Genomic DNA, 288,358 nt, shown 5'->3' with positions numbered 1-288,358 from the left:
GAATAGCCAATTCCCTTAAACTGATTGTTATAATCAAATTTGCAGTGGTGAATTCTGTGAAATGCCTGGACAGATCAGTCTAGAAAACAAGTTTTCAGAATGCACTGGGAAAGTTGGACTTACTCATGGCCCAGGACCCCTTTTCATCCCAGGCTGACCTGGCTGGAGCTATATCAGCGCAGCACCAGTCTCCAGCCTTCCCTGTTGACTCCTCCATTCTAGAGTTTCATTGTTCTTTCTGCTCCCTGGCACTCTCAAGTCAGGTCCTAAGGCTAAACAGCTTAGGGATGGTATAGAAGTCACTCTGAAATCTAAAATACCAATAAAACATGCAAACAAGCCTCGCAGCTATGACCTTAGTTGCTTGATAGAAAATAATCTCTGTTCTGAAAAGACTCATGTCCTTTACAAATTCTTCTTCTGAAGAATTTTGCTTACGTCTTTCATTTTTAGCTATTTCTGTCTGACTAAAGGATTTTCCCATTAGGTTTGTAAATGTTCCAGGGGCTGTATTATTTGCTCTGACACAGATAAAATCATTCTGGATCAGGCTGGCTCTGTCCAGTAATACATTCAACACTCACTGGACCAAGCAAGCAGTCTGGATGTTTGGTATGAGCTGTTTGGATATTTCCTTTTGTGTTTTTTTCCTCTCTCTTGAAACCCCATTTTAAAATTCTCAGGTATGACTTATTTATAGGAGAAATGATTCCTATTGAGTTTCCAGGCACAGGAGAGGCAGAGAGATTAATAATTCAAAGATTTCTGCTGTTTTTGGTATTTCAGAAGCCAGGTGCGCTGTCTGATATTTTCCAAGAGGTCAATTGCATATAGTTACAACCAGTGAAACATTACATATTTGGGTATTATGACAGCACTTTACACCGAGCGTGCAATAAAAACCTGACAACTAATGCATGTTTAGAATGTTGTGTTCAACTGGCTCACACTTCAGTATGTCTAGAAGAGCCAGTTGTATCCCCCAATAGTATTGCCAAGGGCAGTTTTCTCCTTATTGCGGAAATGCTCAGGGAAAGGAGCAGTCTAAGTTTGACCTTCCTTGGTGTCTGTCAAGGTCTTCTGAACCGTGTTGTTCCCAAATAAAAATAAATTTTCATCATGTTTTTAGAGTAACTCTAAGGAAATGTGGATAGATTATTCTGGTATGATGGGAACTCTTGCTCAGTAAAAGAAAAATCTATTTATCTTGGTTGTTGAGTCCTACCAGCTCACTTACCCTCAGCAACCTGAAGAGACAGCTGATTACCTGAAACCAAATTCTTCTACTGAGGCTGAAAATTAGTATAACAAATAGTATGTGTTCTCACAATCTGAAGTTTGTCTTTCTTTTTAAATAATGTTAACTCAGTGCAGAGTGAACATATGCAAGCCTCCAACTTCAACTTAGTAGACAGAAAAAAAAAATCTTAAACTCACTTCATAATTGAAGATTTTAAATGGTGTAATACCATCTATCCCAGAAACTGCCCAACATTCTCATAAATATTAATCTGTTCTCTTCCTATAAGTACATGATGACTGTGGTTCTTGATCTCTTGCTGCAGCCACTGAGTTTTTCTGTGGGTAGTGGCAACAATCTGTCATCTTCTGGACTAAATGTCTCTTGTGTGGTTGCCTGCAGTATTAGGGAGCTGGACTTGGTGGCCTTGATAGTCCTTTCCATAGTTCTTATGTGCATGTTGTGTCAAATTCTACAAGTGAGTTACAGTGGAGAAGCTTCATGCTTTTGGTTACAGTGTCTAAAAGCAAAGATTAGAATGTGAGGGAGAACAAACAAAAATAATGAAAGGCTTCTTCATAGAAGAAGAGAGTGAAAAAGACGTTAAATAACGCTAGGTAGATAAAATGGTGGCTAAACAGCAAGAAGGCAGATGAAGGCAAATAAAAGAAAATCTGTCTTCTCCTGTTTTAGACTAATAAATCACATACTCTCATCACATTTTCTATTTCCTTGGCAGGCATTATGCAACCCTGTAACATACGGCAGGGGACCTGATAACCAGCACTACCTGAACCTTGATGCTTCAGTGTGTAGTAGCATATAGCTATTCAAAATTCAAGATTTCCTGGGGTCTTCTGGCTCATTATGCAATCCATGTCACTATATTACATTGAAGATGTCAGAAGCTAATCAAATTCTATCTTCTGACACAAAAGCAAATTTCTGAGTGATGGAGAACACTTTTTGAGATTCTTTCTGTTCCTTTGGACATATTGGACCACTTATGGCTTAGAAAACCACTTAGGATCTTCTAAGCACTTAAATTTATTTGCATGTTTCTTCTTCCTCTTCTCTATGACAGTATGGGAAATGCTGAGTCATGGCCTGAACCACTGATTGATCACCTGAGACAAGCACTGAGTCAACCCTGGGAACACAGGTGAAGGCAATTCAGTTGTGTGACTGGAAGGGGTGAAGCCTGGCTGCACCTCTCCCAGGCCCCATTTAAGGGCTGACTGCCTCTGGGGATGGTTCTCTTTCTGGAGATTGCTTCCTTTGGAGTTTTCTACTGCAAGCTTAGGATTTGGATGAGTATTTCAGTTATGTTTGATTATCTCTTTCAACTGCATTAATCTTCCTAATTACATGTCCTGTAAAATGCCATCCTACTATGCTACTCTGCAAACTGTACATTTGTTGATTGTTCAAAGACATGTGACCAGATCTGGAAAATAGCTAGCCCAATACCATGCCTAAGTACACGAGCTCTGCTCTTAGCTGTGTATTTTGGTTAACCATGTGGCAAGGAACACAAAACTTTTGTTGCCATATCTACTGCTGTGTATTAAAAAAAAAAAAAAAAAAAAAAAAAAAAAAAGTAACAAAGAGAATGAAGAATACAAATTTAACTGTAGGGTTGGTATAGATGTGGATGTACCTGAAGGGATAAAGCGTGGAAGTGAAGATCATCAGTTTGGTCTGTTTTCTTTATCCATGGCTAAATAGGCCAGGCTTCTTGGAAGATTGGGGTTTCTTGCAAGATTTCCGCTAGTATGTGGGTTTTGGCTCAAGAGGAGAACAGTCTTTCTTTGGAAGTTTAAGTAGTAAATTTTAGTTGGAGCCAGAAGCATAGAATGCAATGAAGTCCTTGCCAGAAGGGAATCAGAAAAGATTAAGATCTTTGAATGTTTTTAGGCAGAAAAATGATCATGGGGTTTAAGCCTCAAAGGAAATTTAAACTGGTTCCTATATTATCTAAACAAGTTCCTTCCCTCTTGAAGATGATGGTAACATCTTTATTGCCTGTGTTGTGTTTTGAATTGGATCATTAAGCACTATTATAGTTCCAGTACAGCTGTTCACTGTATTTTAAGTGAAATTTTTGAGGATAAATTATTTTCTTCCTTAACATAATTATATGCACTTCCTTGATATGCTTGCTTTTCTCTTGAGCTGTCTTGTATGCTTACTCATGAGCCCAACTATATCCTTACAGACATTAATAGGCCTTCTTTGTGCTTTGTTGCATCATTCTGCTGGAAAAGATAATGGCCTGTATCTTAGTTTATAATGCACACTTTGGATGGGAATTAATTTTCTGTGGGGTGGAAATCTATTGGCGTCACGGAGAACTTTCATTAAGTTTGCAACAAGGCCTCAGAAGTACTAACTTTTACAGTATTATTATTATTGGATGTTAGAAGTTTTCTGCTTTACTTGAAGTGATGGGGAGGAAAATATTCCTTCCCAGAACTTGGGGCACATCAACAGTATGCAATGACTAAATCAGTTGAGTAAAAATAGTGGCAAAAAGGGTCTTTTTGGGTAGCAGCTTTCATGATAGATGATAATTGGAATTCAGATTAGCTTAAAATTATCTTGGAATAAATATTTAGGCAAAAAACAAAACAAAACTTTAAGCTGTGTCAGCTCACTTTATTTAGTATCATGGTTTTTAAGCTAAGGATCAGTATTTTCTTCTCTTAGTATATGATATCCTCACCCATGTCTTGCTGTGCTCCTTTGGATTTCCTTGACCACTAAATTAGAGTGCTTCCAACTGTAAGATGAAATATATTTCCATCTGCTCTATCCAGTAGGAGAGAGAGCATGAAAAGTTAATTACAGCAAAATTGTATCACTGGAAAATATTTTCTTGGTTTGGGATGGTGTTACAGTGCATTGGTTGTGACTGATTAGTCTTCTTTTAAAAGTAAGTATATGATAAATATACTTTGACAAGGCCAAATAGTTTTTAACTACCTCTTTAATTGATTAGCTGAATGCTTCTAGCTTTTGGCTGTTTTATGAAAATAAAACAAAGGTCTTATGAAGGAAGGGCTTTCATTAGACCAGTCTCTGGTAGTTTCCCTTTTGTTACCAATGTTAGATAAAGGCAGGTAGATTAAATCAAATAACTGCTGGCATCACAGATCATATGGAGTCATGCTGTGGCTTCTATCATTCTACCAGTTCAGGTCAACCATGGCTTTTCCACTCCATAGTGACAAATTGTACTTCACTGTATCGTCTACTAAAAGTGTGCTTTGTCTAGTTCCCTGAAAGAATAAGCCATAGATGATTACACTGTTCCCAGCCAGCTGTGTTCCTGTTCTGTTTTCGTTCTTTGTCAGACTTCAATCAAATTTACCAGGGATGGCCAAGACTATAACAGCTATTACAGAATTGACTCAGGAGTTTCTTCTTGGATACGTGCTTTATATTTTGTTTCCATATAGAAGATCAGAAACCCTGTTCCAAAATAAAACTCAGAGCTAGGATTACCAGGAGCACACCTGTAAGAAATTAAACTTCATTAGTACTGGTGCTAACACCACTGGTCCTTAAGAAAGGAGGAATGAAGCCAAGGGCTGCTATTTGTTTTTGTTCACTTCTTGAGCAAGATCAGAGCTATTGAGGAACAAGCAACACAGCTAAGGGAAGTTTCTTGTCTTGCTGAGGAGAACTATGACTGTTGTACTACACCCACTTAAATTTTTAAATTCTTAGTGGATAAAAATGTCTGGATTTTCATGAATTTGTGCATTACCTCAAAATTTTGCATTCAAAGAGGTGAACTGTATGTGCTTTGAGACTGTAAGATGTTTTCCTTCTCACAAAAACAATTTTCCTTTGTTTTGTGAGAGGTTACTTTATGTTAATTCACATAGTAGCAGAATTTCCAGGGCAGGAGACTCTGCAGCCCTCCCCCACTTTTTTTCCCCATGCTATGCAAATTTTCTAATTCTGGGTTTAGTGTGATAAATTCCCCTAATGGCTTTGACACAATCCTAGCACAAAAATAGCTTTCATCATTGTGCAGTCCAATATAAACAGCCCTGGAAAACACCTTCCAGACTTCCAGCAGTCACTTGATATTCCCTTTGGACAACATTTTTGCTTTACTGGAGTTGCGGAGAATCTATGAATTCATCATTTACTTGTTTGAATCTTGCACTGTACCTTTAACCCTGCAAGTAATAATATTCCCACTGCAAAGTGTGGTTACCACTCTAAGCATGACTTAAGCAAGCAAGATTGTTGCCCCCCTCCTTCCCTCAGCACTATGTATTTTCTTACCTAGAGTATCCTGGGTTTTTGTACAGTCTTGTCCTTTTACCTCTCTTAAGTTAACATGCACTTCATTGATGTTATAGTCCCAAACTAAGTGCGTATGCAAGCATTCTTGAACTGGGTGTAAATTCAAGTTTTGATTCTGAAACAAAACAAGATCTTTTATGGAAATCTCATTCTCAGGAATAAATTTTAAAAGTGGTTAGTCTGCTTTGTATAAGCTCTGCATGTTATATTGTGAATATTAAGACTTCCTCTCTTTCCATTTATTTCCTTTCTCCTGATGTCTTTTGCAATGTTGAAGACCTAATGGAATTAATAAAAGAAATATTGGTGAGGGAATCTGAAAAATTAAGCTTCATACCATTTAAATGAAATTATCATCTGCGTCACAAACTGCTCAAGTGCCTTTCTCTTGCCTATGACTGAATTTGGAATTCCTGATTTAAGTCTTATGGTGTGGGATTTTTTTTTTATTGTTGTTTAGTTTTTGATTTGGCATTCTCTCTGTGCAAAGGTGTCGTGGGTTAACCTAAAATCTACCTGCACCCATGACAGGGGGCAGTCGGCCCGCAGGCCGCTGGCCCAGAAGGAAAAGAAAACAGGGAAAAGGAAATAAATACAGTGGCAGCGATCTAAGGAGGCACACTTATTTACTAAATACTATATCGGAATACAGAATAACACAATATAATACAATATAATTGGAATTAAAGCTAACGAATCAAGTAAAATAAGAGAGAGTGAGTCCCGAAACCGAGAGGCCTACTGTAACTCTAGGCGAAACGGCTGGTACGCTCCCACACGGCTCTCCCCCTGGCTGGCAGGATCCAAGAGAGCGAGTCCAGCACTGAAGTGAGATTATATAGTCCTGGTCATATGACTGACCGTGGTGCTCCCTGGGACATGTAGTCTTCTTTCTGTGAGCAGCAGATTCATCAAAATTATCTATGCTTAACATGATGTTATGATGTGGAATACTGATAGCAAAATTACAACATTGCAAAACCATGACAAAAGGCTTTAAAAAGACATAAAACTGACACAGTAAAATGAAGTGCTGAACTCATACCATTGAAAAACCGAGCTGTTACACAACAGCATAAATCATATCTCAAGTTGAAGACCGAAAATAACATTAGGCAAGTTTACAATTTCTTGTTCATTATTATTTCACTGCTAAAAGGATTTGGATGAAGATGTTGGAGTTGCTCCTCTCTTTTGAGGAAAATTTTTTTAACGCAAAACCAGCCAGAAGTCATCACAAGATAAAAATGTTGCATCTGAAATAGTTCTCCCATCACAGAAACCATCTTTTAGTATATACCTTGTCTTAGGTACTGTGCTAAACTTTTGACTGTGTCTGATAGCATATGAGTAAAATATTTCCTACCACATTTGGTCTCAGTGCTGCCTACTTATTTGAAAACATAGTTAGGTAATTGCATTCTACAGCTGCATAGGAGGATTTTCAATCCTGTTTTAGGTGGTGCTTTGGAAGATTGTTTGCCAAACCAGGACATGTCATGACTTTTTTAGGAAATAAGAGTGGATTATTTAAGTTTGTTGTTGGCTCCTACCACCAGCCCTCATCAAAAAAAGTAACCAAATGAAAAAGCCATGAAAAGAGATTGGAGAGGTGGTGGTGGATGGAGGGATGGAGATATACAGGATTTTAGAAACCTGAGTGTGTGGAGGGAATAATAAGCAGTCCTACAGTGACTGCTAGCTAGCTCTTGTTGTACTTGATAGGCTGGTTGTTGTAAGGTATGTTTGAATTACAGAGTCTGTCAGCTGTCCCCAGTTTAACTGTTAATGTTTTACCTGCTGAAACGTTACGTTTAGGCTTTTATGCTTTTAATGCTTTTAATTGTCCTTTCATTCCCTACCAGTCACTCCTGATTTAAAAAAAAAAAAAAAAAAAAAAAAAAAAAAACAAAAAAACACAGAATTAGGAGTCCCCGTTATAATTCAAAACTAAAACCATCAACTGCAAACATTTTCTGCTGGTTTTGTTTGTTTTTAACATACAATAGAAGTTGGTGAAGGAGTAATCACCAAGACAGCATTATTTAGATCTTAGGATAACTGAGAAAAGATATTTTACTACCTAGAACAGGCATTTTTGGAAACCTGGTGACAACACTGATAACTGATGGCCAGCAGAGGTAAGAACTGTCTTTGCCCCAGGTCTTCAACTACATAGAGCCCCATAGAACCCTAAATCTATCAATAGAAGAATGACTGGTGAACAGCTATGGAGAATAAAGGGAAGTAATTGCAGTAGCCCAAGCTTTGACAGGCTGGACAAATATTTATTTGCACAGTGTAGGAAACAATCTGCAACCTGAGGAATAAATAGTTTAGCATTGTGAAATAGAAGTTAACCTCTGAGTGTCAGCATCAAGGTGAGTTTTGGTTTTGCTTACCATCTACACTTGTTTCTGTGAAACTGGTCAGTGCTTCTAAGTGATTGCAAGGTAACAGGGTCTTAATTCTCAGTGCTTGGTTGCAGTCTGCCAAAGTCAGCATATAGAGCTATCAAATACTTTTACTTGGTAGTTAAAGTTAGTAAAAAAGTATAAGTAGAATTGTGACCTGATAGCAAGTATGTACAGACAGGTTTGAAGAATCAGAAATATATTCTAAAAATGTAAGGATTATGCAATTTTCAACTTTGGCAGCTTTTTTTTTTTTTTTTTTTTTTAACCTCATCAACACAGGCGGAAGGCTGATTGAGAGCTTGAGTTATTACTGTGTTGTTTCTTCCCTGATGCATTGAGATACTTTTGTTCTCCTAGGAATGCTTTGTTCCTGTATTTCTGTGTCTGAAAATTTCTCAAGGAAGAACAGGTCCATTACTATCATAACTTTAGCATAAACTGTGTTTCTGTCTGTTGTAGAGCAGCAAAACCATTTATGGCCAAAATTTTATTGAGATAAACATTCAGTTGTGGCCAGGACAAATCAATGGGGATGACAAATATAGCACATGGCTTGGTCAGACTGACAATCACTGTACCTACAAAATATGAAGTGGCAAATAAGATGTGACAGATTTTTCTTTTTCCCCCTTCACCTTTTTCAGTTCCCTTCCCTGAAGCTGTCTTTTAATAAGAGTATTACCTAAGTCTAAGTCTTCTTTGTGACCTGGGTCCCTTTGTCTCAGAAGCTCACTTTCATGAGCTGCTGCCAAATAGAGGACTGAAAAGAGAACCTCATTCTTGTATCGTGGTATGGCAGTTGTTCTCCAACTGCACAAGCTAGAGCAAAAGCTACTAGGGAAAATATCTTCTTCTAACTCCCGTGGGGTATAATACAGGCCAATTAAATATCAAATATAATTTGTTTTAAGCTGGTTGTGGGAGGGCTTTAAATGTACAGAAACCACGCAACTATCTATTTCTTATGGACTGAGTTAGAATGAGACTACAATGCTGTCACCCTTGAGTGAACTTAACTGTGAGAACCTTCCCACCAACAGTGTTCAAATACTTGCTTTTTTTCTTCAGCAATAATTAAAGTGACAGAGTAGGTCTGGGCTGTGGGAGCTCAGGAAGCCTCAACTGCCTTGTTTGTCAGTTCTTGTTGCAGAAATTCTCATACAATCAAAGAAGTACTGGCTGGAGTGGGCATCTGGAGGTAATTTACTCCAGTGCTCTATTTAAAGTAAGAGCTATCACATTCACTAAATCACTACATCCATCACCAGCTATCGCTGCTTATCACCAAGAGTAGAACTATGGCCTTGCTTAATTCAGCACTGTAAGTGTCCAGGATAGGACAGTCCAACCACTATCTGCCTAGCTGCTTTCAGCACTGCTCTATTTTCTAGTGAAGAAGTTCTTCCTAATTTTCAAGATGAACCTTCCAAATCAAACTATGTGTCCTTTGCCCCTTGCTATGAATGTTATGCCAGTGAATTCTGATTTAGTCATTTTTGTACCTTACTTTCACATAGTCATAAGTTGCTATTTGATCACTATTTATTCTCTCCTTCATTATACAACACAAGCCCAGTTTACTCTGTTTTTTTTTTTTTTCTCAGAGTTCTTGAGCTCTGTGACTCTGGCCATTTTCATAGAACCCTGATAAACTCATTATTTATGTTTTTAAAAGGGATGTTAAAATGAGAGATCCCACACTAGCTTAAAATCAAGACTATAGATTAACAATGGATATTAGCTCCCATTGACTCCTTAGTCTCTATTACTCCTGCTTGCATTTGAAGCAAAGAGAGACCCTTCCCAAAAATGGTCTGTTTTCTTGAGAATTCTCACATAAACCTGTGGAAGGGGTGTGTTGAACAGTAGCATCAGAGTAATGCTAGAATTGTTTAGTGAAGGTGATACAGAACTATATTACATTTCTATAATTTCCTTGTAGAAACAGTGCATATATGAATGAAACATAAGAAGCATGTAAGCATAGCATCTTAGAATATTTTTAGCATCTTTAGTTGTTTCTGCTATCCTGCAGGTTGCCTGGGAGAGGGAACCTTGTCCACACAACTTTCTTTATTGCTTAAAGTGATGTACTATATCTGAATGTTGAGATTTGATCCTAAGTTCTCCTCCTGTGTACTGAAAAATGTCTCTCCAGTGTGGATTGGACTCTCTGTGAACATTGCAGGGAGAAGAAGGTGTTTTATAATACTCACCAGATGGCTTCAGCCTACACTATACTCTTAGAAGAGGCATTTTCTCTGCTGCTTTCTTACAAGCTGATCTACTTTAGCTTCTCAGAAAACAGCTGTGATAGTTCTTAAACACTATTTACTGATTGAAACCATGTAATATTATTAGAAACCTTTATAAGTACTAAAAAAATAACAATGTTGAGTGATCTAGCATCTTGGTATAACAGCTGGTATTCTGGTACAATTCACTGAGCTATGTTTTTCAGCTGTAAATTAGGATTAAAAGAGGGTAAAAAAAGTACAACAGTGGGAACTATTCCAAAAGTTGTGATAAAGATCTCCTTCCTTGTCTGGAATGGCCCTTTAAGCCCTAGACTCTTAATCAGCAGCAAAAGGAAGCAAAAGCTTCCTTCCCTGACTGGTCCTTATTCCAACTAAGATATGAGAGTGTCTTTCACAAAGTACTCCCATCACAATCTATGTAAGAGCTGCCTCAAGAAAAAAAATATATATATATATCACCTTGGTCTTTGGCTTCCTTCAGTTGTTAGACCAAATAATAAGAGACCAGCACCCTTTCTGGTGGTCATTTTCATGAATACAAAGCTTCTTGTGTTTCACTGAGATAAAGCAGATCCAGCAGCGTGTGTTCTGCTTTGTCAGATATAGTTTTCTTATTAAGATGATGACATTCATGCAGGTAATCTAGATTTCACATTTTAAATCTATTCATTTTTATAGGAAAATAGTCCAAGTGAAGTTTGCTGGCTGATTTGTTTCTCAGAGCACCCAATTCACTGTGAAGTTTTCCAACATCTGATTTTCCAGAGAATTAGAAAAATTGCCCTACAGTGGATTTCACACCATGTCATGAGGTATATCATGGTTTAATTTGATGAAAATCATATCAAGGACATAGACTTATATCTTACTTGGTAAGGACAAGGAATGGGAAAGAACATGCTGAAAACTGAGGTATATCTACACTTCTCTAATGAGAGGCCTTCCCAATGCTAACCCAGCCTGAAGACTATGGCTTTCAAAAATTCACTTTAACCACTTCTGTGAATCTTGCCAAGTGCTGACAACAGTAGATTTAGGCACTTGAGAAGGTCTTTCATTGTGTCTCCTAAGGAGAATGATTTTATGGGTTATTTAGAATAATCATTACTTGGGGTATAATGAGGTGGTCTGTAGATCTATATGAAGAGCTTTGAACACATAGCAAAAAGCTGTAATATTAAGCAGTTGCAGTTTGAAAAATTTACTTAGGACTACATGTTGACTATACCATTGCACAGAATAAGAGATGCCCATATATCTGGTAACACTGAACTGTAATAAGTGTTGATACTAATTTTTTTTTTTTTCTCCATCAGTCGCTCAGCTCAGAACTGGAGTCATGAATATGCTTCCCTAGAGGAAAAACACAGTTTTACTTTGTTTGCTGTCTTTGCTGCTTGTATGACCTTCGTTGGCTTCTATAATCTGTAACATGGAAGACAAAAGAGCTATAGGCTCTTTGACTGATGAAGTAATAACCATAGTCATGTCCATAAGAGCCGGAGAGTGGAGCTGTATCCTACTTCAAGTACTTCTATTTGGGGCACTTGAATATTGTGCTGAATTCATTTGGCTGCTGAGTACCTCAGCCCTGTGAAGCCTCTTTTCCTGTTCAAGTTTGCTAGCTTTGATGTTCTTATCTACAGTACTTCTAAAAGGTAAAGTCTACCCAGGGAAGCTCAACATCTGACATTAAGTGTGAATTTAAGAGCAGTGAAAATACCCCCCTTTTCATGGAACAGTTCCAGCAGCCTTCAGAGTAGCTATTTTTGTCTTGAAAATATGGGTGAAACTTGTGGATTTGTTTGCACAGTCTGCATTTTTTGTTCCCGAAGTTCTTTTAGCTTGCAGTTGTTATTCAGGTTAAGTGCTGGTAAAAACACTTTATTTAAATATTAATTGGATAGAGCCCAAAGAATACATTTCAAGCAAAAAAAAAGCTGACACCTTAAGATCCTGACCCAAAGAAAATATTTAGATTTTGTTTGTCAGTGTAATATGGCAAGATTTTAACTTTGCAGTGAAAACTTATTCACTCAGACAGAAAATGCATTCACATGATGAGAACAAATTGGATATAACTGAGATGTTGCTGTTCATTATCCTGGCCATGCCATGTACAATACTTTAGGCAGGCTTCACTATTCAGCATAAACAGAGTGCAGAAGTAAACCTTTTCGTGTCTACTTGTGTTTGTCCTTCAGTTTTAAACCAGTGGCCAAATTACAGAAATAAGGAGTTGTCATGGTTTTGTGCTGTCAATATTCTACATCATGACAGGAGTTTGGGAGCTATTTGGAGTCAGTGGAGAAAATGCAATGAAATTATGAGTGAGCAGGGCAGTTTTCAGCAGGAAACTAGAAGTCAAAAGGTTTTATAGGTGGCTGTGGGGTATTCCTCATTTTTGGTTGTGCAAAATGGATTGGTAGGAAGGAACCAAGATCAGAGTTCCAGTAGGCAGTGAGTTTTGCTGAGTGCAGGAGCAACGCTAACAGTGAAGATTTACTTCCACAAGTGGGGTGTGTTTTGGTGCCTTTTAAAATAAAGGTTAGGCATATGGATACAGACGTTGCTAGGAAGGAATGTGAAATGTTCAGGTTGCAAGAGGTTATGAGAAGAAATAATAAAGGGAAATAATGTGATTGGTCGTGTGTTTGTTCTCAAAGTATGTTTTCCCAAGACAGCATTAGTCTTGAGTTATTCCTCTCTCCCATAGTGGTGAGTGTCCGTGATTATTTTGACTGCTATGTTCGGTGTCATGCAGGGCTTTATTCATAGCAAAAATAATCAATTGAGGTTTTTCTTACCCATGTGTTCAACTGTAATTCATTAGCTTTGGGTTTGGAAGGCTTTTTAGGGAAGTGGAACAATCTCTGCTATTTGTCCATGCTTTTTGAAATTACCTTTCAGAAAAAAACACAGATTTGCCACTTTCTACATAGGAAATAATGAATCACACAGATGTCATTGGATGTGACAGAGAGCCAGGAGAGATGGTTTGTAGAGGTGGCAATGCAGCTCCTTGAATTCATTTTTTAGTGACTGGATTTCAGGCTAAATACAGTGGGTCTTCTTGATTATGGGCTTTTCTGGCTTGAAAAGGATCAGTTAACTGCTACATACAGCTTAGTAGCCAGGGTTTTATACAAGCTCCTGTTTAGCAAATGCTTGTATTTTGCCAAATGCTACTGAGATTGAACTTCTTTTGAGTATATGAAGAAGTTCTTTAAATATTAGCTTAATTAATGCTGTTGTTTCTATCACTGATAACAGAGAAAAATACATCTTTTTCCATAAAAATAAAGCGGAATGAGTAAAATAGAGCAGACAGTAAAGGAAGTGACAAGGGAAGATGTGGATATGAGACAAGCAGACAGGAGCAGCCTGCAAGGTGGCATGGGAGAAAGAAGGCAGTAGGGAATGTGAGGAACTAGCAATAGAATTCTTTTGCTCTCTTTTGTGAAATGTTTTTGCAAAAGCCATGTGCGTCTCCTCCAGTTATCTACCTGAACAGAGGAGAGCATTCTGCTGTGAAAGTCACTGAGGTCTTTGCCATGATAAGAAAATTCCAGGTCTGCTTACAGGTACTTCTAGGACGTTTGTTTATAAGATTTGGAGAATGCTGTGAAGAATATGAAATCTGTAAAACCAAGCTCTCTTCAGCCATCCCCAGAAATATTGTTACGTCTACTATTTTAACATGATTATCTAATTTGCATACACTATTATTTTCTAAATAGAGCATAATGTGATTTATCTTTTTCCCCTTTCCATGGCTCTACAGGTTTTCCTAATGTGAGAACTGTTAGTAGAACCTACTAATGAGTGGAACCTAGGCATTCTAAGCACTTTTAGAGGACTATTAATTTCTCCAACAGTCATGTAAATCTGAGCCAATTTTTTTTTTTTGTTACAAAAGATAAAGCTCTATTTGAATCACAAGACCAATATTCTCTGTCTGAAATAAATTATTATACCTTCATTCTCTTCACAGCATTCAACTTTGAACAAGTCTTAAAAAATATATGTATATCTTGTTTAAAAAATGTTTTTTTATAAAAGTTATGTTGATCTTTTCAAACTACCATGTCTTGCAGGCATAGCACAAGATCTGGGCAGCTTGTAGGGATTTAGTAAAGTACCAGCTTAAATAAGAGGTAAAGAATGCTTAATGTCTCAGCTTTCTGACAGATTACAGTATATTTTTGGTGGCTCCCTTTGTTTTTACTAATTAAAACTGTGGTTGGCGTGCTTCAAATAACATGTATAGTAATATTAATAGAGAGAATTGTTTTTTTAGTTTAAAAATGACACCACAACGTAAATGGCAAAAGGTTATTGTTCTTAATTACATGGACTATTCTTTAGCTTGAAGGCTTACAATTGTTCTAATGTTAGTCCATTGTGGTAATCACTCCTACTGTAAATTTTCAGTGCCTCTGACTTTCATCAGGCCAAAATCCTTGGGTGGGGCTTAGTTATATCACCCACTTTTAAGCAGTCTTGAGGTATCTATAGCAATTAGTCTTTTAAAACACTGAGTCCTAATGTGTAATTGTTAATTCATCCATGTGTAGACACAGGCAACATTGATCTTAATAGAGACCTAAATACAAATTCATCTTTCTTATTAGTGTAGAAAGTCCATCCTTACCCTGCACCATCACCACTTTAGTGAAGAACTTCAGAGTGGGAGATATATGAGAACTTGGTTAAACGTAAAGGGAGGCACAGGTTGGTTACTGAAGGACAGCATACTGGAAGCCAGGCAGTCGTGCGTACCACCTTACTGAATAAGGGAAAATTAAAGGCAAGAATATTGGAGCAGCACAACCAGGAAATTACAATGAGATGTCTTCTCATTCTAACAATTGTATCCTAATGAGGAAAAGAAATGTAATCAAGCTGAGAGAATTTACACTCCTAAATGCAATTGTGCTTTAGATTTCAAGAAATAATGAGCAAGTCTGTCGTATGCTAAAATTGTAATTCTAATTTTTCCTGATCTTCTTGAATCCATCTACAATTTTAGATAACATCCTAGTATGGAAATTTCTGTCCTATGCTTTCTGAGCTAATATGTGGTGATAACAAGTGATCAGTGACATGGGTGAACAACTGTCTGACTGGCAGACAGTTCTGGCAGAACTCAGAGAGTTGTGATCAGGAGCAGTTTGGAGGCCTGTAACTAGCAGTGTTCCCCAGGGGTTGGTACTGGATCCAGACTTTTTCCTTATCTGTATCAGTGACATGGATGAAAGGTTAGAGTCCACTCTCAGCATATTTGCTGATGATACAAAGCTGGGAGAAGTGGACACTCTGGAAGGCTGTTGCTACCATTCAACAAGACCTGGACCAACTGTATAGTTGGGCAGAGAGGAATCTAGTGAGGTTCAACAGGGGCACATGCAGAGTCCTACACCTGGGGAGGAATAGCTGCGTATGTCAGTACAGGTTAGAGGCTGATCTGCTGGAGAGGAGCTCTGCAGAGAAGGACCTGGGTGTCCTGGTGGGCAACAGATTGACCATGAGCCAGCAGTGTCCTTGTAGCCAAGAAGGCAAATGGTGTCCTGTGGTGTATTAAAAAGAACATGGCCAGCAGGTCAAGGGAAGTTATTTTTCCCTTCTACTCTGCCCTGGTGAGGCCACATCTGGAGAGCTACAAAGGTAATGAGGGGCATGAAGCATCTCCTTTTTGAGGAAAGGCTGTAAGTGACATGGGGCTGTTCAGCCTGGAGAAGACAGAAGATCTCACCAGCATTTCTAAATATCTGATGGGTGGGACCTGGCTCTTTTGGGGAAAATGGGCACAAAGTAGAACATAAGAAATTCCATACACACATGTGGAAACTTATTTTTGGTAAGGGTGATAGAGTACAGGAGCAGGCTGCCCAGACAGCTCGTGGAGTCTCCTTCTCTAGAGAATTAAAACCCATCTGGATGCTTTCCTGTGCAACAGTGATTGTTGCTGATGACCAAATCAAGGTTTTCAGGAAGCTGTAACCCCTGATCTTGTTACTGAAATAGAGATAGGATCTGAACTCAAAATTTCTACTATATGATTGTGTTTATGAATTTAGGATTGCTCTTCATTTATCTGGAAGGTACTTCATCTACTCTATCACCACCCACAAAAGCTCATAATGTCTTTCAGTTTCTTTATTGTGCTGAACAACTTGCCTTATAAGGTAATGCTATTTTGTGCTTTTTGTGGTCTTTCACAGTGACCTGGAATGAAGGAAGTTTCCAAAGAGATCATACATGTTGCATTTAGAGCTCTGCTTTGTATAATTTAGTCATGACTCTGCGCTACTAATGCCATGTTTCCTTAGGGCACTCTGCCAGAGGTATTTCCTCTTTGAACATTGTACTATTATACAATAAGTACATGTGTAGTATAAAACAGTGCCATTTATCACTGGTCTCACAGTCTGTTTTTCTACAGCAGACCAGCAAGTGCTCTGAAGTACTTTCTTTGTGGGAACTTAGGGACTACAGTGCTTATATCTATGAAGCTTCTGTTTGTTTTATTATGGAAGGAAAACCTTCAATGGGAGTCTGTGACGTTTCCCTCTAAAGTTAAATGCTTACTTTGAATAGCATTGCTGGGCAGATCCCTTCAGGATCACAATGTATTGAACCAGGTGCTGCTCAGTAGTATCCTTCTCATTGCTTTCTAACATGCCTTTGTGCACCATAGTGAACTTTGTAAAAAAAAAGCAGAATGAAACATCTTTGTTATTCTCTTCCAAGAACTCTTGTGGTAGGTTAGTGTTTCCATCAGATGAAAATTAATGCTGGTGCAAAGATAAAAAAAATATGGAATCAAATGGAGACTGACAGCTAAGATTGCATACAGTGGACATATTGCTGTTGTCAGAGACATTAGCCACAGTCTGTGGTTTCAAGTTAGCTTAAATTTATCTGAATCAACAATACTATGCTCTCCTCATTTGCAATAATAAAATTTGAGTAGTTTCTTGGAATGAAATCAATCAGAGTATAATCTGACTAAAAAAAAAAAAAGAGAGAGAGAATATCATTTTTATTTTACTGTGGTCCATCTTACTTCCAGATGAAAATATGCTACCCCAAGACTGTAGAGGAAGAGGACTTGGAACATGTGGCCAGAAAACAGGGTGCATGTAGTAGTTCAATTTGTACATTCCTTTCTGAACATATTCTTGACATATACTGTATGATCACTGAGAGTACACTGGTACTTTTCTGTCTCCTGCAATTAATTTTTAAATCAGCAAAGAAGTAATTCTATAGATAGGTCTACAGCATTAAGTCCTGTTAAATATTACTTTTCTAATCAAGCCCTTTCTAAAATTTGAACATAAATAACTGGCAAATACTGTAGTCTTCCACCATGCAAATGGTATCCTGGGCTCCATCAGGAGAAGGCTGGCCACCAGGGACAGGGAGGTGATTGTTCCTCTCTACTTTGCCTTTGTGAGGCCCCAGCTGGAGTGCTGTGCCCACATGTGGAGCCCCAGTAAAAGAAAGACAGGGAGCTGTTGGAGAGGATCCAGAGGAGAGCCATGAAGATGAACAGGTGGCTGGAACACCTCCCCTGTGAACATAGGCTGAGGGAGTTGGGCTTGTTCAGCCTGGAAAAAAGAAGGCAGTGGGGGTGACCTCATTGCAGCCTTTCAGTACCTCAAGGGAGCCTGCAAACAGGAGGGGAGCCAACTATTTGAAAGGGGTGGGTAACAGCAGGACAAGGGGAAATGCTTTTAAGTTGAAGGAGGGGAAACTTAGGTTGGAAGTTAGGGGGAAGTTCTTTACTAAGAGAGTAGGTGCTGGAACAGGATGCCCAGAGAGGTTGTGGATGCCCCTTCCCTGGAGGTGTTCAAGGCCAGGTTGGATGGGGCCCTGGGCAGCCTGGTTTAGTATTACATGGGGAAGTTGGTGGTCCTGCCTGTGGTGGGGGGGTTGGAGATTCATCATCTTCGAGGTCCCTTCTGAACTTAGACTACATCATCAGTTTTGAAGGATTTTCCTCTGTGCCACTCACATTTGTGAGTAATATGCAACATGCATTTTGATTACAAGGTGACTAGCCATGCTGTTTTGATGGTTGTGCTTTGTGAGAGGTGTAGCTTGTAGTTAAAGGGAGGACAATTACACTTGTAGTTACAGTACTTCTTTGTAAGAACTTAAAAATTGTGCTCCTCTGCATCTACAGCTTGGCCTTAAATTCCTTTGCTTTTTCTAAATCCATCTGCTTTCTGGAAAGGGTGGTGAATTTTCCACTTCATAAGGATGGTGTTGATAACACACTTTACCTAAATGATTGCAAGATATATGAGATGCCACATGGATCCTCAGTTCAGGGGTTTCCTGGATGGTCATGGCAAGGAGCAGCAGTGGGGCTCTCTTCCCCTGTTCCACCTGGGAAGAGTGAATGAGTGGCTGTGTGGTGCTGAGCTGCTGCCAGGGTTAAACTACAGCACCTGGAGAAAGTGTTCTTTGGCATGTTTTCCCACCAGTTCTAGCATTACTTCAGCTTCATGACTTCTGACTGAAAGAAGTTAAAGTCTCATGAAGTGTGCCTAGCACTGCCACTTTTGAGTCTTGGGCGTGTAAAGTTATACCACTTCCATGCATAGTGGGGATGCCACTGTACTAGGCACTGTACTAGACGTGCTGATGGTCTGATAAGAAGAAAATGAAGTTAGGAATGTTATCTCTCCTCTGAAGAGTCTGTTCAGATGCTTGACTTGGTATCTAACATTTTTTTTATTTGCCATATGTGGTTTTAGAGTGAGGAATGTGAGGGGTGGTTAGAAAATCAAACAGGCCTGTGTGGACTAGAAATCTGTTCCACCCTGGTGGACTGCAAGAACTTCTGGTCTTGAGCTTCTAATAGTTACAAAAAACAGCTTTGAAAATGAAATCAACAAAAATCAGTTACAATAAACTCTGGGCAAACTCTGATTTTGTTTACTGTTTTCTTTAGATCTGTTTATCAGAGACCTTGCAACATCATCAAGAAATTTCAAGTATGCTTCAAGAATGCTAATTTCTGTAGACTAACATACTGTGAAAACACAACATCCTGAAATTTCAATACAACGTCTCTGTGTAAAGGAGATGAACAATTGAACTTACTTTAAGCTTGTATATGATTTGTGTTGTGAGCTTCAGCTCTGGGCACTGAACCATAGAAGTCCTTTGGATAGAGAGAGTTCATTATCACAAAATCTCTCCATTCTAGCGTTTCTGAATAGATTCCTCTTGATCTTAACATCAGCACAGAATGGGCCTTCTTTCTATAAGTCTCTACTTTCTTTCAAGATTACCTTTTTTTTTTTTTTTTTTTTTTCCCCAGTGCTCATGAATATTAGGTTCCCTATCAAATTGAGTGCATAGACTTTGATCAGGATTTCTTTTTTCGTGATGTATTCCATGTATTAATGCTGCTAGCTGTTGTCTAAGTTTCACTACTAGAATACATTGCATTAAGTAATCCAATATAGGATTTATCATGCTGGGTGTTCTGATATTAACATAAATATGTATGTTGTGGGTGTGTTTTTTCCCAAGCTTGCCACAACAGATTTACCTTTTGGTTTTGGTAACATTATTTGATATTTATTTATTTATTTATTTATTAGCCCTGAAGTAGAGGTCTTTTTTTCAGCTTTCACAATGCAAGAATAAATATCCATATGAACTTTACCTCCAAATCTCAGGTCAGAAGAGTGGATGATGATTAGATTTATTTATACAGTACTGAGGACTTTCAAGGCTGAGCAAAGTGTAGTCATGTCTTTGTACGTCACTGGGTCCTTTTCTGATGCATATTTGGTCAGGTCTTATATTGGAAACACAAATCCTGGCAAATTGTTTAAGACTTCCCAGTGAAGTCTTTTAGAGGTTAAAGAGGTTAGAGTCTTTTAGAGGTTTAAGTTAATGACGGAGAATGTGTACTTAATCATGTATACTGTGAACTCATAAAATCCTGTCAAGTACTTACAACCTATAATTTTTCTTGCCTTAAGAAGTTAAGGTTAAAGTTAACAGAAAACTTTTTCTACTAAAGCTGACAGGACCAATTTTATATGTGGCATTGCTTGTGTCAGTCTTCACTACAGTATACTCCATTTTTTTTTTTTCTCACCAAGTTGTTGGATAATAGCCCTGCCAAAAAGAACCTGGGGTGCTGGTCATGAGCCAACAATATACCCTCCCAGCCCAGAAAGCCAACTGTATCCTGGGCCACATCAAGAGATGTGTAGCCAGCAGGTCACAGGAGGTGACCCTACTCCTCTGTGCTGGTGAGACCTCATCTGGATTATTGCATTCAGATACAGAGTCCTCAGTACAGGAGGAACAGGCCTGTTGGAGTACAGCCACAAAAGTGATCCACAGAATGGAATACTTCACCTATGAGGGCAGGCTGAGAGAGCTAGGGCTGTTCAGAGTGGAGTAGAGAAGGCTTTGAGGTGACCTCATAGTGGCCTTTCAGTATCTAAAGGGGAACTACGGGAAAGAAGTGGACTGACTCATTAGCAGAGTCTGTTATGATTGGACAGTGAGGGTAATGAGGCACTGGAACAAGTTGCCCAGAAATGTGGTGGATGTTGCATCCCTGGAGATATTCAAATTCAGTCTGAATGGGGCTCTGAGCAATGTGATCAAGCTGTAGATGCCCCTTTTCATTGCAGGAGAGTTGGATTAGATTACCCATAAGGGTTTTTTCCAATTCACATGATTCTATGATGAAGTTACTGTAAGTAACTTACCACCTATTGACAGTATACTTGAGTTTACCTTTTCAATAGGTAAATTTATTTAAACTTTGATAATATTATGAAATTATTGTGGAAGCCATAAAACACTATTTCAGATGTTAAGCAAGCATGAACCTCCTTGCTCTATTCTACTATTCATTGGATGAGAGTAGTACAGTAGGTTGAAGTAGTGCTCTCTTTGATCTTCAATTTGATCAATGACAAGCCTAAAAGAGAATGAGATGGATGTCTGCATCGTATCAAACACTGGATTAATGTCTTCATGAAATGGAGTATGGTGTAAGGAACACTGAGAGCTTAGTGTATCAGCTCTGGTAGCAGTGTGATTCCACTGAAATGACACTGATTGGAAGCAAAACAAGGATGTTTTTTTGGATATGAAATTCCCTGGCTCTCGAGCATGGAAATTCTCCAACCCATCAGTATGATTTCCTTTTCTAGATAATGCCCATAGAATACACAGGTGCTGTTCCATTGTATTTTTATGTGTCCTACTAGAACTTTTGTACAAATTTTAGGCATCTCAGTCCTAATGAAAGACAATTTCATTAGACTAAAGGCAGAAAAGATAGAAGTTGAATTTCATGCAGATCCTTGCTAACTATAATAGAAGGCTGACTTAGCAGACATTTCTCATCTCTTTCACAGTGGAGGAAACCTGAGAAAATACAAACTCCTTATCTGCATTCTATAAACCACTTTAAATTACTTACCATTGTGTCCCCCTAACAGACTTAAAAGTCTAACTATTCACTCCTTGGAGAGTTTTGAGACCTTCCATTGTATTATGCTTTTTGAGACAGGATGACCAGGTGGGGTTACCTCTCTGTTTTATGGACAGTTGTATCTCTGTGGCACGATTTGCCTTGTACGCAGAGTGCCCTGCCAATAGCCTAGCATTTGGCATGGAATGTTGCTGTGTTGTCCTCAAAGGCCAACTGGTAGCTGGCTTCTCTTCCTGCAATGATTTACAGAACTGTAGGCAGGAGTATATATGTAGAAATACCATGTCCTTCCCTGCAAGAAGGAAGATGGAGCCTTTCTTCCCAGCAGGTTTTCAGCTTGAGATTCAGTGGAGAAAGGTATGATGTTGCCTGTGACAAATTCAGGCAGAAGTTTCTGAAGGAAAGAAAGAGTAGAGGGGAGGAACATAGGCCTGATGTAGTGATTGAACAATAGCTCTGCTGTATCTTACTCTTGTACAACCAAGAAAGGTGTGAACAGTCTAAGCTTTGTCTACCAATCAGTACAAAATTACATTTGTCAACATGTTGTCTCTTTACTGATGTCGTCCTGAGTTTTCAGATGTCCTCCTTTACTCTTTCCTATCACCTGAAAGCATCACTATCTCAGTTTGTTTTTCCTCTTCACCACATACACAGTGATAGTAACTGTTATGATACTAAGTGTGGTATTTGAGACTTTTGTTAGTTTTTTGTCATGATAGAAATTAACCATTTGTTATAATTTCACCTCTCTCCTAAGAACTTTGATCAGAAGCAATACTCTGATTCTCCTTTAATGATTGCTCAATTTCTCATTTGGCATTCATAGCATTACACTGATAAAAGCTGTAGAGCTTGTATAGATACTGCATAACTCATTTCCTTATTAGAAATGCATTGGACTGAACAGTAGAAAGAGTTGGCTTCTGAAATAGTCAAAGCTGAGAAAGAATTTTTGAAATAGTATTCAGCTTTGCTGCACAAGATAAGGCATGGATTTCAAAAAAATATTTTGAGTCAAAACGTTTTCTTACAGCCTTCAAATCAGGGAGCAGGGAATTCAAATTGCTGGGGAAAATAGTACTGAAATATATGATCATATTGACTCTTCTTAAAACCCAATCATTGAATTTTTTTCTCCTAGCATATGGAAGTAGATAACTTTAGGAAAGTTTACCGACTCTTTGAGCTGGCCCTCCCACAAAAATGAACTGTGGTTTGTATTTATTTATTTTTTTAATGACTGACGGTTTGGTAGTCCTTAGGAAGACTATTTGAGAACTGTGACATGAATAGTTATACACAAGACTTGACCATTTGTCAATTTAGGTTTATCTTTGTTCTACATAAGTTTATGTTAAAAGCTCTCTTGTAAAGTTAAAACATGAGTTTAAGTTGCTAAATTTAGTGGTACTCGCTGACAGAAATATCAAACACTACACAGCATGAAGGAAAACTTAAGTTTACTTTGTAGTATGTTATTAGTATATAAGGAAAAAGAACAGAGGGAAGGAGGGAGGGAGGGAGAAACTTTAAATCATTTGGAGAATGACTGCATATTTGTTTCACAAGAAATTCATCCTAAGTGCTCTGAAAGGTAATGAGGCAAGCAGTAAGGTCTTTATGGACCATATCCTGCAGATGCAAGAAAGACCCATCCCAATACCCAGGAAAGCAAGCAGATGGGTCAGGACTCTAGATTGACTAAGCTGAGAATTACTGCCAAGGCATGCAGGAAGGGGATTAGGAAACCCAAAGCTTTTGAATTTAAAAAAATTGTTTGTATATCCTGCGTTCTGAAGACAAAACACGTTAAATATCTATACTGTTTCTGTCACTTTTTCAACTACACATCAATATGTAGTCCAAAAGAAACATTCATGTTAGGGCAGATTTTGTGAGTATTTATATCATGTGACTGTTCTCTAGATGGAACTTTTAATTCTTAAGGTCATGCAGGTCTTAGTGCTAATACTAGGTTAATCTTGTGATATTATCAAGGACAGGTGAAGCGACAGGTACAATCTAAAGATGTAACACTAGAACTGAAAAATATATATTTTTCAAATAAAATGTTATGTGTCTGTAAATACAGAGGAAAAACTTGAAAACATTAAAAAATATCTCTAGTAGTGTAGGAGGCTAAAAGGAAAAGGAGTCCAGAATAATTACTCAGGTCTTGAAAGATAATCTTATCACCTGGGTTTTTAAGGATGAACGTTTATGATGGATGGTTTTGAGTGCTCTGGTACAAAGCTGGATTATATCAATGGACAAGCTCTCATTACTTGTAGGGGCATCTGCAGTAAAAGGAAAATTACAAAGTGGAGGTATCCTTTTTAAAGGACAATTAAGAACTTTCGTTAAAACACTTTCCAGTTTCCTGTTGCTATTAAGCAACATGTTGCATTTGTGGCTATGCCTTAAGTATAGTGATGTTTCAAGTATTTTTATGCATTGCAATGAAGAGAAATCATTCCTTTCATCATAATTAAATAGAACTTAAAAGCCCTATGAAATGCAGGGGAGCTTAGGTTTCTTTTAAATACAAGGAAACTGACTCGTGACACTGTATCCCAAACCAAAGTCAGACAGGAATTCAACTGTATTACTGGGAATAGGAGATTGATCACTTAACTCCCAGTTCTGCACTGTAAACAAAGTTATCACTTGCTTCAAAAAAAGAATGAGTGCTTTGACACACAGGATGCTGATGATGTTAGAAGAGCTGATGATCTAAAAGAAGCTGGCAGTGATTTGTTTAAATGGTCCTCTGAAGCAATGAAGTTGTAATGCCTCAGAGACTGAGGAAGCTAGATGTCACCATCCTTCCTTCTCAGGAGGTAAACATTTCCCATCTTTTGGTTGTTCATAACCCCAGCTCCTGTAGAACTGAGTGACAAGCAGTACCAAACTGCTCCTGACTCAGCAGACATGATACGTACTTTCTTCACTCCCTGCAGTTCCTTGTCAGCAAGCTTCAGTCATTTTTTACATTGCAAGTTCTGTCTCTCACACCTCCTAAATAAAACAGTGCCATGTTTGACACATGCACAAGGGCTGGAAATGGAGCCCCTGATTTTTTATTTTTTTATTTTTTTAATGTTAATGATATGAGGACCCTTGTTTTTCTAGCAAAACAAGACTGGAATCTTTCTCCTGACTCACCTGTTTTGTACAGCACATATCCCATCTTAAGTACTTCCTCTACATTCCCTTTTTAAACACCATCTGTTCTAAATGAAAACTGATTTGGGATGTTTTTATAATCAGATTCATTAATGGTGGGTGTAGATCCTATTGTATGTTTTTCTTTCACTTCTAGAAGGAAATTTCTTCAGGGTCCACCTGGAGAGCAGCTGAATAGGAAGCCTACAGATCCATTGTAGTTTCCAAATACGTTACTTCCTGCCCAGATTTCCACACAGAAGTCCTTCAGACCTGCAGGACTGTTCAAATGCACAGTTCTTGTTTGCCTGTCTCCCAGCTTTTCTGCTTCAAAAAACAAACAAAGCTAAACTAAAATCCACCCACATGAATGATATAATAAGTATTGCAGGATGTAGGTAAGAGAGGAAGTTCTGCAATCTGGGACCTTCTTTTCACAGCACCTTTGAGCAGGGCTGTAGGACCTTGAGTGAGATCAGCTCTCTGTGACATTATTGACCTACAGGCACAGTGAGAGCCATGTTTGAAATTCTGTACTTTTGAGATCACACAGAGGTGGACTGGGCAAACCAGACAAGTCACGTGTAAACTTTCAGCTCTTCCCTGCATTGTTTTTCTATAGGTGTACAAAAAGACACAACCAAATGGCAGTTGAAGTGCAGGAAACAAAATACAATTTTAAGCTGATTTTGTATTTGCCGAGATTTGAAGGCCTGGTAAGACAGATGAGCTTTTGGTGTGACTCCGTATAGCCACAGGGCTGGAACTGGGAGGGAATGTTTTTTGCTTTACCACAAAATTTGTGTTTTTAAAAGGTATTTCTAACCCATAAAGCTGGTGAGGGAAGTTGCCCAGGATAACTAACCTGCCTTGGATGATCCCCTTGGACAAAGTCCTTGCTCTTGTGTCTTTGTTCTTATGAGAACTTGTTACCCCCTGAGCTGGCTAATCTTGGAAGGAATAGAAATGGGAAGGATGTTTCAGTTTCTCTCTTTGGAGCTTCTCTGTGTTAGACATTAAGTATTTGTGCAAGCCCAGTTCTGAGGACTGTAACTTGGGATGGTGGAAGCTAAAATTCCACTTCTTTCGTTACATTGTGAAAACAATGAGAAGTGAGACTTTCCAACACAAGAACCCAGGGAACTCCCTTCAGCATTAGCCGGCAGTGTTGTGGTTAGGTGTCAGAGGTGAGTAAGATCAAGGAATAAAATGTAACTGAGCCTGCCTTATTGGCTGATTCACTGTTACTCTCCAACAGGTTGAATAGAAAAATCACAGTCATCTCTATTGGATGCTAATTATGATGCTTTATAAAGATAGCTGAAGACTGATAGGACTAACCAAGACTAATAAGAGCTGGAGAAAAAGAGGTGTGCTGATAAGAATAACTAGCAGAAGACCATCCTGGTGATTTTGCACCACTTACAGAACCAGTTTCCTGTAAGGAATTTCCCAGAAAGCCTGTAACTTCCCACTACCTCTAATAGTCTGTTTACATTGACTTGTTTATGTTGAAGGTTACTCAGAATTAACAGTGGCATAAATGTCCTTAAAATCCTGATCTAAGATGAATTGGACCTAGCTCCTAATTTTAACAGAAATTTGCCACAAAACAGGAAGATATACATTATTCTACACCTGGTAGTGACCTAAGGGAGTTAGTCACAGCACTAGCCCAGCAGACTCACCCCAGGCAAACCTAGATAAAAAGAAATAGACCTTAAAGTTCCTAAGAAGCCATTTAAGTCTTGACACAGATACATTCAAGTTTGACTAGGTAGTCACTTGTGTTGAAAGATGTTTGGTGGTCAGAGCATTCCAAGACATGCAAATATGTCTGGGATATCTGGATCCAAGATAAGTTGAAACACTTCATTGCTTTCTACCTTTGAGTAGACCTGCTTGCTCTTCAGTCCTTTTTGCTTGACTGTACTTAGCACAAGGAAATGCAGGCACTATAGGATAATCTTGAGAGACAGAACATGATAGTGTGGAGAACAACTTAGTGCGTTGAAAAGTAATCACAAGAAGACTACATTCAGCTCAATTTCACTTATGCCAAAAGAAAATAAAGTGATTGTAAGTCATTGCCAGTGTGAACAGAGAAAAGAGAGGTTTTTGAGGGGCATTGTTTTGGCTGCTAACCCCCTGCTAACTTAATTAAACTGTACTGCATGAAGCCATAGTATCAATAAATATGTTTATTTACCTCATAAGAGTAGTATTTTATGTAGGTTTGGATGACTTTATGTTGTTAACAATACAAGAAATGAAGAGATTGTTAAGCTGTGTTTTGACCTACCATTACTTCCAAATCTCTGAAAATTAGTCTTTGAATTTAGGAAATGTATAACAAGTCATAACACAAAATGAGTCAGCCTCCTGCTGGCTTTTGAAGCCTGTCTGGCTTTTGAAATAACATTCTGTGTTCTATGTTTCAGCTCAGCTAGTCATTAACTTTACATATTCAGCATTGCTGTTGTTATCTGTTACTATAAACCTGTCAAGAAGAAAGTTTAAAATATATATGTATATATTCTTTATTTACCCAATATATCATGCATGTTTGAAATTAAAAACAAAAAACACCAAGCATGTGTTTCTATAACAGCTTATGTTACAGGGCATGGATCCACCTGTTGTGGTTCCCCGGTGATTAACATTTCTGATTTTTTTTTCTTTTTATGGTGAATGGTAATATATTGGTGAGCAGTGAATGCTTTTTTCCTTCATAAGCCATCACAATCCAGACAAGCTTTCAGGTGTAAGATGAATATTGTTTCTAACAGGTGTTACTGGAGCATTAAGTCTTGAACTCTGTAATCTTATTAACTAGCTAATTTTAGTAGGATAGACTGGATGCCTATTCCCAACTAGAGTTGTTCTCTGACTAAGGCATGAGTCCAGGATGTCTGCATTATGTGTCCCTTGTTGCCAAATTACCCAGCCTCTTTGTGTGTTGCTTTTTCCTTAAAATGGAAACAATGTGTGGAGTATTGAAGCACATTTAATAATTAGAAAAGGCTTTGAGATATTCTCATAAAAGATTCTCTGCATCCCTTCAGAAAATTATAAACGTGAGACTTTATAGGATCTTCTCTGTGAGTAGTTTAGTTCCAAAAATACCAAAGAACTCCAGACTCCTGTGTAACAAACAGAAAAAAATCCAGCCCTGAAACTACTTGAGTACATTATCAGTTCTTGCCAAGCTTATTATTATTAAAAGTTTTTTTTTCCTGTGTCTACAGAGATACAGCTGGAGATATAGAGATAACTGCCAGACAGTGGGAAAAGCAGAAAATTGGCCCAGAGAGCCCCAGTGATGTGGTTGGGCTGTTTCCCACACCTCAGAGTGCATCTTCACAATGGCGCTGCCTGCAGTTTTACAGCAAGCTGCCCACACGTGTCCATGTTGGTTCCTCCTGGGCCTTCAGTCCTGCTGCTTGCACTAGGGCTTGCAGAAGTGGGAAAGAGCACTGGTTCCTTCTGCACCCACCCTCAGTCCATCAGGTTACATTTAACTTAAAATCCTAACTGATTTGGGGGAGGATTTGCATTGAAGTTGCTGCATGAATTGCTTTGATGCGCTGTTTAGCCTGTGTTAGCTGAGAAAGTCATCTCCACTTAAATACCACACCACTGAAAACCACCTCATTATTGAAAGCAATATTCAGATGTGTCAGTTCTAAACTGCTATAAGTGTTTTACAGTACCATTAAGCTTTAACAGAAGTTTTGAAGTCTTGAAGAGATAGAAGCAGGATACCAGTAAGTGTATGTAATATCAAGATTAATGAAGGCTGCAAAGTGATGATGTTTGATCTCTGACTTGGAGAAAAAGAAGCAGAGCAAAAAGCTGAATGAGCAGCAGGAAAGAAAGCTCCAAAATCCAACATATTTGTCAAATTATATTAATCATATCTTTCACAGAATATCCAAAGTATTGCTACATTTTTATTTCCCACTGGGCCAAATCCCACTGCTATTTTCATAGTAAAGAAAGAAAACCTCTGCTTCTTTGGGAATATTACAATTCCTGCATTCTCATGGGGGAATAGGGAAAAGAATGCAAAAAGACAGATAGTGGTTATGCAAACGGATGTAAATTTGGTGGTAATTCACTTTCCCATGTTCTTTTACTTTTTTTTGGCCATTTGGTATCCAGTGGATATGATTCATACATTTACAGCTTTGGAAAAAAATGGGAATAAGACTATTAACTGTTAGAGAATCATTTTTTATTGTTTCTGAATGGATCTGTTGCCAAACCTGCTTATTTAAAGCAACCATAGACTTTCAGTAAGAAGAAAAAAAAATAAAATAATGATTTGAGGATTTTATCTCATTTAATAACATTACGCATGATGAATTATTCAGCCCATTTGCAAGAACTTTAAAGGAATTTTGACCTCCCAAAAGTAAATTTAAATTTGCTCCTGGCGTGAATAAGAAAACAATTAAATTAATACCAAGAAAATCACATTCTGTAATTTAGAGAGGGGTCTGGACTTTATTATCCCACACAGCAGATGGATGTGCTTCCTTAACCACCAAACTCTTGGCTTTTTTTGGCACACCTTCCTCATTTCCACTGACTTTATTCTGCTCAGAAATTTTAATTAAATATGTTCCACTTTTTTTCTTCAGTGGATACCTTACAAAAATCATTTTGTCCAAAGGAAGGACAAAAAAAAAAAAAAAAGCATGGTACCATTTTTAAAGCTTCTGGCAGGCTTGTCGTCATGTGACTAGAACTATTGAAGTGAATCTCTGTTTTAATAACTTCGTGAATACACCTTCCCTGGATTTTGCCTTTATTTGACTTGCATGGTATTCCTGATATCTCCGTAGGAGGTCCCATGCTGCTCACCAGTGTTTGGAAAAGCAGCTCGAGGGATAGAAGGAACACCCTGCTGCTGGATCCCAAATTTGCACCTTCCTGAGCAGACCTCAGAAGTAGCATAGCTATGTTGTTAGGTGCCTCTGGGCAAAATCTTTCTGTATGTTTGTTTTTTAGTGCAAAGCTCTTAGCATTTCCTTGCACTTAACAGGAACAACCAGAAGAACTAATGCAGTACTTGATCTTTTTGTTTAAGTGCTTATCTACAGGGGTGACATCTGTATTCAAGAGGGATACCGATAAGGAATTCTTCCAAGAATTTTGCATTAAATTTCAGAGTTATTTATGACTGCTTCATAGACTTGGAAGAGCAAGAGAATGTCCATGCTGAGAAAAGGCAGTCAGTGGCCTGCACAGAGTAGTCACAATGGGGATCTGCAAGAATCCTGCTCCTGACACTGTAGGGCAGGGTATAGTTTTTGGAGGGCATGACCTCTGGGTCCAGAGGAGAGCCACAAAGATGATCAGAGGGTTGGAGCACCTCTCCTGCAAAGGCAGGCTGAGGGATAAGAGCTTGTCCAGCCTGGAGAAGAGAAGGCTTCAAGGAAAACCTCATTTCAGCATTCCAGTATTAAGGAGTGTTACGAACAGGAGGGGGACTGTCTTTTTACACAGGTAGGTAATGATAGGACAAGGGGCAATAATTCTAAACTAAAAAGAGGGGAAACTTAAATTGGATGTCAGGAAAAAAAAAATTCACTGAGAGGACAGTGGGGCCCTGTCACGGCTGCCCAGAGAAGCTGTGGTGCTCCATCACTGGAGACACTCAAGGCCAGGTTGGATGGAGCCCTGGGCAGTTGAGCTGGTGGGTGGCAGCCCTGCCCACAGCAGGAATTGGGCTGGGTGGGATTTGAGGTCCCTCTGAACTCAAACCACTCTGTGGTTCTATCCCATCCCTGCGAACAGTGGAAGCCCCAGCCTGGGGAAGCAGTAAGACAAAGGTGCCCAGTGCCATTGCCTTCCCATTTATGAACTCTTCACTCCAGCAAAAGTAAAGGTGGAGTGTTGAAAGAGAACTTCGTCTTCCCTTCTTGGTGGAAAACTTAGAAACAAACATTGCAAATAGGCGAACATCCACACCCAAATTTCAGCCTCAGGTGGTTTGTAACCCCTATCCTATTGTTTTAATTAAATGGACATTTGTTAATGGACATAATTAATTAAATATATTTGGGCTGAACTGATGCATCAATTGATTTTAAACTCCACATTGAAATTCTCATTTCAAAGTTGCAAGAATGTATTTGCCCTTGGGTATGAAAGCTGTTGCATCCTGTTGTAGTGGGAGATAAAATGGGGAAAAGGAATTGTCTTAAATACTTCTGAAACCCTTTGATTAATAACCTGAGTTAGTTTTTAGGCTGACAAGCCAAATTCTAGCTTAAGATCTGTTGCAAGGGGTAGCTGACCCCAGAGGAGATTAATGGATGCCTGTGATCTGCTTGCTTCGTTCTTCAGAGCCTTTAAGTTGAGAAACTGAAATTTGGAGGAATTTTCCAGATGTGAGCAGAAGGAAAGCAGGCTCCTGCTTTCCCCGCAGTACTTTCACAGAGGCTTGCAAGGTTCTTAGAGACTTATTGATTTATTATTATTTCATCTTCTGTATTTCATTTATTACTCTTGCTTGTGTACTTACCAGACTCCTTTTTCTTGCTTCAATGGTGATGGATCTCTGTCTGTCTGTCTGTCTGTCTTCCAAGTTAAGAAGCAGTTCTACTGCTTTAGAACTTGCAAGTGAAAAATATTGTTTGACACATACAGACACCTTGTATCAACAAATAAATAACAAGGTTGCTAGTTATTCAGAGAGCATCTAATGAATGCTTCTGTTTAGACAGCATAAGTGAACAATTTTTCCTCAGTACCACCTTTACTTTAGTAATTGTATGTGGGAGGACTTATCTGTGATGATTTAGAAACTGATTGACTCATTTCTGCTTGATATTTCATAAATGCTGACACAGATATTCCTCAATTGCTTCAGAATCTCTTCTTAGCCTGATCACTTGCTCTGCTGGCTATGGGGAAGGTGAGATTGCTCCAAGTTTAATCCTGGGGAAAGCCTCCTCAACAACAACAAAAAACAAAGCAGCAAACTAATGCCAGGGGGGTGGGGAGAAAAATCTTACTGCATTTCCAGCTGTAGTCTCATTATAAAACCAAAAAACCCAGCAATTGTGTTTGCTGAAAATAGCAACTAGCTGAATAGTGTTAACAGATACTGCTGTTCTGTTGCCTCCACCTTTGTAAGAGCTCAGGGGGGTGATTTCTCTTGAAAGGTACCTGATAAAGAAGTTTGATTTCTGTTTGAAATGTTTATATATCCAAAAATTTGTTTTGTACTGAAAATCAATTCTTAGTATTATTAAAATGGTTGGGGTCTTTTTTCAGTAAAGTAAGCTGGCTCTTATTTGAAAAGTGAATGTGATGGCTGGGAAACCTTGACAGATGGAGCTTGGCAGTGGTCGGCAGAGGGCTTCTAGCAACTTAGCTGCTTCATAGTTGTATTGAGGAGCTGGATAAAGTCGTGCCAATAATAAGCGTTGTTTTGATGTAAGATGGACGGTTCATGTATTTTCCTGTCCGTTTCTTGCTCAGCTTTGTAAACTTGTTGCTTGCACATTTTGGTACAGCACCTGTATGTACGTAAGCTTCAGGACTTGAAAACAGCAAACAGAGCTGTGTGCTGAAGTGAAAGGTCTTGACACGGTCCCAAGGATAATTCTCTGCCTGCTTTTCCTCTGGTAACTTCCCAGATGCTCTCACCACGGATGAGGAACTGGTGTTGTGTGCTTGGGAGGGAGGCTCAACATACCATGAAGGTTCAGATGTGTTTTGGGGCCTGACAGTTGTTTCTCCCTGTCTTTGCTCAGGATGAGCTGAAGGGAAAAAATCAATGTTTAAACACTTGTTAGAGACACCCCTACAAACAAGGTATCTTTACTCTGAGGATCCAGTGATGGGTGCAGGGACACAGCATTGGAAACCTGATCCTCCCACATCCTTCTAAATCTTGTGGGATTCAAGCAGATTGGGTAGCAGGCCAGTATACCTTCTTAGTGAGTTGTCTAAGGTCAAGATGGAAATCACTGGCAAAATCAGGAGGAGAACTCAGTTACCCACAGCTCACATCACACAGGAACACTGCAAGATGCTGAGGCTCTCTTAGGGTCAAGCAATTCAGAAGGTGTAGCATCTCTCTGCACCTGATATAAATGCATGAGTTTTGATGCATTGTAGAGGATATTACGAACAGCGTATTGCATTAAAGACAGGCATTGTTTTCTGCAGTCTTGTGAAAAACAGTGTTATGAACCACACAAAAAGATCAAATGAATTAGCTTTCATTCAAGACTTTCCTAATCTAGAGATCTTACTTGTTATTCATGTATATTTTACACATATTTGCAGTGTCTGATATTGAAGATGACATACAGGAAGAGGGCTGATAGGTTTTTTTTCTAACATGCGCGTTTATAAAGGTGACTACAATTCCTATTTCATAGGCTTTCCTGACACAGTCATCATTTGGACTGTGACTTTGCCTTGTCTGTGTCAATGTACAGTGCTTTTTGATAAATATGGCTTCCACATACTTCTTCAATTTCTTCTCTCGGAGAAGTGAGGTTGATACTACAGTCAGGAAGAAATGACAGTATAACACGTGGCCATCTTAGTAGGAGTTTTAGTATTGCATTTGGGGATTTAACTTTAGTTGGTTATTTTAATAGGAGCTTAATAGTTTAGATTTCTTATATTACGCATCAAAAAAATCCTTTCCCAAAACCTAAATCATAATAATAATTAAAAAATAAAATAAAATAAAAAATAAAAAATCTTTGTTTAAATGCTGGATATAAATTAGACTGGGACTTTATATTCCTGTGACCAATCATACACTGGAGGAAATAATTCACTGGAATTAGGTTACTCTGTTACGCCAGTTTGTATTCTTTCTACTTAAAAAAAAGTCATCTGCAGATAAGCTGGTGGTGAAAAGAGAATGCCATCAGTACAGGGAAATTGCCTGAGCTCTGTTAATCCGCTTTGGCTAAGGGGGAATGTCCAGCAGGCGGTTTGTTATGTGGATGTTTACAGTCTCAACAAGTGCTTTCTATGAAAGGTTGCTATTGCAAATCCAATGGATGTGGCTTCCACCTTAAAACGGTGGTCTGCGTGTTCTTTGAAGTGCGTTTCCACACTGGATTTCAAAATGAGACTGAAGGTCTTCTGCTCTGCACAGGCTTTTTCTGCTGTTTAATCACTGCTAATCACACTGAAACATAGCCTGTGTCACGAGCGTTCATTTCACTTTGTGAAATGCTGGACTTGTGAGCACAGACTTTGATGATGTGTAGTGTCTGTGCACTAATTGCAAGGGAATTCCAAGAGTAATTTTAATTTGTTCCTTGGCTATGATCACACACAGCTGTCATAGTTCTGCACCTGTATAATCTGCTTTCAAGAGCCAAATTCTACAAGTATTGGCTTTTTGCAACCCTGGATGTGGGGGTTTAATTGCTAGCCATTAGGATTATTTAACCCTTACTAGCTATTAAATTTACTCAACCTTGTCATTGTGGAAATGTGCAACGTTTTCAGAAAGACACAGAAATTTTAAGTTGTGAGCACTGGGGAGGACAGACCAAGAAGCAGCTCATCCAGATGAAAAGTATCTGAACTGTGTCATCTCACTTGTTGACATTTCATCGAAGTGCATGAGGGCATTAAGTGATATGATTGAGTCACATTGACATGATATGTAGAGTGCATTATGTTTTGAGACTGTTTTGCTGGCTAGCAGTGGGAATCCTGGAACAGAGATGGCTTGCTGGTACTGGTCTGCACCTACCAGCATACTGACTGGTGATATGTCCCTCCTGCACAGAGATTTTGGGCAGGAAAATACAAAATATATCATTCAAAAGGGCTGAACTGAATGGCTTGCTTCCTTCTTTGAATAAGGGACATATCTTTTGTCCCAGGGCTGTGGATAACCAGATTGGGACAGACAGTCAGTGCCTCCTAGGAATCTGTATCAATACAAAAAAGAAGTGGCAGGGCAAGCCATGCCCCAGATATACCATTCCTGCACCCAGAAGGTTGGCACAGCATCATTCACTGATAGGTTAAGTCAGTCCTCCGGCCTGCAAACTTGTCTGTGTCACAAGTTGCCCTGTGTTTGTTTATCCTGATGTTTCTGCAAGGTGCAGTTCAAGCAGTGATAAAATAAAATAGAGGATTGGACTCATGAGCCTTAAAAGGGCAGCTCAACCAGCAATTATAGCTGCCACTCAAAGCAGTTTCCCAGTATGACAGGATCTGAGGAAACATGAAAAGGATAGAATGATGGGGCAGGATGAGTTGAGAGAAGGGAATCTAGGCAAGGAGGTGTGAAGGTATTAATATTTACTCACATATGGCTTGCATGTAAAATTACAAGTGAGGTGGAAATTACAGATCTGCAATTCCACTGGGATTTTAGTGGATCGGACTCCTGTGGTTTATGACATTACCTGAATCTTTTGATAGAACTTCGGCCTTGTAATTCACAGCTGGTTGTAATTCATTCATAATATAAACCTGTCAAGAGCTTTCAGTGATACCATAAACTATAACAGAACTGTTCAAAATTTGAAATAAAGATCTTGACATTGTTTATAATTGGACAAGGAACTGACATCCACTTATTTTCATAATTTATGAGGAAAATGAAAAGCTGTACTTAGATGTTAGGTGCACATGTCCAGTATATTCATTTGACTGTGACTGTCATTTAGTATGAGATCATCCTGTGCTAGTTGAGAGACTTCCATTTTCTTTTTCCTGGCATAAATTTGTGCGTCTTATATCATAGACTGTTGCATCTCAGCTGTGCATCGTGGTGTTTTGAAGCATCACATATATATGTACTCCAGCATACTATGGCATTTATATAAAAAAAACATAAAAGATATCTGTCATGCTAGCCGTCATCCAGCAATAAGTAAAAGCAGTAAATAACTGCTCTGGGAATGGGTCAGTGGGTATTTTGTTTTCCCTGAGCTAAATCAATAACAGCTTATTTGCTGTATGTCTTGTCATCTTCCCCGGAGTCAGTGGTGTGCTTTATTGACCTTAATAACTACTATAATAAATCTAGTAGAAATGTAAAAAGCTCTGTTCTGTAATGAAAATCTGTAGCTTATCTGTCATGCTGTCCTATGTAAAGATCTGTGTTCACGCTGCCCTGTTCCCCAGGACTCTGACATTAGAGATGTTACAAGATTATTAACTACCGCAGAGCTTTATGTGAAATTTGTCTCACAGTTTTCTATGCAATGGTTTTTCCTCTAATCTCGGCTTTGATCTTTAATTGATTGAATTTTGTTTGCATTTGTCCAATATTTTTATGGCTCCATTAACTGAGTAGACTTATGATTGTGGAAAAATGTGTAAATGAAAGGAAACAAGGTTTGTGCTGCATGCCGTCAGTTTGCTGTGTAGGTAAAATTAATTGGTCACAGAAAGTTGTGATCTGAGACCAGTTTCTCCATTCTTGTTGTGTAAGTGTTAGTCTAGGATTCATCTCTGAAGTATACATTTTCCCTCACTAGCTAATGAAAGTACCTAAAACCATTTAAAGCCTAGTTTGCCTTCAGAAATATTTGGACTCTGAATCATTGGTGTTAAGTATGGCGGTACCAGTATTACGAGGCAAACACTTAAGGGCTCTGTCAGAATTTTTTTATTTATTGTCAGCATTTTCCCCATTTCACCCTGGTTTAGTAGAAACAGAGACCATCTGCTGACTTTTATATAAGTTCTGTACTCAAACACATAGTAAAAATCCAGTGTTTTTTGTCTGTCACTGCTTGGATCACCTATTCATGGCTTTAGACCTTGCTCTCTTTACCCTCAGTGTAGACTGTGATGTTTCTGACAAAGCACAGCTCTCTCAGGAAATACCAGATGCTTCCCAAGCTACATGCATGCTCATGAGCTACTGTCAGGAATACCATCAGGTACTGATTCCTCATGGCAGGATTCCAAGTTAAAAAATAGATTATATTTGTGAGTTGGATTGTACCTTTTTAGGGAAAATGCATTAAAAAAGAAAAATGCTTTATTTGGAAAGATCTTAATAACTAAACATTGCTAGATTCTGAGTTAAGAAACAGTTGGCTGATACGTATTTCTCCCTTGCATAATGTCAAGCTAAAGTCAGGGTAATTAGAGATAATGTGCCCTTTTTGGCTCCTGTTTTATCATGGTGAGCATAAAGGCCAACTGCAAAAGGTCCTGTGAGATTGCTGTGAGTTCTAATGCTGTTCTGTCAGCATTTCAAAATTTGTTACAGAGCAACGTATAGATGAGTCTAATGCTGAAGTCAAAGCAATTTGACAATAAACTTTTACAAAATGAAGACAACAGTCCCTTTGTTGGCCTGTTTCTCAAGATGAGAATGCTTTAGTCTCCATGCTGTTTCCTGCTGCCAATATTTGTTGGAATATCAATTATGCCTTTGTGAATTTTTTAGGAGTAGTGTAAGACTGGAAGAAGGAAACCTCATGAATGGATCTGATGTAGTTTGGATAAAAGATGCTGGGGGAGGACTACAGGGGAAGAAGTGGTCAGTGTGAGCGTCCTGATCATGCCATCCATTGTATAGTCTGGGTAACTTAAGGTCACTCTGAAAACATCTCCCATTCCTCCAAAACCAAAAAGAAACCCATTCTGACTAACAGTTTCAAAGCAGCAGAGAAGCTCTTAAACTACAAGGCTCTCAATTTGTACAGGCTATTAAACCTTATATTGAAGTCTTACACATGAATATGTTCCCTTGGAGTGCATAGCCTTGTGCTTTGCATTGAAACTGCGCAGTTACACTGCACAGGTTAAGAAGCAGTTTGTGAAGCTGGGACAGCTCTGGGCAGAAGGGTACCAGAGTATGTCCAGCATCCCAGAGCGTAGCTCAAAACTTTTCCCTGAAAGAGTTCTGCAAGCTCCAGCACAGAAAGCATGTTAAGCAAAGGACATGAAAGTGAACTGAAAAGGTTTTCCACATCTATGAGGCAGTGTGCACCAACGAGCAGTTGCAATGTGAGACTCGAGCAGCAGTTCCTGGGTTCCTTGGTTTTATCACTAATAGTAATTAGATGTTTTAGGCAAGTCCACTGGCACTCAATCCAGCTCAGTGAAGATTTGAGTGCAAGCCCATTTACATGCACCTGAGGGAACATGCCAAACAAGACATGGGATGTGATTTGTGTGTCTGTGAGCCACTGCTCTGTCTGCTTACTGGGGCATGTGCACAGGGCTCCCCAGCTTAGTCAGGTGGCTCCAAACATCCAGCAGTAATTTGGAAATCAACAGTGACAAAAAGGTAGAGGTGAACATGGGAGGGAGGAAAGAGGAAATCCTAGAAGAGCCCACACAGTTTCCTAGCTTGTGAGAATATTGAGGGAACATTTTACTGCATACATTATTAATTTGCTCTATAGAATCCTGCTCTTATGAAACTGAGATAAAGTATTACAATACTGAAACATTTTTGTTTTCAAACTTCAACTCGTGTCCTTTTAAAATTACTTAGACTGTTTAGAACATTGTTCTCTTATGTTATAGCCATGTGTAGAATTAAAAATATGTATTTTCTGCATAGGAAAAAATATATTTGAAGCTGTTTTTCTGTCTTGAGGTCTAGCCAAGTACTGGGAAAACATAAAAGGAATTCTTACTGAGGAATTCTGACAAGGAAAGTCCTTCATTGCCTTGTCATTCCTATTTGCCAGGTATTTAGTACAGCATGAAAGCAGGAGATGGCTCACAAATGCTGGCTCATTTCAATAGTGTCACGCAATGGAAATGTTAGGAAGGTTCTGGCTGCTAGAATTTCCCAGTAAACACCATGCACAGTGGTAGAAGGTGACTTTCAGTAGTAAGTTTGAATTATTTATCTCCGTTCCCTAGGGGCAGGTGCTTTCAGAACAGTAATCCTGCAACATGACTACTAGGAAAAGCTGGGTTTCTAATCAAGCTGAAAAGCACAAGCATGAGGACAGAATGAAGCAGGAGATGCAGCTATTTAATGTATCACTTCCTGGGAATTAAAAGATGATAACTTGTTCTGCTTTACAGAGCGCTAGCTTGGATTCTTTGCTACCTGTGCTTCGTGGGGTCATAGAATCATTGAATTCTTTGAATCAGAAGGGATCTTTAAAGGTCATCTAGTCCAACTCCCCTGCAGTGAGCAGAGACATCCGCAGCTCTATCAGGTGCTCAGAGCCTGGTGTAGCCTGGCCTTGAGTGTCTCCAGGGACAGGGCTTCCATCACATCTCTGGGCAACCTGTTTCAGTGCCTCACTACTTTTGTTGTTAAAGTCGGCTTGGTCTGGAAACTTCCTTATGTAAGGAAAACTTCCCTGGTTCCAAGATTATTGGCTCGGAATGGGTCCCAAACCACAAGCACTTCAGTCATCGAATGAGTCAGTATCCTCTGAGGATGTTATTAATAGCAGGAAAGACAAAACACACAGCTTTAATTTAGCACACATTTCAGGACACAACAACACCCGGCTTAGTCTTTTGATGTTGTTTTTCTTTTTATGTTTACTTTTTCCTGAGAAGGGGTTCACCTACTTTGCTGAAAACAAGAGGAAACCTTCTCCCATCACACGCAGCAAACACCTAGACAAAAGCAGATTCATTAAGTTAGCCTTCAAAGCAGTACTGCTTATCTGTTTTAAACTCATAAGGTTTAGTTATCTTAGCACTCAGTAAAGGCTGCTCTGAATTCAGCCATGCATTTTTATTTTTAGTCCAGACAAAAAAATCCTTTATGTTTGCTATCATTCAGAAAGGAAAATGAAGGTTGCTGTTGTGTTACTGACTTCAACTTCATAACTTAGCCTAGAATGGGCTTCAGCAACTGCCTCACTTTGCCAAATCAAAACCATTCTGCCAAGTTACTGTTCACAAGCTGAATGGCTGCAGTACTTACCTATACACTGAGCAAGGGCTTGATTGACTTCCTGAAGGTTTTGCTCTGGTAACTGGAAGAAGCAACACTGTTATCCTGCTCACCCTCAAGATGTCAGTGGGTTATTTTGCCAGGTCTTGCTTTAGATGATTTCTCTCCACCTCACCTGATTCAGCTAGGATTGTCATGTGAGTATGTTGGCCTTTGCCTCCTCTCTGAAGAAGTTCCCATCTGGTTTTGAAGTCTTCAAGCCTGAAATTTTCAAGATGGTGCTGCACTGGAACAGGTTGCCCAAGGACGTTGTGGATGCATGTCATGGTTTTGCCCCATCCCTGGAGGCATTCAAGGCCAGGCTGGCTGTGGCCCTGGGCAGCCTGGTCTGGTGGTTGGCGACCCCGCACATAGCAGGGAGGTTGAAACCAGATGATCATTGTGGTCCTTTCCAACCCAGGCCATCCTATGATATTATGTTTCCACGAAACACAGTTTGTGCTGACTGAAGAGGAAATAATCTATGTTGTAGAGATTTTAGGAGAAGCTTTTGAGTAAAAGTCTCTTGTAAAGACTTTGGAATTTTCTAGCAGAAAAATTTACTGTTATAATAACTGAAGCACAACACCCACATATGCCAAGGTGCTGTGTTCAAAATTCTGCCCGCAAACACATCAAAATTTTCCATTTGTGGTTAGAAATAGACAGAACAGGGCTGTTAGTCAGTATATTCCACTGTAACTAGAATTCCACCTATTTGTAGCAACTGGGCAGAATATCCATGAGAGCCTGGTAATCCACTTGACTGGATGTGCCAACACAGGTGCCACTGTTTTGAAAAAGAATTTGCAGAGTTCCAAATGCAAGTTATTTCCTGTTTCCCTTTGGAAGACCATTGGAATTAAGAGGCTCAATATTACTAAATATTTTAAAAGTACAAACCTTGCTACCTTGTTTGTTACTCTAATGTTAACAGTTGTATTTGTAGAATTGTTTTCTGCTTTATTTTTTCTATTTCTAGTTTGCTGCTGCGTCCTGTGCAAATCCTGTAATTCATGGAGTAAGAAAAGAATGAGCCCTGCTACAGTTTTATGGGTGTTAGGGGAATGGTTCACAGTAGAGCAATCCAGATAAGATTCAAGGGAAATAGGAGATATGTTGTTGTATATGCTTTAACAAGCCTGAAACTAAACATCACTACAATGTCTTTTCAGTCTATTGATTGTCAGATGTTGCAAGTAAACACAAACATCAAATACTACTTCAAACAGAATGCATGCCAAGGATGTAGGTAGTGCTGTACTTGCTTCCCAGCTTCCTCTAATGCCTCAAGCTGAAGTACGTAGCATCTCTGTACGCAAAACAAAGGTCTTCCTATTTCTAAGTAGGGACATAAACTACTTCAACTGCCTTTGATTCTATTCTGGGGCAGCAAGCTGATGTAAGCCGGGAATTTTGCTTTTGTTTGTACTAAAGGAATTGCAGGTTTATTTTATTGAATGCACCCAGTAAACAAGCAAACCTATAAAGTTCCACAGAAACATTTCACTTCCTAAAATTATCTGTGGATAATATGCTAGAGCAAACAAAAGCATTTGGGCAAAAAAAATAAGTTACCAAAAATAAGTGTATTACATTAATGTAATGGCAGAGGTTTTGAGAGGATATCAAGCAAAATTTAAGTTATAAATTAGCTAGAAAAAGATACAACCACCAAATTCTATTTTATTATTAAATTCAGTTCCTAATATACTTTTTAAGAACATCTTCTAGAATGTGTAGATCTGCAGCATTTTTAGCATGCTAGTAAGTATGAATTGCTGTGATTTTAGCTTTGTCAAGGTTTGTGATAAATCACGTCTGCTTTGAAATGAACATTGTTTTCTCTTGTGCTGTGGTAAGATTTCTTGATTTCAAATGCAGGAAGGAATCTGGGGTCAAGGGGGAGTATTCTACTTAACATGGCAGATGCACGGAAAGAAACTTTTAACAGAAGAATGTTGATGGACAGTTATAATTATCCCGCAGGCTGATCGTGTCTAAATATTTAAAAGGCATAAATGTTCCCTAAAGCATAAGGGAAAGTGAAGGCTGTTTCTCTGGGCTCTCTGAAGCTGCAATCAGGAATGGAAAATAAATGTGAAGAGCGGTGCAGAGCACCCTTGTCTACGTCTCTCTCAGTTGCAACATTTGTTTGCAAGATATGTTTCTGAACATGCTCAAGGAGTCGTTCATAATTAAAACTTTTTTCTGTTGAGGCTCTTCCAAGAAATCAAAACTAGAACCGAAGCCAAAATAAAATGCTTGAATCAGTTTCCCTGTCCCACTTGCTTCACTGACCCACAGTGGCACAATGGCCAAGCTGTACAAGCAAATAGTGCAGAGGAATAGGAGCGTATCCGCAGGGTGAAATATCATGCTGAGGACCCATTGTCTACACTAAGTGCATTCCAGGAGGCTGCATTTCAGACTGGCTCTAATCTGGCCCTGTGTTCTGAATACCTTTTTGTTGCTAGAAGAGTGTTTCTGGAGCATATCTTTTAGCTTAATTTCAGAGGGGACATAGTATGCGTGTTTTGGGAGTGGTCCCTACCGTGAACCAAAGCAGGAAAAGTGGGATGGACCTGGTGTGAACTTACAGCACTAAGGTAGGCTTACTCTTTACACTTACTATGGCAGAAAGAGTAATAAGAAGTGGGGATAAAGCATGGACATTATTTAAACCAACCCAGCACCGCGGGTGCAAAGGAAACCTCAGATTTATATTTGCTGATTGAACAGCTGCAGCTGTGTACATTATGATTGGCATTTGCTGCAGTTTGCTGCCTTTGTACCAAAGATTTTTTCCTTCCTTTGCACTGCCAGTAACAAGAAAAGTGTGGGTGTTTCTTGTTTGTCTCAGGAGAAATGTGGATGACCTACATTAAATTGCTAGAGGAAGTGTTTTGAAGCAACCTAGCTTGCTCAGCCCTGAAACAGCAAAAGGTGCCCTCATATTTCCTATCTCTGGGTCTCTGGGCTCTGCTCCGATGGAGGTAACCTTCAGAGAGGGGCAGCAGTATTTCATATGGGTCTAACTACTTGGTAAACAAACAGCTGCATAAGCTGTGACTGCGGCTTTTGAATCACAAGTTGCCTTTAAACACATGGCTTTAAACAAGTTTCCTAGGAGAAGGCAAGGGAAATATACTTGTAAACTGATTCATAAGGAGATAATTTATTATTATTATTTTACCATTTTCCTTATGTTTTCTTTGTGTCTTTATCTCCTAACTGATTCTTACCTTTCCAACAGTTTGTCTTTCATTCCTCTCTTTTCCTTTCAGTAGATGTCTTTATGGGATAAACCAATGCAAACGTACAATACCTATTGATATCTCCTGTAAAAACTGTATACCAAGCTGATGCACAGAATCAAAATGAATAGGTTGCAAGAAGGTCTGTAAGAGAAGAAGACCTGAACTGCGAGATGTTGGTGAGGAAGAAATACAGCAGTGACCTTAAATGAGATGAGTGGTCCATGAGGCTAGAACAGCAAAGAGGGACAGAAGCTGAATTTGGGGAATAGCCAGCCTCCATGAATAGTAATGCTGCCAGAAGTGCCCTGAAGAAAGGAGAACTGTAGAATTCAGGAATATAGGGAACTAGAAAGCTGTCCATCTTATAATGTCTGTTACCAGCTGTTAAATCAAGAAGTGGCTCTGTCACTGGGAAGAAAAAAAAAAGTTAGATTCTGTGAAATTGTGTTTTAAAATCTTACAACATGAAGCACTTCACTATATAAAAAAGAAAACTCGGGAGCTCTCAAGTAGAGATGGTCAAAAAACTGTGTAAAACAATCCAAGCATCACAGTTGTGGAGTGATGACACTAAACAGACAAGTCAACAGAAGAGAGAGAAAATCACTGGCAGGACAACATGCACTTAATGCCTTTTGTCAGGCCCCAAACTGACAGGGTTAAATTCATTGTTGTATGGAAGTCCAGGAAAACAAGGAATGAGCTTGTGATTTTGGCTATGTGTTCAGCTCAGAAGCACAGAAGGTATTGCATCCATGGTGTCTGTGACTGCTGCGGGACATTTCTAGAGTTGTTTTTCTTTTCTGATTCAGGACTTCCCCCAAATACTTGTGCTGAAATTACAGCCAGGGGAATTAGGGTGTAGAAAGGTCAAAGTGATGGAAGAAGCTGATGGAAGATCCTGAAAAAGGAGGGAGGCTGAAGCCAGGAAAATTTCTTCCAGCTTTTTTAGCTCATTCCTGTTGGAAGCTTGTTTACATAAAAAGGAAATGTTTAAATGACTCACTGTCACAGTAGCAATAAACGAAGCTGTTACAAAAATCTGCCAGCTTTTCACTTCATATTTATTTATTACTTCTAGAGATTAATAACTGAAGTTCTTATATGAGCATGAATAAATAATTTGATCCATTGCTTGTCACACTTAAGGGCTAGGTTTGTCCTGGCAAGATATAGCTTCACATAATAGGACCTAACACTTAAATTTTGTACAGTCATAGAATCGTAGAATTATTAGAACTGTGGAAGGGACCTTTAAAGGTCATCTAATCCAACTCCTCTGCAATGAACAGGGCCATCCACAGATAGATCAGGTCACTCAGTGCCTGGTCCAGCCTGACCTTGAGTGTCTTCAGGGATGTGGCATTCACCACATCTCAGGGCAGCCTGTTCCAGTGCTTCATCACCCTCACTGTAAAATACTTTTTCCTTATATCTAACATAAATCTCTGCTTTTTAAGTTTGAAATCATTTTTCCCAAGTTCTATCACCACAGACTCTGCTAATGACTCTGTCTCCTTCTTTTCTGTATCTCCACTTTAGATTCTGAAAGGCCGCTGTCAGGTCACCTCAGAGCCTTCTCTTCTCCAGGCTGGACAGCCTCAGCTCTTTCAATCTGTCCTCATAGTAGAGGTATTCCATCCCTTGGATCATTTTTGTGGCCCTCTTCTGGATGCGCTCCAACAGATCCATGTCTTTCCAGTACTGTGAACTCCACATCTGGACACAGTACTCCAGGTGTAGCCTCACCAACATAGAGCAGGGACGCAGGATCACCTCCCTTGCCCTGTTATCCATACTTCTTTTCATGCAGCCCAGGATACAATTGGCTTTCTGGACTGCTATGGCACATTGCTGGCTCATGTCCAGCTTCCTATCCACCAGTACCCCCAGGTCCTATTCAGCAGGGCTGTGTTCAATCCTTTTGTCCCCCATCTTTTATTGTTAGTGGATGTTTCCTCAGTCCAGGTCCACTACAATTTGTTGAACTTCATGAGATTCATTTGGGCCCACTGCTCAAGCCTGTCTGAGTCCTTCTGAATGGCATCCCATCCCTTGGATATGTCAATCACTGCCCACAGCTTGATGTCATCTGCAAACTTGCTGAGGGTGCACTTGATCCCACTGTCAGTGCCACTGATAAAGATATTAAAGAGCATCAGCACTAGCACTGACCCCTGGGGGACATCACTCATCACTAATCTCTATCCAGACACTGCATCATTGACTGCCACTCTCTGGACTTGATCCTGCAGCCAGTTCTTTATTCATCAAACAGTCCATCCATCAAATCCATATCTTTCCAATTTGGAGAGAAGAATGTTGTGGGATACTGTATCAAAAGCCTTACTGAAATGCAGATAGATTGCATCTGTATCTCTTCCCTTGTCCATTAATGCAGTGACACTATCACAGAAGGCCATAAGGTAGGTCCACCAGGATTTGCCCTTGATGAAACCATGCTGGTTCTCCCATATCGACTCCCTGCCTTCCATGTGCCTCAGCAAAGCTTCCAGGAAGATCTGTTCCACGATCTTCCCTTGCACAGAGACTGACAGATGAGTAGTTCTTGGGCTCATCCTTTATACTCTTCTTAAAAATGGGTGTAATGGAGCTCACAGCTGTCAGTCAGACCTTTAGCTCCCGGAACAACACACAGGGGAAGAGGTGACTCACTACAAACAGGATTCAAAAAAAGAGGAAGGCTGTCCAGCCCATTTTTTTTATATTCACTTGTAGATAAGCTATTAGTAATTTTGAAAACCAAGACCAGGACCTGGGATTGGCTTTGAAACCTGAGCACAAGTTGGTGAAGGAGTTCTGATGGACAAGAATGTAAAGGATCTGGGTTTTTTCCTTTGTTCAGATCGTGACAATTCTGTTGGAGCAGTCTTTTACTTCACTGCATCCTTCAAGAACTGGGGGGTAACATATCATGCTCTGTGCTAGCAGCTTGCATATGCTCTGTCACCCACTACAGAAGTATTGGCTTCTCTAATAGTGTCTTGTCTTTGAACTTTGAGATTTTTTTGGATAATGTCAATGCCAAACATCTTGTATACCAAAAGTCAGTTAGCTGAAATCTGACAGAAGCTCACAAGGGCAACAGCAGCCCATGTGAAATAGTAAATAATAGTTAAAAGGCCTCCTTTATTTGGATTAAGTTTAAAGAACAAGGGATTTGTATCAGCAATACAGACCATATGCAAAGCCACTCTGAGTATGCCAGAAACAAAGACTCCAAAGGGAAAAATATGAGAGAACATTCTGGAGATAGGATTGAATAAAATGAGACCTTGAAGAGGGGGCAAAGAAATGCACTCCTATCTCTGGTGAGAAGAAAACTTTAATTTAGGCTCCTTTTAATTAACAAGACTGAATTAGCAGACTCTATCACCATTTAATTATTCAAATGAAAACAATCCGTGTGTCCCACAGAAAGGGGACAGTGCTTTGGGTAAGGTAGACAACCAAGTACCGTTATGGCCCATAGGGAAAAGCAAGCTTCACCAGAGGGCAATGAAGAGGGAAAGCTTTTGTGCAATAAACCTGCCAGGCCATGAAAAAGCTAAAATTGACTCTGTTCAATTATACCACTGTTGGGAAAAAAAACAGCAAATGCAAAACTAAGGTAAGCCAGGCAAGAACAAACTCTCACATACAGCCTTTTTATTTATTTATTTATTAAGAAAAGGGAGGTTTATAAAGCTTTTCAGCATAAAGGTGGCCCACGTGGATTTTGGGCAGCTGAATGAGTATTTTCTTATTGAACTAGGGGCAGGATTTGTCAAATGCACAGAAACCATCATAAAGGGCTGTGAGCTAGGGCAGCACAATAGGCTTGCAAGACAGTGACCTATCTGGTTTCATGTACAGAGAGTTACTGGCTGTCCTAATGCCTCTGTTGCCTTGCTTCTGTTAAGGCACTGGCCAGGCTCTGCCTGCCTGTCTTACCTGCCCCTCCTGGGGACACTCCACACTCAGCCCCAGGGTGTTGCTGCCTCTCAGGAGCCATGACTGCTAGCATAGATGAGTACAGGGGAAAACATTCCTTTAGGAAATAGCTGTCTATATTTCAACTGAGTGTGCTCAAGGTAGTAAATGTGTTAACAGTTTGTTGGGATGAAATTGTATCTATGGACCATGTAATGAATGCAGGTGTAATAAACCGTTTTAAAAAAATCTACAGATTTGGTCTGTGGAAATTCCCAGTGAGGAAACATGGAACAGGTGAACCTTCTGACTTACAGGTAACTCGGTGAGCTGCAGTCACTCAATACTCTGTTTTTGCCTCCAGGGCAGAACAGAGCTGCCTGCTATGGGAGATTTTCACTAGTTGATAGAAATGAGTGGTTGAAATCTGTCCTAAATGTCCAGTCTTATAAAAATAAACATAGCTGCTAAGATAACGTGAGAGCTGTGGGAGGAAGAAATGCCTGTCTTTTGTTGGACATTTTGGTCAAATGCAAGGACTTAAGCTAGAAAACTAGAGAAGGGGAAAGAAAGTAGAGGGGGAAAACTGGTCACAAAAGCTGGGTGAAGATGTAAGCTGATCCAAGCAGGGCAGCAAACCTTACTGAGGAGTACTAAAACAGGCTGGTGGGCTGGCTGAGCCTGAAGTGGCCCAGCACATGCTCAAGTTGTAGTGCATGGAGCCAGGGGGTTGCTGGGGGCAGAGCCTGCTGAGCAGCCACCCCAGCACCAAGCACTACACCAAGCGGAGACCTTTGGGGCCAGCGGGGAGGTGGAGCTGATCCTCTGTCCCTTCCTGACTGAAAACTGAGCCTGCGTGCACGTGAGCAGCTTCAAAAGGAAGTAATTTACCTTAGGCACACAATCAGTGAAGGAATTTCCACCGCTTAAACGAAAATCGGAGCTGTGCAGCATGGCCAAGTCCCCAGATGTTCATAGATGTATGGAGCTTTGTGCAGCATATCTGTGGGGTTTTCCAAATTCCAAAACAATTGCATAAAATGAGTAGGAAACCAGTTTGGGGTCATTTTCAGAGCTAGAAAAAGTGCTTCAAAACCCCCTTCCTATGAAATACAGATGCTGGAGCTTACAAACCCTGCGCAGGGCTGATTCAAAGAATGGGAGAGGAAGTGACTCGGTGGAGCAACAGCGTGAGCTGCTCTTCCCCTTCCCGTCTGCTCCCCAAATCCCCCTTCCGACTCCCCTCCTGCTGACAGCTCATTGCAGTTGCTCTAAGAAAAATCTTAAGCATTTTGCAGCCTTTTGTAATACACTCACGCCACAAGAGAATACCCATTCTTTCTGTGATATATTTTTAGGCAGCAAAAATCTGGTCCTATTCTGTTGGTAATGGTTTCTTGAAATGCAGCTGTGATATTTATCTTTTAAAAAAGCACAGGCTGCTCTTATTGGATGGTAGATTCGAAATTCTCTTGAATTTCTGTGGCGCTGTGCTTCGTAGACCTCCATACACAGTAGCTAGATATTGCAACGCATTCCAATAGCATGGTGTCAAACAAAGTACTCAATGAGAAGTCAAACTAACTTCATAAATACCCCAGATCTGACTCAACCTTCCCCAAATTAGGACTTGTCTGAGTGAGGAAGCTTTCTAGCACAGTGGTTGAGGGGAAAAAACAAACACCTATTCCCTTGGAGCAACTTTGGAAGCACGGTAGTTTGGATGAGAGCAGCAGAGCTTCCAAGTAGGGATTTTCACAGTATTATTAGTGTAATTTAGGCTAACTTCACAGTGAGCTGATAAATTCAAGTGGAATCCTTTGCAAAACTTGAGCTATGGAGCAATGCAGGGAGGTAGCTCTAAACACTTGGGTGGAGAGACCCCGAGAGGCTGCAGGGCATCCCTTGGGCTGCCTTATGGCCTGAACAGAAACAATGAGAACGCTTTTCCCTTAAGCTCGCTTTTGTAGTAGCGCTTGTAGCAGACGCTGTGACACCTTGACAAGCTGAGCTGCACACTCGTGCTTACTTCTGGTATCCAGGGCATCTGCATTAGCACTCCCGTGCTGAAGATCCCGAAGCAGAGCTGGGACCTGCCTGAGAACAAAAGGCATTAATACTGCCTTTACTTTCTTCGTGGCTGGAACTTATCTTTTCCGTGCGGTTCTTCCTGTAAATAAAATTGTTTTCATTTCCCACCTGCCTTGAGGAGACGTGATAAAGGTGTCCCCAAGCGGAGCCCAGTGTGTTCCTAGCTGGCTGCCTCAAGGCTGTTTGAGCCGTACTTCTCCTCTGGGGCACACTAGGGCTGCTACGAGATGCGTTCAGTACAGAGCACACCCGCCTCAGAGCCCGTGCACAAAATCGCAACAAACTTAAATAAGATCCTGCTGCATACGATGAAAGCCTGCAGGTACATCTTTTTTTAAAGGAGCTCTAACTTTGTCAGAAGCTCCTGCCTGACGCCGCCGCTTTGAGTTTCAAACCGAGCGATCGAACACAACGATCCCACACCGACCTGGGGCTGCGCTCCGGGGGTCGCTGCCAGCGCTGCGGGCGGGGCTCGGCCCCGGCCCCGCCTCTGCCCCCTGTCCCTGCCCCATCGGTTCGGGACGAGGCGGCCCTGGGTGCGGGGTTGCAGCGTGTTGTGGGAGCTGCTGTTTCCTCCTCCTCTTCCAGGCGCGAAGGGGCGGGCGGACAAAGGCTGCGGGCTGCCGCCGAGCTCGGACGCGATGGAGCGGCGCGGCGGCTGAGGCAGCGGAGGCTCGGTGGCGCCGGGCCGGGCCCGGCACATGGTGCGAGGTGGGGTCCCGGCGCTGCGCTCTGCGGGCGGCCCGGGGGGCACCATGGACAACTTCTTAGCGGAGGTGAGCGCGGGGCGGGCGGTGCGTCTCAAGCTCGGAACGGGGCGGCTCGCGGGACTAGAGGTCCTGCGGAGAGACCCTGGCCGCGGCGCTCCGCTCCCGGGGCTCGGCGCTGAGAGGCCCCGCAACCCCGCTTTGTGAGTCCCGGGGCCGGGGGGCAGCGCGGGGGAGCGGCGCTACGTGGGAACGCGGGGACCGGGCGGGCACAGCTGCAAGCTGCGGTCCCAGGGGTAGACGAGTTTGAGCAGCAACTTTTAGCGGGCTCTGACCATAAATGAAATGCTTTTGGAGAATATAATCCGGTGGCGGGCTGCCTGAGCCACGCCGGAGCGGAGGCGGCGGAGAGGTAGGAGCGCCAGGGCCGCCCAGCGCCGCCTCCCGGCCCCGGCTCCGGCCCCGTGCCACACCGGGGGATCGCCGTGCCTCGTCTCGGTGCCCAACGAGAGGTGGGCATAGGGCTGCTTCTGCTCCGCACTGGGCGCCGGAGCCCTGAGATGACTGAGCTGCAGGAGAGGGCTCGTGTCAGGCTGCCTGTGCTTGAGGACTGTTTGTTGAGCGCGTGTTATTAAGTAGGTGTAAAATCTTCCGATACAAAGCACAAAGGAGTGGCAGTTCGGTCTTGGAACTTTACAATTACCTCGTGCATCTTTAATGGCTTTAAACTAAAAGAGGGGAGATTTAGATTAGATGTTAGCAAGAATTTCTTTACTCAGAGGGCAGTGAGGCGCTGGCATAGCTGCCCATAGAAACTGTGTGTGCCCCATCCCTGGAGGTGCTCAAGGCCAGGTTGACTGGGGCTCTGGGCAGCCTGACTCGGTGGGTGGCAGCCCTGCCCATGGTACGGGCTTGGGGCTGAGTGGGTTAGAGGTCCTTTCCAACCCAAGCCATTCTGTGATTCTGTAATTCCGTGATCTTGACAACTTTGTTATGCCAGGTGAGGAAGCTGAATCAAAGATGCACCGCTGCTTTCGCATAGTAAATGCTGCAAGCAGAAGCTTGGCTCTGCTCTGTCTGAGCTGTCTCAGTTTTATGTAGCAGTGCTTAACTAACTACTGCAGCCTGCCTGGTGAGTGTAAGGCATTAGGTACAAGTGTGGCCGTGTCCATTTGTGCAGTGCTTGTGGATCGCTGGCACAGCCTGCAGCTGAGCTCGGACTGCCAGTGGATGGTGTGCAGGTGTTTTAATGACACCCTTCACTGAAGTAATCCTGCTGTCAAAATTTTAAATGCAGGCTAGGCATCTGCTCAGTGAGGCTGTGATTAAGCAGCTGAACTGTCCTTTGCCCTCATGGAGCAGCTGCCGTTTGCTCTCTACACTGCTACAGTCTCACAAGAAAAGTAAAACTAAAGAGAAGAGATCTGTTTACCAGAAGGCCAATTAGTCCCATAAAAGCAGCCCATGCACCTTGCTGCTTGTTAGCTCTTCATTTGTCAGACAACAAAAGTTCTGTCAGGTGCAATAAGAGGGAAGAAATGCAGGATTAACTTTGAAGAAGCCCGAGTTAAGCAATAATGGCTTTTTAACCCTTGGAGGATGCAGCCCTCACCTTTCAAAGCTTGCAAGCCGTGAGCAGTGTGCCGGCATTAGCTGAGCCCTGCAGAATTAATCTGAGGAGTCATTCACCCTGACACAAGGTATGGTAGCATGCCCTACATAAAGATGAAGAAGGGAGCTAATGGCTTTGATTCCCCTATGAGCCAAAATTACTTGCCTGCAGCAAAAAGCAAGTAAATTTTGCTGGGCTGTGTTGGTATTTCAGCATATATTTATGTTAATCTGTGGCTGCCGCATGCAAACTTTGATCTTTCTTCAGAACTTTTGCTCCCTTTCAAGGTGTTGATATTACTTTAAAAGATCAGTAAATATAGCACCTTGACTTTAATCTGCATCCAGAGCCCCACCCAGGAGTAAAACATTTTCCTTCCCTCGCATATGGAAATTGCTTATGGAGAATATAACGCACAGTGGCAGAAATGCACTGGGCCTGACCCAGCTACCACAGAACAACTGGTGTTGGAGGGGCTGAGCCGAGCTGCTTGCTGCTGGTTGAGTTTGTGCGAGGCTGACATCCTGCAGCTGCTCTTTATGAAAATATTTACTGACTTATCTGAGAGAATTATTGTCCTCATTAAAATAGGTTCTGGTGCTTGCAAGGAAGAGGAAACTGGACGAGAGTAGCAGGTATCGGGGCTGGTCTGCTCTTGCTCGACAGTGACATATGTCTGCTGATACAATTGCCTTTTTGGTGAGAAGCTGCCAAGTGAGAAGGGCTTAAAGAGAATTAACCCGACCCTTAGCAGGGAGTGTTGCTTGGTGCCATCATGGAGCCCCACTCAGTGCATTGGAGATAGGAGAGTTGAGTGTGGCTATTGCACAAAAACAACTGGTAGGTGCTCTAGGGAAAAACCTGCATGTTATTTTTTCTCCTCTGTATTTTTCCATAGTTGGGTGCTGGTTGTACCTACTTATAGTTTGTTATGATGCTCACTGGAACAAAGTTAGAAGATTGCATAAGACCTTGCTTGAGCATATGTATGTGTGAGTTGCAGAGAAAGCATTCCTGTTGGTACTTGCCGCAGTAAATAAGCGGTAAGGCAGCTCCCAGCTCGTGCTGCTCAGCTGACACCAGGCATCGAAGGCATAGCAGCTTTTGGTTATGAATCTTGTTGTCCCATTTCTACCCATTACTTGTTGCTTTCGCTGGCTTTTATTCTTACTGGGTGACAAGTGTTGATCTGTCTCCAGATGAAAATATAATTATACTGGAATACTGAAAATGTGGAGGTGTGCAGTAGAGCCATTAGAATGCACTGCTCAAAACAACCTGAACAAACAGATCCCATACATTTGACAAACAGCTAGGTTGCTGTCTTAAAGTAGAAACTGGGCTTCTTTCTTCACTGGGAAGTGTATTCCTGCTAGAAGGGGATGTTTGGCATGAGGGAACGAGGAAATGCATCACAAGATGAGAAGCAACACAAGGAAATTTCATGCAGAAGAGATGGGAGAGGGAAGTTCAAACAGCCTTTTCAGCAGCTGAAGTTCCAGCTTCTGGAAGTGGATGGAGAAGTTGAGCGGGCCCATTTATGAGGGAACTGCTTTGCCCTGCATGTTCAGCATGTCTCACTGATCTGTGATCACTGGTCTAGTTTTGGGTGGTTGACTGCTTGAGGTTGCCAACACCAGCATGCAGACTGGAGGAATTGGTTTGTGTCCTTGCTTAGAAGACAGGATTTTTCCCATTATTTAACAAAGCTGAAAGAGAACGGGGGAGAAAAGTTTTGTCATCTGCTTTCTGTCTGTCTTCTCTCTGGGTTTTAGAAGGAGAAGGTTTTAAAAGCATCATCATCATAGATATCCTACTGATGTTTCTCTCGTGTTGTGCACAGGTTTGTTTTTATTTCTAACGATACTGCTGGAAGCTTGAGTTCACAGAATCTTAGAATCACAGAGCGGTTTGGGTTGGAAGGGACCTCAAAGCCCAGCCAACCCCAATCCTGTGCCGTGGGCAAGGCTGCCATGCACCAGGTCAGGCTGCCCTGGACCCCCTTAATACCCTCCTTTGGCGGGGAGAGGTGATCCCAGAATGTGTCGTGAAAGAGCTAGTGTTAAACCTTCCCCAGTGGGAAGGATATGGGATAGAAATCCCTTCTAAGGCTTTGAGCTTAACTTCAGGGGCCTGTCAGAGGTGGTACCTGCCAGGGCTGAAAGCTCTCGTTTTAGATAAGCAGCCTGAAGAGAACTGTTCCTGAGTCCAATGGGGAAGAGCCAGCATCCTTCATGCAATGACACAGAGCTTAGGTTTCTGAAGGGCTTGAGTGCCACAGCCCTGCCAAAGAGTTGTGCTTTTTTTTGGCTGTTGGCCACTTTTTTGGAAGTTTCTGAGGCGAGTACATCTTTTATTTACTTCTTGTTTCTTAATGTTTAAGGCTGATAATTATTTAGCCAACAATTAATTTTATGTTAATCGGAGAGCATTCTGTTTTGAGCAGAAAACATTTCAAGAGGGCTCAGGGCTACTTTGGGTTAGAAAAGAAAAAAAGCAATTTTTTTGGTAGGTTTGTTCCTGTAAGTCAGGAAATCATGTTTGGTGTATTGGTAGCCCGTCATTCCCACTGCCTACCGCATATATTTCACATGTGCCTTTCATAAGATGTATTTGTACAACTGGAGCATAGTCATAACTGGGCTGGAGCCTAGCAGCCCCGCTGGCACCATGAACATTGTAAAATGACACAAGAATTCTCTTAAAGCTATAAAGCATACTGTTGGAATTAGCAATATAGAGGCTTTATGTTGTGCAGAAATAGCTCAAGGTTTTTGGTTGTGTGTGTGTGCTTTGTTTCTGTTTTTAATATGTTCAGCCTGATTTCAGCTACAGGAGGGCTGTGAAAACCTCACCACTACAAAAATTATGCCTGCTTCTGTATATAATTATTTACCTTCTGGTGATACCTAATGAAAATGGCTGCTTTTTATTTATTTATTTGTTTCCTTTCCAGAGTTGTATATTCTTGATAGTACTTAATGTGTGAACAGTTTTGCTCAGTTTTTCCTTCTTAAAATATATTTTCACTTAGACAGGATTTTTCTTGTTGTTTTTAAGTGGGGAAAACACTACAGCTGCAGATGCTTTGCACCTGGATGCAATTTTCAGGTTTCCATTTTGCTGTATGGAAGCAGGCAGGCAGTGTACTTCTGCAAGAGCTCCTCTTGGTCGGGAGGGACCAACTCCATCACATTCCCACTGCTGGAAGGGCTGCTGGAGGTTTCCTGGTGTCTTCTAGTCCCCAGGCAGCTAGAGGAGGCCAGGTGTGTCCAAGGCTCTGGTGGAGACATGACATGTGTTGGGTCATTGACTCCTGGCTCTAAGTGTGAGAAATCCAGGCAGAGTTTGCCTCCATGAGTGAAATCCTTATGATCCCTGGGGTGTGCCATGGGGTTGTCCTGCCAGTAAATACCAAGATTATTTTATCATCTGTAAGACCAACATGCTCTTCTTTTGATGCTCCAAGGAAGAGTTTCCTTCAGTGTGTGGTTGAGGTGCTATAGCTCTTTGTCTGGGTTTGCCCTGTGCTGCATTGATGGAGTTTGTGCAGATTCTCTGTGGTTTAACTGCTCCCTTGTGTAACCTGAGAAATCCTGCAGATTCCCAGTACTTTCTTTGTCCCAGCATACTGCAAGGGATAGAAGGAAAAAACTGTGGCCTTTCATCAATAATTATACTGTAATCTGGTTTGGTTGTACCGCTGGGATGATTTTAGCTGAATCTTGGCTTTCAGCTTGGTGTGTCTCTTATGATTCTATTTTTGAGCTTTTACTCATGGAAAATTGGTAGATGCTCAGCTCCAAGTGCCTTTATGTAGGTATGCATTTCAGTGTGTTTTCATGTGGTGTCAGTTTTTCAGGCTGGTAAGTTAACAGTATGCCTGTTTATTTCTTTTTCTTTTTATTTATTTTAATATCAGGAGTGAATATGGGTATCAATTAGAAGTACCATCCAGCAATAGAAAAGTTTTTGGGTATCTCTTGTGTTGACGCAGCTCCAGTACACATGTTGGGTTAGGAGGAGAGGATGGTGCTATCTCCTGCAATGGACTCTGGCAGGAAGTGCAGCTCCATGCTTTGCCTGCATGGTGTAGTAAATACAAGCCTGTCTAATTTCATGTATCCTGTTCTGCAGAGAGCTGGGAAACGTGTCCTCTGGGCAGTTTGATCTCACAAACCCCTTCAGCCACAAGACCAGTATTTCCCCTGGTGAATCACATCTCCCTTCTGAGGTCTGAGTTAGATGTAGCTTTGGGTGGAGCTCTGGTGAAATGCAAGCAGTGAAAAGTCACTAGGAATTAAGACCTATGCTGAGGGGGGAAAAAAGGAATTACCACCCTTAAGTCACTAATTGTGGCTACAAGCTTGGGGATGTGACCTCAGAACTGCCTAGTCTGATTATAACCTCAGGCTTGTCTGGGAGGGTCATGACTTATACATTCCTGCATCTCTTGATCTTCCTGCTATTTGTTATTGCATGGCATCTTAATTTACTAGTGGGCTTTGGAAGAGAATGGCTAGGTGTTGGGGCAACAGTACTAGACAAGTTTTCATTTGGGTATTTTGGGTTTTGCTTTATTTCTTTTTTTCATTACTTAAGATTTCCTAAGGTAGCCCATGAATGTCTGAAACTTGAGCATTATCCGCTGGTCATATTAATTGTAATGCAACAGCGCAACTTTGTTTTGGACTGCCAACCAAGTGAGACAAGTTAATTGGATTATCCTTTTGGATAGAAGACTATTAAGTAGCTCAAACATTCTGTGCTTTTAAAGACGTGTCCTTTTAAAATTTTGAATGTAGAACAAGAAGTGGTATTCGCTGTCTTCCAGGTCAGTCTTGCAAGGTAAAACTGTATCTATGCTGAAGAAGAAATGGCTGCTTTGTCATTTGAACACCGTGTGTTGGAAAAGTATCAGTGGAAAAAGATGAAGGGGTGGAGTGAAGAGATCGGAGAACTAGTAGGGTGTTGAGAAAGAATGTCCAGTCCTAGATTCATTTCTGGAAAGTCCATAATCAGGATGGTACTTCAGGTATAGTTTATGCTGCTTTTTGGTGCCTTATGCAGGATAGAATCATAGACTCATAGAATTGCTCAGGTTGGAAAAAATCTTAAAAGGTCAGATAGATGTTGCATGTCCTGCAGCTGCTCTGTAGGGCATTACTCCAGGGACTAACCACCTGATGTGGCTTACTCTCTCCTTAGGTGTTATTTTCCTTAGTGAACAAGTGACTTTTTTTCATTCTAACCCATAGAATCCTTTCCATTTGGCAGAAAAATTAGAATTCTATTTCTTTTTTGCATTGAAATATCAAACATGAATGATGTTGGAGGAACTTGCTAATGCATATTTTTCCTCGTTGAACAGCTTACTGGTAACAGACATGATTTTGGTTTGGATTTGAAACCTGGCAGAAATTGGTATGTGGTTTTACTGACTAATGTTGTTAACATTTCCATTTTGAGTAAACTCTTCTATGGAGTGGCTTAACACACAGTTTCTATATGAGATCTTGTTATTACTCTTAGCAAATGGCTCTGTGCTTAGTTATTGTTTGCAAAGAAGACACAACCATATTCAGCATTTGGAAAAAAACACCAGAGAGCACTCCAGCCCTTTTAAGGCTTTGAGGAAAACTTGGCACTTTACTCTTCTGAATGGAAGGAAGTGTTCAAAACTGAAAGGTGGTGGTCACTTTTGTAATTTTGTGAACTTGCAGTGAAAATTTGGGTTATGAGTAGTACATCTTAAGCTGGATTTCTCATACATCTCAGCGACTTTTCCTCCAGTGACTAAATTGAAGCATCTTGGAGCAGAGCTCAAATCTGGGCATCCGTATGTCTATTAGTCTTTTTGGGATATTAGAGGCATGCTGACAAGTGAAAGTAAGTACCCAGGAGGACAAGCTTTGTCGATATCCCATACCATTGTGTATCCTGCCAGACTTCAGAGTTGAATAAGCTTCCCGTAGTTGTATGTCAATGCATTTTCCTGCAAGTAAAGCACATATATACATATATGCATATGCTTCCTCTGCTTTACTGGGGAATTTTGCCTGGCTTGTAGTATCAGGCTTTTTGGAAGTATGTAATCATCCCCTTTTGGAGAGCCGTGCTGGAGGTTTTTGAGTAAATACTGAGCAAAGGTGAATATTGAAGAGTTCTCTTAAATTAAATCGTTCTGTGAAATTATTTGGGTTTTGGTTTTGTTTTATCCCAAATGGAAGGGAGAGGAAGAGGGGGTAGCAGGCCTCAGGAGATGAGCTGTGTCTCCACACGTGATCCTAGCTAATGGCAAACAAAGGGTAAACCGCGGTGTTGCATGGCTCAGGAAATAAAAGGCTACATTCACTTTGATGTGTTAGTGTTGCTTCTTCCTATATGTTCCTGGAAACTATTAATAATCCTTTATTATAGACTAGTGATAGGAGTGTGTTAATATAAGGCTCTCTTTGTTTTGTTTTGGAGAATGTCCTCTCGGTGGATGCCGCATGCCTCAGCAGAATGAAACACTTGGTTGTTGGCTTTCCCTTGGGGGCATAGTGCATTCCCACCCTACACAAGTTTACCCAAGGGCTTTTTCTTATGGCTTGTCTACCTCTACGCTGGGATTGAGTTGAAGATGTCATTAACTTCAGCTGGAATTACAAAGCCCAGTGTTTTTGAAAGTTGTAATTGTACTGCAAGCCCCTTGGTATTCTTCCTTTAGAGCCTTGCACATCTTCAGAAGGCAGTCAAGAACTCCACGAGTTCTGCAGTACCTGGAGAAAACAGTCTTTTAGCTCCCAATGCAGTGCTGGATTCTGAAAATGGTACTGCTGTCACTCGTGCATTTTTTTGTGTGTCATATGATATATATGTAAATGTTCTTTCTTCCTGAACTGGATATCAGAAATGCAGAATTTCTCTGAAAGGATTCTCATGCCTTCCCTTTGCCTGCAGAGAAATCGGCCCTGGTTTTGGCATCAGGAGATATGAGAAGTTTATTCCTTGTTTTGAAAACATGTTTACAGAGTTAAAAGAAACAGATTATTTGGTCCTATTGTAATTGCTGTTGTTTAGTGTGTCATCAAAATATTTACCCAGGTAAAGCTAAATGCATTTGTTGAGAGGTATGGGATTGTTTTCCTTACAGACTTGTTTATCGCAAGGAAAAGCCAAACCCCTTTGTTCTACAAAGCTGTGCAGTTAGCAGTAGCAGCGGTCTACATAAAGAGATCACTTCTGTTTGACCACTTCAGTGGTTCAGAAAAGAACTGTGTATCTTGGTTAGGCTATATTTTTATTTGCTTCAGGAAGAAGCCAAGTTGGCAGGGCTCTGGGGTTCACACCAGGACAAGAAATAGACGGGGATTCTGTAGGTCAGACTTCTTGTCTTGTTGGTCTTTTTTGGATCTCTTCCCCTTATTAAATATAGATGTGGCTGCAGGAATTCAGTTTATCTTCTCATTACAGCTTTCTGGTGATAAGTACAATGAATAGGTTTGTTTACTCTGTGTAATGATTGAGTCTGGTATATTCCACGGAAGAAAGTCAGCGTGGCTTTTACAGTGGGGCTTTGAAGGGTGGCATTTCCTGTTTCTTTTCAAAGAGTATACCAGAACCAGTATCTGATAAAGTGAGCTCTTTGTTGTTTAAGCGCTGAGTATTGCCTTCTACCATGTGATATTTAATAATCTATTTTCAGCAATAAACAAATTATTCAACACAGCAAATCTATGCTATAAAATATAATGTGTGCAGCAGCCCTCTTTCAACCCTTGCAGTTAGATTTCCAGTAGTTTTGACGCCAAATCTGAAAAGTTGGAACAGATGGCAGATGGGATTTTGAGATAGAGCTGCGTAGCATTTGCAGCAAAAGGGCAATTCTCTTTCAGTTTTGAGAGCCTCTCTTCCTAATTTCCGTGTTTATGTTACGCCATTTTGCCTGGGTGATTCAGTACCTTAAATGACTCTAGCCTGGGTGCAGTAGTGAACTCCCTGGGTCTTTTATATACTAAGCCTGTGAATAAGCATAATTGCAGTGTAATTAAATGCTTGTGTTAAACTTTTACTTTGTAGTCACACCTTTGTCAGAAGGAAGCCTTCGTATGGGGCAGTTAAGGTGGTGATGCTGTCTGTAGCTGGTGGAAGACAGAAAGAGATGCCCAGTCTATGTATTTTTCCCAGACCTGGGGCACCCAGCATGAGAAAGACGTGGAGCTCTTGGAACGGGTCCAGAGGAGGGCCACTAAAATGATCAGAGGGCTGGAGCACCTCTCCCGTGAGGAAGGATTGAGGGAACTGGGCTTGTTTAGCTTGGAGAAAAGAAGGCTCTGGGGAGTTCTCATTGCAGCCTTCCAGTATTTGAAGGAAGCATATAAGCAGGAAGGGGAACAGCTGTTTACAAGGGTGGATAGTGATAGGGCAAGAGGGAATGGTTTTAAACTGAGACGGGGAGGAGGTTTTTCAGTCAAAGGGTGGTGCTGCACTGGAACAGGTTGCCCAAGGAGGTTGTGGATGCCCCATCCCTGGAGGCATTCAAGGCCAGGCTGGATGTGGCTCTGGGCAGCCTGGTCGGGTGGTTGGTGACCCTGCACATGTAGCAGGGAGGTTGAAACTTGGTGATCATTGTGGTCCATTTCAACCCAGGCCATTCTATGATTCTTTTTGGGCTTGGTCCTTTGTCAACAGCCTGTTCCATAGAGCTCTTCTTGGGGTGTACAATGGAAAATGTTAGTCAGGGGATCCTTTTTCTTCAGACAGTAACTGGGGACTTTTAAGAGTTCTGTGCAGCATGGTGGGTGTTTTGCCTGAGACTGCTGATCCCTGGGAACCCCCTTCTTTGCAGCTTCACCTATGGAAGAGTCTCACAGTATCTGAAAGCTAGGATGTTCCTTTTGTGTGCTTTTAAAAACAGTTACATTAAGAAGGTCAAAGCTATGGCTTTATAAATGGTCGTTTCTTTTATGGATGTGTGTATTTATTTGGCTTGTTGCTTTTATTGTAACCCAGCTGCAATGCTGTGTCATTGGTTCCTTTCTTATACCAGTGTAGAGGAGAGGTATGCAGAAAAGTAGTACCTTTTACTCATTGCCTGTACGGATCTAAATATGATGTTTATGCCCTTTTTCCTTGCTAATGCTGATGTTAGCCAAGTAACACATTTGTATTTTGCATGTACTTCCTTTCATCTATTATGTTTAGGTTAATGATTTGACACAGCTGGGGAAACGGCTGCGTAACTTGGAGAAACTATATAACAATGAGTTATGTCAGGATTATTTAAAAACAAGAAAAAACAATTGCTTTGCATAAATGCTCCTTTTTTCTGACTTTTTGTAGTTGGAGTTGACTGAAACAATTAAGAAACCTTACCTTTATTTGTTTTGTTTATTTTTCAAAGCCCTGGAAGTTTGCTGACAGCTCAAAAACTGTACTGTTCTTTTTGCTCAGAAGAACCATAGTGGCTGGCAGCTTAGTTTCCCTACTGGAAAGGTGACTTATTGAGGAGGAAAAAATAAGTTCAGAAATGGTAACCATTAGTATCTATAAATAAGTAAAAACAAGTTACTTGTTAGGCTTTCAAACGGATAAGAGAGAGGTTGTTCCAGTTTTTCATCTTCACCATGTGGTAAAAATTAATGTACGCTATGTCACGCCATTTTTTTAGATAGCTTTAAAAATAGCTTCTCTTTTTTCTGCACAAAGAAAACCGGTCCTTTTCAAGTATACCTGCATAAATGGCAGATGCTATTTGGCTCCACTATGAAACAAATGAAGGAATTCATGTATCTGTTCATTTTTAGTGTCTTGTGTTCCCAGCAGAAATACCACCGGGTTTGCAACCTCTTGTCTTGTGGCTGGTTTTCTTCCTGCCTGCCTGTTGGCTCTCTGGAGATGTGCACTGAAGCACTGGGGTGGAGGATCCCATGCTTTAGGCTGTGATCCCCCAATGGCTGTCCTAGGACACCAGCAGTTTGGAAATTGCTTTGAAGAAGATGCAGATTTTGTAGTCCTTGGGAGTTTGCATTGAACTCTTCCAGAGGATGTCTCAGGGCACCTTACACAGTCCAGATCTCTTGATTTCCTCCCTTGTCCTATATACAGTGCTGCTCCCACAAATCATGTTCTCAGTTTAAAGTCTTCATTCAATAGAACGGTTGCCTTGTACCCTAAGTGGTATTTCAGCATAATTAAGTGAGGAACTTTGAGGCTTGCATGAAGAGCTGTAATAATTAACTGGTCTTTGATTTCTCTGGTGCAGAGTTATGGCTTTCATCTTCAGACCTAGGTTTCTTGTCTGTTGAGTGACCAAGCATTGATGCTTTTTCACTCATGTCTTCTTTCTCCCTTAGCACTGATATGTTTGTGGATTTGTCACACTTCTCATTACATACACGTTACCTGTTCTCTTTTGAAATATAATGGTAAAAGTGCTTGTGAAGATGCAATGGCACTTAGGCATATCCTGAGTCACAGAATTACAGAATGGCCCGGGTTGGAAGAGACCTCGAGGATGATGAATCCCCTTTGATACTAGACCAGGCTGCCCAGGGCCCCATCCAACCTGGCCTTGAACACCTCCAGGGACAGGACATCCACAACCTCTCTGGGCAGCCTGTTCCAGCTCTTAAACACTCTCATAGTAAAGATCTTCTCCCCGACATCCAACATAAATCTTCTCTCCTTCAACTTAAAACCATTTCTCCTTGTCCTGCTGTTATCTACCTTTCAAAGAGTTGATTTCCCTCCTTTTTACAGGATGATGTACGGAAAGGCTGCAGTCAGGTCACCTTGGAGCCTTCTTTTCTGCAGGCTGAACAAGCCCAGCTCCCTCAGCCTGTGTTCGTAGGGGAGGTGCTCCAGCCCTCTGATTGTCTTTGTGACCCTCCTCTGGACCCTCTCCAACAGCTCTCTGTCTTTCTTGTACTGGGGGCCCCAGACCTGGACGCAGTACTGCAGATGGGGCCTCACGAGGGCAGATTAGAGAGGGACAGTCATCATACCTGTCCCTAGTGGCCACCCCTCTTCTGATGGAGCCCAGGATACCATTTGCTTTCCAAGCTGCAAGAGCACATTGCTGGCTCACTTTAAGTTTTTTATTCATCCAGAGCCCTCAGGTCCTTCTCTGCTGGGCAAATGAGTCAAATGAAGTTCAGCTTGGCATGTCCTGCTTGCTCCAGTTCCACGTTACAACAGGGTTCTCATGCAGCTTCCTGCAGTGTGAGGTGCTACAAAGGTCTTTTCTGAATTGCAGTCATGTGAGCTGCTCCCTGCCCTGAGCCTTGCACCTCTTATCAACAGCCGTTGGCAGTGCCCAAACAAGCTGCTGCTGTAGTGCTGCCGGCTGTGCAGGAGGAGGAAGTAGTTGGGAGAACTGCAGGCGGGTTCGTTGGTAATTTTAAAGGGACAGCAGAGTTGTAGGATTTCAGTGCACCAAAGCTAAGTTATGAGATCATGGCTACAGCTAATGAACCCAAAACAAGCAGTAACAGAACCTGCTGGGGTTGAGTTTTATAAAATTTGGTGTCTGGACTTGTATAGGATCAGGATGCGTATGTAATATTTTCCCAGAAGATTTAGCTTCCACTGTTGCTCTGCTTAAGTGAAGTAAGGAGATCTTGATTCAGTGTAGTTGATAATCTCTGGATGAATGTGTGACTTTAACTCAGAGATGAAGCTGTGTGTCCCAGTGTACTTAAAATTCATCATGTTTTCTAATCCTTTCTGTTGTGGCTTCTAGCTGGACACAAATTATTTGGCTTCTTACGCAGTCCAGGCTTGCTTTGGAAGATTAATGAAGGCTCTCCCTGATGGGTGACTCAGGGAACTCTCAAAACTTTACCAAACAGTAGCTGATTAAAATGACTAAAGTTCAATTGGTAACTACTGCTGATCTTAGGACAAATTACATTCCAGTAGTAATGCCCACAATTCAAACACTCATAACTTTTACAAAGCTACTCTCACACTTGCAGCTAAATGCACACCAAAGTGCTCTTCTGCATTACTGCTGTAATTTGTAAGCCAATAATGGAATGCGATAGCCCCACACAGTGCCTGCTGCTTTGTCTTTTTTAGTCAGGAGAACTGATGTGGTTCTGCTGCCATGTTCATACCATCAAGAATTAGGACAGGAAGTCTTCATCACAATTAGCTCTCTGTTTTCCCTATACAGATGTAGCTTTGTTAACAAATGCCTTGTTCTAACTTACCGCCATTTTTTAACCCATGTCAATATTGTTGATTTGTATGCTGACTGTGGAACTTCTCTTATTGCAGGCATATTCCTGGAAAACTAGAAGAGAGGGGTTTTTTTTGTGTTGGGTTTCTTTTCTTTCCCCAAACTCATTTTCTTTTGACAAAATCGTTAAGCCACCCCCTTACCAGTGTCCTGAATGGTGCATGTGGAGGGAAGAATGCCTGCTATTCCACTGTAGTGGAGATGGTCAGCATTGATTCTGAAGCTCAGTATGATATTTTTTTCTTGTTGTTTCTTTTTTTGGCATTTTAGGAAGCTAGCCTTAAGAAATGATTGGCTTTAAAGTAGTGAAAAATGATAATACTGTATTGGTTCATGGAAGACTTATTTTCCATAATGCCTTTTTTTAATTTAGAGGAAAGAAAGGGGAGCAGTATGCAAAGTCAGGACTAAAGGGAAGGGTGTCTTCTGTATTCTGTAACTCTGTTGAAGAGGTGATTTGGTAGTTGTGGGTAAGGGTAATTACATGCCATCCTGTGTATTTCAGGCACCAGATGGTATCGTGAAAGCTGCTGTTAGTAGAAAAAGAGTAGTCTTAACTTAAAGACATTGTGTGGAAAACTTGTTTGAAGAGGAACAGGACGTTGCCCCCTCCTTGAAGTGAGCAGGAAGAAGTGATGTTATATTATACATTGTTCTTTATTGTGTATAGTACAAGTAGTAATTAAGTTTTACAGGACATGTTCAACATCTGTGGTGCAGTATTGGCTGTATTATTCACACATCTGTCTCAAGAATAGAAGGCGTGAACGTGTATGCTGTTAGAATGAATCATTAGCTGTGTGCTCTTGATTGAATATTGGAGACTGAGCTTGCTGGGAAAAAAAAAAGAAAACAGAAACAGGTTTTAAAAAATTATTTTTGTGGCAGAAGGACCAGTGGATGTAATCACGTATTTTATTTCTGTTAACGTGTCCATAAATTATCTTTAGGTAAAATAAGTAAATAATTAAATACAGTATTATCTGAGGGACAGACTTGGGCAATATATGTATTAAGGAACCAGGCAAACAAAAAAGACCACCTAGCTTTTTGCAAGTTGGCTGAATTTGTGTATTACCTCTGAAAATCAGGTGCATTTATGGGATGAGTCCCAATGTGATCTTAAGGAATTAAAACTAAGTGCATATTGTCTGCATGCTTTTAGCTCTAGGTGCAGATTCTGTGTACAAAGAGAGTCCTATGTGAACATGGGAGGGAATTTAACTCCTAGAAGAAAACTTCAGATAAACATGCTGTCATGATAATATAGACAGAAGTTCTGATGGTCATATTTGAGCATGAACATGCTGTTGGCTATTCAGAGATGAAAGGGAGCTTAAAATGTGACCCAAATAATATTTTAATAATATTTTATAGGTGCTCTGTTTAAGATCTTAACTAAGTGATAAATGCAGTTTCAGTGTTCAGCTGTGTTTGTCATATGCATGAGTAGGTAGAATTGTGATGAAAATACAGTCACTTCTTGAAAAGAGAGACAAGTTGATACCTGAAATGTCAGGGAAGCTATAGGAAAAGCAGTCAGCCTGTGAGTAAGAGGGAAGGTGATGTCATGTGAATTCTATGATGGGATTTGGGTGGTTTCACTGTGGGCTCTCTCCAAGACTTACAGCCTTCAACAAGTTAATGAATCTGTTTTCACCATGGTTCTCTCGTTGCATAAGACAGCTGCAAGATTTTCCATTTCCAGCATCTGTTTTTAAGCTCCTTGGGGAGGGAGATGTATTGCAATAAGGTGCTGGCCCTCATGCTGGTGTGAGACAAAGTAGCGGTATTGCCAATGTGACCATCACCATTCCTCTCTGCAGAAACAGTAGCTCTTAGAAGTTTCTTATATGAATCGTTTTACTCTTTCTGACAAATGCAGTTCTGAGTATCAGCTCTTTGTTTTCCAAATATATATGTGCTGCAAATAAAGTCTGATCTATCACCTGAAGGTGAAGTGGCCAAGTTCTTGTTATTTCCTTGGTGAAGGAGCGGGCACGTAGACCTTGGGGTTTGTATTGTAGTTGTTTCTGATGTGCACGTGAAACCTGTGTAGAACACCAAGGTCTCAAAAGTTATTTCCTTATAGATGAGGATATCTTTGTTCCTCCCCATAGAATAAAGTATTTTATGTGCTGCTTATGGGGCTAAAGGCAGCACGTGCTGTAAGCATGAAGTTTTTCTTCCATTTCATATTATTTATGACTTCTTTGTAAAACAAAGTGGTTGTATTTGAAGCCAAATATTTCTGATTGGCCACTGAAAGAAGGTAGTATGGATCTGGCAGTGGAGGAACAACACTGCTACTGCAACATCTATTTGCTATAAAGTGGAAGTGGCTTTTCATGATTCCTGTTGTCACAGCATTAAACATCACTGCAGGGGCTTCAGATGGAGCAGAACTGTCATGCAGGGTTGGATTTTCTCGTAATAATGTACAAGATGCATCTCAGATGTTCGGCTCTGAGATTAATAGCAACAGGCTGGTTTTGGTTTTTTTTAAGAATAAAAGTACATTTTTGGCTGAAGCAATCTGAGTAATTAGAATCATGTTTCAGGAGGGTTTTTAATGGCACTGCTGTCCAGTATGGACAGGCATCCCACCGGGTAACCAGGTTGGAGCATTTTTCCAAAATGAGGTCTGGGTTTAAGAAGAGCTCATTCACATGTGTGTATCCCAGTCACATCAGTTGAAGTTCTGTACATGCTCATTTGACTAAAGAGACTTACTTCAATCTTATTCTGTTCTACAGTAATTTACCCATATACATTTCACAGTTGCACGCTTCATCATTTATGGATAAGTTGTTTTTCAGCAGTACTTAAATAATTTCATTTTACATAACTTTGTCTAATCTATTGAAAAGAAAAACTAAGTGGCTATTTTGTTGACTTACATGTGTAATAACTGTAAGCAATGAGAATTAATTTATTACTAGTATGAAAAATAGCAAAAGATATTGACAGTGTTTACGCAAATGCAGAAAATAATATTTGTTTTAGACTCACTCTTTAGTGCCATAAAAATCTGACTGTAAGTGTGTAAGATTAAATATGTTTTAATAGCACTGTGTCAGGCAGCTGTGGAAAATTCCCAGTTTGAGTTTCGATACTATGAAGTCCATACACCTTAGGGTGCCTTTTTTTTAAGAGAAGACACTTGTGTGGGCTGTTGAGAATCACTAATACTGCATTTTGAGTATTACACTTGCGTTTTAATTTAGGTACCCAGATAATTTTACTTAAGTTTACCGTGCGGTCAACTTATTTATAAATAACTTTAAGCAACGTCCTTGTCGTGGCAAGTTTATAAAGTCTTCCCTGGTTTCACAGACCAGGAAACTGCAGCCTACTGTCGGAGCTGGATGTTTGTGGACTTGTCTGGGTTGACTCTTATGAATGAACTGGCTGACTTAATGCATCGCCAACTAAAATAAATTGCTATGTGAAAGGTTCACACTCTGGACTACATACACTTTCAGTGCTAGGTAGTGGAAAAATCACAGATCTCCGGGCTCTGGGGACAACAAAGATGACTTGTGAAAGTCTGCAGTGAGGGTTGTTGCATTGTAGCTTCCAACTTGCCTTTTGGGCAGTGAGATGAGGGTGTGAAGAACTGAGCTGTGTAAGCCTACTGAAGCACTTCCCTTACAGAACAAAAGCATGTCTTTGTCAGACTTGAAGTTGTTGCATCTTGCTATGTATGTTACCCCCATGGAAAGGGATCTGGGGTTTCTAGTTAGCAGCAAATTGATTCTGAGGCAGTAGCATGCCTTGGCAGCCGAAAGAGCCAACCATACCCTCATGTGCAGCAGGCCCAACACTGCCAGCAGGGTGGGGAGAGGGGTTGTCCCCTCTGATCGGTGCTGTGCGACCTCACCTCCAGTGCTGTGTGCAGGGTGGGTGCCACAGTATAGGTAGGGCATAAAACTATAGAGAGTGTCCAAAAGAGGGCTATGAAGATGGCGAAAAGTCTAGAGAGCAAGGTGTGTGAGGAGTGGCTGAGGCCCCTGCATTTGTGCTGAGCAGAGGAGCTGAGGGAAGGCTCTCAAGAGGAGAGCAGAGGGGCAGCGCTGAGCTCTGCTCTGTGTGACAGTGATAGGGCATGGAGCTGTGTCTGGGGAGGGAGGGGCAGCTGGGGGTCAAGGAGAATTTTTTCACCAGTGGGTGGTGGGCATGGCCCCAAGTGTTGGAGTTGCAGGAGTGTTTGGACAGTGCTCTCAGATATAGGGTTTGAATTTTGTGTGGTGCTGTATGGAGCTGGGAGTTGGACTCAGTCATCCTCATGTGTCCTTTCTAATTCAGAATTTGCTTTGATTCTGTGTTTCTGTGATTCTGTGGTTGCCTGTCTGTTGCCTAACAGGGGTCTGTGGTAGTCCAAGGCATTAGATACTTTTCTAAAATAGAATGTCTGGAAGATGGGGTGGCCACAGTGGAAAGAAATGCCTGTTGCTTGGCATGTTTTCACCAGGAGCACAACCTCTGCATGTCCATGCATACTTGGCTCTCCACAAAGATCTTTGCATGCAAGTACATTTCACACTCTGAGGTCTCAGCTGTCACTGCATTATTTTCACCAGCCTTGACATCTGTTGGAGTTTGCTTTTGAATATTTCTGTTTAAAAGCAGCTGCACTCTTGCCTCATCTTTCTCTGGTCTCATGTCTATCCCTCTAATCCAGGCAGTGCAGCTTCACACAGCCTTTGTTTTTGGGCACTGCCAGGCTGGGAGTGGTGTGAGTGCTGGCGACAGCGGTAGGTTATTGCGTGAAAGAAACAGGATCTTCTCCTTGGAATTAGACCAAAATAGTGAGATTAGTGTCAAGGCCTGAGTTGGTCACATAGGAAACAACACACTCTGATTTTTAGTGTGATCCAGAAGTGGGGAAAATTCTCTACTGCAGGGATGTTCTATTTCTTGTTGAGCTCTGGGGAGAGCTTTTGTGTAAGGAGCCCGGGTGATGCAGCTCTGGAACAAGTAAAATGTAATTAGCTGTTTGACTGAGAAGGTCCTTTTCTGTTTGTGAGGTGTTCAGCTGCTCAGTCCAATTTCTATTATGCACTTAGGAAATAGCAGTCTGGAACACTTTCAGCCCAGATGCATTTGCTTGACTCATTGTTCATCTCAGGATAAAGTCCCATTTTGCTAGGTATTAATGCTTCAAATCGCTTCTGTTTGGTTAAGGTCTCCTAATTGCTTTGTAGTTTAGTTTCAGATTAAATCTTCCATCAGCCTGCAACATGAAGCAATGTATACACATTAAACTATAGAAACAGCTGCTCTTTGTTGATGCTTTTTATAATTGGTTGAAGTATATATATATATATATATATTCTTATATATATATTTGTGTGTGTGTGTGTGTGTATATTCTTGCAACAGCTACCAGCTTGTGTAAACATGCATTGAGAAATTGCAATCGGCACCAGAGTGATGCAGGAAACATTCATTCCTGTTGTTAAAAGTAAATAAATAAATGAATAAAATAGAAAAGGATGAGGAGCGTGAATGCGTCAAATCTCTAGGTGTGCCTGCATGTAAGGAAATGTTCCACACCTTGTTGAAAGCTGGAGTGCAGATTTGGAGCTTCTTTGAAAAGATGCTCTGAGCCAAAAGGGAAGGTGTGGTGGTGTACATCCTAGGAACTTGCAGGCTGTTTTCATATATCCTGCCTTGGGGGTTTCTCTATAGATAGGTATGTGAAGTGCTATGGCATTACAAAGTTCAAGTCAGCATGCAGCGTGGAAGTATCAATGGTAGCAGAAGGGTTTGGGGTTTTCTGTGCATTGATATAAATACCTGCTCCCTTTCTGTTTGGTGGAGTTTGTTGTTTTTGTTGTTCATTTTGTTTTGGAAAGCTGTTCCCTTCTGGCAGCTTACTAGTGCAAAAATTAAAAAGGAGTCAGTTTTTCTTATATGTAATTTCTATGAAAATGGAAGGAAAAAATGCCTTGCTCTGTAGGTGCTTCACTTTGCATTGTCACAACTGCTACAAAAAATAATCAAAGTACATGCTAATAAGAGTAGGATTACTGGAAGCTAACGTATCTGGTCAGAGTGAATGAGTGGACTAAGCAAAAACTGGAGATTGCTTTTCAGGGGGCTGTGACCTTGAGGGGCTGGATATAATGAATGCAGTGTTTCAGGCTGCCTTTTTACCTTGCAACTACTGCATGCCATTGGTATTTATCAGCATGGGTGAGGCTCTGCAGTGGAAAGCTTCCCAAAGCATCATCTCACCTCTGAGAAAAGCTGATAAAATACAAAACAGAAGCACTCCTGCAGGATCAGTATATTTATTTGAACTTAATGGCTAACTTTATCTAAAATATGTGTTGTTGCTGTATGATCCTTTGGTACGGACTCCCAGGGTTTTTGCTAAGCTTCACTTTCTGTGTTTGTTCACGTGCGTATAAAGTACCAACAGCATGCTTTGGTGCCACATAACCTCTGGGAATGCTGGGGTTACCCCTGATTTTTAGGCTTAAGCCAATGAACAGGAGGGAGGGCATGGTCAGAGCTGTTACTGACAGACGGGTCTTCTGCCTGATCTGGGCAAGTCTGTAACGCCATACCCCAAAGATGTCTACGAGGTAGGTTGAACAAACACATCTCCTTTTGAGGAAAAGTTGAGAGGTGTGGGGCCATTTCCCCATCAGAAGGCTGAGAGGGCATCTTACCAATGCTTATAAAGAGTCAGGTGAGTGGGACTACGTTCTTTTTGGTGGTACCCAGGAAGACTACAGGGAGCAATAGGCATGAACTAGAACACAGAAAAGAAAGTTCCATCTGAACTTGAGGAATAACTTCTTTACTTTGAGAGTGGAACAGCACTGTAACAGGCTGCCCACAGCACTTGTGGATTATCCTCTGAAGATACTCAGAACCCACCTGGATGCTTTCTTGTATAACTTACTCCAGGAAACCTGCTTTAGTAGGAGGTTGGGATCTCCAGAGATCCCTTCTAACCTCTATGATTTTGTGATACTGTGATAATGTATACCCTTACTGCTGTGACAGGTGTTCGCTTCTGTCCTGTTTTTGAAGTTCCCAGTATCCTTCCAGCAAACATTCTTCTACCTTTTTCTGTAGAACTGTTGCCCATGCTACGTAGGAGGACTTAATTAGAAAGGTGTTTTCTGTAAGCAGAAAACGTCTCTTTTGCTGTACAGCAGTGAACTTCTGGAAGTTGGAGGGCAAAAGATGCTCAGTATCATGTGCCATAAAAAGCACAAGTATCTTGAGTTACCTCTGAAGAAGGAAGAGATGCTGTACTGCTTTGATTATGTGTCCTTCAGTAAAGTGTTGTGAGGTGTCTTCCATGAGGCTTCCTGCATGTAAAAAGCCAACCTGTTGTGGCTGATACTCCCTGGTATAGCAACAATGTGAGCTCCCTGGTGGGCACCATCCACAGATGACTGCATCTGCAAAGCATGAGCAGCCAGCTGCTGGCATGCACATTTCTGTTCTGAGTGCATGGGAATATGCCTGTGCTCTGCCTTTTAATAATAACAAATGCTATTATTTTTTGCTTAATTGGTTGTGTTTTCATCAGGTGATCTCCAGACAGGCTATTTGCAGTTGCTAAGTGATTGTTGTGGTTTGCAGCATACAAATTAGAGTGGGAAGCTGCTAACATGAGCCTTGCAGCTGTAGGCTTCAGGGGCAGGATCTGCTTTTTCTGTGCTTGCCTAGTGTGCAGAGATGGGGAGGAAGGGCATGGAGGGGTATAGGGCTGCCCTCCCTTCCTCAGGATGTACATGTGTTGCTCTGGTGAGGGATCATCCTGTGTTCTAAGCCTGCTTGTGAAAGCTTGGCACAACAGCTGGGCTCTGAGTGTAGAAATGTGCACAGATTTTAAGATTCCTTTTGAATTAATTAATTTTTAAGAATTTTAAGGTGGTTATATCCTGTGTATGTAGCACTGATTCCCAGCTGCCTCCAAGTGTTTCATAAACTGCTGGACTTGTCATTGTCATGGTGCAAGTGATAACATCTACCTGGGTTTCCAAAGTCAGCCTCAGCTCTTCTGCTTCCAGCTCACTGAAGCCAGTTGTTGCAGTCTAGAAAACAGCATTTTTCTAGCTGGGTGTAGGTAGGGCAAATGCTTATTTTTCATCCATCACATGTACTTGGAGGTGACTAGGCTGCAGGCTGTTGGACTTGATATGGTGAAAAGTTATTTTTCCTGGATTCAAATCATTGCCTCTGACATATTACAGTGGGTACCGAAAGGGTCAAGTGGGTGGTGAGCTCAGGCAAATGTTACTGGGTGAGACATTGCAGTTAGGGGCTGCGGGACCTGAGCTTTGTCTACAAAGCTTGGGGCAGCCCAGACCTGCCAAGCACTGATAGCTGAGGCCTTGCTGGGATTTGTTCCCTAGCCTGAGTTCAGCAAGCTGGGTGGAAATCTGAAAGGTGAGGGTGATATTGTGTTTAGGAGGTGTGGCTGAACAGGCCCAATAGGATGGCCTCATTTACCAGCTGTTCAGTGTTGTCCAGACTTTTTAAGATTAATTTTAATGATATTGTGAGGATATAACATATTTCATGTTTAGGAACCAAATAAGGGAAAGCAAATTACATACTCGTCTTCTTTTTAAGACAACAGCATATATCCTGAGAGGTCTGTCATTTATCTGTTACTGCCCTCTATTCTACCGTGAATGGTGATGGAAAAGTTTACGGTGGCCCCAAGCTCTTTTCTTCTGTGTTGCTTACATCTGTCTTCCCTTTGTCACCAACAACTGCCACCTCTTTTAGTTCACTTGCCATCCTTCTGAATGACTTATCTTCCTTACTGAGTTCTAACAGTTCACCTTCTGTCCCCTCCCAAGCTAAGATGGGGTGCAGAGTACTGGAGGCAATGTTGTGTTCAGGACCATCCATTCTGCTGAGGATTTACAGAGGGACTTGAAACTGCGTATCTGCTAGGGAAAAGTTGCTGTATGTGTTCCTTTCTTCCCAGGTGTCACGTTTTTGTGCTTTTATTAATAATTGGCATGTTGTAATTGGAGCACTACTTCTTAATTTTGGTGTTGATCAGAAATGCCACTGACTCAACTGCCTAGAAGATGCTCTTCCTTTTTACCTCAACTCTCAGGCACAAGAAAGAGATGTCCCCTAGCAGCCTTCCCACCCTGCCTGGGAATGATGGTGATGGAGGCATTTTAAATTCTCATGCTGTATTTTTGCAGCCACAATCCCATGGTGGTAGACAGTACTGAAAGCACAAAGAAACCAACCAACCAAAAACCAAAATAGTATTAAAGGTGATGCTTTAAGCTTTCTTATTAGAATCATTATTCAAACTGTAGCAATAATATTGGCTTTTGCAAAGACTTGATGGTATTTAACTGCTGGATTTTCTTCTTCCACTATGATAAAGCTCTTGTCTCCTGCTTGACGTCCTCAGGAGCTGACAACCACATCTTCAGAGCTTTGTGAATGAACTTTGTTGCTTTTTGGCTTTTCATCTAGTGATGTGTGTATTCAAGCTAAGCAGCAGAAGGTGGGGCGGAGCATGCTTGTCCACCTGTGTGTATGAAGGTTAATCTCCGCTTTGTCTGTGTAGAGAATAACTGGAAACTGTTGTTGTGTTCTGTTTGGATTCAAAGGCCTGGGGATGGTAAAAATGTATTCCAGTTTGTTGTCAAGTCAGTAACATTAACAGTATCTGTTTTAATCCAGTTACTTTTAAAGTGGCACGTTATTGCTGGTGTTGCACTGTCTCCAGTTACTGAAACAGAAGGAGGTGGATTCTGTTCAAGGTTAATCAACAGCTGCTGCGCAGACCTCAGGAACTGAAGGGCTGCTGCTTTGATCTGTTGTGGGGGATGGAGAGGTAACAGAAACACTGAGCTTTCAGGAGATTTTGTTCTGCACGAAACTATCCTCCTACACTGACCTTATATCCCCTGGAAACTTCTTTATGGCTTTGTTCTGCTTTAAAACAGTAAAGCAAAGCAGTATGGCCTAGGAGGCAGAGCTAAATTCATTGAGGGGAAGGTGCTGGTAGCTTATTCCTCTTCTCTGTGAGGAAATTGCAGTAAGTACCTTCAGTGTTTTGAAAGATGAATTTTATTCCATTCAGCTGTGTTCAGTATTTGCTAGGATTTAAGTGTGTAGTCATTTTGGTAGTTAAGTTTGAGATACAGGAATTTAGATTAAATGCTCAAATATGTTCCAGAAGTGTGCTTTCTCTCATTCTCTGCAGAGATAGGATTCCAGTAGTGCTTCTCCAGCACTTCTTCCAGCCCTTTTTCCACACTTTATAGTGGGAGGCAGAATGTTTGAAGAGTGAGAGAACTTACTAGAGGAGTTATCTTAAAGTGACTTGTGAAATATTCATTTGTTTCTGTTTCTCGGGGTGTGTGGCAGCAGTGTGCACAGATTTCAGTACTAATTCTGGTATTTCAGCCACCCCTGAAATCCAGTGTTGGGGAATCCTTTTGTTGGTTAGCCTGGGAAACCTGAACTGGGAAAAGTGGACACTGCAGAGAAGGAGATGTAGATCAAGAGCAGTATTCTGAATCACACATTCATATGCTGGACAAAAGGTCATGTTTGTTTCTTTGGGTTTTCATATGCAAGAACAGATCTGGTTTTCTGTTTGGGAAGCTGAATGCTTCATCGTGGGTTGAGGTTGGTAAGAGAGATCCTACTTACAGTGAACTTTGACTTAGCCAGTGAATAGCCTGGCCAGCCACGCACTCAGCATATTAGGATTTTGGGGTGCAATGAAGGGCAAGTTTTCAGAATTAACAGAGTTCATTAATACCAAATTAGTAAAGTTATTTTTTTGTCAAGGTTTTTTTTTCTTGCTGTGGCCCTCCTAGGGATTGGATATGTATTTGTAAACAGGAGGAATGAAGATAAATGTGATCTCAGTTATCTTCCACATTAAAAAACAATGTCTAGCTTGACCTAGTTAATAACATCTCTTCCTGCTTCTTAGAATTCAGGTTTGAAGCCAACTGAAGGGAAGGTTGTCTAAATATGTTTTGATTGTTGTTCCATTGCTTTGTGGAGACTTAACAGCAAATGCTTTTTGAATGGAGATGTGACAATAACTTAAACTCATTCTTCTTAATTTAAAGCTGTTTTAACATCTGTGAATCTATTCTGTTGATGGGTGAACTGGATTTTATACTATAACTTGTGAATGAGTAGCATTTTGTCTTGGATGAGAGTAGTTATTAGGCAGTATATCCCTGTTCATCTGTATATGTGTATACTCACTACATTTATATACTTACAGCAGTTCTGTGGCTGTTCATGCTATTGTACAACCTGTTGGTTCCATCTCCAGTGGGTGCAGAAGTTCTGGCCTGGAAGTCATTCCTCGCTCCTACTCAGAGGCTACTAGGCCTCTGGTTCTGAGAAGTGTCAGCACTTTATTTCACTGAATCCTTTTCTGTTACCTGTTTTTGTCAAGTAAAGTCAAAGTGAAAACACAGACATGTTTCAGAGGTGTTGACACGTTCCTAAAAGACACTGCAGGGAGATTGCAGGCATTTTGAGCCACTTGTCCCTTGCACTTGGTCAGGAATCGTGAAATGAAAGTGTATCTGAATTCTGTGATCAAAGTTTGGAAATGTTTTTTTAAATCTGGAGACTCTGTTGTATGCTAAGTCTTGCCTGTAAATTAACAGCTTATGAGGATCTTGTTCTCGAGATTGTCACTTGCCTTTAGCAAATGTGCTTCTGAGGGACTGTAGCACAGTTGCAGAGCTAGCTGGTCCTGGAAGGCAACTGTAACTTCCTACTGAATCTTTTGCCAAGACTTTTATTTTCCGTCTCCCAGACTGGGAGGTCCCACAGTCCGTCTTGCAACAACACAGACCTTTTATTGTTGAGCTACCTCAGCACAGCACAGGTTGTATTTGCATTTCAGATGCCCCAGGCTCTGCAAACTGCATTGTTCCAGCCTCTCTGAATAGTGGCCATTGACCCCTAACAATGTACATTTGTTTAAATCAAACCTTTCCATACTTGCTTATTTTAGGGGTAGGCCAGCCAAGTGAATGCTTCTGTTCAGGCCCCTGTGTTGGCTTCAGAGCCAGAAAATTGCAGAATTCATTATTTAATTTCACTATGGAAAACACTGTCCTGCTAATGAGACGCTATTTTGAATGCTGAGGTTTTGGCAAATATTGTTGTGGTTTAATGTTTATAAGCTTTTTCATTGCCCTTGAAAGCATAAACTTCGTATTACTTGAAATCAGAGAATTTGGCAAATAATAAACCAGCTGAAAAATGGGATATTGGTTGTCCTGAAGCGCTTTTGGGCAAATAGGATTACTGTGGCATATTTGTGTGTTTAGGTGGGTCATACTCAGAGGTGGAGACAGACTGGTAGGGATGCTGGAAGCCCAGCAGCAGGCCACTGAAACCTTCCTCTGCTAGCTGGGAGGTCACGGCCTATGCTGCCTCAGGAGTGTTAATGTGGGTGTATGTGTAGGTGAAACAATGGGGCTGAAGACGTACGGGGAAGGGAGGAGTGCCCTTCAGGTTGGAGATGGCACTGCTGGGGATGCTTTAGTGGTTTACCAAAGTTAGCATGAGAGAAGAGACTTTTGTTCTCTGCCCTGGCAGCTGCGACAGATGCTGCTTGGTGCTGAAGATCACAGTACCATTTAGGTTGGAAAAGACCTGTAAGATCATAGAATCCAACCATCACCTCATGCTACAAGTCCACCACTAAAACATGTACCTAGCTACCACATCCACGTTCCTCTAAAATGCCTCTGCAGACAGTGACTCCACCACCTCCCTGGGCAGCCTGTTCACCACTCCTGAGGTACATGTAGGACCCTTCTGTTAATTGGCTCTGCCAGGGAAACCAGAGAGCAAAGCCTCCTCACAGAGCAAGGTGCCTGCTGGCCCTCAGGCTCCTATACCTGAGTGAGTATACAGTGAGGGCACTGGGGAACGTGCCCTTTGGTGCCTCAGTTTTGCTATAAACCTGGAAACTATCTGGTTCAAGGTTTTGGAGGTAAAATGGCAAACAAATTCAGTTTGCCAAATGGCAGAGTGGGAGGAAATATCGCAGATGCTCTTATTTGATTTTCTATGTGACTGAGCTCTTGCCATAAAGAGAAACCCAGCAGCAAAAGCTTTTGTATTCTTTGTGATCATCACTGTTTCTCAGTGCTGATGTTCTCCCAGCATGGAAACAAGAATGATGTTTATTCAACATTATTGTAAGTGTGTACAGCTTGTAATGTGGCTGAACTAAATGGCAGACTCATGAACCATGTAACAGAAATAAACCATACTTGTGATTATTCATTAGGAATCTGCACTCATAACAGCTTTTAAAAGGCTTAAGTCTCATTTCTCTGTACAAATTCAGGCAAAGATGATCTTTGGAGGTTGGCATGCAAGATTAATTATTTGTATTGTTGTTTGTTAGTCTGTACGATCATTATTAAAAAACAAAGTCTCAACCTTCTTATTATCGGGGTACATCCTAGCCCACCTCTATCACACCTTTACCTTTTCTTCTGGAGGGAATTTGTTTGTTCACACTGGGGAGGAGACTCAAAACCTTCTCTTTATATGTAATCCTGAAAGTACTGTATGTCTGATATGGAACCTGCTATCTCTGTGCAGAGAGGAGTTGTATAGTCTGGGTTTGAGGTTCAGACCACTGAGGTGCTGCAGCTGAGTATCTTTGGGTGTTTCTCCTTGAGGATTGCAAATAGCTGGTTTAAAAACTAAAATAGTCTGTGCCTGCCCTGTCTTGATTTTGATAGCTCGCTGGTTGTGCCTGTGTTGCCTCTTTGGATCTAGAAACCAAATGCTATTTCTTTGTAGCTTTGCTTGTTGGTGATTTTATGAAATCCTGAGTTCTTGTGCAGCCATCAGATGACAGAATAAAGGGCAAAGGAGTTAAGAAAAAATGTGTGTGAAAGGTGATGGTGGTGAAGTGCTGTGATCCTAACAGAGGTTGAAAATAAGCAGGTAGCAAGCCTGCTGGCTTTGAGGAGCATCTTTTAAACATCATGTGTAAATTCAAACACTGCTTTGTCATTTTACACGTGCTAACATGAAGCACGTGACTCACTGAGTGAGCTCCTGCTGTTCATGCTGGTATTTAGGCACTTCTATTTAAAAAAGCAAACAAACAAAAGTACTTCAGTGTAGTTCTCCTCTGTTTACTGTTTCAGTAGAAGATGCCAAGTAGTTACTGAAAGATTATATTCTTTCTCTCACTTGCTTATTTGGATTTTATTTTTACATGCTCTCCTTTTATTTAATAGGTATTTTGAAAAAACAAAAAATGCTGAGTGAAATTCTTTCTTCAGTTTTCAGTTATGCCATTGTAACTTTATTTTGTTTTATTTTAGGGGTCTCGAGTCTGGTTGCGAGAAAATAATCAGCATTATCCAAGTACTGTTCATTCCTGTGCAGAAGGAGTCGTCGTGTTCAGGACTGACTATGGCCAGGTATGGGCATTGTTCATGTTTGCTTTTACTGCTTTCTGGAAGAGAAACTGTTCTCCTTAATGGGGAGGACACAGGGGAATGTAAAAGTTTAAGGATTGTGAATGACTTAACATGGAACTTTGGTTTTAAGAGCTCTTTCCATTGCGTATCTGGTCCTCTGCTATAACCGTGTCTGACAGAACTGAAGGAGGGATGCCAGGTTTGTGAGCTTTCTCAGCACAGGCTTATTTGTTTCTTTATGTGGTGAGTTTGGGTGGCCTTGCCACAGCTGTGCATCTTTACAGTGAGAAACATCATTGTGCCAAGATATGGTGGGAAACAGTGAGGCATACCTCCTACAGCAGCATCAGGGCAGCACGTTTTTGCACCTCCACCAGTCCTTACCACATGAGAACGGTGAGGGAAGGAGACCATTCCTCTGCTCTGCATCTTATGTTTTGTTTTAACTGCTTCCCGGCTGCCAAGCACTCATGCCACCTGCCTTTCTAGAGAAATGGGAATGGATCCAGCAGCTCTGTCCTGTTTGCTCAGGTTACCTCAGCAGTTGCAGGTGGTGTGTGCCTGCTGGATGAGCATATCACTGGCAGCGTCTGGCAGCCAGCTGCTGAAAGAGGTTGATGGACAACTTGTGTGTTTTTTTTAATTTCGTTCATCTCTTCAGCTTGAAGGAGGCAGAACCAGCCCTACTGGTTGCTGACTGCGTGAAAGTGCTCCGCTTCCTCACTCAGTGTCTCCATATATCTATTTATTCTACTCTCCATTAGGCTGCAGTGTATCAGACCTCCCTTCTTAAACGTTTCTTTAAGTAATTTCAGTAGAATTTAAGTTTTACATTAAGACTTGGTTATAAACAGTTACACTGACAGGGAAATTAGCATCAGGAGAATACTGTCTTTAACTGTTGGGGGGATGTATTTTTTTGCCCCCCTCAGTTTTGCTTCCTTATTTATTTGCACTGGATGGAGGTAGCTTCAGGTAGTGAACAAGACTGAGACAAGTTTAATAGGATGGAAAATGTTGTCTTTTCTTGCTGTCTTCATGTAATATTTTTCTGAATGAACAAGATAAAAAGGCATGCCTGTCAGAGCCAGGGAACTCTTTCTTTTTTTGCAAGCTTTTCTGCAAGCAGGAAAGGAACCAGACAGAGTTGCTGAATGTTTTTTTGATGGTCAAGATACAGGGTGAATTGCTTCTATCTGGCAGTGTAGGACAATAAGAAACATGAGACTAATGGGGTCTGAAGCAGAGAAAATGATGTACATGGTAGCAGAGAGGAGGTTATAGTCAAGCACCCATGTCTTGTCATGTGTCTGGTGGCAAAATGTGGTAATGCTTTACAGCTCTAGGGAGGCAGAGAGGTGGAGAGACTGGCTCACAGGGGGTGAGTGAAGAAGATAGGATTGTTAGTCATGTTAGACATCTGGAGGGTGGTCTTGACTGAGGCAGGAGGGTGGATGTTGGAGGAGGTAATTCACAGTGCTATCAAGTGAACAGAAGATAGATGTTGATTAGAGGCATTCCTGACTGGTAGCAGTACTGGGCAGTGTTGGATTAAGATGCTCATCTTCCTGTAAGCTGGTAGACAAGTTGTGAAAGTCACACTGTAGGAAACTGAAAGACCAGCATGGCCTACTTCAGGTCACCAGGTGTCTTGGACTGGTGGCTCACAGGTGTGTGGTACAGGGGAAGCTGTGTGCGAAAGTAGGCTAAGATGAACTGCTAGTTGTAATGCTTCTTAAAAGAAAACAAGAAGACGTTGTTTGTACTGGTGTGTTTTCAGTGGGATGCACATTAAATTGTATGTTTGCTTTTTCAGATTTGGGGATTTGTGTATTTATAATTTACCCTTGATTTGGTCTGCTGAAATTTGAGGCCCAGTGAAGTGTAGATGCTGAGACCATCTCCTCTGTTGTTTGTTTAAAGCTGAATAAAGAAGGATCTGTCATGTTAAGGCATCACAGTTGTATCTTGTTTGCAGAGTAGGAAGATTGCCATCTGTGTTGTTGCAGTAGCATATGCTCCAAGCTATGTGCAGCACTGAGCATTTCATTTAAGGGTAAATCCAATTCAGCCTCTATTAAGAGTGACAAAAGCTCAGGAGAGGCTACCTGTAATTTTTCAGAGTTTTGTAGTTGGACAGATGACTGTGAAGAACATGGCTTTTAGAAGTGTTTTCAGCTTGACAGACCTACTTATGGGAACTGCAGGTAACAGCTCTAAAATTGACAGCTTACTCTGGAGTTTGAACATGCAATGGCAGAGCTAGAATTGGCATCAGAGAGTGGAAAAGTCGCTTGTTGGCAGCTTTGCATATATGTATTATGTGTATTGTGGCCTTTCCATGGTGTTTGTAATGCAGGCTGAAACTTCAGGTAGACATAAGCCACCACTGTAACGTAATCCACCTGATTCCATCTCACCAGAAAAGCCTAATGCTGTAAACATCACAGGAAAGAAACCCAACATTTTTAGTTTGTCTCGCTTGTTTTAAGAGCAGGTGTTAAACTGTGCTGAGGAACAGCTGGGATGTAGGGAACAGCTGTCAGAATCAGTGCGTAACACTTCTGTCACCAGTGGGTCTGAGCTGACTGCGCTCCAGCAAAGGGCAGATCAGCAGTTCTCCGTGTTTATTACTTGAATCTTTTTCAGGACTTATGTTTTCAAAAGTACATTCTGAGTTGAAAGGAGATGTGCTGGCTGGCATCAATGCCAATTAATTCTGTTCCTCCAACTGCTTTCTGATATCCTTTTAGAGTATTTTGCCTGGGCTGCTTGACTACCAACATGCTGCAGAAGGTAGTAACTATGAGAAATATCTTAGGTAATGCCTGACAGTACCTCTAATGGCTTGGTGATCTCCTGCAAGCTGTATTTCATTTTAAAGAAGGAGGCAGGGCAGGTAAGGGAAGGGACTTCAATGATGATGGTTTTCCAAGTGCGGTCAGTGTCTTGATTCCCAGATCATTTTGAGAACTGCAGCTATTGTGGCCAAGTCTAATGACAAACTGATGAAAGTGTTGTGACCTTATCAAAGCATTGCACTGTAGTTAATCTTCTCCTACTCAGTAACTTCTGCTAGGATTTGCAGTACTCACCTTTCAGCTGAGCACGTTGTATGAATCCTCAAGATGGAATTGGCAGGGCAATGAGACTTGGAAGGCAAGTTTTCCAGTTGTGCTGTTTCAGTTCTTTGCTAGCATTAGTTTGCAAAATAATGTGAAAAATCATAGCAAAGTACTTTACTGATTAACTTCTATCCATTTTATTCTGAGTGGTGGAAATAATTTTGCAGCAAAAATATCTGTGGCCTTCAGTTGCATTCTGCAGGGGTGTTGGTTGCAAGTTATACTGGAGAATGCAAATACTGATGTGTAGATTATGGCATACTCTTCAGAGCTTTAACAAGTTGCATATCAGGTTTTGAATCTCTTCTTGATAATCACATGCTAATAGAATTATTCATTGAGCAAGACTAATTATTCTAGTGGTATCTGTGCGTTGAAGTTAAGCGGTTCATTTGTTAATTATTGTTAAAGACTGCTGTGATACTGGTTTCTGCTGCCATCATTCTCTGTGATTCGATGGGCTGGTGGAATATCTTCCACTTTGTAAGTATCTCTTGCTTTCTGTAAGAGAAGAATACTGTAATAATTTGTTGTTCGAGGACAAAACAACCATCCTGCCAATGTTTTGTTCCACTAATGTCTATGAAGGTGAAAAAAGACTGTGCCTCAAGTTTTGGAAATGCTGTGCCTGCGAATGTATCAAGTATGTTAGTGCAGTCTATGAATACCTGGATAAAAAATAAAAACAACAACAAAAGACAACCCTATCTTTCCTTGTGTGTGTGTATATATTTTTAAGATGGTGTTCCAGATACTGCTTCTTGTTTAATCTGTGTCTGTAGTTTTCTTATTTCTAATTTTAGGGCTAAAATGATTTCTTTCTGAAGAATGTATTTACAGTAAAGCAGACATTTCCTCATTGCCATAACATATAAGTTTTTAATGAAGCTGTGTGAGCTTTTAAAGTACTCAAGTGGACTTTAAATAAAGTGCTGAAAGCCCTGCTGTCATTTCTTGCTTTGTCTGGATGACTTGTATGTACATGCTCAGTAGAGCCTCAGTGGTTCTAAAGGGGGAAAAAACTTTCCAGTTTTTGTTACAAATAAAAATCCTATCATTTACCCTTTTATGAAGGAGGACTATATTGTGCTGTTGTATAGATGCTCTAGAAACTATCCCCAGTGATAAGCATAGGTATTAAATACAAAAAGCTTGGGATAAGTGAAACCTATCAGAAGAACTTTTTTGAGTTGTGTGACATTAATGCCAAGAATGTCTTTGTCTCATAATTAGGAGTATTTTTTTTCTTTTCCTCTGTGCATCCAAATGTGTAGGAAAAATAGCATCAACAAGTGTATAAGCAGCATTCCCTTTGCTTGAGGAGTAATTGTGGTTTGTGTAAGGAGCACTGGGTCAAAGACGGTGAATTTTTGGACTTCTCAGAGCAGCACCAAATTGCACACATTCTAAATAACACCACTTTCCTCCAGTGGAAATGTACTATAAATCTACAACATTGTGTGTGTGTGTGTGTGTGTGTGTAGAGAAAATCTGCCACGAAGAAATTCATACATGGGAAGTGAAAGTTCAACTAATTGCTGCCAACTATGTAGAGCCTGACATTGAAATTTAGGAACGCTTAATTGCATACTTGCTTAGTTGACTGAGAGGAACTTTTAAATCAAACATGTTATAAATAGAAGCAGCTGAGCTGTAGTATCCTAAAAATGTAGGTTCTTTAAGAAACAGATGTCAGATTTCACCGCTAGAGATTTTGTCAGTTCAAACAGCTTTCTGTGAACTTGCTTTACAAAGAAGCCCTTCATGGGGTGGTGTTATGTCAGCAAAGGCAGCACTGCTCAGTATCCTCCACTTCAAATAACAGGCACCTGTAAATGGTTTGATCGGCAACAAAGGTATTTTTTCCTGTGTGTCTAACTTAATACGGCTCTTTTTGGGCATTTGTGCGTTGCAGGAAATGGGAGAGTCTACAGATGTTCCTTGTTAAACATGATTCGGGTATGTTTTCTATAGTTTTCACCTCTTTTTTTCCCTTTCCATTTGGCTTTAGGGCTTAGGACAGTTTCTCCTCAGAGAAGTTAAGACTTTGGAATGACTTGGGAATTGTTTGAGCGTTTTAGTTTAGTTTAGTTTTGTTTTTGAGGATTACCTGAGGGGTCAGTAGAGTTCAGTTGAATTTACCTGGTGATTATTTGAAAAAGGGAAAAAAAAAAGAAAAAACAAAAGGAACAAAAGAAAACCACCCCAGAAACCTGCAGGAAAATGGTTAAGCACTTCTCACAAGTACTCTTTTCTTTGCCTTGTGTCCTTTCTCACCCCTACTTGGGACCCTTGAGCTAGTTTTTAGGACTGTGAGTAGTCCTTTTGAACAAGAGTCTTCCGTTCATATTCATGCGGCATGAATGACACCACTGAAGTTACTTGGCTTAAGCTGCTGAAGTCAGTAGGAGTGTTTATCAGTAAGCGCAGTGTTTGGATGCGTAGGTTCATGGGATCAGGCATCTGAGAAGTAAATCCTTCTGGACAAGGATTTTCTTAGTTATCACTGAAAGACGTTGTACTTGCTTCTAGCTCTTCCTTTTGAAGGCTTGACAACATTTCCAAACAGGGTTGTCTGGCTTTTTTCTTTCTCCTTTATTTTTTATTTTTATTTATTTATTTATTTTTAGCATTTCTCTGAATTCAATATCTATCGCCTTTGAAATACACTCTCACAAGGGACCATTTAAAATAAGTCCTTTGTGCTTTTCCTTGTGCATGCAGCCTCTTATAAAAAATACACAAATACATACAGTGGTCTCGGCTGTGTTTAGTGTTAAGTGAATCCATCGCCTTCTGAATCTTACAAAAAGTGTTGTGCTTTTTAATTAGACGGCACTCAGAGTTGCAGCTCCTGTTACTGCACACATTTGAGACAGCAGGTCCCCTGCCTTTAAGCGCAGGGTGAATTCCAAATTCAGCAACTTTAAATCAGGAAATCGGATTCCATCTGTCTAAACATCATAAAGTTCATATTATTCTGTAGTTAGTTATATTTGGCTCAGCTCTAATAATTTGCCTGATTTTTTTTTCTACTATGCTTAAAGAGCCTGATGCTCTGGCTATCTGAATGCTGGCTTCCTAGGTTATTTGGGGGCAGGAAGAGCGTGGTTGCTGTTTCTTAAGGGCTGCGCGTGGGAATTTGGGGTGGTGTGGGGTTAGCCAGACTGCCTCTTGATTCTTTGGGTTTATCTTCTGTGGCTGTTTACATCTTCATGCAGGATGTCAAGGTTAAGCCTCTCCTACAAGCATCTGTCAACACACATGTAAACATGGCTCGTGGCAGATGTGAGGCCAGCCTTGGGGAGGCTGACTACCTCACGTGGCTCCTTCCATCCGTCTGTCCTCCCGACATCCCCACTGATCCAGCAGTGGGGCCTGCCTGACTGCTGAACTGAGCGGCGTCCCTCCCACACATCCTTTCATACCAGGAGCATCCTAGGCTGCAGCTGAAGCCCACAGAGGCATCTTCACCTCCAGGAAGTATTCAGTGCCACTGCAAGGCCTCACAGCCCTGTTTCCTGTGATAGAAATGCTGCCTTGAAATCCTGGACGTTACTTAGAGATGTTTCATCAGTGACTCAAACCAAATCACTCATAAATTGTATATTATTTTTCTGATGTGTCTTATTTATTTATTTATTTTTGGACCCTTTAATTACCAGCTAATTGGAGAAATCGCTACTTTGAGTCTCTTAAATTCTCAAAGATAATGGGGAATCTCTTCCTACTTCAGCACACAAACATTAAAACAACACTGAAGTTAGCAGCAAAGCTTTTTTCCATTGTCAGGAGCTAATTCAACTTGCCTCTTTATCTGCTTTATATCAAAAGCAGCGTCTTTAGACGGCAGCTATTCTCACAGTATTTTTTAAAGGGCAATGGGGAAGTCTCTTTCTGTGTGTGTTTTTGTCTGAACTACTGTGTATTTATTGCATGAAAAAACAGAGCCGGTTATGAAATGTCTTCTGAGATGTGTTGCACATGTGCTGTCCTTACGTTTTTTCCTGTTACTGCCTTTTCTGCCAAAACCACTATCAGTCTGATTAATTCCAGGAAGGGGAAAGTTTTAATCCTGCAGTGAGATACTTTATTTTGAAGGCTGTATAAAGAAAAAAACCAAAAAACTGGCTGCCAGATCAAGCTGATTGGAGTTTTTCTCCAGAATTAACATTCGAGTTACCAGCACATAGCTACTTTTTGTCAGAACTTAGGGAGTTTGAAAGAGAGCAGCCTAGAGGTTTTTAATGCGCACAAGATGAGGGCAGAAAGGCCAAGCAGTGGCCATAAATAACTTGTTTAATGTTGAGTTTTCAAGGGTTTTGTTCTGTGTTTCCTAAACATAATGGGACTGTTTGCTTTAACTAAACTGAAATTAATTCGTTTGGCATTAGTAAGGCTGCTCTTAAGTGCTTTACTAACAATGTAAATTAAAACTCTATGAACAAAAGCATTTATCTTTGCACCGAGTTGCTTTCTGCTTTTATAAGATCTGATTGAGGGCAGTTAATATCCAAGCTGCTGACAAAGGGGTATGTCTTGTGTCCCTATCGCTTGCTGTGGCCACGTCATCAGCTATGGCTACGTATACAGTTAAGATGTCAGTCTGCTCTTTTGCTTTCTGCGTAGAAAATCCAAACCATCTGTGCCTTGTTGGGCTCTTATTGTGCTCTCACTAAAGATAGCAAAACTGCTTTTGTTTCAAGATTAAAGCAGATGTGCACAAGCTGCCATAATAATTTCTTTCGTAAGAGAATGCAATTCAGCTGTTCACAGAGCATGGAAAGAAGTTCAGGCTGCCATGTGCCAAAAAGCAACAAAATCATCAAATCCAGTGCCACGATGAGTAAAGTTTGTCACTTCCGTTTTTGTTGTTGTTGTTATTGAATTCCCATGAATGTGGAACAGATCTTGTCACTCAGTGCTGCTGATGCTTCAGGAACATGTGGTCTGAGTTTCAGCAAACACTGGGGTGGAAGCGCTCAGTTTTGTGTGGTTGACATTTTGTACTTTAGAGTACAGTTGAATGATGGCTGAACACTGAGATTTTTACATGGGAAGGCTTTCACCAATGTATCCATGAACTTACCTCCATGAACTGCTGAGCAAAATCATTAAGTATTTAGGTACTCTTTCCTACTTATTTAAAACAAGGTTTTTGTTTGTTTTTTGTTTTTGTTTTAAAGTCAGAATGCCATTGACAGTGCTTGTTTCTCTAATAACTAGCCTAAAAAAAAAATAAGAATCTAGAAGAAAGTAGAAGCTGAAGGGTCCTTTGTATGTGCTCTGTATACTTTGTGTATGGAGCTACTCTGTGTTAGCTTTGGGACAGCATCCGTTTCTTCTTTATATCATCATCTTGTGCAACATCATTAAATAGCCATTATTCAGTAACATCAATGGGTCAATTTAGGCAAAGAAAAATCTTGTATTATGGAATTTTGAAATAGCAACAAAGTGAAATAAACCATCTGGCAGATATTCATAGTACTGCATTGGTTGCACTGGTGGTCTTGGTGCATGTAGTAGTCAGCATGTGTCATGAAGTGGTAGTAATTACTTTGTAGGGAAGCAGCCAGTGTCCTCTAGCAGGACATTTGGGAAAGGCTGCAGTGCCAGTTTTGGAGGTGACAAGTTCGTTTGATCTTTCCCCTGTAGTACCTTGAGTAGAACTTAAGATTAGCTTTGTACATCAAATAAATGCTCAGAAGTCTGTATCTCCAGATATCCTTTTCTGCACAAGTTAACTTTAAAACAAACTAAACCTGTACAATCAAGTTGTGTTTCTGATGTTGGATCAGTTTCAAGGTTTAATACCCAAAACATGCTCCATTTGAAAGATGAAATACTTCTTGCAGAACTTCACGTTCTGTTTTGGCCACGTCCATAGAAATAGAGCTCTCTGCTTTCAGGGCAGCTAGCAGAAATGCAGGAACATGTAAGAGAGATGGAGCGTGTTTTGCATCAGGAGTTTCAAAACGTGTTCTTAAAAATTTCAAAGCAGCTTTTTTGAAAGCACCACGCTTTCTCATGAGAAGGATATCTGAGCAAGATTTCCCCTAAAGCATTTCTGCAATGCAATAATAAACTCCTTCAGTATTAGTTGCAAAAGGAACTTTAAGTACTCTTTTATAGTGGTGCTTTTATGTTCACTGAAGGAAAGGCGGGGAGGGGAAAATGTTAGCATAGGTCATGTGCCTCTTCCTCATATGGCACGCTCTATTTTGTAAAACAAGTAAGTTCCTGTTGAGTATAAACTTAATGGAATTGAGGGATGATTTAATGAGGCTTATCTATTCAAGCTGTCTTAACTAAGGAGAATTAAAGAAAATTTCATGGGAAAAATATGGTATTGTGTTGTGAAGTGAAACACTGGAGAGGTAGCCAGGGAATGCTGTAGTGCCTCTTTGTACTATAAGTTAAACAGAGTGCAACCTGTGGCAGAGAGGTGACTGTGGAGCATATGGATGAGGAGAGGCCTGTAGGTGAGGAGGGTAGGGAGGTGCTGGAGATGTTGTGGTCAGGCTTCATCATGCTCCTTGAGGATCTGCAGCACACAGCCCAGGCTGATCGCGATGAAGGGTACCCATCAAATGTCAACAGAGCAGAAAACCTCAGTAAATCTTCTCCAGGCAAGGAAGAACACAAGGGAGGTGGGCTTTCCATCCTCCATTCACATGCTGGAATTTGAGTTAAGGTAGCTAGCAGTGGGGAAGCGAGGGGAGGTCCTGCCCAGCAGCAACTGAGGCTCACTGTGAGCAGACAGGCTGTCCTGAGGTGTTTGGCTGCCAAATATCTGAGGCGCTACTGCGTGCTCGCTGTGGGATTTTTCTGCAGTGATTTATAACTTTGTTGAACTGATAGCTTTTACAGGAAAGATAACATCTTTGCCTCTCACAGAGGTCATTCACTTTCTTAATGAAACATACTTTCTCCAAAGAGGGCTGGTGGAACATTCAGGTATCAAATCACCGCAATTAGTATAGGCTGGAGTGAGGTAAAAATACTAATTTACCTGTGATGATAGACTTAAAATAAGCTAAAATGAAAGTAAATGCATCGTTAGTAAGCTGCGCACCTGCCATTGAGTGCTTCATCTGAAGTTGCCCAAATGCTGCCGAACTGTAAGGGACTGAAAGCAGATATAGGAAAGAAATATTTAGCAATGTTAATAACCAGAAATGCTGCGTAAACCTGTAATGAAAATAATGATACGTCTTTTACTGCTGATTGCTTCCTTTGAAAGTGTGCTTTTCACTAGCATCAGCAACGAGTTCTAATTAAAGGTAAATAATAAAATCTGTTCCATTATTAATGCTGCTTTCAGGCAGGTGTTTAATATACATTGAAATTTGATGGCTGGACTTTGTTGGCATTATCTTTGCATCATCACTGGCTTAAATGCAATTAGAGAAGGTATCTGTCACTATGAGACTTGCCCAGGAAATACAAAGTTCTGACAAGGATAATTCAAGGTCTGCTAGGTATTTGAGATATGGTAATGGTTTTCACATGTGCTCTGGGGAAGGAAGAAGGAAAAAAAGGAGAAAAACTGTATATTTCTGCATGATTGGGAAAGCAAAAGGAGCATGACAAAGACTTGGTAAGTTCAGAATACGAGCACTTACATTTAAGAGTAAGACTGTGACTGCTGCATAGAACTTGTATTTGACTGGAAAACTGTGATACAGGCAAGGGCTGTATCCAGCCCACCCCAGGCAGAGTGCAAAGTGGGGGGCGATGTGAAGGAATAGGTCTGCTGTGGGTCCAGATTTTCTTAATATTGCCTTGTTTTTTTTCTTCTGGTTGTTTCTCTGGATGTTTGTTCTTTTTTTCTTTGGGTTTCAGATGTGTGACAGTGTTACCAGAGCAGACCAGAGAGGCTCATTCAATTACTCCAAATGGAGTTGTTAATCCCAGGATGCCTACAAAGTGTGTATCAAGTAGATTTGTTCAAACTCTTTCTAAAAGTAGCAGAGCTGTTCCAATGCAGTGCAATATCTCAGTACCTCTATAATAGGTTGATGCTGCTCTTCTGAAAAGCAGTTGATCGTCTGTATGTGTGCTGTGTAGGTGAGGTGGGGAGATGTGTGTGCGCGCACTCATGTACAATTAGTCTGCTACATTCCACATACATGGGATTTGAAATGTCTGCATCATATGCACATCCATTTCTGCAGAAGAAATCCTGGACATTAATATAGAGATCTATAAAATTTTCTAAATGAAGTCTTGTTTTTTTTCCAGCCAATTCACACTAAAGTTATCTTAAAGCCCTGGACCTCAATTAAAGAAAACACGATTGGGGAGAACAGTATTCCCCTTTGATATTGATAAGCTCTGCAATCAGTCAGGGTTTGAAAAGTCCTTGAACATCGCTACCTGAATCAATGCTGTTTGAGGATGAAATCCCCAAATCTGACTCTCTGAACAAACTGTTTACTGTACCCAGTGTCCTCGGAGCCGATTAGGCAGCTTGAAGTAGGTAAAGATTTAGACACCACAAACATGCAGAGTTGCTGAAGCTGCTCTCTAGCCATGAATTTTTGCATGACTTTTAACCTATGCACAGTGTGATGTAGTCATTGATTACAGTGTGGACATTATGTAAATATTAGATAGCCTATCAGATGTGGTTCAGGGTTGGAGTTACAAGCAGTGCTTCCTCCATTTGTGCATGAAAATGGAAAGAAATGGTTGATTAACAGTGGGTAACTGATTAGGGAACTGTGGTCAAACATTACCACACTTAAATTTGCAAAACACATTTGCCTTTGAAGTGATATCACCTGAAAACAGGAGCTACAAAAGCTGCTTTTCTTGAAGTTTCTGAATGGAGAGTGGATTTATTTTTATAGTGGAAGATGAATTAGCTTTACGTTTGGTTCTAGATTTTTTTCCCTCAAGTTGCTATCTTAAGCTCTTACTATGCATGAATTAATGATGAGGCTTTTTCATGTGGAAGAGTCTTATCATCATCATTCTACTGTGTGGCACAGATCTTAAATTCCTTTTTAATTTGCATTTAGACTTAACATCCAGGACTGTTACTTCTGCAGGAATTCAGGGATGTTGGAGTAGCAGGCCCTCCATTTGCACCAGGACACAACTGAATCAGCCTAGTTTCTGGCCTCCCTTTCCATGCCATTCTTTGGATAAACTTTCCTTTCTGGGAGGCACGTGGGGAAATAATGTATAAGTTGCATAAGGAAAAATAGCTATCCTCTCTATAACCAGGCTTGCTGACCAATCCAAAACACACTTGGTTTGTGAGATGATGGAAAAGCAGAAAAAAGTCTGCTTGCTAACCCAGTAGTTTCATCTACCACAGAATGACCCAGGTTGGAAGGGACCTCAAAAATCATGAAGCTCCAAACCCCTGCCTGGCAGGGTCACAGCGCTATAATTAAGCTCTGGGCACTTGTGGCAGCACTGAATCTCAGTTTTGCTTGAAGCCAGTTTTCAGCCTGGCAGGAACTGTCCCTTGTCATGAGTTTTTTTGTGATCCTTCTCAGTGTAGTGCCTGCTTTCAGGATATGGGCTCACTCCTTCTGTCTGCCAGCGACGCCCCCAGCATCCCCATCTGGTTCTTGAATTACACAGGCACCAGCTTACACCTCTCTGAGTAACAGTTCTTTGCAGTACGTGGGTAAATATTTACATGTCTTTCCCTCCCACTCGGTGGAATACTCTGGTTCTGTATGGTACAAAGTGCTTTGTATGGAGGGGGAAAAAAAAAAACACAACGTTGTTAAGTTTTGCGGGGGTGTTATGTTTATTTAACAAAGGCCAAACATGACGCTGCATGCGTTTAGCAGCAAAGCCCTGCTTTCATCCGGGGCTGGTGGATTTATGAAGAGGTGATGGACTGCAAGGTCACACAGAGAGCCGGTGGTGAACCTCAGCCTTGGGTTCTGCTGACTCCAGTGCTTTGTTTCATAGGCCGTACAGCTTTGTCTTTGCAAGTGTCTGCAGCAAATAAAGCAAACTTACTCCTGGCTATTCCCCACCACAGTTAATTTCAATAAACAAGTGTTGTGGGGGCTGTTCTGCTCATTTATCATGGTATTGATAGGCTGATACTTGTCCTGACAGTTAGTGAGGAAGTCTGGAAAAGATTGTGGTAGTTTGTTTTGACACTTCAGAAGGATTTGGCTGCATAAAAGTATGTATTAAATCCAAATAAATTTGAATGTTGGCTACTGCTGCTTTATATTCACTGCAGAACAGTGGTGTGTGCAGATGCCAGTCTGGTTACTACTCCACTGTGCCATTGGCCATTTGCCTTTGTACAGCAGACTGAGGGAACTGTAGCACCAAATCAATTGGAAAGCTCGCTGCGGGACTGGGCCAGTGTCCTCTTCTGCTGTAGGTGGTGGTGCAGTGAGCAGAGGCACCGAGCCATCAGTGGTTTGATCTGTGCTCACACAGGAGCAAGATTCTCCTTGACACACATCAGCAACTACAGAGAAAAGTTGGTCTGGGTTAAACTTGTTGATGCTTTCCTTAAGGTGACTGTAATGTCTGCTGTGTGGGATGCATGCTGCTGGAAAGGCTGGCTGTTAGTCTCGTGGGTTTGCAGAAGAGAGGGGTATCTTAGCTTTTAAGACTGTGCTGGGTGTTTCATGCTTGAAACTTCAACTTCTTCCAGAGGTTCTGGCTGTGGCCTTCAGCCAGGAGGGCTGCAAGAGGCTGGCAGAGACAGAAATGAGCTCACAAATGCTATCCACTAATTGCCAGTTCAGAAATTTAAAAAGTGATCTGCATTTCTGGTACAGGGAAAAAATCCAAAAAAAAAAAAAAAAAAAAAAGAAAAAAACAACACAAAAACCAACAACTAATAGTGGTCCAGCACCTGAAAAGCATTTCATGTCTGTGTTTGCACGGATTTGCCCATGGCAGAACATGCAGTTATGTTGCCCTGGCACATTAGTTGAGGCTGCAGCCACCCGATGGTGTCACTCAAATGATTTGTCAGCACTGCATCTGGCTGCCTTCCATGTTTCCCTTTGTGCAGCTTCACCTGACTTTAAACCTAGCTCTCTTTGTTCAAATGTTCAGGCCCTTGTGAGTATAATGTGGGAAGCTTAGCAGTGAAGTTATTTTTTTACTGATTATTCTTTTTATTTTAATTCTTACTATTTCAGCAAGCTGCATTTTGAGCAGATATTTGCTTTAATTTAATTTCCTCATTAAACTGTGCTATTGCTAATTTCAAGTAATAACATTTTCTGTTGTTATTCGTCAAGTGCAGTATTCCAAAGGCTTTGCTTTCTGAGTTACTTTTTGTTTTGTTCTCTACAAATGGGTGAAAATAGGTATATTCCATCCTTTTCTTTTATGATAGCTACATTTTGTTGGTGTTGGTTTGAATCCTTCCTATCAGCAGCATCTGTCTACAGAATTTACGCCATGTCAAGAAAGCAGAGTATGCCCTCAGTGTCAGTTGCAAGGTAGAAATAAAATCTCTAGCTTTATGCATTTAGTAGTAAAACAATAGAGATCTTATCGCTTGTTAGAGATGCATATTGCTAAGCTCAGCTGAAAACTTGATGTGTGGTAGGAAATCAAGCTAATACTTGCTCCATTCATTAAAAGGAGCTAGCACAGCAAGAGGCCAGGATAATGAGAGGAATATAAATGGAACAATGAATTTTACTGGTAGACTGTAGTTTTGAAAGCTCATTATTGAACAACAGGTTTGTGAAGAGGCGTGAAAGAGAAGCCAATTCGTACTGTTAGAATTCAAATGACATTTGAAGTCTATTCTAAAAGGTCTTGAATCTTTTGATCTATGTGGTAGAAGTAAATGTCTGAGTTTTGGTCTTTGAGCTCGTGGAAAACTCAGTTTCTTGGAGTAGAAATCTGATATTTAAAGGCCTATGTTTCACTACTTGATTTCTTACTGAAAGTTGTTGTGTGGATCAAAAAAAAAGCCCCAACAACCCAGAAACGAAAAGAAACCAAAGCAAACAACAACCCCAAAGTGTCTTCTTTACTTTTTCATTCTGCTTGAAAAGTGTTGCAGCTTATCTTAGCATAAATAGAAACAAGACTATAGACATGAGAGATTTTTCTTAGTAGAAAATATTAACAAATATAACCCTTTATAGGTTGTAAGGACTTTTTCTGCACCACCAGAACCATTTTCAGAAGTCTCCAGTGGAACTTTTAGCCACTTCTGTAACAATGCTGAGCACCTGAATGTGCAGCCATACTCTGGGCAGTGTGTGCTCTGTGTTTTGATGAGGAATGTGCTTACATATGCATGTTGAGAGCTTGGTTTGGTCAGAGACTGCCGTGGGCTTCTATGAAGCTGGGATTGTCCAGCTAGGATGGAGGTTGTGTAACTGGTAAAGATGGCAATCCGTTGGATGCTGTTGCCTGAGTAGCCAGAATATGCATTCATCACAGCCCCTTCCCATTGGAAATAAATATTTGGTGGTTGCTGATATGGATGTGCTTCTTTGCCCTGCAATCCAGCAGCAGATGAGTGCTTGTTTGAGTTTGTATCAGCAACACATCTTTGGTGATCTTGAACTGGAGATGGCATCAATGTTTTGTCAACATGTGAAACTCCCTCATGTTTTGGAAGGCTGTCCTGTGCCATTCCTCCATAAAAGGTTGCTTTGAGTGCATGTGCATTCCTAGTTTGAACGGTAAAATGTTCATTCACTGCATTCATTGGGCTTGTGAAGTTCTGTGCTGCAAGGTGTCTCTCCAGTGGTTCAAACCTCCTTCAGATTGCCTTGTTGGCTAGACTTTGTTACCTCACACTGTGGCAAAGTACTTTGGAGGTAAGCTTCTACTTTTGGAGGTAAGGACACAGGCAAGTGCCTTGTGTTCTTGACCTGTGTGAAGTATCTTCATGTTTGGGGAAAACAAATCAAAACAAAAAAAACATACCTTTTATATTTATTTTCTGCTGAAGTTGCAGTTGCTACCCCATGTATTTCCATGCATGACCTGAAGAAAGCCACAGCCAAATTGTGACTGGAACTGTTTTAACTACAGCAATACAAATTCTAACATTAGCATTTTATTTTTAAAGTCTTTCTGTCCCTTCCCTGCAATGCCTTCCCAACATTTTTCTCTTTCACGTTCTGGGAAGTACTTTGTGCAAAGTCAAAATAAAAATATCTTTGTGGGCACTGATGCCATTATAACTCCATCTGATGTAGCACAGTGGTTTGACTACAGTGGTGTGACTGTACCAGCAGAAGGACACCCTTGTATTTAGTTACTGGATTTTGCTGAGGCAAAGCTGTTCTGAGTTGCATTGCAACTGTGCAAAAAACTCCTGTGGGATCCAAGGTCCCAGAGCCTACCAGCACAGCTTCTGTTGCACATGGGAAAAGGGTCAAGTGATTTCGGTAACAGCAGAGACAATGTAGTTGGACAGGGTTTGACCTCAGTTGCTGGCACTATATCAAAGTAAGGGACCACTAGGCTGCTGGAGCCTACAGCACCAAGAGAACCATTTCTGAGTTTTATCACATCTGTATGAGTTTTATAAGGATTGAATTGTGCCCCAAAGGGCCTCGAAGAAGATTTTGGCAGACATGCTAGCACTTCTCAGTGGCTAACCCTGGAACAAGTAACCCTAGGAGCCCTGTGAGGAAATGAAAATTCACCCGAAAAGCACGCTCTGTGCTGAGGTCAAGGCTTCAGCTAGGAAAATTTGTATTTGTGAATCAGAGCTACCTCAGTAGGGTCCAGTGCAGACCTGCCCTGGCAGCAGGGCCTCTAATGCCGACAAGTCAGTGCCTTAAGAGACCAGCACCTGCTTGTGTTCTGTCCGCAGCGGAGTGTGTCCAAGGTGCCTCAGTGGCCTTGCTGTGAGTTGCAACAGGTGGCCAAGAAAAGTGCATGTTCAGCTTTGTTATCTGATTCCATCTAATGGAAGAACTGTACACCTTGCATGTGTTTTCCTTCAGCTCGTCTTCTACAGAAGGGTTTCTGGTAGGCCAGCTACATCCCTCTAGGTGACAACAACTTCCCTTGCTGGTGCTGGAGCTACGCAAGTTGTGTGGTGTGTGTCCCTGCCTGGTGAGGTGAAACGTTCTGTGGTAGACGTGGGCTGGTAGTGCGGTGAGAATGCTCCGTTTCTGTGCAACCTGTGATAAGGGTGCCTGTTTTGGTTCTAGATAAATCAATCAAATAAAAACATGTAAATTGTGGTAAATAGTTTGTTTTTAAGGATGCTAAGTCTTGTTTTTGCCATGTACAGTTCAGTGTTGCATGCTAAGATTTTTGTGTCTAAATTCTAAGCATTGAGTTTGAGCTGCACATCTCCTTTTTGATGCTCTTCTTCCTCTAAAAATTTCAGCTTCAGTGAGATCCAAATAATGTAGAACCACGGGCACTGTGTTGTAGTATGGCACACTGGAAACTATTATTAACATACAAATGTGCTGCGAGTGGGTGTTTCACAGGTATGTTCCTATGGGGTGCTTTTTTCCTCCCCATGCTGTATTATGAATTCCAGAATTGAACATTTCCAAACAACAGCAGTTATTTTCTGATAATAAAAGTCTTTTGAGAATGACTTAATACAGATTAATTTTCAGTCAGTGCAAGAAACAAGTGTGGTTTTCTTGCACCAACGTGTCTTTTGAACTAAATGAGATGGTGATTCCTCACTGATACTGAACTTTTGTTGATAAAGTTGACTGCAGAGGTCTTTGCCTGCTCATCCACAGCTTGTTTATCTGTGTGGATGTTAATGGAAAAATGCAAAAAGAGATTGCCACAGAGAATTTTATTTCAGGCTATTGTAATGTAGAGTGACAGACAGTTTGACTTATACATGAATAGTTGGTAAGCATTCTGCTATCCTGAACTAAAAGAATATACTCACACATACATGTTTATACATATATATGTGTGTTTATGCAGATATAAGTTGATTCTTTTAGAAATTCATCTCTTTCGAAGGTTAAATAGTTGTATATGTACTTGTGTTAGCGTATAAGAAACTTGCTTTTAGTACTGTGTCTGATTCATGTTATAATGATGAAAGAACTTGCAGTATAGATCCTAAAGCTTTTTTGTATCATAACATTTTTCATATTTTGCAGTTGATTTAGAGTCAATCATCAGTTACAAGTCACCTGATGGAGAGTCAGCTCAATACTAATACTACTTTGTCATGTCTCCTCACCAGGCCCTTAAAAAAGTACAGAGGTAATTGGAACTGCAGATCTGAAGTCCCTTTCTTGTTAATGAGAAGTGTGATCCTCTGTTGAATTGGCTTCTGTTACGCCTGTTTTGTAGCTTCAGGCAGAGTTTGGGGCAATAAAATAACTCCAAATAAAATAGTTAGTGGAGATGATTTTTTTCCCCTCTCATTTGGAATTACTTTCATGTCTGTATCCTGGCTGTAGCTGACCTAACTACTTACTTGGAGGCATGACCGTTTGAGTTTTGAGAAGACTTTAGAGTACATCAATGTTGTACATGCTGGTGTAGTGGGAACCAGTCTTGCACTGCTGCATCCACAGATACGCTTTCTGCATTTCTGGTTTTGTGAGACATTGTTCCTTGCTGGTGAGAATGTGTTTGCATGAATGCCTTGATATTAAGCAGGACAGCAGTCCTGGGGCTGTGCTGCAGTCAGGTTATTAGGCTGTACTTCTGTGCTCTGACTGTTCAGAAGTGCCCCTCCTGCAGTCCTTATCTTCACACACGCCACTCCCTGTACGCTGAATACTCTGGTGCATCACTGATGCTGGGGACTTGGAGGCTCTGGGGTGAGGGCAGGTGAGGCTGAGAAGCACTCAGAACATTGCTCAACTCAGACTTTGGAAAATCAGCGGGACAGGGATTGAGGGCCATTAATTGTGTACCAAAAAAAAAAAAGAAAAAGAACACTTGCCAGAGAAAAGGCTTCTAGGTCATAAATGAAAGGTTTTTTAAGGAGAAAGGAAAGAGTTTTGCAATATTTCAGGGCTGAAGCTTTACTAAATGGAAATTGAATTTATGTTTTCTCTGTTACATGGCTGCTCTACTATTATAATAGTCTCTCTAGCTTCATATTCTTTGGCTAAAAGATTGAAACATCCCCTTGTAAATGTTTCTAGAAACTTCTGCTTTAATCTCACAGACTAAGGCTACTTGTAACAAAAATCCTTGGCTTGTCAGAGCTGAGTGACTGTGTTTTGACAGCGTGTCTTTTGTAAATCTGTGCCTTGGTTCTGAAACATGCATAGGTCAGGCAGGAGTAGGGAGAAACAGCTTTGATTAGCTGAAGTGAATACTCTCAGGGTAACATGACATTAGCTATTGCCCTGTGTTGCTAAGCTAAGTGATTCTTTAATGCATTCTTTTTCCTCGAATGTGACTTTGAAAAAATCCTCCTTCAGAACAAAGTTACAATTTTTTGTGTTACTTTAGGGGCAAATGCACCCATTCGCTTTTAACAGATGCGGATGAGAACATTCAGAGCAACTCTGTTATGTTTTTTCCTTCTACATCCTTTGCAGCAGAAATAGTTTTTCTTTTTTCTTTCCTTAAAATGAGTAAAAAATAAAATAAAATAAAATATCTTTGCTCCTTTTGCATTCTGCCAGAATCAGGAACAACAGCGTATCGAATTATGCTGATTGTTTGCAATTTTCAGTGAGCTCTCGCTGTTAGAGGAGTAGGGCAAGGATGTGCTCTCTTCAGTGCAGGGTACTGGGGCTTGCTGTTGCCTGGAGTTTAACAGGGCTCACCAGCTCAGCTTGGTCCCCTGTGGACACGGTGCTATATTCCCTGCTCTCTGAGCCTCTCTCACATAAAGGACTGTGCACTCTAAGGGTCTGTAATAAGAGTAAATAGTTTGTATGCTAGCAGGAAGGCTGCACCCTTGACAAGATTGTGCATGTAATAAGGCAAGCCTGTTCTGGGAGGTGAGATGGGTGGTGTCTTTAGAGGAAGAGAACACTGATCTTAAGATGGGGGAAAAAAAGCAGCCCTCCCTTGCTTGCAGGGGAGCTTTTTCCCATTGGTCTCTTTAGCTGTGTTTTAAAACGTGACATTTATCAGAAAACGTTGTAAAATAAACCTGTTTGGGTAGGTGAGTATATCCTGGGAGTGTAGGAGGAGGGCACTACTATTCACTAATAGGAAAGTCTGTCTTAACCGTGAATCTCCCAACCATTTGTTCCCATGCAAGCAGTCAGAAAAGGTGGTCTAATTTTGATCTGTTTTTTCTTTCTTTAAAAAATTCTTAGTAACACACTGGGCTAATCACACTGTATTTCCTGTTACCTGTATATCTAGCCCTTTTACCTAGACTTGGACTTTTAGAGCTTGTTGAGATGAATTAAAAAACAAGTAGTATCCTTACAAAGAAAGAAGAATGCTGGTGTATGTTTCATTGCAGCAAAAGATTGGCTTGTTGGTTTGTTTTCTTTTTTCTTTCTAGAGCTATGAGCAACATGGTTATATACAAAGATATCAAGTAATCCTCTCAATATAAGGCACCTTCCTTGTCTGTCTCCTTCATCATTGTGACACAGCTATAGAAGTACAACCCTGGGAGCTATGAATTGCTCTTTGTTTCTTTCATGGTTTGCATGTAACTGAGCTTGTCAAACATACGCATACGTGCTATCTAATATGTAATTACTTTTTCAAATGCAAACACAGGTTAGTTGTGAGAAATCAAATTGTGCAGGTTTTAATTAGTGGGCAACCTTTGTATGTGTTAAATTTGTCCTTTTGATTCTTGGAAGGCAGGAAGTTCGTAGTTCAAGTGTAAGCCAACCAGTTAGTACACTGATTTTTATGGGAGTGACTTGGAGAACAGGCTGTCAAACTTTTACAGCCACAAGCAACTACTTTTCCTTATCTGCATATAGTGCACGTTCTCACGCAATATCCATGTCATAAAGTAAAACTTATGACACTACCCTGAAATCTGTTACATCTTTTGACCACTGCATCTGCCCATACTTGTTGATTCATGCCCTGGAATGACTGAGTTCTAGCAGTGCCAATTAATTACCTCTCTTTCTTTCTCTCTCTCTTTTTAAACATCTGGAGGTTTCATGTTTAATGAGCACAGGCTATTCATGAGTGCAATGAAACAAGATTCTTACCTGTGTAGTAACAGGAAATGAAGAGAAATACATGCAGCTTTCTCAAAGAATGTAAAAAGGGGAAGTTGTAGTGAGTCTAAGAAACACAGCAAAAAGACTTTTCTTACATCATAATGTCCATCTCTTATTCCTCTTTGAGCCTCCAAAAGATTTTTCTCTCTTTGTAGCAGAAGTGTAAAATTTTATAGCAAAAATAGTAGATTTATTTATTTATTTATTTATTTTTGGCTTCTTATTCCACTATGTCCCTTTCACTTTGCTGCGGTTTCGTGATCATTGGATGCTGTGAAACAGTCAGCTGTGTTTGTTGATCTGAAGCCAGAGCTGTCCTTAGGCAGAGGAGGTCTGGAAGACAGGAGGTCTGGAAGGCTTCAGCTCTATTGTGTGTGTGTGTATGTGTGTGTGTTGGTCCAAGCACACACTCACTTAAAAATAAACAAACAACCCAGGAACAAAAAATGGAGTTATGAGAGGAAAACGTGCAGAGCTGGCAGATGAGCTGCCGGTAGCAGCCCCCCTGAGAGGCGTGGGGCAATGCAGTCCCACTCAGCCTCTCAGGGTGTGGGCGGTGGTTTTACACTTGTATGGAAAGGCCCTGAGCCGGCTGGTTGCTGTCAGAAGATGCACGCAGCTTTGTTTCACACTTGTCCAGACCTGTTCCAGTCTCTCCTGCAGCCGGCTTGCTTCCTGCCACAACTAGCTGTTTTTTGGGGGCGGTGGGTCAGCCCTCATTGTGCTGATTGAAGGTGGTCTTGCTCTTTCATCATTACTCTTGCTTCTGGCACCCTTTCCTCACCTTATCCCAGTCCCTGTGATCCCTGCTGTGTCTGGGGAGCAGCTGGGGGACCCCTGTCCCTGGGAGCAATGGTACCACAGAAAGTGTGATACTGGCCTTACTGCTGGTTCATGCAAGGTGAGCAGTGAAGTCACCAGTGGTCTCTTATTAGATGCAGGCTGGTTCCAGACAGGAGTTTCTGTGTCCTTGTACCATGCATACCAGCATCCTGCTTCATGCACCATGCTTAGAGGGTATTCTACTGGCACTGTATGGAGCCCGGTGAGATTTAGCCGTGGTGTATGCTTTGCAATATGTCTAAAACTTTTGTCCCAAGGCTGTGCTGTTCTCACCAATGCTTATACAGCCTTTATTGGCTATGTCAACGTCATTAGTTAATTCTGACTTTGGGTGAGCTGCCTGTGCCTGTTTTCTGATGTGACAGTACTTCCATTCATGGACTTCATAGGCGTTGATACGCTACCTAAATATGGGTCATATTGCTAACACTACTAACAAGGAAAAAACAAGTTTCTGATAGCTGGGGCATGTACTTGGGTGGAGGAAACTATGCTGTTGTGAGACCCAAAACTAACATGAACAGGTTGAAAGGCAACTTTGGAGACCCACTGAGGGGTGATCTGTTGCTTCCTACACTGTAATTAATTGCCTCTGTGTCAGCATGGGGCACGCAGTAAAAAAGGGGCCACCCCTTCCCCGTGTCACCTGAGGACATCTGGTTATTTTCAGCCAGAGCTGGAAAAAATCCTGATTGTTGTTTAATTGGATTAATGAATATGAATATAGTGATGGAGGTAACAGAGGAACTGGCCTTGCTGTGTTCTCCTCAGGTAGCACTTTCCTGAAAGGCTGATGAATTCTTTTGAGATGGGTATTCGTGATAAAAGTTAACTTTGAAATAGAGTATCCTTGTGAACAAAGCTACTGTAAAAACTGCACTGTATGCTGAGGGAACATGCCACGTGTTAGGTTCACCTACCTGTAATTCTGCTTTGAACATTCTCCGTTATGCATTATGTGTCATCATGTACATGTTTACTTTCATACAGACGTGCTTAGAAGCTTATTGCATTCAGGGCTTGAATTCCTCCCCTTTCCACTCCCACATCCTCATATGTAAGTTAGCATTATATACTTAGCTTTTTGGAGAAAGAGAACTGAATAGGGAGCTAAGTCTTGAAAGGACTCCTTCAATGAAAGAGGCTTTGGGCTGTGAATAAAATATGCCCTTGGCTCTGTTTCTAGCAGTTACAACTGTGTCAAAACCTCTCACCACAGACAACCTGCAGGAACAACAGGTAAACAGTGGCATAATGAAAAGACTCACTGTTCTTTTAAAAAATGAGGGTGACAGGGACTGATATGGGAGCCAGGATTTGTGTGTCATTTGGATCATTTGTCACTCAGTCTCTACTTTCAGGAATAACAGCAGTAACTGCTGGCAGGGGCATAGGACATGGAAAGGAGAGCAGAGTATCTGTTGCCAGTAAGATGGGGATTTTGACTTGTCTTTACAAAACAGTTGGCCATATAATACAAGAAGTTTAAAATTAGCTTTAATATATATATATATATATTCATATATATATATGAAGGGGACTCTGGATTTTGTTGTCTGTTAAAATGAGTAGCTCATGCATCACTTTGGATTTACCATTTCAGAATGCCTATAAATAGAACATACAAAACTTTGTACCAATCCTTCATATTCTGAATTTTTTTCCTCATAGCACAAAAATTTTTACTAGAGTGGGATCAAATGATCTTGGAAATTAGTCTCTTAAAAGAGGTTTTCAGAGCTCTACAAATTTACTGTCATGTTTAGCTTTTGCCTATTCTGCTTCTCTGGAAAGCTGTAAATACAGAAGGATCTAAAAGGCAGCTTTTAAATTAAGGAGGGAAAATAACACTGAAAAAGACTCATTCTTGTTGTGAACAAAAAGTCATTTGATTTTAAAAAGTTATTTGAATATAATTAAATATTATTGCTGTGAGGTGAGTGGTATTTATAATAGGAGAAACCAAGCAAAGTTTTGGAGAAATTTAAGTAAATTGGAAGCATAGTTAAATTACAAGAGATTTATAGCTAATGTTGTCTGGAAATCTGAAAGCTAAAATTGTGTATGTATGAATGTCTGTGCTTATGCAAGTTGCAAAGTCTTTAAATCACAAAAATCCACATAAAATACTTAACTCAGTAGGCATTTTCAACTTCAACACTGGATTCAGGAAAAATATCCATGTTTTATTTTTTTTTATTGTCCTGTTAGACTGATGGTTTAGGGCACCTCACTTAACATTGATTTTTTTGTTTGTCATACATTAAGAGCTGTACTTCATTACTTCCAGCACTTGTGTTGCCCTTTTTTTTTCATGTTCCTTAATGTTAAGTCCTTGTTTGGGTGTTGGCTGTGCTGAAGAGCAGCTTGACTTGCCTGCAGCACACTCACTGGGAGCCCCTGATCCCATCAAGTACTGTCTTTTTTCTGTAGTAGGAGCAAAAGAGATGCCTTCAGCATCAGATGCTACAAGAACATCTTTGTTTTTGTAGCTGATGCTGTAGTGGAGTCTCCTTTGCATCTCCTTTTTTTTGTATGTCAGGGAGAAATCTTTATAGAGAGAGTGGTGAGGTGCTGGAACAGGCTGCCCAGAGAGGTTGTGGATGCCCCATCCCTGAAAGTGTTCAGAGCCAGGTTGGATGGGGCCTTGGGCAACCTGGTCTTATAATAGATATGGAGGTTGGTGGCCCTGCCTGTGGCAAAGGGTTTGGAACTTTATGATCCTTGGGGTTCCTTCCAACCCAAGCCTTTCTATGATTCTCCTTTATTAATTTTCTCCCAGGCATGCTGTCTCTGCTTCTTTGCAGCCTGGGACAGCAGGGCCAAGTGTTTGCAAATAGATAAGTCAGATGGTAGTGGTTGGGGTGCTGTGATAGCCTTGTTCCCAGAGGATTGCTCCACATGTACCCCACCTGTCATCCTCCTTCGCTGTACTGCCTTCACCAGCTTTGGTGACATTATCAAAGAACATGATGAACAGAAGGCAAGGTCTCTGCAGAGTCTGGAGTCTGTCTGCACCTGCAAGTCAGTTCATATGAGTATGGTGCAAAGAGCAACAGGGAGAAATGAGGCTGAAAGGTTCATGCAAACATTGCCCTGGTTTTATTCTTTCTCCCAGAGAGCCTTGTCAGGGTGTAACCTTCTTCTGTGAGCCTTCATCCAGGGCAAGGCTGACTTTGCATGAATGGCCCCTTCAAACTCGAGCTGCCAAATAAATGTTGCCTCTGATTTTATTACTGCAACATTACACAAAGACTGTTCATATTCTGGACTCAGAGGTATTCTAATCAGCTGCCTGCAGGTTTTTTCTTATTTTTTGGAAGAAAAAGGACTTTTTGAGATGAATTGCTGTGTGACTCAAAAAAGCTGGTGCAGTTTGCAGGCTGCTTCTTGAATAGAGTTGTTTCAGTTCTTGATAGCAGGGCATTTTATTCAAATTCTGTCTTGTTCATTCAATTGCAAATAATCATTGTTTACCTCATCTGAATCATTGAATAAATATGAATTTAAAATTGGGAGTTTCACTCCATCTCTAACTGGTGTTGACAGTCACAATAATGCTTTCAGTGCCTTGCATTGTCTGGTAATATACGTTCTGTTGCGTGGCAAATGATGGATAAAAGGTGATGGAAGGGTTTCCTTTGTAGCTGAGTTTTTGGTGTTTGGATGCCCTTGGGTTTTCTGAGAGGGAACATTTTCTGAGAAGGAAATAACAGTTTTCATCTGCTTTTCCTTGGAGCTAGTTCAAGTGGTTCATGCTAGAAGCAAGGGGAGACTCATTGCTACCTCTTTTTTCTAGGTGCTGCTTCTAGTGGGATGGCTCTTATAGGGCTGATTTGGGGCATTCTAATGGGGTATCCCCCCTGAGTCATAGCAGTTTGGTCTGGACCTTTCTTTGTTCCACTAGTAGGTGCTTGGATCTGCTTTCTGCTTCATCTCAGTGCACTGCAGCTTGGAGGCATCCTCCATGACTTAGGATGCATTCCAGCCCTGCAGTTGACCTGCTGTCCAACAGGGATCTTAAGTCACATCTTATGGTCTGTCTGCTATCCTTTTTTGTTGTTTTTACGTGCTCTCAAACACCTGGGAAGCTGCAATCCTTTCACTTCTCAGTTCGCAGGCAGAAAGGGGTACTTTTCCATGCTGAAGCAAGGAGCGGTGATGTGCCAGGAATGCTTCAGGTTTTCTGCAGCACTACAGTATTTATAGGTGGGTGGACTTTTTAAAAATGAAGCTTTGTAGTGTCTTCAGATGCGGAGAGCTGTAGGTCATGCAAGGTCGTTTGAGAAGAAATTATAGGTGCACTTCTTTTCTCATTGGAATTAGTATGGACTGCCTAGAGGCTTGCTGCAGTATAATCTGGGTAAAATCAATGTGTTTAATTTGAATTAAATTTCTTTATTGTCTGTATAGGCAAGCTCAATTGAAGGGTCATGATCACTGAACCTGTAATTGGGTGCTTGTTTGTACTTGGTAGTAGAGCTTGTCTGTGAAAGGAGATAGGTTGTGTGTGGAATAAATGGTCTTGAAATAGTGCTTGCAGAATAGACATTAGGTGAGAAGTCTTGACCAGACCAGCTTACTGTTCTGGTGAACATGTAGGGAAAAAGCAAAGAAAAGCTCTACCACAGTGACAGCAGTGCTCACTGGCCTGGCAGCGTGCTTCCCCACACTCTGGAGTTCAGAGGCAAAAAGAGATGATTCTGTGTGGGGGAAAGGCTTGGAAGAGGAGAAGCTAAGGTTGAAAATTGTATGGACCTGAAGTGAGCAGAGAGTGAAAGCAAAACAGATAATTGTGCAGAACTCTGTGTTGCTTATCTGGTGTGGTAGATCCAACAATGGGCAGAGAGAGAATCCAGACATAGAACCACAGAATTGCTCAGGTTGGAAAAGACCTTAAAGATCATTAAGTCCAACCACAAGGAAACCATACTACCCTAACTCTAACAACCCTCTGCTAAATTGTGTCCCTGAACACCACATCCAAATGGTTTTTAAACACATCCAGGGATGGTGACTCAACCCCCTCCTTGGCTTCTCACTGGGAAAGGAAGGCGGGGAATGGAGTGACTCCTAGGGTAGGTAGGGAGGAATTTTGTAAAATGGGAACAAAAAGAAACTGTCAGTAACTTGTGTATGGGATATTTGCCTGAAGGAAAGGCCACTGTTAGTGTTACAATGGTAACAAAATCAGTGTAGTTAGTAATATTCTTTTTCTTGACATAAAAGGCCTATTTAATTTTTCTCCATTGTTTAATAGATAATAAACATCTTCATAACTTCCTCTTGTTTTGAGAAAGATTAAATTATATTGTATCAAAGCAAGCCTTGTGCACTGGTACATCTTGTTGCCTGATAGATTGTTTTGGGACAACGGGATCAATGTCTAAGGTCAGATGTTACAGAGAAACATTAAGTTATTGGATAGAAGCATCACTTGGGTCGCGCTGTTATCTTACTGACAGTAGAATGACAATGTTAATTTGCTTTATGTTTGGTATTAAGTTGCTTTTGAGTTGTGTGAACACCTCCTTGTCCTGTATCTAAAGCAAGCACTTAACCGGTAGCTCTCTCCAGGAAAAAAAGTAAACCATTAGATTTTTATTTTTGTTTTCAATCTCCAGGTCCTTGAGCTTTTAATGATTTATTTTTCTCTTTGGAATGCTGAATTCAGCAATTTTAATGTGAACTCAAGTCTTCTTGTTTCTGTTTGGAGTCATGTTTAAAAAGGTCTTGCAAGATTTATTGCATTCTTCTAACTTCTAAACAAGAGGGAAACACAAATGATGGTCCTTGATACAGACTAATAGCAGAGAATGAACAAAAGTCAATACTTTTAACTGGTTTTCTGTGTGCAGAAGGTATAGGTAGGCTCATTTCTGCCTTTAAATAAAAAATCTTAGAGAAATCTCTCTAAAATGATGAAGATTCTGTCATAACTCAAATACTTATTTGTTGACTAGGAACATTTTAGCATACTTCTGGCCTTCTTCCCATCCAGTATTGTTCGTCAGTGTCAAACTAAACACACAGCTGCCATGTGAAAACCACCCTGAGGGACTTGATGGTGTATTGGCTGTGTACAGGCTGGGAAGCCCTGAGTGTGACTTGTTGCTTTTGCAAGAAGTGAGGATTGTGTGCTTTTTGATGTGCTTTAACTCAGCACTTAATTCAGCATTATTGTAAATTCACTTGACTCAGCTGTTGTGAAATCCCTTGATAATGATTAATGCTCTTATTCAAGCAGGTATTTTTGTCACTTGGCATCATGTCATGAAATGACACAGCGAGAGAGAAAGCTTGTGTGCTCCTGCCATTGAGTATCTGCTCTAGCATTCTTTCCTGGTGTTAATAAATTGCATTTACAAATTAAATCTTTTATCCAGACATATTTTTCATTAGATTTTGAGCTCAGGCCTGGTTTCTATGTGTAGAAAATAAATTAGATATTGTTTTTTGTGTACTGTTTTCCCTTTAAGGGAATACTGGAAGGACTTATTTTTTCTCACACCAGGTTGCTTGCACAGGATAAAAATGTCATTTTCAATGTAAAGAAGTGAGAAATAATAAGGTCTTCATGTTGATTTTGTTGCTTTTTTAAAAATGTAAATGAAATTAATTGCAGTCATGTGCCTCCAACTCTTGATTTGTTGGTCACTTGTTTTCTTGATGTATTTCTCCAGCAAGTTCATGGGTAGTTTTAAGAATATGTTCATGTAAAATAACTGAATATAAAGACACAGATTTGCCTAATAAATGCTCACACATTGTGGATTACATTATGGCATTGCTGATGCAACAGTACTTATGAATATATACGATATTTACATACAGAAAATGTTCATCAAAATTATATTTTTATTTAATAAAGCCACAATTTTCTTTGTCTGCTTGTGTCTTAAAATGTGATTTAAGACCTGTTGGCTTTCTACATAGGGTCCCATATGAAGTGGTTTATTCTAAGGCATTCTGCTGCTTTGGAACAAGACCCTTTGCAAAATCTCAGCCACCAAAAACCCCTTTGCTCAGTGTTTACCTGCAATCTCATCCTCAATCCCACTATGCTGTTGGCAGTTCTGCGTCTTTCTGCAGTGCATCAGAGAGTGTCTTAACTGGTGTCTTTAGCAAAGAAAAGACACCATCAGATGTGCAGTGTGCACAGTGCTGGTCTTGCTCATGTCCTGGAAGTGTCTGTGTGCTGCCAAGAGTTCCTTCTAACTTTTTTTTTTTGGCCTGACGTGAAGGGCTGATGCTCTGATTTTAAGATGATGAGTTTGTTTTTCTGCTTGTTTTCCTTTCTCATCTGGGTAATACTTTTGGAAGCATGAATGCAGCTCTCACTCCAGGTCTTGACATTATGACTTAGGTCTGATGAGTACTGCTGGGAGCATGGTTATGAAGCAGGTGCATCTCGACGCTGCTCTGAGTATGGCCATGTCACAGCAAGGCTGATAAAGTGTACCATGTTTTGAAGAAAAGTGAATTGAGCTAATAATTCTGCTGAGTTCTAAATAAGTATGAATCAGAGCATGGGGATGTCTCATCAAAGTTTGGAAAATGGCTTTCATAACCATGCCAGTGTGTTTTGTTTTCACTCTTTCTGCATGTGACCCTATTTCTAATGTTCATTCACGTATTTCTGTACTCAGTTACCTGTCCGTTCAATATTTTTTCATTACTACTAGAGAAAGTAATCTAACTCAATAGCACAATTGCTCTCTTTCAGTCTTCAAGACTGTTAGTAGAGTGTTCCTCTAGCCTGCAGTTATGGTTGTTCTTTCAGTGAGCTATTGATATTTGGGCATATGATAGTTCCTGTCTGCCTTATTTTGGAATCCTACAGCAACTGTGGGAGCCTTTTTTTTTTTTGGTCACTTGGGGCCCATTCATTCCCTGGGCTTTCAGGTGGCTACTTGAAAGCAGTTGAGTCTGTTTTTTGTGTGTTCATCACAGTGGTAAGATAAGGCATGGTAAGGATACTCAAGCAGCTTAGATATGTTATGCTTTGTTCGTGAAGTACCATTTATTGGAGTTCATCTGGATTCGCTGTTTAGTCTTATGTTCCTTGAGTTTGTTCCTTCTGTTGTTGCTGTTTGTATTGCTCCTTCCTATCTCAACCTCTAATTTTCATTTCCGCAGTGACTTTGGGAGTTCTTATTTTGCATGCTCTCTTAGGGTTTAATTTATAGTTTTTCATATATTCAGCATGTTTGTTATCTTGGACCATTTATATCTTAAAAGGAAAGCAGTTTTTGCTGTAATTCTTATTTGTTTTACATTTCGTTCCAAGTTTCCTGTGTGCTTTTCTTGACCTTCCACAAATGCTGGCAAGATCCTTGAGGGTGGACACTGCTGAGCTCTGCCAGCTTGGTCTTTGTAAAGTTCAGGAGCCAACTTGGTTATCTTCCTTTTCTGCACACTGACCCCATTGAATAGCTCTCAGTTTTTATTTCCTGAGGATTTCATCTGCTGTAATATTTCATAGTGTGACCTTCTAATTAGTAACGTTAAAGTTCAAGGCAGCCTTTTCACATACATATCCTAATAAAAGCATTAGTCAAGATAAAAAAAAAAACAAAGCAAGCTTTTCAGGGCTCGAGCAGCAGGGCTACCAAGAGCCCATTTGAAGGACATGAGGTCTATGCATGTGATTTTGTTGCCCTCATCTAATGGCTTTGATGTTAGATGATTTTGATGAAGTTTTACAGTGGAGTTAGGGAATCTGAAGGATGCGTGGTTCTGATGAAAGTAAAACATAGGGAAGAGATGGTTGTTTTTTCCGGTCTTGGGGACAGCCACTGAGCTCAGTCAGTGTCTTTTCTAGCTGGTTGATAAGGAAACATAGAGGAACATTTAAGAATCAGCTCCCAGAAACATTTCCACATCTAAACAAGAATGCAATGTGTGGAAGAGCTGGAAGTATGAGAAAGATGAACCTGAGCGAGAGAAAACTGTGGTTTAGAATGCAAAGGATGCATCTGTGAAGACAGTCTTAAGTCATTCTGCCATGTGCAGGTCAATTGTTTTATTATTTTCCTTGGAGAAGTTTCATCAATATCAGTAAACTTGCTTAGTGATGTATGGAATGCTCTGCATACCCTATTAACCTCTGCATCATATGTCAAAGACTAGATATCACAAGTATGAAAATCCTCCCCCTAAAAATAATGTTTTGTTTCCTTTCTCTGTTCGTATGACCTGTGCTTCCCACTGATATTTGCACAGCCTTTCAGAATTTGTTAGGAATTTGTCCCCTCTATTTTCTTTTTCCCTGGTATACTTTCTTTTGGTATGAATGACAGCTCTAACTGTTCAAATGTCCGTGCCAACATTTGATATATTCAGTGTGGGATATGATCTCAGTGAACAGATTTCATCAGGCAATTCTCCTCAGTCAGCTGGTGGGTTATCCTACCCAAAACTTCAGTGTTAAGTCTGTTCTGCATTCCGCCCGTTGCTCCTTCAGTTTCTTTTTCCCATTTGTCTCAGCAAGACAGGCAAAATCATGCAGCAATAAGTGTTAAGAATCTATTTTCCTGAATGTTGTTCCTTGATTACTCTATTGCCCTTGTTCAGCCTTTTATTAGCAGGTGCATACATATGTTTTTATTTGGAAAAACATTTGATGGGTTTTCATTCCTGAGCAGAACCTTTCTTTTCTATAATGCTGCGTAATCCCCAGCCTGTACGGGCAGTCCTGCAGCGCTCATAAACAACCAAGCTGCTGCTTATTGCACTCTTTCAGTGGGTTTTTTAAATATTATTTCAAAGGATTTGGGAAGATTTGTTTTTTTAGTGTTCCACATTATTAAAATATTTGCATTAACACCCTGACCTACTTTTGTAGTTTGCAGTGATGACATTTGCAGGGACCGGTGTTGCCAAAGTAGCATTGCCTGTGAGATGCAGGCATATGTCTATAAGGATGAGTTGCCAAGATGTAAATCAACAGGAAATGGGAAGCTGTGTTGCTAAGCAATTGGTTTATAACCTTCAGCGATGTCGGTGTTCCTGAAAGTTTGTTTAACTAGTTTGGGGATATGTACAACTCTTGAGTGTACTTTTGATAGCTTTACAAAAGATATGTAGAAGTGTTCTATGGCAGTATTTGAATTATGGCTTTTAAAGGGCTTTTACTGTTCATTTGTAGCCTCTGAAGGAAGGTGCCTCTGAAATTTATCTTCAAAGTACATTAATTATAAATTAGCGCAGCCTTTTCCAACCTCCACTTTGAAATACTTGCTGTGTGGTGAACTTAGTGTGCTAATTACATTAGGAAGCATGACCTAACTTGGTAGCAATCCTTATCAGAGAACTGGATGAAAACGTTTAACATCTAAGTTGTTTTCTGATGAAATACTAATGCTGGTAGCCTGTTTGATCCATATATATATATTATTTTTTTTCCTGTTTTGCAGCATAAAACATTTTTCGCCAAAGGAATTGGAGTTTAAGTGAGGTGTACTATAAGGAGTTTAAAATTATCTTTTGTTCGTTGGCCTTAGATTTTTGGAGAATGATTATTTGCTTATTTTATTCTTCATCTAATAAAGTAGTACCGTCATCCATTGTAAAACTTGATTTCTTTGGCTTAGAAAAAAACCTTTGTCCTCAGTGTATTGTCAGTACATTATAGTTTTCTATGTCCCCTGTGAATGTGTTTGGGGCTTTAATTATTGTGAAAGAAGCCTGAGAAGAAGGTGTGAATGGCAGAATATAACTTTTTGCAAGTCTGCTCATTGATGAACTGTATAGGGAATATGAGTTTGTGTAAAAGCTTCTTCCTCAGAGAAGAGTTTTTGAGAGCGTTCTCTATTATTTATTTTTTAACTCTTTCAGGTATTCACCTATAAACAGAGCACCATCACTCACCAAAAAGTAACGCCTATGCATCAGACAAGTGTGGAGAGTGTGGAAGACATGGCAGCACTAGTAGATCTCCATGAAGGCTCCATTATGCATAACTTATTCCAGCGATATCAGCAAGATAAAATCTATGTAAGTTTCTTCTAAATTTAAGTAAAATATCCAGAGCCAATGTTTTCATTTGTCTAACTGCTATGTGTTTTGAAGTTCTGCGGTATCTCCCTTCTTAACATTCTCCAGTTCTTTGTGCATCTTCAGAGAGTTGAAGCTTGCCTTGTCTAGGGACTTCTTATCAGTCATAGTAGGAGGCGGTAGCTCGGGGGTGTCAAGGTGCTCCCTGGCAAGCCTCAAAAAAACACTATACTACATATACTTTTTTACACTTGCATTGGCAGGGTTGTTTGTAGGAGTCTTTTTTTTTTCTTACCTCCTTTAGCCTCCTTGTTTCAACGTTATATGCTGTGTACATCACTGGAAACAATGCAGAGGGACTTAGCCTGCAACTGTCATTTGGAGGTCCAAGGTCCACTTGTGGCCAACATCACAGTTATAATAGAAAGGGTATTATGATCATCAAGCAGAGAACCTGTGTCATTAAATAAAGTTTTGGGTATGTGAAAGCAGGCAACTGTTTAGGAAACAAACAAACTAAGAATTAGTCAATACTATTTTCTCAGCTCTATAATGATTGTGATTAGGTTAACCTGCTCTTTAAATAATGTATTAGTCTTGGTTGGATTAGGTACTAATCTTTCTGGTATCTAGAAGCACACTTAATATGGGAAAGATACAGGAAATAGAAGTAGCTGTTCCGGGTTGTGAAATCTCACTTTTCAGTTGTTCAGTGGTTGCTTTTTTGTTGTTGTTTGTTTTTAATAATACTTCACAGAAAAAAGAAAAAAGATGTTTGAATAGTCTTTGTGGATCTTTGCTTTGGCCATATACATACTTTATTCAAAACTTCAGCTGATAAGTTCAGCTTCTTCGTTCTTAAAAATTAACATATCTTAATGTGAAAATTTTCCATTATTTATAAATTTGTTTATGACAGAAAAAAAGGGCAAAAGGAAGCCCTCTTCCTTTGTAAGATACCTTTAATTGGGCTTGTACTGAGAACCCTACATTTTGAGGTAGTTCTCTATAATAGGAGATTATTATGCTATATTATATTATACTATATTTATATTATTATATTTTAAGTAGTCTTTATCATTTTTTCTTCTGAAAATGAATGGACTATTTTTCCTTTGAGAAGAAACAGTGGACAAAAAATGAACAGCATATGTGAGCAACCCCACAGGAAATAAAAGGAGAACTTTTGAGAAAAGTTTAATCTTCTGTTGGCATTGTTAGATTAGACTGTAACACTTAGTATGTGTAAAAGTTTAAACAGAAAAGTTTTCTGAGCAATTAGACGCAGTGGGATGTGGATTTTAGCCTTTTCTATTTTATCAAGTGTGTGTACAGAAGGGGGTGATGTTCTGAAGAGGCAAAAAATATCCTTGTTTTGAAGAGACATGTCTTAGTTTATGTCCCAGCTTGTCACAACAAGCTTAGGATATTCTGATACTTGGTGCTCAGTGTGGTGTATGTTTCTAGACAAACAGGTTTATTTGCTGTTTGTGATGGCAGATCTTGATTGATTGAATAAAGGTGATTGGAAAAAACAGGTGTATTTTGAATTGCATATGAAAGAGTCTCTGTTGTCCCGTATGTGTAACCAGGGATGATGTAAGAACTCTCCTGGTTGGTTCCCTCAGTCTTGCTGTGCCAATATCAGTAGATTAGTGGGACAGAACTCCAGGAATAGAAACCCTGAGAAAAGCAGATTAAATAGTTGACATAATTTTATGAGAACTTTATCAATTTATAAGCATATTTTTTAGGAGGTAGCATTATTTGTGTGCCTCCAGTGGCGCAGTGGTAGAATTGCTGCTTGCAACACCAGAGGCCCGGGGCTCGAATCCCCCTGTGGCGCAAGTGGCAGAAATGCTGCTCTGCTACACAGAAGGGCTCGAATCCTGGGAGTTGGACTCGATGATCTCTAAGGTCCCTTCCAACTCGCACGATACTATAATACTATGATATGATACTATGATTATCTGAAGAATCTGTGAAACTGACCATGTCTGTTCAGACCAGAACCACTTAACTGTACTGAACTGTTTGGTTATATTTCAATGGTGGTTTCTTGCTGTTTTTTTGTTGTTTGTTTAAGAGAGGGGGACTAGAAGGTGCATTAGCCTTACCTTTGTTAAACACACAATTACAGCCAGCTGAAGAAATGATTTTCCTTGCCTTTCTTCTCTGGGACTAGAATGGTTCTTATACAGGGCAGTGCATTGCATGCCCAAACCCACTGCATGCCAGAAGCAAAACTTTCCAGATTGAACATTTGTCTTCTCTCTTCCCTCCAAAAAGTCTTCTCCTGTGGCCAGTAATTGCTTCATCACTGAAGCGCACACACTGTGTCATGTATCCACGTAAGCACCTTGCTTGTATCTGTCCCTTGTACAGTAGGGATAAATTAGGAATACGTGTGCCCTTCTGCACTTTGAGCAGAGGAGCTAGTCATCCCTGTGGGAAAATTTCTTCCCATCACTGAATAAAACCAACCTATAACTGCCATATTTTGCTTTTACAGATGCTTATCGTGGTCTCTCTGTTTACTTTACCCCTGTTCGCCCCCTTGCCCACCTCATGACTGAGGGGAAAAGTGTACTTTGTGGCTTTTTAATTTACTAGTAGTATTGCAAACATATCTGTATAATTCTTGAGTTTAGCAATGAAGAATGCACTATTAGGGTGTAAGTTAGGAGGTTTGCTTTTCCAAACAAATATAAAAAAATGGTATGAAGTGCAATACACTAAATTGTGGTGTAAAGTATTTCTTTGAACTTTTTTAGAAATATAGAAGAAGCAATTTAAAAGAAATTTAAACAGTTGCTTTCTCAAGAAGACATTATTTATGCAAGTCTTCCCCTGTTGTGGATTTGATGAGCTGTTTATCCAGAAATGAGCATTTCAGTAAATATCTTCAGATGTTAGAGATCAGTTTACTTTTCCTTTACTTAGTAACATTTTTTCCTCTTCATCTCACATAATCATACCCTTACTTCTAAACTCCCTGCCATTTCCTAATTAATGTACTATAAAATGTATTTGCTGTAGATGTCAAAGATTGTCAAACTTGTCAGTGACTTTCTTTGCTGCTGCCAACAGCTCCAGCTATAATGGTCAGCACAGGCTTTTCTTCCCTTTTTGGGTGGGTTGGGTGCTGTTGGGCTGGGTTTATTGATTTGGTCTGCAGACTGTTCATAGCATAAATGATGCCTGGCTTTGTACTTAACAAGCTGAGATATGTAGCTGAATCTGTGTTGTTAGTGAGAAGGTAAATGACAAAATTTGTTCTAATCCATGTGTAGCCATCTTTTTGTATCAGCATCAAGACTGTCAACATGGTTGTGATATTTTTTGTGTGGTTTTCTGTTTTTTTTTTAAAAAAAAAGTGCATGCTTTCCCCTTTTAGTCTGTGAGACACACAGGCTTTATATCCTCCTACCAGATAGAATCATAGAATCATTAAGGTTGGAAAGACCAATAAGACCATCTAGTCCAGTAGTCAGTCCATGACAATCATACCACTAAAACACATCTCTTGGTGCCACATGTGCACATTCCTTGAACACTTCCAGAGACAGTTGCTCTACCACATCCCTGGGCAGACTGTTCCAATGTCTTACAACTCTTTCTGAAAAGAATATTTTCTTGTTATCCAACCCAAACCTTCTCCAGCAACACTTAAAGCCATTACTTCTAATCCTATCAGCATTACCTGAGATAAGAGGCCCACCTCCACCTTGCTACAACCTTCTTTCAGGGAGTCGTAGAGGGCAATAAGATCTCCTCAAAGCAGACTCCTGTCTAGAATTTTCTTTCTTAGGTTCCTTGATTAATAATGCTTTTATCTAAGAGCTTGCTTCTGGGTCACCACTGGAAAAAAGAACAAGGTTAGTATGCCAATGATGGGATCCTGGAGGAGTTCTGTTGCTACTCATTCTCCCATTTCATTGAATAGCTTGAGAGGGGAGGCTGAGCTTTTAGACAAGGTTTAATTCCTGTGTTCGGTTAGCTTGCGTGCCAGGCTGATGTGTGGAGAAATACAGAAAGATAAATATCAGTGTTAAAAGTGGAAAGTGCCCAAATTGGAAAATGGAGGCTTTTGTGAAGGCAAGTGAGAGATTTCCTTGCCTCTGAAGCCAAGCCAGCACTGGTCACATGGTGTGGAGAGGGGAAGTGCTGCGGCAGCTGTTCTTGTCACCAATGAAAGGAGACTTGTTTCTGAGCTGTCGATTCAAGCTTACTTTTAGTTAAATACACATCATGAGAGAGACTGACTTCATCTTGGAGACGATGCCATGAACCACATCATGTATGGATTGTACTACAGGACACACAAATTATGGTGTCTGAACTGGCTGTGGGAAGAGATGCTGTTCTCTTGTCTCTGTGGCCAGCGGTTAGGGGGTGGCGTAGGCAAGTGAATTAGAGAAGAGCAGATCAGAGAGCTAGAAAGTTTTTACTGAGGCAAGAATAGGCCTGAAAATAACTGCGCTATACTTCATGGACTGCCCTGCAGAGATTTCCAGTGCCAATTCAGCCCTCATTTGCCCATGTTCAGGCAACAAGCAAGTTCCAAAGCAGTTCACAGAATCACTGAATTGTAGGGGCTGGAAGAGGCCTGTAGGGATCATCAAGTCCAGCCTCCCTGACAAAGAAGGTTCCTTAGATCAGGTCACACGGGCACACATCCAAGCAGGTCTTGAATGTCTCCAGAGAAGGAGACTCCACAGCTTCCCTGGTCAGCCTGTTTCAGTGCTCTGTCACCCTCACCAGTTCTTTCACATATTGGTGTCGAACTTCCTATGCCCAAATTTATGGCCATTTCCCCTTGTTCTGTCCACACAGACCACTGAAAAGAGGTCGACCTTGTCTCTTTGACTCCCACACTGAAGATATTTATAAACATTAATCAGATCCCCTCTCTGTCTTCTTTTCTCAAGGCTGAACAGACTCAGGTCGCTTAGCCTTTCCTTGTGGGGGAGACACTCCTGGCCTTTATCATCTTTGTGGTCCTCCACTGGATGCTTTCCAGGAGATCTCTGGTTTTTTGGTTTTTTTACTGAGGAGCCCAGAACTGGATACAGTGCTCCAGGTGAGGCCTGACCAGGGCAGAGTAGAGGAGGAGGATTACCTCCCTTGACCTGCTGGCCATACTCATTTTAATGCACCCCAGGATCCCGCTGGCCTCTTGGCCACCAGGGCACACTGCTGGCTCATGGCACTTTACATTCTTTTTCCTGCTGAGTTAAGCTATGAAGTACCAGGTGGGTGCAATTCCCTTAGAAAGTGGTGTTTGTTCAACAAGTGCCATTTTATTTAGAGTAGAAATGTGCCCTTTTCCCAGAGGGGTATGCTGGGTGTGGCAGCCTCCAATGGGCTGGGCAGAGCTTCTTGGAGCAAGAGAAGTGTGTGGTGGCCAAGAAGGGCGAGGGAACGTAACCTATTTTTGCTCTGTTTCAAATTAGTATTGCAGTTAGCCCACCAATAATCACAACCATCTGTTTGGTGTGTGTGCATCTGTACAAAAACTTCTGTACCAGCCACGTAGGCATGTAGTGCTGTAGAAGCCGCATGCACGTTAGAAGAGGCTGGCTCTCTTCATCTCTTCAGCTGATGCAACAAACATGATGTAAATTGTATGAGAGAGCAAAATCTCTCTAATTCTTAAAAACAAACAGGCAAAAAACATGGTGTTAAGCTGGAAGAGTTGCCTTTTCTGACAAAGTGGCTTGCAGAATTTCTGGCTACTTCATTACCCTGAGTGCTCAGTTATCTGTACTTAAAATATATATTAATTTATTTATACATCAATTTTTAAAATCTATTTGTGTTCATTTGCTTTAGCAGCATGTCATTTGTTAAATCATTTAATTATTACATGTTTATCTCCCTCGCAGTCATGAGAGTGCCCTGAGGGGATCTAGTGGTTGTTTGTGCGATGTTTATCAATAGTCACTGTCGGGTTTTTCTGTTTGGGTTATTTTTTTTTTTCAGTTGTGTTTGCAGGCCAAGACACTTTAGTATCCAGGTCAGTTGCTGCCCCGTGACCTGTTTGTCTAGGGTTTTACATACTCATTTGTTTTTCAGTAAAGTAAAAGTATTTCAGATACAGTGTAATTGCTCTGTCAAAAGTGCTGTGTCAACAGAAGTGGATGCTGGTACATGTACTGGGAAAATCTCTGGCATGCTGAGGTACTGGATAATTAAATAAAGCAAGACAGATATAATTTATGGAGTTTGAAAGCATTCCTGTATGGATATCCTCTGCTGTGGACACGTTTCAGGTGGAGGCAGACAGACAGACAAAAGAAGATTAGTGAAAAACAGTAGCCCAAATGTATTTTATTAAAAAGATGAAAAGTGCTGTGATTGTTTTCTAAAGCAAAAGAGCTATGATGCGCTCCCTGCAGAAAATGGACCTTAACCAAAAGTGCATCAAGTACCTATACACCATCCAGGACAGCTGAACAACTGTGTAGCATGGGCCATTGACTAAGGAAGCGAAATTGCCACTTAAGCCACCTAGTAAGCAGTACTTCTGTCTTGTTTTTAGTAATGTTGTTAATTAACAAGAATAATTCTTGAAAAGAGGCCAGAACATTTCCTTGCTTCCACACAAACTGCGTTAGTAGTACTATCTTATGCACTTTGAAGCATATTTATGTTAATAGTCATACAATCACAGAATTGTAGAATGGATTAGGTTGGATGGGACCTTAAAGACCATCCAGTTCCAACCCCCTGATGAGGGCAGAGTTGCGACCCAGCAGATCAGGCTGCCCAGGGCCCCATCCAGCCTGGCCTTGAGTGCCTCCAGTGATGGGGCGCCCACAGCTTCTCTGGGCAGTTGTGCCCGGGCCTCACCACACCCCTGAGTGAAAAGTTTTTCCAATAACATCTGATCTAAATCTCCCCTTACATGTGCATTTGGGCCAAATCCATTGTTATTTCACTGCCTTTTAGAACTCAGTTTATTTTAGTTTTATCTACAAGCTAGATGTAGTTGCGCAGTTAAAAGTATCTGATACTGGAAATAGTTCCAGGTAATCACTTTGCAGGATCTACTGTTTGGTCACTGAGGAAACTACTGATTATTTAATTGCTGCACTTTCACAGAAGAGGAATTTAGAAGCCATGTTGATGAATTTCTGTGGTTTCTGTTAGGTTGTATCTTGTACTACTGCGGAGATGGGGTAATTGTCTTGACCAGATCCTTTAGTGAAGGTGCATGGAACAGTGCAGTTGCAAAGACTGCATGAAAAATGCCTATAGATAGCTGCTTAACCTCCATAATTAACATGTTATGCTTACACCCATCAGATAATGTTTTCGAAATGTAGTTCAGAGCGAGTTCCTGTCTCCAAGCATTAATTACAACTTCCATTTCACATCTGTTGTTGGAGAGCAGTAGACAAAATCTATACAAACACAGCAGGCTTTTAATTGGAAATCTAGTGGAATCTATTTCTGGTGATCATTATTTCTAAAAATGGTCAGTTAAGTAGATCAACAACTGTCTGCCAAAGGCCAATTACCATTATTTTGTTATCTTTTTTTTTTTTTTCTTTTGTGTACATACTAGAGGAAGACCATTGCTGTAATGACAGGAGTAAAAGTAAACAAATACCATCGATTGGTTAACCAAGCTTTCTTCTTTTTGGGTTCCTTCTTACTGATGGACTTGCTACACTGCTGCTAATAATAATAACTAAAAATGATGTTTGCCTGTACTCATTAATGAAAATACTGGGGATTTTTAAGGTGCGTCTTTTCAGATCTTAGTAAATGTTTTAGTCTGAGGTGTTTTGGTGAACATGGTATTACTAAAAAGGGAAGTACTCAGATCTGTGTAATTGCAGACACTATCATATATGCAATAGCTACACAAACAGTTTGCTATTAGGTAGATTTTTGTTATGGTTTATAACCAGTCAGGTACTTGTTGGTTACCTGCTGTCTATATGTGCTGCTATAGGGATCTTACCAGCTGTCCTCATTGTGCTGTTTCAGTGCGGGAGTAAGGAGGAAGAAGTCAAAGCTGTGTTAGAGCATCAAAAAGCCTTGCTCTTTGTGTCTGCTGTATGCCACTATTTTATTTTATTTTTTACATTGGGTCAGCTCGTAGAAGAATAAGTAATACATGCATAGTGAACAGGGTAAATTCCTGTTGAATCCCATGGGTTTTGAATGAGACCTTAGCCCACTTACTGATAACTACTGAAAACTGTGAAGTAGAAATATATAATCCTGTACAGGCCTTAGCATTGGTAATTGCACCACTGTTGTTTTCATAGATTTGAAGGATTGGCATTGTCTTTTCCACATCTTCGTTGAATGCCACTGGTAACTGTACGAGCTGAGAAGAACAGAATGTAGACTGATTTGCAGAATATTTTTTTAATTATTATTTTTTTAAATCGGAACTTTTGTAAATGGTACTGGATAGTTTTGCATTCATTTTTGTAGTGCTGGCAGGTAAATTTGGTCTCCTTTCTTCAAGGTCTGTTGCTCTCAAACATGTACAAAGAAGGGTAGGAATTTGAACTCTGAAACTTAAGTCACTTGTCTGTCACCAGCACATGTTTTCTTAGCACGAATTGGGCTTTGACTGTAAAGTGAGCTGCACAAAATTTACTGCTTATGCTGCACAGACCAACCGCCTTATTCACAAATTCCAGTAGTTTAAAAATAGAAAGGCTATGAACGACCAACTTAAGTTCAGACTGAATTACTTTTATAGCTGTTGTCTACCTGTGAAAGTGGACTGTTGATTTGTAGTCAGACCGTTGCTTTCGTTTGAAAAGATGTAATCCCTTTCTCACAGTTTCAACTGTTTCCTTTTGATGTCTGTCAGCATTTCCATTCAAATACCAATGGGGTCCAGGAGTTCCTTGTAGCAGATTTTTGGCTGCTACTACTGTTTGCCGTCTTAGTGGTAGGCCCCTGGCTATTTGACAGCAGTTCAGTGGCATGCAACAGATTACCTGGAATTCAGTTATTCTCATTTTAATTTCTTTTTTCATGCTCTTTTATAGCATAATTTGTGCTCTTCCTGCTTGCTGCAGTAAGGAGCTCTTTCTTATACAAAAGACTTTAAAACATGAAAGGATCATGAAAGTTTTGAAAATCTAGATAGATAGCAGTATGGAATATATTTGCAGGCAGAATGACATAGATCTCCACATTTATATCTTAAAAATATTCCTCCTGTCTTCTAGAGACTCTGATTTGGGGGATAACACTGACCAGAGTTTTTATTTTCATTTGCATGTATTTTATCTGAAAAGCCCCTTTATCTTACTAAGATTTTTGGTAGGAAAGAAGAACATTTCTATTCCTGGCTCGAGGGTTAATTAGACCTTCAGACAGCTTTGAAAAAATCATTTGAGCATTGTACAATAACAAAGCAGGAAGAACCAATTTGTGGCCGCAGGCCATTTGAAATGAAAAGCCATGGGGTCTCTACTCTGTATGGAGCCTTTTCTCATTTGAACTAGAGATCTCTTCATTAGAGCTAAGCTGTTCATTTATGCACACAGATTGCATATCACAGACTGTAGCAAACCTACAGTCACAGTCTGTATTGAAGCACATGAAAATGGCAAAAATCAATGTCTCATCCTGATCGAACACATCATTGTAATTCAGGAGGTCACCCCTTCACTTGGCCATGGTGAAGAAAGATTCTTGCATAAGTACTGGATGTTTTATGTAAAGTCTATGCACTATGTCACATAGTTGTTTATCCTGACACCCATTAGATAGGTGTACTACCTAGTAGAGATTCTCTTCTATTAGTCAGCAAAAAATGTGGTAAAAACAAGGAGACTCCATCCTTTTTCAACTGAGACACAAAAACATTGGTGAAACTGGTGATGTTCTTGAGTGTTCTTGAGGAAAGGTGTATATCTGATATCAGTATTATGGTCTTTTACACCAGAATGTTATTATTTTTGATACCTCTTGTATCAGTTTTTCTTTATATTGGTTTCACATTCTCCAGTTGGCTTTTGTCTTTTTTGGCTTTGAGGTAAATTTTTTTCTTCTTTAACACTTTGAATATACTTGGGCATTTCTTCAATGCTAGTTTAATTCCTGTACCCTCCAGTAAAATTCTTTGGAGATTCTGTAGTTATTGTACAGATCCTGAATAAAACTTGAGAAGTTACATGCGTATCTCCATCATCATAGAATTGTCTGTTTCACAGGAGAAATTTAATGGAAAAGCAAGGGGAAATTAAATTAGGAATGAGTCTTTTAATCTGTGAGGGGCTCACAGTGTCCTTCACCTACCCTGAGACTCCCCTTGAGTAAAGCTGAAAAAAACAGTTGCCTCTGCACACTGTTCTACTATTTCTGTTGATTGTTAAGGTGAGTAAAATCTTCTTCTTACTCTTAAGAAATAAATAGAAAGTTTTTTAAGTTTTAATTAGCTGTCTAAAACAAGGACACCATAAATGTGGAAGGTTGAAAGTTAGGGGAGTGTAGCATTAGCTTAGCATAGTGTAGAACTGGAAAGTAGCAGGACTGCAAAGCACCGCTGCTTTCCTGAAGTGGTAACATAGCCTTAGTCCTTGGAATGAGTTGGAAATGGGGTAGTGTTGCTTAAAGCTCAACACCAAGAGAAGCTTAAGATCACATGAACTGAATCAAAGGGTGAAAACAATGCAAAAGATTCATCTAAATGAGGATTCTGTTGCCCAACAGATGGTCTCTGATAATCTGAAATCATGTACAAATGTTCTGAAGCTATCCAGAATCTTACTATGAGCTGTGCCAATGAAAACGTGCATAAAGCCTGACTTTGAAAATGCTGAAATGGCTGATATTCCACAAATCTGATCTGTTCTTAGGACAGGAAGTAAAGGGACCATGAGGAAGGTGACTGGTAGAAGAGACTGAGGGATTCTATAGTGGATCACACCTCACAGTGCAGTTAGGGAGTGTGATTGTGTCTGAGAAAAGGCTTGCAGGAAACTGTGAGAGGGAGAACATTTAGCATGTGGGTCCTGAATGTAGGCAGCTGCCTGTTGGCAATTGAACTTAGTGATATTCTCTGTCTTGTTCTGGTTCTCATTAAAAGGTTCTCTCCTCAGAATACTGAGTTTCACATTTGTAACATGTCCTGTGTGTTTACAAACATGTCATTTTGCAGTCAGTTCCAAAGCTGACTTTGAGAAGAAGAAAGGAAAACTTAGAAGTCATGATGATGTGCGCACTGATGAGGAGCACAACAACAGGAGAAAGAAAAGCTGTTGTAAATTTGGGCTGTTGGAAACCCACCGTGAGTCACCAGACATGGTGAGGGCTGCAGAAGCCCAAGCATGTAGGGATGATTACAGAGTATGACATTTCTCTCAGAAAAATGGCTTGATTGGTTGGAAACATCTAAACTTGTAGTCTAGTCATTCAGCTTGATTATGGCTTTTGAGAAAGAAGTTTGGCTTCAGACATTTTAGCTTATAATTTAAGGAGAAAACTGGATTCCATCCCAGTGAAATGAACATGACACTATCTGAAATGTGAGGCTTTCTTACCACAGAGAGTATAAATCAAGACCCTACCATGAATAAGAGCATTAATTATCATCCTTTTTATGGCATGTGTGTGCCCCTTCTACTCCCTCCCCTAAAAAGCACACAAAAATGTGGTCCATTTGTCTTTCTCCATTCTATGCTGACGTGTATATGGTGGCTGATCTAGTTAACTTAGCTTCAATATCATGCAGTCATCAGTACAGTTAATCCTTTTACCTAGGGAACTGGAAACAATGGAGGCAGTGCCTACAGCATTGGGCAAATGCTTCCATTTGCAAATTTGGCACCCTGAAACCTCGAAGTTCAGTGTTGAAAAGCTACAGAAGTGTGACCGCTGTGTTGTGATCTGTCATGAACACTCTGGATTTTGAATGTGCTGTGGAAGCACAAGCATTGTAGTTGGGTGTTGTTACTGTAACCTTGATGACTTACAGGTATGAGAGTTGTGTGGAACAGAGATAAACATTCAACATATATTGCTGAATAAATTGTCAGGTTGATACTCCCATCAGTAATCAAACAAAACACAACCAACCTTGTCAGCTGGGATCCATTCCTTCAGTGACTCCAGCAGAGCTCCTCAAAACCAATCCAGAAACATACTTTTTGATGTGTCCGTAAATGTAATTGTGTTTTTGTAACAAACATAGATGTCTTTTTGTTCCCAAAGGAAAAAGTATGGGAAGTGCTCTGAAAAGAGAGTTGGCCTGGACAAAGTGGTTACTTAGTGTTAATGTGTATATCTGTTACAGAACATCTTAATCCTGTATTTGGTCAGTTCCATTGTTTCTAGTATCAAAAAAAGCAAAGTAGTAAAGAATATATTTATATTTGGTGTTAGTGAAGGAGCACAGTGATTGAAATTGAGGAATGTAGTCTCCTTGTGTCTGTTTCAATGGTGCAGCCAGTTTTAGCTTCAGATTAGCTTCAAATTGTTGATCAAAGACTTCTTTTGGGAGCAGCATGCAATGCCCTTTAGCAGAGTCCTCCTACCTTCTCACCCACCTTCCCTGCAGTGCTACATGCAAAACTTGAAATAATTCCTTTTCTTTTTATTTATTTATTTAAGAAGGAAAAATTGGGTGTCTCAGATGCTGAAAGTCTAGGAATTACAGAGGAGTACCTTGATGCAGGGGGTGAGCAGAGGTCATGAGAAAAACTGCATGTGATAAAACTGATGACCTTACATGGGAAAAGCATGCCTGCGTAAGATGTGGAGATCATTAAAGAGTTCTTGGGAACAGGAAAGCTATTGTGGAGATGCCCTGGTCTCGGCATAAGGGAGAAGGAGTGGAAGGTGGATGGTTGCTGGGCATGGAGCAAAAGGCTGATAAGATACACACAAAAAAGATAGTGTGAAGGGGAGAAGTTGAAGAGCAATGGTGGTCCTGATCTATAGAGTGTGTTTGGTTTATAGGATTAATGAAGTGATTGGGTAGTAGGGCAGTTTCCTTATCTGTTCCTTTCATGTGTAGGGATCCTGAAAAAAAAAAATTAAGGGAAATATCTTACTTTACTTTTGCCTTTTACTTAGAAAGCCTGAGATCCTGTGACGCCATCGTCCTACTGAATGTGTGGCTGAGAAGACAGGGTTTGAACTTCTAATTTTGAAAGTTTTCTTAGAGGACCAGCAAACAATCTCATTTGCTCTTTTTGTGTTAAAATGGGGAGCAGAAGCTTCTGTAGTTTGTGACCAGAAGTGTTCTGGGAAATCACAGAATCATAGAATGGCCTGGGTTGAAAGGAACCACAGCGATCATCCAGTGTAATATTTCAGTAAAAAATTCAAATGCAGAAAAGGAGGACAACATTTTAATTGATTAATCAAAGCGTGATTCAGGCTGAATTACTCAATTCTATTTATTTTTGGATACACATTTATTTATTACTGGTGATCTTATAATGAGTTATTACTGATTTAATCCGTAGCAGAAGAAAGAAGGTTTGTGATATAAACCCTACACAGTATTCCTTCAAAATTCCCCTCAGACTTTTTCAACAGAAAATCATCAGAAATTCTGTTTGTTTCCTTGTGCTCTGGCAGACACCTGAGTATTTCTCCTGTTCATAACTTCTTTGGAGTTTGAACTGCTTTCATTAAAGTAAGCAATTATTGACTGCAAGAATCAGATTAGAAACTGCAAAGAACAAAGTGAAAAATTAATTCATTCTCTTTTAAGCAAAGTGAAAGTGAAAATAACCTTTCTGCAGTTTCATCTGAACAGCTGCCTTGTGGTGGTAGCATAATAAAGTAATTCAGAGTTCCTGTCTCTGAGTGAACTGTTCTAATTTGCAATATGGATGATGCCTATTGCAGGAATAGCTCATGAGATAACTTGGCAGCGCTGCCTATTTTTTTGTATCTTAGCACCAGTTTAAGTTGATGCTAACGTGCTTGCACTTGTAAAACTGGAAAGCCTACCCTGAAAGCAAGCAGTCAAACTGGGAGGCTGATCAGGGCTTCCACGAGGACAGGAGGCAGAGTCCTGCACAGGAACAAGTGAGGTGAGCAGCCAGTAGCTGTCCTGTAGGGAGATGACCGTCTGATTGTGCCTCAGTCTCTGATTGCTGGGCTGGTAGAGATGCTGGCAGATGGAGGATCACCTTAAAATAAAAAATTAATGCACAGGTTGCTCTAAAATTAATGCCGCCTCCTTATTTTCATGGATACCATAACATCGGTGTTCATATGTTTGGAGGGGGATTATTTCCCTGTTTATCATGGCATCTCTTACAGTGGTGTGCATCAAGTCACTATTGTTACTTTTTAATAAGGCGTCAGTCAGACATTTAAATAAGGTAAAGGTGTGTATTGGCCTGTTGCAGTATTAGTGTAAATTTACAAAAAAAAATATATATATATATATACAAAACAAACACAACAAAGAAAACAAACAAAACCTCTTACAATGTTTCCCATGCAATCGGTGCTGAAATATTTATTGAACTGAGGAAGTTTGTTCCAGAGGTGATGATCCCGAGAATTTAAGCGGTTGTCTCGGTGCTGTAATTGCCCTGTGATACAATCTTGTGTTGAAATGGTATCTTTCCTCTAGATGAAACCTCATGAGCTATTGCACAGCGTGGCAGTTTTTATAGAACACATGGACTGAAAGTTCACAGCTCTGTAAAGTGTACTGGAGTTACAGTGAGGAGAAGTATTCCCATTGCATCTATTAGAATTGGCATAATTTCAAGGACATTTCTGTATTCCCTCAGCAAAGTTACTACTGTTCTGCTGCTTGAGTTGGGCCTGCCAGAGGATGAGCAGATGGATAATGGGAAATAAAACAGCATGGTAATGGTGAGGAAGGAGAGCTGATACACTGTGGTAATTACATATTAATTGAGGTGAAGAGGAGGGGGGGGGGGAGGGGGAGGCAGGTAGATGGGAAATGTAAATGCTCTGGGGACATGGAGAGAGAGGAAAGGAAGATGTGAGGAAGCTGACAGCCAGAGCCTTGGCAAGTGTACCCATGGAGGCTTTACTGGAGAAGGTGCTGAGGTGGAGACTGCCCTCTCTGGGTAAGGTGAATGCTGTGAACTTCGTAGCTGATTCCTGGTGGTGATGACGAGGTTGTCTGCTGACAAAGCATCTGTCTGTGTATGGGGACTAAGTTATAGAGCAGCAGTCCAGATCTTTGCGAGTGCACAGTAGGGCTGTTGGAGCCAGGTGTTAGCTTCTGGCATGTAACCCCAGAAAGAGTACTTAACAAAATGACATCATTGTCACAGTGGGAACCCCCCAACACACATCATGATAGATCAGTCCATTTTACATGCCCCATAAATGCACTGGAAATTCTGGAGATAATGTGCTTAATTTTATCTCCTGCCTCACTTAATATGATTATATTTGAAAAAATGTGTTCAATTGGCTAGAGAATAACTGTGAAGCAGGTGGAAAAGACAGAAGACAAACAGCACTGCAAGTAGACTGTTACACGTGATTAGGCATTACCACAGCTCAATGAGTTATGGCAGTGGGCACAAGCTACTACCTAAGTGGCTTTAACTGATGCGCTCTCTGATTACAATGGGATAGAAATGAATGCCTTCTCAGTTGCCACTGTGCTTCAAAGCAGTAGTAAATTTTTGTGTATGTGCAGGGATTTGTCAGCATCTGCCAGTTGATGTGTTTTCCTTAGGGCCTGTTACTCTGTAATGGGGCTGGTGTCTGCCATGTTGTCTGATGCTTATTTTCACCCTTCTGTTGCTCTTGTTCAAATGGGGAAACTACTCTCCACCCTTATCCAAACTCCATGAAGAGTGATACCGTTTTAGAAACGTGTTTGTTCTCCTTGATTTGTGAGGTTTATGATTCTGTTCCACCTCATGCCTAGTTACACCTTTGGTTTGTGTTCTTGCAGACGTACATTGGTTCCATAGTGGCCTCTGTGAACCCTTACAAGACCATCCCGGGCCTGTATGACTGTGCTGCCATGGAGCGATACAGCAAGCACCACATGGGAGAGATGGCACCTCACATCTTTGCTGTGGCGAATGAGTGCTACCGCTGCCTCTGGAAGCGTCATGACAACCAGTGTATCCTCATCAGGTAAATGGCTGCTGCTGTGATTATACCTGATTACCCCTGACACCGGACCTCTCAAAATTTAGAAACAGATATTTGGACTGAATTGAGAGGAAGATTCTAGAATAAAGCAGGCTTTCAATCATTGGGGTTTGGGGAGAGAGCTTTAAAGTATGTATCATTCTGTTAGGCTTCTAAAACACATCCATGTGCAGTTCAATAGTTTGTCTCCACTGGATGCCGGACCTTGTATGTAGAGGGGGAAAAAAAAGACCTACACCAGTCTGGAGAAATGCTGTAAACAACAATAGCAAAAGAGGAAACCGTCCCCATTTTAGCTGCATGATATTGTGCCTGATTACTTTTCCTTTCTTAATCTTGTTCTGCTTTAATTTAATGACATTTTAATAGCTTTCCATTTGATCCACTACATCACTGGTATTCAGGATCTTGCTGCTGCTGAATGCGCACTGAGAACAGTCGGCATTTCATTAGCTTTTAGCAGCTTTCAGCTCCTCTTGAAGAGCAGTGAACAGAGCCAGCTCTTTGCCTGGTGTGTCTTTATGTCCTCAGCCTGCCAGCTCTGCTGCATTGGTTCACATGTGCATGGGGACACTAAAGTCCTGCTTGCCAAGTAAGCAGGACCAGCCCGGAGGCAAGTGCAGCATGGCACCTTCAGGCTCCATAGAGGGGCTGGTGCACAATGCGGGGAGAACTTTGTGTTTTCCCTCCTTCTCTCCTTTAAAGTATTTCTGTTCCTGGTTGCTCTTCTTGTCCTGCAGCCTACAGTACAAGTAAATGTGATCAGTATGAGAACTGAACACAAAGTGACACAATATTGCCTGTCTCTTGACCTACCTAGGAGCCCGTGCAACAGTAGTAGAATCAAATCACCGATGGCCATCAGGGCAGAGAGAGTATGAGGCAAAGTGAGAGCAGCACATTTTTAATAGGCAGTTTCCACCACCATTTAAAATTACAGAAAGAAATTGCATGGTTTCCTAAGCAAGAAGATTTGGTGCATGCAGTTCAGCACACAAGCCATTGTTAGAAATGTGGATGAAGTACATACAACACAGATAGCTCTGTTTTTGACTTGCTGAAAGCTCTTGGCTCACAGTCTGTGCGTGCCCTCTCCTCTAGGAAAGTCCTGCCTGGTGATGACAAAGACACAGGTGAGCTGAGCTGTGGGTGCTTTTCCAGCTTTTTTTCAACTGTGTTTGTCCTTTCTTTTATTTTTTTATTTCATATGTAGTTCTATACATACAAAGTTTAAAACTTGGTCATGTGAGAAAAGCTAGCATGGGGTTATGATTCCGTAGTGTAATGTCAGGTTGTTACCTGTGAGCAGTCCACATACGCAGATCTGGGGGTCTGAAATCATATCTGGTGCCTAGCAGGTGACCATTGTTATCTTTATTAATTCCATTCTGTTCTAGCTCACATTTTACCTTTCCTTCCAGTTCCATGCAAGCTGCCAAGAGAATAGCAGGTTGTGTCCTAAAAAGGAAACAAGCAGAAGTCTCTAATGTTCCAGAGGAGTTTCAAGCAGTCTCTGTAAACCTTGGTACAGATAAACCATAATATGGAGGAGTTTTGCCTTAGCAGTCTCCTTTAAAATAGCTTATTGTGGCCTGAGTTAAAGCAGTGATTTGTAGAAGTTCAGTGTTTCAGACAAAGTGCCATAATGCAAGGCTGCTTTCATATTACAAGGATGCTTTCAGTTTCTACAAAATATGAAGGAATGTACAATTCAAAACAAAAAATTCAAAGTAAAATCTACTTTTCTAAAACAGCATTACCTGCTATATCTTTAAAGAACCCAGGGCAGGATTTATTTATTTTATTCAATGACTCATGGTTTTCAGTGGCTCTGCTGAGATTTAGGAAATTCCCATGCTTGCATTCTTAGTCTGGGGCTTCAGGAGTGAAGTCACAGCAACTTGGTAGTTGTCTTCCACGTTCAGTTCATGCCTGTACCATTTACTGGCTTAGATTGAGGTGTTGAAACAAGTCACTGTCGGGTGTTCCTGCTTACTTCTGGCATTTGAAACACTGATGCTGTGGAGCTCTATGATGTCTGAAATTGGGTAGATCTTTGTCTTATATTTCCTGTAAGTGATAGAACAGTTCATTAAGTCAAACTGCCTGACCACTGCAGGGATAACCATAAGTTATTAAGGGTGTGAAATAAAGGAGAATTTTGTTCCATCGCAGAAACACATTAAACAGTAACATCCAGTTAAAATGAGTTGATTATTAGAATAATTTTCACATTCTGATATTCAGTTTTCACCTGCTACTGTTGCTGGGATCTGAAGACTCTGTAACTCATCTAACAGCCCAATGAAGTCAAGCTCAGAATGCTTTTTTGTGATCCACTGGGCTTGAAGTGCCCCCTGCTGGCAGTCAGATTTAATTCTCTTTTGTTTTGAAGCATAGAAACGTAACACTGAGTTCAAATAACTGTGGCAAAGGTTCTGTTAAAACACCTGGAATGTTTTTCTGTATGAGTAAGATGAGAGCGTTAATAAGAAAAGAATCTGAATCAACAGCTCGGTTCAGAAAAAAATACCCATAATATGGTTTGAGTCAGCAGTAGTGACTCAGTACATTTTTTTTTGGTATACTGAGCAACAGTTAAAAAGGAGATTACAGAAGAAAGAATATTAAATGGAGCCATCCGAAGATGCTTATTAATCATTTGTGTTACACAGGCTTGTTCCAATTTGTGATAATGCTGCATAAAAAAAGAGACTGCAGCCTAAGTATTGACAGGGTGGCATACTGAAGAAACTGCACATCTTGGGCATTGTAGTATTAACCCAGTTGTGAAATGGTGTTTTCTCTCTCCAAGCTAAAAAATGGTGCATGTTAGTTCAGTAACTGCAAAAAATAGCTACGTTAAATTGTTTCATTTCACATTGTTCTCAATTTCATTGAAAACAAAAACAGAAGGCTGCTACAGTTAAATTTGATACTACAAGAGACCAATCAGAAAACTGTTAGTGTCTTCTGATTATTTCAGCTGACATGGTTGTTATTCATGGAAAGTGAAGTGTCATGCCCATCAGCTGAGCTGAAGGGCTGGTAGGAAGCCTGGGTGCCTTGGTAGGAGCAGAAGGGAGTCCCTCTTGCTCAAGGAATAGCTAAGAAGCTTGTCCTGTTCAAAAGAAAGGACTGAATTCACCTGTGATTAGCTGGTGTTTTCACAAGTTGCTACTAAGTTCAAACCCTCATACGTAAGAACAGGAAAATATGATTTATTTTTATTACTGCTTTATTTAAGGTAGCTTAATCCTTACAGAAGCAAGCAAACACTCTTCTCTCTGAAATAACAGTACTTCCACTTAAAAGCACTGAGAAGAAGTGCAGAACAATGCAAGGAACAGCAAGAGTCACCCTGAAATACATTCAGCTTGGTGCCATGGGTGGGAAATCACAGTCTGACAGCAGTTTGTTCTCTCTGTTATCATCTGATGGCCTGACATTTTTCTTGTTGTTCTTCAGCTTGAAGATAAACATAAAACAAACTGTTCTTTGGATGAGACCCAGGCTTGTGATGGGAAGGCTTTCTTATGAGACTCACACACCAAAATTCACGTGTGTTTGAAGAACACTATTTGCTGAGGGGGGCTATTCTGTCTGTGTCTATCTGCCTTTGGAGATTTAATGCTGAAGGACAGAAACGAGAAGTGATTTAGAGTTATGTTGATACAACCTCACTTGCATTATGTTCTTCAGAATGAGAAGTCTCTCCTTGTGACCCCTTTTCCATTGCAGCAGTCGAGAGTTCAGATTATTGTGCCCTTGGTGAGATTCTCAGTGTAGAACAAATCATAGAGGAAGGTTAAAAATCTCCTAAGTGGGGGCCTTGTGGGTTCCTGTCACATAATATATTCCAAATACTGAGTGCAGTGGTGTGAAACAAGCTGGACACTTAAATTCATGGGATAAAGAGCTGCTGTAAAAGTTGACAGTGTACTAAAAAAAAGCGCCTTCATTTATGGCCCTTGACAGCATCTTTTTAGGCATAGGTTTCCTAAGGAATTTGAAAGACTGATCCCACTTAATCTGCTGTTAGTCTACGTGCTGCAGGATTGTAAAAGCAGCTTCAGAGTTTAGTGTGCTTGATCTTGATTTTCATTTTAGTAAGAGTGTGTTTTATAAGCCGTTTTACAAAGGAAGTTGCAGTGACAATTTGATGAACACAAAATAATGAGTCCCAAGCTGAAAAACATCATGTCAGAGAGCTAAAGGTGTCCAAGAACCCATCCACTTAATGCTCAGTAGTGGTCATAAAACTAAATAAAATCAAATGCTTACTAATAAATTGAGAATAAAATAGAGATCATTGAGTAAATGTATTGTTTGCTCATGTATTGAGTACTGCGTATGAGCCTTTTTCCTCTTGATGTATATCTGATATATATATCCAATTTTGTGGAACTAGATGTAGTTTCCAGGAGAGAGAAAAAAGAAAAAAAAAAAAAAGATTGTAATCAGAAGTACTGCATGATTGCATGTGGACATGTCTAGAAACCAGTGAAATAAAAATCCAGTGTGGTTAAAAGGCGCACAAAAACCTTGTCTAGATCTGAAACCTTCTTCTAGATCTGGCACTTTCTGAGCAGCAAATGTCTGGAAGGTGGAGGCACACAGAGGGGAAATGCTGGGCATCTCTGTAATGGTGGCTAGCAGAAATCCACAGTGGGCAGGCAGGTAGACCATTGTCCTGGCTCAGTGCTGAGCCTGACACATTCTAAGCAAAAAAAAAAAACAGAAGTATATAGTTGTGAGGATACCAACTGTGCTAGAAATGTTTCCCATCAGCTTTTGGTGTAACTCTTGAAACACTTTCTGCCTCTTCTTCTTTCAGTGGTGAAAGTGGTGCTGGTAAGACAGAAAGCACTAAGCTGATCCTCAAGTTCTTGTCTGCAATGAGCCAACATTCACTGGAGATGTCTTGCAAAGAGAAGACCTCCTGTGTGGAGCAAGCCATTCTTGAGAGCAGGTAAGCAGGTACTCCCTCGGTACCCTTGCACATAGTTCTGGGTAGTGAATGAAGGTTCTGTTAACAACAGTGTGACAGTTTTAGAAGATGAAAATATTTAAAGCCTAGTTTAATGGAAAAACACAGTTTTATTCTTTATTTGTGCCAAGGGCCCTATTGTTGTTTTGTGGAACACCTGTTAAGGTGTCATGAGGTTAACAAAAAGTTGGTTGGATCAAAGTCCTGTGAAAGTCTCCCAAGTGCTTCAAGTAGTTGTGAAAGACTGGACAAAATTCTGCCCCTTCCCTCCCCAACCCCTAGTCATGTATGCCTTTTAATGCCCTTAAAACCACCTGATGAATGAAGTAACCTTCCTTTGTTCCTAGGTAGATTTGTGCAAATTATTACTGGTACTGTCTTGGTCTCATTATTAGGAAAAGACTGAATAGCTGAGAAGTGGTTTAAAGACAGTCTCTCTGCATGTGCAGCATAAAATAAGTGTTTGCTGCTTTTTATAGTTGTCAGTACTGCTGACAAAAAAATGTATTTTTCCAACAGACATAAGCTTTGTCATTGAAATAAAAGAGCTTACAATGTAATTAAAGATGTAGGCGCACGTACTAAATAAAATAATTATCAGAAAATGGGAAAAATTCTACTAAACAAAAGTACCTAGGTGCTCCAGAGAGACATGATCACTGTGGGATGAAGCAAAAAGATTCACGGTCTGGAGATGGATGATTTAGTAGCAGTTTTCATTTCTGTTCAGAGCTGAATTCAGGTAATCAGAGAGGGAAATGGGTGATGGGAGGAAGAAACGATTGGTTTATATAGCCTGAGGATAAGGTCGAACAAGATACAGCATGGTGAGGATAAACTGTGTGAGCAGTAAAGGGAAGATAAGGAGGACTGATAAGACAGATGAGTAAATGCATCAGATGAGTTGGACACTACACAAGCATAAAGAAGTTCTCTGTGTTCAAATGAAATAACACGTGGTTCTAAGCTATTTAAAAGCAAAGACAATTTGAGATGCTATTACTTTTGTTTATCATGCATCATCTCATTTTTATCTTTTTACTGACTGTATCTTTGTATGTATTTTTTAATTTGCTTGGGACAAGCCCTATTTTTCCTACATCTGTATAAAGATGAATTGAGAGATTTCTTATTTCTGTGATTTGAGTGCTATAAGGAAAGGAGTGCGCATCTTTTGCACAGTTACAGATTAAGCTGCTAAGTAATTCTGGACTGTCAGTCTTCTTGTTCTTGAATAATTGCATCTCTTGATAGAAAGTTGAGATGCCCACTGTTAATAAACGGAGGATAGTACTGAGGATGTTGTCTGTCGCTGAGGACTATTAGAAGTAGGCTTTACAGAGTGCTGTTTTGTCCACCAGTCTCCTGTGAAACTCATGTCATTCTGGTCACACATTAACACTTCTGTCATTCTTCCTTATTTTCGCAGTCCAATTATGGAAGCTTTTGGCAATGCGAAGACTGTTTACAACAACAACTCAAGTCGCTTTGGGAAGTTTATTCAGCTGAACATCTGTCAGAAAGGAAACATTCAGGGAGGAAGAATTATAGATTGTATCCTTGTTTGGTGATTTGCCTCCATTTGCAACCTCCTCTATGGAGGCCTGAGAGAGAAACGTCAAGAAAGAAATGTCTCAAATTTCATCCTTAAAGCTGCTCCCAAACTTTTTGTAAAAGACAAAGTAAAGGAAAGCAGATGCTGTTTAAGTAAGATGCTGTAAGATGCTGTAAGAAGTTGCAAGTCTAGTTTTGATGGCATGGAGGAGAACGTGGTGTTGGATTATGTTGACATTTTAACTGTTGTAATATTACCGTTGTTGCTACTTTGTTCATTTATTGTAGCTCAAGTTTATAATTAGCTTGTGCATTAACTTCTTTTTTGCTTTTTTCCTTGACGAGCATTTTTGTTCTTGGCTATAGATTTATTGGAAAAAGTAAGTTGACATTTGCTTATTCTCGGTTAATTTTGTTTGATATTTTCTTTGAAACAGTAGATTAAAAAAAAGTTCTTCTGGGCCAAACCAGCCCGCAAACTGTTGACAAATGCTGAAATAGAACCTATTTTTTTACTTTGACAGAATCGTGTAGTAAGACAAAATCCCGGGGAAAGAAATTATCATATATTCTATGCTCTGCTGGCAGGGATAGAAGAGAGAGAGAAAGGTGAGTGGCAAAGCTCAAATCCCACAACTGTAATGGCTCTATATCAGCAGTCAACCACAGTGACAGCAGCAGAAACCTAATAAGCTAAGTGAGGAAATAGATTATTTATCCAGCTGGAATTTATGGAGTGTGAATCTGAGCTCTACTTGATAAAGTCACCTGCTTAGTTGAGAAATGTCACCAAACAAATTTTTGTCTCAGCTTTTGCTGTGGCCCTGGGAAAACTATTTGGGGACAAACTTGCTTCACTCTGTTCAAGCTGAGTATTTTTGCCAGTACTGAATAACTCCACAGCAACAAAGAGGAGAATCCTGGTTCCTCTAATCCTCTCTCATAAAGAATAAATCCACTGAACAAAAGAAATGACATTTGTGTATGTGCAAATTTGCCTAAAGCTGTTTCAATGTCTCCCTTTGGGCCTGATGTCTTTGCATGCTAAAAAGCAGAATTATCTCTATCCTACAGTTAAATAAAGCAGAACACAGCAAAATAAAACACCATATTTGATTTTAATTTAGATTTTTGATGCATGCATTGTCATAATTATGAGCAAACAATATGTGAACTACGTTGTTCTGGCATACTGATCTGCACAGAGCTTTTGTTTGGGGATATGTTTTTTGACTCTTCCTCTTTTCTCTCCTCATCAGATGCTTTTTACTTATCTGTACCGGAGAACTACCACTACCTGAATCAGTCTGGATGTATAGTGGATAAGACAATCAGTGACAAGGATTCTTTCAAAGAAGTCATTGTGAGTTGTTTCACTAATTCTTTAAAAAATGCTAGAGGTGCAGACACCTGGGGCCAACTGATAGAGCAGAGAACAAAGGCTTCCTGTACTTACCTGTGCTCTCTCTGACGTTCTGGTTCTGTCTGAAGCTCTCCCACAGATGTGTCTATGCTGAGAGGGACTTAAGTTTTCTGGTTCTGTACTGCTGTCACTTTTAGCCCGTCTCTAACTTCCCTCCAGTATTTGATTTGTATTATGCCATTTCCAAATAGATTATGATTAAGTAACATGATTATGTTTACGAAATAAAACAGTATCAGTTGAGAAGATAGCAGGGTTTCTACATATCTTTGCAATTCTGTTCCTGCCCAACTGTGGGACATTTACGGGAGTTTGGGATAATGGACATACCACCTACATTTGTACCAATATTATCTATATGCCTTGCTGGAGAAGCATGTCATGAGGTAAACATGAACTGCAATCCCGTTGTCAGAGCAGCCCATATCTTGAATAAAACATAGCATCATAAGCAGAGGTGTGAGCAGACGGCACGTTCTGGGATCCTGCCTTTAAACCCGACTCATTCCAAACATCCTCTGACAACAGAGTCGCCTTTTGTTCTTCATTATAAAAGCTCACAAAATAAAGTAGTAGATTTCCTGTCCCTCCTTTGCCTTCCGCCAATATAAATAGAAATACTATATCTACAGTGAAATGGACAGTTATGTTTATAAAAAGGCTTGTTTTATGTCTGCTACTTACGTGAAATTGTTCACATAAAACTGTCAGAATGGACAGCAACTGGGAAGTAGCCAGCCTATTCTGCAGAGAAGGATTTTTTTATTAGATTGTTTCATATTACAGGTACGTCTGTTTCCACTGCTTTTTCATTCCAAAGGGGTCTTGTGGGAAATGCAATCATATGGAGTAATTTACAGGACAGAGATGAGTAAGATGTAAATTCAGATTGAAAGACAAATGCTGATGAAGACTTTCTCTGGACGGCTTTATGCCTTATACCCATGCTAATGTCAGCAATTAGCTACAGCAATTAAAGTGTACTGTTAGTGTATTTGCTAATTGCTTGCCAAATCACTGAGGTTATGTGTAGTGGGTTTTAAAAATCAATACAAATGTATGCTTTTATGCCCTGCCCCAAATGATATTTGCTTAGCTACTTCACTCTCTTTGCCAAATTGAAAAATTAATGTGAATTAGAAGCAGTAGTTATGTTTAGTATAAGACTTCCTGATCTGGAGGATAGCAGTTGGAAATGTTGGTAACTTACCTACTCTATAGTCACATAGCTTAAGTGGATTAGCTTGACATTTAATTTGTGCTAATCACCCAAGGGTGGGTGGGGTATGAAATTAAGTTGGCAGGTGGAGTTTTTGTGCTGTCTGAAACATGGACATGCTTTGAGCACAGCATGATGCTGCTCAGCTGCTTTCCTGGAACAGGAGGTGGGCAGAAATCTTGTCATTCTCACTTGCCTGTTGTTTCCTATTCTATTCATCCACTTTATTACGATTTAGGTTCTGGAAACATTACTTAGTATAAACTTCTTTTGCCCCCTTTTGCTTTCTTAATGGATACTGTCCTGGAGACAAGATGATTCTCAAGTCCCCGTACTTCAGACATTCTTTCCTTTGTATGTCTTTTTGTAGGAGACAGGAAGGAACTGCACAGCAGGCACGGGGATGAATTCATAGTACTGCTGCCTTTCTTAGAGCTCTGTTGTGAAAGGTCTTCCATACAAAGTACATCTTCAGCCTTTGTACTTGCAGCATGAGTCAGGTTTTCCATTTGTAAGCAATGGTTTATGGAAAATGAAGTGTATCGCATTATTTGTCTATCTGCAGTGACCATAGCTTGATGTGCCTTAACTGTAAGGGTAAAAAGCCATGACCTGGTCTCAGAGAGAATCATAGAGTCACCAAGCTTGGAAAAGACCTACGAGATCATCCAGTCCAACTGTCCACCAATCACCAGTAGTTCCCACTAAACCATATCCCTCAACACAACATCTAAACATTCCCTGAACATCTACAGGGTCAGTTACTCCACCACCTCCCTGGGCAGCCCATTCCAGTGCCTGACCGCTCTTTTGGAGTAGCATAGTAGACCCAAGTTTGGGAATTTCTGATAGTTAGTTTTTGGCTGATGGCAAAGGAATTAACTCCTGGTAGTCCTCTGTCAGTACTGACTGGGCCTGACAGCATAGTTCGTGCATTTGTTCTTGCCCCCGTTATTCAGTCAGTGTTCATTCTTTGTTTTTAACAAGTCTTTGTGTCATTCCAGACTGCAATGGAAGTGATGCAGTTCAGCAAGGAGGAGGTGCGAGAAGTTTTGAGGCTGTTGGCTGGCATTTTGCATCTAGGAAATATTGAATTTATCACTGCTGGTGGGGCACAGGTGTCCTTTAAAACAGGTGAGAAGACTGCACTTCCCTGTAGTATGTCAATATTTCTTAAGGCTGTGAAACTTGAATTCACTGCTAGTATATCAGACCATATCAAAGATATTGAAAGTCTTATTGCATTTTAGCATCTGTAAATGTCAGTTGAAGAGTTGATTTTGCTTTTTGACAGATGAAGCAGGTAAGACTTCATTGTTGGATGCTAGATCTCAGTTAGGAAATACCTTGAGTGTATAAGTCTATTCCATTAATACCAGTGAAATTCCAATTTAATTGCTTGTTTGAAATTATATTTTTGCATTAGAAAAATGCTAAAACTTGCATAGGAAAGACTAGACTTATGAGCACTTCAAATATTTGTTCATATATAGAAATAAAAAAAATAACATTGTGTACTGTTTTACCCATTGCAGAAAAAATGCACTTTGAAACATAAATGTTAGGAAAAAAAATTCATTTCTAATTCTCATCATCCCAAGGAAAGCAGAAACGCATGCGGACGCTGACTGAGTTTTTGTGTATGGAAAAGTACATTGGTGTAAGAAGAAGATGGTTGTAATCCTTGTTATGTAGCAGTAGGAGGGAAAATAAGTGACTTAATTGTAATGAATTTTGATTACTGAATTCCTTTTCAGCTGTTCGATTTGTAATACCGTGCCTTACATATTCAAGGACATACATGTAATTGTCTCCTCCTTTTGGCAGCTCTGGGTAGATCTGCAGAACTACTGGGGCTGGACTCCACACAACTAACTGAAGCATTGACACAGAGGTCAATGATACTCAGGGGAGAAGAAATCCTAACACCTCTTAGTATACAACAGGTAAAAACATCTGTGCTTTGATGTATTTCTGTGGTCTCTTAAATATACGAATGTGTTTCCTATCAGAGTTAAACCTTTGGTTGCTCAGAAACAGAAGCTTAGCTCATACATTAAAGTTGCTGTCAAAAATTCTGCTTAGTTTTTTGTGAAAGGTGAAATTGGACTTCTATAAATCTCTATAGATCTCATTCTGTCATTCTTGCCTAGGCTTCTAGGTTGGCTCTTGTAACTATATTGTCTGCTTGCTTAACATTTTTTTTCCAAATTGTAATCATGTAGGCTAACATTATCCATTATGGATGTTTGTATTAGGTGTCTGGAAATTTTTCCTTAAAAATAATTGTGTTATTTATAAGAAAGGAATCAGACAAAGAACGGAAGGGGGAAAAATAATGTGTTATTTCCTACCCTTCTCTTTTCTTCACCCCCAGTTTAGATCTGTAGTTTTCTAATCTTTGTCTGCTTTAGTTTTGAAATGTAATTTTAGAGCCACGTGGATTAGATATGCTATCATCCTGTTAAAGCTTAACTGAGGAATCTTGGTGTCTGTTAAGACAATTACTGTCAAGGTATATAGGAATGAAAAAACTGCTTGCATTATAGCTTGCTTTGTGCTGTGCAGAGAACACAGGATGGTTAAGTCTGCTAAGTTCTCAGTTACAGTGATGAATGAGGCATTGTGTTGTTTTTATTGCAGGCAATAGATAGCAGAGATTCTATGGCTATGGCACTTTATTCTCAATGTTTTGCTTGGGTCATTAAGAAAATCAACAGCAGAATCAGAAGCAAGGAGGACTTCAAGTCCATTGGAATTTTGGACATATTTGGATTTGAAAACTTTGAGGTACACTTCAAAAGCTTTTTCAGATGGATCCGATGCTTCATTGTTATGTATATCTTTGTCATCTTCACTGGAATTTGATTATTAAATGTCTAACGACTTGATTCAGTTTATTTTTTGCAAGTAAAATACTTGACATATGCATTTTTACAAATGTCTTGTCTTTTAGGTAAACCGTTTTGAACAATTCAATATTAACTATGCAAATGAAAAGCTCCAGGAGTATTTCAATAAGCACATTTTTTCTCTGGAGCAACTGGAATACAGCAGGTAAGAGTCACAGGTGAAATTTGAAAGAATTCTGGAAACAGAAATATTCACTTGAAATTTGGGTTAGCAGCTACTTCAGCTTACTTTGAAAATATCTTATTCTGTGGCTGTATGTTTTTTTAAGAGCGAGCCAGTTTCACATCAGTTTGCAAGACAAACCCATCATCTCCTCCCGTTTGTACATTTAAAATATTTTCCCTGTAGTTATCAATAAAAAGACTCTTTATTTTCCTTAGGGAAGGTCTTCTTTGGGAAGATATAGACTGGACAGACAATGGCGAATGCTTGGATCTCATTGAAAAGGTAATAAAGTATTTGATATCATCACCTAATTCTAGGTTGTGTTCTTAAGTAATGTTTTTAAAACGCTTGCTGACAACTAAAACTAATTATAGGTGATAGTGGCTCTTGTGTTTAAGCAGTGAATTTTGATGTTATTGCTTTCATGCGTTGTTTTAACATTCTAGTTTGTATTCTAAGCTCAACACACCTGTCTTTCCTTGCAGTAGTTTTTAGCAGTGTACAACCATATACAAAAGCAATATTTGGAAATGGTTAAAAAAGAATGGGAGTTTGCTTCAGTTATAGATGTTTCCTTGCTGCTTTTTTTTGTGTATTTTTCTATTAATTACTCTAATAATCACTACAATAGTAAAAATTACAAATGGAACTTAACGGAGTCCAAATTTAAAATGTAAAACACTAATCTTTTCCATTGAGGATTTTGCAACAAATCCGAAGAGAATGCTGATTGGTGGAAAAGGGAATGGGATGGGACAGAAAGAATGACAGTGTCTTTCTCCCATAATTGATTTTTCTGGGTTGCCTGACAATTTTTGCTTCATCTGTAATTTGACTTCTGATTAGTACTAAAGAAACACGTAAAAGAGCATGAGGTTTCTACATGATTATTAACAGGAATATTAGCAACAAAGGGCATATGAGATCTATGATCACTGCGTAGAAATGGCTGAATTCCATCGGGCTGGATGTCCAAGCCTAAGTTACTTGTAGTTTTATTCATATTCACGTCTGATAGCAATACAAGAAAGCAGCATGAATTTATCTCTGTAGTGGAGTGCATGACTTTTTGAGTTCAAGTGATCACAGAACTGTGGTGGTGGGCAGAAAATGCATCAGTCAGAGTGTGTCTGCTGTTAGGACAGTGGAGTTTGGCAGAGGCTCCTCTGGGCTGATGGGATGTAACTTATTAAAATGTGCACCTGAAGAACTTTTTCTGAGAGGTTGTATCAACATAAAACTTGTTGGACATATTAATTAACTGCAAAGTAGCTTATTTTGTTTACCACCTATGCTAGTACAAGAAGTAGGGAACATCAAAGGAAATTATACAGAGACATATGCAAAACAAAGGGAGGGTCTAATTTACATGGTGCTTAGTTAAGCTGTGCATCTTCTGCTATGCCCTTGGCACTGCGGGTGCTAGAAGTTCTCACTGGTTCAAGTAAATAGATCATAGAATCACAGAATTGCTCAGGTTGGAAAAGAACGTAAAGATCATCGAGTCCAACCCAACCTAACCATACTGCCCTAACTCTTAACAACTCTCCACTAAATCATGTCCCTGAGCACCACATCCAAATGGTTTTTAAACACATCCAGGGATGGCAATTCAATCACTTCCCTGGGGAGCCTATTCCAGCACTTAACAACCCTTTCTGTAAAGAAGCTTTTCCTGATATCCAACCTAAACCTCCCCTGGTGCAACTTGAGGCCATTTCTCCTCATTCTGTCACCAGTGAGAAGAGACCAAGCCCACTCTCGCTGCATTCAGATATTGGAAGAGAGCAATAAGGTCTCCACTCAGCCTCCTTTTCCTCAGACTAAACAGCCCCAGTTCCTTCAGTCGCTCCTCATAGATTCATGGAAGAAAAATTGTTGAACATCTCAGACTTGGGGAGCTCCTAAGTTACCAATCACCAGAGATCCCAGAGGCTAGAGCTGTATTCTGGGTCAGTGTCACTGTATGTACCTAAATATTCCCTACATCAAGAAAGCTGTGGCTTCTTCCAATACCTCCTTTTTTCATTATTTTGCTTACATATCGTATGTAATCTGTTTCATAAGGGAAGTTGCCAGAAAAATAGAATTGCAGACTTCTAGGAGTCTGGGTTTTTAGTCATGCACTTTTGGCTTTGCATTTCTCTGCAAACGATAACTTCAAGAATGTTGTAATTTTTCCAAACTGAGGACAAGGTCTGTATCCATGTAATTCATCTTATGCCTGATTTTTTTTCCTGTTCTAGAAACTTGGCCTGCTGGCACTCATCAATGAAGAGAGCCATTTCCCTCAAGCTACTGACTCCACTTTACTGGAGAAGCTGAATGCCCAGCATGCTGTATGTCATGTTTTGCTGATGCATTCTGTGTGCAGTATGGAGGATCCTTCTGCGTTTGTAGAAGTCTGTGGTTCAAATATGGTTCATAGTTGTAGAAGAAGTCTTGGATGTGATCCTACTTGCATGGCAGGCCACATCGTTTGCTTTGAGGACTGAGCCTGTTATCTTCTTACTGCCCAGTCATATCTTGCTACTATCCAGTTAAGAATTCCATACTGGTGAACAGATCAAACTCTGCTCCTAGATCAGTAACAATCTGCAGTAACCCATTTAACCTAGATTTTCCATTTCCCTTGATTTAATAAAGTAATCACATTGATGTCATTTACCAAAGGGTTGCTGTTCTCTCCGTACAGATTGGTATTATCTTTAGTTGTAATCCTGGAAATATTGTCAAGAGTTCTGGTGGTTCAGGCATATGTCTACTGATCTCTGTAACTGCTGGTTTAAGGCCTTCCTTTTCAAAATGCCTTTAATAGGTGGGTTTGCCAGATGGTTTCAGTTTTAGTATTATGCCTTGGTAGCTGCTCTAAATCTGTTGTTTTTATTGCATTCGGAGCATCCCAGACTAACAGATCCTATTATTATAAGATAGTTGTTTACTTTTGCAGTACAAATCTTCTGGGAAGTTTGCAGAAAGACAATGTTTTGTTTAAATCAGGGATTAGAAGATAATATTATTCTATTCCCTGACTCCCTCAAAATATTTCTCTCTTTTCTTTTTCCTCCAATTAGAACAATCCTTTTTATGTAAAACCACGAGTTGCTGTTCACAACTTTGGAGTGAAGCACTATGCTGGAGAGGTAATTTTATTTGCCGAAATTATTCCAAACAGAGCTTTCATTAGCTTAATTTTACCCTGAGGCTGCTGAAAATTAACTAAAGCACTCTGTTCCCTCAGTGCTTTTTACAGTAGCACCATTGTGAGAGCTGCTTGACTGCTTGGCTTGTTGTTCGAATCAGCTCTGTTTCCTGCTAGGTCCAGTATGATGTCCGGGGGATCTTGGAGAAGAACAGAGATACATTCAGAGATGATCTCCTGAACTTGCTACGTGAAAGCAGGTACATTCCTGTGATATATATGTCTATTTATTGTTTTTTAGGATATCGTGTTAAGAGGTATCATATCAGCTAGTTATGCTAGGGTTTGACTATGCTAAATGTTGCGTAATATTGCAGAGTTGAAATAAAAACATATTAAATCTGGCTGTAATCAGTTCTCACTTTCAGGCTTTCCCACATTGTACAGTACTTTGTTCCTGTTCAATACAGAGGGGTGCTAGACAGCTGACTTGCTACCAGATAAGTAAGGATACTGAGAGTAGTTGATTTTTTACTGTTTCAGGATGCCTCACAGGCAGGTGAATGTATGATTTTTGTTTCACATATAGCTCAGTTACCTCGTATTTCTGGCATTTCCTAGTTTTCTTGAAATCTTAGTGTTCAGGACCTACCACAGTGCAAATTAATTGCAATAGTTTAAAAGGAAAGATTTCCAAAACTAGTTTATATTACTGGAACTTTACTCTTGGATGTCTTTGCTACTCGTGTTCCTCCTGTTATTTTGTTGCGTGAGGTCTCAAGATCCTTACAGTACTTTGTGAGCTGGAGCAGGACCACATGCCTTTCTTTAAGGATTTGGTTTAGACTCCAGGACACACTGAGGGCTCCCAAGAGAAGAGGAAACAGAGCCCAAATTGTTTCTGTTCTCAGCTGCTACCTTAGTGCATCCAGTTGTCCTGCTTTGCTCTGGGAATTGTTTGTAAATCCCTCAGCTCTTCTGTGCAGGGGAAACTATTAGTGAGAATTTCCTTCACTATGTTCCTTGTTCTATTTTTTTGATGTATCTGACATGACAGCTGTCAAGTATGTAGGTAGAAGTAGCAAATGAGTTAAAGGTACAGAACCTGGTTTTGCTCTTGCACCAATGTCTGTATGGAGTTAAAGGATCTATGTTTCTGTAGAAGTGGCAAGAGGGGGATACCAAACTGATAGTGTGAAGAATAGCATTTACAGCTAGCATCAGAAAGTGAAGCTCATGTGGGTAACTATTTTGTGTTGTGGCCCATGATAAATAGGAATTCTTGGATTTTAGTCCTTAGGTACTCATTATGGTCGCTTGGAGTTTTGTTCGAGTGTATAGAGTAAAATGCAGTAAAGATTCTTCACTCTTCATTTCCCTTATTGTGTGCTGGGAAAGAAGAGGGAAGAACCTCCTTGTTATGTTTTGGTTTGTTTTTGTTGTGTTTTTTTGTTGTGTGTTTTTGGGTTTTTTTTGCTCCCCTGCATAAATTCTGCAAAGGTAGAGTCTAAGTTTTGGAGAAAATTGATAAGTATTGTTTGCACAGAGGAGTTGCTTTCAAAGTGACAAAGCTTACTCTGCATTTTATAGTTGTAAGTCATATACACTTCAGAGATTTGATTTTTCCTTCCTGTTTCAGTCTTGATTTCATCTATGATCTATTTGAACACGTTTCAAGTCGCAACAATCAAGACACTCTTAAATGCGGAAGCAAGCACAGAAAACCCACTGTCAGTCTACAGTTCAAGGTTAGTTATTGTGTCATCTGTGCTTTGTATCTAATTGGTGACAGATAAACCCCATTCAGTAAAGAACAATTACGGATCAAAATAGGTGAAAATTCAGCATCGAAGCACTGCTGTCTCTTCTATGACACTGTACTTAGTAATCAGCTGATGGGGCATACTGGCTAGCTTCAAGTAGAAGCCAAACTTCACATCACACCATCCACATGAAACTCCAATTGCTTTCCAATTGCTTACCTGTCCTTATTTTAAAGCTCTTCTATAAAGTTGGTCGCTGGTCTTGTTTTTTTCTTTCTAATTCAAAACTAACCACACGGTGGCACAAAGGCTTACGGCAGTGCCTGCATGCAACAAAAAAATAAGCTCAGAAAATATCTCATTAAGGTGTTGCATTTCTTGTTAACGTAGTTTGGAAAACATTTTTATTAAACACCTTTTTATGAGTTTGTAGCCTTGCCATCAAGAATGGCACCAAACTGAAATCTAGCATAAGGTCTATCTGCAAAGTATTTAAAAGTTTGGCACAAACCCCTCCTTAAATTGCATGAGTACAAGTCTGGATTAGTTGTCTTTCATTTTGCTTAAAGTAATATACATTTGCACCCTTCCTTCACTTTTTCTTTTTTAAAGGGTGCAGACTCGGTCCCCCTGAGGGCAGATTTTATCCTAACAGACTATTGCTGGCTGTTGGACAGAACAGCAAGTGATGTGTGCTGGGATGCACACAGTGTATTTTATTAAAAACACTGATGTTGTATTCCCTGGACAGCCTGCTCTGTGCTATCATTGCTTGTCTCACAGAATACTCACTTCTTGTGATGGGGTGGTATTATTTGATATCTCTTCAGGATAAGGGAAGATGCTGTTTCCACATAGTTTTTCATTTTTGTGCAAAGTAGATCTTCAGACATTACTGCATAGAAAGTGATTGTATTTTTGCTTCCACTTTACAAGTAGTGGTATACACAGTTCCATCTCATCTTCGTCAGGATCTGTGGACAGCAGAAAACATGATAAAACACGAAGTGAAAACATGATTGCCTCTTATCTAAAGCTGCTGTAACTGACCATTAACTGGTCAGGGTGCTTTCCAAGAAGTCGACTTCCATACCTCCCCCGAAGGATCTGTTTGGGCATTTTTTCCAGGTTTTAAAGCCTCCCAGGGGTTAGTACATCTCATTTCAGTTAAATGAAACTGAATGAAAGCGTGAGGGCGAAGTTCTTAGTATAAGTCGATTAAACTGCTGTTCTTCATTCAACAGCCTTGACTGGGAGGGTGTTAGGGGGTGCATGTAGAATAGTTGAAGTTGACTATCAGCCTGTTGCTTAAAGCAGGGCTTCCTTTGGATTGGTGCATCATCTGACACTGACTTAAAGGTGTGCGGAGCTTTGTAAAATCTGTCTACCTGTATGAAAGATAGCTGTGAAAACATAGCAACTCATTTGTGTTTAGACTGACCAAGTTTCTAATCTCTGCAAGTCGTAGCTACTGTTACTAGAAGTCTAAGAATTGACTTAGGTGTCCATAGATACAGTAATGTTCATGCAGGCTTGTACATATGAAGCCTTTACTTTTTAAAGCTGTAAATATTTGTCCTTACACTAAAATATTTGCCTTTGTATTTTCTTGCTGTTTAATATTTGCTGCCCTTGACTTCTGGTCTGGAGGCCAACAAAGACAAACAAGCCAGACAACTATCATTTGTGTCTCCAGTCTCTTCACCGTTTGCTCCATGGCTCTGGAGCAAATCCTTTGCACATCCCCACTACTTTGCCTGTTGCCTTTATCACTTCACATTTAATTATCAAGAAAGCCCTTGGTTTGCAGATTAAAGCAAGAATTTGTTGCAACACACTGCCCTTGGCAGTTTCGCTCAAGAACATATGGTAGGACACATGGTTGCTCCTTTAAAAGGTGAATTTTCTGCCTCTGTGGCAGCTTGCTCTGTATTCTGTCTGCTGCCTGGCACACAGCACTACCTTTGAGGGGTAAAGCATTATCATTGCTAGTTTTCAGGGCCGTTTAAAGCCTGGGCTCTGTTCAGTCGTTTGTATCTCTGCAAAGTAAATATAAAACTTCAATTTTAAATGGTATATCTCTGTAATGACACAGAATGGGGCAAGTTGGAATGAGATACGGAATGATGGCTCAGAAGGGAAAGGAGTGGATGTGTAATTAAAATAATAATCATAAAAGAACTGAGGGATTTTTGTGATTTTTATCTCCCATTTGAGGTTAAGATAACTGATAGCCTAATGTGTGTTGGGTCATACAGAGTTCCAAAACTCGGAGTGTTTTATTTTCACTGAACCTTGTAATCTATCTTTCTGTTATTAAATGCAGTTAGCTATCAAATGAAATAACCTTGGAACTACTTAATGCCGCAAGTGTTGTCTTTCATTCAGAGATGTTTTCTTTGCCACCGTATTCTTTACTCAGTTTTTGTAAATTTGGGGCACTTGTTCGAAAAATAAGCACTGAAAAAACAATGGCTACCGTGTCTTTTTTCTGCCATCTTGCTGAATTACATTTACTGCCACAGTGTCCTTTTAGCAAGAAAGAACGACGCTGTATAGGAGAGGGAAACTCCGTACGAGCAAAATGCTGCTGATTGAAGGGAAAGTGGATAATGAGTGGGCATGGGGTGGCTGAAAGGAAAAGAGAAACCCTGCTTTTTGCAGCTGTTTCATTCCACCTTAGACCCCCTTGTCCTGCTTTGTGACCTGCTTGAGTATAGCAGATTGGGAATACAGGATTTAAGTCTTAAACACTCATTCAAAGATAATTGAAACAGCAATTTTCCAGCTTGATGTTTCCTTGTGAACAGTTTCCTTCTTATCCATCTGTATATCTTGTTCGCTGTAGGGCACTGATGATGGTTTTAATCAGAACAGCCAGTAAAAGAAACAAGCACGCATGTATTTGTTCTTTATGTTCATTGTCTAATGACGTGACTTACATAATACTGTAATTTCTGATGAGAACCACTAGGTGTTGCAGTAGATACTCTCTGCTGAACTAAGCTATAAGAGCTTCTGCCAGGGTATTTTACTTGTGCAAAAAGCCAACTCATGAAGTGTTGTCTTTGTGTTTTAGGAATCACTTCATTCCTTAATGGCAACGCTGAGTTCTTCAAATCCTTTCTTTGTTCGGTGCATCAAACCCAATGTGCAAAAGGTAAGATTTAAAATTGCTCCCATCTTTTCTGTGTGTCCCAGGCCCAATCTTTCACTAACTCTGTGGTTATTTATGGCTGTGTGAAGCAGGCAGTGGCATTCTTCACTAACTTTGTAAAAGTCTGTTTCTGGTCATCATTTCAGTAGCCATTGTTCAAAACTCTCTGATTTGTATGAAGAAGTTATAAAATGCTGCACATCTGACAACTTTGTGAGAGCCTACTTAGGAGGAAAAAAATGTCAACATTTCAGCATCAGTTTTAAATCATTAGAGGAAGAGAAAGGTTGTACTAACAGCCAAACAGGCATCAATGACTCGCTGTCCTGAGTTAGTCTTTGAACGTACGTGCAATTCTAGGCATTCTAGCTGCTATGTTCTCTTACAGAACTGTGTTTTAAAAAGAGACTTGGAAACTGAGGCTTACTGTATCAATTTGTCTTTGAGTTGCAGATAATGAAAGACAGCGTCGAAGCTTGGATGTATTGGAGGGTTTTATAGGGGATAAAAAGACAATAGTATAGCAGTCGCTAACATTGATATTATTAGCTAGTTTTGATATTCAGGGATTTTATGTGCCTGTTTCTGGCTTTATAGACTGTTGTTCAGCACAGACTGCATGTGTCAAAAATGCAACAAGTTCAGGTAGTAACAAACCTGTTTTATGGTTTTCATGTTATAACTTAGAAATAGGCAACTTCACTATAAATCTGGTTCATATACTACATTCCAATGAAATATCTGGTTTATCAGCACAAAAGAAAAGTCGTCTGGCAAATGTCATTCCAGCTTTTTCTGATTATTTGGATGGTACATCTCTGAATTTACACGCTCTTTTAAACTCCATTTTTGTACCGTTCCTCTTAGTGTGTCAAATAACATGCAGACTGCATGCATCTTAGCAGGAGGGAGCAGTCAGGAGGTGAATTTGAGCCTATTTTATGTTTTTGGAAGTGTTTGATGTTCTAAGTACACTCTGCTTTGCAGCCTCTAGGTATTCAAGACCCCATGAATGACAGAGCCTCAGCTGGCAGCTGGGGTCAGTGAGCACCTGTCATAAAATAATAGAATTGTTTGAGTTGTAAGGGACTTTTAGAGGTCATCCAGCCCAGTTCCCCTGCAGTGAACAGGGACACCTACAGCTAGATCAGGTGCTCAGAACCCCATCCAGCCTGACCTTGAATGTCTCCAGGAGTGGGGCATCCACCACCTCTTTAGGCAACTCGTTCCAGTGCCTTATCGTAAAAAATCTTTCCTTATATCCAGTCTAAATCTTCTCTCTTTTAGTTTGAAACCATTTCTCCTTGTCCTGTCACAACAGGGCGTGCTTAAGAGTCTGTCCCCTTCTTTCATGCAGCCCCCATTTAGATACTGAAAAGCTGCTATCAGGTCTCCCCCTAGAGCCTTTTTTTCTCCCAGCTGTACATCCCCAGCTATCTTAGTCTATCCTCATAGGACAGATGTTCCATCCCTTAGATCCTTTTTGTAGCCCTCCTCTGGACACACTAACAAGTCTGCATCTCTCCTGTACTAAGGACTCCAAATCTGGATGCAGTACCCCAGATGAGGCCTCACCAGTGCAGAGCAGAGGGGCAGGGTCACCTTCCTCGATCTCCAGACCATTATTCTTTTGATGCAGCCCAGAATATATGGTTGGCTTTCTGGGCTGAGAGTGCACATTGTTGGCTTGTGTCCAGCTTGCCATCCACCAGTACCCCCCCAAGGGATGTGTGCAGCAACATCTCTGATCACCGAGGAAATGCAGTTTTGAAAAGCACGTTCTCCTTTCTCCCGTTTCTTTCTGGAAGCTCCACAACCCTTATAAAGCCCTCCTGCTGCCACTGGAGTATAAGAATTAGTTCAGTAATTTGCATTCTTTTACTTGTTTGTCCATTTGCATCCAAGAAAGGCTGATCTCCACTGTGCCAAAGTCACAAGGATTTGCCATGGTTGATGCAAGTTGTGTTTCCACAGCAAGGAAACAGCTGAGTTCTCACTCCCATATTCCTCGTTGTTCTCACACTTTTTTTCCCACTGGAATGCTCCATCCCTGATGAATTTGGCATATGCTACTGTATCTGCACACACATTTTACTAGCATTAAAACAAAGTTCTCACACAGTTAGCAGCTGTGAAAATGGATGCTTTAAAGAAGTCGGAGACTGCTTCAGTCTCAGAAACCACATCTAAGTGCAGGATTCAGTGCAGGAGAATATTGTAAAGGACTGTCTACGGGAATTTCTCAAAGTATGTACAAACATATCAATGAAATCTTACACAAAAATGGTTGTCCTTGTTCTCCATTTGCATTAATTTGGTTGCAGATTAATTGGATTTGATGGCTTTAACTAATTTAAAGGAAAAAAAAAAAAGGCTATTTGAAGAACTGGATTGAAGCTAGTAGGGAAACGGTCATGCATTTTACTTGATGTAGCTGGTGTAGTAGAAGGCTTGGTGGGAAATTAGAAAGAAAACCATACGTAATATTTGTGAATGGCATTTTTTTACTCAAGAAATTGTACTCAAAATGCATTTTTGTGACTCGCCATTTTGTCTGCTGGGCACTGCTGTCTGTTCCTTCTGTCTTACCAACACGGGGATTTTTAATGCCATCTGCTGAATTACTTGGTATTTGTTGGTAGCGTTCAGCTCCAGCTGAAAAGCATTTGCTTCTTCTGTAGCTTGGTTGGATTCCATGGATACACATGACATTAAACTGCCATAGTTTCTCCTGTCATATGACTGATTGCTTTTTTTTTTTGTCCAGCTGGATAAAGGAAAAAAAGGTGTATCAGTCTGCGTAGCTCTAGGCTGGCACAGCTCAGAGAGATGTTAGCAATATGAGAGGTACCAGGTATTATCACATATGTGACTCACTGAGCAGGGTTGGATAGAAATATAACTGCTTGAAACATCCACATGAGGCCCTGACAGAGAGAAGTTAGGACTGAAAAAGACTAGAATCTTCATTGAGCGTTTTGCAGTATGTTTTTTGTCTACTGCTGTAGCAGTGACCTGGAATGCTAAAATGTCATCCTTCAAGAAGTATTTAAATAAAATAAATGCTTGGGAATTATCAAATGATGTAAAAGAAAAATCCACCATAGCTGCTTTTTTTAAATATGTGGCATTAAAAGAGAGCTGGACAAGAAAGACTCTAAAAGAAGAGAGGTTGTGTCATCAAGAGCAAAGCCTCTCAAGCTACTTGTTGCTCTCTTGATTGGGTACTAGTAGGTGACACCCATCAGTGAGCGTCCCTTATGATTCTGGAGGAGGTGAGGGTGCCCAAGAGGTGTTCTACTCTAGAAGTATGGTTTGAATTCTGAAGGCAAATGAGGATAAGCAAATGGAAGGGGTTCAAAGCTTTGAAAAGCAGAATATGCAGCTGGCAGTTCTTCCTCTGCTCTTCTACTCCTTAAAGTTTATTCATGTTGAATAAGAGATGTGATAATTTACAGTAATTATTTGATTTTTAATTGATGAAAAGTTTAATTTTCAAATATGTTACAGTGTCAAGCAAAAACAATTCAGCATATGCAGTAGACTACTAAATATTTACATATCAAAGCAGGTTCTACACTCATTAGAGCAATTTCCTACAGAGAACACATAGAGCCCGTGACCTTTTGTCACAAGACATTTCTGCAATCAGGCCTCAGACAGAAGAACAGAGGGCCCATTAATCTTTGGGAGACCCCTAAACAATCAATCTGTGTGTTTTCTCAGTTTCCAGTCTCTTCTGAACTAGCCATAACTTGGAAACTTTTCCACTTGGAATGCTTAATGAGTGTTTTCTGCTAATGAAGCCCTTTCTCCTTCATTTCCCTTAACTTCAGTTCAGCATTCAGAACTACGTATCATTTCATCCTTCTGAACTTTGACACAACTATCTCTGTTGCTTTTTTCCTCACAGTTTTTTTTTTCATGCCTCCTTTTCTATCTGATGATGATTCATCCCTGCAACCTTGTCTTTCTATTCTCCATCTGTCCTTTTGGGGCATATTCAATAATTTTAAAAAAGGTTTTTTTAAAAACAAGCTACATGCGTGTTTCTTCCAAGTTTGCTGGTAATAAAAACTTGTTAAGCCTTGGTGCTATTCAGAAGACTGTTCAAGGTAAATTTAAGATCTGCACTTTCTTTGCAAGCACTCCCAGAGGCAAAAATTCCCCCATTGGCCAGAAGGAGCCAATCTTGGCAGTTGGCTTAATGGCCTTCTCAAGTTCTTTTCTCCATTCAGAATTTTTCTTCTGAGTCTTAATATTGGCATAATCACTGTGAGCAGCCCCTACTTCCAACATCTGCATTTTTCTCTAGGACAGCCTTATCTGGGCCCATCTCTTTTAAAACTTTGATTATTACAGCTTGCGTCTGTAATTCCCTGTTCTTGACACTTCAGAGGGTTCAGCAGCTGCTGTTTTCTCATGCACTTAGACAGGCACATCCACTTCTGTTAATGAAAGAGTCACAGCTTTTAATCCAGTTTGGTCCTAGTGGACAAAATCCTGGCTTCATTAGAGTTGGCATGAAATTTCTGACGTAGGTAAGGATTTCACTTTTTGTGTTTAGGAAATCTGTGCTGGAGTAGGTTGCTTGAACAGAATTGCTGGGCTTCTATTCACCTAACTTTCTACTCATGTATTGTTGCTCTCATTGCTCTGTTGCAGTGATAGACTGGCCACTGGCAAAATGCAAGCCTTCTCTGAAGCATGCGATCTCTGAAAGGGCAATTATTTTTCTTTGCAATTATTTTACATATATATATAAATATATATGCATATATATATATGTTTTAAACCTTAAAATTTAATTAGATTAGATAAAGAAATGAGACAAAATTAAGTCTGTTCTGTAAACCTACTGCAAAAGTTGGTACAAAAAGTCGTAATGGATTCTGTGAAGATTAATTTTACTTAGGAGTCCTATCATCATGGTGTGTATTCATTCTGGAAAAATCAGTGCCCAGGTGCTAAGACTGCTAACAGCACTTCTGAGGGCAGAGCCATTTAAAAGGATCAAGGTAAGACTGTTTGGCACCTGCGATGCACTTTGAGATATAGGTCATTAAAGAGCCATGAGACACTGGAGTAGTAAGCGGCATGTCCTCTAGTATGAAGTAAGATATAAATGCTTGGCGTCTGAATAAAAACTGTGCTCTTAAAATAGCTCTGAATCATTACAAACATAAGTATAGCATGATAACAGCCTAAACACCAATTAGAAGTACAGCTCAGGGAACGCGATACAGAGAAACAGCAAGAGAACAGCTTGGTCCCATCTGCAGGGATGAATGCACACAGGGTGTGGAGTGAGTAGAAGTTTGGTGAATGCAGTGCGTGAACTGGTTGTCAGGCTGGAATTAGAATATTGTCCTACTGAGCCATGACTGTATCAATTACTGAATTTACTTCATAAGGAGTTTTTTGCAGAAATAAGCACGAGGACAGACCTAATATAATGCCACCGCAGCAAGAGCAGCCTGAATGTAAGGAGGACTCTGAGCTTCCAGGCCATTTTACTAAACTTTCAGCACAGAATTGCTAGTTATCTGGGTAAAACCTTTATTTTTAGAAATCTTTATTTAAAAAATATACATATCCTTAATACAGTGACCCAGCTTCAGATTTTTATGCACACCCCTCTGCAGTTGTGTCTCAAGCATGCGCTCTGTATATCAGCCTTGGTCAGTCAGCAGACTCTGGGTCTCTTTACCGGAGCATAGGTGCCTTTGTGGCTTTTCTAAGGAGGCTGAGCCCAGCATTTAAAAGCTAAAAAGTGTTAGACCATAAATGGAGGCATCTTTATGGTTTACTGACTCAGCTGTAGAGCCTTGGGGTAGGCCTTCTACAGGAAGGCTACAGTGTTTGCTGGTGCTGGGAGCTGGCACATTATACATTAAAAAGGGAGACGAGAAATCCTGATCATCGTCTGCAGAGCTTCACTGTAATACTTTGAAAGTAAAGGTAATATGTTACATGGCCTAGGTACAACTAAAGGGTGTGTGTGGTACTGTCTGTTGAAAGTTAAGGTCTGGTATTATTCATTTGCAGGTGTGGAAGTGGCTTGTGTATTAGAGATCCTTTCTGCCAAACTTTAAAATATGTCTTTAATCACAGCCATTCTCAATAAATATTTGTCTTAAGTAGGCCTTCTGACTGCCAATTACTGCTGTCACTGGTGCTCAAGGAAGCAGAGCCTCAGGCTCTGAGCATGGATCTGACTTGCCGAGGCAGTCTGGTATGGCTCCCAGCACTGCTGTGCAGGCTCATCCTGCTGAGGAGCCCAGCCATATCCCAAAATCAGAGCATGTTTCCCTGCTTTTGCATCGCTTGCCACAAGTGCACGGGGCCAAACACAAGCTATCCTTAGTGCTTTAACTAGCTTGTAAGGCTTTATTCTTCCCCAGGAAGGCACAGTCATAAAGTATGGCATCACGCCCAGCTGACGCTGCTTAATTCAGCTACCTGGATCTTGTCGCCTTGGGTTTTACAGAATTACATAGCTTCAAATCAAGACTTGTGGAATACGTCCCAGCTGCATCATTTCCTGGCATATCACTTGAGTAATTTGGCCAGGCACTAGAAGAGTCCTGAGGTGAAAGTGTTATCAGAGAGTGGGTGTAAGGAAAGCTCACAAAGTGCCAGCAGTAATGTTACGTGTGGATCTGAATCCACTCAGAACAAGACAGTTCCTGCAAGGACTCTTGTGCTGCACAGGCAGTGCTCAGCCTTTCTGTTGTCTCCGAGTGCTGTGTGCCAGCAGTGCTGCCTCGGGTGTCCCTTTGTCCCTGTCCCACCACACTTGCTGGCCTCAAGTAGGTGATTCCTTTTACAAGGCTACATCAGACAGGTGTGTCCTTCTTCTTCAGCAAGGTTTGCTGTCAACTAAGAAGGGCTGACTGGCATCCCTTTGCAAAGTGCGTTTATCTTTCAGTCACCTTGGTAAGGAAAGAGAACTGGGATGTTGCTGCCTGGGAGGAAGCAGCTGCTGCATTGCAAAGGTTACATCAAATCCCAGGCAGTGCAGGCAAAAAGATTTTGGCATGTTTTGCAGCACAAGTCACCACATTTCATGTAAAGACAGTTTGGTAGGAGTCTGTCCATAAGCAGTGGGAGACATTTTCAGGTTTCAGACAGTAACCCTGGGGATGTGCTCCCATGAGTGGTACAGGGGCCTGCGGGTGAGCAAGCGCTTCTTTGGGTGAAGCAACTCCCAGAATAGTTCAGTGGAAAAGTTGAAATGGCATTTTTCAAACGCGTTACTTGCTGTGTTGTTACTTCTTTCTGAAGAACTTAGACTGCTGCAGTAACAGAGACTCTCACCCATCTTATTCTGTATTTTACACTACCCAGTAGGTTTTTGCTTTATGAATTTCTTCATATGTGATTTGTGACATGGATGGGCATTTGCAGAACCGCAACTGCTGACCGCAAGTTTGGAGTAGTTTTTTTACATATACCAAGCAAAGAGCTTGCCTTTTCTTCCTTCTTGTGCAGGACAGCAAGCCTTTGAATTGCAAGCATTGTCATGCAAATATGTGCATGCAGAAAGTATGTACTTCATCGGGCTTTGGGAGTTCTCTTTTTTAACTGCAACAACAACAAAAATCCCCCCACATCTCTAGGTTGCAATTTACATTCAAATCCTGTGCAGTGTGTTCTCATGGTAACTACTGCAAGGGAATATGCACAGCCCATGATAAATAGCCACCATTAAAGCTCCAGAAGTGAGGCTGGGGTGGAGAGTATTGTTCTGTAGCAAAAACTTCAGCATTGGTAACTCCCTTGCTGAACTGTGTCTTAGGGCATTTTGTGCATTTTATCTCTTAAGGTTTAGGAATTTGGCCGTGAAATATATTTACATTCTTGATGCTTATAAAGTGAGATTAGCCCCGCTGTCCTGTTAGTCAGGAATATCTACAGCGGTTGCTGCAGAGCCAGCCCTCGCCAGGCTTGACTTCCTTTGAGTGCAGCAGGAATGAATTAAGCAAGTACAGCCAAAGATATCACATGAAAGACTTGAAATACGAGTGAGCTGAAGAAAGCCCTGGTTTGTGTGTGTCTGTGCGTGTGTGCGTAGCTGCCACTGCTAAAGATTCAGTTTTTCACAATGGGGGAACGCTGAAGGGTGAAAAAGCCTTAAAAGGTAAGGAGTTTAATTTGTGCATTTATTTGTGGGGTTTTATTTTGTTTGCTTGTTTTTTAATAGTTTTAATCTTGCATGCTTGGAGCTGTGGTGGACTTGCAGAAAGAGAAAAAGCTGAGTTTGGCTGAGCAATTTGTATGGAAAATGTTTCTGGTCTTTTCCTTTAAGGAGGCTGAGTGCTTGTAGAATCAGATTTATGAACAGATGACTAAACTACTGGTCTAATCACAATTTCAAGCACCAGAAGAGCTTTCCTTCCAAGCAATCTGCTTTAATAAAACACGCTCTCTCTTTAAGTTAAAGGATCAATTGTTTGCAGAGCAAGAAAAAGCAGAGATAGAGCTGAGTGTGTATGCAATGAGGGGAAGACGGGAGCTGTACTGGTGGGCTGCTCTGGGGCAGAAAGATCTTTTCTGCTGTCCAGGAATTTGTGGTGTAGATTCAGAAGAACTAGCTATGTAAAGCTGAGGCAAGCAGTACTCCTGCAATTCATTTGAGTGTAAGGCAGGGCTGTAGTTTGGCTTTGACTACACTATAGAAAGTGGCAGTGTGCAGTTGGGTGTGAGGAAGTCCAGCAAAGAGATCAGCAGCATCCAGAGGTCTAAATTAATGTTTTCGTGCTTCCAGTGAAACTTGATGGGACACTTTCGAGACGGTAATTCTTTTACTATAGAAACACAAGGAACAGAGTATGCTTAAAATATGTATAACTGTAGTAATGGGAAAGACATTATTACAGCAGTATACTTCTTGCTTTGTGTCAGTTGCCTCCTTCTGTCCCCTGTGAAGAAAATGCCCCAGCCCAGCAGGTAAAATAGCTCTGTTCTGAGATCTGCGTTTTACTCTTGCTTTTCCACTTAAAGAACTCGCCTCTGCAAGCATTAGAATTCAGCCACAGGGTTGAAAATTAGGATAAAATTGCTTGAGAGAACCTGTTAGGAAGGGAATGGGTTGGATCCTGCATTGTTGAAAACTATGGGAGTTTTATTCTGGTCTCAAGAGCAACCCTGGATTTGCCTTGCAAATCTAGATGGAGGTGATACGATCTGATAAAGTGCATGTGGAACTGGGAAAAGGGATTCTCAGCAGTCCCGATTTTTCCTCTCTCTCTGATGTTATGTCGTTTCAAACCTCAGGTTGTTAACAGTGGTGGTAGATCAAAAAGTAGGTATTTTTGTTGTGAGGATCATGAATTAAGTGTACTTAGTAATTTTTCTGCTAAAACTGCATAGCTTCCAAAAGGTAACTTTGTTTTTGTTTTTTTTTTAGCTTATTTAAAAACATGTATTTACAACCTGTGCGCCTTGTGACATAAATAGAAGCATAACAGTCTTTTTTTCTAACACAGCTGGATTGCTGATAGAAAGAAGCTGAAAGCTGTAGCACTGTCACAGCTATTTAAAGCACTGTCAGAGGCACCCTCGGAGCAGAACATTTAGGTTGAGCAGAATGTAATGTTGTTTAATAGCGGATTTGGGTTAGTTCTTAAACTTTTCTTGTTCTATTTTAACTGTATCTGTGTGCATGTGTATATGTAACATTTCTTAATTTAATCACAGGATACTGCAAACTGAGACTTCATGGGAGAAAAACTCTTTGTGATAGTTTTGTGAGGACTAAATGCGCTCCAGAGCATCTGCAATTGCCTCATAATGTATTTTAAATAGGAAAGATTTGCTGAAAGGGCATCAAAGCAGCCTGTTGCCTACTTTACACTCAGAATCTCTTATCTAGCGGTTTTTGGCAGTTTATAAGCCTAAACAATGAGACATGCCCATTCCTTGCACTGTTGCTGTGATGTCTGCTGTATTGTGTCTGTGTGATGGTAATCAGTCTAATCTACAGGAAGTTTGGGGCAAAGGCATGATGGTGTTTGAGGTTGTTTCTATTGGTCTTTCTCCTCCAAGCTCCTGATGAGCTCCCCTTTCCAACAGCAGTGAGCTGGACAGCAGGCCAGGGCTCCTTGGAGCTTGGCTACAGAGGTGGTTGGAAGCTAAACTGTGCTGCCTCCCTGGATGCTGTTCATTTTGTTGTTCAGTCCCAAGCATGGGGCAAGTATACACTTTATTTAGGCATTCTGTTCTGTGAAGCTCCAGGTTTTCTGCGCACGAGCCAGGAAATGCTTGGCACTGTGTAAATCATACAGAGAACTGAGAAGTTTCCAGTTTTGGCTGATGCCTTGGACTGTCTCACACACCTGTGAGCATTGCACAATGTTTAGTGTAGAAAAGGCAAGTTTGTCGCCAAATTCTCAGTGCTGTGCTATATTTTCAGAGTTAACAGGATGAGATATATCACAGCTTTTTGAAACTTACTCTCTGTAAACCTTAAATGTTAGGTATGTATTAAGTAAGGTTGTTGGGGAGCCCAAACTTATGATCAAAGATAAAGTAGCTTAAGAGAATATACCCCCTTTCAGAAAGCCAGATGAATGCCAAAGCCTCGGTGCCATTGGCTTTCTCAAATGAGTGGCTGCCCCAGATTCAGCACGAAAAGAACATTTGCCAGTCACACGATTTGTGTGTCTTTAGCCAAAAAGAGATCGTGTCCAGCATTTGAGCTACAGTACCATTAACTGAGTAGTCTTTCAAAGGCAAAAATTATGATTTTTGTTTAAAGCAGCCCAGCGCTTAAATTTGTTATAGAAGTTGTTTGTGTAATCAGATAATTCACATAGCGAACAAAATCCAGTTTAGAAAAGCTGATTTCTACCTTCATGCTTCCTTTGTGGACTTAAACATGTAGGGGTTATGTTTCTTTGTATACTTAGTGCCAGCCTAGGAATTTATCAGAGGAGAAAATAATGTGTAGACATCAAAAATTGATGTTTCTCTGTTACCACTGGCATGTACGACTCAGACCAGCTAACATCAGCCGAGTCCTTCAAGGGCATATGCATCTCATTGGCTTCAATGAGCTCTAAGTGCATGTCAGAAGCTTTGCTTTAGTTATTTATGCTGCTCTGGATGTGCTGGCCTGCACGTAATAGAGTCCCTGTAGCCACAATGCCTCTTGTCACACAGCTTTGAAGAGGAGTGAGGCGTATGTGCAGCTCTCTTACACTTGTCTACCCAGACTGAAGTTGCAAATCATCTGTGTAGAGGCAGAAGGAATTTTTTACATCTCTTGTTCCAGTGACATGCAGTCTACAATGTTATCCCGGTCAGGGAGTCTCAATGTTGTATTTTCCAGATTTTCTAATTAGAGTGAAGACGGACAGAGGAAAATCCAGTTTTAAATGACAGAAAGAACCATGTTCTTAATTAAATATAACACAGCAGGTTGTAAAATTCTAAGTTAGAGCAGAGCTTTTCTCCACAGGATTGTCTTAAAAAATAGATGAGTCAACAAAGCGCGTGCTTCATGTAAGAGGAAGCACTAAGAAAAGATGGAACTTGCCTTAGCAAAACAAAGGGCCATTGATAAGCGTCCCTGAATGTAGCATTTGCATGCTTAGTGGAGATGGACAGTGGCATCCCAGTGAAATCATTGAAGTGGTTGAAGGTTAATTTAATTAGGTGCTTATGTCATTTTTACCATCTATTACAATTCATTCTGTGTGTATGTGTACACGCACAGATGGTGGCAGCAGAAGTGGTCGTGATCTGCAAGAGAGTTTGGGGGAAAGAGTTTCTCCATCTTTTGTTTAGATAACATATAAGGAAATCAGTAAAATGGCTTTTTGTTTATTCGAGGAAAAAAAATCTGAATTATTAGATAAATCTAATTTGATTTTGATGTGGTTCTTCAAAACATCAAAGAACTCATGCAGGAGTGTTTCTAACTCTTAATTAAAGAGGGGACATCTGTTGCATTATAACAAAGGAGTCCAAGAGGAATGTATTTGTTGCCTTTTTCTGTGATGCACACATATAGAAGAACAAACAGCTGCCACCTTCATTTTCTGACCTTTCTTTTAAACATTCACGCATTCTCTTGGCCTTGGTATCTTGTTGTCTGACTGGTTGTAGATCTCCAAGGCAAGTCCTGAATTTATAGTATAAAACAGCATGAGGATAGAAGAGAAGAAGCACAAAGGACCAAATTCTAAGAAAAATACCAAAGTTAGACTGATGCTACCTGAGATAAAAGAAGTAGGAGTAATTAGCGTACTGCTTATATGGGATTAAGCTGGGTCATTTATCTGAACCATCACGCGACTCTTGATGTCAGCCGGATAGATTATCTCTGCAAACCATGAAGATCTTCACAACTTTCTGTAAATGTTGATTTCCCTTCTAGACTTAAAAAGTATCCGAACTGCAGTCTTACAGGTTTTAAAACTTAAAGCAGGTCTTCAGCCCTCTGCAAATCTACAGGACCTCTGCAAGGCTGCAACGCTGCTTAAGCACAGCTCTGTAAACCTCTGGATGTCCTGGGCACTCCAGATGGAAGCGTACCCTTGATGATGATTTGAAATAGCAAGTTCCACACAGAGACAAAAGGGGTGCTGTGATGCAGAGTGGTCTATGGTGGTCATGGGGCAGCTGAGTGGTGCTCGTCCCTCAGGCTGCTGGGTTGCACACCACTGCAGCCTGTAGTGAGCCAGGGCTGCACACTAAATGGAGCCCTGTGCCTTTGCCGAGATGGGAATAATCTGCCCTTTGAGTGCTGCCTGACCTCTGGTTTCCCAGCAACTCGAAGCTGCTCGGCAGAATATTTTATGGCATTACTAATTTACTCATGTAAGGTATTGGCTGTGACTGAAGCCTGGGTAATTTCTTGTAATGACTTTCACTCAGAAGACTAGATACATGAAGAAGTAAGAGGACGATCCTCAGGAGATGATAGTTTCTTAGTTCCTATCTTTTCTTCAAAGTAGGAAGTGTGCTCTAAAGTTTACTTGCTTGAGAAAGCAGCATGACTGCATTACGTCAGCTCATTCATAGCTGCCTTCTATGGTCTACTGAGGGATTAAACTGTATTCAGGCACAAAATGCATCAGAGAAACTGCTTGTGGCCCCAGTATCGAAAAAGGATGTGATCAAGTGCTAACTTAGCTTTGCTTTAGTCTGGTTTTTGGTACTGAGATAGGAAGTTGCTAGCTGTTATGGCCATAAAACAAACACATGAACTCCACTCTTAGTTAAAGAATCAAATCAAACTTTTTTTATTAAACCTTAAAATTTTGAAGCTATGATCTATTATTGTTGCAGGGTTTTCCCTTTTTTTAAACACTGGAATAGATAATGTGAAGGATTTTTTTTTGTTAATTTGTGACAAACACGTGAAGGCTTTGTAATGACTTAATCTAAGCTCACACGCAGTTCTGCAGCCTGTGTCTTCGTAGACAGTCAGACACACTAAAAGCTCAGCCAAACTTCCCATGCTGGACTGTCAAATGCTTGCATAAGAAATGAACTTGTTTCTGCCCTGATGAAGCTTTTGTGTGGGAAGCACAGCTCTGGATGACGACGTGTGCTGCAGGTCAGTAGCTGTGTGTCTCCTTCCTATCTTTGATGCAAAGTCAATCTTCGGGAGTTCCAGTACCAAAGGTTAAAGCAGCCAGCATTAAGCTTTCCTAAGTAAATAAATTGTTTTATCCACATATGAAAGGGAGCTGCTGAGATCAGTTAGTCTAACCAGCTGCATGGCAAGCAGTCAGGAAAACCACCTGCTGGAGGAAGGAAGATGCCCAGTATTCTCTTTGTGCTTGGTAGTTTCAGTGGGTCCCACTACCACAAGCGAGCTGTTTCAATGAGTACAGAGAGTGGCAAAAAATGTTGTGCCTTCTCATTTGAATATGTCTTCCATTGATTTTCATCCTCACTGTGTCTTTATCTGCTGTGTTTTAGAAACTATTGTTGAAGGTGTGCTCTTTTTTTAGGTACTTGCAGAGTACCACCGAGACCTCACAGCTGTCTCACTGGTGAGCTCCTCAAGGCTCTTACTCAAGACCCTTACTGTTTTTTTTTGGTCTGGTCTTTACTCTCGTGGCCCTTCTCTAAATGCTTTCCAGTTACGCATCCTCCTTGATTGTACTTCAGGTTTAGGTGCAGTATTTCAGTAGCAGTTACACAGATGAAAAACACAAACAAAAGACTCTCACGTCCTAAATGGAATTCAGGCTTGTGGTCCTGAAGGAAGGGTGTGTGACCAGACCAAGAGAAAGTGGCAGGTCAGTGCCCCAGGACTGAAACACAGAGCAGTGTCATTTCGATTTATGTTTTTGTCATTGAGGGAAAGCAAGGGGAATTGAAACAGTGGCAACAAGATATCTGTAGTACTATTTCAGGATGTACTGCTGAAGTGACACTGTATTTCTGCCAGAACCTAGCTACTTGAAGAACTTCACATACTGAAGTATGAGATTACTTTTAGTAATACTGTGGTAGACATTAGAAGTAGACAGCATTGGGTTCTTAAAAGGGTAGTTCCAGGACAAGGCTTTACAACTATGTCAGGCTTTGGCCATGCAAGATGAAATTTATCTTAGTAACAGATTCTCTCAAGTATTTTTCTCTTTATTTTCTACTTCCTGATAAACCTTTGGGTCTTTCAGCAATAAACGTATGATACTTAGAAATAGCTAATCACAGGATCACAGGGGTTGGAAGGGACCTCTGGATATCATTTAGTCTAATCCCCATGATCTGTGCCATACAATCAAGAACAAATCACATTACAGAAGGATCCTTTTACTGCTTTTAGATACAGAAAGGAACTTCTATGACTGGCCTGCCAATATGGTGTCAAATTAAAAAAACCACCACAAACAACCTGTAGGACATCGCTGAGACGTCTGGTGGGGAGGAATAAAAGTATGGTGAAAGCACTAAAAACAGAATATGGGTGGAGTCTTAGTCTGTGTTGGTTCCATGGAGTCCCTGCTGACCTGGAGGGTCAGGATGTCACCTTGTGCAATTGATTTGTATGCAGCCCCAGCAGACATGGAGCAGTGCATGACATAGGCAGGTGGCTTTGTTCTCTTGAGCATTGCAACAAACTGGCGTTGGCTGTCTTGACATCAGGTTGGTAAGGCAGGACAGCTGTCTTTGTAATTAGTACATCTCAGTATGCTCTTCGGTGGTGTGTAGCTATCAGGCAGCCTGATTGATTCTCTTCAGGAGAAGCCTGCTGACTGATCACAATGTGAGGAGAATGAGGCCAGATTGGGGTTTAGTCTGCAGGGATTGGAGGCTTTAATTAGGCTGACCTCAGATGAAATGGCAATGGATTATTCACAGGTGGGGAAGGAGGGCCCATGAAGAATTCCAGCTGGGTCTCTGCTGTGAGTTGTACCTTCTGTCAGTGCCCTGAGACACTGCCAGAGCTGCTCCAAATCTTAAATCCCTCTTTTCCCAAATGCTTTTAATCGTCTGTTTCACATGGATGGTCCTGTAGGCGCTGTTTTGGGACAAATGGCCTGTGTGACCTGCTGTGCATTTCAATGGACTCTAAATAATGTATTCAAGCAACAAAGACTCACTTCAGCTAAAAACTCCTGCATAGATAGCTCTAAGCCTGCTCAGATAACTTAGACATATCCAGTATTTAAGTGTGTGCCTTTAACAATCTGTTCCTATTCCGCGAGGTTTTAATAATTGTACAAGAAATTATACACTGTAATTGTGAGAAATTCGTTTTCCTCTAGGATTTCAAATCACCAGTATTGAGAGAAGTGGACAAATCCTGTCTTCAGATACCTTCAGAAAGGAAGGTTCACAAAGAGACCGATGTGTTTACTCAGGGTAGCATTTAGTTCATACAAACCGACCAGAAAGAAAATTACTCTGAAATGCAAGACAACAGCGACAGAAGCTAGTAAAGTAGTTTAAATAGCTCCAGGATTGCAAGGTTTTGAATATTGCTGGTGAAAGCGTGAAATCACAGCAAGCAGGTCAGAAGCATTTGAGCAGCTTTCCTCCAATCATCAGGCTGGTTCCAGTTCTTATCTTTGCTACAGACTGGCAAGACCTGAAATGTGACATCTTTGTCAGTGGTCCTAAGTCAGTCATGTCTTGACCCAGTTGAGATCCCTAAACACTGGTGCCAAAGGGTCACTTTCATAATGCACTGCTGCATAGCTCTGAAATTATTGCTTTTGTTAAAATATCCTTGAGACACCCTTACTTGTACAGTAAAGCTGGATGACAGGCAGAAGATAAATGCTTTAATTTATTTAGGAATTTATTAATTCTCCACCTTTGACTGTTTCGGAACAATGGATGAACTCTAAAATGGCTGTGTTCCATCCACACAGCAGCATTGTTTAACACCTGCATCTCTAATCTATAGCATGAGATTTCAGTTTGTCACTTAAACTGAGCTGTACTGGGCTGGAAGATGAATCATGCAGGCCAGATGCAGTCGCTGGAATTGAAGAGAAGATCAACTAATCATGTAAACACTTGCTGTTGGTAAATGCAGTACTTTCATGTTCAGACCTGCAGAGATTATATAAATGAGGCAGTATATCGTTATCGAGTGAGCAGTGAAATCCGGCCTGGAGTCTGCAGGAGAATGTCTGAGGTGTAAGGATTGACTTAACAATTCCCATGCTCTTTACAAGTTACCACCAGCAGTGTTGGTACTTTTTATAGGATTTTCATGCTTTTTTTGGCAGTTGTGTCGTTATCCAGAGAATTTTGGAATACAAAATATTCACAGTTATTTAACGTTTATCCAAATATTCCTTGACTTCCCATTGCCATGCACTGGAAATATGAAGAAAACCTTTTAGCTGTGACATGTTCTATGTTTTTATTCTCCTGTACTCTTGGGGCACTTGTCTATATAGCCACAAATGCTCTGGGGTATGTGCTGCTGTTTTGACCTGAATCTCTTTTGGTTACAGCTGTGTGCATGCTTGAGAAGACCATAGAGGGATTATTTTCTTTATCTTTCTTTGAAGTGCGCCTGCTCTCCAATGAGTGAGACTGATGCTTGAGACACACAGAGGTTTCCATGCTCATTGTGCTGTCAGTGTAGTGGTTATGGGGTTGAAACTCTATTGTATAGGAGGATTCCATCAAAGCTGATGGAACAAGCACCTCAACAATGTGTGGCTGGAGAAGCTGTGGGTAGAGAGGTGAAGTGGTTTGTTCAAGGCAGGACAGTGACCAACATAGCACTGCAGTTCAAGTCTCTTGAATTAACAGGGAGAATGCCCCAGCCCCTGCCTGTCCTTCCTTTGCAACTTGTTTTCCTATTGATACCACAGACATTTTGTTTCCTCTTCTGTCAGGTTGTTTTGAGTCCTCGGCATAAGTAGAGGCTGCCGAGTTGCGTGGATGGATGAAGAACCAATAAGCATCATGCGGTTTAAAAAGCCAAACAGTGGGCATGACGAAATATTCTTATCAGTTCCGAGGGATTATGTACTATAAATTAATTTATTCACATTTCACATTCAACTGAGAGAAAAGCTTGGCATGAGTTTTCACTTGTAGAGTTACTGATTGAGATCAGAGAAGCATGGGGGGGACTGTTTTAGAAAGATCTGGTTTAATAGTCCCCCCTGTGCAGACAGGGTAATTTTATTTCTGAAAAAGAGATCGGTGCACTTTGGGATGCAGAAGGCAACTGCAAAGCAGGGGAAGACTGACCTCCTTTTAGTTCACGCTGCTTTTTCCAGAGTAGAATTGCCAAAGAGTTCACTCTAGAAGTGAAGAACAGAATTCAAGTGAGAAAAGTTACTGGTTTTCCAATGAAAAATTACTTCTTCATATCCTTGTATCTATTCTTCATCTTTATCAACTCTGTATCTGTCTTCTATGCTTGCATAAGCGCAGAAAATCAAAACTTGTAAGATGTGGCGTCAAACTGATACCATCCGACACAAGTTGTCAAAGAGAAATCTATAAACAAGAGACTGTGAGGATTATTTTGATTGTTTTTTGAGGGTTTCTTTTTACCTTCAGATCTGTCCTCCTCTGTGAAGTTCCTCCTACTTAAACAAGATCCATCCTTATTGTGGCTGTACTGAGGCAGTCAGTAGTTCTGGGATGGAAAAGGATGTCTGACTGGTGAAAGTCAGGTGTGATCTTCATTTGAATGGAGAAAACAACCTGCAGAACAGCAAAGGTTGTATGTAATCTTATTCACTTGCAGCCTCCACTGATGGCACTGCCCAGGGTAAAGGGATGCTTTTTTTCTGACCTCCACCAGACTTTAATCTAAGGAACTGTTTTATAATTAAAGTTATGCATAAAAATTAGATGTCTGTCCTAATGGCTTCTTCTAATTGTGGTATTAGACAGCAGCTTTGCCCTTCAGGAGGCTCACTGGGTATCAGAGCAGTTATTTAGCCAGTCTCGCCTGCATAGGCTCCAGGTCACATTAAAGCCTTGATTCTACTCTACTCTTGATTCACACTGCCATACAGTGTGAATTCACAGGAGACTTTGGGATAATCAGAGGGTTGGAGCACTTCCCCTTTGAGGACAGGCTGAGGGAGCTGGGGCTCTTCAGCCTGGAGAAGAGAAGGTTCTGAGGAGACATTATTGCAACCTTCCAGTTCCTGAAGGGGGCCTAAAGGAAAGCTGGCGAGTGACATTTGTAAGGGCAGGTAGCGACAGGATGAGGGGAAATGGCTTTGAACTGAAAGAGGGCAGATTTAGACTAGATATCAGGAAGAAATTCTGTACTGGTGGTGAGACACTGGAACAGGCTGCCCAGCGAGGCTGTGGATGCCCCCTCCCCGGAAGCACTCAAGGCCAGGCTGGATGGGACTGTGAGAACCTGGTTTAGAGGGAGGCGTCACTGCCTATAGAAGGGGGTTGGAACTCGGTGACCTTAAAGGTCCCTTCCAACCCAAACCATTCTTGGATTCTTTGATTCTGGAAATGTGAAATTACAATTTGTGCTATAAAAGAGTGCACCACAAAAAATATTAATAATTCAAAAACAAACAAAATCTTTTATCATGTTGAACAGTCCTAAATCTTAGCTATCAAAAACCTAAGCAATTCTACGTACATGTTGGTCAGTGCCCAAATGTGACCGTGACCCACGAGAGTCAGTAGCCTTTGTCTTTTGATTTTGTGCGTCAGAGTGGCTTACTGCTGCCGTTCTTTGGTTAAAGGGAAATATCCATGAAAACAAAACTGGCTTGAAGTTTATTGCCTCTGTCAAAAATCTTGAAGGCAATCGGTTGAGTTCCTCATCTGTTGCCTTCTCTTCTATAAGGTTGATCTGCACAGCAAGCAATTCTAATCTTTACATTGCAAAACAATGTGAATCTGATTGTGTTTTATAATCGGTTACAATTCTGCTTTATGGCATCTGGATTTTTTCCAAAAAATACAATTTCTTTCAAAGCGTGTGTTTGTGAAACAAGTCCACTTTGCAACAACACTGACAAATGTTTATCAGACTTCCATGTTACCTGAGTACAAGCCTGAAAATTACTGTGGTTATCGCAGGAATTCTGATTCCGTAGGTAAATACCCTTTGCACAGCTATTTAATGCTGCCCCAAGCCTTGTGATTGTTATGGGTGTAGCTGCAGCCATAGTTTCTCCTTATTGCTGAAGTATCTGTGATGGCTCAGCCAAAACTCTCCTGTTTCTTCTGGTAACTCCAGAATGAGAATTGTAGGAGTCCAGCGTATTGCTTACCCCTGCCCCCACGTTTATGCACAGCAGCCAAGTTTATTGTGGATGTAATTGCAGTGATACACCAGGGCAAGATTTGACCCTTCAATTTAATGCCACCACATGTCTGTCAGTAATTAAAAATAATTCCTTAGGAAAGTGAAGGGATATGCTCATGTAATTAAAATGGCAGTGGTCCCTATGTTGCCCTGCTGATACCATGTTAACATCTCTTGCAGTGTTTCATGCTTCTCTTCAGAAATGTGAGCTTCTGATATCTCAGCTGTCAGTGACAGAACAGGGCACTGCCTGACTTCTGTATTTGCCAGAAAAAAAAAGTCTTGAAAATGTTTATTCTTCCCTTGTGGATCAAAACGTGGGTGGAAGTGAATTAAAAGGGAAAAAAAAGGAATGTTCAAACCAGCACTGTGGCTGACTTTTGACTCTTGAGGTGCCGGGAGCTGGTGTTAAAAGGATTAGCTAGTGGAGCAGCCAGCTGGCTCCCTGAGTTCCGTGGGCAGGAACAGACATCTGCAGTGTCACTGAAATTCTCCCTGGCTCTGGTGGATCCACTGCATTCACACCTCTGCCTTGCCACAATGAGAATGTGGATTTGTTTGCGAGTCTGCTGGGTAGTGTTATCCTTTGAGCCAACAAGACTATGGGTAGGAGAATAAAAAGATGATACTAAAAAAGATGTATTGACCTGTGTCAGTCTGTGGCATAAATCAGACATGGCTTATACAATCAATATTTTGTTCTCATGGTTAGCATGTGCATCTTTGCCCAGTCCTTTCCCTTGGGAAACCATTGGTGACCTGTGCAGAGGCAGGCTGTGTGTTCCTGCACTTGGATAGTGGGTTTGCAAGGCTGGTTCTCTCACACACCTCTGCCATGGGGTGGGCACTAACAAAGAGAGCATTGGCAATTCCAGTCATGACAGTATCAGTGCTTTCAATATAAGCATCCCTATGTGTGTGCAATACAGTTCGAGGATTTGACTTATGTACCTGACTATTGTTGGCAAAATCCAGGTTAAACACAGCATCAAGAAAACAACAGTGTCTTTTTATCATTCAGAAAGGCATTTCCTCACCTGAAACATTAATGTATATATGTGCAGGCACAGAAATAAAATGATAAATCACATTATGGAGGCAGTCTGATGGAGCTGGGGTGGTCTCTGGAGAAGAGAAGACTAGATCCAGGGAGACCTTGTTGTGACCTTCCAGTACTTAAAGGAGGCTTATGAGTGAGAGGAGGTCTGACTTTTTACACAGCCTGATAGATTTGGCAAGGAAGAATGGCTTTAAACTAAAATAGGAGAGTTAGGTTTGATGTTAGGAAGAAATTCTTTACTCAGAGCATGGTGAGGCACTGACAGACTGCTCAGAGAAGCTGTAGGTGCCCCTTCCCAGGATTGAAGCTTGGGTTGGATGGGACCCTGAGCAGCCTCATCTAGTGGGTGGCAGCTCTGCCCATGGTAAGGATGTGGGGCTGGAGGGTCTTAAAATCTCTTTCAGCCCGAGCAATTCCGTGATTTGTAGCAGAACCTAAACCTTATAGCAGCCATTGTGATGAAGAGTTGACACCTCTCCAGGGCTTCCTTGGATGCCATGCACATAATTCAGAAGTGAGCAGAAGCAGCTTTTGATGGCAGAATTTCTCCATGTCCTCATTCTCCTGCTCAGGTTGGATCAGGCCCTGCAGCACCAGCTGCCCCGGGCAGGGCAGGGCTCACCACTGGGACTGACTGCATTTTCAAAACCACAAATTATGTGCATTTTTGTTGAGCACTTTGGACTGCAGAGGAAGGGTCAGAACACAGTATTTTTCCATATGACTTTCAGCTCCTGTTCCAAAGGAAGGGGCTGGAGAATTTTGCTACAGGAGGAGTGGCAAGGGTTTGGGAGGTGTTTGTTATTGCAGCTCGGTACTGGAGAAGTGATCCATCTCTCACTGCTCCAAGAAGAGATCAATGACAGGAAGGATCACAATGCCTTGTTTTAGACATTCTGCCTCTTAAAGAAGGGAGTCAGAAGGTGATGCATCAGTATTTTAGAAGCTACCTAGCTAGAAAATGAGAGTTAACATGACTAACATACTAACATTGCTAGTATTCTGTTCTGTGCATAAGCAGGTGAAAAAAAAAATAATTGTAATATTTTTAATTAACGTTGAGTCCGTCTTCTCATGAAATTAGTTCCGATAAGTTCAGATTTCAGGGAGTCACTTATTTGCCAGGTTGAAAAAGAAGCATGATGAAAGCCAGTTTACAAATAATGGGAGAGTCCTCTGATTTAGAGTTGCTCAGGGCTTGATCTTGCTCTCATTTCTGTCAGCTGAAGAGCTTGCACTGGCTGTGGTGGGAACTACTTCACTTTTACATAAGCCAGTGAATATGAAATCCTGCCTTCCAAACTTTCACTTGCAAAGTGCTAAACTCTGCCCTCTAATCCTGCAAATTGCTGTCCAGGAGGGTAAACTAAAGTGCTCGAGTGGACCTTTGGGCTTGTGAGTTAGGGCACATTTACATGTGGCGTTACTTCAGTGTCGGGACTGTCAGCATTTTGCAGGTGGTGATTAGCACTGTCATGAGCTGCTTTGTGTGGCGTTGGCCGGCGCTGCCTTATCTCAAGGCATGGCTGAAGCACTGGGTAACCTGAGGGCTTTGGAGGATGAGACTGGAAGGCTCCTGAGAGCAGGAGCTGAGCTGGTCTGCACTCAAAGGTTTCCATGACAGAGTGTCTAGGGCTGCCTGTTTTCTCAATGAAAAATGATCCCGGAAGAATGACATGCGAACCAAATGAAACTTAGAGAAGCAGATTTAATTTATTTATTTATTTATTGGCTATTTAGAAGTGAAAACCTTTCTGATGCATTGAGGTTTTTCAAATGCTTGTTTCAGATGCCAGATCAGTTTGATCAGACAGTGGTGCTCAACCAACTGCGCTACTCTGGGATGCTGGAGACTGTGAGGATTCGGAGGGCTGGCTTCCCAGTCCGAAGGCCCTTCCAAGACTTTTATAAAAGGTAAAAGCGATGACACAGGCACTTCAGGTGTTAGTCATGGATATCAATTAACGTTCTCGTGTAGAGGGAACGATGTAAAAATCATATATTAAAACAGTAGAGTTAAAATAGAACATTAAATGGAGCAATACTTTTTGATTGCCAGGTATAAAGTTCTCATGAGAAACTTAACTCTGCCCGAAGACTTAAATGAGAGATGTGCCGTCCTCCTTCGTCTGTATGACAACACAAGTACTGAATGGCAGCTTGGAAAAAATAAGGTAAAATAATCCAACTGTATGTGTTGTGGCTACTGCTTATACAAGGTTGAAGGGATTTTGACTGCACAGCTGCAGCAGTGTAGTTTTAATGGTAATTACATTTGGCCTTAAAGGCAGCTGAGCATGTTTGTTGATGCTCTAGGGACTCCTGTAAGTAATTTGTAGTTGTGCTAAGGAATTCGCTGTCTGAGGTACTTGAACCTACATTTCACTCATAGAGAAAGAGCACACTTGGGTGGACTCACAGACAGGGGTGCTGGTGAGGATAATAATGTAGAACATGGTTGCTGGATTTTGGAATTCTGAGAAGACCCCAGCCCCTGAGGCAGTGCTCTATGAGGAACTGTTCTATGAGGAGCTCTCTACATTCCAGTGAACTCACCTGCCTGGCACCTGCTCTGCAGGGGAAGTCACAGAGTGGGACTGCAGTCAGTGTTGGTACAGCAGAGCTGGGCTCCACATGTGCTTGCTTGTCCTGGTCTCGGAGTTCTCAGAGGTTCATCAGACTTCCATATGTGTCCTGCCAGGCACTGTGAACTTTGCTGCCACTGTTGTGTTTTTTTTTAAAGAATTTCACATTGTTTTTATTACAAGAGTGTAACTTGGAGTAACAAAACAATCCAGCTGTTTCTACATGCTCGTTTTGCAAGTTTGAAGGTTCCCTAGCGCAGGATCTGAGATTTCCTGACTATTAACACATGGTTCAAAGGACTGGCGAGTGGATTACAAACAGCATTCCTTGGCACATGTAAGGTGTCTCAAAGATTATGCTGGGAAATATGATTCAATGGCTTTAAAGTTATTTTGGGACACAAAATCTGAGATATTCTAATTGCAACAGAAGTTGTGTTTCAACCCATTTTTGTAGACTATGGCTTGAAAATCATACAGTGATAGCAGACAAAGCTAGATGCTGGTTCCCCTTGTTGCAATTAGAGCACTACTTATTCACCAACCCTGGGCATGGCTTTAGCGTGTTAGCAAAATAACATCTATGAGGACTCCAAATTGTTTTAAGCAACTGCTTGGCAGGGTCTCAGCAGGAACCAGAGCTCTGTTGTAACCTCCCATACTGGGGACTGGGATAATTGCCCCCAGAGCCGTGCGTGCATTTTTAAGAGTCTTCATAAATAGCTTATTGTTGAAGAGAACAAGGGGGCATTGGTTTCAGACTGAGCATACTATGGGGCACTTTGTGATTTAAGAGGAATAGTAACAACATTGCAGTGATTCAGCTTGAGTGTGAAATTTTCTTGTTTTCACATCACAAGCTGCATTGCACCTGCTCAGGAAAATGTGTTAGCCTGTGCATAGTATGTGCTCAACATCTATTTTGGTTCAGGAAGTAGCTGAATGCCTTTCTCAGTCAGAATTTTGGGACGTTTTTAAAGCAAACATATGCAGAGCAAAGGAAGATTGCCCACCGAGAGAAAGAAAAGGCTTTTTCCTTCACAGCCTATTTTATACATGAATAAAACTAGGTATATAAAGAGCTGCCCAGTGCATCTCAGGCAGAGTGGAACTTTGGGACTTTCTATGGGACTCTGTATGTTCCTTAGTGTTTGATAACTAGTTACAAAATCAAGTTCCTTTCTACCACATTTAAAACTCATAACTGTGCCTTTCGTCAGTTTTATGATGATCAGTTTTGTCCCCCTAAACTCAAACCAACCAACCAAACTAAAGCCAAAACAAAACCAGTTGATGAATGTGTCCATCGCCATGTAAGCTCAGCTGTGAGCTCAGAAGCAGTCTGTCTGCAGGATGCTGGTTGGCTGTGAGGGATACCTGGCCCAGGTATGTACCCAGCGCAGCAGATCTGCACCTGTAAGTATTCAGACAGCCTGAATACGGAGCCACTCTCATTTCAGTGTACTTCTGCAGGTTTATACAAGTGACATTTGAGGATTACAGAAGTTCTATTTGTAATGTAAAACAGCTGAATTCCCAGGGAAGTCTTTCTGCACCCCACTTATCCTGCTCTGGGTGTCCTTGCTGGAGCAGGGCTTGGACTGCACGGACCCAGGAGGTCCCCTTCAGCCTCTGCCATGCTATAATTCTATGAAATCAGGATGTATGTGCTAAATCCAACAGCTTTTTGGCCCATGTTACTCTTTGATGGCAACGCCTGGTAATGGATCTATTAATTATATTTAGCGTACTCAATCTTTTCCTGCTGAAATCCAAAGTCAGAAGATCATCTGCAGGTATTTTCCTTTAAAATAAATATGTTTTCTGTTAAGGAAATGACATGCTTCACTCTGAATTCAAAGTTCAGGCTTACTGCTCAGAAAGGCTCTGTGGCCATGGCTGTCCTGTGTCTATGTCCTTTATCTATTTGTCTGTGTCTCACTATCCGCACGTTAAGTCAGAATTTTTTCTTGTGTAGGTTTTTCTCCGGGAGTCCTTGGAACACAAGTTAGAGAAACAGCGAGAGGTGGAAGTCACCAAGGCAGCAATGATTATCCGAGCACACATCTTAGGTTACGCAGCCCGGTAAGTGACCTGATGGGAACATCAGTAATAAAGCTTTTGGACAAATGGGTGGGTGTCAGGTAGTAAAATTCCAATGCAATTGGATGCAATTTTTCACTTTTCATAGGAACCAGGCATCCAAATCCTCTAAGTGGCTTTTGAACATAAAACCTCCTTAGCATACTCATGAATTAAAAAAAAAGCGGAGTTAGAGTTGTTTTGAGGTAATGAATAGGACAGTATGAAAGACTGGAGGTCAGCCATCCTTGTAATGGTATCTTGGCATGAAGTAAGCAGTAGAAAACCTAGCAGGATGGTACCTGATGGGGCTGCCCCCAAATTATGGATGTTTATCTTTGCTTTTTCATGATAAGAAAGAGCAAATAGAACTAGTCAGTTTGGTTCTTTAAGAACTGAGTATCAGGTATGTGATTAATGTTTCATTTGTTTACTCGGCTTCCTGCATTATGTATTAGGTGGAGTTTCTCATCCCATCTGTTCATTTCTCTGCTTTTTCTACAAATCAGCTAAGGACAGTTTGAGGAAACTTGTTTGCATAATGTAGTCTTCTCCTTATAGTCTGACTAATATGTTACTCAAAAACTATATTCATTTTTAATGACAGAGCTACCCGTGCATAATCTTTCTTTTCAGAGATGTTGGATAGATAGCTGTGAGTATTTTCTCTGCATGCATACACTCATGTACGAGCTGTACTTGGTAGCATTTTCTTGTCAAGGGCACAAGAACATGTAAGACAGGTAGTGTGCATTTCCTTAATGAAAATACAGATTGTTCTGTCATGGAAATGAGGGAATCTCTTTCCTTTCCTGGGGAAGGGAATGTGAATTAGAATGGAGAAACCACCACAGAGACAGAAAAAATAAACTGATATGCTACCGTGCCTCATTATTGCAGGTCACTATGGTAGGACTTCTCACGACTGCTCGTTAATCCTTTGCTTCCTTATAAATTTACATTATTTTGTGATGTTTTTGTCCCCCCCCCGCCCCCCCTTTTTTTTTTTTCTCTCCAGAAAGAGGTATAGAAAGGTTCTATACTACGTGGTTGTGATACAGAAGAACTACAGAGCATTCTCGAGTAGGAGAAGATTCCTTTGCCTGAAGAAGGCAGCCATAGTTCTTCAGAAGCAGCGGCGAGGCCAGCTTGCTCGACGTGTTTTCAGGGAAAGACTAGAGGAGAAGCAGAGACAAGAGGAAGAAAGAAGAAAAGAGGAAGAAGAAAGGTGCAGTACGCTCCCTTGTGTCACACTCCATTCCATATTAGGTTTTACTCTGAACAGACTTTCTTGCAGGTAAAGCCAAGCCATTTCAGAATTCTGTGCTTCTTTTGTTTTAAAAAAAAAAAAGCATAAACGACTGTGGTATTTACATACATGTCCTTGGTGACCTTATTTTTGGCTGTCTTCTTTTCGTGGTAGGTGATTGAAAACTGAGCTATTGCCCTAGCACAGGCATTTGATTATCATATGTTGAGCTTGATTTTCTAACTGTTTTCTTCCCTCACTTTTAGGGAAAGACAAAGGCAAGAAGCAGAGCGTCTTGCTAAGCAGGTAAATGATATTCTTAATACTTTGCAGCCATCCTGTTTATTTGAGTATCTCAACTCAACCATTAAAAAAAATAAAAGACATTTGCGGATTTGAACAGAACTTTGAGTTGGCAGATAAAACCAAAGGGAACTTGATGCAATTGTTTGCATGGGAATTTCTTTCACCTCATGCTTCATTGAATTTCTGGCCAAGACAGAACTTTCTGCACGTTCTTGAGCTTTTCAGTATCTCTGAGTAAATGCAATCAATTTTCATTTTCTTTCGTTTTCTTTCCAATGTAGGAACAAGGGCTCTTTTAAATGAACAGCATGATCAGAGTATAGTGCTTAAGAACTTCAAAATAGTCTTGCTTTGAGGAGACAGTATTATATTTTCTTCTGTTTTGAATGTAGGCTGAAGAAGAGAGAAAGAAACAGGAACTGGCTGCCATTCAGAAAGCCCAGAAGGAAGTGGAGCTGAAGCAAGAAGTGGAGAGGCAGAAAGAAAGCAGGCAGGTAGAAGAAATCTTGCGTTTGGAAAAAGAAATTGAAGACCTGCAGCGTGTGAAGAAGCAGCAGGAGCTGTCTTTGACCGAGGCTTCGTTACAGAGGTTGCAGCAACTCCGAGATGAGGAACTCAGGCGGCTTGAGGATGAAGCTTGTCGAGCAGCCCAGGAGTTCCTGGAATCTCTGAACTTTGCTGAGATCGATGAATGCGTCCGAAACATTGAGAGGTCGCTCTCTGTGGGCAGTGGATATCCTGCTGAGCTCACTGAACAAACTGGAAATGCCTGCAGTGAAAAGCCCAATTTTAACTTCAGCCAGCCATATCCTGAGGAGGAAGTAGATGAGGGCTTTGAAGCTGATGATGATGCATTTAAGGATTCACCCAATCCAAGTGAGCACGGCCATTCTGATCAGAGAACCAGTGGCATCAGAACAAGCGATGATTCCTCAGAAGAGGATCCGTATATGAATGATACTGTGGTGCCAACAATTCCTGCTGCTAGCGACACCATGCTTATACCTCCTACCCATGATACAGTCAGTCTCCACAACTCTTCAAGTGGTGAATCTACATACTGCATGCCAGAAAATGTATCATGTAGACCACCAGACTCTGTGGAACTTATTTCTCCAGATGGAGACTATGATTACGACCAAGACGATTACGAAGATGGTGCTATTACTTCTGGTAGCAGTGTGACCTTCTCTAATTCGCACAGTAGCCAGTGGTCACCGGATTATCGGTGTTCAGTGGGGACATACAATAGCTCTGGAGCATACAGATTTAGTTCTGAAGGAGCTCAGTCTTCTGTAAGTATCATTCCTTGTATTACCTAATAATTGATTTATGCTTTCTGGTTTCTTTTTCTGTTGTACAATTATGCAGTCACTGTGACTGTCCTAAGAAATGCTTGTATTGTAAAATTCAACTTATTTACACTGCATATGGGCATAGTTAAGTGTTGGTTGCAATTCTAGGGTATGGTAGGCAAGGGTATGGCTGTGTCTGTTTTTTTAATGCAGAACTGCACATTATTTTGTGAGGAACTCAGTGCATGGCCATGGATGCAATCCATAAGCAAAATTTGTGTATTTGTGCCCATTTGCAGTGGGAGGATTGGTTAGCATCATGGGAAACTGTGGAAAAGGCAGGTTCAGTTCTGCATGTGAGTCAGAATAGTGTTGAGTATACTGCTTGCAGAAATCCCCAAGATGTCAGATGTATTTGAGATTACTTTAAGAGTAAATTTCAGATGGTGAAAAATAGTAGAATTACTGAAGCAGTTAATTGAATGGCTCTTTTTTCAGTGCTGTTCACTGAACTGACAGTTTACTCTCAAGAATATTTTTGGAAGAATATGATTTCTTCCACCACTCACAAAATACTTCAGTGAAACATTGTGTCTGGGAAAGTGAAAACTTATTTCAGCAACGCTGACTTCTTTAGAAGGAAGATGTTAGCACTAAAATATCTACTACAGCTGAGGTAATGAAAGCCAAAGAAACTGTGTCCATTCAATACATCATAAAATGTTTTAACTGAAGACTTCTAAACCTGTTTTCTCTAAGCTGTTTCCTGAGAAATAATTTTACCTTTGTTCCTTCCTTTCATAGTTTGAAGACAGTGAAGAAGATTTTGACTCCAGGTTTGATACAGATGATGAACTTTCCTACCGGAGGGATTCCGTCTATAGCTGTGTTAGCCTGCCCTACTTTCACAGCTTTCTGTACATGAAAGGTACTGGGTGAACAAGAATTTGTTAAGCATACAAACTAATCAGAAATATTTAATAAGCCTTGCATGCTAATTCCTGTAGACTTCAGCTATATTCAGAATTTTGGAAGGCTGATGGAAAAGTCTGGAGAATGCTGCTCTCAGATGAGGTTCCTTGCAGTACCTTACATCTGGCGATGTTTTTTTTTTCTCTCTGCAAAGAAACACTGAAAATTTTTGGCTGCCTCTCTTTCATTTTATACCTTTGCTGTCTCGTAAACAATGTGATATCCAATATAAACATAGCAAAATAGCTTGCAAAGACAAACTGTAACAAATTTTGAAGAAAGCTTATTCCTGCTATCAAAACCTTGTACCATGGACAGTGTTCTCTGCTGCAAACCAGTTTTACTGATTTCAGTCAACTTTCATTTGGGTTCCGAAAGAATAGAAGGCATTGTATGCATAGCAAAGAGATGTAAGAGACTCTAAAAGAATATACTTGCAAGTTCTCTGGTTAGGATTCTTGGACTTAACTTCTAATGATCAACACAAAACTATGATCGAGGTAGAATCCCGTATCGTACCCATCACTAGCGTAACTTAGTTTGTTGGAGTAGGAACAGGGATGAACAGGTACATGAGTACGCTGATGTGAAAAGTAATGTATGCTGTCATCACTAGCATTGTTTTTACCCTCTGATGTAGTTAGCAATAAGGAATGACAAGAATGTACTGGTTTGGTTGAGGATTTTTTTAAGAGCCTTTCGATTACCAACCATATGGTAGCTTTAAGGGTATGTAAAAATTATATCTTTCATTTTGTGTCTTGCAGCAGAGACTCGTTTCAGCTTCAGCACTGTTGGGCAGCATCTCCTAGTGTTGCTTTGGTCACAGCTTCTGTTTTATAATGTAATTGTTTGTCTTAACTATGTATGAACTCACATCTATCCCTTTTTGCCAGGTGGCTTAATAAACACATGGAAACGACGCTGGTGTGTCCTGAAAGATGAGACCTTCCTGTGGTTTCGCTCCAAGCAGGAAGCTCTTAAGCAGGGCTGGCTTCACAAAAAGGGGGGTGGATCATCTACTCTTTCCAGAAGGAACTGGAAGAAACGATGGTTTGTTCTCAGGCAGTCCAGGTTGATGTACTTCGAAAATGACAGTGAAGAAAAGCTAAAGGGTTCTATTGATGTCCGAATGGCAAAGTAGGTTTACCTATGTTTATATGCTAAACGTTATCCTACTAAATACTTCTTGGGAGTTATCTGGGAATACACTTGAGTGCTCTGCCTTCAAATTGTACAAATGGAAGCATGAGTGTGTTTGATGAAGATCTTGAAAGCAAGTGTTGTCCTTACTTGGCTCTCTTTTAAGTCCACAGAGTGCTGCAGTTAAGCCAATGCCAAGCGCTTCAGGAAGCTGCTGCTGTGGTGAACTTGTCTGTGCCTTCTCCCAGACTAGAAGCCCTACTTAGTCTGTAACGATTCCCAAGGCAAGACAGGGCACATTGCCAAGTCTGTAGCTGGAGGCAAACACAAATGGAGAGTGAGGAATTAATAGGCAATGAATATATATTTAAGTTAGAATGGGTCAAAGCTATATGTTTGGTATACATTTATGATATTTTTACATGTTTCGAACAGTTAGGGCAGTTCTACATGAAGGTCTTCAAGATGCATAAATGCATTTCAAAAATATAGATTTGCTAAATCAAACTTAACAATTTCTGTCTTGCCGACAGAAGTTTCTCATGCCTTAAAATTCTGAGGTGTATACAGCATGCATCAAAAACATTTCTAAGGGAGAGTACTTTTACTTTTAAATGGTCAGCATGCTTTATGACTCAGTGGATCTAATTTACGAATTAGAGCTTGCTGATATTTGATAGTCTTGTTTCTGTGTAAAGATACGTAAGCTTTCCTCCTTGGCAGAGAAAAATAGAACTGGCTGTAACACTTGATTCCACTCAGCGTCTTGTAAACTGCAGCTGTGCGTTTTACTTTGTTTGTTTAACAGAGGACTTGAAATAAATCGGAAGCATGGTTTAATCTTTTACTTGGAAGTCTTGGTTGAGCCTGATTCAGGCAGGACAGCACAGATAGTTTCAATGAGCATCCCGAGTTGCTCTTGTAAAACCAGTGCGCTGCTGGCTCTCAAGAAACTGAATAGAGAGTGAATTTCCTACTGCCATTGTTTTTGGTTGAAACTGGATTTGTTTCTGTCCCATCTGCCATGATGTGTATTTAGTCCTTTTTCTAATGTGTTTAAACCAAATTTTGTTGGCACTGCATCGATTCATCAGCTGCTCCCCAGCAAAGCTCTTTGCTGAGTGTTCCTTTAAAATAGTCAGTTAATGGTTGTTGAGCCTAACTTGAACTGATAGTTGAATCAATGATTTATAGATTAAACCGCTGGAAGAAAGGGTATTGTATCTAAAGAGTTATATGTGTTAGGAGAAATAAGCAGTAGCTCTTCTACGTAACTCTAATACTCACTGGGTAAATTCCTAACATACCACATGAGATATATTTCACCATTCTGCATTGGCCATCCCAGTCCAATTTTATAAATATTAGGCTGATTCACTTAAAATACACAACAAGGAAGTACTGTGTTAGGCACTGTTAGAGAAAGGAAGGAAGACAAAGTAAGGAAAACAATACAGAAAAACAGCATTTCTTAATCCTCGAGAGCTTTCCCTTAACCACTCAAAAAATCATCTGAATTCAGTTATTTTTGCTTTGTTTGACAATGCTTTTTCTTTAGTTTGGGTTACAGCAACGGAGTAGCCAACTTTATATAATGACACTCATAAGATCTTGATTATTTGAAGGTAGGTATAAACAATGGCAGTTATAGTTTGCTTTATAAATGATTAATGCCTAATTTCTCAGATTAATCAAGTACAACAGTTCTGATTGCTGTTGTTTCCAATGTCTGTGAGTCTCTCAGCACAGTAGCATTTCCAAAGTGTGCTGACAGTGTCTGATGCACAATCTTGTCATTTTCTTCTTTTCAGAGAGATTGTTGATAATACAGGCAAAGAAAATGGAATTGATCTAATAATGGGTGATAGGACCTATCACTTGATTGCTGAGTCTCCTGAGGATGCAAGGTATGGAAATCAACAAGCTTTTTTGTTCTGCTTTTTAGCCTCCATGCCATTCTGACTTATGCTTATCACTTTATTAGCCTGCTACCTCCAAATAGCCAGGCTGTGTTAAACACATTGCATTGAACACTTTTTCCAAAGGCCTGCTGATATAAGAAAATCTCACGGCAGAATATTACCGACTCGGACTCTCAGTGAGTCAGACTCTGTGAAAATTTCCCTAGAACTTGGCTGCATGCTTTCCTTGTTTTTAGACAGTTTAGGAAATACAATTTGTATGTAGAGAAGAGAAGCAGTAACTGGCTTTTAATGATTTTCTTTTGCATTATCCTGCTCCATTTAGCTGCGTAGATTAAATCAATATTTAAGATTCCTCTCAGTTGCCTGAAATAAGGTACCATTTAGAGTTGAGATCTGTTCACCTAAGCAGAGCCTAAGTATTTTTCAGATAAAAGTTGCAGCGGGATCATTGGATTTTATGATGAATGCATTTTCATGAACAAGAAGAGCATGCCACAGTGTTGGCCTTTCCACCAATTCAAAAAGAGATCTTACTTTTTCTGCTACCATATCAAATGGTAGGGAAGGGCTGCTAGGTGAGGAGCAAGCTGAACTTGTCAGATCAGTTCTAGTGTATATCTAATAAATAAATAAAGTAAAATAAAATAGTCCCCACACTATTTGTTTTGAGATAATAATATGCTTGCCTATAAAATCAAACGTTTGAATAAAGTTAACTTAGTAATCAAATTACCCACTGTGTTGCTGCCCGAAGGGCTGAGCACAGGATGCCTGTGCCAACATTACTTGAGCTAGTTTTGTTCTTGAAGCCTTGAAAGTTGCTTTGTATTTATTTATTTTTTAATTAGAATACCTGCATGTACCGTATTGCCCTGAATAAAAATTCAGCAGTGCACACAAGGCAGTCATTGGTTCATTTTTCAGCAGCCTTAAAACCACACTTAGAACAGTAATTCAGCACTCATTATGATTCTTGTGTGATGTGAGTAAATTTTAAAGGGAAAGATTAGCTAAAGTCTCATCTATTATACACGTGTACATGCTCCAGTAAATGCTCTGTAGGGATCAGTAAGAATTGCCAGAATGAAGACCTGTGTCTGTTGTCATGAATCTCTTTTTTTTCCTAAGTGTGGAGGAGGAGACACTACACCCTATTTTTGTGTATAGTACACATAACATACCAGCTAGATTAAATTATGTTCTAGCAATGTGGTCCATGTTTTCTTTTTTTCTCATTGATCTTAGAAAACTTTAATGTGGGAGATGTGCAAGGATTTCCAGATGCGTTCAGCTCAAAGCCTTGTTAACACTTGGCAGTGTTAAAAATGAAGTAAAGAATTATTGGGCTGTGTTAGTTCTGGATCTGCTATTGAAAAAAACTAATTTGCACGTGGGTTAGATGATTATCGGAGGGAGCTTTTTGTTCACGTGAAAGGAAAAGAAAAAACCTGAGTCCCTCCCAAAAAGAAATCACTTTTTCAATCACAATCATGGCGTACTTGAGAAGTAATATTTCAGGAGGTAGTCACTGTTTCAAAACCCTCCTCTTTGTCCTGAGTAGTTCTATTACTCAACTGAAAGCCAAGGGATGTCCCAAGGGGGGAAGAAAGTAAAAGGAGAGTAAAATCTGCCTTTGTCTTTTTGCCAAGTGCTGTGATAGATTTATTTTTCATTGCTTAGACAAAGATTACACAGTGACATTAGGAAACCTAAAAATTGTTCTTGAAAATTGGATAATAAATTATTACTAACCGTGCATGCAGTGCTATGAGAGCCTTTTTGTCATTTATTTGAAGACTGACATTTTAATACACTTGTAGTTCCTGAGCCTAAAGGAAAAGCTGAATTTAATCTGTGGGAATCTTCAGGTAGATGAGTTTTTAGTTTATTTGACTGGTAGTTCTTTCTCTTCAGACAACTTCTCATTTTGAGGGGTCTTCAGTGACCTTATCTCACATAAGTAGTCTTCCAGTAAGTAAGCGTAAAGCACAACCTTTCTGTGTATATCTCCAAGTCTTAACAAATGAATTGAAACTAAAGGTTTGATTAAACATTCTCATCTCTTCTCCTATGGTCGGGCACTCCAAATCTTCCTTTTTCTTTGTACCTTGTGTTGTTCCTAATGAAAACATAACCTGTTGGAAAGGACTTGGGATGATAATGGCAACAGTGGTACTTTTTAACAGGCTACACAGATTTTCTCAAGCAATTGTGGCAGTTCGGATGTCTACATAATGGAAAGCAGTTGGCTTCTGAATTCCGGAGCTAAGGGGGCAGCTTTTCAGTTTCGTAGGCATAATTCTTTGACTACAAACAATGGCAGATAGTTTTACATTTAAAGCCATTAGTTTTGCATTTGTTTTCTCAACCTGGTGGTGGTGAACCCTGAGCACAGAAGTGAGGTCTTAGTTTTAAAGGTTGGGCTTTTGAGTCCTTTGAAAACTCAGCCTCAGGTAATTTTCATTGGAATGGCAAATTCATATCTCAAACAATGGCATTCAGGAACCTGCTGAACAAGTCAAGCTCTGCCCTCAAATTTCTTTCAGTGGAATTGCTTAGAGCAGTTGAGCTTTATCGTATGCAAATGCCAGAATGGTAGAGATTTCCCAGAAGCAGAAGGTGTGGTTGGAATTAAATCCCTCTGCAACTGCTGCTCAGCACCGAGGCCAGAGTAGTGGAAACCTCTCTCCCAGTTTTCCTGTTGTAGAAATATAAGGCTACTGGAGCAGTGCAAATTGGCTCTGGTTCAACCGCATGGGTTCTTCCAGCTGCTGGGTTTTCCAATGCTCTGTTGGGAACAAAAACTGTAAAGGTGGTTCCTTGGAGTTTCTATTCTTTTCCCTCTCTGAACTGTGAGGGGACACGCTGTCCTCTTGGCTGTTGCAGAGGTATTGCTGTAACTATTGTGTAAGTTGTCATGCTATCAGTGTAGCCAAATTTATCATCTGAAGGTTGGATTTTCCATGGAAGGCTTTGTATGTAGCTGGCAGTGGTTGGGTTTTCTTTCCCAGATGAAATATGTAGAATGTGTTACTCACACTTTCTTAACACTCAGATGTTTCAGTGTGCTTAGCGCCAGTTTTCTAGAAATGCCACATCTTATACAGGGTATTTGTCTTTGGGAGGAAGGGCACGATGTGAATTTGAATGGGAGATCTGGAGGGGCTTGTTGGTATCCAGTAGTACCTGAACTGACATAAAGCTTTGCTGTGCTTGTGTGCATATTGACAAAAGGAATCTTAAGCAATTTTAAAAACCAGCAGAACCTGCTTGATCTCTGCAGAACAAAGGTGACAAAAGGCTTGTGCGCAAGGGATGTGGTTCTTACACTGCTGCCTTTCTCTCCACAGCCAGTGGTTTAGTGTTCTGAGTCAAGTCCATGCATCCACTGAGCAGGAGATCCGGGAAATGCACGATGAGCAGGCAAATCCACAAAATGCTGTGGTAAGTCAACATCTGAAGAACTTTACAGAGCAAATATTTTCAGAAAGCAAGGGACACTGGTGGCTGCAGCTCCTGACAGTCACCACCTGCATTTCCTTAAATGCAGTGATAGGCAGGACACTGGCTAGAGGCTCCGTGTCACAGGCCCTGTACCTGTACAACAGGAGAGGCTGATTTCCCTCCCCGTCCCTGTCATTCACCTCAATGAAAAATGAGCATTGGTTTCTTTTTTTCCTTTGGTCCAGTTATTTGCCATACCACAGTGTACAGTTGAGTTTGAAGCCTTGTAAAGATATACATTTAATGAGAAAATTAAAAAACAAAGGGTAAAAAAATGTGAGATCACTTTGGTCCTGCATTTATCAGTCTTTACAACTTCATGATTTAGGTGATAAATTTGGAAGCTACTCTCAGGCAAAGGAAATAAAACTTCAAAAGGATGCCATTTATATTGGGCGGCACTTTTAGGACAAAACTTCAGGCAGATTTGGAAATGCAGAAGAGGAAGAGTAGTTTCTGAGCTGCCTCTGGCTTAACTGGAGATAATCTTTTATTCAATCTGAGTCTCCAAGTCTTCCCCTCACTTAAACGGTTAGGAGAAACTGATGCCCAAATCTGCAGCTCATTTTGCTTGATCAAGGCTGCTGTTTCTTTCACATGTCTCTGAGTGCTGTGAGTAATGTAATAGTAAATGTCTTCCTCCTTTTCTGCTTGGTTATTTGTTTGTAGGGTACACTCGATGTAGGACTAATTGATTCTGTCTGTGCTGCTGACAATCCAGATAGGTAAGTAAGTCAGAACCATGCCTAGTGACTTCCTTTCTTCTTCTCCTTTCTCTAGTCAAAATCAGGTGCTTTATACTCTAATCTATATATTTCTGCTGGCCAACCATGAATTAAAATGATTCATTATTGTCTGCCTTTTGATAGTATCGAACAGTGTGTTGAAACAGAAAAGGTAAGAATGGTGTTTTTTGTGGGGGCAAAATTACTCTGTGCAGTTCACATCTCTGTGTGTTTCCTCATCCACCACTTGTGAATAATTTAGCACTGCAGCACCAAAGTGACCGTGACCCAAACATTAAGTTCTGGTCTCTCCTTGCCCGCTTCTGTCACACTGCTCAGTGCTACCCACAGACAACACGTTTTCTCTGGCTTTATTAAAGTATATTAAATATTAAATACTACTAAAGTATTCAAAGATATTCCTTCTTTCTATTTTTCTGTATTTGCATTGTTATAACTTATTTACATGCATTTCACATTACTTGATTTATTGTAATCTCTCTTCAACCAGTATTCTAATTTTACCTCCTAATTATTTTATTGACTTTATACTGACCTCCACCTGGCCTTTAAAAAGCACACACTGGTTTTGGACAACGCCATCATACTTATGTGAACCAATCCCACAAACAGTTCTAATTGACTCTAAATTCTGCCTAGTTACCTTCTCACCAGGACAATAAAATGAAGATCTATGCCTTTCTTGTGCACAGGGCAGCCCAGGCTGCATCATTTCCATTTTCTACATATGATACAGCTCTTAGGAAGTTGATGGATGTGGTTCTGGGCAACCTGCTCTGGGTGTCCCTGCCTGAGCAGAGGAGTTGGACCAAGTGACCTTCGAAGGTCTCTTCCAAACTCAGCGATTCTATGATGAAAAGAATTGATGGTAAAGGGTTAAAGCAAGTGTTTGTAGGCTGAAAAACCTGCCCCTCTAATCCAGAGAGCCATCAGCACACTTTGCTCGGGCTAGTTCTTCATGCTTCACCGAATCCCGTGTAGGATTGAATAAAAGCCAAACTCTCATTAAAAATAGATTGTACTGTCTGCAAATTGGGTTGCACTGCATTAAAAATAAAGGAGTCCGTGTTCACATGCTGTTTCACTGTAGAGCTTTATAAACTGCAGTTGGTTTTGGCTAATGGAACTACTGAAGCAGATACTCTAAATAAATCTGACCCTGAAATAAAGTTCTGATTATGATTAAAAGCTGATTAAAGACTGGGGGTTTTCTCACAATGGTTCTAAGATATGACAAGTTGCAGTTTAATTTAAACTCTTCTGCCATGCAGAGCCTTGGCACTTTGGTTTGAATCTGAAGTAATTGTGTCTTTTTAAATGCATGATATTTTTAGCCATGGTGGTGTTGAAATAAATGTTACAGAGATGGACAGTGTTTATCTGTACAGAATAAGTGGTGTTTATGCTGACATCAAGTGGGTTAAACAGTACATTGACTGTAATGGTTTACCGATCTTTGTTTATTTTCATAGACCCAACTCCTTTGTGATCATCACTGCTAATCGTGTTCTTCACTGTAATGCTGACACACCTGAAGAGATGCATCACTGGATAACTCTGCTGCAGAGGTCAAAGGGGGACACGAGAGTGGAAGGACAAGAATTCATTGTGAGGGGTAAGAACCAAGTTGAATGAAGTCCACAAAGGCCATTAACCAAAAAGGAGATTGTTCACCCTGTACGGTCTTTGTAGTATGCCAGCACAGCATGGTAGCACTGGAGCCTCATCTTTGCACAGGGGACTATACTCACAAATTAATGCAGCTGAAGTTATCTTGATGAGCCAAGTAAGAAATCACTGTAATGAGAACAAAATCAGTTTTGTGAGTCGACAAAAGAATTATTCAATCTGTACGCCAGAGCTGAAACGTTTTCGTGTGGATATAATACAGTATTTTCATCATGCAACTGTCCGATAATCCTACTCGAAGTTGTTTAATATACTAGCTAAACAGTTCACGTCATGCTTCATGGTTAAAAGTATGCAGCTAACTTTCAGCAACTTGATTTTATCCGACTTTGTTTTCCTTTTAATTGTGTTTTTCATAGGATGGCTGCACAAGGAAGTAAAAAACAACCCAAAGATGTCTTCGTTAAAACTGAAGAAGCGCTGGTTTGTTTTGACACACAATTCTTTGGACTACTACAAGAGCTCTGAAAAAAATGCTTTGAAATTGGGTACGCTGGTCCTAAACAGCCTCTGTTCAGTGGTCCCACCTGATGAAAAAATCTTCAAAGAGACGGGTAATTGTATGCTCTGGTTCAAATGTGCTTTGTTACATTCTGTCCTACCTACTTGTAATGCAACAAACCCTGTCCAAGAACATTTTCAGTGGATTATTAGAGTTGCAGCTTGAATAATCAAGTTCCTGAGTCACTGAGGGATTTTACAAGGACTTAATGGGCAAAAGACCAAAGTTATAATGTACACAGCAGTAAAAGTTGTGCTCACCAACATTCAGGTTATCACAGACAAGCACTGTTGCTATGTTAGCTTGAACTCTTACACTCACACATCAAATACTTGGAGAAAGACAAATGGGGAGCACTCTCCTCATACGTTGTGCTGTATGCTGAGGAACACTGTTGGAGCAAGTGAAAGGATGTGCTAACCTACGTGCTACACCCAAGTCAGCTTCCAGTGCATTTTCAGAACTGGTTTTCAGCTCAGACATGGCAAATGAGAAGGGACTGCTGACAGCCCTATGTAATTTCACTGGGGTCACCGACACTTCAAAGAGGATTTTGCTAGTGAAAGACGAAATGGATTTTCTTTAATTGAATCTGCTTCATAAAAATAATAATAATAATAATTAAAAAAAAAAAAAAAGCCTATACAATGATACAGAAAGGCAACTGGTTTTGAAATGCTCTTCTTGTCATAGTTGCCACTTCATTTGTGTGAAATTAATGACTTACTTACAAGTTCTTTGTCTCTGAAAAGCTGCCAACACAATCCAGCACTCTGTGTCCGATGGGACTACACCTGTTTTCAGGTAGAAGTTGTGGTAGTTTTGATTAATTATTTGTATTGTTGTCCTAGGCAATTGGAATGTAACTGTATATGGACGCAAACATTGCTACCGCCTCTATACCAAATTACTTAATGAAGCGACCCGCTGGTCAAGTGCCATCCAGAACGTGATAGACACAAAAGCACCGATTGATACCCCGACTCAGCAACTAATTCAGGATATTAAGGTAGGCATGAACGGGTGGGGGTGGGGAAAATACGTCTCGTTTTCTTTTTTTCTTATTGCCTTTCAAGGTGTTGTAATAAAGGAGAAAATACAAATTTCAGTCATGCAGTGACATGGATTGTAGTTGTGGAACCAGCAATATTCATTTACCTGCTGAAGGAATTTCTATGTAAACAGTGTAATAACAAAGTATGAAGTGCAACTTGGACAGGAAAAGAGTTGTTTTGGGTTTGTTTGTTTTTTTGCATGAGAACAGTAAGAGGCTGTACTGGTTTGCGTAGCTTACCAGGCGTTGCTGTACCAGGCAGTAGGATGCAGTGTGTGGGTTCATGGGTTAGCAGACTTGTTCAGCTGTGTCCACTGCAAGACGCACACCAAGATGTGGACTAGACAGCTCCTGGGATTGTAGTTTCTCCCTCGTGTTTCACTTCTTGCTATATGGTAGCATGGGCTGAGCATGTCTGTGCATTGTAGGAAGCATATTCAGTTAATGCTTAATGCTTCATGTTGGGAACATTACATGTTAGCCAGAGGAGGCCTTCTCGAAGTTTCTGCTTTGAGGAGAGGGGAAGGTGGTTTTCAAAAGAGAAAACAAAACCAAAAAATAAGGCAAGGGGGAGAAGTGCTAACCTTTTCCCTTAGTGAGAGCCTCCCCTGTAGAGAAGAGCTATTAGGTCTAAATATCATGTCTGTGAAGGCTGTTCTTCAGAGCAGTGGAAATATGTGGAAGTTCAGGGCTGACAGAAGATGATGGTTACACATTTGTCAGACCTGGGCTAAGAAGGAACAGTATTTAGATGTCAGAATGGGTGCATCAGAAAAACGGCTGTTTTTCTGGACTGCCTGGTTTATGATAGTTCTTGTAGATTACAATTGAAAAGGCCAATCAGTTTTGCTGTATAAAATAACTGTAAATAAAAAGTGATGACTGAAATCTTGATATAACTTCAGTCATGAGATACTGGAGTAAGACAACTATAAAATGAAAACGCACTTCCAGAAACTCCATGAAGCTTAATTTTCTCTCCTGCAGCTTCTACTGTGGTTAGTTTTTAATTGCATAGATAAAGTAAGCTTTTGCAAGTACTGAGGTTAGGAGACAGTGGGCATCCATAGCCTACAGAGTGCTGCAGCAGCCACAGCTGAATTACTACCAGCAAACACTGATTACACAGATAACTAATCTTTTCACAGAGAGCCTAAAGGCACAAAGCGCTGCATCACTGTTAATGCTGGACCCAAACGCCTTCTTTTCTTACCCCAATAGGAGAACTGCCTGAACGCTGACGTGGTTGAGCAGATCTATAAGAGAAACCCCATTCTCCGTTATACTCATCATCCACTGCACTCGCCATTACTGCCACTGCCATATGGGGACATCAATCTAAACTGTAAGTTTTTCAGTCATACTTTTCCTTATGAAAGATGAACTGTAGGACATGAATTTTCAAGTCTGTGACTATATTACAGTAATGGTAGGCAAAATATATTTTCCAATGAAAAAAAGGTTTCCATGTTCTCTTACAGAAGGTAGAGAACAGCAGTTTATCTAGCACAGAACCATGGGCTTGTGGTGCTTCTAGAGGGGTGTTACAAAAAGGAGGATTGCTGTTGCTGCCCTAATGCTGATTTGTTACCTTCACCTTTGCAACTGAGAAGACAGTTTGAAAGCCTGGCACTGAAATAAGGAACTAAGCCCAGTTCATTCAGTCTCCTCAAATCCCTCTCAAATCTTCACTGTTTCACACCCTGTGAAGGGAATTGCACAGCTTCCAATTCAGAACAAGTGTGAGGTTCATCAGTTGTGGTGGGAAGTGTTACTTATGTGACAAAAGATGTGAGTGGAAATGATTTGAAAAAGCAATGGTTTGTTTACTCCTGAAACAGGTGTAACCATGTCTTTAAATATCCCTTGTTCAGTCACTAACTTAGAAGTCTGTTTTAAATGAGTTGTTCACAGCTATTGATAATTATGAATTTAATGTCCTTGAGTGTGTTTACTTATGTTGCAATTGTGTATTAAGCAAGGTCTGACTCAGATCAGAAGGTTCATCTCTGGGAGGTGGGTGGGAGGTTGACAGCTGATTAAAAGCTAAGGTACTTCCTGATAACTCAAATGATATCTTGCTGCTCAAATGACAAGGAGGGTTAAAACCTTAGAAGCTTGTCCCTTCTCTTTCCCTTCTTCCTCGAGTCCAGTGGCAAGGCACTGTTCTGCTCTTGTCATTCTAGCTGCTAGTCCAATGCACAAGCGCAGCACAGTTGCTCTCTATTCCCCATGGACTGAGTAGGCAAGCTTCCTTTGAGGTAGAAGTCTTTCCAAAGTCTTCCATATTGTAAATGGAGTTCCACAGATAGACTGATGCTCAGTTGGTGCCTTGACTTACAGCTGAATTCTATTTACTTTCCGTAACAATATAGTGGCTGGTTAGAAGCTTAATACTTGTAAGATGTCTGTACAGTTCTGTGCTTTGATGTCCAGTAGGCCTAATTGATTCAGAGAGAGATCAGAGTGATCTCTTCCACTCCTTAAACCCAAGTACTGCATGTTGCTTTTAAGTATGTTGTGAAAGTTGTGAGCCCGTGCTGAATAATCTGCAGTACAAGAACCGGTCATCTTCTTATCCAGCACTTGAAAAGAAAGTTGCAGTTTCACAGCAGAGATCTTGTTTTATTAGTAATGTTTGGATTTAATTCAACTTCTATTGCAGTAGACAAAAATGGTGTTGTGTATCTTTGTCACTTTCCTTATGCTTTACCTCACTTACAATCTGATTAGCTTATAACTTCCTAGTGACAGTGACAAAGCAGTGCACTCTGAGCAGTGTGGATTGCTCTGGAGGGAAGTTTCTCCATAAAGAAACAACAGTCTGATGAAGCAAGATTTATATTTTAAGCTAAACTGTCAGAAGTTTCAAAATGGTAGTTCATGCAATTCAAAACAAATCTCAGTAGCAGAACAGCTCATAGAATGAGTTGGCACCATGCATTTGAAATGGAAAACATCCTGCATAATAAGGGCCGTGGAATATCACTGAACAATTCTCATGCTGATTTTGAGTGCTCTTTCATTTCTCAGTCTAAACACTGTTCTCCCCATTTTTTGTTTGTAGTGCTGAAAGACAAAGGATACACAACTTTGCAAGATGAAGCAATCAAGATATTTAACTCTTTACAGCAGCTGGAGTCTATGTCTGATCCCATCCCTATAATTCAGGGTATTCTCCAAACAGGACATGATTTACGACCTCTTCGAGATGAGCTCTACTGTCAGCTCATCAAGCAGACCAATAAAGTGCCTAACCCTGGGAGCATGGGGAACCTGTATAGCTGGCAAATACTCACCTGCATGAGTTGCACATTTCTGCCAAGTCGCAGCATCCTCAAATATCTCAAGTTCCATCTCAAAAGGTGAGGAGCTTTCAACTGCAGGCAGTTTATCAGCAGTGATCTCAAGTCATGTGTGTATTTGTGCTAGAGCATGGACTCTGTAAATCACTTTGCTAAATGTAATTATTTTATAAATACCTGTAAAAGCCTTCAGTTCTAAACATATCTTTCAAACAAAGTAAGATCACTGGAATATGTCGATCACTTTACATACATATTACTGACAAAAGGGGCGTTGATTACAACAGTCTGATCATAGTAATGATCTTGCTGTCAGATCTGAGCCTTTACAATGTTTCTGCAGTTACTGATACAAAGGCTGCTGAGTTTTTGCTTTGCATTAGGTTTGTAGAACCAAATGACCATGTCTGTTTTCCCACAGTGTAAACCACATTAGAACACTTTGCTTGACAGTGAGATGAACCTTTGACTGTGTCAATTAAACAGCATACAGAATACAGGGGTATTTTGTCAGTTTCAACAATTCTCGGGTAATTAAGTTTTCTGTGTCACAGACTGGCAGCTCACAGCATTCTTTGTCTTGCAGGATTCGCGACCAGTTTCCAGGAACTGAAATGGAGAAATATGCACTTTTTACTTACGAGTCTCTGAAGAAAACCAAATGCAGAGAGTTTGTGCCGTCACGGGATGAGATAGAAGCTCTGATCAGCAGACAGGAAATGACATCTACAGTTTATTGCCATGGTGGTGGCTCCTGTAAGATTACAATCAACTCGCACACTACAGCTGGAGAGGTGAGAAGAGGTGACAGAACAGCCGTGGCATACAACCAGTTGTGTTTGAGAGCCGCGTTGCTTGCTGAAGGTGGACCACTGTATCTGAACTGTTGAAATACAGTGGTTATATCTGGCCAGGTGATAGCACATACAGGTTCTAAGATAATCATCCTTACTTAGGATAAAAGTTGAATTGGAATTTGGTGATTAGTAATCGTGATAATGAGGATATCTGAGGAGCATTTTTAGCTTAATGGAAAACTGAACTCTGAATTTTCTCCTATTAGTTTGTCTTGCCTCTGCGGTACCACCTTTCTTTGCTGTTTTTCATTAGGTGGTTGAAAAGTTAATTCGCGGTTTGGCCATGGAGGACAGCAGAAATATGTTTGCTTTGTTTGAATACAATGGAACTACTGATAAAGCAATTGAAAGCAGAACCATTGTGGCTGACGTCTTGGCGAAGTTTGAAAAGTGAGTGTGCTTCCTTTTCTCCTGCTGTTTTAATAAGTTGCAGTTAATACATTTACAGTGACAGTAATGCTGAATTCTCTCTTTCCTTGCTTGTTTGTGATGACACAGCTGAATTATACACATGCCTATTTGTGGAACAAAAGCATCTTTATTTCTGTTTTGTTTTGTGTTTTTAACAGATTAATGAGCTGCTGATTTACTTGAGTTTGATTTTCCTCAATCTTGACACCAGTAGAGTAATGGTTCTCCTTATTATTTCCACATTTTCCTTTCCAATACCACAAAATTTTCTACCATTACTAAAATTGCAGCTGTCTCAGTTTCGGGGGAACTGAACTCCAGGCAGTCATTGCCTTTCTGAGTACCAGTGCATGACTTCAAATGGAAGTCACCACAGGATGGATCATAACATTTTTCTTACCAATGAAATTTAAACTACTATAGTGTTGCAGTAAGAAAATGTGGTACATGCCTACATTCCTGTTTGTCATCCCTTACGCTATACGCATGGCAGTCAGCTTCCTTTACCTATACAGTAATGGGGGGGGAAAAGGATTGGCTAATGAGCAATCACATTTTTAACAGAACTTAAGAATGTTGCTTTTATCAACAGTTGGCTGAGTCATAAATAAAAGATAGTTAAAAGAATTTGTGTTAGAGGCAGTTGACTGAGAACTGAATCAACGTTTGTAATTCCTTAATAGGGGATTCCTTAGTCTCCAAATATATATAGATAAATAGATCTCTGGATCCCAAGAGTGAGGTATACTAATGAAAAGTATACTGTTGTCAACAATACCAGATTGATACCAGGTGTGAGAAAGTAAAATTCAGCTAGTGCTTAGATTGTTCAGGTGTCAGTTTAGAAAGGAGTTTGACTACAAAGATCTGATCTCTCTTTCCTTTTCCACACGCATGCGTAGGCTTGCTGCCACTGCTGAAGCTGGGGAGATGCACTGGAAATTCTACTTCAAACTCTACTGCTTCCTGGACACAGAAAATGTCCCAAAAGATAGCGTTGAATTTGCCTTCATGTTTGAGCAGGTAAGGAGATAGGTTCTATTTTGAGGTACTTTTAAGAGAAGGAAGAAGCAGGAGATGGAGTCACCACAGAGGATGTTCTGACTGAGCGTTTTGTTTAACTCAGTGTGCTTCTCAAGCAGCGTCAGCTTATGGTGACATAACTGATCCGCCTTGAATTTCCAAAAGATTAAATTGGTTGTGCAAAGATCCAGGATTTGATTCTTGGTTCAGAATCACAGAGGGAATTCAAGGAGGGAAGATTTAGGTTGGATATCAGGGGGAAGTTCTTTACTATGGGAGTGGTCAGGTGCTGGAACAGGCTGCCCAGAGAGGCTGTGGATGCTCCATGCCTGAAGGTGTTCAAGGCCAGGTTGGATGAGGCCCTGGGCAGCCTGGTCTAGTATTACATGTGGAGGTTGGTGGCCCTGCCTGTGGAAGGGGGATCGGAGATTCATGATCCTTGAGGGTCCCTTCCAACCCAGGCCATCCTGTCAATCACAGTCCTTATGCTACAGACTGCAATAACATACATCTTTTATTAATTTTATTATTAATTTAAAGATGTACTGTTTTCCCTCAGTCATGTTTATTACAAAGTTGTGGTAGGGCTTTGCTCATTTGGCTGGAAACATCAGTTTCACAGTCAGATTATTAAATGCAGGTAAGTAAAACTAGATACCCATTTCTTCCTAACGTTTAGGTACGTAGATGACATCCCAGATAAACGTTTTGATCCTGATTTTCTCCCATTTACATATTCTTCTCCTTTTTAGTAATCCAGCTGTTCTTACACAATTGGGTTCTCAAAGAGATGTGATAGTAACTGCAAATTCCCCTTGAGCAAGATCATCAATTGCCTTGCAGTTCTTCTGGTAAACCCAGCTGAACAAATTTGGCATGAGAATTTACCACACCCAATTGATGTGATGGATTATTCATTTCAGATCCAGGGTTTGCTTTGCACAAAGTCTACATCCTGTTTCTCTCTCAGTCTTTTTAGAGACTTTGTGCATGAAAAGCTATCTCTGTTCCCCTCATCAGGCTCACGAAGCAGTGATTAGAGGACACTATCCTGCTCCTGAAGAAACCCTCCAGGTCCTTGCAGCTTTGCGTCTCCAGTACCTTCAGGGAGATTACACTCTGCATACCACCGTACCAGACCTGGAGGAAGTCTATCCCTTGCAGAAGTTGAAGTCTCGGATTACACAGTCTACCAAAACATTCACTGCAACAGAGAAGGCTGAGAAGAAACGAGCCAGCTTTCTTGAAGGAACGCTGCGGAGGAGTTTTCGCAGTGGCTCCATCAGCAAACAGAAGGTTGAAGAGGATCAGATGTTAGACATGTGGGTCAAAGAGGAAATCTCGGCTTCCAGGACTAGTATTATTGACAAATGGAAAAAGCTGCAGAAGATGAACCAGGAGCAGGCTATGGCAAAGTATATGGCATTGATTAAGGAATGGCCTGGCTATGGGTCAACACTGTTTGATGTAGAGGTGAGTAAAACCTTCGGAACTCTCAAAATACAGCTTATACTATATGGTTTGTGATTTCATTACAGTTTTGAAAACACAAAGACCGTATCACAATGCTCAGACAGCTGATATAATCAAATGTTATGTATTAAAAGTATACTCCAATTAGCATGCATTGTAGCCATTTAAATCCACTACTTACCATAAAACAGGTGAGTATTTTATGGGACAGAGGCTGTATAGGTTAAGTGCAAGCTTAGGAGAAGCGTAGAACACTGCATTCAAAGATGGACTAGCAACAGACCGTGTTTTTTTTTTCCAAAACATCTACAGACAAGAACTAGAGCAGTAAGTGCGGAATGGCTCCCTCTGTTACCTTCACTTTTAATTTACATTCTTTCCTCTAGTGCAAAGAAGGGGGATTCCCTCAAGAGTTGTGGCTCGGAGTCAGCGCTGATGCAGTTTCTGTCTACAAACGTGGGGAAGGAAGGCCTTTGGAAGTGTTTCAGTATGAGCATATCTTGTCCTTCGGTGCACCGCTTGCCAACACCTACAAGATCGTGGTGGATGAGAGAGAGTTGCTTTTTGAGACTAGTGAGGTAAGATCAAGACGGCATTTTCCTCTACTGCTCTAGTCTTCCTATTCTGATAACCAGACTACTTTGTAATTAAAGAATGTGCTGCAAACATTACCAGGTTTTTTAGAGATCCCTGTAAAGCTAAAAGGAAGACACAGTGAGATGGATAGAAATACTGAGCGTTTCTATGTAACGGCAAAAGACTTTTGTTGAAAGCTCAACTGTTTTATATTGTTGGTGTAGGGTTGCCTCACTCAGGACTCGATGTTCTTTCTATTCTTTTGGCAGGTGGTTGACATTGCAAAGCTGATGAAAGCTTACATCAGTATGATTGTGAAAAAACGCTACAGCACCTCTCGATCAGTGAGTAGCCATGGAAGTCAGGGCAGCTCCAGGTGAAAACAAAACCAGTTCTGCTGTGCTCTGAACAGAACATATTGATGCTTGGCCTCAAGATGACCTGGCAATACTCATCACGTCTGTTGAGAAGCTAACCAAGTACTAGAATTTCCAAGGAAAATACCTTCCAGCCTTCTTTTTAGAAAGACCACAGGGCGAGGAGGGAAAAATCAGCTGAAATAGTCACTGTCAGTTCCACATGCTGGAACTGCTGACCCGTTGAAAGCTTTCCAACACAGTATTACCTTCAGTTGGTGTAACGGATGCCTTAAGACTTGATCCACTGCAACACAAGCAGTAATAAGTGCCTTATGACATTAAACCTGCCTTTTAATTGACCTAAAATTGCTGATAAAAAAACCAAGGGGAATTTTTTTGCCCTTCCAGAACACTGAAAACAAAGTTGTATTCATCCATTCTGCACTAACTTACTGGTCTGCATATATGTGGGTAGAGGGAGGGAAGAAGAGCAAGGTCTATTTTTTTGGAGAGCTGCTGGCAGCCTTCCTGAGCGATGCCAACATTTTGTTTCCCCTTGCCTCCACTGATGTGCACATTGCACATGCCTATTTGAGCTGTCGGTAAATATGACTAATTTTATTCTGTATTTCCTAAGTCCTTCAGAGTAAAGGGAATAAGTATGTGCAATGGTGTAAACAGTCTTTCTGTACATTTTAATAGTTCAGAATTATAGTTGTTACAATTGTATGGTTACTTTATAAGCAGTTTTATTAACAGGTAAATTCCAAAATTTTCTTACATTGATTTTACTATTGCAAATATGCATTACCATATAAGTAGCAGAAGTCTGCACTCTGTATCTGCTGTATTATAGAGATGTAGCTGAGAATATTTATAGACTACCCTAATACAGAAATACAGTTATCAGTTCCAGTACTCCATAATGTCAGCTTAAGTTTTTAATAGTTTCTTTTAAAGGCGCCGCTCTCTTATAATTGTGGCTGGACTCTCAAATGTCAGAGCCATTCAGAGTTGAGTAGAGAATGGAATGTTGTGCAACACAACTGCTTTAATATAGAGTTCTCTGTTCTACCTGGTTGCCTAGTGAAGGTTCTTGACAAGTACCCTGTAAATACATTGGGGAATATCAGCTAATAGTACGCTGATTTTGGACTTCTATTTTTGTACAGAAATACTGTAATATAAGGCAAAACTTTGATCAAAGGTATCTTTTAATTCAGAGAAAATTCAGAGAAAAGAAAAAAAAAAAAAAAAAGAAAGAAAGAAACCTGAAAAAATGTACTGTTATTAAAAAAAAAACTCAGCCTTTAAGGAATTATGCCTACTTACTCAAAAACAAACAAGTCCAGCAATAAAGAAAATGTATGTATTGTCTTTTGTTTCTGCTCTATACTGCATTGGATTTGCAGCAGACCCTTAGCTTTGCCAAGCCAAGGACACAGTGTGACTGCATACATACTTTTCTTGCAAAGATACACATCTGTGCTCTGCTGAGGAGTTCCCATCTGCTCAAAATGACCTCCTTGATCAAGATACATGTCAGTTACAGAAAAACAACAAAAAGGACTGTGGAGCAGTCCCACTCCACAGGCAATATGCAAGTAAAGCTTTTGCTATTTGCATGGCTACAGTGTAAGCTAGTTGGTTTTTATTAGCAACCTACAGTATGGGCATATAACATGTGGAGGCTACAGGGCTTGCTGCTCTTAGCAAGGCAGCCTTGGAGTAACAGAAAATATAGATTTCAGCCAACACAGCAAGAGGGTTTAGTTTTGTCTAAGTGCTGTTTATGAACATGCTCAGATAAGTTCCTGCCACAACAATTATTAATGGATGTTTTTATGTTTGTTTGTTTATATAAGAAAAGAGGGGGTGAGGGGGACACACCAGAAGCCGTTCAGTCAAGCCTCAGCATCCACAAAGGTAAATGGTAAATGGCAGGATGAAGTGGCAGCTGAAAAGGAAATGCAGTCGTGCATCAGCCTATTAGCACACCAGTATCCCAACGCCTTGAAGCTGGCTGTGCCTCAATCCTACTCATGTCCTCAGGCTTCAGTCTAAGAAGCACTTTCCCTCCTAATACAAATACATTCCATTTGTAAGGGTGCCAGAATTCTTAATAATCTTAATTACACAAGTTACACACAGGAAATTGCTACACCCAAGAAGTGTTGCATCAGAAACCTAGGTGCCAAGCCCCGCATTTCTGAGACATACGGCTCTTAACAACAGGTACATGCAGGTTTGTGCCAGTACAAACACTTAACAGACATGCTACCAAGTAGCAAAATGACCCTACAGCAACTCACGCACAGCAGTGGGAATTTCTTGGATGCAGACAACCTCTAGTTCTCACAGGACATGCGCTCCAGAACACCATTTATAGCTCTGACAATTAAGTATGGAAGAATACCAAGCAAATACTGAATATAAGTAATTCTGTACATTGTTCAAACCTAGAAACCCACTGCATTTCATTGTCTGCAGTTACAAACGAGCTGGCACGCTATGGCTGTGAGGTGGGTGAGGTTGCAGAGACAGGCATTTGGAGTGTGTCAACAGTATGCTACATCTGTCCTTGTTGCTTTTAAATTACAGAGTTATTAATTCCAGTTAAATTCACATTGCAAGCAAATACCTAAAAAACTTTTATCTTGAAGGAATCCACTTAGAATACCCCCTACAATACATTGCAACACATTGAAACTACAAATACTATGGCAGCCATGGGAACCAAGCAGAAGTGGTCAACAGCAATCCAATGCAATTGGCCACTAGCGTGGTTCCAACTGTAGTTGATCAGAACGGGACGGTGGAGTCTTCTCTTCACTGCTGCTGTCCAACAGACGTTTGATTAGGACAAGCAATAGCTACTCGGGCTGTTTCTCAGACATACCAACAACTTCATTCATCCCTCTGTTTGGGCAGCCATGAAATGAAAAATACGTTAAGTATTAGTGGGTTTGAAGAAAGGGGATATCAAGAAAATAAACCCACTCCTCCCTCCCAATACAAAATAATACTTAATAGTCACATCATCTTCCAGCCTTCATTTGCAAGACTACTCAAGCTGAAATTTTCCTTAAATCAACTTCTCTCAAAAGCACGTGCTTCATTCCCCTTCATCAGCCATATAGCATTTTGCACCATCTGTTATAATACAAGTTATCTAATAAGAGATAGAACTATGCAGTGTCTAAACCCTTTACTGTTTCTGTGTAACAACCATATTCTTCTTATCTACTGCAATTACTTTAACCTTGTCTTTTTGATAGTGAGGTGCCTTTCGTTCTTCATTGGAATTTTAGATACATAAAGATGAAAGGGGGGACAAAATGCAGTCAACTGACAAGACTTCAACTTACTCCATAAATTCTTGATATTAATTCACAAGTGAGATTTTTTTCATTGTTTTTCACATCTCATTTCTCTTACTCCATCCATGAGATCATCCAGTCTTCTCCACAGAAAGCCACAGTGAATGCCAAGCACTTTTCTGGGCCTCCAACCATCTATTCTCAAGTGAAATTACCTGTTGCTTCTGTCATTCCCCAGAGCACACTGACAGTCCCCAGCCCTCATGCAGCCTTAGCCGAACAGGCTTGGCAGCACTCTGCCTGACAGCAGTGGGCAGTACAGTTCTGGTTACTTATACATTCAGTGTATAAAGTCATTACTGACCATCTCTCATATACATTCAAACAGCAAATCTATATAAGGGATTACTGTAATTTGGCCCAGAATTAGATCGATGAAAATCAACTGATGTTATTAAACTTCTACATCATAATTAAACAGACAAGGACTCAAGACCTTTTGGAGTTGAACAACACCTGTAAATTGCTGCATAATCATTTCATGAGGTGGCTGTACAGTGCGATTTCTAGACTAAACGCATCTGTTTTAAGTGGTTTCTTAGCAGGTTTTAAGCGTAGCCTGTGAACATACATTTTCTTCCAGAAAATCCTTTGTCTCAGATCCTACACAGTTACATCAAAGTTTTTTCGTTGATCCAATTGGATTATCCAAGTAATGGTTTAATGCCACATCAACAACTCAGAATATGGGAATGTGCATTGTCATGCTAGCTCAACTCTGTAAAAGCAGAAAAGAATACTGCATTTGAGAAAGGCACATTTACTATTACCGTCACACATATTAACCGTGTGGAAAGGAGCATTTCTTGCAGGGCTAATAGAGCATCCTGACAGAAGAAAAAACTAAAAGTGCCCAATAAGCATACATACATCCCTTACTTTGTAGCTGGATTCCGCTGTTACAGCTGGGAGTTCGTTGGCATTGACAAGCAGCATAACCTAGTGGAGAAGGAAAAAACTACTGAGGTCTAACAGCTCTGGCTAAGAAACAGCATCAACACTCACACGATTTTGCCAATTTTTTCTTCTTATTTTCTTTTTGTCTTGTGCTACCTTGTTTTTTAGCTTAAAGAGCCAATGGGTCCAATGAATTCAAGCTGCCCAACAGACAAACATTTCATTGTTAGAAAAGTTTGAGAAGTCTGAACTGGGAGACTCCAATTTCACTTACTATGCATATTATTTTTTTTCCCATAAACGTACATCTGCACACACGGTGTTAAAAGTACTAAGTTTTCATTTCATCCTACCAACTAATATTGTCTACCACAACCCAGCATAATTCCATGTACTCTAAGCCATCTCATAACCTCAGACAGCCAATCGTTTCATTTTAAGGTCACATACAAGCTTTTGCAAGCACAGACTTTTCTTAAGATTTGTTTTAGAAATCACCCATGGCTTTGATTTGTAAATTACAAGTTTTTCTGCCTTTCATTATTTATATTGGGAAAGTACCTGGGAAATCTGTTTGAGATTGCACCCGGTTTATTATGGTTTATTATGCTTGGCACCGTGCAAACACACATTATGAGGTCAGTAAAGACTTCAATCTGCAAGGACTTCTATCCAATAGAGAAGACAAAGAGCAGGTCAGGAAGATAAAAGGAAGCAATGCAATCTTCCCCTCAGCGGGACAACTGGGATACTGAAGTTAGAAGGAAGGAATGCCATCCAGAGGCACCTTGACAAATTCTAAAGGTGAGTCCACATGAACCTAATGAGGAGGAAACCCATCTGGAGTACCGTGTCCAGGTCTGAAGCCCCCAACATGGGAAAGGTGTGGAGCTGTTGGAGAGGGTCCAGGGGAGGGCCACAAAGACAATCAGAGGGCTGGAGCACCTCCCCTATGAAGACAGGCTGAGGGAGCTGGGCTATTTCAGCCAGGAGAAGAGAAGGCTGCAAGGAGACCTCATTGCAGCCTTACCAGTATTTAAAAGGGGATTATAAGCAGGAGAAGAATCAACTTTTTACAAGGAAAGGCAGTGATAGGACAATAGGGAATGGCTTTAAGCTCAAGGAGGGAAGGTAGAGATTGAATGCCAGGGGGAAGCTCTTCACAGAGAGAAGCCTCTGCAGCTTGGTCTAGTACTAGATCTGGATAAAGAAGGATAAGAAAATTTATTAGCATGACAGAAGTAAAAATAGACACTAAGCAGCATACAGTCTTCATATGGTATAAAACAAGGCCTTAATGACTAATGTTCTTGAAAAATATAACTTCAGACAAGATATACCATAGCGCATTCGACACGTAACAATACCTATAGAACAAAGAAGCCAGATGCAAAGCTGGTGGCTGAAAGAAACAGCAGAGGGCAGCCTCTAAAAGCGTTTCTGGGAGGCGACTGACATTCCTCATAGAAACTGCCGATTGTGCTTCTGAATTTTCCTGCATTTCCTTCAGCTACTATCAGTTACAACAACTGAAATAGATCTGTACTGAAGACCAAGACCTGGAATATTAAGCTGAATCCTGTGTTCAAGAAGCACGTGGCAGGGGATGAGTGTGGAATAGGGCATTGAGCGCCTGCTGTTGTAACAGATACATACACACGTACATAAAATACTTTAGTAGATACAACACCAACCTAACTGCAGGATGCAGTAATGTAGGAAAACAATTAATACATTCCTGCTGTTTGAAGATAATAGTATGCTCCATTTAAATAAAAGAAGAAATGTACAATAGAGAGGCCTTTTAGATGCTGAAAAGCTCAGAAGGTGGACATCAAAAGTTGGCAGTTATTAATTGTGAAGTTGCTCTACATTTTAATCGTAACTATAACAGCTACCGGAGGTTAGTGAACAGTGAGAAAGACCACAAATGCATCCAGGAAGCTTCCAGCAGAAGCAAGACTAAAGAAAGATGCACCGCACATATAACACATTTGACACCAGTCTTCACAGAGTGAAGGTGATCCAGGGAACAAAAGGCTTTTAATGTTAATTAGGAAGGATTAAAAGAAACAATATAAGTACTGGACACCTGTTGATGAGGGACATATATTTTAGCTGGATTTCCAGAAGGCTTTTGGCTAAATCCATCACCGAGGGCTCTTAAGGAAGCATGTAGCCACATGAAACTACCTAAATCTGTGATCGCCTCCCATTTCAATTGAAGTGCTGATGTGACTAGAACTGAAGAAGAAAGATATCTTAGAACTGGAAGTTTTCAGGGAAGGGCAACAAAGATGATCACTGCCACAAAAGCACTATCATCTGAAGAATGATTACAACATGAATCCTTAGCCTCAAAACAGACAAGTTAGGAAATGGCGACAACTGGATACAGAGTCAGTAAGCATACAATAACTATAGGTCATTGATAGGACAAGGGATGTGATTCTTCCTCTCCTTCCACCATTCATGAGATCACATAAGGAATACTATGTCCAGTTTTGGGCTGCCCAATATTAGGCACTTGGTGATATACTGGAAGGATGCCAAAGGCTCCCTAGAAGGAGAGCCTAAGAGAGCTGGGTTTGTTCACTCTTGAAGACAGAAGGTTCATAGAATCATAGAAGGATTTGGGTTGGAAGGGACCTTTAAGATCATCTAGATTCTGATTTGTCATAGATCTTGAGGGGCGAACAAGAACCTCAATCTTCTAAGCTTTGTCAGATTGTGTGTTTAACATACTTTCACTCTTTAGTAAATGTTCTTTTTTAATTAAAGACGTGTCTTGCTTTTGTCCTCAACCTAATTTTCATTGGTTTTAAAATCACTAATATAACTGGTTGCAACAAACGTTTGTAATTACCTAGTGGGCCAGCAATTCAGGCTGGAAATAGCTTTTGGCCCCTGACACCAAACCAACCACAAACACTCCTTAGTTCCACACAATATATTTTTCCGGATGTGTGATTCGACAACATACTGACACCTCATACAATGGAGAGCCGGTCAAAAAGACAGATAGCCATCGGAGCTTTTAAGGTATCAGATTCGTTGAGTATGGGATTCGACTGTGACAGCAAGAATTCACACTCTTCTCTGGATTCAGTTTATTCTCAGTGCTTTATGACTAACCACTTTAGTTACAAAGAAAAATTACTCTGTGTATAATTTTTCCCAGAAAAAAATAAAGATCATTTTCAATCCATCAGGTCTAAAGGTCAGTAGGTCAGCATCCACAACAATTCACTGCGCTGCACAAAAACAGACTCAGGAGATAGACTTCATTGTTTTCAGAAAATGCTATTGGTTTGACTATAAATATAAGCTATGCCTTTTCCACTGAAGGTATTTTTGATTATTGCGTATCATGTTGAGCTGGAATCCTGAAATCAACACTGTTACTTCGTGCTGACATCAGAATTTTCAGACATATTTCAGAAGCATTAGAAGGCTTTGATAACTGTAAGCTCCTCTCATGCAACCATTTAGAAATCTTTCTCCTCAGGCTTCATCCATCATTTACATCACAGTCCTTGACACCAGAACTGCACCCTCTACTCTAATTCTGTATGCAGCTGTGCACTGCGTACCACTCCTTCGTTTTTTGCTGCACAGATAGCACACAATCCTTTCAAACTCAAGCAGTCAAAACATCAAACTACAGACAGATCAATGCCAGAGAGCATATTTACTGCCACATTTAACATCTAAAATGCAGTGCTTCACAAATGAATGAGCCATCTTTTCTCTCACACTGGTGTTTATACCAGAGTGCTTTCAGTAAGTCCAGTCACATAAATCAGACCAAGCTCAGTCATATAAATCACACCACTAACTATCAACAGTGGAAAAGAAAAGCTGCCATCCATCAATACATGAGGCATGTTTTCCATTAGCTAAATAACAGAAACTGTTCTGGAAGGTTTTTTCACTAATTTCCATTCATACCCTTTATGGTATAGGTCAGGAAAGCAGAGGCCTGTAGTGCAGAAGAGAAACAAGTTTAATCAAGATATGGAAGACTTGTGTACCTATAGCCTGCCCTGCCCTCCGAAACCACCCTTCATCATCCTTGTTTTCTTGGGAGCAGGGAATCCTTGAACTCCTTGTGTCTGGTTTAATCAAAGGGACAGTGATGTGGAGTCTAAGTGCGGGGGCATTCAATCATATTCCAATCCTTTTAAAAAGCACAGAATATTGGAAAGGGTTATTTGCCTAATATCTGCCATGGCTGTAATCCTTAGGGCTACAGGACTATAATACCTCTAGCTGCATTTCACAAATTCAATACATACTAAGATCTAACATTGGTTAAACTCCAATCTAAATCATTTAAATCAAGGATGATTTCTGTGGCTAACTATCCCATGCTCATTTTATATTGTGTGAGGAACACCTGACTTCTATCCGTGCTTATCTCGTGACTGTTTGGAGTCAGTTAGACTTAGATCCTGAGTACGTCAGCCCACAATACCAAAATAACTGAATGCTGGCAAGGGAAAGATAGCTGCTACTGGCTAAGCTGGGGAAGGTTTGATAGTATTATGGACAGCATTAACCACAACAAGCAGCTTGGCACACACAACAAATCATCCTAAAATGGCCTGAAAGAAGGACAATTGCTTTTCCTCCTTGTCAGAGGTCCCTATTTTTACTCCCACATACTCATAAAATTCCCTCTACTCCCACTCCCCAAAAGAGGCAATCAGAATCTGCAGGCATCCACTGCACCCTAGAGGGCAGGAGGGTTGCTGGAGCAGCATCAGAGAGCTCAGCAGCTAAGCAGCATCCTGCACACCTAATAAGACAGCTGCCTATTTGCCAGCACTGCAAGGACACGCTGTCTTGATGAAGTCTTTTTAGGGCAAAGCTCCATCCATCAGCAAAGGGCTGAAGCAAAACAAGAAAGTATTTGTTGCTCCAACCTTGCCGAAGCTCCTCCCCAGGCCTTATTTTTCCATCCATGTTGTTGGGTTACAAGGAAAGCCTGCTTCTTTCCTTTCACTCTCTCAGGCCTTCACAAACAACACCTAATCACTTTCATACACTCAAAGGCATGTGGAATCATAAGCAACAGAACTCCTTCCCAAGGTCATCTGCTTAAACCACACAGAAGATCTGGAGATCTGCAGCCAATCACAGCTGAACCAACTCCATGATCTTTTGTCTTTCTTTACCTTGGAGAAATAAAAGGTATTTCCACCTCTAAGTGATCGAAGCTCCTTTTGCTGCAGTGGTCAAGTGAAAGAGGGTGGGTACCCAATTAAGCTTGAAATAGATGTTAATCTACAACCCCAAATTACTCTATTTGTTAGTTTTCACTGCAAGAGCCAAGTATTTAATGAGTTACCAGGTCAGTTACACTGACAGACACGTCCTTTGAATCCCATTTTGCCTGTTCAGCAATTGATGCTCAAGGGATGTACCTCAGTGGGTGTGCTTTCCGGGGTTTGAAGTTGGCCTCTTGTCCTGTGTAACACGATGGAATGGCCTCAAGTTGTGCCAGGGGAGGTTCAAGTAGGATATTAGGAAAAATTTCTTCTCAGTGCGAGCGGTGAGACCCGGCAATGGGCTGCCCAGGGAGGTGGTGGAGTCACTGCCCCGGGTGCGTTCAAGAAACATGAAGATGTGACACTGAGGGACCTGGTGGGAATGGGTTAATGGTTGAGCTGGGTATCTTACTCGTCTTCTCCAACTAAACGACCCTACAACGAGGGCAGCGGCTGGGGCCGTACGTTGGGCCGGCTGTTACCCGCCACCGCCGCCCTCCGCCAGGCGCCGCCCTCAGCCCCGCCCTCCCCATGCACCTGCCACGCGCACGCGCAGCCCCTCGTGACACCTGCCGCGGTGACGTCACCGGCGCCGATCGGGGTGGGGGACGGGGTGGGAACGGCCGTCCCGCTCTGCTCCGCCTCCCGCCCGCCCGCCCGGTCCGGCGCGGCCCGGCCCAGCCCAGCCCGGCCGCCGCCACCCAGCCATGGCGAGCGCGACGTCCGCGCGGCCGCGGCAGCCGGAGACGGGCGGGGAGAGCGGCGGCGGCGGGCGGGAGCGGCCGCAGGGCCCCCAGGATGCGGCCCCGGCGGAGGTGTCGGGCGGGGCCGGGGTGGCGGCGGCTCTGCTCGGGGAGACGGGTCTGGCGGTGGGCTGCTGCATCGCGGCGGCGCTGAGCTGGGAGCGGCCCCTTCACAGCCTGGGCGGCTTCGTCTGCGCCAACCTGCTCTTCTGGTGAGCGCGCCGGGCGCGGGGGGACGCCCTGCCGGGGGACAGTACGGCACACCTCCCCGCCCCGGGAGGAGCCCGGGCCGCTCCCGCGGCGTCCGGCTCTCCGAGGGGACACCTGCACCGTCGCTTGTCCCGCTTGCAGCCGTCCGTGGCGATCGCAGAGCAGATGCGGCTGAGCGCTGGGCCTCCGTCACCGTGCGGTTCTGACGGCTGCGGTGTGGGGGCCCGCGGCCAGCGCCGTGCCGTGCTGCGGGGTGCCTTCCCTCAAGGGTTGGTTTAGGTGCGTGTGCGCCTCCTGGTCAGCCCTGATGGAGGGCTGGCAGTGGGAATGTTGCTGCAGCGCACCAAGCCTGCCTTTCCAACTGGAGTTTTTCTAGTCGGGTGTCGTTTGGTTGACAAAATTCGGTAGTTGACAGAGATGGCCTCGTTGTTATGTTTGTAGCACCTCTTGTGATGATTTCTTTAGAAAACAAAAGCTTGGCCTTTCTTTGTGAAACTTCTTCAGAGCTTCCCCTTGACCTTAGGGAGGTTTATGTGTTGGGACTTCTTATGTGAACGTACAGCTGAGACCCTAAGACTGAATCCTGTAAGGACAGGCTGAGGGAGCCGGGGTTGGTCACTTGGAGAAGAGAAAGCCCTGGGGAGACCTCATCACAGCCTTCCAGTACTTGAAGGGAGCTGGCGAACAGGAGGGGGACTGGTGTGGACAGATAGTGGCAGTGTAAGGGGGAACAGTTTAAAAGTAAAGGAGAAGTTTAGATTAGATGTCAGGGAAGTTTATCAATGAGGGGCTGGCACAGCTGCCCATAGAAGCTGTGGTGTCCCATCCCTGGAGGTGCTCAAGACCAGGTTGGATGGGGCCCTGGGCAGCCTGAGTTTGTGGGTGGCAGCCCTGCCCATGGCATGGGGTTGGGGCTGAGTGGGTTCGAGATCCCTGCCAACCTGAATCCCAATTCTGTGAACTGGAACTTTGTTTCCAGTGCTTAAAGCTTCCTCCTTTCCAATGTACAAGAGGCAAACAAGCAAATAAGTGGATTAACTGCAAACTCCACCTAGTTCCCCGTAACTGTAGTGGTGATCCAAGTCACACAGAACTTTCTGAAGCTTCACACTGCATGAGCAAATATCTGTGCATATATCTCCAAAATCACTTCATCCTCTCAAATCCGAGGAGCAGCGTGTGTGATGTGTCATCTCAGTTGACTTTTGTTATCAGTCTTGCTCTTAAGTGCCCTTGGTAAGTCCTTTCACTAGGAAAATTATGTGGTTCTGCTCTCAGAGCTCACCTGCTCTGACAGCAATTTGGAGGGTCATAATGCTTTATGTTTCTTTGTAATTGGCTCTGATAAAATCAAGGGCGGTGTTTAACTGGTTTCATTTCTGTGCCTCAAGGAGTAATAGCTGCTGGACAACCTGTTTGCTGTTCTTTTGTCCATGTGTATAGTGCATGCTGCGTATAATGTGTACAGAAAATCTCACAGTCCTACTGCAGCTTGTGAAGTGACCTGTGATATTTTGTTGGGATTTGTAGCTCACTCTACTTTCTTAGTGTCAAAATGAGTCAGGATGAAATGAAGCCAGTGCAAGGATTGCTTTTATTTTGGTGATAATGCTGCCTCTCCTTGGAAAGCTCTTTCCTGATGCCGGGGGAGCGGAGAGATGAACTGGGGAGCTATGCAGTAAAACTGCAGTAAAACTGAAGAACATCAGGAATGATCTCGTCAGCAAACCTCCAAAAGCTGACACTGAAAATTAAACACTGGTTTAAATCTGGTCTCACATTTCTCTCCTTGGTGTGTTGGCATCACGTATCTGCAGCGCAGCATGCTTGCTCCCTCTGCTTCCCTCTGGAGCTCCAGTCCAGCTGGTCAGCCTAGTTGCTGTGACTCAGCTCGAGTCAGGACACAGCGCTGGGTGTAAGTGGAGCCCAGCTGCCTGCAGAGCCTCTCTTCACAGCGCTCGGTGCTGACAGCACTGTGGGCTGGAGGAGCGTTGCCTTTTAGTTCCTCAGTGCTGCTGTCCCCATCCCTCTGCAGATGTGCTCTCAGGGCATAGGGCCTCGATTCTCAGTGCTCCTCAAGATAGAGAGAAAAGCAGAAGGATGGCTGTGGTCGTCTTTTGCTGTATCAGCAGTGTTGGTACTGGAAGAGGAGGAATGGGTGGTGAAGTTTAATTTCAGTGCTTTCCAACTGTTGGAAGAATAGTGATGGTTCCTTCCTCTCTCCCATTTAATTCTGGGAGGACAGTGTTTTTCCTCTGTTCCTTTTGTCCCTGGATGTATGTTTGTCATTCAGAACCCTTTGTGCACAAACTGTTGCAGTATGAGCTGCTGAGAGTTAACTATTTCTGTCTCATCACAGAACCTTTGTTATATTTGATGGTAACCTCTTCCCCTAAGAAATCCTTCATCCGGATGCTGTATATGAATGCATTTTTTTACATTTACTACTGAAATAACATTCTTGTGGTACGAGAAATTTGCTAATTTAATTTCACCATGTTTTCCAGAGCTCCTTTACTTTAGAAAATTGCAAATAAATCGTCATGGACTGTATTAACGAGGCATAAAACACATTGTTCTTGATAGTGACTGATGGATGTTTTTGGGCTGCTAATTACTCTGCCATTTTTCAGTTTCCTGGGATTTCTCATGCAAAGACTGCACTGAACTTCAGATCCAGCTCGCTGCTTAAAAATACAACTTTCCTCTTGGTCTTGTCTGTTTCAGGAGGCATTTTTATGCTGGTGATGTTGTTCCTAAGAGGCTGATAAGGTGATGACTGCTGTTGTTCAGTCATTGTAGTGGTACTGCCCGGGAGCCGTCAGGCCAGTGGTTGTTTGCCCCCACTTGTTTCTGTGGAGCTGTTCTTAATGATGATTTGCTTGGAACTTCTTGTACCAGCATTACCAGTGTGCCACCAGATCATAGGATGGTTTGGGTTGGAAGAGACCTTTAAGATCATCCAGTTCCATCCCCCTGCTATAGGCAGGGACACTTCCCTCTAGACCAGGTTGCTCAAAGCCCCATCCAGCCTGACCTTGAGTGCTTCCAGGAAGGGGGCAATTTGTTCCAGTGTCTCACCACCCTCACAGTACAGAATTTGTTCCTGATATCTAGTCTAAATCTACCCTCTTCCAGTTAAAGCCATTTCCCCTCATCCTGTCCCTACGTGCCCTTCTAAAACATCCTTCCCCAGCCTTCCTGTAGGCTGCCTTAAGGTACTGGAAGGCTGCCATTAGTGAGAAATTCAGAGACTTTGTATCACTTGTATTGACTATCTAAATTTGACTTTCATTTTCACTTAAACATCTCTGGGTTTTAATGAATCCAGGCTTTGAAACTGCAGGTAGTGCTGGTGAACTTCCCGTGGCTTGAATTCAGCTTATACTCTTTCAGAACTGCTTCAGCTGTTTTCGAATCCTTATCTTGTCAAACGAATGCTTTCCCAAAAGCTTCCCACGCTTTCCGAACTCAAGTTAATGTTCTGATAGCAATGTCAGCTGTGATTGAATTGTAGGGGCTACTTGTTTTCAGTTGGGCAGCTTTAATCTTACGTTTACTTTTCCAACACATGTTATTAGAATTTTAGAAGGCTTCAAAGGTAAAGTGGAATGGAAGGCTAAATCAATTTAATTAAGAAAAAAAAGCACCATTATCTCAACAGTTTTTTGCGTGACAACTTGCACAGTTTTGGCTGAGAGACTGGTTTGCTGGAATGAAAATTGACATTGTTTAAGAGCCAGGCTGTGTTACATAAAAAACCTGGCCACTTGACAGTATGTTTTCAGCCACTCAGCAGAAAGCAGGATCAATCAGAAAATAAATCAAGGAGGATAATTGAGGAGCTGAGGGAAAGCGAGCATTACTGAATAATTAAGGACCAAATCCAGGATGAGAACTTTATGGAAGATGGAAATGCTAAACTGAGCAGAATTGCAACACAGCTTGGGTTTGTAGTTCCCTCATGACACAAAGGCATTCTGCACCTAACTGTAGTTGTGTCCAGAGAGAAATGATTCTTTTCTTTTCTTTTGTAGCTCAAGATAACAAGACCTTTAAAATAGCAGCTGTAATCCTGAGAACAATAGAACTTCTAGGAAGATATGCTGTGCTCCATGGGAGATGTTACAGGACTAATGAGAGCATTAGAGAAAAGGAGATTTAGGGCAGTGTGGTGGAGGTCGGTTTTTTTTTAACATCAAACTGCTGCTACTGTATGAGAAAATGGGATTAAGAGTTCTTCTGGACTTTCCCAGAGTACGGGTTAATTGAGGTCATCTGGGCATGTTTGTACAAGAATAGAGGCAGGCAGGTTCTTTGATTTCTGTGCTTAATTCAATGTACTTTTTAACTCTTGGAAGCATCTCCCGTTTTCACTGAAGAGATGGTAGCATTTGATGTCGTGGTAGACTCAGAAGGATGTTTCAGTGACCTCAACAACCTCCTTTTATAAGCTTTTATTTTAAATGCCCATCTGAATGGAATCAGTTATGGCAAATCTGATCTATAGCCCGCGAACATAGTTCTAACTAGTGCTTTCCCCAGGAGGTTTTCTTGCACACATCGTGAGATAACGTTGCAGTGGAGCACTTTGTTATTCATCCCGTTTCCCAAATCACCATTTCACTTGTAAATTTACCACTTATAAGCAAGTTTCTCTATGATCACGATAAAAATCTTGTTTCCTGTAGTTAGGGTAGAGAGAATAAGCCATTTCAATTCTTACCCTTCGTCTTAGTGACCTGTAGCTAAGGATCGTAATTCTGTAGAAGTGTTCAGCAGTCTTTGCCTTTTGTGCTGCTTCTAAAGGTGGCTGCCAAGTGACAGTAGATTGAGCTGGTGGATATCTTTCTTATGTTGGGAGTTAATGTGTTACTCCTATGAAGAAAGATTGAGGGAACTGAGCTTGTTTAGCTTGGAGAAGGCTTTGGGGAGACCTCATTGCAGCCTTCCAATATTTGAAGGGAGCATATAAACAGGAAGGGGAAAGACTGTTTACAAGAGTGAACAGCAACAGGACAAGGGGGAATGGATTTAAACTGAGACAGATTTTGGTTAGATATTAGGAGGAAGTTTTTCACACAGAGGGTGGTGACGCACTGGAACAGGTTCCCCAAGGAGGCTGTGGATGCCCCATCCCTGGAGGCATTCAAGGCCAGGCTGAATGTGGCTCTGGGCAGCCTGGTCTGGTGGTTGGTGACCCTGCACACATAGCAGGGGGGTTGAAACTCAATTATCATTGTGGTCCTTTTTAACCCAGGCCATTCTGTGGTTCTTTGATGATTCCAGAATCTTTTTTTCTAGGTTTTCTAGGGAGCTGCTGTCCAGGTTGATGGATGCCATCTGTGCTTTCTGGCTGAACAAATACAGTCTTAATCTGTTGTATAAAACCTGGCAAATAAACCTCTTGAATAAAAGGTTGAAGATTGAATTGTCTTTGTCTTTAACAAAGAAGCAATTAAAGAGAACGCTGCAAGTTTTAGAGTAGTAGTTGTGTCCTCTTCTGGTTTTTGTTGTTTGGTTGTGGGCTTCTTTTAGTATTATTTTTATGTATTTAATGACAGAAGTTTTAGTTGTTAGGCACTATCAGATGGAAAGTATCTTGGTTGGCTGGTAAGTCACGAATTGACTACTTCCAGTTCTTCTGTTCTTGTTTGAGTGTTTTATTAAAATCTTTAGATATCTGTGTTCTTGGGTGACGTGCTTATTGAGAGAAAAGTTAAGTGAAAAAGGTGTTTCTTCTACATCTGAACAGAGAGTTGCACTTTTCTCCACTACATGAAAAGTATTTCTAAACTTTGAAAATGTAAAGAATTGAAGGAGCATTTTGCTACAATAATTCACCTGTTTCTCGGTTTCCCACAGTAGTTCAGTAGCAGCCTTGGATTCATCTTCTTTACAGCCCCTTGCAGATACTGGAAAACTGCTGGTACGTTTCCTCCAACGCCTTCATTTTTTTCCAGGCTGAAGAAGCCCAAGTTTCTCAGTCTCTTATCACAAGACAAGCGCTCCAGCTCATCTCCCTCATCCACAGCTGCACCTTGGTGATTGTCCGCTCAATTTGCTCTTGATTACTGATATACTGGGAGACTGATGCACTGAGAGACCCAACACTGACTGAAATATTCCAGGTGTAATTTCGCTATCCCAAAGTAAAGGAGAGAATCACTTCATGTCTTTGCTCTGGCTGAACTGCTGATGCAGCTTGATACATTGTTAGCTTTCCTCACTGTCAGTGAGCACAATTTACTCAGATTAAACCGACTGTCAAGCAGGATCTGTATATCCTTTTCCATAGAGTATCCCCTCAGCCAGTCCATCCCCAGCCTGTATAGGTGGCAGGGGATTGGCCTGTCCTGGGCACAGAACTTTGTCTCTCTTTGTTGAATTTCTTGATGTTCCTTTAAGCTGTTGCCTCTTGTGTGCTCACTGTCCCTCCCTCCATCTCCTCTGATTTAGTGTTAGTAATAAACTTAAGGAGAGTGTGCTTTATCACCTTTGTAAGGTCATAGATGAGTTTACAAAACCGGACCGGTCCTTTGATAGCCCTCTGAGGAGCTCAACTTGTAGCTGGCCAACAGGAAGCACACAAACCATTAACATGACAGTATTAATTGAGCCTGGCAATATAATGGGTTTTTCACCCATATAAGCAGTCCACCCATCCAGATTGCTGGAGACTGTCAAAAGCCTTTCTTATGTCAAGGTAGATTAAGTGCTGTTCTCACCCCTCATCCATAAATTTAGTCATTTTAATCATCAAGTAGGTCAAGTGCAGTTTACTCTTGGAGAATCCATACTGGGTCCTCCCTGAGGGAGGAAAGCTGGGGAGGGAATTTTTTTAAGGGCAGGTAGCAACAGGATGAGGGGAAATGGCTTTAAACTGGAAGAGGGTAGATTTAGACTAGATGCCAGGAAAAAATTCTGTACTGTGAGGGTGGTGAGACACTGGAACAGGTTGCCCAGTGTGGTGGTGGATGCCCCCTCCTTGCAAGCATTCAAGGCTAGGCTGGATCAGGCTTTGAGCAACATGGTCTAGGTGGAGGTGTCCCTGAGTATAGCTGGAGGTTTGGAACTAGATGATTTTAAAGGTCCCTTCCAACCCAAACTATTTTATGGTTCTATGATCATCTTGTCCAGAAACATCAAAGGGATGTGTTGAATCATTTTCATATGAACTGAAATGAGGATGAGCAGCCTGCAGTTCCCTGGTTCAGTCATGTTGATGTTTGTGGCGATGGATTCTGCTCTTCAGTTGTCATCTGCCTTCCCTGATTTCCACTGATTTTGAAGGGTGATGGGAATTGTCCTTTGCAATGATTTTCATCACTGCTGAGTGCAGCACACTAGGTTTTGTGGGTTTGGTGGACTTGGAGGATGTTTTGTTTATTTCTTTTTAAGAGATCCCTATCTCCTATCTGTTCTGCTGTTGGTAGCTTTTCTTCTCTTTGAATGCCATCTCTGAGCACAAAGGGGACCTGGCTGGCAAAGAACAAAGCAAATAAAGCATTTGGTCAGGAAATCATCAGCCCACTTTTGCAGCAGGACTGATTTTGCTTAGAAATTGTACCCAACACTCTTCAGAAGCCTAGAATTGCTTCTGTCCTGACAGGTGACCATATCAGAAGATGTCAGAGGAACTAGCCTTTACTAGCCTTTGTTAGGATCCTCACCTACAAGCTCTTAGCCTAGCCTCTCACAATACCTATTAAATAGCTCAGTACCTTCCAGTTGTTTCACCATAGGACAGCCTCCCCATCTGGTAGAATTGTGGGGAACACCTGGGTCTTCATATCCATTATGATTTCATCCAGAGCTCTGCAGTTCATGTTTATTTTTTCTGTTGTTCCAGTTCTCTCTTGACAGTGTCAGTGGTGCCTAAAGCATGAACAAGGAGATGACCTGGAAGTCAGGCCACAGGCAAGCAGCAGACTTCTCATGACAGCATGTTTTTTTGGTACTGTTTGATTTCATTCCCTGTAGAAGATATCTTCAGTGGCTTAACACCTTGTGCTTCCCCTTGGTACTAGTGCTATGTTCATGCCCAGTTGGCTTTGAGGCCTCTCTTAATGGAGCTGTCTTCCCTATACTGACTATTACAGCATGTCACAGTACTGATTTTGTGCATTCAGTTCAAAGGGCAGAGAAGGAACTGGTTTGCTGCCACAGGAGGCCTCAGGCTCTCCCATCTTGGGAATCTTTCCTCAAGGTCTACCTACCTAACTTTCCTGTTTTGCAATGCCTGAACTTGAGCTGCTGCTTCTGTAAGATACCATGTAAATCACCTGTTTGTAGACTCATAGAAGACGGCAGGTTGAGAAGACAACAGGATGTCATCTAGTTTGACTTCTTGCTAGAAGCAGGTCCAGTTAGGTCAAGTTACTCAGATGCTTACCTAATCAAGTTCATACTCCCCAGTGATCTGCCCTCTGCTTACTACCTCCAGTAGCTCTTCCATTTGGCTGCTCTAAATGTCAACAGAGGATGTCTCACAGGTGAGACCACTGTGTTGCCCAGGTGAGAGGTCTGAAGCACTTCTAGCTTTCACTTAGCTGCCCTAAAACCAGGTGGCTGCATCTGAATCTTTCTTTGTCTGAGTAAAGGCCTTAAGTATACTGTATACAGTATATGATGGTGTCATTCTGTCGCAGCTTTGTCAGGTTATGTGTGTGTTTTAGAAATATTCAAGTAAACTTTGTTAATTAAAATAAGAGGAGGAAAAAAGCAACTCCTAATCATAAGCGAAAGTACTGGTGTGCCACCGTGACTTTTTGCTAATCCAGTTGCTATGCCTCTTGTTGATAATTCCTTTAAGAATTTTGCTACACCATTAGCATAATACATGGTTTTCAGATCCCAGCACGTTGGACTAACCTTTCAATAAGCTGAGGGTGGACATATGCCAAAAAACTAGGGAGAACATTATCAGCCATTGAACCCTTAGGGACTTAAGGGTGTAGACTTGTCTGACATATGGCTCACAGTTTTTCTAATCTGTATTACTGGAGCACCTGAGGGCTGACAAACGGTGGCTGTGAGTTTGTATGAGATGATCTTTGTTGCAAACAGTGTGACCTGAATAAAAAACACTGAAAGAATGGGGGAAAGATTGACAACTAACAGCATTGAGACACCAGGAATTCTTAACAATTTGAAGTTCTCCATATAAGTGAATAGAACTCATTTGACCACTGTGATAAATGCTCCAGGTAGATTGTGTATTTTTTTTCCCCCAAAAATGTTATGAAGCAGAAAGACTGTAGTAACAGGAATGTAGAATGAGATGTCTTGGAAACATCTTTTAGACAGGATGCTACCTTGCTAATCCTTGTTTGCTAATCCTTGTCTGTGTTAGTGCAACCGTTTTTAACAGCAGGTGACAGCTGTGATTGCAGTGAAACTATGAGTATGGCTTAGTCGTGACTGTAAAGTAGGTCAAATGCTCTCTGTATTCTTTGGAAGGTAGTAAGTGTCTTTTCTTACCTTTAAGAACTAGTGAAATGTGTGTGTATGAATGTGCACATGCATAAACTCCAGTACTGGTGTATTTCAGCCACGAAGGACTGCCCAGTGTTAACTGAAGTTAAAACATGCTATTCGATCCTATAAAATACTAATTAACAAGCACCATGAAGAAGCTGTAGGATAGTCGTAGTATTAATTCTGTACAACTTAAAGGTCTGCATTTGTTACAAAGAAGTAACATTAAGAATTATTCTCTGTAGTGTCAGAACTCCCCTTCTCCCCCATCATCAGCAAGTTTAGAAAAAAAGGTGGGTAGGAAAAAGCCTTCAGTGCAGTCAGACTTCACCCTTTAACAGAATCAAGGATATTTAAGAATGGAGATTATTATTTGACTTATGAAAGAACTTGTAAACATTTTTCTCTAAACATCTCTACTGGTTTTGTTGAGCTAACTGGAATTGTAGAGTAACTGATTTGAGACTTTTTTTTCCCCCTGTAGAATACTCTTTGAATTCAAATACTCTTATGGTTCAATTCAGATCAAAACCTTCAGAATGAGCTTATCTGTTGGTATTGGAGATGATATCCTGATCCTGGTCAAGATGCTTGGGCTTTCTGAATTTCTTTAAACAGTGTTAAATATGGAAAGTGGTTTCAGGGAGGTTTTCTTTGATGCAATTCAGGCCTTTAGGGAGTAAGAGAGCAGTTTTCCACAGCTGTGTCTTCAGCTTAGTAGAAACTCCTAGAAGGCAACTTTCTTTATATAAAAAACAAGTGTTCGCAGGGCTTTCCTTGGGATACTGGAGAATGCCACGCTTCAGTTCTTTTCCCTCTCATTCCTGCAGGAAAGCTGCCACAACAACTAGTTTTGTGTCTGTTGTGTTTATAAACCATTTACATGCTTTGTATGATTGTATTTGTTGTTACTCTTACTTGATCCACTGCCCTGGACAGTGGCTTCTTACTATTCTTGGCTATCTTCAGCTTCCATCATTTTTTTTTGTCTTGAACTTAAGTCATTTTTGCTCTTACCTTGTAAAAGATGCCAATATGCTCAAAAATAATTACTGCTATCAGATCTTTGATGTAAGGTGCTTGAAACAAGCTGTTACAATACTTTTTAATTGCATGTTAACTATTTTACACATCAGATCCTTTCTTTTTCTGCAAGTTATGATATTTGTCGGTAAAACAAAAGTGCTAATGTGGACGCACCTGGAGAGCCATGTCAGCAGGGCATGAGATTATCAGTCATCTCTTGTGAGTCTGAGTCTGCTGGACTCAACTCGGCACGTTGTAAAAACTTTTTGTAGTGAAGAACAAAAATCACAAAAGCTCATTATGAAGACAAGTTGGAGTATTGTGCTATGAATGATGTGATTTTACCTCATCTTCACATTTGAAAGAATCATTTGTGTAAGGATCTGCTGTGAAGTTAGGTCCTGTAAGAAACACAAGGAAATGTTTAACTTCTGCTGTGTGCGAATTAAAAAAAAAAAAACACAAAACAATTTATGTTAATAAAACATAAATTAATTGTAAAAGTAATGCTTCTTATGCAGTAATGAAAATGTCCTGTTTTTATACTTCAGCTGTGCTTAGATAAAAGCGTGGACAAAAACAATCTACTATAAACTCAGTGTATGGTTAAATGAGCCTGTCATGCTCGGAGCTCTTAGTGTTTGCTCCCTGTGAAAGCACAGGGGGAAGAAGCTAAATTTGATTAACATCCTGTTAGTCTATTTTTTCTTTTTATTTTCAACCTGTAAGTTTATATTTAATTCAAATCAGTTCACAAGAATTCAGTGTTTATCTTTTCTTAACATTCTAGGTTTGTTGCGCTGACCCCTTGGAGAGTGTATCATCTGACTTCTCTCATTATACTTGGACTGCTAGTTCTACAGATAATAAAGGATTTGGTGTTATCTAGAGTAAAAGGTAAGGCACTATAGTGACAAAATTCCTTGCTTTAACACTCATGTTTCATAGCATATAGGTATATTACTAGATCTTCTTTAATATTATGATACTAGGATTATTGCAGAAGTATCAAATGGAATCTCCAATGGTCTGTTACCATTTTCTATAAAGTTTCTCTCTATTTTATAAGCAAGGTGCTACTACTATGAGCCTTTCTTCCGCATGAGTATAAGCACTATCAGTGAACAATCATTCTTGTCTCTCAGCTGCTTGATCTGAAAATACATTGTTTCCCTAAAAGTTCCTATCTCCTCTGATTATACCCTAGGTGCCTGTTGGTAGGTTTGGGAGACCAAATAGGAATCAGTCAACTTTGAAAATAGGTTGTGAAGTGACCTATTTTTTGCACAGTTGAAACAAGTGAAAGATATTTTTTTTCTAGATTCCAGTTCACTGCAGTTTCCAGTGCGTAAAAACTCTTACACGAATGCTACCAAGTTTGAAAGAGATGAATAATTCATTGGCTGATTGACTGTTTTTTATGTTGTTGTTTGCTTGTTTTTAATTTATTTTGTCTCATGCTTCATGACCATCTTGAAAATTCTTTGGCAAAATGACTCTCATCTCTTGTGCTTCATGTTATCAGGGAACATTTTTTGAAGTGACATCTTTTATTTGTTCTTTGATGTTGAATCCAGTGCAGGGTGTTTGGAAAATCATTAAGGAATGCAGGAAATAAGCATCAGAGATGCACGGTATTCCTCTGCAATATGCTGTCCGTTCGTTTTTGACTTCCCCAGCCTATTGTTCCCTGCTAAGTTACAGCAGTTATTCACAAACTTTTTTGAAATACTGTTCACTGTCATTGCCTTCTCCACAATCTTAATGGCTGTTCCGCTACCTGCTTGCTTAGTGGACAACTTCAAAAACTTACCATAATTTTTTAGACTCAGCGTTGTATAAGTTACCTCTAACACTGATTAACCCACCAGTCAGGTGGTGATTTACACAAGTTCTCTCTTAGCTGTTACTGCTAAATGGTATTTTTTGTATTGACCAAATGCTAGATGTACCAGTATTTACCAAGCTGGCAGAGTGAAAATACCATCCCGTCTTCATCTGGTGTTCCCATCTGGCACAGGATTACTCAACCGTTCATCATAAAAATGAAATCAGGAAGACCTGTTTCCCAGCTTTATATTCTCAGTATGATTATTTTACACCATTTGCATTGCTTTCAGTGTTCTTTGTTTATTTTTTAACGCAAATCTAATGAGTGGTTATTGATAGAATAGAATAGGAATATTTCTTCCTGTAGTGATTTGAAAGTAATTGTCACTCCAAACAGCAAAATAACTTCTCCCCAAAATAACAGTTCTGTACAGCTACTTCCCACTTCCAGCTAGCCACTAGATGGCAAGATTAGTACAGGGTTGTAAGGAATGTAGAAAGTGATTGTCAGTTTGTAGTTGTAAAGCAGGAGTCATATTGGTTACCTTCTACTTCAGTGTGAAAATGTAGCTACAAACTATTCATTACTATTTGAACTGGTAGGTTAAGTTTACGGAAAAAGATGTTTTCTGACAGTTGTCACTCTGCTTTTAATTGTTATGAAGACTTCCTTTCTTATTTTGTCCCAAATTCACACATTTCTACAAATAAAGATGAAAAAACTATATATGGTTTCTGTTTTGGTGCATTGTGAATCATCTTATGTTCTCATCATTGCAGGTGCACAGCTTTGGAGGAGCATCACTGACAAGTAGGTACATTATTTTTAATATGCTGTTTATTTGATATCATCTCTTCTTACAGTTAATCTGGAATTTAAGAATGTACTTTCCCTGTAATTAAAACAGAAATGGAATTATTTTAGTATCTTTTTTGTTTGTTATTGTTTGTTCCAGTTTTAATAACTGTCCACAAAGTATTTTTTCTGAGTTTAATTGTATTAAAGGATACATTGATGTGTCAAGTACTCTCAGAAATTCTTTTTCTCAGTTGGTTTGCAGTGTTTTGTGTTTTCTGGGAATTGGTGTTTCCTTTGAATCTAGTTATTAGAGAAAAGAGCAGTGCTGGTTAAGGAGGTCGCTTTCTTTTAGAACATCATTGTACAATTGCCCTCTAGAAGTAGGTAAGCTTGCTGTGATTTCCTTTATCTCTGTAATAAACATTACAAGTAATAAACTTAAAATTTCATTTCAGTTAAATATTAGTTGATATCCACAGGAATAATTGTGAAATCTCTTGATTTACTGTTGTGCTGACTCAGCTCACAGGCAAATATTTGTATTATGTTGTAAGGGTGATGTATGTAACTGATTTCATTTGTTCAGGATTTATACAATATTTCTGAATGTACAGACTACTTCCACAGTAAAAGTTTGCATATTTAAGCTATTTTTTTCTGAATAGACCACCAGTGGTCATTATACATCCAGCGTCGTTTGAAAGCAACTTCTGCATTACAAATGGACGTTAGTACACTACTGTGTTAAGCTCTGTCTCTATAGGAAATAGCAGTTTCCTAATTATTTTCTCTCTCTCACTGTAGCCTATGCTACTAGCTAATCTAATGCAAATGTTGTATGTCTCTGTGCAAGGTAATCTGCAGTAACAGGAACACAAGATCAGTCTGGAAGCCTGTCTAGCCCAGTATCTCCTCTCTAGGAGCAGGAGAGTCACAGTGTATAAGAGCAGGACAAGCTTCTAAGATGATTCTCATGATATACTTTCCCAGCCTTCAGCAACTTCTAGCTAAAAGACTTTAACTGAAGTACCACATAACTTGTGTTTTCCCTTCCCCGCAGCCTGTGCTGGGTGGACCTTTGCTTTCATGAATTTGACTTATTGCTTTTCGTATTGCAAGCTTCTGGTATTCACAACATCACGTAGCACAGAGGCCCACTGCTGAATTTTATGTTATGTGAATAGTACAGCCTTGTGCTTGGTTACTACTACTACATAGTAACATCTTAATTCCATTCTACCTTTCTCCTTTTTGATTGGAAGCGTTAGTAAACGATCACACTCTACTAATACTCTCCACTAGTCTGTGTCTGCTAAGTCCACAAATTCAATAATTATGAGAACAGAAGCTTTCTATAGCTTTGGTGTATGCATTGTGCCTTTTGTGACTTCCTTTTCTGTCATGCTGATGATATGGGGGCAGGGTTAGAGGTTGTGTTCCACTTTGAGAAGACCTTGGACTATGCATTAAAATAAAAATGCCCTCATAATAAATCTTCATGTTCAATTGGCTTTTTTTAACCTCTCCTGAGCACTGAACTGATGTTTACATGGGCATTTAACAAAGATCACCTTCATGCCCGTATGGTATTTAAGGTTCTGTTATCAGTATGAATCACTTCATGTTTACCTCTCTTTCATCTGTCTTTTGGCAAGCAAGTCACTTGAAACATTGAAGTTCTGTGATTCTTTGCTGTTGGTCTTCCTCTTGAACCAGAATCATTTAGCATAGTAAGGAGACTCTCATCTTACTACTTTTTTATCCAAATGGCTCAAACCTATATTTTACTTTGATATAAGTTGCTCTGAAATTAATGTATTTCTATGAAAACTACAAGATGTATAAAGAGCACAGTAACACTATTTGATAGAGCAAATTCTCAGCTACAATATACTATTTTTCAACATAGTCACCACCATTAGCTCTGTGTTCTCATCGATTATCAACAGGAACTCTTAATTTCCTGGTATGATGGTTGTGCATGGCTGTCCAGAATATGGCTTGTCATGTCATTGTTGCCACTGCTGGAATGTATCACTCACCACCTCACCATCCATTTCTTGGTCTCCATAAGCATTCAGCAAGTGTCGGTGAATGTTGATAGGTGTTTTTTTTGTATGGAGGGATTCAGCAATGTTCCTTTGCTTCACATGTGCTTCCACGTCTGACACCACTTTGTCCAACTGTCCCTCTACTTCCATCTATCACATAGCAACAAAGCATAATGGAGTACCCATGGGAAGGTTCAGCCTCTACTGCCATACCACCAACATCCACCACTGACCTTGTGAGCCAACGTCGTAAAATAGGAGGCTTTCCTTCTGAAACAGCCCTTGTAAGCTAACATGAAAATGGTCCAATCCCAAAGAAAACAAAAAGCAGTGAAGCCGCAGGCCCGCCTCCCCCAGTGTCTTAGAACAGTTCTTCCAATTTCAACTTAATCAACAGGCATTCAGGAAAAAAAACAAACAAAAAAAACCAGCAAATTTAAACACCCACACTGCAAACAAATGCAAAGTCCTTATGTGAGCACAAAAGAGTTCTAACTGAAAGGATGCCAACAGCTGAAATATCACTTCTGTTAAGTAAACTCTCAAAGCCACCTTAACACCAGAGGACTGTGAAGTGTCTAAAGAAGAATCTATTTTTAGAGAAGGCATGACACAGTGACATAAAATGTCAGTAAAGGCAGATCTGTTCTGTGCAAATGGTCTAGTGAAGGACATGTATGCCTGTCCTGCACTGCAGTGGGGGTCTGCAAGGACAATTTCTTAAAGGGGCGTGATTTCACAAACCTTCTGTACTTTAAGAGTCAATAATACTGCAGATGAACGCTGATATTCAGGAAAATTCACCTGGATTTCCTATTAGGCTTACAGCAAAGTCTCTCATAAAACGCTCTTTCCGAGACTAAGAACTCACATGAGAGGAAGCCCTTGCAAGTACGAGGTCTGCCCTGAAAGTAATGCCTCTTTTGTAAGACGTTGCTTTTAAAACGTAATTCCAATTTTAGGATGGAAGTTTTGTTTATGTAAGTTCTACCGTAGGTGCTCAGAACTTTTCCCAATCCTGAACATTCTGCTTTTTGTAACACAGTGTAATATGATCTTATTGAATTCCTTTTTACCTTTCATTCATTCATTGTTTTTTTTTTACCTTTCCATTCCTGATTTTTTTCTCTCCTGACTGTATGATACTCGGTACCATTACAGTGTGATCTCAGGTGCCACTATGTCCCAAAGCTGGGGTTTTTTTAAATCGTTACCGTGTTTTCTGTTTCTGACTGCAGTCGTGTGTTCTTGCAGCGCTTGGTGTTACGCAATTCCGTTTGTAGTAGAAACTAGTATCTCTTTGTGATGTTTCATAAGCGGTGGCACAGCTTTTTGAGGATTTTAGGAGTAAAATGGTATGCCTTAAGCTTTTGTGTTTGCGGTTAACCATTGTGATCATTTGAAATTGGATGATTAATTATCTTTGTTCTGATACTTGCATTTGTTTTTAAACGTTCATCTATGTTGCATGTTCCTTCTGCTGCAGGTACTCTAAGTTTTGCACTAAGCATTAAGAGTCCTTCTGCAAAGTTACTGTTGATTTTGCTGCATTTGCTTTCAGTTCTGCTCTGTCTTTGTTGAGCACTGCTAACCAGGTAGAGCAACATGGCCTTGCTTCTTTTTCATTGCCGTACTTCAAATGGGAATGCTAGCAGTCTCCCTCTTAAAACATATCTGTGTATGAGGACCGGTGGCTTTTGTTTGTAATAGAGTCTTTTTATACCATATGGAGTTAAAAATTTTCAAACCAAATCAAGATGAGATCTCATTCTGAACCTTTCTCAGTGCATTCTGTACCTGAACTTACTTCCAGTTCTGAGGAACCTTGCAGTTCTAGGAGGGTTCTCCTGGCTCTGATTTTAGATACACTTGCACATTCCTATGTGATCCCAAGGGAATAACAAGAATGCACAGCATCCTGAACAGGATTTCTTATCCACTGCTGATCCATTTTATCAGACCAGTCAAGATTTAGACTTCTGTAAGGAAACAAAGGAACACTGCAAGCAAAAAGGCATTTCTCCGTTGCTGCTTCTAACTGATAACTGAAGCAGATTAGTGCTCAGTGTTGAAAACCATGAGCTTGTCATGAGACTCTGCTCAGTAGTTGGCCATCCTGAATTTGTCTTAGACAGTGTCCTTGCTGACAGAAGCATACAAACAGACACGTGGAGGTTATTGTCCAGAACTCCCCTGTCTCTTGCCACCCCCTGCAGTGCTTCATTCAGATACTTATTTCCAAAGAGTTTACTGTCTGTAATAGATGTGACCTCCCAGAACTGTCAGAGTTGCTATTCACTTGCAGGGGAACAAATGTCATTGCTGATAGGAAACTGCAACTACTGGGCCAGCAGATTGTACATCCATTCCTTGGTAGAGCAACTTCAGACTGTACCTCTCTAAGATCTGGGTTCATCTTTTGACCTGCACAAATTTCACACTTGTGTCAGCCCAGTTTGGAGAAGTTGGTCTTCATTATAAGGGTTAGAGCACTCACTCTGTGCAGGTCAATTTTCTGCATTGCAAGTATTGCATGTGGAAACGTTTGATTCTTGCTTATTTATTTGTTTTCTAAGAATAAGAAAAAAAAAATAATTAATCTAATTGTAATTCCAGTAATGTGTAGGTGCATAACTCTTCTTGATATGTCATAGATAGCAATAGAAAACACTCATCATGTTCTCGCTGCAGATAAACACCTTTCATCTAATTAACACATGGAGGATGTGCTTCATTTATTACCTCTAATGCATTACATACCTCTGATTATCATATGCTTTGCCTGCTGCATTGATTTAAGACAGACTGAAATTAGTTCAGTGAAGGTAAGTTTTTTTATCTAGTCTTCCTACTTTTCTATGATCAACTGAGAAAAGTAAAAATACTCTGTGGGACACATAGCATGATTTGTTTCATCCTCAATGAGATACCTAACCAGCCAATAGGCACATTATGCCTTAATAGTAACTTTTTGTTTCCCTTGAATATGCTTTACACCTAGCTGAGATGACAAGGAGCATAAGATTTTGTGTCACTACTTCCTGTTGTTCTAAAGGCTCATCAATGTTAAGGATGTCATGGACAGATGCTAGCTCTTAGAGTGAGCAGCTCACTCTTGCAGTAATGTGCTGGAATGCCATACACAGGCATAAAAGCTGCAGGGTTTGACAAACAAGCCCAGGGACTGAATTCTGGATTTAGTTCTGCCTCTACTTATGCAAACAGTTTCTCCAAAATGATTATCCAGCATGGTTTGATTCTGTCTTCAGATCACTCTTGAGACCTTGAGGATATACTTAATCATATCTCAGGATGAGTGTTCTTTCCTTTAGGGTGTTTGTGAAAGATCCATCTGAAGATTAGTAGATTAGGAAATAAGAGGAAATAAGATTTCCATTAGGAAACAGGGTCAAGGTTGTAACAGAAATGCTTTTGTGTTATGCGCGTTCATTCATCTCCTTGATGCTGCAGATAATAACAAAGCTTAAGTAAGCCAAGGCCAGTCATCTGTGCGCCAGTACTGAAACCAGGTTAAGAGTATCAGTTTCTGTTGCTAAAACACTTGGTCTTGGTTTGATCACGCAGACTAAATCTGTTCTTCACGTGGCTGTACTCAACTGCATTAAGACTGTTAACAGATTTAACAAGCAAACAAACAACCCGCCATCCCCAATACTTCCCCCCTCCTCTGAAAAACAACAACAAACAAACAAACAAAAAACAGACCCACAACCTACAGGGCACAGGTTATAGTCTAAGAAATAATATGCTTCAGAATGCAAATATTGCCTTAATTGTGTCAGTGTATTCTGAAGGCATCAGATGGAACCATGGGCTTCCACTCCTAATATTTTGTGAAGTCTTCTGTTGTCTTAGCTCATACGCTCATAATAGTTTATGTTGAACCTGTTCAGAGTTTATTTCTACATTTGGTAAACCACAAAGTCAGCATTCTGCTAACATTTTGCATGTTAAGCTCTCCCACAGGAACAAAAAGTAATACAAATTTAATAGGAAGGTTATAACTTTGGAAAAAGAGTCACTCTTGAAGTCTGAAGAATAAATTTTAATACATTTTCCTACGCATGTCCCTGTTTTTCACTTGGTTGGCTCTTCTCTTAAGGGGAGGGGAAATGTAGGAGATTCTGCAACCTTTGCAAGTGTTCACTTTGTTTTTGGCAGTAGTTAGGTTATTTGGCTGAGCTTGTTTCTTTGGTTAGTTTTTGTGTGTGTTTGCCAGAAGTAATGCCTGCATACAACTCATCTCTTCTCACAGAGAAAGTAACTTGAAAACTTTTGAAGTCCAAACAAACATGGCATACTTCCTTGAGTAAGCCTAACTTGCCTTCTGTCCCTATCAGCTAAAAAATAAAGGTGATGCATTCTTGAGACAGGAAAAAGGGAGTAACTGCTGAGGAAGTACTGGCTGAAACAAGGGACCAGGGAAATTTTACTGGAGTTTCTTTAACTTTTTTTGTCACTAGGATATATTCCATCTTCCCAGATATTTACTGATTTGAGTGTTAGGCTTTTGGAAACTGATTGTTCGTGCTGCTTTCCTCGTAGCATCCATGTATTTCCTATCATAGTGCCCCAAACCAAGGCCATGTCATTATCAAATATAAAAGATTAATTAAGCTATATCTTGCAAATATATTCCAGGCATAGATTTATTTTCTCTAAAAATACTGCAGAGAACTCAAATAGCTTAGATTCTGTTGTAAATATTCTCCTTTTTCTCTATACTGCTTGTTTGATATTGCTGTTTTTGCATTCATCCATTTGTCTTATAAAACATTATACTTCCTTGATGAGCTTGACTGGTTGATTATTTCATGCCATATTCCAATCCAAGCTCCTCTTTGAACCCTGATTCTGTCCTCCATAGTTTCTGCCACTCCTTCCAGGATATTTCCTCTCAGTCATCTGAAGGATTAGTGTGGGTATCACATGACAATGTGTGTCAATCTCGTATAACAAGGCATTTATAATACCTGCCCTTTGGTATGGCTTTTCAATGAAATGTCCTGTTACCTTGTGGGGATTGCTTATGGGCAATACAATTCTTGGATAAACGTTTTACTCCTTTCTTTCCTGTCCCTTCCTCTGATAGGATTTCTGAACCTATTGACTAGTTGTAGTCAAAATTATTAAGGGCTGTCTAGAGACAACTGTAAACTATTTTGAGAGCTCTGACATTTACATATATTGTGGTTTTGCAGGACTGAGATACAAGGGTGGAGATTACCTCTGCTTACTTTTGTTTGTTTGTTTTTTCTCATTCTTCTGATAGCAAAAGTGTTTTTGGACAGATCTTTAAATAAAATATCAAGAAGCTGAAGATTAGTTTGCATAGTCTGGTTTCTTGGCCTCGCAACTCTTGTTGACGAGAAATTTCATTAATTGTTTCTAAGCTTGTTGAAACATTCTTTTTTATATACTCTCCTGGATTAACAAATGTTATTTTCTGAGTAAATCAGAAGGAGAAACAGTGTGGAACAGGAGATTTCACATGGAGGCTTCCAGAAATCCTTATACCCATCATTTTGTCAGTTTTCCTTGTGTTGGTAAATGGGTAACATGAGAACCAGCGCCATAAGACATGCATGTATTCTTACTGTTGCTTGAATAAACTAGATTTTAAATACTTTTATTCAAGTGAAGTCACTGCATCAGTGTTTGAATGTGTGAAATGAGTACCTGACATAAATACAGCCTTGGCAAACTGCAGGGTATGCTACATCCCGTGCAAACTGTGACTCAGTAATTAATTTCCTTTGTTACTCAGTGGTAGAAATGAACTATTGCACTCAGTTGAAAAAATGCTAGCTTTGTAATGATGAGAGGATGGAAAAACAGCCTTTGTTCATCACTTTACATAAGCCTGTCAGCCTCTCTTCAGCAATTTATAACATACAGTAAAGCCTGCTCTACCTCATGTTTAATTTTTTTTTTAGTAAGTATGGTGCCACAGTCACCTTTCAATTATTTGTAAGAGTATTTGTGGATCTACTGTGCCAAAAAAGCTATTCTGTTAAAGGTGTCTATGAGTGCAGCCAGGAGGCTTTGTACATTGTGAACAACCCAAGAAATGCTAATTCTGAGCTGACCCAATTCTGAGATCGCTGTTTCATTCTCGCTGGCATGTCACATAATACCTGTATTATCACCAGTGAGGAAAAAATGCAACCTCCCAAGTTGTTTTGGTTTTTATATGTATTTTTTTTATTATTTTTTTTTACATCAGCTTCTTTCCAGAATTAAGAAAACAGAACAGCTCCTAGAAACAGATGAGTTGAATAGAATCATAGAATCACAGAATTGCTCAGGTTGGAAAGGACCTTAAAGATCACCAAGTCCAACCACAACCTAACCATACTACCCTAACTAACAACCCTCCGCTAAATCATGTCCCTGAGCACCACATCCTAATGGTTTTTAAGGCACAGCGATCAAGTGAACACAGTCAGTTCCATGGAGGAGATGTGAGGAAGTGGACCAGAGATTCAGACAGATAAAATTGCTAGAATGGCTAGTTACTGCTCTCCTGTGCCACTTGTCCCTTTCTCCACTGTACTAGCTCAAAAACAGATACCTCCATCTACACTTTTGTCTTAGGCAGGAACAAGTATGGCAGATCCTGCAGTTGAACTTGCTCTTTTGTACAGTACAAGAATAATCCAGTGCAAGAACATCCAGCTGCCTGCATTTTGCCAAATTTTCTCAGCTTTCAGCAAGGGAGTTTGGAGGTGTCTTTTAGTACTTTCATATTTCACACTGATACGGCAACATTTTCACTGGTATTCTTCAGCACAAGAGAAAAAGCTTTAGAAATCTCACTACAAGGAATACAAAATGTGCTCTCTCTTGTGTTGACTTTGTAGGGAGAACTTTTGTTGTAGGTGAAAACTGCGAGCTTCTCTTAAAATACTGATCTATCCCATCTTCACGGGATGATTTCTTAAGCCTGGGAACATCTCAGTAGGAAAACTCTATCTTGAAAAGCGTGGACAGAACTGCTAGTGCTGTCTGTCTCACTTCTTGTATATCTTGAGGGATCTCTGTTGAAACAGCTATTTACTTTACTGGTTCTGGGGTAGAAGTGCCCCTTGTAGAGTGTCAAATGAGTAGAAGAAAGGGAAAATGTTTGGTTACTTCCTGAATTGAAGCCAGTGTTGTTCACAGGCCATTCTTGAGTAGATCTCAGCTTTCTGAGAAATACTGAATTCTGTTTGCCAAGTATAGCATCTGTTGCACTTTCCCTACTCATTCAAAAATCCTTGGAAACTATCAGCTTCTAGCACACACTTTATATACGTTGCTGTCAAATTTGAGTATTACTGCACTTGTAGAATATAGCCCTTTGCTTTATTACTTTTGTTTTTGTTTGTTTTTTATACTATTGACAGAGTGTTTATTCTAAATAGAGTGCTTCAGAGGCAGGGTATATTTTGGCAGCTGGCCAAATAGTATTATAGGAAAAAATGTCCAGAGACGTGAATGATATGTATTTTCTCAATGAGAAAGTGAAACTTGAAATGAAGTGTACATGGGGGAAGTGACAAAGCCCTCTCATATTTTAGATAATATAATATTCCTTCCAGCTGGAAGATCCAAAAGGTTTGAACATACTTTTATAAAATGTCAGCCAAAAAGTAATGTTCTTCCTTAGACAAACAGACTTAAAGCCATGTGTTGAATTCAGCATCAAGATATGAACTGTCTTTTGAAGGGTAGCAGTGTACTTCCTACCAGGCTTAGACAGGGAATGGATGGATACAATTGCAGCATTCCGTAAGGAAGTTCTTGCAATCCCCTGCCTCTTTCAGCTCTCATCCAGAGTATCATTCCTAATCCAAAAAGATATCTGAATGAGTATTTGGTCTGCTAGGATTTTCTAATTTATGGTGGAGATCCATTTCAAATGTGTTGCGATTTATAGGTTTGTTTATTTTAAAGAATTCAAAAGAGCTCAGGCAGATTTAGTAAAACATATCATCCATTTTTCTAGAAAGATAGATCCTAATTGCGTATTGTTTTGTTTTTGAAATGGTTAACAATCAGCAGTATCGTGTTAGGATTACAAGCTTCCAAACCCCATTAAAGAAGACAGAAAACTGAGATACATCCAACACATCACTTTTGTAACTCCTTGCAGAGTTATACCATATATTGTATTTGGACTACTGTCCAGACACCGGAACAACCTTTTTGATTGCTAAATAGTTATTGGGCATCCTTGCTTGCTTCAGGGTTTTGTTCTGTTTGCTCTTCTTTAAAAGGTTCTTTATAATTAGGAAGGGTTGCATGGACTGATTAATACTTAATCTAGAGAATATCATTGCAGTAAGCGTGACACGGCTCACGAGTAGGGGAAGACTGCATTTCTGATCACCGTGGAGCTTTGAATAGAGCGACATAACCGCATATTGCTCATCAGCAGGGAAGTTCACAATACTGACCTTTTTAAAGGGTAGAGGGTAAATTTAAGTGGAAAGATTAATGGCAGAATGTTCATGTGCCTTATTCTCTATGTTTATTCCATTGCACGTGTAACATTTTCACCATGGATATTTTTATTCTATTCTTACCACTTTCCATTTTAACAGTTGAACAACTGCGAGAGATAACTTACAATCCTGAAGTCATTTGACTTGTCATCTTAAAGGATATTTATAAACTATAGCATTCAGGGAGCCCCCAGTGTTACTCTAAATAGAGATGCTACTTTTAGGAGTAAGAAAAATGGACTGTTTAGTTTTGAAGTTGCTTTTCAGAACCAACTCACATATTTGAATAAAATCCCATAAAAACATATAGCCAGCTTAGGCACATTTTATATTTTGATATGGTAATATCAAGACTGCTTGAAAAGCAAATGGTGTATGGGTTATGCCAAGCCAAAACGTGAAAGATGCTTTTCTACAATTTTCTAATACAAAAGCAATTAGCTTTTTTCTTCCTTTAATATTGGTCTAAATTAGCCATTTCCCATAGGAAGAAGTGTTGCTTTTGTTATTTTATTATTTTCAGAGAAAAATAAGGTTTGTTCCCCATATAAAAATGCTGCCAAATCAAAGACCTAAATCCGACGTAAGTTTCTTAATCGGAGGCATTTGCTTGTAACAGTTGTTACCAACCACAGAATTTTTCTTGCCACATGGATCAGCACAAGTTTGATTACAAGAATATACATATATAAACGGTTCTGTATAGAAATTGCTCTGCAGGCAGCTATTCCTGAGCAATGATTTGAGCAGTGTTCAGCAGTACAGTTCAGTTATTCAGCAGATAATGCACAGTTTTATCGAAAATGAGACGCAAATCATTGAATCTGTGCCTCATTTTTCTGCTTAGGAACCTTGCTTTTCTGTACTGTTGCATATGATTTGGTAAACTTGATTATTAAAGTAAAATTTCTTCTGCGTTATATCTCAACAGCAAAAACACAGGTTGTAAAGCATGTAGAATTACATAGTTTTCCATTAGCAGTAGGGTAGGCTTGCTGAATGCTGCAAGAATATTTTACACAAAGAGAAAATGTGCAGGTCCCCAACAGCTTTCTGAGTGAATTGCTGCCAAATATTCAAATTCTGAATAATTTGAAAGGCCAATGGAAAATTGAGGGTAATAAGGGGGAAAAAAGCAGTCAACTTTGGTTAATTTGAGAACTCAATAAACGTTTCTTCCAACTCTTATGAATACTGAAACTTGGCATTTATAAATGCATACTGGATGTTGCTGTGGAAGGAAGAGGGCTTCATTGCACAGAACATTTAGAATGATGGCAGTCTGTAGTAAGACCAGAGTGAGTATAGTTGAGTTTATATAGTAATAGAGTTTTGACCTTTAATTGCATCTGGTTTGCCAAATACAGGCATTAGATTACAAACGCATGATGGAAATTATTTACCGAGGACATAAGAACTTATAGTCATTGGCTCTTCTGTATATTTTTTTTTGATGCTGCAGACGTGTTTGTTGTAACACATGAGGGTGTGTTTCCCAGCGCAACATCTGATTAGTCACTAATTTAGTAAGGAATGTCCTGGCACACGGTTTTGTCGAAGCATGTGAGCCTATCAGCAGAGTAACATACTCTTTTAGGTGTTTCAACATACAGTTGAGTAAAACAGCTCAGCTGTTTTGAAATGAGCCTTATGATACTCCTTCCTTGAGTCTGCTTTCTTTCTTCTTAGTAACAGAAGAGTTGTTTCACATTAAGTGACCAAAATACATTTGCTACCTAAATTCTTTTTCTTCTTATATTCCAAAATGCTTTAGTCAGAGTCTAAATATCAATGGAAATCAGCTCTCAAGCTGCACGTCTTTCACCTTTACACTAAGGAAAATAGAGGGTGGCATACATTCATGGTTTCTCATTCTCAGGGCAGGTTTCTCCTCTCCTGAATACAGGTGGTCAGATTTACTCAGGAGAACAGCTTAACAAAAATTTTCAGAGGTAAGTATTTACTGTAGTGCAAAAGTATGAAAGTTCTCTGAAGTGCAGCTGCATGTTGTGTTCACATCACACTATGACACACAAACTTCGTTCTCCTATCTAAGATTTCATACAGAGAGAATGGTACTCCAAATTTTTAAGCCTTTTCTTACTAAGAGCTTAGATAGTACAGTTAAGGCATAAGGGACATAGCTGTAGCCATTGACATTACTGTAGGCCAGTTCATAGTGTCAGAATAATTCTTATGAAAATTTCATGATAAATATTAAAATGTCCAGCATTAATATAGTAGAAATATTTTAAAGTATTTTAAGGTGACAGAAGTATTTAAAAGTTTAAAATTGCAGATGAGAAAACTGACCAAATGATGAGTAGAATTTGAAGTGGCCAGCTGAATTTCCAATAGTCATTATTGGATTGGATATTCTAAGAAACACATCTTTTATCTCCCTGTATTGGAATGAGGGAACATCGAAATAACAAGCAGCAGATTGAGGAAATAAATAAAGGTAAGTGTCATGGTTTTGCTTTGGAGATCCTTGACACAGGATTGTTGTGAAAAGTAGATCTATATGTGGATTAAAAGTACAAACTACAGGACAGTTCTTTGAAGAAAATTAATCAAGTACAAGCTTTTAAGTACAAATTCACCACCTCTGGCTTTGGAAGTCCCTGACCTGCAGATTGATGGAGGCTGTGTTTTATTATTGATTATTTATTACTGATGCGTTGTTGCATATTATCCTGCATCTTATTCTGTTCTTTGGATATCCCCAGGTATTCAGTTTTGGCAGCTCTTAAAGACAGGGTACAGGGCTAGACAGGCCATAAGCTGACCCAGCTTACCTGTTCTTTTTAAGCAAGTTATGACCTTTGCCTTTGCACTGAGTGACGTAATAAGCAGTTACCTAAATGTCACCAAAAACTTAAATGAATACATCTATTTATTTCTGCATGTGTGTAAGTTTTTAACAAATTGTAAATAAATGTTGAAGTCTTAGAAATGCCAAAAAGGTGTGGACGATAGCTATTGTCCAGTCTTTGACTGAGTGTTGTTACCAATAAACCCGTGGAAGGTGCATGGTCAAAATGTATCCAAGAACCTGCTTTTATACACTGGAGTTTGAAATTGGTGTCATAAAGTCAGTAAAACAGTAATATCTGAAGTTTGCACATGTGGTGTTAAATATATAGATATTTATGTATCATATATATCTTTTGAAAGATGTTTAGCTGGATAAATGTGCATTTTTCCTTGGAACACAAACTGAGACAAAAGCATGTAGTGCTGTTGTCTTGTATATTGGTTGTAAGGACTCTAAATGTGTTTGAACAGTTATAGTATGGAGTTTTATGCCACAGCTATACAGGAACAAAACTGATTCAATTCCAAGTTCACTGTAGAAATGCAGATTTCCTAGGATGGACAACTGGGTGACTTCAGTCTTCATTTGTTCAAAGAATGTTTTTGTACTGTTAAGCAAAGCACAGGAATGAATATGAGCATATAGATGAAAAATCCTTTATCTGACGATAAATAGAGCTATAAATAAGCTAATATTAAAGTTAATATTAATTTGGCTTCCTGATAACACTGTCAGCCTCTTAGCGAAATGTCATCCTCATTATGATCTTTTTAATGCAGGGCTAGGGGTTATCATTTCAGCACTTGTGGCTGAGTGCTCTGGCAGCATTCACACAACTAGCTCGGTATTCCACTCAGTTGCAAATCTGCCTGTGTGCTTGGTTACAAACAAGTCAGACTACAGCTCTGTATTTTCATTGCTCCTGCTCTGAATGTTTCTTGACTTTCATCATCCCCAGAATGGTGTAAGTTTAGGTTTTTGAGGGAGGGTATCATTGCAGAGGGGCTTGATTTCTCCGTTGCAATCTTGGCTGTATTTTTTTGTGGAGCGGTATGGTGCTTTATTGGCCTTCAAATGTGTAAATTTTACAGTTATTTCACTTAAAAGCTGGATACTAAAAGAGCAGAAGTATTGCTGTTTGACAAGTATTTGCTTTGGAGAAACTCCACTAAGAAATTAGGCACAAGTCATTCAAGAATAAAGGTAGTTTTGTTTCTGTCTGTGAATCTCAGAATTAACTATCCAGTTCAGTCTGCAGCTGTATACATGTATGAATTTTCATCACATGAAGCATACTATTTCTCTGTCAATTCTATTTCTGATGTTATATCTCATGTTTGCCTATCTTACCCTCATGTTGTTGTCTGTGGTGTAATTCAGGATTATTTTCTTTACATTTTGGTGTTATCATTTGAGAGCATTACGAGTGTTTTCACTTTCCAGCTGGCACAGCTCTGCTGTGGTGAGTGAGGAATTCTCATATTTTTCTGTTATTTTTTTTTAATTATTATTATTTTTTTCCTGATTGCTCTGCATCCACAAGTATATTTCTTCTGAAATGACGTGGTCACAGATCCATTTAAAATGGTACAAAAACTTTAAAGTTATATAAACGTACTTGTCCTTGTTTTTATTATAATATAAATATATATTATAGTTTGCTAATGTGCTGTTACATATACTGAAGTTGAGCAGTAGTGATAAGTAGCATACAAATTACTGAATGATCCATCAGATAAAATCTGGCCTTAAACTGAATCACAATCATAATAATTTTGTGTTTTTCTATGTCTCTTTTTTCATCAGTTGCCACTGTGAGACTAAGTAACTCAAGTGAAGAAGTTCTTTATAGGGAAAGATTATTATTATTATTTTAACTTCAGACATATTAAAGAGTCTTTATCTTCTGTCACATCGTAAACCAATAAATAGGTAGTAAATTGATGAGAAAAATTAAAAGAATGATTTGCGAAGCTATCTCACTTGTGTGATCTAAGTGTTAAAAAAAGGCTGCCCTAACGGGGAACCAGAAAAAACAAGATAGTCATACTTGCTTAGAAAAAAATCTGTTTGGGAATTCTCAATATTAATGAACGACTTTGACTTGTTGAGCTGAGGCATAAGAATAGGGTTGATGTCAATGAAAATGATCAATATGTGAGTACATTCTGTGCATCCATTACAGTGTACATAGAGTCCTGCAGTGATTCATCCTAAAGTTTGCAGTGTCTAATTCAGGGCTTGTGACCTGAACTTTGATCTAGTTATGACTTGCAATTGCACTAACCCCTCTCTGGTGAGATTTTCTTATGTTGCATCTAAGAATAAATAATATAATTAGATGGACAACTCTTCTTCCTCTTCTTCTTCTTAGTGAACTGCTAGCAAATTAGCAAAATCGTTCAGACATAAGCATTTGTCAGTATATGATTTTTTACTTCCTTAATGTCTTCTAAATATTCTTTTTCTTGGTAGTTTACTAGCAGCCTGCTTGTTCACACTTTATGGTATGTTTAATAGTTAGAAGTAAAAAAAAATTCTCAGAGTTGTGCTATCTTTGCATCAACATTTCCAAAAAATATCTAGAAATCTTCATGTGGTCTTAACTATTTTTTAGCCTGTACTGATAGGCTCAGTGCAAACTGATTTCATTTTTGGGTATCTTCCTATTTGGTCTGCCTATGTACATAGGGTTCGCCTCTTTGCAGGAGAGGAAGAAAACAATTTCTGAGAATAAGCATACTTAGTTGGCCAAGAGAAACAGGTGGAGAGGCAGGTTTCAAAGTCTCGAGTAGAATATGTGTAGAATTAATTTGCATTTTTTTCTAAATTACAGGTCACGACTGTAGATGAACATAAGTACCTCTGTAGGTCTTGTAGGTCTTAGGGAAATTGGAAATGCGATATATAGTAAAACAGTAATTTCATGAAAATGTATATAAAAAGTCTTTTTAAAAAAAAAAAAAAAAAAAAAACAGAAAAAAAAATTCAATTGAAAGGTGACATATGATGGATTTTTTTTTTTTTTTCTCCAAAATATGTTTCTTTTATAGTTGTTTAACAGGATCCCATGGTCAAAAAGTCCCAAGGCATTTGAGATTTTCACCCTTAGTGGTAAGATCTTACACCACTCTGTCTCCAGCTCTTCTCTGTTTGTCACATAAATCTAGCATGACCTATCACATTTGTACAAGAGGAAGATTTGTTATCTTCATGTGACTAAAATGCTTTTTAAACACCGCTGAAGACTCTTCTTTTAACTCTTCTTTTTGCCTATGTTGAAAAACTTGGAAATACTCTCATGCACTCTGGTGCATGCATGCTTTATGATGAACCACTAATATATCTCATGACAATTCATTGTTCCTCATCTAAGTCAGGTTTTGGTGTTTGTTAAATAGTCATGTTGCTTTCATATCCCATTCTTGTGTAGCTCTTTAAAATTACATATTCATATGCTTTGTTCTGCTGAGTAAGTATTTCTTGCATGTGAAATGTGCTCTCATGCTTACCTTTGTGAATGTTGTGTCTTTTTTTTTTTCAGTCAAACCTTAATGTTGATTTTGTTCTGTTAACCTGAATATGCAGCTTATGATTTCAAAAATGCTGTAACAATTTGTTATCTCATCTAGATACGAAGAAGGAGTCCTGCATAATAAACAGGATTCCATGAGGAAAGAAAAAAATTCCCGAGTACTTAATTTCTTTACCTTTACTATTGAAGGATCTTTTTTTTTCATTTCTAGTCTCATATACAGGAAAGTTTAAAACTCTCCATTGTGTGTAGATGTCTTAAGTTTTTTTTAAAACACTGCTTACCTGGTAGCATACTCTAACGAAGTATTTCATATGGTCAACAGATCTACCTTGATAATCTTTCATTTGTGCTTCTATGAAAGGCTTATGCTCATGCTTGACCAACTTCATCTCCTTCTACGACCGGGTGACCAGACTGCTAGATGAGGCAAAGGCTGTTGATGTAGTCTACATAGACTTCAGCAAAGCCTTTGACATGGTCTCCCACAGCATTCTCCTGAGGGAACTGGCTGCCCATGGCCTGGACAGGTATACCTTTCTTTGAGTAAGGAACTGGCTAGAGGGCCGTGCCCAGTGGATAGCGGTTAATGGAGTTAAGTCCAGCTGGTGACCTGTTACAAGTGGTGTCCCACAGCGGTTGGTACTGGGGCTCATCTTGTTTAATATCTTTATTGATGACCTAGATGAAGGGATTGAGTGTACGCTCAGTAGGTTTGCAGATGACACCAAGTTGGGAAGTGGTGTTGATCTGCCTGAGGGTAGGGAGGCCCTCCAGCAGGATCTAGATGAGCTGGATTGCTGGGCTGAGGTGAATGGGATGAGGTTCAACATGGCCAAGTGTCGGATCCTGCACCTTGGCTGGAAGACTGTGAAGAGGAAAGGGACCTGGGGGTGTTGGTCGATGCTCAGCTGAACATGAGCTGACAGTGTGCCTAGGTGGCCGAGAGGGCTGATGCCATCCTGGCCTGCATTAGAAATAGCGTGGCCAGCAGGAGCAGAGAGGTAATCATCCCCCTGTACTCACCACTAGTGAGACTACAGCTTGAGTATTGTGTTCAGTTTTGGGCCCCTCACTATGAGAAAAACATTGAGGTCCTGGATTGTGTCCAGAGAAGAGAAACAAAACTGGTGAGGGGTCTGGAGCACAGTTCTTATGAGGAGCGGCTGAGGGAGCTGGGATTGTTTAGTCTGGAGGAGACTCAAGGGAGACCTCGTTGCAACCTACAACTTCCTGAAGGGAGGTTGTGATGAGGAGGGGCTTGGCCTCTTCTCCCAGGCAACAAACAGAACCTGAGGAAATGGCTGCAAGTTGCACCACAGCAGATTTAGACTAGACATAAGGAAAAAACTTTTTCTTGCAGAGAGTAATCAGGCACTGGAATGGCTGCCCAGGGAGGTGGTGGAGTCATCGTCCCTGGCAGTGTACAAGAGGTGTCTGGATGAGGAGCTATGAGATATGGTTTAGTAGTTGCGGTGGTAATGGTGTTGGGAGGACGGTTGGACTGGATGATCTTGTAGGTCCTTTCCAACCTTGTGATTCTATGATTCTTCTGAAACAAAGCTAAGTAAATATTATAAATGCTGCTGAACAGTTTGATGGATGAGGAACTGACTGCAGCACTCTACCCAGGGAGTGGTAGTAGGTTCAGTGTCTGGATGGAGATCAGTGTAAGTGATATTTGAGGATGACACCAAGCTGTGTGGTGCAGGTAACATGCCTGAGGGACAGGATGTCACTGAGAGAGACCTAAGCAGACTGGTGCTGTAAGCCCAGGCAAACTTCATGAGGTTCAACAAATCCAAGTACAACATCTTAACCTCACTCTTGGCAAACCCTACCCTCAGTACAAGCTGGGGGATGTGAGGATAGAGACCAGCCCTGCCAAAAAGAATTTGGGGATACTGGTGGATGGCAAGCCTGACATGAGCCAGCAATGTGCCCCCACAGCCCAGAAAGCTGACCATATCCTGGGTTGCATCAAAAGTATGGCAAGCAGGGTGAGGGAGTTGACTCTGCCCCTCTGCTCTGCACTGATGAGGTCTCACCTGGACTACTGTGTCCAGATGTGGTACAGGAGAGATATGGACCTTACAGAGCGCATCTAAGGAAGGACCACAAAAAGGATCCAAGGGATGGAACACCTCTCCTATGAGGATAGGCTGAGAGAGCTGGGGTTGTTCAGCCTGAAGAACAGAAGGCTCCAGGGAGACCTGAGACTGGTCTAAAGGGGGACTTTAAGAAAGAAGAGACAGACTTATTAACAGGGTCTGTTGTGATAGGACAAGGGGAAATGATTGCAGAGAAGGAAAAAGTTTTTCATAATAAGGGTGATGAGGTACTGGAACAGGTTGTGTAGAGAAGTGGAAGCCCTGTCCCTGGAAATATTTAAGGTCAGGCTTCATCGGGATCTGAGCAACCTGATCTAGATGTAGGTCATTGTTTGTTGCAGGAGAGTTGGACTAGATGGTCTTTAAGGGTTCCTTCTGACTCAATTCTGTGATTCAATACTGTTCAATTTTCAGTTGGATTTAGATAGAAAAGATGGGGATAGGTATCATCCAGCATATTTGGATGTTTAAAATACGTGAAAATCGGGTGTGCATTTCAAATTGATGAAATACTTTTTGTGGGTGTATATAAATGCATAAATGTACATTAATCCTAAACATGCCTTCAGATTCTTGCTGAAAATAATACCAGCATAAACTGTATACAAAAGTAAAAAGCTAGACTTCTCATTTCTTCTGGAAATCTGATCTAAACTGTATTCTTTTTGTAATTTTATTTTTGCTTTGAGTCAGTTGAGGTTTTTTTTTTAGGTTCTTGAGGATACAGTACAATGTTCATTATTTTCCATCAGCTTTTTTAGAGAAGAGACTCACTCGCAGCTGAATAATTAGAGCAGGGTTGTACACTGAAAGCACTATCTCACTGTCCTTACAGATGAGGAGAGACACAGAAAGCATCAGGGATTGCATCTAGTTCAAGAGCTGGTGGGCCAATTGAAGCATGACTAAAATATCTGTAGGCTTACAGTCCGTGTGAGATACTGCCAGATTGTCCCCTTCACACTCCATGTGGATAGCATACTGTCTTTCACTCACCAGCTGAAGCCCTTGAGCATGTCCAGTATGTAAAATAGTGTATCCCACAGCATTTTTGATGCTCTCGGCTACTCGGTAAGGCTACTTTCTTGTCCCTGACAAAGACATATACTCATATACTTACTTTCTTCTCTTGATGATAACTTCCTTTGAAGTATTTGGTTTCTATCTGTAAAAGGTAAATTTCCCAATTTGGTGAGGCCATTTACTTGATGATCACAATCTACATTCAGTCCACATCAAAGACAAGAACATAATGTCTAGGAATCATGGATCAATTGTTATGTCAGTCTAGCATCAGATCTATGTTCCAGCACATCTCTGGGCTATCTTACTAGGCATAGGCAAACAGAACAGTTACCAGTTATCAAGAAGGTACTGAGGAACGTCTACATGAAGTTTATTTACTTAAAAAAACAAGTTCATGTAGATGAACAGAAGTAACGATTGATTGTTAAACTTATCCAAATAAGATAAAAAAGACTGTTTACTTTGGAAAGCTGTGTGTAAAAATATCGTAATCAAGATGGACAGAGTTTGAGGAACAACTCACAAAAAGGGTAAAAATATGCTGATCAGTGTAATCAGCAAATGTAGTAAGCTCAGTAGTCCTATTAACACATCAGGAGCAGAATATCTTCCAGAGACACTTTTTTCGTGTCAGTAGATGATCAAGTAGAAAAGGAAAATTCATATTTGGCCATTGCAGAAGAACTACATGGATTTTCTGTTTGTGTTCACCATGGAGGTAATTTCCATAACAGTGACCTTCTTTAAGGGGGTATACAACAAGTTGCATCCTCAGAAGATGGTAGTCAAATATAATAAAAAATAACAAATACAGTTATGGCTCTGAAGGAGTTCCAAAATGAAGCAGTTGAACCACCAGCTTTACTATATAATTTTGGCACAGGGACATTAGTGGTTACATGCAATTTAAAAGAAAAATCTAAAAAAAAGTTTATAGGGGGCACCTAGAGGGAGTTGTGGTCTGTACAGGGCAAATGTGGAATATGGAAAGAAATAAACCAAAACAAAAAGACAATTGGTTAAATATAACACTTTTGAGGAAAGACAGATCTTTTAGAAAAGGGAAATCATGCTTCTCAACTCTTTGAAGTATAAAAACAAGGGAATTTATGTGAAGAGATGACTGATAAAGTCAAAAAAGCAGCTGTAAGGGAAGAAATTATTCTAAATTCCTAAAGAAAATTATTAACAAAAATGTTAAATTAGCAATTGAAAAAATAAAATAAAATGGAGCTGTTATGAAAGGTATGGAGACAAAGAACAAAAATACATAGAAAAAAAAAAATCCCCCAAAATGCTGTATGTGAGAACTGAGACATAGCAAGGCCAGGATGGAGACTGCTAAGAGGAGCAGGGATTAATCACATTGGGTGATGCCTCAGACATGGCAAAAAGAACTTAAAGGAACATGGAGGACTGAGCAAAGTCCTGTGCATTTCAGAAACCTGTAGTATTAGCTGCAACTAAACAAGGAAATAAGAACCTCCCTAAAAACACCCATGGATAGGGAAGGAAGAACTTCCTCCTCAGTTCTGTTCTCTCTGTTCACCTGAGTTTTCCATGCTGAAAAAGTTTTAAAATGATTTTTAACTATTCTCATACCAGCTCGCTTCCAGACAACTCCACCTCATAACTCTGCAGTTGTAGAGCTGTAGAGCCAAAGAGTATGGCTAAGGGTCTGTAAAAATGCACTTAATAAGTGTGAAAAGCTGATGAGAGATTGCTGTCCTCTATCCGTTCTTGTACATGTTCTTAGAAGTCATTTGAAGCCAGTGTCGGCTAGTTCAGAACAGACAAAATAGGGTGATTCTTTGAAAAGCATGTAAGTAAAGTGCAGAAGTCCTTGTTGCATGACTGTACAAAATACTACCTATGAAAACCTACTGAGGAGAGTTAAAAATCCAGTCCTTGCAGCTGACTCGGGAGTCTCTTGAGCCATGAGGCAGAGTCTAGAAGAACATATTGAGAAGGTAGAAATGTGTTTTTTCCCTGAGCTGCAGTTTTATACTTACCTGAAAATGCCAGATAGCCTTCAGCCAGATTCAGTGCCATACTTTTGTTCACCTGCTGTTATCCCATCCAAGTGTACTGGAAGTTGTTTATCTCATGCAGTTATGAAATAGTTTGGAGCCCTATCAGGTGGAGGCCTCCAGCCTGGTAAGTGCGTGCTCTCATTCCCTTAGGTATGGAATACTTAAGACTAATCAAAAATTGGTGTTGAATTTTCCAGATAGTTGTCTTTGTGAACCTTAGTAAAATAATTCAGTGTTGTTACAGTGGAGCAAATTGCATATTCACATGTTCTAAAGTCTGACTTGCAAAAGCATTGAGCGCTGAACTTGGTAGAAATTAGTCTGTGAGTATTCACATGTTTTATTAATGCTCTGCTTTCAAAGTAACCGACCCTTGTCATCTTGGTTAGGTACTCACGTAGTAGACACTTCTGAACCTAATATTCCATCAGTAAATAAGTAAGGTGATAATATCCTCCTCTCCTCACTGATGACATGTGAAGAGTTCCAAGGAATCATAAAAGTAAATTATGAACCAGCAGCATGTCCTGGCAGCCCAAAGGGCCAACTATACCCTGAGGTGCAGCAGGCCCAGCACTGCCAGCTGAGTAAGGGGAGGGGTTCTCCCCTCTGCTCTGTGCTGTGCAGCCTCACCTCCAGCACTGTGTGCAGGGTGGGTGCCACAGTATAGGAAGGACATAAAACTATGAGTGAGCGTCCAAAAGAGGGCTATGAGGATGAGGAAGGGCCTAGATGGAAAGATGTAGGAGGAGCAGCTGGGACTCCTGGGGTTGCTTAGTGCAAAGCAGAGGAGCTGAGGGGAGGCTTGATGGCGGCTGCAGCTCCTCACAGGGAGCAGAGGGGCAGCTGCTCTATGTGACAGTGACAGGGCCCAAGGGAATGGCATGGAGCTGTGCCAGGGGAGGGGCAGCTGGGGGTGAGGGAAAGGGTCTGCACCACAGGGCAGTGGGCACAGCCCCAAGAGCAGGAGTTCAAAGATCGTTTGGACAATGCTGTCAGGCTGGTCTGGTTTTTGGGTGGTCCTGTGTGGAGCCTGGAGTTGGACTGCTTATGGGTCCTTATGGGTTCCTATGATACTTATACTGTCATGGTGAGCTGGGAAAACTATCAGTTATCAGAGCATGACAAAAAACTGAACAGTCCACAGTAGTACTTTAGCAGTATGGTTTGCAGCAAGTTCCAATACAGAAATATAGGAGTAGACATAATACTGAAATCTCTTCAGCCTATGGCAGGTCAGCAAATGTATTAAAAGTAGGTGGTGCCATAGTAAAATGTATGTGGCTATGTAGAACTGTATCCTAATGCATGCAAAAGAGAGAAATTAAAGTTGCACAAGGGGGCTTAGTTTTGCTTTCACTTTCAGTGCTACATTTATGTTTCGAGCTTTTGCTTTTGTATGTTTGCAGATTTCATTTATTTGTTTTGATTCTTTACCTACTTGGCAAACATCAGAATTTTGATCTGAAAGTAAAAGTGTCACAGATAAGATTTTTACTAAAGAAGATTTAGAATTGAGCGGTTCTGTTGTTTTGGGTTAATCTAGAAGGAACTATGGCTGTAATTAGCTCTACATAGAAGTAGGAAAAAAAAGAAAGGGTGATAGAATAAGTGGATATAGTTTACGATGGAATGTCTCTATTGAGTATAACAGGACTTCTATTAATATTTTTGTAGTGAAAAAAATAATTTTAAATATAAAATAAGGTAAAACATATTTATATTTAAATGCAATCAAGAAGTAGGACTTCATTCCTGGTTTTATTCTCCCTCCTTCCTGTTTAAAGTTCGGTACTATTAACCTGTTAAGTATGTGTCTTAAAAAGACTGAGGAAAGGTGTGGATGGGTTTAGGAAAAGGAGAAAAGAACTATGGAGAATTCCAGAGAAGAGTAAAATATATTCACAAACACCTGGTGTCCTTGAGATCATTTTGTTAATTTGGATACTTGCATAGTAAATATAAGTCACAGTGTTGAAAGTAATGGATTTCTCGTTGTGTTGTTTTGGAAATTTTTGCAGTTTTTATCTAGATCTTTTGGTTTGAAGCATTTTATATTAAAGTAAGAAGGAAGGGTATAGTCCTTCGTAATTTCAAAAGGTAAGCAACTTTCCACTGAGTACTGCATGACTTGCAGTGCATCAAGTACAGCATACCAAATGGAGGATACTGGCTGGTTGATTTTTAATCTGGCATACCTTTTGTTCCAGCTTTGTTTTTCTCACGTTTCCAGGGCAGTTCTTATTGCCTCACACAGGGCAAGCAGGTCTAGTCTCGCTAAGCTTCCTTATAGGACAAGAAAGATTTCTGTGTGAAGATCTTTGGATGTAATAATTGTTTGAAGTTATATGAAGAACAGGTCAAGCTGTTTAATGGAATAAGCAAGCCATGTGAAGGAGCAGCACTGAACAACACCATTATGTGATCCCCGGAGTCTTGGGCTGATGAAGCTACAATGCTTCATCAGCACAGATAAGGTGGCTGGGGTGTTGAAATTTAATAGAAATGTAGCTGGTGCAGATGGAGTGACAGAATCCTTGCCATGCACACAGCTGAAAGCAATACGAGGAAGGTGATTTTGTCAGCTCAGCTTAGGTTGTTCACAAGGGATTTGGAGGTATTTTGGCAGAAAACCTCCTCCTGCTGGCATACCTTTCTTTATTTGAGGGCCGTGAGTATAATTTGCTTGTATCCCCATGACAGTCTGTTTGTGGCAGGCAAGCTTGGAATCAGAACTTAAAAGTAATGCAATTAATAGTTACTGAAAAGTTGTCTTCCTATACCTTATTTGAAAACAACGGCTAAGTTTGTATTTCATTTGTGATTTAGTCAGTGGAGCAAAATTGTGGCCCGCACTTTGTGGGGAATAAAATTGGAACTTTTTCCAGTTACAGCAAGCTCTTTATTTTTATACTTTTAAAGATTATTACTTTCTAAAGTCGAGTGCCACCTAGCTTTGTATAAGTTTGGTTTATGTTCACTTGCTCCTAAGCAAGTGGGAGACACTGAGGAAGGGTGTCAGTGGAAGGAGAAAAATAAGATGCAATAACTGGGTAGTGATTCTCTCTCACATGACCAGAAGAAAAAAAAATGTTGTGCTCTTGGCTGTGCCTGCTACTAAACACCCTGTCATAGTGTGCGAGGTGAGTCACAACTTGTTTATTTATAGCACTGGCCAATCAACGCAGAACGCTCTGAAATTCATTCAAGACAAGCAGACACTTAGGATGTGTTGTAAACATTTGCTCTGTGAGCAAGGAGCACTTTTCTCCGCAGCAAACAGAGCAGTTTCCTGGTTTGGTGCTTCTAAAACACAAAGCAGACTAGAAGACCCTTACCTGGATTATCTAGATTGGTTGAGAGAGAGACATAATTTCTTTTTATGTCTGAAATGCCAGACAGTGAGGACCTGGGACAAGATGAAAGGTACTGTAAATGATTCTGATGGCCTTTTCATACAGTGTGCCTGCTATTAATCTCTGTGAAGTCCTTTGTTTGCATACTAGGTCAAACATTAGTTTGCTGTGTGTTAGTTTGCTGTGTGTTATAACAGATCACCCAACTCTTGAGTGTTTTGCCTGTAATGCTAATCTAATGTTTCATGAAAGAGAAGGATGAAATCTTAATGTCTGTGTAGTGGTTAAATTGTATATCCCTTGTATAATTCTTAAACTAAGGCTAAATGGAGTGAAATACTGGGTGATTTCGACATGTCACTTTTCCCAACACTGGGACAGCTTACAAGTCTCAAAATGTCAGAGAGGCAAATAGTTTATGTGCAGCCACGTACTGACGGAACCATAATTCATTACTGTGAGATAGGGCACTGTGTCCCTCTGAGGTATGTCAGTCATTTCAAAGTTGAATTTTTATCTTAAAATTAGTTATGGGAACCAACAAGCAGGACAAGAAGAAATGTAGATGGACCTAAAACTTAAGAGCAAATTAATGAATACGGTTGTTACAAATGTGTACTAACACATTCCTATGGAAATTAATGTGCTAAATATATTCAGCTAAATAGATTTTAAAACAGATATTTCTGAAGCAAATATTATTGAAGTTTGGCTACAACAGACTTTATGATTTAGGTTTCTTTAAGTCCAAACTGTCTTTCCCTAGTTCTGGTTTTCACTTTCTTCATGCTGCATAAAATGTTGGCTTCAAAACAGTGCTCAAAAATATTTGATACCAAAGAGAAAAAAAAGTTATATATTTAATAGACATTTTTTAGAGGATCTTATATAAATGGGCAAATCTAAGAAATTATAGAGATCAGAAGAGAACATTCTTCTATAGCTTGGGATTCAGCCTCTGTTTCTTATATTTAAATTTAAGCATTGTGGATGTTTTTCCAATATGTACGTGAATGCATCATTGGAAGATGGGTGAACAACTTTCTGGATGCCTGTAGTAGATGAGCACATACAGACATTGTCGCCTAACTGGATGAGTGTGGGTGAATGGATCCCCAGTGGTATAATTGGGTCTCTGCAAGGGTGGGGTCACCTACACATTTCCGTTTGCAGGGATCTAGGTTGTGCCCTATATATGGCATAGATTATAAGTAATTGTAGCACTGGGGAGCACGTTTTTTTCCTTTTTAATGAAATGTTGACTAAATATGTGATACCTACGGAAGTGTTAATTGCCATTCATTAAAAACTGTTTAGCTGAATCTCCAGCTTATTCAATTATATATTTTTCAATATAAGAAAATAGCAAGATGCATGACACATTGAAGGAAAAAAACAACAGAGGATTCAAGTCATATTCTCTTTATTTTTATTTTTTATTTTATTTTGGATCAGTTTTATAAAGGATTTGCATTATGTCCTCCTTTGGAAATATTTAATTGAATACAAGATGGGAGGAAATGTTAGCAGCTGAGAAAAATAATATCATAATTTTGATTAAAAAAAAATAATGCAGTATTTATCAGCATACAAGAGGATGCAGTTCTATGCAAAGCATGCACACTCTGCCATATAGAACTACTTCTGTTCACAATTCTTTCTCCATAAAGACTTGGAACTGGTTTTCACAGTTAAGTAAGAGGTGATATTAGGCCCAAACCTCTAAGACTTCTTATCCTATGAATCACAGCTTTTTTATTAATCAAAAAAGACAAACATTTCTTAAGCAATAACTTGAAAAAGAATGATAATAGGGCCTGCTCTTCCTATTTATCGTTTCTGCAACCACCACTATATGAGTTGATCCTGATTCTAGTCTCCCATCCTTCTGTGGCTTTGCTGTTCAGCAGCATGGTTCAGCTTTGGTAATAAATAAGATACATCTCACGATCTGTTTTACATGTTTGGTAATGGTATTTTGTGGAGGTGAGAATATTTTGGTCCATGTTAAACAGAAGGGAATAAGAGGAAGATCTGTTGGAACTGTACTAGAGTAGTATGAGAATCATACTATAGCAGTGCATTTTAGGGTTGCGGAATGAGAGCTATTAAATACACAGATACACAGATACAGATAATGTAATTTTGAGGGTGCAAAGAATCAAAGCTGATGGTCTGTTTAAAAAAGGAGAACGCTTGTATTTGTGTAGAAACTGTAGAATGAGCTTTGTTCACTGATTGGTTTCCGCTTACTGCAGTCTTTGTATTCCTCAAATACAACTGAATACTTCATACGTCTTCTCCCCTCTCAGATCATGTCCCACATTAAAAAATATTGTGTCGCCAGAGTATTTTATGGACATTGTCATTCAAGGTGTGGCACTGGTCAATAGTCTGTTAGTCATACTGTGAAACTAGATAACATAATAACTGAAGGAATGTATGCAGAAATATATATAAATGCTTCTTAGGAGGGATAGTAAAAGGCGTAAGAGTTGTGAAGATCAGGTATCCACTTCTGCTTTGTTTTTTCTGTGCGATCCCAGGTCATAGCAGGTGAAAAACAGTGAGCAAGGATGTAGTCAAAGGTCAAGGACTGAAGTAGTTAAGATAACAACAGTATTTTCCCCATTGCATGCGAAAGTTGCAGCATTTTTTTAAAAAACAACAGCATAAAAAATGACAGCTCATGAGGAATCTAATGATGGCCAAGAATGTATTAAAGGCACTGTGAATACAGTTCTTCAGGCATGTGCTGAAGTGTAACTAACTGCATTAGAGCAATGTCTTTGTTGCTCTAATTGCTATTATGTGCTCATTATCAAAAAGGATGGCGCTCTAAACTGCTGAAACCTCTGCTGACTTGGATAAAAAAGGGCTGTGTTGTTTTGACCTGTATTTTAAACCAGTTGTTTTTTGAACTGTAATCTCAATGCATGACTTCTGTCACTGTACGCTTGTGACTCAGGAAAAATGGAGATCTGGTTTAAAGTCAAATCTATGTGTTATTTAATGAGTGATTTGTAACCACGTAAGAGTAGTTGTGTCTTCTGCTAATATTAACTAGAAAAGTGAAAAGTATTTGATATTGCTTTAATTATTGAACTTGCTGCACAAATGTAGGCAGTGAGTGGTTAGGAGCTCTCAGTAATGCATCCAAGCAAACAGCCACTGGATCATTGGAGTCAAATGAAAACAGAATGACATTCTTCATAGAGTTAAAACCACCTTGTGATATCATCTGAAAAAGTCATGATGATGCTTTTGCAAATTTAAAAGTATTCTTTGTTTGGCAGTTGAAAATGCAGTTTTCCTTTCTCACACAGCTGCTCTGCAAGTCAAGGAGTTCTCAGCTCATCTTTCCTAGCTGTTTGACTTTGAGAGGCCTCGAAGTAGAAGTATCTCAGCTAAAGAATGTGGAGGCTGAAGGAAGAAAATGAGTTGAGTTTGTGAAAAGGGTTAAAAGAATTCACTTTGAGGAGAGAAAAACAAATGAAGAATTGCCTCCAGCAACTTGGTAGAGTTATGTAAAGTTCAGCAAACAGAACTTTATGCTTCTGTTGACAGAAACAAAACTTCCTTACTTTTGTAAACAAAAATAGTGCAATAAAAATACCTCTTTAAATCACTGGTTTCTATTACAAATGCGAGGCTGACCTGGAAGATCCCAGCCCTTGTACTCTTCTGCTAAAAATGCAGCAGCCCACAAAGAATAGTAATAGCATTATAGCTTCTACTAAATAGAAAGCGAGTCTGTAATAGTATTTATGTGACTCTTGAAAGAGTCATTTTCATACAAAAAGCATCTGAAGAGTCTGTGCTGATTTAGCAAATCATGACTTTGAACTAACAGCACTTGACCGTCAGCTTACGTTTCACATTCTGGATGACCTCAAACTGGAGTAGCCGGTATTCTTCTCAGGAGGGCTGGGTGAGAGTAGTGTGGGCCAAAGGAAGTGCTTCCCGTCAGAGCTGACCTGTCACTTTGCTGAGGAGAGTCAGCATAGAGAAGCTGCACAGGGGAATGCCCCACATGTTAGTAGGAGTGTATTTGCTAATCTAGCTGGACATTCAGCAAAAAACAACAACACTTAGGAGGCTCTGCTGTGTTGAAGAATGCTGGGCTCGCCAGTTTGTATCTGATCATTAAAAAAGGACAATATAGCTCCTTGACAACACTTTCTAACACAACCGATGTTATAATTGAATGTAGAAGATAAATGCATCCTCTCTAAATAAAATCTTGGTAATCATCTGTCTTTTATTTTATTTTTTTTTCCTCCGGCAGCCTCTAAGACAAGATGAATTTCCTTATCCCTTTATAGAGTGTGTTTTTATAATGATAGTAGTGCTTTCTTTTTCAGATAAGTTTTTCTTGACGAGCGAAACAGAGGGGAAAAAAAAGATCTTTATTTATGGGATCGGTATGGCAGCACAGTGGTGACAAGTTGTTCCCACGTGTGCTGAAGAGAACAAATGCTGTCACGACTTCAGTTTAACACGCTGTGCAGGAAGCTGATAGACACAGGGATGAAAGGTTGCATATATTTTATTTTGTTGACAGTCACATGTGTTGACCAGTCTGCTGTGCAGGCCGCTGAGAAAAGCACATCCAAGCTTATCACATGCTGGTCATTTAAACATACTCACAGTACAGCAATATTACCAAGAATAGAAATAAAAGGGGACGTGCTGTTACTGAAAGCTGTGAAATAAGGCTTTTATAAAGCTGCTTTTGGTACACATCCCCTTCAATAATAATAATTATAATAACAACAGCTATCAGTAAAAAGCACAAATTTCATGTGTCAGCAGAAGACTCATGAATGTTCAGAATAGTTTTAAAGTTTGAGTGTCAGTGTTGCATGCTGCTGAATTAATCTAGGTCTTAGAAATGATGTATTTGAACAACAAGAGAGATGGCAATGAACGATTTTTTGGATTGGGAAGTGTTGGTGTTACTCTTAAAGGCTGATTTTTTTTAAAATGAAAATATAATTTTGTACATTTTAAAGATTCCAAGCATGCCTAATCCTTAGTAGTGAAAGGATGTTCAGTGTGGTTGCTTAAAGGCTATATCTGCCACGTTATCACATCACACCAAGCCTTTGCAGTGTTTATAGATTGGCAGTGAGAAATAAAGTGCATACGGACATCTGCAAGCTGGTGAGATTTCTCTAAGAAATACAGACCTTGTAACAAAAAGTTTTAGGACAAAGGTTGTCAGGGAAGTGTGAGAAGCGGTGTATTTCCAGATGCTTGCTGAATTCCTCATTCTTTTAATTACAGAAGTAACTCTTCCACAGATCTCTTTTAAGAAAGTAGAACTTTACATGGTGTCCCAATGATTCATTTAAATTGCAAGTTTTGTTGACTGTGTCATAGCCACATGACACAGCAATAATTATTTCAGTATACTTAACTATTGCATAGGATCCAGAAGCGGCACAGATTAAAACACAGCTCTGCATAATCACCTTTGGAACTAGCCATATTGGTCATTAGGATGCTATGCAGTGAGTTCAGTGGTATTTGCTATTATGTCTTTCCATACAGTGCACATAGCATCCACAGACTGGGTATATTGTATGACACTAATGCCCATCAGTATTGCTGTGTTTTCAGCCACAATGCTTCAGTATCCTCGGTTCTCAATTCCACTTACTTGTAAGTTGCATTTCTTCTACTGTTATATATTTTGGAGAGCGAAGGATGGTTCTTTTCATTTTGAGTATACAGTCATCTGAAAGTTAAACTGTGGGGCCAGAGAGGCACATTTAAGGATTTTTCACAAACATTATCTAAATACCGCTGAATATCCATTATCTCCGTCCCTGAATAATTTAGAAGACAATTTTTAAATACATTTTTGAAACAGGTGTATGCTGGGTATGGAATGTTTGTTTCGAAGAAAGGGAACTGCATCACTGTAGTCTTTCCCTTTTGCACTGCGGTGGTTCCTTTCTTCCCAGGAGAGAACTGTGAAAGCCCTGAGAAAATAAACCTTCCTGATCCAGTTTTGCTCACAGTTTATACAATTGATCTAATTTGCTCGAGTTTTATACTAAACTCCTGGTTACCTTTGAGGTTTGACCTTAAATATCATGTCCCGTATAGCATTTTACCAGATGTTTATGCTCTGATATGACACTAAATGCTCCTTAGAATTGGATTTCTATGAGCTCTAGATAGAAGTTTTTAAAAATGCCAAATACAGAATAGCCTTGTTACCTACATTTTGATTTACGTATCTGTGGTAATTTAACTTCGAGCTCTTCCACCCTGGGAAGCGGATTGTGAGTTCCACTTAAAATTAGAGTCTGCACAGGTTTGAAGTGTGTGCGTTTACAGCAGGGGAACGAGGCAGGTTTGGAAGCACTATAATTATCGACTTCTCTGTTTATGTAGTTGCAATCCTTCAGTTGCTACATCACGGTCTGCTCTGTGCCCCCTGCAGTTCCAAGTAGTGCGTATACGTGGATATATACAAAACCATGTACACATAATTAAGAAAAATCCAGCACATCACGAAGAGATGTTGGAACCAGTAACATGAGAGCTGATGACCTTTCTGAGAGAAATGTGATGGGGCTTTGCTCGAACAGATGTCTAGATACAAACTGAGAGTATGACACCATCAGTCATATTTAGAGAATGTAATGCCAGTGACTCTTCTGGCCAGTGTTTGTGACTGTGATGGATTGAAGCATCTGGGGAGGGAGGGTGTGTTTTTGTACAGCTACTGGGAAACAGTTTATATACTTGCTCCATTTTAGAAATGATGTAGTAGCTAGAAGGATATGAGTAATTCGTTTTCTCTCTGAATGTCTTCAGTTTTACTGACGGTTCAGGAATAGGATTGTAGTGTAAGTCAGGAGAGTATAAAATGTTCCTCTTTCCAAATGGTACACAAAAACTGAAGCAGTTCAGACACAGCTGGCTGTTTACATCCTCAAAGAGGCGCTTTGGAACCTTGGAATTATAAAATCTATTTTGACAGGAAGGACAGGGTTCATGTTTTAAGTCATTCAATAAAGTACTGTAAGTAACATTATGCTGGAATACTTTCTTGGGTTGGAAGGGACCTCAAGGATCATGAATCTCCAACCCCCCTGCCACAGACAGAGCCACCAACATCCACATTTAATACTAGACCAGGCTGCCCAGGGTCCCATCCAACCTGGCCCTGAACACCTCAAGGGATGGGGCATCCACAACCTCCCTAGGCAGCCTGTTCCAGCACCTTGCCACTCTCATAGTAAAGAACTTCCCCCTAACATCCAACCTAAATCTTCCCTCCTTCAACTTAAAACCATTTCCCCTTGTCCTGCTGGGATCTACCCTTGTAAAGAGTTGACTCCCTTCCTGTTTGTAGGCTCCCTTTAGGTACTGAAGGCTGCAATTAGGTTACCCTGCAGACTTCTCCAGGCTGAACAAGCCCAGCTCCCTCAGCCTATCTGTAGGGGAGGTGCTCCAGCTCTCTTTGTGGCCCTCCTCTGGACCCTCTCCAACAGCTCCTTGTCTTTCCCATACTGGGGGCTCAAGACCTGGATGCAGTACTCCAGATGGGGCCTCACAAGAGCAGAGCAGAGAGGGACAATCACCTCTGTGTCCCTGCTGGCCACCCTTCGGATGGAGCCCAGGATACCATTTGCTTTCTGAGCTGCAAGAGTGCACTGCTGCAAGAGCACGCTTCTGATCTGATGTAGGTTTAGTCTTTATCTGTTTCTACTGGAGCATTCAGGAAGCTTTATACCTTTGTATATATACAAATATACATTGCATCCGTATCTTTCCATCTCACTCCCCCAGGACCTCTGCTGCGATCCCTTAGTTTCACCCTCTGACCTCTGGTGTGCACTGCCACCCACATTGGTCCAAAGAACAAGGGACCACAGAGTCAAATGTTGCCAAGGCTGACAACTGATGGAAGATGTAAGCAAAAAGACGCATACTGTGCATGACTGTTGAACTGAAGAAGATCAATAAGCCAACTTTCTTACAGTTCTAGTTGCCCAAGATCAGTACAAGCTTATAAAGAGTCCCTTGGTGTTCCTCAAAGAATAAAAATGTGTGGACATAGCAGAACAGACAGAGATTTCTCTTAATGCTACAAGAAACTGCCAAATATGTGGAGCAAGCTTAGTAGTAGGTTTGTAATGCTTAGACGTAAACTTCAGCTGTACAAGTGTCTTGCTGTGCTTGGTTTCTTTGTCAGTGCACCCCGAGCTGAGCACAGACACGGGCATCTGGCAGAACATTGTATCTGCACTGCAGCTCACACCTTCATCTTCTCAGTCTGGTAAAAGAGGGAAGTGGTAGCAATCAAGAGAAGCAACACCAGATAACTTTCCTCACATGTGATATTGTTCAGTATAACTTGTGTATTCTAATTGTTACTGTTGTTCTCTTAGTGCCTTGTAGTGTCTCCTCCTCAGTGATCTATATTGTCTTTATATTGGTGGTTAGTATACATGAAGATACTCAGAATTATTATTGCAGCTAATGCCTTCCCTTTTTTCTTTTTTAGTTTATGCAGTTATGACATTAGTAAACTAACTGCCTACAGTTGTCCTGTGTATTTCAAAGCTCTATTTTGAGAGCAGACATCAGTCCTACCCACTTCATCTCTTCCATTAAGTCCCACTTTAATTGCCAACAGTTTTAAATAAAGGATAGAGCAAAGTGTATGAAATGATTTTGTAGTTCGTAATACTGTCACAATAGTAGTTTTCAATACTAGAATAAACAGGCAAGTCTTAAAATGCAGATTAACGCTGTGTTACAAAAGCTGGAAGCATTGTTTCTATAAGGAGAACAGCCTATCTATAGAATACTGTTCTCATAAGACAGAATTGTAGCATAGCAATTTGCGCAGGTCTCCAGCCATCAGTAAGGATGGACATTGAAAGCAGTACTGTGGATGAGCTGAGAACACAAAGTTCTGTGCTACTAACATTCCTGATTGCTCCTGCTGTGTTTCTGCCAAATCCTCCCTGAGTAATTGAATGCCTTTCTATGTCCTCTGTCAGAGGCAAATGCCTGCATGCAGTGTCCTGCGTGGTTGGCAAATGTGTTTTCTCAGTCTTGCAGAAGTCACCTCATCTGAGACACAGGACTCTCACCCTACAATCTTCAGATACACTATTTAAAATGGTTTGGTTTTCTTAAAGGGAAATAGCTCTCTCTCCAAATATTCTGTAACATGAGAGGTAATCACATCACTGCAATACAATAGTAAATACTGTACTATGATAAGTACTAGAATAACACCGGAATGGGACAACAGTTTTGATTTTAAACTTTGACTGGGTTTTACACTGTGGCAAAAAAAAATGAGTTCTTCTAAAAGCTGTGTTCTTTGTTTTCACTATGCATACTATAGTTTGAATGTGACTCCCTCTTCTTTAATAGTGTGTATGTTCAGTTTTAAATCGTTCCCAAACCTTACCCTGACACACATGGTGCTGTATCACCACCTCGTGGTGAACTTGCTTTGCAGTAGTTAAATAGAGGCAGAGGGAAACGTTGCCCGTGTGTGTAAACAGATGCTTTGACAAAAATTCTTCCTGACTTGTATAGAAAAATGATGCTATCTAGACCACGTATTTCAAAATAGGAGAAGATGTTTAATCTCTGTTATATCTGCAAAGCTGGTTCAAAGAAATCAAAAAGCCCACAGTGCAACAGAAAACAGAATCGTAGAATTACCCAGGTTGGAAAAGACCTTGAAGATCATCAAGTCCAACCGCAGCCTAACCAGTACCCCATCTCTAAAAAAACCTCTGCTAAATCATATCCCTGAGTACCACATCCAAACGGCTCTTAAACACATCCAGGGATGGCGATTCAACCACCTCCCTGGGGAGCCTATTCCAGTACCTAACCACCTTTTCTGTAATAGAATCATAGAATTACCCAGGTTGGAAAAGATACGTAACGTGCTCATGTAAAATAAGAGTGAATGTCATGTGGAAGCAGGAAGAAGGCTTATTTCTGGCTTACAACTAAGTATGTAAAAGTTCACAAATTTAAGTGCAGACAATGGATGGACTAAACTGTACAATTCACCAGAGGCCTGCAGCCCTCTTATCCTGCATATTTAGGAGACTGCTTTTTTAAGACAAACTGAAAAGATATAAATAGGGGTTTTTTTCACTGGAAAATAAAGTGAAATACATGCTTCTGCATATATTTAGCAAGCATGCGAATGGCTTTGTTATTAATCTGTGACCAGAAATCTGAAGCAACAGTGTAATCTGCCTCATTCAGGACACTTGATCATTGTAACAGCCATCCCTTCTGTGCTGGGTTAGCATCTTGCCTGCTCCCAAAACTGTCTGAAAGAAGCAGCATAGAACTTCAGCTCTTCTAGGAGAAAGCTTATCTTTTTAGGAAACATCAGCATATTTCTTGTGATGCAGTGCAGTTGTACGTATAACTTTGAAGCACATCACTCCTTGAATTCCTCTCCATTTGCCTTCAACCGTTATCTCCTTGGTTTTCTAAGTAAATTCATTGGTCTTGCTGGTAAGAGCTGTATCATCACAGCTTTTGCTTTATAGATTAAAAAATAAATAAAAAATAACATGAGGGAGCAATGTTTTTTAGACATTCTTTTTTAACCTTGGGGTTGTGGGTTCCTGCAGGTTTGTGAACTCATTCCAAGGGATCTGTAAAATACAAGGAGACAAAGAAGCCTGTGTTGGCAGGGATCCATCTATCTTCTGAAAAATGTTAGGCGTTAAGTAAATGAAAATGCCAGTAAGTCTGTCATATATGGGAACAAAACTCACAAAATAACTGGCCTATGAGGCTTAGCAGACTACAGGCAGCAGTGCTGTTGTATGTGTGTATTCACTCTGAGAGTTTAGTGGAAGCTGTTGGTAATAGGTGAATGGTTGGACTGGATGATATTTTAGGTCTTTTCCAACCTTGGTAATTCTATGATTCTATGATTCTAAAAACACAAGCATATGTTCAAATACTAGGAAATCTCCATAGCTTTCCTTATACCAAGAAGTGAGCGATACTAACAAGTTCATGTTCCAAAATACAATAGATGGTAAATAAGAATGAACATAAATCATAGCTAATGAAGTATGACACAACAGTAGTAGGCTGTGTGTGCGTCCTGTAGAGGGGCTAGGCAAAAGCAGCCAATCGAATAACTTCCTGCTGAGAAAAGTTAAAATTCTTATGAACTGTTACAGCTTGTACAGTATGTAAAGAAAAAATGTCTGTAAAATATGTTTAGCCTGAAGCATCTGATGGATAACTAAAGGCTGTATCTTTTCAACATGGTTAGTTTGGAAGCCAGTAGGGCTTCACATATTTTCAGCAAACTTCAGTATTCATAAGAGCTACAACTAAAGTTGTTGTGTATTTGTGTTCATTTTACTCAGCTGGGAAGTCATCAGTTCCAGGCAAGACTACAGACCCAGAATAAATCAGTGCCTTTCAGAAGCACTGATGAATTTATTTGTATTTCTTCAAGAAATGTCCCACTTCAAGGAACAAAACCCTGGCAAGGTAAGCACCACCAAGTTAAGAGTGATGACTTGATACTGTTTGGTACAAAGGTGAGATATATATATTAAAAAAAAAGTAAATATCACAAAGAAATCAAAATGCATATTATGATAAATTCAGTCATGAGTTTCTCCTAAGTGCTACCTGTATGCAGAACATGGGTAGATGGGTGATCCGTGATGAAAGGTATCCGTGGTAGAGTTTATTAGCAACGAATTCCTGCCTTTTTAGCTGCTGGAACCTCACCAGTCATTCTATGGAAGATTTAAAACATTGCTATTTTATAAAACCTACAAGAAGCAATCAGTCAATCAATCAATAAATAGCTGCACCATTCAAAAACATACGTGTATGGGTTTTTTTCCTAAATAACTATAGTTTGCAGAAAGGGCTGTATCATATGTTTTATATGTTAAAAGAGAATTCTTCATATTTTATTGTGATAATTTTTCTTCTGTACAACTTTAGGCATTTGTTGCTTTTTTATTCTGGATAAACTGAGCTGTAGAATGCAGTTCATGAAGAAGCAAGAGTAGCGTTTATTCTTTCCAAAGAGGAAGAGGATGATTATGTAGTTCTAGTCCAATTTGAAGCAGCATTCTTTTTCAAAGAAAAAAAGTAAATAAATGTAGCGGCATGTAGTAACAATAGCACTGGGAAAATGTAGATTTCACTTTTACATTTTTATTACTAGACATAAAAATGTAGAAGATTGGGGTATTTCTTTTCTTCTCTTTTGATCGCAATTAAAAATGCTACAGGATTCTTCCTGAAAGCCCTTAGGAATAAGCAAATTGGAAACACGTAGTACTACGCAAGAATTTTAGGAGTTCAGACTGAGAATACCAGTGAACAGGAGGATCAAATGCATTTCAAAGGTATATGAATTACAAAAACACATGCAAAAAAATTATATGACTAGGATGATAAGGTGATGTTTCAAAGAAAAGAAGTTGGAGTATACTGAGGTAAGGAAATGCAGTATCGGTACACACAGTACTGTAATGTTGCCCTGTACTAATGTGACAGAGTAGCGATATCCTTAAGATAGGTCTAACCCTCATTTAGAAAAGTTGATTTTGACAGCATGTTTTCCTTTCTTTTTCCTGACTTCGTTTTCTGAGCCATAAAGCTATTTTGCAGTTTAATTGTAAGCACATTAGCGTAGATGCTGCGTGCAAAATTTCTTGGAATGAGCAATTTTGTTGCAGTTCAACTCAAAAGCAAATGAATTTTTGCTGTAAACTTTCAACAGATCAGTTCTGTACTTTTTCCTTGCTAAATGATATAAATATTTATTAAAATGGAAATACTAATGGCCAATTTTCATATCTTTGTCAGTTTTGCCTACTAGTCTGCAGTGTGTGTACATTTTTCACTGTCTTGGGAAGTTACATTCCTGGAGTTGTCCTCTCCTATGTCTTGCGTAAGTATGGTCTCTTTTCCAGTCACAGTTTATGTATGTGGTTTGTTCATTATTCGGTCTCTGTATGGAGAGTGTGTTTTATTTATAGTTATACATATGTGCATATATACACCTGTATATATGCATACATAGATGTACATTCTGACAAATGTCATTTGCTCTTTGGAAGACAGCTTACAAGCTTTTTCAGCTTGTTGATTCTGACATAATGTTGCATAGCCATGTATCTCAGATAGCGATGTCAAAGTCAGACTAAATCAAGGTGATGACAAACGTTACAGTGATCATAAATTGTCCCTTGCTGGAACTAAGAATGATGTTATTGGTATGCATACCATGGTATTGTTTTGTGGTGAGTAGGAGTGGCTCCCAGAAAACAGATTTCTTAAGAGTTTGTCCGACAGAGGCATTTCAAGGTGGGCTATCTTATGCAAAATTAATTATATAGTGTAGAATTAATAATACAATGCATTGTTTAATCTTTATTTATTAACGTTTTATAAAGCAATATTTCAGTGCATTTTTTCTTTCTGTCTTTATCACAGTATTGTGTGCCTTTTTATGTCCTTTCCTCAAGTGCAATGAATTTGGACAGAAATTGTGCAACAAAGTTAAGTCAGTTCTGATGAAACTGGATTTTGGGATAGTGGAATACATCAACCAGAAGAAGAAAGAGAGATCTGGTGAGTAACTAAGTGCAGTCCCAAATAATGCATTTCTGTATGCAGATTCCACCTTATTCACCTTGCAAGCGGTTTGACTTGTCCTGTGAAGCCAAATGTAAAGGTGTTTCTTACTTCGAACCTGGCTGTCATTAGCTTAATGAATGGTAATGTATGTCAAACGACTGGGTATAGTGACAAAAAAAAGAAAAAAAAAAGATTTAATGGAAAGAAGCAAGGCAAGATTGATGGTTCTCTTTGCATGTGATTAGCTGTACTGCTTGCAGATTTTAAGAAATAAAGCCTACTGGATGTAAAGTATGAAACGTCTATTTCTATTTAGATAAGGCAAACTCATCCAGGAGAGAGAATCACTCACGAACACAAAACTGTACATCACAGGATTTTTACTAAGAGATTGAGCTCTGTTCTAGCATCTATATCTGCCTTGTTTTACTCCTTGCAACAACAAGAAAAAAAAGATGTTTTATTCCCCAAATACTCAGTAAGCATTTAAGAATTATAGTAGGCCATTAGCTTGAAGTTATTCAAAGCTTTTAGTCAGACCAGGGAGAAGTCAGCTTAAAACAAAAGCTCACCTATCTCAGTTGAAATCCTTATAACCTCAAAAACCTTCAGATTTTAAGTTATAAAGTAAATTTGGGAAAAATACTTTAAGTGAATGAGGTTATCTTAGGTTTGTTTTTGCAAGCACTGATTGTGATCATTAAAACTTCATAGTTGTAGTCATTGTTTGCAGGTAGCCTAGCCTTTTTAGTCAGCATTATATCAGTAGATTTCATGTCTGCTTTAAAATGTATTTCTTACAGCAGTTAATCATATAATTTCCTGTTCCTAAAAAGAGTGAGAGGAACCATCTGCATTTTTTGTTTTTCTCGCAAGTAGTGAAATAGTTGGTGGAAATAAGGAGTAATGCACTGAATTGTTTCTTTCATGCATTGTTCCACCTTGTTCTAGTTTTAAGTGATTAGGCTGTTTCATAAATTTCATAAGTCGGTGCTGGAAAAATGGGCCAGTTCAGAGTTGTTCTTTCCTGCCTGGCATCCTGGAGGCTAATTTAAGCAAGACAGTCTTTGCTTAACCACTTGCCTTCAGCTCATCAGTTCACACATCCTCGTACTGGCACAAGAGAAGAAGAAGCAAGTTGCAAAAACAGTCAACCAACAATATCATGACTGTGATTTCTAGTGATACTGGCTTATATTAATTTAACATATTCACCAAGTTATTCTCAGACAGAGAGGTGAAAATTGTGTTTCTGTTCATCTGCCAGGAGCAACATTCTGCCAGACATCAGAGGATGCTTCTTATGCATGTCTGCATAGAAATGTTATGGATGTGAAGTAACTGGGGGTGGGGGGGAATGAATACTTCATGCAGTTATCCAGAAAACTGTATGTTTTCAGGTAAAAGTAATGCAACGTGCTGGCATAACTACACTGCCTATTTTAACAGTATGCTGCAATTGCACCTTGTACTGGCAGCATAGTTTAAAAGATGAATATATATTACTGAGGACACATTATGTTAACGTGACCCAACAGAAGCTTCTGAAAGAAGAGCAGTACGGGTAAATAAATGTGTTTGAATGCATTTCAGAGCAGCATTCTCTCTCCTGCCTTTTCTGCTGCACAATATATTTTAAAAGATATCTAGCCTTTTACTCAGCCTTTTTTCTCACCTCCATAGCATATTACATAAACAGTACCTATATCAACAGGTGACAGTTTGCTGTACTACCTAAATTGTCTCATAGAGAGCACACACAGAGCCTGGAACTCCATTGTCATGAGTAAGATAATTTCTTCTTTTTCTTTCAGAAGCAGCAAAAACAAAAGCCACAGAAGATGACAGTGAATTAGACATATCAGCCCTGTGTCCTAAGGTGACTTTTTCAGTTTAAAATCTATATAGATAATATCTAGACTACTATCTAGATCAGTGTGTTTATTTTGTATTGGCCGTAGAATGATAAGACTAGAATTTCATAGCAAGGGCAGCTGTTTGTATTTGCAGAAGTGAAGTTGCAGCTAACTTCTTCAAATTGAAATATAAAAGAGAAATGCATAGAAATTCTACATAATTTGTCGAATACTTGTTCAATCACTTGTCTGATCATTTACAATAATAGTATAAATCAGTATATTATCAACAGATATCTTTCCAAGTATGTATGAGAACACCCTAATACCTCCTTTTTCTCTTAATGTGTATGACAGACAACTTTTCCATTATAACTGGAACATCAGTTGTTGAAAAAAGCAATTAGATTTCTAGAAATTCTGATGCAGTATTGGATCAGTCTTGCAAAGAGCCTGACTTTGATAGTCATCACCTTGAAGGAGTCTTAATATTCTCAAATATATATATATATAATAGGATAAAAAGTTCTAGCAGACATAATTGAACACTGTTAAATTCTTAAAGGATAATGAGTTAATATTTGGATAATGGATAGTGGATAATGTTTTTGTTTTGATTTGATGCATTTCTTTATGCATATGTTGATTTCATTACTGTAAGATATTACATTAAGAATGAGTAATTGGAATTTCCTATGCTTTAGCTGAATATTGTCGTGAATTAAGAAGAGGGATGATTCATTTCTGTGTCTCCTGTAATATTATTTTAATATTTCTACCACTAAAACTTAAATAGGAGACCATGTATAGTGCTGTGATATGCAGTATACTTCTTTTTCAGTATCTAAACATTGGCTTTCTGTAGTGTGAATGTTTGAATTTATACGTAGGTTAGCCCTGCAGTTGTTGCCAAAGAGCTGTCAGTGTCTGACACAGATGTATCAGAAGTATCTTGGACCGATAATGGGACCTTTAACTTATCCGAGGGGTATTCTCCACAGACAGACACATCTGATGGTATGTATGTAACAGCTTCGTCTATTTTATCAGCAAATTGCAATCTTGTAAATTACCTGAAAGCTATTAGAGATTTTGAGAATAAAAGTGTCTGGCCTTTTTTTGGTTTGTTTTCTTTTGTTTGCTTATTTGTTTGTTTTTCAATACTGAATTTAAATTTCATTCCATTGTTTATTTTGGGTGCACCTTCTGTAAGCTATCTTCATCTTAAAAATAATGAAGTACGTTGCTAAGTATCTAAATATATAAGTAGCAGTGAGTAAAACAGATGCATCCAAATATGTGTCAGATCTCTTCTACCAGAACTATTGAGCAAGTAAACATTTTAAGTTAGTATCAGTTCTATTAGGAAAGAAGTGTGTACTTTGAATGGCTAAACAGCCAGTTAAAGACATCCAGTCACGAGCCTAAATGAGTCATCAAGACCAAGACTAGGAAGAGATCCTCAAGCATTTGGTCTTCATCTTGTCTGGAACTTGAAGCACATGCTTTTTACAGACCAAGCATTCAGTTGTACTGAGCCTGAATAAATACCAAGAACAACAGTAGTTTGGTGTAAACTTTTGTGTGGATTTGTTGCTCTGCTGATCTTACACCCTTCTTCTAAGAAGTTCACTGAAAATGCCAAGCAGGGTGATATTACACATCCACATTATAAAGGCCAAATTATTAACGTAAATTATTTTGTTAATATTTCAAGTTGTAAATGGCCTTAATGCATGATCATAGAATTGTGAATTGGAATGTCTTCAAAGTTGCTTCCTGTCTCATTGCCCCCAGCTAGTACTGCTGTGTTGGTTATTCCATCCCAATAGCAAGACTGCATAATTCTGGACTTCATAACATTCCCTTTCAGCCCATTCATTTCTACAGCATGATGAGGTTTCTCATCTCCAGAATATTAACTGCATCTGCCCCAGAGCCATTTCTTTCTTTCCATCAACTTGCTGAGAGTGTGCTCCAACCCACCATCATGGTCATTAATAAAAACTTTGAACATTGCTGGCTGCAGTACCTTTCAGAGGCAGTACCACTAACTGGCATCCAGTTGGATTTTGTATCACTAGTCAAAGCCCCGTAAGCCTTATGGTTGAGCCAATTTTCCATGCACCAAGCAGTTCACCTACCCAGTTCACTCACCAATTGTGCCATACGGAAATGTGGGAGAGTGTGTTGTAGGCCTTGCTAAATGAAAAATAAACAACATCCACTCTTCTTCCCTGCGGAGCACTTCAGCAGACTGGACATGCACACAAACATGAGACCAGATGGGATGAATCCAAAGTCTGGCACATTTCTTCTCAAAGCTCTGTGCATTTGAGCTGCCACTTTACATGCAACATAGCCCTTCCTCATGACCTTTCCAGCCTCCTTTTCCCAAAGGAAATGAAGAAAATGATGTCTCAGAGTTTTAGAATTCATTTCCTTAGCCCTTATGAAAGCTCATATTGCTTGTTTGATTGTTGAAGTAAGTTCAAATTGAATAGTTTTTTCCTTACTTATTCAAATGTTGCTGAGTAGGACTGGATCAAAGTGTTCCCTTATGCTCACTCAGGTATATTCCACAGACCATGTATTGTAGTCAGTATGTTTTACACATTTCTAAATACATGCTATTAAAGCAGTCATTAAAATATTATTTTTTACTAGTTTGCATTCTGTTTTTATCCACTTGAATACATGAAACTCTACCGGTCATCTGTAGTTTCTATTTTCTGTTCCCTATTTAGCACAAGCACTGGACATGAAAGCAAAAAACTACAAATGAAGACTTCACATTGTTTTATCATCTTTGTTTAAACATGCTATTAAAAGTTCATTACACTTTTAAAAGAGTTATTGAAAATCTGTAATTTTTAATCTATAAATTTGTAATTTACATATATTGTAATTTATATGTATTTGAAGAAGACTTTAAAGACTAGTTGCATTATAATTGCTAGGACTTCAGGTGTTTGTTGTATTTAGAACTGGCTGTGATGAAGATTTGCATGGGTTGTTTCATATGCAGCTAGATACCACTTTAAAAAGGAATATTCTTCAAATAATATTGAAAGGAGTTGTTCTCAAGCAGTTTTCCAAATCTCCACATAAATATTGCAGAATGACTTTAGGCAGAAAATTTTAATGTTGTGGGCTCGCTGAAATGGAAAATGCAATACAGCAGAGTGCTTGGTTTATTTTCTTTGTTTTACGTTTCAGTCATTTTTAATGGGATTGGAATGATTTCTTCACACGGTACAAACTCAAATTCGAAGTCAGATTGATATCAGGTGATGTGAAGTACTAGGTTTTTATTTTGTTTTAGATATAAGATAAAGCTCCTCTGTGTTATAGACTACAGAAGATGATGGAATAGTAAGTGTATTCAAAGGAAAATTGACAAGTTTCCTTTTTACCTGTGACTGCTTTTTTGGGGAAGTCTTTCTTGTTCGCTAACAGTTTCCCTCTGTTAATTCTATGATAGATTTTGACCGACCTAGTGATCACGAAGAAGCTTTCGCTAGAGAGCTCTCAGAATTCCCTTCTTTAGAAAATGGGGCAGGAACAAATGACGATGATGACTCGAGCATCGGTATGCCCATCCAGCAAAACAGAGTAAAAGAACAAATGTCTTCAAAGGCGGAGCATTCTTCCAGACCGAGTAAAGAGAGACCATCCACTGCAGGGCTCTCCTTGCCTTTGACCAGTGACCAAACCTTTAATTTAATGAGTGGTATTGCTGGGGATGTCATCGCCGCCGCGGTGTCTGCTGCCATCAAAGACCAGCTGCAGTCTGTGCAGCCAGCTCCATCACGTGCAGTGCCCAGCTTGAGTGAGGAGACAGACACCGAGGAAGCCGATGATTTTGAACTGCTTGACCAGTCTGAGCTTGAGCAGATTGAGAAAGAACTGGGACTTTCACAAGGCCAAGAAGCAGAATCCCAGGAAAAAAAGAAGTCTTCGGGCTTTCTTTCACATCTGCTTGGAAATCATTAACCTGGGAATTGCAGCTGGTGACACAAAGGAAATGAAACATAAAACACACACAAAATCAAATGCAAAAAAAAAAAAAAAGAAAAAAAAAAAAGAAAATTCTGAGCTGTAAGCTTTAACTATCACTTTAGATGTGTTGTAATAATTTCCCTTATGCAGAGTGAATTAACTGGATAAATATCAGCTGATACTGATAGTTAACGTTTCTGGTAGTTATACCTCAATGTAATAGCATGGAAATGAATTATCTATCCATCGTTCGGTTGCAGATGTGTGTTGGAGGTCAGTTGTTCAAAAGGACTGGGGGAGAGGTTTTTTTATCTTACACCAAACATGCATTTTGTGGTCCTGAGCCAAATTTTCAACATCGGCGATTGATTTACTCATAGTTGCCAACCATGCAATACAATTAATGGTTAACACAGCAAGGATGAGTTATCAGAGGATCGCAGTGAGAGTAACTAAATCTCACCTCCTTCAATCATGCCAGGAAGTATGAATCCCTGCAGTTGCCGTTATGTATAGTGCATCTCCTACTTAAGAATGCATTAACCAGCGGAAGCCTAGTTTAAATGTGTGCACAGCACTCTTGGAGAACTTGATTTAACACTTAAAAAAATCCTTGAGTTGTATTGGATATGGTGATGCATTTCCACGTTCTTTGCTGTTTTAGGCTTGTAGAGTTGTGAAGTGGCACGCTATGTGACTGACCACCTGCTGTGTTCCTTCAGAGTCTGGTCCTTGGCACCTGTGTAAAGTCAGCCAGTACATTTTTATAGATGAGTTACTGTGTAATCTGAACAGCCTTTTGGGGAGCAGGTGGGATAGTTATTGTTCGGACTAGGGATGATATAAAAGCTGAAGGTAAGGAAAAGGGCTTTTTTAGCTGCCACTTGCATAATTCCAAATGTTGAGGGGTCTGTTTCTGTTTTGTTTGTTTGTTTTGTTTTGTTTTTTCCCCGTAACAACTGCCATCACCGACAACAAAAGTTGTACAAGCTGGATCTTGTGAGATACTTAAAGTACTCAGTGATTTGCTATGGAAGACACTCCGAGTCTTTTTCCTGGCATGTAATTTAAAACAAACAATCAAAAAAAATGAACTTGTTTCGGTGATTGACCATTTTAAACTCCACACAGTGCTCAGTGAATGGCATGGGATCTTAAGCAGGTTACTTGTTTAACTTTTCCTAGGGCTTCTTTGTTCACCTTAAACAAAATCAATACCACGCAATAGTAATCAAAGAAATAGAAAGAAGTAAAGCTAGTTTTTCTACTGTGACATAAACTGTTAGCAAAGTGGAGGGACCATGTCAGCTGCTACTACTACTACTGAAGTGATTTTCCATTTGCTGGCATTTTAAGAGGTGAATACCGTCATCTAGGACCCTCAGAAAGTTCAGCAACAGAGTATAACAATTCCCACTAACGTGTACGTGTAGGTAAGCCTGTGTTTGAAGTTAACTCCATTCTAATGGCTTTTTCTTTTCTTGAGGTGAAAAGGTAGGCAGATGGCCAAACGGATCGTAGCTAAAGGACAGATGCTGAGAATTTTTGACACTAGCTTTATCGTCGCTTGTGCTTTTGTGTCAGTAATGCATATTGACCGTGTTTGCTGTCTTTTACCAGTAAAAAAAAAAAAGTGAGCCTGTGCCTTCATTATCAAATCCATTTACAAGTAAGTGGATGCTGGATATAGATCACCCAAGATGCTGCTTTTGAAATTATAGCATCTTACCATGGAAAGCGAGTTTCTGAAATTATTTGAAAAACATGGCCACGTCGCTTTCACACTGCTAAGTTTCCTTTTCAGCTTCCCCCAGGCCTGTCCTTCCCATTTGGAAAAATAGAAACAAAGGAAGCTTTTGCTGGGAAATGGTGAAGTTTAAAGGCCATTTATGTTTCTTAGACAAGAACTTTGTGTCCTTGCTCCTTGTGTTGGGCAGTAGATACAGTGAGAAGCCTACAGCTTCCAGGATGGGACTTTGCAGAGCTCCTAGACGAGGCGTCCTCTCTGAACAAGGGTTCTGGTGCCCAGGGAAAGGACAGGCCGCAGGATAGGGGAGGCTGGGGAGGCAGCAGTCCTTTGTGAGCTTGGCTGGAGTGAGTGGGTGAGAGTGGCCATCAGTGGTGGCATTGCAACAGCGTGCACTTTATTGTTGTTTTATGAAGAATACTTGTGGTCAAGAAAGTACCTAACACTGGGCAGTCTTCTAGGAGAATGAATTAGATCAAGGAGGATAAGCGGTTGGAGGAGTTTATTGGACTTTTTGTAAATGATCCATTTTCTGGTTTTTCTCCAATGAAGTGTGAGTCTCAATTTTCTTACAGAAACTAACAGCAAAACTTAAGCAAGCAAATCATTAAAGATTAGGGACATCGCTGCTTATTTGAGTGTCTGGAATTTATCTGTTCTCATGCTAGCTGATTATATAGGATTTTTTACGCAAGCCCCTAAGTACTGTGTGATGGGAAGGAGGTCATTCTATGGCATACAGTATTCCTTCTAAAGTAGAGGAAAGGTGTTTATTTGCTGTGGAATGTTACCTCTCCGCTCCCAAACAAGGGCTGCTAAGAAACCCTCTGCTCAGCCACAGTACATTCCACAAGAGTTGGATAGCAGAACGCAAAGGAAATCTTTCTGTAATCCCTTCCACCCTGTTTAGTTGGAAACAACTTCAGAAGCCTTCATTAAGCTGTATTCTAGCAGCAACCACAACACAGCCATTACGTACAACTCTGATCACATCATCTGCCCGTGGTCTGGCTTGTCTCCTTGCTAACCTTTGCCATCGTCTTCTCATCTTCCAAAATGAAATACAAGGGCAGGGAGAAGGCCCTGTGAGCACGAGGTGGTGTGTGGCTTTGAAACGTGTGTTTGTGATGCTGAAGGCCGGCTTTTGGGTGCTTTTCCAGGCCAACCCTGGCACAGTCAGGCTGTGGATCATGCATGGAAACGAGCTCTCTGCTTTGGTTTGGTTTGCACTCTTCCAGACTCCATCTCAGCACTCTGAGCACGTTTACCCCCCCTGTCCCACCGCACCCCGTGAGCAGCACCTCCATAGCGGGTAACCAGAAACTGGAGCGTTACAAATCGTCTGTATTTAAAGTACTTCACAGCACTTTACCTAGCTTGGTTACTATTTTGTAAACATGGAATTACTATATTGATTGTTTGTAAGACCGTTTAATAAATTATGTGTTAGTTTTTATCTTTCATTATATCTAATTGTATGTTTGTTCTCAAGATAGGAAAAAAAAAAAGAAAGAGATGGCGAGAAAAGCCTTCGGTCGCCTTTTTGCCGCACTTTGTTTCTTCCTTTCCTTTCCCTGATGTGAACCAGTGCTTGGCGGTGTGTCGGGTCACTCTGAATAAACGTTGATCTCAGCTCTCGGCCACCGCCTGCCGATGTGGCGTTATTTCCCCGGGGCCGGTAGCGGGGCGCTTGGGGCCGGCCTCCACGCCGGTAGGGGGCGCTAGAGGCGGCGGGGGCGGGGCGGGGCCCTGCTGGACGGAAGCGGCCTGCCCGCAGCCCGGATTTCCTGCGCAGCGCGGCGGCTGCGTCTCCACGCCTTCACTTCGGCGGGCACACCGGAGCGGCCCTCTCGTGTCCCCAGAAGCGGTAGGTACGTGCTCCGGGACAGGGGTGGTGGGCTGCCGCGGGGCTCTGCGAGGCACTGGCTGGGGAAGAGCCGAGGCTTGGCACAGTTACCCGGCCTGCGGGAGCCGTGCAGCTGCGAGTCGGGCCTGAGTCGGCTCCTAGAGCCGCCATGGACTCCAGGCTGCCTCTCCCTTTCCTTGCCTCTTTTTTTTTTTCGTTCTCCTTTTTTTCGCGTTTAAGTTGTGCTGACGCCTCTGGTTACAGCGCTGAACCGAACGGCAGCCGGGCCTTATTGCCTCGTACCTGCCTGGCGAGAGCTGGGCTGGTCCCCTCCCTGGCCTTCTGAAGAGAGGCGGTCGCCCCCGGCAGGCGTGGCTCTGCGTCACCCCCTTTATAGCAGTAAAATACGTGTCTACGTGTAGGTGGGAAAGGGAGGTGCTCCGCAGGGCAGCTGGGAGCCTTCAGCGGACAGAGAATATGTTTTTAACGGCAAGTATCCGTTCAGTACAAAATACGCCATCTTGTGCTTCAAATGAAGTAGTTTTTGAAGTGTTTACGTGTATTCTCTTGCTGAAGGACGACAGGCAGAGAAAGCAGTGAAGGAGGAGTCCGCTTCTCCAAAGCTGCTGTTTCAGACAGCAGCTCTCAGTAAGTGTGTCTGTCACTGAGGAGTCTCCCTTTGGGCAGCTTCTGGCAGCTGCCAGATCCCTCTCCTCTTCATATGTCATTTCTTTTGTTTCTCAGATTAAATCAGGTGGGGCAGCTTTGGCAGTCTCCAGTGTGAACACGTTGTTTGGCCATTTGCTTGTACTGTGTTCAAGTGACTCCATCATTTTTTCTCTTAAGTGTCATTAAGTACTGAAAAGGAACTGGGTGTGTGGGTTTAGGGAGTAGAACAGCAATTAGAGGTCTTTGCCCTCCTGGTCTCCAGGCTGATGGCTCTACAGGACAAAGAGTGTTGTGAACTGTGCAGGCACCACTGCAGAATAGTTTGAAAGCATTTTGTTTTTAAAAGTAGTGATTTTTTTCTTCTGTCAGGGAGAAGTTCTTTATTAGGAGAGTAGTGAGGTGCTGGAACAGGCTGCCCAGGGAGGTTGTGGGTGCCCTGTCCCTGGAGGTGCTCAAGGCCAGGTTGGATGGGGCCCTGGGCAGCCTGATCTAGTATTACATGTGAAGGTTGGTGGCTCTGCATGTGGCAGTGGGGTTGGAGATTCATCGTCCTTGAGGTCCCTTCCAGCCTGGGCTGTTCTGTGGAGGCTTTGGGAAGTGGAAAACAAGTGTCAAAGTAAGTTTTCCCTTTTCCATTTACTATGAAGTAATTGCAAGTCTCTTCAAAAGCCTGTAGGTAGCAGATTGCAAGCTCAATAGGAATTTTTCACTTAAAGTAAGAAGGGCTCTCAAAGTACTGCTGTTAGGGCAGAAAGCCCTGTTTTTTATCTGTCTGAGCCCTGGCAAGTGCAGTGTGTGCTGAGTCCAGAGCTGGGCTGCTCCAGTGCCGCTGTGGTACCAGAAACGTCTGTTAACTTTACCCAATCCTTGCACTTGTAGATCCTCCTCATTAGGTATGGTTATCACCAGTGTTATCAGATGGCACGATATCTCTTATGCTGCCTTCCTTGGGAGCCATCAGGATGATGTTGGGTTGTTTATGTTGCTGTTTATCGGTGTGCTTATTTTTATTTTTTTCTTTTTTATCTTTCCAGTGATGGCAACCTACACGTGCATCACTTGCCGCGTGGCTTTCAAGGATGCTGACATCCAGCGTGCCCATTACAAAACCGACTGGCACCGCTACAACTTGAAGCGCAAAGTTGCCGACATGCCTCCCGTCACTGCTGAGAACTTCGAGGAGAGAGTCTTAGCACAGAGGGCGGTGGCTGAGGAGCGGGACAAAGTCACTGCCACCTACTGCACAGTTTGCAGCAAGAGGTTCTCCACCTTCAACTCCTATGAGAATCACTTGAAGTCCAAGAAGCACCTGGAGCTGGAGAAGAAAGCTGTTCAAGCCGTCAGCAAGAAGGTGAAAATATTAAATGAAAAGAACCTGGAAAAGGGGCTTGCTGTTGAGAGTATAGACAAAGATGAGATGAACGCAGCTATACAGCAAGCCATCAGAGCTCAGCCATCCTCATCTCCAAAGAAGACGTCCTTACCTCCTAATCATGCGAGCAGATCTCCAGTTCCTATGGAAAGCGCCAGTCTATTGCAGAGTAAAGAAAGAGCCGAGAAGCCTCCGCGGCTACAGTGGTTTGAACAACAAGCAAAGAAACTGGCAAAACAGGAAGCAGAGGAGGAAGAGGATTCAGAAGAAGGTAAGGATGTAAGCATGCTATCAACAGATAGCTTGGGGTAAGCTGTGTGTGGAGTTGTTTGTTTGTGCAAAAGCTGCTTTTCATTTCCTTTAGTGGTATGGTTTTTTTTTCATCACAGAAGACCTTCCTGGTAAGTTTTCAGTTTAACAGAGCATTTTAGGTCAGTTCGCACTTGCAGGCAGAAAATCTTTATTGCAGTTTCTGAAGAGCCATATGCAGAAGACGCTCATGCACTTGAAGGCTGAATGTAAACACTGGTAACAATACGAGCACTATCTTCTGTTGGAAGTTCCAGAGGGATGCCAGAGCTAACACAGAAGGTTACCCTAAAACTACTAGAAAAACGATTAACAAAATCTAATTGTGATTATTTGCTCTTGTGCTGTGGTTTGCTTTCTTGCTCTGTTGAAGGGAGGTGGGAGCGGAGGTTTTGTTCTTCACTGCCCATCAAGACCACAGGAGGAAATCTGCTCCTTAGCCTGTCATGGCGTGGCATGGCTTCTCAGTATATTGGTATCTATAGTAAAAATAGCTGAAGAATTTTCACCCCTTCTGCCCCTTCTTCTGCCTTTTGCTTCATTACTGGCATGTAGATGAAGCATACTCTTCTCCTGGTGGTTTTAAATGTCTGTCATATTTGGCAGTGGCTTTGCGTATTTACAAAAGGCCAACGTAAAGAAATAAGAAATAGTACTTCCCTGTGGAATTCAAGCCCTGATGATCCCTGAACCTCTGGGGAATCCCGGTTGCTTGTAGTCTGCATTGAGCATGGCAGTAGTTCTTCAAGCACGTCAGCTTGTTAGTAAATAGCTCTTAGAACTGGTTTTGCTCTCCTTTGTTAAAGATGGATGTGTGAATGGAAGAGTGTTTTCCTTTGCTGTTAAGTCACTGCTGGAAACGAACGCTTTTATGTTTCTGACAGAGCTGTATTGTTTTTAATGAGGCATACATGCGTTCTTGTGCTGTAGCGAATTAAATGTAAGGCTTTGAAACTGCAGTAAAGCATTAATTGTTGAGAAAATGGAGGGGAAAAAACGTTTATGAGCAGTCTTGAGTTCTGCTGTGTGTTTTACAAAAGGAAATGTTTTACTGGCAGTGATATCATCTTGCATCTGGAAATAAGCGTGTGGCACTTCTTGGAAAGAGCAGAGAACGCTATTTACAATTATAAGTAGTTTTTAACTTAATAGCTAACTACTGTGCTTGGAAGAATTAATAAATATTTCTTAACCTTCCATTTAAAAGGCTGGGAAGACATGGATTCTGATGAAGACCTCGGCTCCGAAGAGGAGATGGAAGGTGTGGGAGAAGAGGAGGAGAAGCAAGCAGAAGCTGAAAGCACTTGTGCCATTGGGGCGATACCAGTTACGGACTGCTTGTTCTGTTCCCACCATTCCAGAACCCTCATGAAGAACGTGGCCCATATGACAAAAGTTCACAGTTTCTTCATTCCAGACATAGAGTACCTCGTGGATCTCAGAGGACTAATAAAGTACTTGGGTAAGCCTGTAAATCTCTGATTTTAACCGGGGTAATTAAAGACTCTTTCTTACTGCTTATTTTCACTTGGACGCAGCTAGGTTTGCTAGGGGGAGTGGGAGGATGTGCAAGCATGTGGTCATGTACCTTGTATGTCTTACATGGTATTCTAATGCTGAAGAGGATTTTCAGCTAATACAAAATTTAAGATGAAACTCGATTGCTCAAGTGTGCATTTGAACTGTCTTGTGCTGGGGGAGGTTCTGAATATCTTGTAAGTTGAACGTGACTCATCCGTTGACAGTACTGGTGAAAAAAGAGCTCAAAGTTGGGCAGAAAATGTCTTCCTTGAAGTGTACAGGCAGTGATGAGAATAAATTAGTCTGTGAGTATTGCACGGAAAGGTGTACTGGAAATATGGAATGTTCTGTTGAGAATATGTAATGATGTCACATGAATTCTTCCAATGTTGAGACTTTGTCCCTTGCCATGTGATCTAGGAACAGCAGGAAATGAAGGGCTCAAGGCTCTTCTCTGTCTCTCTGCCTTCAAGCTGGGAAGCTTGCATCACTGAGCTGTTAATTACTGAGTAGAGAAGCTCTGTTCAGACCAATAAAAGTGTCATTTTTTCCTGCAGGAGAGAAAATTGGTGTTGGGAAAATCTGCATCTGGTGCAATGAAAAGGGAAAGTCCTTCTACTCTACGGAAGCGGTACAGGCTCACATGAATGATAAAAGCCACTGTAAGCTCTTCACAGATGGAGATGCGGCCTTGGAATTCGCAGACTTCTATGATTTTAGGTAAGGATGCTTTTCAGTTGAACTTCTCATCAGAATCTCTTATTGATGTTTAAAATTTAGTCTTATTTCTGATTTTGACATTTAGTTTGTATTGATGCTTTGCCACCTTTCTAGTAGATTAGTTTAACAGTGTGATTGGTTCTCCTCTCTGTTGACCACTAATACCTACGTGAACTTTCAGTTCTGTTTTGTATGTTAGCTGTTACTGAGTCTAGACATCACAGATCAAGAAGGATCATAAAATGATACAGTTATGTTACCTTTTAGGTAGATTTGGGGCTTGGAGGATACGGAGGATTGGTGTAGAGGCAGGCCTCTTGTTGAACTTCTTTTGGTTATCCTCAGCTGTGATCATTTTGGTCAAACACAGCCTCTGCTGTGGTGGAGTGTTCCCATTCATTAGTTATGCAGAACCGGTGGCTTTTCAGAATAAAGAGCTGTTAAGTGTGTAGCAACAGAACCATACTGGATTGTAGAACTTTGCAGAGGAAGGGACAGCTCTGTTTTCAGCCTTTTTTCAGGAGATGATATTACTGGATAGAACTCTCAAACCATGCTTGATGAAATGTGACAGTACTTGGGGCTTGCTGTAGCTGTGGGTGGCAGATCTTTTGTGTAATGGTTGTGGATAACCGTGGCTGCTTGCCACATATAAAACACATACTACTGCTGCTCTCCAGGAGCAGTTACCCTGATCACAAGGAAGGGCACGACATGGAAATGCCTGCAGAGGTCCCAGCTGAGAGAGAACTGGAATACGATGATGACACCATGGAGCTGATCCTCCCTTCAGGTAGCATGGCATTTCTCAGCATTTGTCCTTTGCACAGTTTTCATAGTATTCTTAATGACCATATTTCAGAAGCAGCATCATTATCATTACGCTTGGTCTTTCCTTCTTTGAATAGGTGCAAGAGTGGGTCATCGTTCTTTGATGAGATACTACAAGCAGCGGTTTGGTCTGTCAAGAACGGTGGCTGTTACTAAAAATAAGAAAGCAGTGGGTCGGGTGTTGCAGCAGTACAGAGCTTTGGGCTGGACAAGCCAGACAGGTAAGTGACACGTTGAGGTTTTAGCAGAAAAATGAAAAGAACCTTGCCTGACTTAACTGCAGAACTCTCATCTTTTAAAGTAGTAACCCTGCAAATGCATATCCGTTTTTCTCTTCTCCTTTCTCCCTGAAGGGGCAGTCTTTGCTCAGAAGCGTGATATGCAGTACTTGCAGAGGATGAAGTCCAAGTGGATGCTCAAGATGGGAATGAGTAACAATGCTACAAAGCAGATGCATTTCCGGCCACAAGTTAGGTTTTGAGTACCACGAAGAACTGCCCGCAACAGATTTTGGGAAGGGAGAAATCCAGTGTTTCTGGCTTGTGTATTCTGTTATTAAAATGGACTCGGTTTGCAACAGGTATCAGTGCGCTGGCATGTTTCTCTGCCTATGAGATGATGTCTTGCAGGGTGCCTCTCTTCCATTGAAATGATGGTTGACCTAACTTAAAAATAAAGCGTATTTAATGAAATATATGACAAAGTAATCACCACAGTGAATGAGGATGTGTGCACAGTGTTGCTGCCCGTCTTTGTGGAATACCTTTCTGTGGGGCAGCTGACACTGTCATTTGTTTGAATATCTTGAGTTTCCAGTTCTGTGGAACACCTGAGGCCAAAATAAGATCCCAGGTCTGAGAGTCAGAGTGTATTAAAGGTATGTATTTGTGGTGCCAGACGTCAGCTGGCTGGGGGTTTGGGACTTCTGGCTGGCACTAGCGAAGTGAGTATTTGAGAGCAGATATTCTGGGAAGGTTAAGTGATAATTATTAGAGGAAATACACTTATGGAAAACAGAATTCCAAGATTAATTTTGACTACTTGCTTAATGCTCCTGCTCAAGTCTCTATTAATGACTTATGGCTCAATTGGTTTACATTGAATTCTGTGAGTTTTTGTTACCTGAAAACTGCTCAGAATTACCATAACGTGCAGGTGAATGTCAATCTGAACTTCTGATTATTTGTTAAAAACTGACTAATTAAAACTCAGTTGTTAATATCAGCTTCCGTTTTTCCCGTTGAGTACTTCTGTTTCTTATGGCCTCGTTGAAGTAAAGTGACTTGAGATGTGTATTGGGTGAAATGGGGTGTTCTTCCTGCCAGCACTGTGCTTTCCCACTTGAGTAAATGATCTGTTACAAACTGGTGTAGGGAAAACTTACTTGTTAGAGCTTAGGCACTGGTGCTAGCATTGATCCTGGTGTTGTAGATATTAAAGGTTTCAGTGACCTTACCAAGTACTAACTTCCTTGAGAAGAGCTGGGCAATTACACACCAATTGTAGGCTAGCTCATGAAGCCCCAAAGTTGTTAAGTGTATGTCACTGGAAAATTGCTATGTCCATTCATCATGTTAGCTGCAGCTGTTTACAGTCAGATTGCTTCCTCATCTTGAGATTATTCCAGACTCCCTTGTGGTGGCTTTGATTGACATGAATTCAGTATCAGAGCAGTACTCATGTGTAGCTTACAGGATATCTGAAACTTACATTAAATATAAGGCTTTTCCAGGATAGTTGTCCTAAGTAACCTAGTATAGTTATGAAGCCGTAGAGGTAGGTGTTGAGGAGCATAGGAGTGAAGGCAGAAATAATGGGACAACTGATGAGATGATATAGGACTTTGAGTCCACAAGGTTCAGGCTGAAGGTATGTACAGTTTGCTGCCTTCCTTAATGTGAGAGGGCAACCAGAGGAACGTGCTGTTGTTGGTGCCGACTCACCCCCAGCACCCTGCTGCTTATGAAAGGATGGGGGTCATCTGAGTGCCCTCAGCAGTCTGGTTTGGAAAGATATGCAGTGGTGGTCATTTGCCAGGTCATGGGAAAGATGTAGTAGACAGTCTGTAATGTGTCTGCTTATGGCTCAGTCCTGTTTTTCCTGTTGTGGTTGAGTCAGAATTAAAATGGAACGATAACAGGGAAACATACTGACATACTGAAAGAAGAGGGTAGCATTTCTGTTGAATTCCAGGATGAAAACAGATGCCTTGGAAAACCAGCAGAGGGCATAGGAAAGCCTTTTCCAGCCTTGTATTTACTACGAAAAGGAAGTGTAGTATGGATACATCTGTGCAGAGCACTGATTGAGCAAGGGAACAAAGCTAACCACAGGTAATTTGTTTATTTAGCTCCAGGGAGAACATTGTTAGTAAAGGGCAGTAGAAACAAGTATGCAGAGTATGTGTAGTGTGCAGCAACGGGCTGTAGTTTGCAGGTAACTCCAGCTGTGTCAAAGCACCTGAGAATATTTTTTATTAAATATAACACTATGAAGCACTATTTGCTTGGTCAGCTACCTGGAGGAGAGTAAAGTCCAGGGGCAAGCAATTAGACTCGAGACAGACCTCACGTGTAGGGGCACGCTGAGGCTAGAATTTCATGGTATGGTTGTGGACGTGCTGTTCCCAAAGGAGGGGCTGTCCCTTTCCAAGCTGGTGCATCGGTAGTGGGAAGGGCTGGGAAAAGCATAGGAAAGGTATTTCAGTTTGGGGAAGGTTGGACAGTTCTGCTGCTTGCCCGGTAATAACTGCACGCTGAAGTGATCTTGATGCATCGAGCGTTGCAGGATGAATCAGCAGAATGAAAGAACTGGTGAAGCTCCTACTGTAGTACATCTGCCATCTCCTTTTTGGGAGCAGGTCTTCTGTTGTAAGATACCTAAAAGCAGCCAGAGCAGTACTAGCAGGGAAAATGTCTTATCTGGAGGGATGGAGCCAAGAGTTGATAGGATGTGAGTAGTAGAGATGCAGAAGAGTCAAATATGTACAGCATCCTAGCAGCTTACTACACTGAATTTGCAAATCAACAAGTGAAGATCTGTTTCAAGTGAGCACTTGCTTTAAGAGTGTGGTATTGATCCGTATAGAGGACCTGAAATGTATAAGAGCTGGACTATTGCCCAAGTAACATCTGGTGCTTGAGGGTCACCAGGGTGAGAATCCTTGCTAGAGCTTTTAGGAGGGTCGGTGGGGTTTTGTTTTGTTTTTAATCTATTAGAACTGAGGCAAACTGTGTTAGTGGGCATTGTCTGCTCTGGAGTTTGGTTACCTTGCTGTGTGCTGTCTGTATAAAGCTGCAGGTGGAAGACTGCACTTCAAGGGAGGTTATGCTATTATGACCCATAATAGGCAAGAGGCTAGAGGTAAGCGGCCATAGCTGCAAAATAAGTCACCAGACTATCATGAATCCCTGCAGCTGGCAGAACCTGGGTAGCTGAGATGGCAAGATGATGGGGCCTCGTGTCAGAGCAAGCCAAATCATCTCTTTTCAGCAATCTGACCCAAAGGAAATGCCTGCTGTCTCACCCACTGCATCCCATACTACCCCTACGAAGGTGCTTTACTGGATTCTTCCAACTTTTCGATCTTTGCAGAGTATTTGCAGGGTGAATTATGTAATCTTATGTGTGAAAATGGAAGGCTTGCTATTCCTGTGTCATGCATTAGTAAACAAAAGCTCACATGTTCCAGGATACAGAAGCACACATTCATCTCTTTAGATGATCTCTCCTCTTAACATTCCTTACCTCAAGGATCTTCAGGAATCGGGTTTGGGTAGAATTACCAACAGTAACCTGGGTGACAGAATCAGCAGTGGCAAAAACTTAGTGGTTTACACTGACGTTTGTAGCAAGGTACGTTTCTCCTTATAACGCTATTCTGCCAGCTCAGTGAGGTCTATTTTAAAGCATACCTGGAAGACTTTACTGGAAGTTTACAAAGCTGAGTGGCTCAGTCGGGAGTTTCTAGATGAAGAAAAGTTGCATTTGTACAATAAGAGAACAACCCAAGCACCTCACGCAGCTAAGAAGAATGCTACAGGGTAGGCTGTCACTCAGCTGTGGACCCATTTTCTGGGAAGCTGGGAGGAAAAACAAAGTCTCAGCATGCATGCTGTGACTTACCTTTTGAAGTGCTGCGCAGAGGATTTCTGCACATGCAGCACACTAATGTCAGGCTCTGCCAACTGGTGAAAGTACAGCTCTAAACACTACCCTGTGGCCTTAGTTTAGTGTCCTTGCCTCTGTTATTTCAGTTTTTCTTAAGCCGGGAAAGAAGTCATGCTTGTAAACCTCAAGGCCAATTTGCCCTTCTTACTTTACTCCCCCTCAACCAAATCCCACTATGCAAAAACAATTTTGTGCGTCCCATCCCAGCCAGTGACTGTTAACGTCTTGGCAAGGGCTCTGTAGTCATCTGTAGACATCTTGGCTTCTTTTTTTTCTGGCATGGGTAGCTTTCCACCCTTATGTTTCTGCTCTTTACAGCCGTGAAAGCAATCTGGATTTCCTGGGCGAGATCTGCCTTTGGACTCGCACAATTCTGCTTCACTGGACTCCATTCATACCTTAATGGGTGGGGCAGTTATGTGTTCTCTTATGGCATACGGCACTGAAAATATTTGTGTAATATTTCTTGAAATGTTCCAAACTCCTGGTATTTTCTGACATCAATAATAGATGCGGTCATACCTAGCCTCCTTCATTCTCTGCAGTCAGAGTATTTCAATACATTCTGTTGTTCAAGTCACTGTATTTTAACGAATCTATTCTGATGAACTGCGTGCTTTCAAAGCACAGAAGATGAGGAATAGTTTCAGTATATTTTCCTCTAAGTTGTAAGCTGTACCTACTGAAATGACCCTCATTTGGCCATAGACCAAGAATAAACATGGGCTGTTGTTTTTATTCAAGCTGTGTGTGGTAAGCTGATCCCACACAAAAGTGCCTGGTGAGTGGCATGGTCTTTTTCCTTCTTTCACAGAGGACACTTGCTAGCTACATCTTTTTTTCCCACTGGCAGAAGGTTCTCCGTCCCACAGAGAAGTGAGCTGTAATGTGCAGAGCTCTGTCTTTCAGCCTTGAATGCTTTGTAGAGAATTGCTAACAGGTCTCAGTAGAAGCCCTGTAGTTCATGGTACAGTCTACTTTTGTCTGTGGTCTTGTCCACCTAGCTCAGCCTTGTCTTAGCTGCAGAAGGGGGGCATCTTATGCCTCTTCCCACAGTGAAGTGACCGTGGTTCTACTTGCAATACAGTCTCTGGCAGAAAATAGTGGAGTGTAGGAGCAGCACGGTCCCATGTTTGCCTGGCAGCCACTTACAGAGCACGGAGCTGTAGTCTCAGCTGAGGCTACATCATTCTCTAGCAAGGAGCCACCAAGAACAGTCTAATGCAGCATCTCACCTTGCCCCGGAGCCTGGGCACTTGTATCAGTTGTGGCCTACATCACAGAGTGCTCTCCTGAGGGCAGGTGCTTTTCAGGCAGCTGAATGGATTTGGGTGTTTAAGTGCTTGTATGAAAGTGCCAATTTTTGAATTAACAGGCCAGCTGTTCAAATTCTTTGTTATTAGGCAGTTAAACACAGAAATCAGCCATATGTCTTAGTAGTTTTATTTCAGATGCCTTGGTCTTTTGGCCCCACCATTCATCCATTATTTTTTTTTTCTGTACTGTGGCACAGCTTCAATAAGCAATCCCAGCACAGCCATTACGAATAGCTGAGGTACTATGGGTGAGAGTACAGCCAGAGCAATATGCGTATACATCAGTTATGATGCCGGGTCATATATATAGGGGAAAATAGTGTCAGAAACTGCAGTGGTTCCACCTAAAACATTTATCATGTCCCAACAGCAAGATCATGTGCACATAAGAGGCCACCAAGCAGACCTGGCACTGAGTAGTTTGAAATCCCACCTGTTCTAACAGTGGTTAGGTACCCTGGGGCTGTGCACTTGTTGTTCTGCTACCTGTATCATCTTGTTCTCTTTGGCATTTCACGATGGGAGTAGCGCCCAGAGCTGAGTGCAGCAGCCCAAAACGTCATCTTTGTTCCTTAACACCAGCCCTGTTAGGAGATCAAATTTAAAAGAAAGTAAAACGAGCCCTTCGATAACTCTAGCAAACAGCAAAAGGAAATGGCACGTTTTGCATCCTGCGGTTTGTATGAGCAGAGGCAGATCACAGCTCACATTCCCTTGTGCCCACTGAAGCAAGACATTCCAGCATGCAGGCTCTTGAACTTCCAAGCCTGTATCATGTGCCTGTCTTTGACAGCTGCAGCTATTAACAGGAAATCATCGAAGCAGAGAAAATAAATAAATCCCCCGTTCTACAGCATAATATTTTACTGGCTCATTGACTTTGCTGAAGTACTTTGGTTTGGACTGGCTTGGCTGGTGATGTCCAGCAGCAAGCAGAAGTCACTGTGCCAAGAGGTGAATGTCACACGAATGCTTCAAGTCATGGTGCTAGGAGCTTCCAGTTCAACGGTGCCCCACCTGCCCCCATGGTTAGTAGCCTTTATGAACAATTTTCACATAGCTCTTTCGAATCTTTATTCAAAAGGAAAACAAAACAAAAAGCCATAGGATTAAAAGGCAACGGTTGCCTTGATGTACTTGATCCTGCTTTGTATTTTTGTTTCAAAGCAGAATTACAAGAGCAGTTCCTGGGCTTTCCTCCCTCGTTAGCACTCCATTCCTGCTTTTCTTCATTAGCTTCCTGACATGACGGTACCTCTTGGGGTTATCTGAGTGAAACAATGAAATCTGCAGCACAGCTTAAAGAGTTTGGAGGAAAAGAGGCTGTGTAATGAGAAAAAAGGATTTTGTGCAGTCTGAGACCCCTCGTGTACTGAATATGACAGGGATTGCAGCCTGCAGTACAATCCCAGTGGATCTCTAGAGGTAATATTTACAGAGCAGATGCTTAATGTTCTGAAAGCACATTGAAGAATCAGGTGAAGTGTTCCTAAAAAACGAACAAAATGCTTTAGAAATATATGAGCCGTAGCCACTTCCAGCTGTGGAATTGGTGACTGGTTCTCAAGTAGATGCTAACTTCTTTGATTTAGTTCTTTTTAACTTCTCTGTTTCCCTTATTTATTTGTCACTGCATACACAAGACTTTTGCTTTTTTTCCTCTGTACTGTGCTGCGAGTCGCTATTTTATGGAGCCGTTGAGCACCAGCCTGGAACTCCATCATTAATACAACAGCATCAATTCATGAACAAGTATCCAACAGGCTTCACGAGACTGTCTCCCTCCTTTGCTGAGGTGATGATATTGCAAAAAGCCTCATCATTCTTCTACATCTGTTTATCTTCGCCTCCGATGTGCCCTCTGGAATAGAGCTACAAATCAAGTTTACAGCAAGAAAAAGGTATGTGTATCCAGACGGAATGAGAAGGAAGGTTTGCAGAGGGACCAAGGTCTCTTCTAAGACACAGAAAGCCACATAACACTGAGGAGATTCTCTTCCCCAGGATGGCTTTTTGGAAGCACACTGCTGTTCTTTGAGATTTGTATTACAAGCAGGATTTTAGTTGCTCAAGTAGCTCCGGTTATCATGAGGCATTCTGTCACCTGTTGTGCTCCTCCTGATGTCTGTTGTCTTTGTATCTCCTGTATTTGTAGACTGAAATACAGACAAATATTGCTCATTTGGTCATGGCATCTGTCACTCAGGTGGATGAGCTTCAGCAACCTCGAAGCTAACTTATCTATTTAGTCACAGTAGATGCATATCATTGCAAAGACCCAATATATCGTGAATGGTTTCAAGAGGGACAAACCATTTCTTGTTTTGTTTTTTTATGTAGTTCAGCACAGTGATTGATTTCTCACTTCCAAAAACTTGTTACAGTTTTGTCTAGAGGCGTAAATAATTTAGATAACAACAGCAATAAGTTCTTTGCCCATCAAACAGTCCATCCATCAAATCCATAACTCACCATTTTGGGGAGAAGGGTGTTATGGGGGGGATCTGTGTCAAAGGCCTCACTGAAGGCCTTATTGAAGTCCAGATAGATGACATCAGTGACTCTTTCCTTGTCTGATGATGCAGTTATACCACTGTTAAAAGTGACAAGGTTTGTCAGGCAGGATCTGCCATTGGTGAAGCCATGCTGGCTATCCCATATCACTTCCCTCTTTTCCACATGCCTTAGCATAGCTTCCAGGAGGATGTGCTCCATAGTCTTCTCCAACACTGAGATGAAGCAAACAGGTTGGTAGTTCCTGAGGCCATCCTTTCTACCTTTCTTAAAAATGGATCTGATGTTGCTGTTCTTCCAGTCACTGTGGACTTCACCTGACCACCATGACTTTCAAGCAGCATCAAAAGAGACTTGGTGACTACATCATCCTGTTCCCTCAGGACTTTAAATCCTGATAGCAGTCTGACAAATGGTGCAGGCAGGGCTCATGGGGACTTATGTCCTCTCTGGACTCTTTTGTCTCACTGGGCTATTTGCCCAGGGATTGCTTCCAATTTGCCCTTGCATGGGCCACAAAACAGGCAGATGGCATGTGGGGGCAAGTGGCTGAAGAACCTCATGTTCAAAGGAACAGCCTCATTACTCCTTCTTGAGCTGCTGCTTTACACAAGCTGAACACTTCTAATGTTCACTGCTGCACCATCTGGGAGTGAGCCATGGCAGCTCCCAGCATGGAACACAGGCAGAGGGACATGCGCCAGAGGTTGTGCCCTCCCTTGGCAACCCTGCCACGAGCATTCAGTTCCCACAGATTGCACCTGCACTTGACACTTCTTATTCCCTCAGCTCCCCTCCCAGTGTCATACTGTGCCTGCTCCTTCCCTGCTCTCTGTCTGCCCCGTGGCAATGCTGAGGCTTCCACAAAGTGCCAGACTCTTCACTTTGTTTACCTGAGAGCAAACACAGGTGAGCCTTTTCATGGCAAGCAGAGATGTGCTCAAGGTCAAAAAAAGAACCACTGGGATGCAATGGTTCAGATCCAGTAGCCATAAAACCGCTGCAATCCTAATGGAAATTACAGCTTGTCCATCCAGCACACCTTCCTCGGCCTCCAGCAGAATTGCAACAGCTTTTAGATTTGTTACCCAGTCATAGATGCCAGTTTTTCCTTTTTATCTTCTCTCAGTACTGTCATCTTGTGTGATTAAATAGGGATCAGTGGTGTCGCTGCATGAGATAAAGATAGCTTAGTCACAGAGTACATGCTGATTCACCTTGGCTGATTTTTACTTCGCTTCCAAATACAGGAATCCCGCTCATCAGCATACAAAGCTTTACTAACAATATTCATGAGGCAAGGGTTTTATCTCACCTGGAGCCTCATTCTGCAACTGATAATGAACTTAAACGTGTTCATATTGAGAACATAGCCCTGCAAATCAGAACCTCCTTTTGCACATTAGCATGGCTAAGCAAGCTAAAAGCAGTCAGTGAATGAATGGAAGAAGTGCAAAGTACAGAACATGAAGAGTGATGCTGATCCAGCTGATAGACACAAGTTACTTGTGAATGGGAACCATGCTAAGGACTCTGTCACAGTGATCATGATGATGTGGACTCGATGCCCAGGTGTTCCTCTTTACTGATGCCACTTGGTAAGGACTGTATTTGTGATTCCCAACAGCATCACCTGTGATCTGGGCAGGTAAGCAGATTCCACACTCAGCAGCAGAGTTTGTCCACTGCCCTAACCTTTCCTCTGCATGGTTTGTAGAGGTGAAAGACATTGCAGAGTCTTTTTTTTTTTTGGAGGCAGAAGACCAAGGAGTACTGGATAAATCAGCCAAGGGTCTGATCTACAGCAAATACCTCCAGCCTCACTGGAAAGTCTCTTCCTCTGAGATGTGGGTTAAATAAAGTAAAAAAAGCCCATGCCCTTTTGCAGTATTTTAGCAGCATTAATGGTGGCTGCTCTTCTTGATGACCGTCCTGCTAAACTTCACGTATGTTAAACTACAGAACTGCAGCACTGGAGCATGTTCAATCCTTTCAGAAGGGACTACAGGATAGCCCTGAGAAAATGACAGATAATGCAGAACTACAATAGATGTAATCAACGGGACTAAAATGAATGTGTTGATCACAAGAATCAGCTTCGCATGCTTAATTATATGTTGTGTATTTATGTGGAAAGTCTGTTCTTTGCAAGCTCACAAGCTTAATATGAGGATGCGAGAGTGCCAAGGTAAGGGAGAGGAATATTAATTTTCTTACTACAGTCTACTTTAAAGTTCATTGGTGCTGCAGCTTGAGTGATGAGTCCAAACCTCAGGTTTAGATTGTTTTCCTTCTAAATGGAAAGAGCTCCATGCTCTTGTTTTAATGGCCTAATCCATCCTGCTGAATTCTCTATTCACTAAGATACATACCTGTAGAACTGGAATAGGTTCAGTCTTTTCAGAAGAGAGACTACAGAAGGCTTCTTTCATCTTCCTCATGTTACTGTAGAGGCTTATAAGGGTTGGCATTGCAAGGACCAATGATGCATCTGGTACCACTCCCTCATTTTCTGGTGGCTGGTTCTGGAGGTGCTGGTGGCAATTACCACTCAGTGTCACATTCTCCACTCTCCTAATCCTCTATTGGGAAAAAAAATGGGAAAAAGCTAAAATATGGCAGAAAAGTAGCATGGACTCTTAAAAATATTTTCATGCATAGTTGGGCTGACTTCTTTCCTTTTATATGGCACTGAAAAAAAGCCATGAAGAACCAAGGATGCCTCAGTGTCACAGAGGCAAGTTTTAGTATAAACCATGTCTAAGCTCTCCAACCCAGCCATGCTCAGTGGAGTTGGCTGTGAGGGCTAACATCTCACTAACAAGCACAGCACACTTGGCATCATTCCCTCCTGCTGAGCTTTTTCTTCAGCCACCAGTACAGGCAGTAGGAGATTGTGCCGATACTGATTCAAACACTTGGCAGTCTTTGAGCCTGGCCATTTTCAATGACTCATTCTCCTCATATTTCCTCAGCAGTCATGTTCCATTTCTGCTACTTCCCTTTAGCTTATTTTCTTTATTAGGGATTATTTTCCCCCTAGACATGTATTACAAGTTTATCTACCTTCATGCTCTTCATGCTCTCTCCCACCACACACATATGCAGTTTTACGAGATCTATGCCATCGTGCTGGCATTTTGCAACTGGAAGTTCTCATTACCTCCATGTTTTGGATTTTTCTATGCTCCTTTTCTAGGGAACTGATAAAGAAAATGAAGAAAGAAAAGAACACCAAACCAAAGCCAGATTCCAGCTTCTGTTTGTAGGTGAACAATTCAGCAGCCTATGCTAAGAAGTTACCATTAAGCTGATCCCTTGCTTTCTATCCACTGAAGGAGCATTCCCTTAAAACCAACTCAATATCTTTAAACAGCTTCAGCAAGTGAAAGGCTTCTTGAAAATTCAACTGTATTATGTCCAATAGATCTTCTTTATCCATATGCTTACTGACAGAGCTCCAGCAGGCTGGTGCAGAGGTCTCCTGTGATAGAAGCCATGCTGGTAGTTTTCCTACTGACTGCATTCATCCAGTGCTCTGAGGTCCTGTTTTCTAGGACAGACTACCTCATGCCAGGACTGGAAGGATGGCTCACCAGTCTGAGATACCCAGAACTTCCTCAGGGTTGTGTTTGTAGCTGGGACTTACCCTGGCAGAATGTCTTTTTTACACACTGATGTGCTGAGCATCTCACAACACCTAGCACCTTCTGCTTTTTAGTATTTATGCAACTTTATTGCTGCCAGCGTAACTGCCCATCCCAAGATGCTTTTTGAGGGTTTTTTTCAGCCTTTTTAATTCTGTTTACATTTCACCTGACTTGCTTTGTGACCATTCTTGCTCTTTTCTTTTGAGTAACTTTAAAATTGAAAGTACTGACTTTTTAGCCCCTCCAATGGTACCTGACATTTCTATTAAGCCCATTCTACTTTCTCTTCTCCTGTATTGTCTATTTCTATTCAGAGTTTTATTGCCCTCCTTTTAACTTGTGCATACAGTGCAAATAATAAAAGTAAGGTATTGTACAGTTGAAATAATACAAGTATAACGTATGTTGGAATAGTACAGATATAGTCTGAAATAAATAGCCAGAGGGTAACTAAGGAGAAGGACTCACCAACTCTGAGGCCTTCAGGATAGGTGCTCGCCAGCATTGAAGCTCATCCCAAGAACTCCAGAAGGAGATGCTATCTTAGTGGTGGTCAGCCCTTAAATGGGATCTAGGAGAGGTGGAGTCGAGCTCCACCTCTTCCACAAGCACAGATGAATTACCTTCACCTGTGCTCCCTCAGCTGACTTGTCACTTGCCTCAGATGCTTAATCAGAGGTTCAGGCTGTGATCAACTGTTTCCCTTACATTTGTGAAATACCATTTCACTTCACTGCATGTGCAGCTCCCAGATCATGGGATCACAGAACAGCCCGAGCTGGAAGGGATTCACAAGGATCACGGAGTCCAACTCCATTGCTAAGCTAAATTACCTACCAAACATTGGGCTGCAATCAAATCATTGCATTTACATGCAAGGGAGAGGGCACACCCATCTGCCCCTTGCACCTCCCCATAGCACCCAAAGAAATAGATGTGCAAATCCACAGCAAACATCTGTTTTTGTTTGTTTGTTTGTTTGTTTGTTTGTTGTTTTGTTTTGTTATTGTTATTATTATTATTATTTCCTTAAAAACAGGAATGTCTTGGACTCTTCCTGTTCTCAGGAGAGTGGAAAGCATTTGGTTAGACACTACTGTCTTACTGGTGGCCATAGCTGTGCCTTCTGTAGCCATCTGATTGGTGGCTGTAGCTGTGCTTCCATATCCGTCTGATCTGTGACCGTAGCTGTGGTTCCCACAGACGTGTGATCAGTAGTTGTGTCTGTGGCTCGAGTAGTAACCTGAATGGTGGCTGGAGCTGCAGCTCCTGTAGCTGGCTGTTTGGTGGTGTCAGTTGTGCCTCCCGTCATTCTGTCCATGTCTGACATGGCTGGGCCTCATGGTGTTCTGTGAAGGACACACCTCTGTGGGCTTCATGGCACCCACTGCTGGATGCGGGATGAGTAGCCCCACGCCAATTACTCTGCAGGGAATCCTGCTGGGTCCTGAGGCATATTGAGGAGGGATCAACTCCACGGGCTCCTCAGCATCCACTGCTGGATGGGGGATGAGCAGCCCCATGCCATTTTGTCCCCAAGGGGCATCTTTTCTCATGTTCCCATTGCACTTGGTCTGCGTGCCAGGTGGCATCCTCCTCTGCACTTCCTGGCACTGCCTCTCTCTCACCCCACACCCAGGTGGGCAGTCACCTACCTTCCTGCTCTTGTTCCTCTCGCATCCATGCACGTGTGGCACCAGAAGGCCTAAGCTCAGCAGGTGGTGGGCCAGTTGCCGGTGCTCCCATACTTGTGGGGAGGTGCAAAGGGCAGGGCAGTGGTGGCTGTTATGAAGTCCACTGGAGTTAGTAGCATTTCAGTCTTCTTACCCACAAGCATTCTAGAGTTAATTTCTTTCTTATCATACAGTTATTCTATTACTCTTCATAGACAGTGTCACTCCTCAATCTGTACAGCCCACTTTATCTTCCCAGTGCATGGCACACCTGCCATGGGTCATCTTCCTCCCATGGCATACAACAAGTTTTGTTTTGGTCATGACTGCTATTTGATGCTAAGTGTTCTATCTCCCTCATGCTGTTTTTAGGCATGTGGTGCTGTTGTGAATGTACTTGTAAGTAATGCCCTTGCTCTGTTACTCAGTACTGGCACTGTAGGCAGTGAGATTTCCTCTGGTTGTTGTAATTGTGCTATTTATTTCATTTCTGGCCTTTTCAGAGGCACAATGCATTAGCCACATCCCTTCTGATGGTGTGTCAGCTGTAAAGAGAATTTTCCATGATTATCAATTCTATCAGCTGTGATTTCTCATACTAGTAGATTAAACCTGTTGCTTTAAAGGTACATTACACCCATCCATTGCAGTTTTCTCCTGTCTTCTGGTTCTAATAGGCCTAAATCCTCCTGTTTTGATCCCATACTTATCCATGCACTGATACTTGGGACCTTTACCTTTCCTGAGGGTCTCTCCCAGGAAAGTAGTGGTATTTAGAAGAAATCTGCATGGAGCTCTTGAACTTTAATCTCCTTCTTAGCAGCCACACCTTGTTCTACAGCAAATCTTCCTACTCTTCCCTACTCAACATACCTGTAGACCTACTGGCTCATTCTAGCGCCCTAAATTGGCTGTTCTGGGTGTCAAACTTCACCACCTTGGTGCTTAACAAGCAAGTTGCCATACTGTCCTCTCAATATGGTCGTCCACAGCTGGTAATAAACTTACTGCCACCACCTTCTTCCTATCCTTGAGGGTCCCTTTTCCCATCAGCTTGTATTTGTTACAGGGGGGTGCTGGCATGAGCTGGAAGGCAAATCTCACCAAAGACACTTGATCTTGCTAGGACACCTTCTTCCTGGAGGAAGGGCTGATAGGCCTGACCAGACTAAAGATACAGAGAGAACCAGTGAGAAAGCATCTATTTCCTTGCTATGACTAAAAAGCAACCCTGTATAAGCTGCCTGTGGTCAGTGGAGTTGACTGTCTTCAAATAATAGCTTCTGTAAAAGCTTTTCTGTTCACATGGATACACAACTCTCTCCTGTGTTCAGTATTCCTCACTTGTACCACTAACATTGCCCATGGACTACATCAGAGGTGGATGCATTTCACTGATAGAGTATGTGCAAAGTGCCATTTGAATGATCTTTTATTAAATGCTCTTCCTGTGAACATTTTTCTTGATAAGTTGTCATTGCCGGGCAGTCTTCTCAGGATATTTCTTTTCAAATGCAGCTATAGATTTTATGGAAGCTACCTTGGCAAATAAAAAAGGAAATAACAGTAAATGAGCTTCATGGTCAGATAATGCAATGAAAAGATGTGCTTGAGCTTTTTAAGTAAAGTATTTTCATGCTACAGATTTCTTTTTTTCTTTTTTTTTTTTTTTCCTTTTTTTCCCTTTTTTTTTTCTTGAAAGGATTCTGATTGCTCAGAACCTAATAGCAAAGAAGTGTTTGATCCTCTCTGCGCATTAATCACTGTGGTATTATAGTGTCTCACAAGGAAATAAGGAGGAGGTTGGCAGTCTTTTCCTTGATACTTCCAACAGAAATGACCCTTGCAGGACTGTGATAGCTTGCCCGTGCCTACCTATTATCATTTGGCAGGTGTACATCAATGAAATGAACCCAAGGATTTCTGAGCTGCCTGGATGCCATTTTAACAGATGGCTGGGAGTATGAGAACAGCCCAGAAACCATTTCTGCATCAGTGGTGCTGCTAATTGAAG

At 40.6% G+C, this 288,358-nt stretch overlaps 3 protein-coding genes and 1 long non-coding RNA gene across 4 annotated transcripts; 3 read left to right on the top strand and 1 right to left on the bottom strand.

The window, feature by feature from the left end:
* Positions 1–49,609: 49,609 nt before the first annotated feature.
* MYO10 (myosin X) lies at positions 49,610–196,800 on the top strand. Its single transcript, XM_072328984.1, has 41 exons — positions 49,610–49,847; positions 77,977–78,075; positions 110,981–111,139; positions 127,038–127,225; positions 132,081–132,215; positions 133,663–133,787; positions 134,154–134,167; positions 134,312–134,396; positions 135,047–135,150; positions 137,434–137,563; positions 138,257–138,375; positions 139,073–139,219; positions 139,386–139,486; positions 139,723–139,789; positions 141,754–141,846; positions 142,582–142,650; positions 142,827–142,909; positions 144,289–144,397; positions 147,492–147,572; positions 170,157–170,281; positions 170,427–170,541; positions 172,931–173,037; positions 174,053–174,262; positions 174,550–174,589; positions 174,982–175,884; positions 176,689–176,812; positions 177,753–177,996; positions 179,811–179,906; positions 183,275–183,368; positions 184,098–184,153; positions 185,647–185,789; positions 186,223–186,417; positions 187,217–187,374; positions 188,641–188,764; positions 190,487–190,784; positions 191,311–191,518; positions 191,835–191,971; positions 192,895–193,015; positions 194,036–194,488; positions 194,875–195,066; positions 195,334–196,800. The coding sequence occupies exons 1-41, from the start codon at positions 49,773–49,775 to the stop codon at positions 195,442–195,444; spliced, it is 6,237 nt and encodes a 2,078-aa protein (XP_072185085.1). The 5' UTR covers positions 49,610–49,772; the 3' UTR covers positions 195,445–196,800.
* Positions 196,801–205,599: 8,799 nt separating this feature from the next.
* Positions 205,600–267,392, top strand: RETREG1 (reticulophagy regulator 1). The gene is made up of 9 exons (XM_072329301.1): positions 205,600–205,928; positions 217,223–217,329; positions 219,043–219,073; positions 255,907–256,033; positions 257,375–257,459; positions 258,005–258,142; positions 259,963–260,027; positions 260,895–261,021; positions 263,489–267,392. Exons 1-9 carry the CDS (start codon positions 205,681–205,683, stop codon positions 263,998–264,000), a joined length of 1,440 nt encoding a protein of 479 aa, XP_072185402.1. The 5' UTR covers positions 205,600–205,680; the 3' UTR covers positions 264,001–267,392.
* Positions 267,393–267,491: 99 nt separating this feature from the next.
* Positions 267,492–274,382, top strand: ZNF622 (zinc finger protein 622). Its single transcript, XM_072328539.1, has 7 exons — positions 267,492–267,624; positions 269,303–269,911; positions 271,157–271,411; positions 272,028–272,190; positions 272,871–272,983; positions 273,099–273,242; positions 273,375–274,382. The coding sequence occupies exons 2-7, from the start codon at positions 269,305–269,307 to the stop codon at positions 273,500–273,502; spliced, it is 1,410 nt and encodes a 469-aa protein (XP_072184640.1). The 5' UTR covers positions 267,492–267,624; positions 269,303–269,304; the 3' UTR covers positions 273,503–274,382.
* Positions 274,383–282,900: 8,518 nt separating this feature from the next.
* Positions 282,901–285,184, bottom strand: LOC140248998 (uncharacterized). The gene is made up of 3 exons (XR_011902925.1): positions 285,140–285,184; positions 283,394–283,603; positions 282,901–283,036 (listed from the first exon to the last, which is right to left on the bottom strand). It is a non-coding gene; the product is annotated as an uncharacterized lncRNA (long non-coding RNA).
* Positions 285,185–288,358: the final 3,174 nt, after the last annotated feature.

Source organism: Excalfactoria chinensis, chromosome 2, assembly GCF_039878825.1.
Source record: "Excalfactoria chinensis isolate bCotChi1 chromosome 2, bCotChi1.hap2, whole genome shotgun sequence".
NCBI classification, from domain to species: domain Eukaryota; kingdom Metazoa; phylum Chordata; class Aves; order Galliformes; family Phasianidae; genus Excalfactoria; species Excalfactoria chinensis.
This window is presented reverse-complemented; position numbering and strand designations above follow the sequence as displayed.

Excerpts from the sequence above, each read along its gene's own strand:
- MYO10 (XM_072328984.1), top strand. The coding sequence starts at position 49,773 with ATGGTGCGAGGTGGGGTCCCGGCGCTGCGCTCTGCGGGCGGCCCGGGG. Across the intron at positions 174,263-174,549 it reads AGAAAAGAGGAAGAAGAAAG|GGAAAGACAAAGGCAAGAAG; the intron begins GTGCAGTACGCT and ends CCTCACTTTTAG. Across the intron at positions 191,519-191,834 it reads CGCACACTACAGCTGGAGAG|GTGGTTGAAAAGTTAATTCG; the intron begins GTGAGAAGAGGT and ends GTTTTTCATTAG.
- RETREG1 (XM_072329301.1), top strand. The coding sequence starts at position 205,681 with ATGGCGAGCGCGACGTCCGCGCGGCCGCGGCAGCCGGAGACGGGCGGG. Across the intron at positions 256,034-257,374 it reads AGGAACAAAACCCTGGCAAG|TTTTGCCTACTAGTCTGCAG; the intron begins GTAAGCACCACC and ends TATCTTTGTCAG. Across the intron at positions 261,022-263,488 it reads ACAGACAGACACATCTGATG|ATTTTGACCGACCTAGTGAT; the intron begins GTATGTATGTAA and ends ATTCTATGATAG.
- ZNF622 (XM_072328539.1), top strand. The coding sequence starts at position 269,305 with ATGGCAACCTACACGTGCATCACTTGCCGCGTGGCTTTCAAGGATGCT. Across the intron at positions 272,191-272,870 it reads GCAGACTTCTATGATTTTAG|GAGCAGTTACCCTGATCACA; the intron begins GTAAGGATGCTT and ends GCTGCTCTCCAG. Across the intron at positions 273,243-273,374 it reads GGGCTGGACAAGCCAGACAG|GGGCAGTCTTTGCTCAGAAG; the intron begins GTAAGTGACACG and ends TTCTCCCTGAAG.